Here is a 252641-nt window from a genome sequence, read left to right on the forward strand (position 1 = left end):
GGCGGAGATGGGGACGGGGGTGGAGCGGCTCTCTGGTGGGACATGATCAATCACTTTAAAGCAAAAGGTTCAAAAGTTACAACCAACCATCCTTTGGAGGGGAGGGAACCAGCTTCCCGGGGCCTGCTTCTCTGCAGCCGGCGGATTCCCAGCAGCCGCGCGACACCCTGGGATCTCGGACGCCCCGACAGGAGCCACTGCCCGGGGACCCCTCTCCTGCCTGGGCGGCCGGCCGGGTTTATAGGGCCGGCCAGGGCAGCTCGGCTCCCACGGAGGACCTGCGCTAGCCCGGGACGGACGCGCTCGCAGCCCGCACCACTCGGAGCGCGCGCTTTTCCCTTTCTCAGCAAGCGGGAAAGGCCTGCGCGCCGAGGCGGGCGGAGCGCGGGCGGCCAGGGAGCAGGGCCTCGGCGGAAACCCGAGCTCCCTGCGACCTGCTCGGCAAGAAGGGGCGGGGAAAAGCGCCAGCGAGCTACCCCGGAGGCAGGCCAAGCGAATTCCTGCGAAAAAACCCCTCTCGAAAACACCAAAACCTTCCGAAAGACGAGGCTCTGCCCCTCCCCCGTCCTGCGGCCTTCCAGCCCGTCGGTCCCCTGGTCAGCAGCCGGCCTGGCCCTCACCTGAGACCTTGCCCGGGGCCTCGCCGAGTCTCCTCTCCCCCACCCCCGCTTTTAAGCTCCTTCTCCTCCCTGACCTCTCGGAGGCCTCGGCTAGGGTAGCCAGGGTGCTGCAGAGGAAATGAAATTGTTCTGGAGATTACAGTGGGGCTTTTGGCCAGAAGTTTTCCCCCCTTCTTTTTCTCATGCTTCCATGTGAAGTGCAAACTTGTATTTCCCTTACCAAGAATAGACAAATTTCCTCGCTTATTTGCTGTTTTGCAAAGTTCTACACACAGATCAGTGAACCTTAAGCGCCCTTTTTTCAGATCCACATTGTGGAGGTTTGTCAGGGTCCCTGGGCAGTGAGCGTAATGACAGGTGAATCCAGCAGCCCCAGGGGAAGCCAGACCTAACCCCGAAGACTTACAATAGGCTCCCCAGCCAGCTTTAAGCAACAGGTACCTTGGAGCAGGGCACATTTTTCAGAACCCCTGAGCTTAGGGCCTGGATGCAAAACCTGCTCCTCAGTAACTTGGGCTGGAGCATCCCTACCCAGGAGATACCTTGTCTTCAGATCTCCTCTCCTCATACCAGAGCAGGGATCTCTCACACCCAGCCACCTGCCCAGACACAGCCTAGCCTCAAGTCAGCTTCAGCAGGTCCTCATAGCACAAGGGCACTGGTGCTTTCTACCTGCCCTTCTCCCTGACTTGACATTGATGATGAAGAAGAAGAAGGAAAAGAAATGCAAAATAAAAGAAGGCCAAGGGGGATCATAGCAAAACAGAGATATTCCTTTCTTATCCAATTTGCCCCTAACTCAGTCTCTCCCACGTTCAAGAAGAGAAGTAACTGGTTTCAAAAACTCTAGCTTCTCAAAGTAACTTTTTTGAGTGATAGTTTGCTCCTGGTCCTGTATGGACCCAACCCACTCTCTCTCCCTAACCTCAAGACGAGAAGGAGCTATGTAGCTCTAGGGAAATAAACAGCTTTCTGGGGTTGGTGTGGTCCCCCTTAGCAGGTCATCATTCTGCAGAGAGCCTGGTGGTTTCCAGCTATAGGAGCCCAAGTGCTGAGTTGCACAACAAACCTCAGCCTTAACCCAACCATGGTCAGCCTGACTTAGGGGCAAAGGAAATGGGAGACTTAGGGCTCCTACTTCCTTGACTAGTCCCTGGTAAGAAGACCTTCATACAGAAATATGGCTAGTCCCTAGGACCATACTCCAAGTGGGAGTTAGCCATCCTAACTAGGATGGAAGAAGATGACTAGAAGACTGGAAGACTGATGGCAGAAAAGGAAGAGGGGAAGTAGCAGATGGATAGATAGATAGAAAGAAATGTATTTTGTTTTGCCCTGCTCAGGGATTCCAGCCTACTCAGACCTTCCAGCCCATCTTCACTCAGCTTCCAGGGTAAAGTTGAAATCAGCTTCTTGAGGTGGTGGAAGTGGGGTGGGAGGGCTTCCCTGGTGGCTTAGTGGCAGAGAATGAGATGTTCAATCCCTGGTCCAGAAAGATCGCACATGCTGCAAAGCAGCTAAGCCCTGTGAGTCATAACTATTGAGCCTGCACTCTAGCGCCCAGGGAACTACAACTACTGAGCCCATGTGCCTCAACTCTTGAGCCCACGTGCCACAACTACTGAAGCCCTTGTGCCCTAGATAGAGCCAGTGCTCCACAAGAGAAGCCACCACAATGAGAAACCCTCACATCGCATCCAGAGAGTAGCCCACTCTTGCTGTGACCAGAGAAAAGTCCACGTAGCAACGAAGACTCGGGTCAATAAAAATTAAAAAGTAGAGATCAACCTCTGGGTTGGGGGTGGGGGACTTTTCCAATCTCAGACTAGTGTATAAGGGAGGATACGGCGGGTAGGGGAAGGTCTGGCAAGGGAAGGAGAGGCCTGAGCAGCAGCCACAGCCCCCGGTCACTCTGAGGAACTCATCCTCATTAAAGAAATCCTTTGTATGATGCTGCATTTCTTTCCCAGATTTGTGGCGACCACACTGGAGGAGGAGGCAGGGGCAGCTGTGGCGGCCACGGTCGCTGCATACAGGCACCCAGCAGTGCGTCCCCAGCAGCAGACTTGGTGTCCCCAGTGTGAGGAGCCCAGGCCTTGCCCATTAGGCAGTGACTAGAAACATACCCTCCCCACCGCAAGCAGCCTCCTCAGCGACTACCCCAAATCCCTAAACAGATTCCTGGACTGAGAGAAACACAGTCCATAGCATGAATGTTTAAGAGCTGGATTTGGTAGCAAAAGGAACAGAAAATCCCTTCCCAATTCTGAAGTCACTCACAAAATCATGTGCAGCAGTGGGTATTTGTGCCTGTATATATGACGGATTTCATACTTTTGGCCCCAGAATGACATCTCAAAAATATTTCTCCCTTCCGAAGTGTCAACGGCTGTTCTTATGTCCTGCTATTGTGAATCAATCCTCTGTAAACCATACTGTGCCTTTCCCCCTGGACTTTAGTGAAAGAACTGTGCAAATGCAACTGCTTCATCCCAGAGTGACTGAAACAAAGACTAATACACAGGCAAGGAGCAGCCTTCCCAAAATGTACCCTTCTCTGATTTGGGAGGAGAGCTCCTGGAGGCACCAGCCCGTAATTGTGGTTGATGGTTAATCCTCCTTAGTACAAAGGCCCATCTTTTCACGATGCAGAAGCACCATTGACACAGGACTAACCTTTAGAGTTATATCCCAAACTGGGAGTCCAGAGCTTAGACATGGATTGTCTATGCCTCTTCTAACCTGAACAAAAAGGATCTGAAGAAAATCACATTTTTCCCCTTGCAACAAAGCATTCCTAATCACTTCAGCTTGTTGGTGAATTTTTATTCCCGTGTCCACTTGGGATATTGAAATCGATCGCAGCAATATTTAATATATTACACTCCCAGGGTCATCACTCTCCTAAGACCGAATTCTCTCTCCTTCATGCCCTCAACTCAGCCTGATTTCTACCCTCCCACTGCCATCTGTCCAAGTCCGCCTGTTTTTCTGTCCAAATAACGCCTTTAATTCTCAGCCCAGCCCCGGCAACTTCACGTTTATTTTGTTTTCTGGTATGGAAAATACTGAAAGCTCTAGGCAGCACTGCACTTAAAAGGGAAAATGAGGAGCTCAGTAGATTGGAGAAAATTAACCTGCCACAAACAACCTCATTAAAGAGCTGCCTACCAAGAGTTAAGAATTAATAGCAAAATGGATGGGAAAAAACCCTTGAGTGAAGAGACCTTAAAACCGCTTTCCCTGAAAGGTGCATAATTTACAAGCCCAACCTAACATTCAGTTTTATTTCCCTTTCCTAGTGACCTGTCCCATAACCTTGTAATCCACTGTGGGGGCGTTTTCTCTTTGGTCCCTTTCTTCTTTTTTTACACACACACCCATAGGTTTGCAAATCCAAATACTTTCTGATATTTTTGGTTGAAAAATGCACTTAAATTGTTTGGGGCCTTTTAATTTAGAAAGACACTTTAAGAGACTCCTGGAATACCCTTTGGGAATTGTTAGATGATTTGAAGAGTGCCCTTAAAAGAATTGTGTTTGGATAGGAGGGGTTGTGGGGGAATCATGCAGAAAGCAGCAGGAAAAACCAGAGTGAGGACATTGTGTAGATTTAGTGTTCTGATGGAGCTATGGTTTATTTTGCACATGAAGTTCAAATTTAAGTAAAGCCCATGTACGTGGGCTGTAAGTTGCTTTTCTAATGTTTTATTGGGCATTGTATTCTATATTGGCATTTTATATGCATAATCTCATTTCAATGCAGAGCCGCATACTAAATCCTGGGGCAAGCAGATGAGAATGCAGTATGGATATTACACTCAATTTCATTGGCTTCAATAAGACTTTGCACATCGCGATTTCCATTGTAATGGCTTATCTTTGGCTAGAATTTTACACACTGACATGCTATTCCTTTGGCCAGGATCCTGAATGAAGAAACCGTGTCAATGGAACAGCCATAATGATTCCATTCACATTATAGAAGGAAACTGGGATCAATGGTTCTAACAGTATTTATATTTAAAATTTCCTGTTTTTCTTAATAATCATTTTTGCATTTTTTTTTCCTTTGAAGGAGATCACATTTTAAATCAACTTTGTAGTATATACTACCTAATGTTTCAAAACAAGAAGAGATAGGAAATCCACCATCAGGATGCTTCCAATTCCTCTAGAAATGCTTCCATCTTGTCAGAATATTATATGTAGCCCACGTGTTATGTAGGATTGGATCCTATTCAGATAAATCAACTAGAGACTGATACAAAGAACAAGACTTTAGAAGCCCTTGGCAACCTCCCTAAGTCTACATAATGAAGTGTCTTTTCCTCCCATTTAAATTATACAAAATAAGTTCTGTTTTTCTCCTATTCAATAGTAATGTTAAATTACAAACCACAGACCAAAATATATGGTATAATAGGAAATGTTGGTATTTCAGAGAAAGTAGATGTTTCTGAGGTCATTTTACTAAAGAAGGTGGCAGGCCTATATAACTAATTCCCTAATTTACTCCCCTCCCCCCAACTTCTGAATTTACAAAACATAACGATGTAAAAAGATTTAAAAAAAATAGACAAAACATTTTTATTTCCCTGAAATTGTTTGATCAGCAAAGCAATTGAACAATTCACATGTTAACCAAGCTCTTCTACTTAAATTTTTTCCTTATTTAGGAGGTGGGGAAGTACCATCTCTCTCTCTGTCTCTATTTTTTCACCTCTCTTTCTAAATCTCAGATGAGAAACATTCTCATAGCAGTAACATACGCCCTTTTAATTCTCAATCATATATGTTTTAAGGTTTTTTAAAAAAAAGCCTTTATTATAACAGATAAAAATCAAATTTGGCTTTCTGAAGACCACTTTGCCACATGATGTATAACACTTGGAACAAAATTAAAAGTATCTCTTTGCATTTGCATCTGGCAATGTACTCCATGTTAGAACCATAGCTGTGTGTTTATGGAGTTGAGCCCTCCTCCACGCTGTTTTTTATAGCCCAACCGGAATAGCTCAACACATGCAGGACAAGAGGCTGGGAATTTCTGGCCCCTCACCCCAGCAAGAAAGCTCAGGGTCACTGCAGGCTCCCAGGCTGCCTCTATCAGCATTACTTTAATTCCAGATCTTCCTCTCTTTCCGCCTCTGGAGAAAGTGTTGCTAACTGTTGGTATTCCCCCATGAAGCCTTCTCCTGGGTGCAAGGATTAGGCATAGAGAGGGGAAGAAGAGGACAAGCTGAGAAGGTGGGAGAAGATAAAAAATAGATGATAATGAAAAAATGAAAAAACTTGTTATGGCAATTTCTACCATAGCATGCAGGTTTTTATGTTGAGTGGACCTAATAGCTAGGTGTTTGAAAGCTTAACCATCCCCTAGTTTGCACATTTAGATTCAATGTAGAGGAAGAAAACTAATCTTGCACGTTTGCACCACTGACAATCAAGGTATTCATTTGAAAAGGAAGGAAAAGGAAATCTAGAGAGAGGCAGGGAAGAATGAATCTCAAATGCGCCTTTATTCCTGGGAGATCCAAGAATTTAGGTCCTTTCCAGTCATTTCAGACTGAAACCCTTGCCTGCTGACAAGCTTCAAGATCTCTTACATATTTGCATCATGTCTAACTTCTATGGAAGGAGGGGGGCTTCTTCCTAAGCTTGGTGCAGTCTCTCTTCCCTACTGTTTTTCCTTGCCACTGCTCATCACTTATCACAATTATTGTGTTGTTCCCAAAGGTAACTTAAACTGATCTTAAAGAGGGCAAGCACTCACAATGGACATTATATCCCAACCCTTCCATGCCCCACATGTGCTTGTCCAACAGCCCAGACTCCAGGAAAATTGAGTTTGTTTGTTTGTTTGTTTGTTTTGATGGCTTGGGGAAGAGGGCAGGCAGCCACTTAGAGGGTTTCCTCTCTGTTTCCCTCCCATCCTTTTGAGCACCCTGGTTGGGGAGGGCCTTGCAGACCCATGAACAGTTGTTCTCTGTGAGGCTGGCGATATTTTAGGGTCTAAGTGTATTGACTGCTAAGCCTCTTCCATCCAAAAGGGTCAAACACAAACATATTGATGGCACTGATTAGATGAATAACTGGATCTTACTGGAGGGCCTCAAGGTTGCCTGTGATTCTCTCTCCACCTCTTCCTGTCTTGCTCCAGTCCTCTCAACTGGGGAAAGATCCGGGCAGCAGGAGCTAAGGAATCCGCAATACCTGAGCATCTCAGGTACTTGGCCTGCTTCCCCTAAAGATGTTTTTCTTTCTTTCTTTTTTAGACTCTGTGGATAAACACACACACATCTGCAGGCAGCAGGCTCTCCTTATTCCATTTTGAAACCTCTTTTCCTCCACCCCTCTGGCCTTACTGTCCCCTGTAAGGGTACAACCAGTGCCCTTCCCCCAGTTAGGCACCAATCTGCCCTGAAGCCTTGGATGCAGCCGCAGAAGAATAGAGAGCTGGTTCACTGTGCTGCAGCTCCGGGAAGAAGTCGTGGGAGTCAAGTAGTGGCCTAGGACAGGGCTGCTCCTGACCAGGAAACATTTATTCAGCTGGGCAAAGTGAGCACCCACTCTGGTGATCTTAAGTGCTGCTGTTAGGTCCTAGGTAAAGAAAGAAAAGGAATGGCAGTCAGCAATTCCCCCATGGAAGCCACTGACAGGGGTTTAACTCCATACATTTTGGGACTGTGTTTTTCTAAACAAACTGGTTTGATCTTTAGGGAAAGCCAAGACACATGAGGAAAACATCCTGTTCTGAGAAGCAGGAACGGTGGAATCGCAGTTAACTGCTCCCGAGTGCGTTCATCAGGAAAGGGGCTTGGGAGTCCAAGGCTTGAATTTGGTGAATTCGTACAATTTGGAGTATTCCGACTTAGTATTGATCCCTAAACTCAATTTTGAAAACAGTCTCCCTCGAAGAAGTGTGGGTTGCGTTATCCCAGTATTTGCACGCATCGATTGGACTAAAATAAAATGCATCGTACTCTCCGCAAAGGAGGAAGAGGCAGGGACAGTCACAAGAGGAATAGCAGAAAGTGCATAGTTAATATGGGTTGTACGCGAATCCGCGAAACAAGTGCTTTAAACCCAGGGGGATTTCACGTAATAGCTAATTTGGTGAGAGAGCGAGAGTGCGCAGAGGGCCATCTTAGAAGGGAAGCAAGATAGCTGAATATAGGTTTTTCTGACTGGAATTAACATTTCCTTGTGATTTGCATTTGTTAATGTCCAAGCCCTAACGTAGAGTCCACCTAACCTAGGGTTTTCCACCCCCCAGTGCAGGCTCCCGAAGAATTTCCCTTCCCTCTGGCCACACTGTCAGAGCTCAGAGGCTGCGGGGGAGCCTGAGGCTGCTTTTCCCTCCGACCCACTGGGTCTTAAGTCCTGGAAGGGCGGCGGGGCCGAGCCCAGGGAGGCGCTCTACAGGCCCGCAGGGTCCGGCGGGGTCCCGGTCTCCAAGCGAATCAGATGAACCCAGCGCCCTCCTGGTTTGGCCCATAGCCTTCCGGGGTCCCAAATGGCTGGAGATGGGAAAAGGAGATAGGAATATTTTAGATTAAAGAAGAAATCCTTTCTTTCCCTTGTTTAAACACACACGCACACCCCAAAACGGTTCCTCTTATTTCTCCTGTTTTCTGGGTCCATTTCAGGTTCCTAGTGGAGGGGGTGGGGGGAGGAGAGAAACCGCGCGTGAGAAAAAAAGGGAGAAAGAGGGAGAGAGAAAGGGAGAAAGAAGGCTTTAAACAAAAGACGACGAGGCGCAGGCAGGGGTCTGGAGCCCTCCTTCGGGGACCGCTCGGTCTGTAGCCTGTCCAGTCCCCCGGCCCTGCATTTCTGGGCGTTCGGCAGGCGTGGCCGAACCGGCCGGAGCCCGCGCTCCACGCGGCCGGAGATCTGAGACAAAGCCCAAGATCCAATCCACCACGACCCGCCCCCCGCCCCAGACAGGGCGGCTCGAGCCCGCGCCCGGGGCCGGCGGCCTGCGGTCCAGGCTGTGACCGGAGAGGGGCGCCGAGTCCCCTGCGCCCGCCCGCGGCCTCGCCGCCTGGCCTGCCCGGTTCTCCTCGCAGCACCCAGCAAGCTGCTCTCGGCGGGCCTGCGAGTTCAAAACACGCCTTCTCATTCCCGAAAGCCCGGAGCCCCTTGCCACGGTCTTCCCGGGCTGGCGGCATCTCCAAGGGTCGCCGCGGCGCTCCTGGCTGGCGTCCGCTTCCGCGCTGGGCCTCGGAGGCCGAGCGGCCATTTACTGCCCTCTGATTGCGCCAGGACCAGGTTAGCTCATAAAGCCTTTCACACTCAACAATGGGGATTTTCTCAACAATTAACAAGAAACAACATAATAAAGCCATTTACAAAGACCTTGCTATTTACTATAAATTAGGCACTCTTTAAGAGACCAGTGCGTAATTTCACACACTTTACAACTGGGGCTGCATTTTAAACACCCGAGAAAACAAGCTTGTTGCACTTTCCTGTGACCTGTCTGTGGTGCACTTCTGCTTCCCCTCTTCCTCTCCAAGCAGCTTTGTTTGCATTGCTGCACTCAAGCCTCCCCAACCCGGAGTGGTTTTCCAGGTCACTGTCTCACGTTTCCCGGTCATCATTCCACTTTCAGACGCACTGAGCGGTTCCAAGGGACGGGAACCACGGCGCCAAAGGAAGCAGGCCGGGCCCGGCGCGTTTCCCCGACTTAGGGGGTGCTGCCGGGCCTGGTCCGCGCCCTTCCCGACTCCGGGCCTGGGCTCTAGGGCCTCTTCCCAGGGGGCGTTCGCAGCCCCGCCGGCCGGCCCAGTGTGAAGCCCCAACTCTTCGCCACTTGAGTTCCGCACACGCATTTGGAAGGCCTTGGCCAGCCCTCCGCCAAAGGCGACAAGCTGGGCCCCATTTGCTTGGGGAAGAGCTGAGGCCTGGGCAAGGAGGTGAGAAATAGGCAGGCGGCGTGTGCGTGCGCGGGGGTGGCAGATAACTCCAGGCCACACAAAAGGAGCGCCCAGAGGCGGTTCAGTCCCCGAGAGCCGACCCCGGGGAGGGGGCCAGGCCGGCTGCGCGCCCCGGCTTCCCTGCCCTGCCCCGGGTGGGCCCGGCCACGACGTCGCCTGGCCGCGAGGCCGCAAGAAACGCGCTGGGGGTCGCGCGCAGAGGGGTGCGGGCCCTTTCGCCCGGGGAGCCGGTTGGTTCATTCGGAGGAGAGCAAGATCTGGGCGGGAAGAGAAAGTCACAAAGAAATTTGTTTGCCACCGTGCAAAATGGCGGCATTTGCACATCTTTCTGGTGGCGGCGGTGGCCCAGGCCAGAGAACCGGGAGCTACCCTGGGTCAGCGCGGTGGCTGCAGCAGGCGGGGGAGAAAGGGACCTCTCGCCCCCGGGCCGGCCCTTGGCCCGCTCGGTTGTCCCCGGCCTTCCCCCCTACCCCCCAGCCCGCCAGTCCCCAACCCAGAGCCAGCAGCCCCTAGACACTGACCCCTGTTTACAAACACAGCCTGGGGGCGGGGTGGGGCGGCCGGAACGCGGGCTGGCGGTGTGGGGGAGGCGGCCCGCTCCCGAGGACGCCACCAGCAGAGAGGGACGAGGAGTTGGTGCGAGAGAGCGGGCCCGGCAGCTGGAAAGGACTGAACGCCTTGTTTTTGAAACTGTCAATTCCCTCAACCCCTATTGTGAGGGCTTCATGCAAAACATCTCAGGCCTTTTAAAGTAGGAGCTTGTGAGGCCGCCACAGTTTGAAAAGGAGCGAGAGAGGAGCGGGGCCTAGGGCATGGGCAAAGAATGATAGCTGGGCCCCACCCCCCCAGCAAAAGAGGGCCTGCCAAACAGGTAAAATGCAGCCCTCCCCCCTCCACCTCCTAGATCTGCCCTACGTCCCCACCCCCCAGGCTAGTTTGCAAAATGCCCTCTGGCCTAGGGAGCAAACCAAAACCAAAGCTAGCATTAAAAATAGCGCTTCCTTCCAGGGAAGGGGAAAATCGTGTGGAAGGCCAGGGTGAACCGGAGGACTCCCTAAGGTGGACGCCCTGTTCCTCCTTTCCGTTTTCCTGAGGTTTCCTGAGTTTAGTTGATGGGGGAGCCTTTATATCCCCCGCCCCCCAGGCCAGTGTGGCTCTAGGAGCTCCCTTTTTCACATTTCTTTTTCTTTTTTTCCAGCAGGAAGTATTTTCAAGGTGAAGCAAAACTCACCACGTTTTCTGTCTTTTGTAGATGCTAATGCTTTATTATTATTATTTTTAATAGTTGTGTTTTGTTTTTGTTTTACCATAGAGGATTTTTGTTTTCTTTGAAAGAAACAAAAAATGCTTTTGAGGAATTAGTCTACATCTCTTCCTGCATGCACACAAAACTAGCATTCACATATCAGCAGAAACTTCCAATTCTTGTGCCTGAAACTTTGAGGAGTTTCTAGACCATTGAAAGTCACCCAGACATGGATAAGATAAAAATCCACACACCAGCCCATCTAGTTTATGTTATTGCTGTTTAGTGGTGGCTCCTTGTTGTTGATTTTAAAATAAACAACCATTATTGAGATTACTTCACTGTAATCAAGTAAGCCAGTACAAAAGAATACTCACTTTAAAAAGTAAATAGTTGAGAAAGAGCAAACTGCATTTGCTAAAAAGGCAGATAACCTGACTGTGGAAGACAAGAGTACACACATCTCTTAAAAAAATAATTAAATCTTCATTTCACAGTCTTATCAGGAAACTACTTTTACAGGAGAACAAAAATAACTTGTTTCCACAAAAAAGTCAGAAAAAGAGCCCTTTCCTTCATTTTTTTTTTCTTATGCCTGTAAGTGTTGAGTCTTAGACACAGGAATCAGTGACCCTGGAACCATATAGTGTTTTAAACAAACAAGCAAAAAAAAACCTCTCACCTGAAAACATTTAAATGTAAAAAATGCAGTCTATCAATGGAGATAACTTTTGTTTTTCTCTCTATAAGTCTTAAGTTTTTGAACAAATAGGACATTTATAGCATCTTAGAAAATCTAGATCTTGTCATCAATCATAAACCAACCAAAATGAAATAAACTGTACTAGGAATACAGCAGAATAGGAAAACAGCTAAGAGGCTCCTCAAAATGGAAGAATTTGCATTTACAAGTTACTGAATACTATTTGGTACACTCTCCTAACAGAAGCCCCAGCTGAGGTTTTGCTGTGATTGGCTGGCTTGTGGTGGTACTGTGGGGAGAAATTTGTGTGGACTGTTTCATTTCTTCCTTTTTGATGGTATCACTCTGGAATGCCTCGGCCTCCCTGCTGCTCATTCTCCAGTTCCTATAAACTGAAACTATTGATTCTCTGAGGGTTGGAGACCAAGTGTCAAAGCTGGAGGCCGATATTTTATGTCAGAGATTCCATAGGGTATATTTGTTTTAAATTGTGCTTATTGTGCTTATTCCAGCTCTCAATCCTCCCACACCCAAGATCTATAGGCTTCAAATATACTTTCAATTTATAATTTAGGCACAATGATTCCACAGCCAATAAGAAAAGTACTAGTCTAAATGTAGTCATACTTGAAACTTTCTTGACTTAGCAGTAATTAAAGAGTAGAAATTACAGACTTCCAGTGTGTGTGTGTCACACTTTTTACAGATTGATTTTGCAGGACAACTGACTGCACCCAAATTCTGCTGCCTTCCAAAGAGGCAAGAACTGACTGAGAAGCCAATGGCTCAGCTTTCTGGGGCTTTAGCTGTAACTTGTACTGGTCTTTGAAATTACACACAAATATGATTTCAAGGATAACATCCCCCAATTTTTACTTTGACCATATCTATCATCCCAATAAAAAAAAGATCCAGTGAACCTACATCTGGCAACATTCAAGAAGGAAAGGAAGGGAGGCAGTTCAAAGCATCTGTTTACTCCATCCAAATGTATTTGGATGCAGGTACTCTCAGCCTCTGTCCTTTACAATAAAGAGTAAAACCACAGAGCATATACAGCAATTAGGGCTGAGACCATCCAGATCTATCTGAAACATTTATAGACAAAAGGAAAATTTCAAAGGGAGTAGGAATTAAAAGGTTAAGGGGGGGGGGGTGGAAAAAGACTGAATTTCCATGAGAAATAGTGACTTCAATTCACACAGTAAACATTTCATTGATGTTTTGTTTCATTCTGTGATATATGATCTATAGATGCAACTTCTTAGGTTTAAGATGGCAAAGATCTGAGATCTATAATTTGTCAGACTAGGGGAGGTGGACCCAAAATTATTAAATTTAACTTTCATCAAAATAGCAAGTGATCTCTGCTTCACTTTCTTCAACCTGAAACTTTTTGCACTTGATTTGTAATAAGTTTGTGAAGTTTTGTTGTTATTTAGGAAGAAACCCACCAGTGGTCTGCACAGAACCTGACTGGCCTCGTCACATGGTATTACAACAAAACACTACACCCAATAAATGCATTTCTTTCAGGCAAAAACATTACAAGTGAAAATGTCAACAAAACCATTCATTCCTGTTAACTGTTCTTCAATCTGGAATAAGTAGAAATGTATGGAACCAGGAATTTTAAACAGTGTTTTTAATTGAAAATAAAGCTAAAGCATGCTTTTCAACAGTGCAAATTTCCATAATTTTGATTTACTGCTTCCATCATCACAACATAGTACACCAGCATGGCCCTTACCAAGGGCTAGACCCTAACCATTTGCATGTTGAACTACTTTGATTTTAAGTGCAAATATAGATAGTCACCTCTGATTGTCACTTGCAGTAGAAACTCTCCTGCTCTATACACAGGATGGTCTGAAAACAGAAGTTTAGAGAGATGCAGAGAAAGTAAAAGGTAATAAAATCCAAGTGCCTGAGTTCTGGTACCAAAAAGCCCTGAAATAACTGTTATTTTTTATTTGGGGTATTCGAACAATTCTGATCCATTTTCCTTTTCTTGGTTGCTTTTTTACTGCTCTGTCACTATAAAGAGTCAGACCATAAAATATCCTGCTATTATGAGAAATATTTTAATTGTTTTGCAACTTTGAGGAGTCATGTTCAGACCACAAGGTAAGCAGGACAATAGTAAGAGTCACCTAATTTAAAATTCTGGGTGAGGACGAAAAAAGGACTTTTGCAATTGCAAGGAGTGGCATAAAAGTAAAATTACACCCTTTACAAAAAAAAAAAGAAAAAGAAAAAGAAAAAAGACAATATTATATTTACTTTACTCGATATATGTGAAGTAGCTGTTACCAGCATTCATTCAGGACTCCCCAATATTTCCAATCAAAAAAAAAAAAAAAAAAAAAAGTGCAACTACTCTTGGAGAGGAAATGAGGGGAGAAAAAGAAAAAGATACCCCACAAGAAACTTCTTGCTACTTCACTGTGTAACCATGTAACCAACCTAACAAACTTTCACTGAATTAACAGTTACACTTTTAGGTCTGAAATCTAGTGCATAAACTTAATGGCTCATTGTAATATTTATTATTCAACCTTTTGACATTTATTTGTAGCAGTTGAATTGAGGTACCGGGTGCATTATTAGCATTGAAACAGTAAAGTGTTCCAGCTCTACCGTAATAACTGAGTTTACTTGAGTCTTTAGCCTGAAGTATAGTCTGTGGAATGTAAACCAACCCTTCTCCCACCCCTCCCCCACCCTACTCCAAAAAAAAAAAAAAACACCCCGCAATGGAAAAAAAAAAGTAATCCGATTTCTGTCTTCAAAATGCGATAAACCAGGACTCCAAAAGAGGTGTAACACATTAATGGACTTGTACAAACCATCCTGTGCAGTTTACAACAAAAGGAAGGTATGGTTCAAGAAAATATCTTCCAAAAACGCTTTTATGAATTAAATTTCCTGAATTTGTGACTAGGTGGAAGAGGTATTGCAGAACCGCCCAGCTGCCATTTCCATATAGGATGGGCCTTGTGAGGAGGTTGGGAATCCTTAGTGGTGTTTAAGGAATACGCCGGCCACAAATCCCCATCCTTCCCAATAATGAGTGATGGTGGACAAGGAAAATTTGCCATGAAATTAAATGGCCTTTTCACTGCTGATGCTACATTGCTGGCTACCTTTTTGCGTCTGTTTATAACTGTAAAATCATCCAGTGTTCCTTCATGTGTCTCAGTTTTACCTGTAGGACGAGGACTTCTAGCTGATTTCAGATTTGGTTTGACTGGAGGTGTCTGAAGTACAGGTCGCTTTCCCAGTACTAGTGTCCGGTAATTTTTCCTCACCCTGGCACCAAATTTATATTCCCCATCCTCAGGTTTTGGAGAACCTAAAGTGCATGAAAGGCCCTGACTCTGAGCCAGTGGATTTAAGGAAGGAGTTTCTTTTTCAGGGCATGCAAAACCTTCCTTGGCTGTAGTTAACAAGGCGTCCTCCTCTTTACTTTCAGTCACACTGTAAAACTCACCCTTTGTATCATTGCACTCGCACTTTAGCTTATTTGTAATAAGGTCAGGTTCATATTCTTCATTAGCACTACTGTCTTCTACTTTGATTTTAATATTGTGCAGAAACGGCAATGTCCTGTCGCCGGTATCAGTACAGGCATTCTCGGCTTTAGTTGTTGCTGCGGCTGTATCCACCTCGGGATAAGTTGGTGAAGAAGAGGGCAAATCCGTAGCAAATTCAGTACAATGAGGGATTTTGGAATCTTTTTCTGAATTTGTTGCTGCTCCCGAAGAATCATTATTTAAGAACCTAGCAGCTATTGTGTTGTTATCTGCACAGTGTGTAGTAGGAGTTGCTTGTAGGCATTTCCTAGCCTCTCGGAGTATTCTTTGTTGTGGAAATGCATTGTTTGTCTTTGGGCTAGGTGAAGAGGCCCCCTCTGCCAGGCAGTTAATTGTCAGGTCAGTTCTCTTTACAATACTGGAAATTTCAGATTGTGGGAATGTAATCTCAGATACCCTATCGTTTCTTATCTCTGTGAAACAACTCCCCAGGCTGGCCGGGCAGTACACCGGAGACGCTTTGGGGGCCCAGCTCTGCAGATTCCACTCCTCGGGCGACTCCGCTTTGACACTACTCTTGAGATCGGGAAGTCTGCCGGCATCCTCGAAAGCAGCGGGTTTGGTTGCAGCGGCGGCGGAGGCCAGATGGTACAAGAAGTTGGCCTGCGCCTGCACGCTGGGAGGCTTGCAGAAGCTGGTGCGCCTGAAACGGATGCTCTGCACTGACACTTGGCTGGAGCCGGAGCTAGAGTCCGACTCCGTGGACGAGTCCTCCTCCTCCTCCTCCTCCGAGCTGACTTCACTGGAATCCGAGGCCCCACTGCCCCCCTCCTCCTCTTCCTCCTCCTCTTCCTCCTCCTCTCCCTCCTCCTCCTCTTCCTCCGAGGACACAGAGTTGCTGGAGCTGGACACACTGGAGCCAAAATCCGAGTCGTTGGCGGCATGGTCCGAGTAGGAGCTGGACTCGGAGTCGCTGCTGCAACTCTCGGGAAAGCTGCCCAGATGGGGCTGCGGCCGGTGGTGATGAGGGGGATGGTGATTCGGCTGCGGCAGCTGGGCCCGGTGGTGGTGGTGATGGTGGTGGTGGTGGTGGTGGTGGTGGTGGTGGTGGTGGGGAGGCGGGCAGAAGCCGTTCACCAGATGAAACCTTTCCAGGCAAGTGGCCCCGGCGGCCGCCGCCGCCGCCGCCGCCGCTGCCGCCGCCGCCGCCGCCGCCGCCTTGGCTTTGTAGGACCTGGGCAACAGCAGCAGACGGCGGGCGCCGGCGTGCGGCGCGAGCAGGCAGTCCTTGGCGCCCCCGCGCTTGCGCTTGCACCGGTAGGTCAGGCTCACCGGGCCTCCGGCGCCCGCCGTCGCCGCTGCAGCCTTGGGCTGGGGCCCGGCCGCCGACGCCTGGTAGTAGGCGGCGGCGGCGGCGGCAGCGGCGGCGGCGGCGGCGGCAGCGGCGGCGGCGGCCGGGTGCTTGCTGCACAGCAGGCTCCGAAAATAAGCAGGGTCCGAGTGGAAAGCGACGTAATTTCCCTGGAGCGGGGCAGTTTCATAGTTTAGAGGGGGTTTGCAAGGCGAGCGCACGAATTCCGGGTAGTGCGAGCCCGGGTATTTGCTAAAAATCTGAGGTAGATGGGCGGCTGGGCGCGCGGCGGCGGCGGCGGCGGCGCCCGGGCGCGGGGACTGCGCGCTGATTGGCAGGGGCCGCGCGGCTCCGCTCAGGCCCCGCCAAAGTTGGTGCTTGTCCTTCCAGAAAGCCGGGCGGGGGCCGGCGGCGGCGGCGGCGGCGGCGGCGGCGCGCCCTGGCGGCGGCGCCTTTGTGGCCAGGGCCCGGCCGACCCTCCTGCGCTTGGTCTTGAGGACGCGCTCAGTTTTGCAGGAGGTGTAGAGCGCTTCCACGTCTTCCCGGGAGATGAGCGTGCATTTGGCGGCGTGGAAGGCGATGCTGTTGATTGCCTTGAGTTTTCGCAACTCCTCCAGATCGCAGTGGTGCTTTTTCACTTTCAGATGATCCATGCGCTTGTGCACGGTCGTCCTCGGGATGTTTTTCAGCAGATCCGTGAAGACTTGGGAGAGGGCAAACATTTGCTTTCCTTTAATGATGAGGTAGCCGAGCCTCACGCCATCCACCTCTTCAAAACCTGACTTCAGGTCTCCCATGTCGGGCACTAAACGATCCCCACCATTTGCAGTAAATATATACGTGACGCATACATACACATGTATGTATGTTAATCCTCCACCAGATGCTGCGTGTGTCTCAAGGCATCCTGCTAATAAAATAACAAAGACTGTTATTCCCGGCGAAGGGAGTGCCAAACTCTAGGCGAAATTATTGGGGAAAAGAAAAAAAAAAAAACTATGAAATTACACTGACTTGATTCTTGCTTTTTTTTTGGTTTTCGTTTTTTTAAAAAAGAGGGGAAAAACCATCCGGTTTCTGCTTTGCCAGTGTGTTGGTCTAAGTCCTCGCTGCAGATCAGTACCTGGGCCCCTCTATTCCTTCCTTCTCCATTGGAGCACTATGATAATGGAATGTGAAGGAGAAAGAGAAAAGACATGCAGCTGCTATTCCCGCCGCTGCTTTAGCTACAAATAAAATGACAGAGTGAAGTGAGCTCGTCCGGAGACACCTTCATCAATTAATTCCCCTAAAGCCAGCGCTGATTGGACACTCCTGACAGGTGATGCAATAAAAATTGATATTCCACCCCTTCCCCCCAAAATCTCCCACTAATTAGCATACCCTTATACTGCCACCTCCCCTCCCAAAGTAAATAATACAGTCGGTATATAAATCTTTCCATTAAACTATCGGAGCTCAGAAACAGCCTGACTCACAGACTTCATCAGAAGCAGTGTGTGTACGCTTAAAAAAAAAAAAAAAAGCCTTGTATATTCGCCTTTAAAGGAATATTGCCTATTTTTTGCTTTATTTGAATTTTACCGCTATAGCTATTATCATTTCAAAGAAAAGCATTTTTAAAACATTATCAAGCCTAAATAGATATATCCCACCCCCCTTTTCCTTTGGAAAATGGAGCTTAAGCGAAACGTGCAGAACAGCCTGGTATTTCCCTTATGGGAGTGGGGGAGCCCGGCTGGGAGCTCCAAAGTTAAATCCGCGCGGTGAACCATCCCAGTACAGACTTACGTTTTGAATTTCTCTCGATTTTCCTTGTTTCCCCCACCCCCCAAAATGCCTTTTTACAACCAGAAACAAAGTTATTTGACCAATGAAGCAGTTCAAGGCTCCAGCTCCGAAACACTGTAACAATTCAACTGAATTTTGGTTCTCTGCTGGGGGGTGGAGTGGGGAGGAGGTAGTTTCACGTCAGACCCATAACAAAGCATAGATAAGCCAGAAATGTGTACACTTTTCACAATTAAGCAGGCTGGATTGGAGGCAGGATGGTCCTAGAGTCCCCAGCACAGCCTTAGCCGGGGTCCTGTTCACAACAGGTCAGAATTCCATGGAGCAGATTGCTTCTGTAGCAAAGAAAAGAAAAGGTAAACCGCCCAAGGTGCTTCCAGAGGTTTTACGTAATAACGATGAAAAGAAAGTGCTGATGTATGATGCAGACTATTTCAGTGGTCTGTGATGCTTTTGGTTGGTAGTTTAAATGAATCTTCCACAACTCCCATTTTTTCCATGAAAGCCAAGCATCTGCTTTTTTTTTTTTTAATCACTTTGGATGAATATCAATATTGTTTAACCTCTTCATAGTCAAATTAAAGCATATTTTGGTGTCATTTTCAAGGATATCCAAAATATTGCCAAATGAGAGCAAAGGTCTTCCCAGTCGCATCACCACGATTCCAAGGCAGTTTGTTGGCTGCTTTGCAAAATTCGGCAAAATCTTCTTAACTGTTCGGTGTTTGGAACTACAGCATGAATGCAGCCCAGGCATTTATATGTTTCCTTGTTCTTCCAAAAATAGACACATCCGTGTGGTTAAAAGAATAAACGGATATTTCTAAGCCTGCAAGAAAAAAATTGTACAGTAATTTCTTCCTTCACATTCAAAAGTTCCAGCTTCCCCTGCTCTGGTCTGACTAGCACAAGCAGGTATGGCTCAAAGAGAGAGGGAGAGAGAGAGGGAGAGAGATTAAAAACCGAAGAGTCAGACACACAAAAAGGTAGTTTGCATGAAATCTCGGCCATGGTTCCCCACCCCCACCCTCATCTTTCTTGTAATTTCCCAGGAATTTTGAAGAGAATTGGGAATTTCAAGAAGTGCATCCGGAAATTAAGGAAGTCTATTTAAGAGAGTCTGTAACTCAGAGGTTGGGATTTGAAAAGTCAGCCCTGGACTACTGTTGCACTCAGCACAGATGTAATCGCCGCTCTTCAACTTAATCAATGTGTGTACAAACCGCGATGTCTAGTTCTTGCCTTTGAAATCTAAGGCTAGCATTTCCATCCAAGAAATCAGAGCTACAGCAAATTACATTTTTGTCCCTTGAATGAGAGAAGGATCATTGAATGGATCTCGTGATATTTCAGGCTTTAAACGTAACCGAGAGGCAGCAATGAACAATGCCTCGTCACAGCTAATACCATCCACCGAGTTGGCTTTCTTTTGCATCTGGATGTATCACACCGCGTATTTCTTTCACTTTCGCAGGAGGCAAAATGCAAGAGGTTTAAACAGAAAGCAAAGTTTCCAGGAAAAGCAGATGCTGGTGTTTGTTTTTGAAAGTAGAATGAGCAGAGTCTTTCTATTGCCAGCGACAATAATGTCGTTTTAAAATTTCTCCTGATGCACTTATATACTGCCAGCCCTCTTCCTCTCACCCCACCCCGTTCAATTCCCCTCCCCCAGCTTTAAGATTTCCACCAAAGAGTCAAACAGCCAAGAAATAGTAAACTCAGAAAAAGCCTTTGAGAACACATTACAAAAGGTTGGCTAGAGCGTCTTTTTTTTTTTTTTAATTTGGCCAGGTAGTACTAGTTGTTCTCGATTCCTATTGAGATTTTCACACACACACACACACACACACACACACACTCACAGTCCTATTCCTCCTGCACAAGGCTATGTGATTTAGTAACCATTTCAAAATCACCTTTTCCTCTCCTTCCTCCTCTTTCACCTTTGAAATACTGGCAATATGGGTGGTTTTTAAAACTAGCAGAATAGTATGTTTTAAACTAAAGTTACAATCTGTTGGGTCAAATGAAGAAAAATAAAGGCCAAGGGATTTGGGAACTGGATCTATATATACAATTTATGTGAGTATGTTTGTATGTGCACTCAGATACCTTCACATTTATACATTTTTAATACTCCTATTACACACCTTTCTTCTTGTCTAATACATTCTTTTGTTCCTTTAACTTCCCCATCAGTGTGTGTGTGTGTGTGTGTGTGTGTGTTAAGGCGTGAGCGTGCACATTCTCGCATGCACATGCACACACACACAGAATGTGACAGACAGCTTTCTTGTGGCCATCAGCACACGTTGCATATCCGGGGTCTTCTCCAGGCACATTGGGGGTCGATCCCGATAAAAAGATCTAGCTGAGGCCCCTGAGCGCTCACACATGAAAGGCAGGGGACTTTAAGATGGATTTGCATGCACACAGGGGATTTCGATCAATAGCTACCAACATTTATGGCTTAGATTATTAATGTGAAAGCTGGCCAAAAGAATGGGGATGAAAAATTAAAGGTGTCTGTTATCAATTATGCTTAAAGTTATGCAATAATTTACTTACTTTGCCTGGATGTGCAGATCCAGATGTATAAAGTACTGTTCTTCAAAAGCCAGGGGGTTCCTTTGATAAATATGTTGACCATGTCAGCCGCCTCTACAATCAAAGATGAACCCTATTCAGATGATGGACTGTATTCAAATTATTTTTTTTAAAAAAAGATATATCAACTTCTATGTTTCTGAAGCACATATACATATGTGGGGTGGATATGCCCAAATTAACATTTATGTGGATATTCATTTCCAAGGGTCCAGGGAATTACTTAACTGAGAATTTAGGCATATATATGATATGCACTGAGTTTGTTAATTAAATGCAATTATTTACTCAGGGAGGAATGCATAATCTACACACTATCATAAAAAAGTATTTTAGCTTTGAAAACAAAGCTGTTTGCTAGAGGAAAATCCTCTGTGGCAAATACAGATAGAAATATATTAATGTCCACTTACTTCTGCATTTGTTGTAAAAAATCAGCACTTTCAGTTTTTAAAGTGATGGGCTATGAAGATATGAACATATTTGTCTTTACTTATCCTGTGTGAATGTGCTAAATTTATCTTCAAAGGTTCTATTTTGATTTATTTTCACTGTATTTTATGTTTAAATACCATTGCAATTCAGTCTGACCTCTTTCCTATGCATCGAAGTAATGCACACGGCATTTACAGTCTTTTAAATGGTTAGCTGGGAAATGCAATAGCAATTTGCAGATGTAGTTTACTAATGGGGAAAGTTCTTTTGAAAACCTGAAGGAAAATCTAAGAGTACTTTTGCATTTCTACACTACAATGTCATATAATTAAAGTATTGAAGAGCATTAAAATAATCCTTTCCCTTCCCAGCCTTCACTCATACATACATAATTTAAATGAGGAACAACACCCCCCCCACCCCACCACCATCACCTAACTCTTCACCATATACATTTGTTTTAGTGATTGCTGGCACATTTTGTTCAAAGTGAACTCAGACAGAAAAGACTAGGGAACATCACAAAGGCCTCCACAATGTAAGTACACTGGTTAGAAGAATAAAAGAATTCCCTTGTACTGTTAGCCAAAAGTAACTATAATAAAACATAACAAAGTCTAAAATAATAATAACGACTCATATGGCTGAATTAATTGAGGACATAGGACAATGAAATCCTGTGTGAGAGTCAACAGTTCCTTACCTAAATTTATGTCTTTTACATGTTCTCTACTTTTGGGGAGGGGAAAATGAGAATGCAGGAGGAGGAAATGGCTAACTTGAGGATCAACTTAAATTATAACTTAGTACATTTTCTTTAATTTTTTTCTTTTTTGTCTCATTCAAACAAATCAGGGCAGGTCTCCAAAAGGGCCCATCCTTCTGTTCTTAGGCATCTGAAAATCCTGTTTTTAACAGAAGTTTGGGACACAGAGTATATGCCATGTTGTCTACTGACCCATAATCAAAATGCGGTGACCTTCTACCCTTTTTTTGCCCCCTGACCCATCTTGAATTCAATGCAGCCTTTATAAATTTGCAAATCCTTGGAGGTAGAGGGGGTTTTGTGAGGCTTTGTTCTGAAAAAGCCCTAAGAGTGTGCTTTCTAAATTAGACAAAGGTAGAGCAACAAACTCTGGGGGACAAGATTTTATACAGGTGAGCCATAGGCGACTCTTCAGATAACACATATTGCAAGCCAAAAAGCAGTTATAAATGTGGGAGACAAGAAGGTTACAGATTACGTCAAATTAGAGTATGGTACAAATCACTTTCATGATGTAAGAAATGGTTAGGCCACAATCTTCCTGCTCTCCTCATCTCAAGGGCTGTGGGGGACCCTAGTGATCATGGAAGGAATGGGGTGGGAGAGGAGTAAACAGAGAGGGGAGGAAGGCTGGGAGGGAAAAAAAGAAAGGAGCAAGACCTGATCTGAATGTACAGGCACATTCCCTTATCTTTTCTGCTATCAGCCAGTTTAAAGGACACCATAATTATGATAGTGATAAAACAATGCTTGCTTATGTGTGCTGAATAAATAAAGAATGTTTACAGCTCAAGAATCTTTTAATTCCAATTAAATGCTATCAAAGAAAAACCACTTTTCCTACTGCAACTGCCTTTCCCCCAATTATCTTGTTTTGTTGCAATATTTTCCTATGAGACACCAGGGCCTCTTACAATTGATCGTGAATGTAGGAAAAAAATCTGAGAAAGTATAGAGTTCTGTGTTGGTGTATTCAATAACCCACAAACCTCAAGATCCACAGTTTATTTGGGATACCCTGATTTTTGTTTATTTCCTATTTCCCATCAGGGAGAGCCAAATATGTAGGAACTGAAGTGATGACATTCAGTGTTGAGGCCTACCTATGGGCTGCTTAAGCCACACTGAAATTCTGAGCACCCTAGAGGGGAGAAGGGAAAGATACGCATGTGAAGCCTGATGATCTCTGGAAAGGGAATCCTCTGGTTCTGTTCCCCTGGCTTCAGCCCAAATTCTTCTAGGAGCACTGGAGCCAATCACTGTCTTCCACTGCTACAGCTACTGGGTGCACACAAAAAAGCGGGAGATCAAAAAACTCCAAGTTCGCATTTATGGATACACAAGGATCATTTCGTATTCATGACTTCAACAAATCACATTATAATCAGATTTTAAACAAGGTTTGGGGAGTAATGCCCACCAGGCTGGACCCTAAACACTAACACATATCACATGCTAGCCAGGAAAGCCACTTGTTAAATTTTGGAATCACAGGGTGAAAATTGTCTTTCAACTTTGAAAAGCTCACTTTTTGCTTTAAAGGCCAGTTTTTACACAAATTCATTTCAAGCAAGTGCTTCTCTTTAAGTCATTCCAAAACGCTATAATTCAAATCTCTGTTTGCTTCCTTTCTCAGTTCCAGTAGTGTTTTGAAAAAAACACATGGCATAACAAACATTATGGAAAACCCACTCCTTCCGTTAAATGTCCTTACAAACCTGCCTTTTTACTCCATCTGTCTAAGCAGCGCATTGCTAAGCAGAAACTTAAACAACATACACACACACACACACACACACACACACACACTTTCCTCAAAGAAATATCTAGTATTTCTTGGCATATTCTTTTGGTGATGTGGTACAAAAATACAGTGGTGAAAATTTTCAGAGGATACCTAAATTCCCTGGATGCTTGCGGACCCCTTTCCTTTTGAAAGTTTAGAGCTTCCAATACCCTCAATTCTACTGGCAGAATTAGGATGGACTTAGAGGGTCCTAAACGTGACCGATTCACTAAGGCGGGGGGCTACAGCTTGCAGCAACGTGCTCGGCAACTTAATCCTACGCTAAAAGAGGGCAGAGAGAGAAAAAGAATGGAATACAAACTCTCCCGACATTCGTAGTTACTTTCAAGGTGGATTGTGTATTTTAAGGCTGATGGGAACGTCTGGTTTGGGGAGCAAAAAGAAGAGAAGGTAAGTGTTTGTCCTTGTATCAACCAGTTCCTAGAGAAACAATGAAAGAACAAAGGGAACCACTTCTCCATCTGAACATTTTCTGAATCTCCCTGTTTCAAGCCAAAAAGCCTGCGAGGGGATTCGCTTTACTCTACCGTAAGCAGTTCTTGCCAGGCTTGCTGAGCTAAGAAAGAGAGAAAAGTTGAGCAGCAGTGTAAATATAGACTAAATAATAATAATAAAGACTTGCTGTAGGTATCGCCAGAGCTCCAGCCCCAGCAACTTTAGAAGTTGCTAAATGCAAGAAGGGAAAGCCCAAGAAAGAACCTTTACATTACAGATTTCAAACTGTAAAGTCATTTAAATAGCTTTACTTGCTTTTTGGAAGGATTTCTGCGCACAAAATGTGAAGGTTACTGTCTATGGGGAAAGAGCGGCGTACTGTTCAGGTCGAGAAATGTTCTCTATTTCTATGTGGAAAATAATTTTGTTCAAAGCAAAGGGGATTCAAGTATTGACGCTACTGTTTGTTGATAGAAGAAATGGCAGCAGTGGTTGGGAAAGGAGAGTCGTATATAAATGTATTTGCTTTGGGGTACAATGGTTATCGGCAAGTCGGCCTTTGTGGGTCTGTGTGGCTGAATAAGTGACCGAGTGCCATCGGCATTATATAAATGGATCGGTGTGTGTGGGGAGCCCCCCAAAGCCGGCGAGCACGTGAAACACATTTTTTTACTGCCCCCCCAGCGGCGACCAAGCCCCCTCCACGCCACCCCCAAATCCGTATATTACCTGCCCAGTTACAGTGACACATGTTTATGTTTATAGTCCTGGTTTGTAGTAGTGTCAAGAGCCGCAGCAAGGGGAGGGGGAGGAGAGAGGAGAGGGAGGAGTAAATGCAACCACCCCCACTTGTTGTTAAAGCAAATTTACTGCGTTATTGCAAGGCCGGTACGGGGGGCTGGGAAGTGAGTTGAGAGGAAGGGTAGAGTTGGGTAGTGTGTTGGTGGTGGAAGGCGGGGGTGGGGTGGGGTTAGGAGATCCGGGATGGAGCTCCTCTCTCCAGCGGCCCGGGAAAAGCAGCTCGGTCAACAGGGGAGCATGCTGGCGCGGTCGAAAACAAAAAGGTTCCTCCTGCTCGCTGCGTTCACGTGGGGGGCTCTGCAACCGGGGCTCCAGGGCCCTGACCTCTGACCCTGGCTCCTCTCCGCGCTCTCCCGGTGCCGCGCGGCCACTTTTTACCCAGGATCCCTCGCGCCGGTCGCGCTCGTGCCGAGCTCGAGTCCTTCTTAATCCTCCATTCCCCGATTCAGTCCCCTCCCCTCTCCCTACTCCCCCCCCGCCGCTACCCCACACCCCGCCGCCGCCAGCCCCGGGGGAGGATTCTCCGGCAGGGAACCCCCGCCCCACCCCCACCCCGAGAGCCCGGGCCGAGGCGACCGCAGTCGGGCCGGGTGGGGCGGGGAGTGCAGAACCGGCCTCCCCTGCTGTGCCGGGCCTGCGGGGGAGGGGAGGGGAGGGGAAGGGAGGGGAGAAGAAGGCGGGGGGAGGGGACCCGAAAGGAGGGGGCGCGGCGGCCCGGCCCCACTGCCCTGCCGCGGCCTGGACCTGTTGACTGCTATTGGTCCGCCTCGTCCTGCGCCCTCTCCCAGCCCGCCGCAGCCCCGGTCCTTCCGCGGAAATGTGGGGAGGAAATAAGGATGGCTGTTCTCTCCGCCTCCCTCCAACTTTAGTTTTTTTCTTAGGGGATGAGAAAGCAAAGTAATCTCATCCGCTGCTCCATCCTGTCTCATAAAGTCCTGTCATGCGCGGGCCCGCCGCCCTCCCGGCCCCAGCTATTTAAAACCTTCTCTCTTCCTCAGACCAGCTCCCCTGCCCGGAGCCCGAGGGCCCTCGACGCCCCCGCTGCGCTCCCCCCCGCCCGGCCTGGCTTCTTCTCCAGCGAATTGTGTTGCTTCTTCCCAAGAAGCTCCCTCGTCCACGTTCCACTTTTTTACCGTCCCGGGAGGCGTAAGATAAAACCTCTGGTTTGCTGCATGCCGCCGGACACATTTTCTGCCCTTTCGTCAAAATGTACTTGATGGAGAGTTTAAAATAACAATATTTAAAGGAGGAAATAAAAAGGGGCGAATTCTTTGCGACATAAATGCATTAAATTTTTTTTTAAAGAGAAATGTATTTAAAGGTTTTATGAGATTTGCTGTAGTTCCTTCTAAATTTTTGGATTTCCTGGGGGGATCTTTTCCAGAGGGAAACAGCAAATTAAAATTAAGGTGGAAGTGAGACATCTCAACCACTTCTGAAAATAAAGGAGAAATTGAGAAAATATATTCAGGAAATAGCGGGAAGGCACCCACAGCGAAAACTGGAATCGCCGAAGGCAGCGCCTCGGTGTCGCAGTTGGAGGAAGGAGGGCCAACCCACGGCCGGGAAGCAGGCGCGCGGCGGCAAGAGCGGGGAGAGCGGCGAGCCGGGCCGGGCCGCGGCTCTTGGGAGGAAGGCTGCGCCGGCGGTGCGAGCGCGAAACCGCGGGCGGGGAGGGCCGAGGTGGGCGGGGGCCGGGCGCGCGACCGGCGCCGCCGAAGAAGCTGGAGTCGGGCTCCGGTCGCCCGGCCGCCCCCATTGTTCGGCCGCCGCGCAGCAGTTCGCCGAGCGCGTCCTTCCCGGGGGAGGGGTCCCGAGATCGAACTCTGCCCCCACCCCCAGCTCCCCGAACTGCAAAAGGCTCGGGCCGGGTCGGGTCGGCAAGTTTTATGATCAGTGTCGGCGGGCGATGGGTTCCCAACTCCAGACCGCGTAGGAAGGAGGCTTTACAACGTGCCGCTAAATTGGAGGAAGCTGGGCAAGCCTGAGACTCCACACGAAAAGAGGGAAAGCAGCATAGATATGTTTGTAAAGTGATGGCTAGATAGAGACAAATGTGGGCAAAAAAAATTTTTTCTTTCTGGATCCAGAGAGTTAGAGCCCATCATATCCTATTTTGAATCTCTTTAAATGTATGGATTCGAAAATGAATGTCGGGGTTCAAAAGAGTTCGGAAAAGCACGTTTCACTGTCTGTTACTATTCAGTTCTTTGTTGTATATAAAGAGTTTAGTTTTAAAAGGCTGGGTTGAGCTACCCCTAACAAAAACAGGCTTGGATTCTTAACGTGAAGTGCATTTTCAAAATAACACTGAAATTCATAAGGGAAAAACGTGTCATTTGCTTTTATAACACGTTTTAGAAAGAAAGAACTGAAAGACACCTACGAAACTCTGCCTGTTTTCCTTTGTGAGGCATGTGGAAAAAATATTTCTGGCAAGCGTCACAGTTTTAAAAAATGAAGATTTCCAACAAGTGATCGCAAGTCTTGAAGACAAGAGTAAAGTCATCGTGCTTGAAAACTCATGAAGAAATAATTTCAATTCTTTTGCTCAAACCTTACTAGGGCCAGAGAGTAATTTCGACTTAGATTTATAATAGACTTTGCGGAAATTCCTTGTAAAATGCCCATTACTAGTCTCTGTATTATACAGCACTGGTTTCCCAAGGTGGATTTTTAAAAACCAATTAGAATTGATCTCTAATGGAATATTATATTTACATGTCATCATGAAAACATCATTTGATAAGAGTTTTGAATTACAAGAAAGAAGTTAACAGATAATGTTCATAAATAGCATCTGTTTGAAAAGATGTTTGAAAAGGTAGTAGTGGTTGTGATTTTGCATTTGAAATGCTATAGAAGTGGTTTGCATTTTAACACTTTCATTATGCGACTCTTCTTCCTAAACTTGCATTTCCTCAAGGAAATCATTCAGTTCTTTCGAAATATAGGGAGAAATTCTTATATAAGAAATCATTGGAAGTGTAACTACGGAAAGATTTGAACAGGAAAAAAAAATTGGTGTTGAAATTAGATATCCTCAATCTGTTCATTCCTTCCACACTCATCCTCCCATGGTCCCCCTCCCCAACTACTTGGATTCAATTTACATTTTTTATTTATAAGTCTGAATATTTAGAATAGCTTTATAAGTTTATCTGCTACATAGTTGATTGTAGATGGTGAATCTTTTTACATCTTTTAGTGTTTCAGGCATTTGGGGGGGTTATTTAAATTAAAAAAATGTTACAAGTCATGATATACTTGTGAGAAAAACAACAAATGGGTGGAAAAAGGGGCATGAATGGGGGTGGGGATGGAGAGGGACAAGTAGCTTTCCAGATTAGTCTTTGTAATACCTTTCTTTAGTTTTCTGTCATTATATTTTTCACTTGTGCTTGCATCCAAGATCATTGCTTTTTTAATTAGGATAAATTGCCACCATATAAAAATTACCTACAGTTTGGCTCTTACGTGTCACAGTAAAGACTGACAAAAAGTGATCGGAGGCTTGTGTTTAATTCGCCAGGAATGTTAAGCTTCATAAGATTCACCCTATGGGGCCATGGTGGTCTTTGGCACTGTTACTGTACAATTTCAAGAGGTAAATATACACATTATAGATTAAAAAAATCTAAGATGTACTAGGCAAACATTTTCTTGATTGAAGGAATAAAAAAATGAATTTGTCAACCTCTTTCTTTCTGGGACACAATGCAGTTAATTAACATATTCTTGGGCTTGTTTCTGGATTTGGTAAGCAGTGGCCCCTTTCAGAGAGGAAAACATTTAAATCTTAAAAAGTAATCTTTGGTCCAAAGAGTATTTAGAAATTCAGTTTAATTTCTGATTCTCCTTTTTCTTTAAGTCCCAGATATGTTTCATTTCTTGCAAGGTTCTATTCCACTTCAGAAACTGATTTTCCTCTTTTCTATGTCCAGAATCTTTTCACTCAGATAACCTTATTGTATCCTATAAACAGACACTTAAATATGTCACTTTAATCACACTTTAATTATAACAGAAATGCAAATCTTCAGTGTCAGTTAAAAAATGGGAACATGGACCTCACACTCCTGCCCTTAGGTTATATTGATGATACTCTGAAAAGTCAAAAGTGTAACACCTTTAAGTATTATTGCATCATGGAAAAAAATAGCGCAATTCTAAAAATGTTATTGAGGTTTATGTAATGCCTAGCAGATCTAAAGGCATCCTTTAGATATATTTTTCTGTTGGTAATTACACGGTGTTTTACCCAAAAATGTAAATACAGCCAATGCATATCAGTTTTACAGCAAAGGAGTAGCTCTGAGGCCAAACACAAGATTAATCACACTAAACCCTTTAAAGTAAATATTAGGCCTTGATTCTTAGAAAGATTTTAAAATTTAGATTACATGCAATTTAAATTTCAGAATTACCTAACTAAATTTTTAAATAATTAAGTGTATCTAACAGTAATATTAATTATGACTGATTCTAAGTTAGGGTCTGTTTTGTAAGAAAATGATGACTTTTACATGGAGAGGTGGCTAACATTTGAGGACTGTTTAAATACAGACAATTCTAAGTTACCGGGTAAATAAAAACTCTTCACCTGTATGAATTTCAACTATTGAAAACCTTTAAATAAACCAACTTATCTGAAAATTTCTTAATCATTTCTCATTACTTAGAAATTTTAGTTCAGTTGCATATAGAAAACAAAGCCTTGTTTTGCTCTGAAGAATAAAGCTCAGACTACAGTTGGCTTATAAACACCAATATTGTGCATTAAATAAATACTTATTGTAGGCCTACTATGTGCGTACAAGACACTCCTCGCTAGGGTGGTATGCTGAATTTAAAAAAATCACCTAGTAAGATTAATTAATATGCTTCATTAAGTGAAATTTTTCAAAAGCCATTAATGGACTATCAATTTAAAACATAATTGGAATGAATATCTTTTAATGAAATTTCTGATAGTAGTCCATGATACAGGTGCCATGTGTGGGTTTGTACCTATTAAGATACAATGCTCACTTATTGTGAGATAAATAACAAAACTAGTATCAGAAATACCTCAACATTTTAATCATACTTACATAAATATTTGATTCATAAACTTTTTATGTAAAGTATTAAATTTTGGGTACCAATGAGCAAAACAAAATTTTATTCATTGATTCTTTTAAAAGAGGGTATATTTTAAAATTTGTGTAAATCATAAGAAATTGCCTTATTGCTTTTTCCAACTAGTTTATTTAGAAAGAAAATTACAGTTTCTGGTGAGGTTTAGTAGATGAATGAGTTCTTATAATTGCTTTTTGTTTAAAAACCTTAGTATCAAAGTCAATACTGAATTTTAAACACTTTATGGAAGTTAAGAATCCAAGTTAAGAGAAGTGCATTTAGTCTTAACATTATAGAAATATACTTCAATTTCTATATCTCATTAAAGAAATATGCTTCAACAATAGATATAATAGACTAAACATGAGGAAAATAACAAGGCAAATAAAACTTTAAAAAGGAGATACATATAAGCAGTGCTAATCCAGGAACCAAATTTGGTTTTAAATATTTCGTTCATAAGTATCTACTAATGTAAATGATTATGGAAAAGCAAATCCAAAAATTTGGTGACTAGGTTGAGGAATAAAGAAAATTATAAGAAGATATATTACCCATATGGGAAGAAAATGTAGTTTCCCATTATAGTAGGGTTAGAGGTTACATCATAAAATACTTTACTTGAGTTTTTTGTGGTTTGCCTCAGATGATTAGTTCAGAGAAATAGATTAGCCAATACTGAGTTTGTTGCTGTTATGTGAAGAAGTGTACTGGGACCACAGGCTTTTGTTTTATTCTACAGGTACTGGATATATATTTTCAAAGGATATTTTGAGAACATGAAATCAGATTTAAAAGATAACTATTTTAAGATTGAAATTGTAGTTTTCTGTGAAGTTATTTTATAAATCTTGGGAACTTTTTATATTTTTACAATTACCATGTTTTTCTAGAAACTTACTTGAATTTTAGCAATTCTGGCAATTTAACTATAAGTTTTATCCATTCTGAGGTATGAGAACTAGCATATTCAACCAAACACATGCATATGTATCTCACACAAAGGACAAATATAACTTGCTCACTGCTATATTTCCTGTATCTAGTAAATGTTCCCTGGCTCACAGTAAATGTTCAATAAATACTTGCTGAATTAATAATTAACTGTATCTCTGAACTACTTTGTAATGTCTGTTATTCTTCCTTGTCACCTAATATTTTATAGAAGTATATTAAATATTATACTTCTGATGTATAACATAAAAAGTTCTATATCTGGTACATGAGTTAAAATTAGAATAAACTATTTATACTCTGTTTTTTCTTACAATTTCCATAACCCAACATTTAATGTTAAATATTGGTTTTAAATAATTTGATTTACATTTTGTGAACATTTATATGTACATCTTTAGTAAAATTTCTGCTTTAGATGCTACTATTTATATAAAGGCCTGTTCTTAAGAAATAGTGTATTTTCTCTATTTATCTAAATTTCAAAAATGTTACAAATGATTTTTTTTTAATTTTGTTTTGAAAATGGCAAGTGTTTACCTGCATATCTTTAAGTGTTATAGAATAGAGTAAAATACCTATCATTCTTTATATATACATTAATCCCATCACAAGAACTGAGCTCCAATGCATTCAAAATAAAATGAATGTATTTTTAAATAATTTATTGCATTAAGGTTTGACTGCAGTCTTCAGAAAGGGAAGTTTCAAATTGATTTTAACTAAAAATTACTCTTCATTAGGAGTCTGAATCTGAGCAGGAATTGGATGTTGGACTGGTTTCCTTTAAAAAGGGGTAAAAATAAGATATATGATAGAGATACACGAAACAGTATAGATTGGTTTGAAAGTGATTTTAGTTTTAAAAATATCAATGGCATTTTAAGAACATCATTCTTATATGGTCAGAAATCTATTATTACCATAAGCTCCAAAAGATGTATCTTATTATATAATCTTGTAATCACCTTTTAAAAATGCACTAATATAACTAACTGAATTCTCATTTTTTGTCTTTTCAGTGTATATTTTTAAAGTTTTGCATTACTGTAGCTATCTCACTTAGCTTTGAGGGTGTTTGAATATATTTGCTAATATATGCTTGCACTGTATTACAGCTATTATAATTCTTAAACAGATTGCTAGCGATTAATTTCAAATGGAAATAGCAGCCATGCCACCATTTTTCTTTTCTCCATGAGAACACTTGGAATGCTTTTAGAGCTTAAACCATTATCTTTTGCTGACTAGGAGAACTTGGGTTCCTTCATTTTTTAGCATTTATGAAACTGCATTTCTAGGTCCTCACATGATACTGCCAACACTTGATAAACAGTTATTTTGTTACCTCGAAGGTATTCATCAAAGTCATGAATTTGCCTTCTAACTATGGTTGTCATTTAAACAATCTATATTCCTATTTCGTGCTAAACTTATAATTAGGCACTTTTTTGTTGTTGCCTAAAATCAATATTGGGCTAACAGGATACATAAGAGGGTAGGGCAACAGTTGGGAGATCTCACAGCCCAAAACTGCGCAATATCCAGCTAATTAATCTATTCAGGTAGGCCTGATCCATTTTCTATTTGTTTGTGAGCAGTAAGCCCCCATCTTTCTGCCACTTAAGTGACCTTAATAAAAGTGACAAATTTGCAAGAGTAAATTTGAAGTACAGAGCCAGATCAGAGAAATTCTCAATCGAAAGAACTCCACTGTCCTGTGGTGTTAGCCATCATTTGGTGACTGACTAGAACTTGGGTTCCTTCAAACTGCATTTTCCATATCCTCACATTATATTGTTACTGTTTGATTAACAACCATTTGTACTCCTACACTGCAAGCTGAGGATAGGTACTACAGGTGTTGTTTCCTCATCAGGTACAACCCTAACTTAGGCTTTTGATCTTGTCTGCGATGCATTTTCAGTTGTCACTGGGGCCAATGTGGTGTGTAAATGGGCGGCAGACTTGGTGGCACTTTCACTGCGTGAACTTTGGGTAGAGCCCAGGATGTGAATTTAATGGGTGGAAAGGCTGCGGCAATACAGTGAAGTTCGTGCGGCCAACTGCAGGAAGCCATGCTTCACTGCACCCTTCTGGAAAGGCGACTGACTTGCCCAACCCTTGTTACCCTCGGGCCAGTTTCTGAGGCAAAGGCTGGTATGTTGGTCCTCAGATGCCTCCAGGGAGTCCCTTCCAGCTACTCTAACAAAACCCGCCCTCCCTCTCGTCTCTCTGCATCTTCCCTTTTTACCCTCCCTCCCAAAGAGGCCTCTTCGCGACGTGCACACGCAACCCGCGCGGCCGGCGCTGCAGAAGAACGCCCCTAACGTCCCCGCCCCCGCGTGCGCGCCCCCGCGCCCTCCAGTTGGCGTGTTCCGGCCTCGGCGCGCCGCCGGCTCCGCTCGACCCCGCCCCCGCGCAGCACACCTCGGCGGATGAGGCAGGCGCGGGAGAGGGGAAGGGCCGGGAGGGCGGCCTGGGCTGCCGGTCGGGCGCGGCGGCGCGCACGCAGGCCTCGCCTCTCCCGGGCCTGCTCTCTCACGCCGGCCGCCGGGCGGGCGCGCACGCTGAGTGACGCTCGGAGGAGGAAGCGCAACCCCCTTCCCCTCCCTCGCTGCCCTTGGCCCAGCGGGAGCCCCCCCCAGTGCGCCTGTGCGGAGGCCTGCTTGATTATGTGTGCCCTCTCCGGGCTCCAGCGTTAGCGGCCGGGTGGAGGTGGGGAGGGAAGACGACGAGGAGGAGGAGGCGGAGGAGGCGGTGGAGGGGAGGTGGGGGGAGTCAGCAAGGACATGGCTCCTGACTCCTGTGCGGAACGTGAGTGACTGAGCGGCAAAGCCCGAGTGAGCGAGCGGCCGAGCGGCGGGCGGGGGGCCGGGGCGCGGGGAAGGAAGCGGGGGCGCGGTGGGCTGTACAGGGGGGGAAGCACTCATTGGCTTGCATGTGTTTTTTAATGGTCCGCCCCAACTCCCTCTTAGATGGTCTCTAGCGACCGGCCCGTGTCACTGGAGGACGAGGTCTCCCATAGTATGAAGGAGATGATTGGAGGCTGTTGCGTTTGCTCAGACGAGAGAGGCTGGGCCGAGAACCCGCTGGTTTATTGCGACGGGCACGGCTGCAGCGTCGCGGTGCATCAAGGTAAACACCCAACCGCCCTCCGGGCCGAACCCGGCCTCTCCCAACCGTCACCGCTTCCCCCACCTTGGCAGCAACTGCCAGTTCCCCTCCCGCCCCTCCCCCCGCCCCGCCCCGCCCCGTTCCGCGGCCGAGGGTTGACTCTAAGGGTCCGCGGCCGGGCGGAGGGGGTGTGGGCTGTGCATGTGGGAGAAAGTGCGTGTGGCCTGCACTGTCATGTGATCCTGCGCTCATTCTCTCAAGTGTCACTCTGCCGCCGCCTGCGCCCGGAGCCGCGGTTCTGCGGACTCCGGGAGGCGGGGGTCGGCGGCGAAGGGGTGCGGGGGGCCGGGCGCGCGCCCCGCTGCGGTGGGTGCGGGTTGGGAAGCGTGGAGCCCCCGCCCCCTCCCGCCGCTCAGTCTGCCGCAGTGTCTGGAGACTTCCTGTGCCATGGAGTCTGGCTCGGGCGCGCGGCGCTGGGGCGGGTCGGGGGCTGCCCGGCGGCCCTAGATTTGGGGCGAGGCGTGGGGGGAGGACGCCGGCTGCTGCGCACCCGAGGGTTTCTGGCCCAGACCCTGCCGCCGCCGCTGCGGACTGGCGCTTCCCGCAGAGAAGAGGCGGAAGGCGGCGGTCGCCGCAGTCGTGCGGCTCCCGGGAGCGGCTGAGCCGAGCTGCGCTGAGCTGCCCGGGGTGGAGGCTGAGGCTTGTCGGAATGGCTGCCTCGGGCCGCTTCCGCAGCTTAAGTGACCGGAGAGGAGAAGAGGTGGCGGTGCCGCCAGGAACTTGGGGAGCATCTTAGTATTATTTGGGGGTGTTACCCTTCGGTGAGTTTCGGATTGTAGAAAAAGGTCAAGGTAGCTTTCTGGCCATGGAAGTTTCTGGTTTTTTCCATTTCAGGTGGTAAGGAATTGAGGTTGGAAAAAACCTAGGTAATTTTTTGGTGGTTCTTGTCCTCCTCTTGTTAGGCACCATCCTGCGCCCCTTCCCGTTTTTGAATCTTGCATTGAGTGATGCAGATGTTGTTTAGTAGTGTATTGGACGCTAGTCAACGAGAGAAAGCCTGAGCCTGACTGAGCCTGACGGACTAAACTGCAGTCTTCATAGAATGGGATCTCAGAACTGGAAAGGAGATTTAGGAGGTAGTAAACAACCTAGCCTGAGGATGCACTTATTCCCAGTTCTTTCAAGGAAGCCCAGTTGCACACCTCACTTTTCTAAGGAGTGAAAACAATGTGAATTGAAACTACTGATTTGAAGGTCTGAGAACCTGGTATATTCTATTGTAGTGTTCATTGGTACTTGTGAAGGTGTTTCTTATGAATTTGGGTGATAAATGATGCTAAGTAGTCTCATCTCCCAATTTAGAAAATGTTCATTTACGACTGAAAACTAACTTTCTCTGTTTCTGAATTAAAATACAAGTTTTTTGGGCACTAACGCTGTATTATTTTTTTTAGTAAGATTTTTTTGATGTGGACCATTTTTAAAGTCTTTACTGGATTTGTTATAATACTGCTTCTATTTTATGATTTGATTTTTTGGCTAGGAGACACGTAGGATCTTAGCTCCCTGATCAGGGATCGAACTCCCATCCTCTGCATTAAAAGGCATAGTCTTAACTACTGGACCGCCAGTTACTTGGTTGATAGAATATTTTTACTCATACCTTTTAAAAGGGGTTGGGACTTCCCTGGTACTCTCACGGCAAAGAATCTGCCTGCAATGCAGAATAACCCGGGTTTGATCCTTGAGTGGGGAAGATCCCTTGGAGAAGGGAACGGCAACCCACTCCAGTATTCTTGCCTGGAGAATTCTGTGGACAGAGGATCATGGCTGGCTACAATTCTATGTGGTCACAAAGAGTTGGACACAAATGAATAACTACCACTTTTAATAGGGGTTCAAAGTTTAGCTTTTGGAGTTTTAGAAATCTGTGTTGATTTTATATTCTTTAAATGCCTTCCAATATTTGATGTATTTCCATGTTTCCTGTGACCAAGTTCATTTGAGAAAATGTCAATTGGATTGTTAATGTCTTTAGGTTTTTGGCAAGTTTTAAACTTTGAGTTAAGTAAATGTTAATATGGAAACAATTTTAAAAGTAACTAGACTGTGATTTAGATATGTGATATGTATTCATATCACTTGTTGAAAAATTAAGATTATACATTAGAAATAAACCTGGAGTTTGTTTTTTTATGACTTTATTGAGATATAATTCACATACCATGGAGTTAACCCACTTAGAATGTACAATTCAATGGTGTTCAGTATAGTCACAGTTTTGGATTTGTTACTGCAGTTTTATAGAAAGTTTTCATCACCCTAATAAGAAACGTTGGAGCCATTAACAGTTACTCATTTCTCCCCAGCTCCCCCAGTTGTAGACAACCACTAATCTACCTTCTGTATAGACAGGCAAATGTCTATTCTGGACATTTTATTTAAATAGAAGCATTTCACTTTTAACATTACATTTCATTTCATTTCCTGCCATAGCTTGTTTATTTTGAACGGTGATTTGAAAATAATTTTTATTTTCGTGTATTCAAATGCTTAATATTTAAACTTTAGGATATAGGAATGAATTAATGAATTTGAATTAGTGAATATTCATATATCATTATAGGAATGAATAATAAGTTTATGTAAAAACGTGTTAAATTTTATCTAATATTTTTATTGTAAAAGAATAAGATTTGTGATGTTTATTCTTTTGAAATGAAATAGCCAAAGATTACCTTTCTAATATTTAAAATGTCATACTTGTAACTTGGTGATAAATGATAAACATAAGTATAACATGTTTTAGTTTTTTACAAAGCAGTTTACGTAAATGGTTTTAGAGGTATTTAATAGGGCTTTGATACAATATTTGATTTTCCATAGTTATTCAACCTTTAACTTATTTTCAAACATTCTGTTTTCCAACAGCTTGCTATGGCATTGTTCAAGTACCCACAGGACCATGGTTTTGCAGGAAATGTGAATCTCAGGAGAGAGCAGCCAGAGTGGTAAGGACTGTTTATCAAAAACTTTAAAATACTTCAGTGAGTAGCTTAGGATGCTACATACTCAGGTTTCAGTTTGAAGGGTTTTCAGTCTTGTTCAAATATTGAATTTGGACCAAATATTGACTTGCACTTTTAAACTGGTTTTATAAGATCTGAAAAACAAATTGAACTGCATATTGATGGATACTTAGAAAGGATAAAAAAGAAAGTTGTATTTTGGCTTTATTGGCCCTGCCTACTGGTTAAATTGGCTAATCATGGTTGGAACATAATGGCAATAGGACATACGTAAGTTATACTGAGATAATTCTGCTAGGTTCTGTTTAAGGAGTAAAAAAAAAACCATTAGTATTTAGTGGTTCATATTTCTTTTTATTACATCTGTAATAAAAGATGTATTTTCAGTATTTTCAGATATTCAGGCCCTTTGGCAAAGCAGCATAAAAATCTTCCTTTTTTTTTAACTTGGCTGGCTAACCTTCTTTCTGAACACTTCTGTAAACCTTCTGTAAGAATGAGAGAGAAATGTTTATTCTTTGTGGCCAAAAGCATTTTTCCAGTTGAACTTCTAGAAACATGAGGGAAGAATAAATTTTATCTTCATTAATCATATGAAAGTATTACCATTTGCAGTGTGGTAGTTTCTTCCTCTTGGTGTTGACTAGAGAATTTGACAGAAGTTAGAAAACAAATATTTCAACCTCTCTACCTACATGGAGAGCAAGAATGGAGATTTTTAGTTTTGCCTGGGCAGTTTTCGATCAGCAGAAATAATGGCTGAGTAGCCTATATAGGATTGTGAAATCAGAGCACTAGTCTGTTGATATGTTGTGTTTGTGTGTGAGAATGCACGGTAGCAGAGTTATAGTCATTCTAACATTACAGAAATGGAAATTAGCAAGTGGAGGAAGAAATTAATTGTAAAAATTTCTGGACTTAATTTATGTGTAGATTTACCCACCCACCCCCCCCCCCCCCGACCCTGTGTAACATTTTATGGTTTGGGGTTGATGGATCACCACACAAAGGAAGCTATGCTTTACTTTGTTAGTAAACATGACAGTAAGGTAAGGCTCTTCCATGGCATGACAGTAGTTTCATGGCCAGAGAAAGATGAGAAAATAGGAAAGTGGGTATCAAGAGAGGGAGGATAAAGAGGTGAATGGGAGTGGTGAAATGGCAGGATTATTTGCCTCAAATACCACTTCTTGCCTGTTTCTATGCCTTTTTCCTCTCTGAGGTCATGGTCAGGATATCCAGGTGAATAAGGTATATCTTAAAAGGTACATTGAAAGACTTGTATTGTTTAAGCTTTATTTGGCAGGATGTGGGGGTCATTAATTAAAGAACAGGCTCAGTCTTTTCTGATTTCCTGTAGTGTACAGTTATAAAAGGTAGGGTTATAAGGTCATAGTTTTATATATGTATATAGTTAAATATGTATTAATATATATACTTATATGCATCCTCTTGTTAAAAGGATATAGTAGGCAAGAAACCTAGCCTGAAAATAAATCCATGAGTTAGAATGGGAATTGAATTAGTCTTAATGTTATTTCTGGTTTTCTCTGTGTATCTGCTTAATTCTTTTCCTTTCTACAGATTTTCTCTGCTAGTTACTCTGTCAGTAACTAACTTTTTTTTATTGTTTACTGTCAGATACTGTGCTGAATGTTCTATATCAATTATCTTCTTTAATTATCCTGTCAAATATATGAGGTAGATACCGTTTGTTTTTCTCATTTCACAGATAAAGACCTAGTAGTTTTGAGAGAAATACATACCTACTTGGAGTCTGGGCTGTGATCAAACTCTCAACCATAGTATGTTGTATTGTTGCCTCCAGTGGTGAATGATGGCCATACTTCAGTCCTGTCTCAAGAGACTGAATTTCAGTCCGAATCTCATGTTCCTTTGATGGGGAAAAACTCTGTTTTGGCTTTTCTAGTTCTGGATGAGTTAGTTAGCCATAGCTAGAGAGTAGAGGCAGAGAAGGCAATGGCACCCCACTCCAGTACTCTTGCCTGGAAAATCCCATGGACGGAGGAGCCTGGTAGGCTACAGTCCATGAGGTTGCTAGGAGACAGACACAACTGCGCGACTTCACTTTCACTTTTCACTTTCATGCACTGGAGAAGGAAAAGGCAACCCACTCCAGTGTTCTTGCCTGGAGAATCCCAGGGACGGGGGAGCCTGGTGGGCTGCCATCTATGGGGTCGGACAGAGTTGGACACGACTGAAGCAACTTAGCAGCAGAGAGTAGAGGTGAGTTGGTCAGACACAGGGAAATCTCTGTGGATTTGGGATAGCTTGCTTTTCAGAGAAGGGGGAATTACAAGGTCATAGACACTGAGGAGTGAAAAGCCAGAACTGTAAAGCAGTATTTTTACTCAAATAGCTTAGTTGTATATAGAATGGCTTTGAAAGAGGAGGTTAGAAACTGAAAGACTTAGGTTGCTGTTATATAAAAATTTGAGAGTAGAAAGGAAGGGAGGGAGCATTTTGGAGGAGGAAATGACAGAAATGGAAGTGGGGTGAAGGAAAGGGAATAATCAGAGATGATTCTGAGATGTCATGGTTGAGCACTCTGGGGTAGTGATACTGTTAGTAATAGAGGATGGAGAGGAAGTTTGAAGACTAAAGAAAGTTCTGTTTGGGGCATGTTGGTATTGATGCTGCTAGGATGTTTCATTGGAAATTTAGGGTTATGAAGACAACCCTAACCCTAGGAACAACATTAGGAAATTTAGGTAATGAAGACAAGTTAGGGTTGGAGCTGCATAGCAGGAAGATTGGGAACTAAGTGACAACGTTTACTCTGGTAAAGAAGAGTGAAGGCAGAACTATGGTGAATGTTCACATTTGGGAGAGTAAGAACAAGTTACTAAGGATGACTAATGAACTGTCAGGAAAGGAGAAACTGTAGGTTCCAGTAGCAACACGAGCAGTTGTTTTTTAGAGTAGTTGATAGTGTACATTGGTGCCGGGGATGCTGAAGTCCGAAAAGTTCTTGAGACAGCAATTGTAGTTCCCTGCTTTGGACAGAACCCTTGTTACAGGATGTCGAAAATAGTAGGGATTGCAGGGTTAGAATAAATGTTGAAAAAGTAAAGAGGAAAATAAAAATAGATGGTGACTGAGGAAAAGTTTGGTTGGTTTTTAAGGGAAGCTCTTTGTTAGATAGGCATTCATTGTTCTGAAAAAAACACTTGAATTGCTTATTTCACCTCAAGTGAATAAATACTTTGATTGGATTTCCTTGTTTATTAACTGCAATTGTAGTGCTTAGAGGTTAAAACATTCATTGATGACTTTTTATATTTAATGTGTTAGGTGTTCTTATGTATCACTGAAGAGATTGGCTGAAGAGATTTATTAGAAATTTTACCTACTTGTACAGTGTTAATAAGATACAAAGAGAGGATATTTTAGATTTTTAAATATTACTTGGAAGACTCATTGAAAGTGGATTGTACAGAAAAATAAAATGGCCAAAAGCCCATTAAAGATTTGCATTATTTAGGTCTTGCTCTTCTGGCTGTAAATGAAAGATGATTCCTTTTCTCCAGGAACTGAGCTGTAACTTTCTCTTTTTGCTCTCTCTCTATTGCAGTTCCTCCTAGCTTTTTTACATTGTTAGGGAGAACTGGTGGATGGGATATGAATAGGGTTTTAGGGATTGAGCTAGGATTATACTTTGACTTTTAAGTTTTTTTCTTCCTGAATATATGTAATGCACATAAATCACTATAAATCTGTAAAAGCATGTGAAACATACTTAACCACACTAATTATATATTTATGTTGAGTTCTACAAATTGTTAATATACATTTGATTGTCATAAATAGTTCTGAGCAAACTATAACATAAAATGCATATCTGTGTGTTCGCTACCCAGAATGAACAAATGTCCATTCTTCATATTTGCTTCAGATCTTCCCTTCTGCTTAAAAAGAACAATAAATTAAAAAATTGAGTTGAAATACTTTTTGTATTTTCTCCAGTCTGAGTCAGCCATTACCCTTTTAGTGTCTGTGGGGTCAGTCTCTATTTTTCTTGCCAGTTTTATTGAGCTATACTTATATGTAACATTGGAATGTTAATGGTATACAACATAATGATTTGATATATGTTGCAAAATGATTACTACAGTAAACATCCGTCCCCTCACATAGTTGTAATTTTTTTCTTTGAGAACTTTTAATATATACTCTTAGCTTTCAAATACACAATACAGAATTATTAACTACAGGCACCATGCTGTACACTACATCCCCAGGACTTATTTATAACTGGAAGTCTGTGCCTTTTGACCACCTTCACCCGTTTCCCCCAACCACCACTCACTGCCTCCGGCAGCTACCAGTCTGTTCTGAGTTTGTTTTTTTGGATTCCATATTTAAGTCCAACCATATAGTATTTGTTTTTCTCTGTCTGACTTGGTTCATTTAGCATAATGCCTTCAAGGTTCATCTGTTGTTGTCGCAGATGGCAAGGTCTCCTTCTTATTTTTAAGACTGAGTAATATTTCATTATATATGTAGAGCCATCATATATGTTTTAATCCTTGTTACTACGTGTATATATCCATAAACACCACCTAGTAGTATATTGTACAGGAATGTTATCACGTTATATATGTGTTCTGTGATACAGCTACTTGTGAGATTGCTGCACCATAGAAACTCATCTAGTTCATTCTTTTTATCTGCTGTTTAGTATTCTGTCATAGAATGTACTGTAATTTAATTCCTTTATCGATTGTCGTAATTTTTCCAATTTTTCACAACCACAAACAGTGTTTCAGTGAACATCCTTGTGAATATAGTGAAGCTTGTTTTTTTTTTTTAATATTATCTAAGAATATTATCATGAAAGTTGTTAAAATTCATTTATTTTTGGCTGCATTGTGTCTTTGTTGCTGCTCCTCGGGCTTTCTCCAGCGGTGATGGGGGCTGCTATGAGCTACAGGGCCCAGGCTTCTCATTGAGGTGGCTTCTCTTGTTGCACAGCATGGGCTCTGGGGTGCTTGCCCTTCAGGGTGTGGGCTCGGTAGTTGTGGCTGGCAGGCACTAGAGCACAGTTGTGGCTTACGGGTTTAGTTGGCTTGAGGCATCTGGAATCTTCCCAGACCAGAGATCGAACCTGAGTCCACTGCCTTGTGAGTGGGACTCTTAGCCGCTGGGCCACAGGGGAAGTCCAGTATGCAAGTTGTTGTTTGTTTGTTTACATTTATTATAATCTCTGATATATTTGGACTTATTTCTTAAGTTTTCATTTTGTGTTACCTATTTACTCTGCTTTTTTTCCCCTCTTTTCCCCTTCATATGGAGTGATTGAGTGTTCTTTATTCCTTTTTTAAAAAAAAAATCTGGACGGATTTGGAGGTTTTATATTCTAGTCCTTTTTTTTTTTTTTTAATAATTGCTTTTAAAATTTTAATGTGCCTACTTTCTATTTTTTCTCTGAGTCCAAGATTTTATCTTTGTACTCCTTTTGAACAAAGCAAGGGACCTTAGGACACCTTGTATTCCTCTTTCTTGCTGGCAAAAATCTTATTTTATTGTTGTTTACATTTTAATTCCATCTTATTTTTAATCTTCCAGTGGTAGTTTTTCTTTTTTTTTTTGAATAATCATTTGTAATTTGGACTTAACATTACTGATGTTTTTGCCCCACTCTGTTTTTTATTCCTATTGCTGCTCTTTGTGTCATTTTCTTTTTGAAAGTTTTCGGTGGTATTTTCATGGTTGGTGGCTAGTAAGGAGTAAGATCCATTAGTCTTTTTATGTCTAAGAGTGCCATTATTTTGCTCTCTTGTATGCTAGTTTGAAATCTGGGATGATAGTTGTTTTCCTATAACTAAAGACTTTAGTTTGTCTTCTGGTACCTATTTGTGCTAATAAGGAATCTGTTGACTGTTTATCCTGCTTGAGACTTGATTTGCTCTCATCCATTTTGGAAAATACTCTGTTCTTATCTTTTCAAATATATCATCTTCTCATTATATTTTGTTCTCCAGAAACTGTTACTTAGGTGTTTAATTGGCATTCTCACCCTTTTCTTCGGGTCTTTTAATTTCTCTTTTACAATTTCTCTATTACCTCTTTGTTATAGATAATCTTTTTAGCTCTGTGTTCAAACTTACTGTTAATCCAGTCAATGAATTTCTTTTCTGAGTAAATCATAACTAGAATTTCTTATTTGTTTTATATTTTTAATTAGCCTTTTTTTCATAATATCTTGCTATTATTGTCTTAACATTTATATTTATTTTACTTGTTTGAACATTTAAAGCATACTTATTTTAAAACTCACAGATTCTGGAATTCTTTCATTTGTTTTGTTTTTTAACTGTGGTGGTAGATGTCCTCATAAACTTTGTAATTTTTGACGGTGAGCTAATCTTTAAGAGTTGTCTTCCTTGTGATCCCTCTTCTGCTAATAACCTGGGTTTATGAAGGTGTCCCTGAGGGGAGTTTTTGCATTTGCTTTGTTAAGAATTGTTTTTGGTGCTAGTAACAAAGACCAGATTACAGTGGTCTGCAAATTAGCAATTTTCAAATTTCCTATTTAAAAGTATTCAGAAAGGCATTTTAAAGCTTTGTGACAGCTCTCTGAAATCTTTAATTAATTAATTACTTAATTTTGGCTGCATCATGAGGGATCTTTGTTCCCTGACCATGGATGGAACCCATGCTCCCCTGCAGTGGAAGCGCAGAGTGTTAGCCACTGGACTGCAGGGAATCGTTCTGTGAAATCTTTAGGGATCAGACTTTTTCTATCTTCCTGTTATCTCAACCTTAACACGTGGTTTTCATTTTTAGGATTGTTCCACAGTCACAGCATGGCATTCACTATGACTGTAAGAGATGTTCCAGGCAGAAACAAGGACAGGAAGGGTTGAGAGTGGTTTTCCTCTCACCTGAGTTATCCTCTTAAATTAGCTTTCTCTGGTCTTAGTGGTCTAGTACATCTTTTTTTCTGGCATAGATTCCCCTTTGGTAGAATCAGCCCTTACCAGCTCCTGTCCTTATACAGCAAACTTGGTTAGAACTGTTCAGCACATCTAGGGTCTATGCTGGTGTCATACTCAACCCGCTAAGGTACATAATAAATTGATTATTTTCATTGCCTGCCTCAGCTTCAATTAATTTTGACTTTTTTTTAAAGCTTTTAAGTTATTTTTTATTTGTATCTCTAGATTTACTTAAATAATTAAAAATTTGTTTTCAGATTTATCTTCTTTACTCTGACTTATGAGTGCAGGAAGCCAGGATGGAGTATCTTCAATGGCACTTACTTTTTTCTTATTTTGTTCAAGTTTTTTAGCCTATATACTCTAAATAGAATGCCTTCAAAGTTAAATATTTGTTAACATTTTTTTTCTCTTTCTGATGATTCATATTTGCCCTTTTTTTGGCCATGCTGTGCTGCTCAGCTTGTGAAATCTTGGTTTCCCCATCAGAGATGGAACTTGTGCCTCCTGCAGTGGAAGTGTGGAGCCCTAACCACTGGATTGCCAGAGAATTCCCTGTTCTGTTTGTTTTTGAATTCAGCATAGCATTTTAAGTTCCTGTAACTTTGAAAGAGGTGATTTAAAAAAATTAACAGATTTAGTTCTTACCACCATACATAGAATAGCAAATAACCAATTTCCACTGTCTTTATTCTTGAATTCCTTTTTTTTTTTTTTTAACTGTGAGAAAAGATTTAGCATACTAGCTCTCAGGAAGTAAGTGCTTAACATTTGTTTGTATCCTTTTCTAACCTGCCTACAAAGCTAGTGTGGATCAGTGGTAAAGAATCTGTCTGCTACGCAGGGGATTGAGTTCAGTCCCGTGGTAAGGAGAATTCCCTGGAGGAGATGGCAACCCACTTCAGTATTCTTGCCTGGGAAATCTCATGGACAGGGGAATCCGGCTGGCTACAGTCCATGGAGTCACAAAAGAGTCAGACATGAGACTAAATAACGACAACAATATAACAACATAACTAGTAAGAGAAATAAAAAACATAGGGGCACATTGATACATTGGGCCCTTTGTGTCTATTCCATTTTTTGTTTAGATTTTAATTTTTATGTTTATCCAAGTGATAAATGCACTGTTAGTAGTACTAAAAGATTCTTTTTCACACACATCAAAACAGTACCTTGCTGCTTGACTCTTGGCAAGGAATGTAGAAGCAGCTGTTCCTTAAAAATTTTTATTTTTTATTTTGGCTGTACTGTGTCTTCATGGCCGAGCACAGGCTTTCTCTAGTTGCCTTGCTTGGGCTTCTCCTTGCAGTGCCTCTCTTGTTGTGAAGTAAGCTCTAGGGTGCTCAGGCTTCGGTAGTTGTGGTACAAGGCTTAGTTGCTCTGGGGTGTGTGGGATCTTCCTGGAGCAGGAACTGAACCTGTATCCTTGCATTGGAAGACAGATTCTTAACCACTGACCCACCAGGGAAGTCCAGAAGCAGCTATTCTTGACATCAGTTTTAGATATTGTCTTTCAATATATCACAAATTTTGGTTAGCCCAGTAGTATTAAACAAAGTTTTGTGTTTTTAATGACTAAGTATTTTTTGTTCATTTCTGAGTCAAAAGCATACTATGATTGCTTTCTTATCTTAAAGTTTTTCTTTTTTCCTGGGATTAATAATTGTCTTGTATTTTCATTTTCCTAAATCTTTGTATACTTTGTTGGCACTTATATAATTTTCCACTTATTTAATGAATCAGGTAGTCTATCATTTCGATTCTTCATAAATTCTAAAATTCTAAAAAAGGAAAAAAGTTTTACCATCTTGATTGATGGTTTGCCTGAGTATGGAATTCTTGGTTGGAAATAACTACCCTTAAATATTTTGAAGCTACTTCTCCATTGCTTTTTAGCAATGTCAGTGTTTCTATTAAGAAGACCAATGAAGTTCTGATTCTAATCCTTTGTATAGGATTGTTCTCTCTGGATTTAGTTTTCTGTATCCAGTTTATCTCTGCTATTTCTCATGGTAGTGTGCTGCTCCTCACTCATTGTACTGGGTACATAGTGTCCCTTTCAATCTAGTAAATCATGTTAGGAATCATGAGTTTAGTTAAGGGAGAATTTTTTTTTTTTTTTTGCTTAAAATCTTTTTAAAACATTTTGATTGCACTGAGTCGGTTGTGGCGTGCAGGCTTCCTACTAGCAGTGCTTGGGCTTAGTTGCCCTACAGCATATGGAATCCTAGTTCTCTGACCAGGGATCGAATCTGCATCCCCTGCCTTGGAAGGTGGATTCTCAACCACGGGACCACCAGCGACGTCCCTGAAATTATTTCTGATAGGTTCTCAGTTTTGTTGTTATTGTTTGCTTTTTCTGTATTGTTCTTTATTTGGATGTTGGACCTTTGAACTGATCTTGCTGTTTAAGTTATCTATTTCTGTTTTACTCTCTGAGGCAGTTTCTATTTTATCTTGCATCCCTTCACTTAAGTTTCTAAATTTTATTATACTTTTAATTTCCAAAGGCTCTTTTATGCTTTTTGAATATTTATTTTTTATCATCTGCTTTTGTTTCTTGGGTACATATTTCCTCTTAACTTCATGAGGATGTTAATCAGGCGGTTGTTTTGTTTTAGTTTTCTGAAGTTTTCTTCTGCTCTTAGGACTTATACTCAGAGTTCCTTTGTACCATTTGTTTTGGCCTGTCTTGTTAGGGACCTCGCTTACAAATTTAGTGACTTGTAGCCATCCATCTGAATTTAAGACAAGTTCTGTTGAGGTGACTGGAAGCTCTGTATGTGTGGCAGAAATTGGTGGCTGCTTGGCTTCATTATAGGTAATCTGGCTGGGTTCTTTTATTGGGATGCCACCATCTGGTTAGTTTATTCAGAGGAAAATCCTCCAGTCATCTGTTCAGGATTCACAGACCTGGTTACAACTCTGAGCCAGTGGTTGCTGAAATTTCACAGTTTAGAACTAGATTTTCAACACCCCTTTGCTCAGATGTGCATGATGTCTCTAAGTCCAGATCTCGTCTTGTTACCCTTTCTGCAGTTTTCTACGCTGAGGGAGAGCGAGTTACCTCGTACTGTATAGTGAAGGAATTGGCACGCGTGCGCATTTGTATGTGTGTGTGTGCACGTGCTTGTAGGTGGGGGGAGGTAGAAGGGGTGAAAGGGGGGGTGTTGTTGATTGTTTTCTCAGATTTTATCTCATCCCCCCCAGTTTTAGCTTTACTTGACCCCATCCCTCTTGGATACATACACCACCACTGTGCATGGCAACTCCCTACCCCCTGATGTGTGGTACCTCAAGTTTCTCTAGTTTTTGCTGCTGTGTGGTCTAAGATACATTGCTTTTGGAGTTGTCATACTACAGCATCCTTTTCCAGAGAAGGCGATGGCACCCCACTCCAGCACTCTTGCCTGGAAAATCCCATGGACAGAGGAGCCTGGTAGGCTGCAGTGTATGGGGGTCGTTAAGCGTTGGACACAACTGAGCGATTTCGCTTTCACTTTTCATTTTCATGCATTGGAGAAGGAAATGGCAACCCACTCCAGTGTTCTTGCCTGGAGAATCCCAGGGATGGGGGAGCCTGGTGGGCTGCCGTCTGTGGGGTCACACAGAGTTGGACACAACTGAAGTGACTTAGCAGCAGCAGCAGCATCCTTTTCTGATCTGTTAAGTCAGTTGCTGCTTGTCTCCTTTCCAGCTCCCAAGATTTTGTAACTGTTGTCTCCCTTTATGTTTGTTTTCTCTTTGTGATTTGTGCCCTTTTATGTCATTCAGTTGAGTTTTCAGAAGCAGAGGAGGTATTTTTAAATTTTAAGTGGAATTAACTGCCTGTGCTCATGATGTATTTTGCCATTTCTTCCAAGGTCTTGTTTTATCTTTTTTCTGTCCTTTTTACTGCCCCCCCCCCCCCCCCACTGAGCTCACAATTGTTTTTGAATCTTCCCATGGGATTTTAGTTTTCCTTTAAATGTTTTCCACCTTTTTGTCTTTTCTGTTGCACTAGTAAGCCTTCTGGAAAAATAAAGCCATTAGTTGATACCTCTGTTTCAGCTGCCTACTATAGCCTGTTAGTTGTACTTAATGATTAACATATAACTTAATTCTCTTTTTTTTGGCTGCACTGAGTGGCATGGGGGAATCTTAAGTTTCCCTACCAGGGATCCAACCTGGGTGCCCTGCAGTAGAAGCTGGGAGTCTTAACTACTGGCCTGCCAGGGAAGTTGATTTGAGCAGTAGCATATGTAATCTGCATTTGCTGTAAGACTCTCATAATGGACATTGTCTGTTTTGTTTTTCAATGACCTTTATTTATTTAAAAATCAATGTTCAACAAATATAATACAGCATAGGAAAAATTGTCTACCTTTAGGATCTGGTATATTTCCTCCTTTTTGATAGCTCTATGATACGTATTCTGTTTTTCTTTTTGTTCTGGCTGTTATGAAGTCCAGAACCAAATCTGGTCTTTAGTTACATCAGTTGTGTTAATCTGATTATTAGTATATTTGTTCTCTTCTCCTCGTCCTGTGGGATTTAGGACTTCACCTCTTATCTCTGTTTCTCTGCGTGTTGATTTCATTCTCTCATACTACAGACTCTCTACTTCATGAGGCTGGAACCATGACTGCTGGCAGCTCTTGGCTCTCATCTTCTAGCCCCTTCTACCAGAAGAAGGGGCTGTCTTGAAGAATCCTGGGAAGGACTCTGATTGGCCTGTCTTGGATCATGTACCACCATCCCTGTGGCTGGAGTGGGGAGGGTACTAAGAATGACAACCCTCACTAGAACTACATAGTTGGAGTTGGAGTCAGGGGTAAGAGCAGTTTCCCTGAATCAGGGGGATGTCCCTCATACTGGCTTTCAATGTTCATTTTTCTGTTTTCTTATTGTTATAATGTAGGTACTTTATTTGTAGTCTGCCTCAAATCCTTTTCTGAAAAGATTTTAGGTATAAATAAGTAAAATATCACAAACTCCTATCCAGTCATTCTTCAGATCATTACATTTGACTGCTAAAATGTCTGTCACTCTATTGATTTTTTTGCTTTTAGCTTCACATGGCCAAATCCAAAACTTTCTTTTTTGTTTCCATTAAACTTAATCTACCTTCAGCATTTAAAACTGACCAGTCTCTCTTTTTTGCAACTTTTTTTATTCATGACTTCTGAGAAACTGTTTTCTTCTTTTACCTCTTTAAACATGACCTTTTGGATTCCTATTTAGCATTATTTGTTTACTCCTTGAAGAAAATTTTAAGTTTACATGGTTACTTTTCTGGCCTGTTTGATTACCTCACCCTGTGTAAATTTATGCATGGCTACGGATGCCTCTAGGCATCACTTAGCACCTGACAGTTCTAGCCTTCAGATCCGTATTTGGAGTTGCCTTCTGGATATCTGTGTTTAGATGTCCTCCTGCTGCTGCTGCTCCTGCTAAGTCGCTTCAATCGTGGCCAACTCTGTGCGACCCCATAGACGGCAGCCCACCAGGCTCCCCCATCCCTGGGATTCTCCAGGCAAGAATGCTGGAGTGGGTTGCCATTGCCTTCTCCAACGCGTGAAAGTGAAGTCGCTCAGTCGTGTCCGACTCTTAGCGACCCCATGGACTGCAGCCAACCAGGCTTCTCCGTCCATGGGATTTTCCAGGCAAGAGTACTGGAGTGGGGTGCCACTGTATCCTAGGCATCTTAAATTTAATTTCTCTACTTCTTTAGTCACTGACATAACCTAAGCCCTGATTTTTTGTCTAGATGATATATTTGACATGACTTGAAATATATAAAAGATATTCAGTAAAAATTCTTTCCCCTAAACCTATTATTTGTCCCGTTTTGCTTTCTATCTTTCTCTATTGTTAACTGACTTTAAGTTCATTTCTTAGTTTCTTTATGTATGTACGTATTTATACATATATAGACTCTTTTGTTTTCTACAAAAAGGTAGCATATTACACATTGTTAGAGTGAACTCCTTTTTTCTCTTCTTTTTACCTCCCTCCTTTCAGTTCAGTTTCCTCTCCCCCCAACCCATATCTCAAGATTATTGCCTCTAAAGCAAATATGATTGTTATTTCCCATCTTCCTATAGTGTTACTTAACTGTTGGTGCAACAAAGATTTCTTTTCAGGTTCACAGCATTTTCACTGTCACATATGTAATTTCTGCACAGGATATAGCTGAGTAAACACCCCTCCCCCGACCCCAACAATAAAAATTCGGTTCTGTGTATGTGTGTGTGTATATAGTAGGCTCAGATATTTATGGTGATATATAGCTCTAGAGACAAGTAGAAATTACAGCTGCCCTAACATGGTATAAAATTTTCTTTTCCCATCTGTATTGTCCCTACCCCTCCTCTTTTTACTTTCTGCACTGTATCTTCCCATAGCCGTGAATAGATAGATAACTCCAAATGATTACTTTCTATATGCTGTTCTCAGATGCTGCCAGTGCTTTTCTGTTCTCTTAAGTCCCAAAGCCCAGAGTATTTGTTGTCTTCTAACTTTAAAAATTTTGCTCTGATTTTAGTGTAGTGCAGATGTGCTCATTTTTGATAATTGGGGAAAGAAAGATAAGTAGAAAAAAATCCATAATCTGATGCTGAGATATCAAGGTGGTATAGTAGTAGTGTTAAGATCATGGGCTTTGGAGTCAAGTGGACTAGATTTATGACTGGGCAAGTTTATCTTCTGAGCTTCAGTTTGCTAATGTGTGAAATACTGTGAAGCTCTAATAATAGTGTCAGGTACTGTCAGGTGCTTGTGTAGAGGAATATTTTCACCCTCTCAAGAGGACACAATATAGGCACTATTTTAATGAGTTGTTTTTTTTTTAATGATGAGGCAACTTAAGGCACAGAAAGGTTTAATGATTTGTTCAGGGTCACGTAAAAGTGGGCAAGCCAAGTTTTGAACCCTGGACACTCTAGAGATGATGTTGTTAAGCACTGTATCTCAGATTATAGTTCAAGCAAGTAGCTGCGGGTGTTAATACATAAGTATATGTGGATATCTTCATCTTGATGTTATTTTAGAGTAGGAGAAAATGAAATAGCATCAACGTGATGGGATTAGGATGTATATTATCAGCTATCAGTACACTATTCCCTCATGTTTGGATCTTTTGTGTGATTTCATTACTTTCTGCTATTGTATATGTATGTTTTAACCCCCTGAGTTCCTATCTTATTCCTTTTGTCTTTAAAATTATAGTTTCATTTTTTACTTCAGACTTTCCAGAAGTTTTTTTTTTTTTAATCTTCACTTCTTTGACAACATACAATTGAATGTTTATGGATAGATGACTGCTTTTGGCAACTGACTTTTGGGGAAAGTGCTAGTTTTATTTTTCCCCAAACACACTCCATTTCTTTGATATATGGATATGTATGTCAAAACATATTTCTTTTGTCATTTGTACAAATAGTTATGCATTATAAGCCATAAAAGGATTGATATTTTATTCATATTCAAACAGAGATTCCTAATTTCTTTGGACCAACACTATGCATTTTAATTTACTTTTCTCACATGTGTGTGTGTAGGATTATCATAACTTATTTTTATTGTGTTAAAAAAATTTATTTATTTGGCTGTGCTGGGTCTTCATTGCTGCCCATTGGCTTTCTCTAGTTGCAGTTGCTGTGATTTCTCCTGTTGTGGAGCACAGGCTCTAGGTGCATGGAGTTAAGTAGTTGTGATACTTGGGCTTAGTTGCCCTGAGGCATGTGGAATCTTCCTGGTTCAGGGATCAAACCTGTGATTCCTGGGGAGATGCAGGATCTCCCCTGCATTTGGCAGGCAGATTCTTAACCACTGAACCACAATGGAAGTCCTGTTACTTTAACTTCCTTTTTATTGTAAGATCTTTGTTGCAGAGTAAGAGGGTGAAAAACCCACTTAAAATAATCAAGTGAGTATCTATGTATTTAGTGACCAAGCTTTAATAAGTAGGACATTGCCCATACCTTTGACTCCTGTGTGACTCTCAGTGCATTCCTCTCTTCATCAGAAGGAAACACTTGACTGAATTTTGTATTGTTCTTTTCAGTTTTATTTCTAAACAGTATTTTGTTTAGTTGTGGCTGTTTTGAACTTCCTGTAAATGGAGTAACGCTGTATTGATATTTTTGATTCACAGTACTTCTCTGATATTCATCAGTTTGATGAATATATCTATAGTTTATTCATTTCCTTTGTTCTATAATATTTTAGTATGTGAATTACACATACTGTAATACACACAGGTTACTGTCAGTGTTGTGTAGTTTATGAACACTTCTGTGAATGTACTTGTATACCTGTAGAAATTTAGCTCACAACTGATCAGACTGCTGGGATTGCTCCAAAAAGGGTCATAAAATCAATTTAGCAGGGAGCAACCAGCATTAAAAAATTAGAACAGAAAAAAAATTGACAGTGCCTATTTAGTGTCTTATGTGTGTGTGTGTGTACGGAATTGCAATGAAAAGTGTATTTCTTAGAGTGGTTCATGATCAAGAAGGCTTGAGAAATAGTTACTCTAGGATATGTCCTAGAGGTGGAGTTGGTAGGTTGCCAGGAAGGCCACTCCTTTTCCAGAAGTGGTTATTTCACTTTACTTTCCCATCAGTGCATGGCTTCTTCGCTCAACATCCTTAGTGCAGTGCTTAGTATGTTAGTCTTCTTAAATTTAGTCATTTTGTTAGTCCCATTGTGATTTTTTTCTTTAATTCTCTGATAATAATGATGGTAAAACCCCTTTTTGTATATTTATAGGCCATGTAGATTTTCTCACTTGTGACTTGGAGATGGCTTCTCTGGGTTAGTGGTTTGTTTGTTTTTTTTATTCTTTTAGTAAAAAGTTTTTAATTTCACTGTAGTCAGAATTTTCAGGTGGGTTTTTTCGGTTGTGTTTTTGTTTTTTTTTTTTTTTTTTTTGTGGTTAATGTTTTTTTGCAACTTGTTAAATCTTGTCCTAACTTGAGGTCATGAAATGATTTTCCTATAAAGGAAATTTTTTTTTTTTTTTTTTTTTTTACTGCTTTTTACATTTTGGTCTGTAACCAACCCATCTGGATTTGATTTCATAGAATGGAATGGCAAACCACTTCAGTATTCTTGCCTTGAGAACCCCATGAACAGTATGAAAAGGCAAAATGATAGGATGCTGAAAGAGAAGCTCCCCAGGTCAGTAGGTGCCCAATATGCTACTAGAGATCAGTGGAGAAATAACTCCAGAAAGAATGAAGGGATGGAGCCAAAGCGAAAAGAATACCCAGCTGTGGATGTGACTGGTGATAGAAGCAAGGTCCAATGCTGTAAAGAGCAATATTGCATAGGAACCTGGAATGTCAGGTCCATGAATCAAGGCAAATTGGAAGTGGTCAAACGAGATGGCAAGAATGAATGTTGACATTCTAGGAATCAGCAAACTGAAATGGACTGGAATGGGTGAACTTAACTCAGATGACCATTATATCTACTACTGCGGGCAGGAATCCCTCAGAAGAAATGGAGTAGCCATCATGGTCAACAAAAGAGTCCGAAATGGAGTACTTGGATGCAATCTCAAAAACGACAGAATGATCTCTGTTTGTTTCCAAGGCAAACCATTCAATATCACAGTAATCCAAGTCTATGCCCCAACCAGTAACGCTGAAGAAGCGGAAGTTGAACGGTTCTATGAAGACCTACAAGACCTTTTAGAACTAACACCCAAAAAAGATGTCCTTTTCATTATAGGGGACTGGAATGCAAAAGTAGGAAGTCAAGAAACACCTGGAGTGACAGGCAAATTTGGCCTTGGAATACGGAATGAAGCAGGGCAAAGACTAATAGAGTTTTGCCAAGAAAATGCACTGGTCATAACAAACACCCTCTTCCAACAACACAAGAGAAGACTCTACACATGGACATCACCAGATGGTCAACACCGAAATCAGATTGATTATATTCTTTGCAGCCAAAGATAGAGAAGCTCTATACAGTCAGCAAAAACAAGACCAGGAGCTGACTGTGGCTCAGACCATGAACTCCTTATTGCCAAATTCAGTAACCTGTCTTTGTCCGAAAATCTTGCTAGAATTTTGATAGGATCCTGTTAAACTGAATATCGGTTTGTGGAGAACTGGCATCTTTACTATGTTGAATTTTATAATCCGTGAATATTCTGTGTCTTTCCATTTATTTATGTCTTCTTGTTTATTCTGTTCAGTTTTGTATAATTTTCAGCCTAAGTCCTGTGCACATTCTGTGGACTTATACCCTAAGTATTTAATTTTGAGGGAAGCAATTTATATAGTGTTGTATGTTTAATTTTCATGTCCATGTATTTATTGGTGTATTTGTGCATGCTCAGTCATGTCCGACTCTTTGAGACCCCATGGACTGTAGCCTGCCAGGCTCCTCTATCCATGGAATTTTCCAGGCAAGAATACTGGAGTGGGTTGCTATTTCCTCACCAGGGGATCTTCCCAACCCAGGGATCAAACCCTCGTCTCCTGCATCTCCTGCATTGGCAGGCAGATTCTTAATCCCTCTACCACTTGGGAAGCCCATTTATTGGTAGTATATGGAAATACAATTGATTTTTATATTCATCTTGTGTCCTACAATCTTGTTGCCTTCACTTACTTTGGGAGTTTTGTTACAGTGATAATTGTGTCATCTGTAAATAGATTATTTTTATTTCTTCCTTAATTTATGTGCCTCTTATGCTTGCATAATTGTTTCAGTGCCATGTTGATTAAGATTGATGAGACTGGAAGTACTTTTTTCTGACCTCAGAGGCATTGTATTTTGTTAAGGATTTTTGTGTCTATTCATGAGCTTTATTATCTGTAGTTTTACTCTTTGTCTAGTTTGGGTATTGGAATAAAAGGACCTTTATAAAGTGAGTTGGGAAATGCTCCCTCATTTTCTATTTTCTGAAAGAGGTTGCATAAAATTGATGTTAATTGTTCTTTAAATATTTTAGACAGTTCTCCTTTGAAACTATCTGGACTGTCTTCTTTTTCTTTTTTGGATAGTTTTTTGAAGTTAAAATATAAGACTATTCAAATTGCCAGTTTTGTGATTGGTGAGTTGGAGTAGTTTGTGTTTTTCCAATAAGGGAATCCATTTTGTCTGAGCTGTGATACTTAGTGTGTGATGTTATTGGTAGCATTCCCTTATCCTTTTGACATGTGCAGGATTTGTACTGATAGCCCCTGTCTCATTCCTCATAGTTTTCAAGTGTTGATAGATTTATCAATTTTTTGATCTTTTCAGACCATCTAATTTTTTTGATTTTTTATTTTCTATTTTAAACTTCACTGATTTCTGCTCTGTATTTATTTTTTGCTTCCTTTTTCTTGCTTTGGGTTTATTTTTTGTTTCCTGAGGTAGAATTTTAGATTACTGTATTGTTTTGAGACTTTTCTACCTTCCTATGTATTGTTGCAAAATTTCCTCTTAGTGCTGGGTTAGCTATGTTCCTGAAGTTTTGAAATGTTACAATTTTCATTCAGTTGACTACTTTTTAAAAATTTTCCTTGAGGCCTTTACTGTTTTCTTTCCTTTCTTTCTTTCTTTCTTTTTTTTTTTTTTTGGAGGCTCTTTCTTTTATTACTGTGGCATGTCTTTCCGGCCTCTGTCTTTCTGGCCTTTTTCTGATGAGAAATCGGTTCTCATTCAAATTAGGTTTTCCCTACATAGACATTTTGTATTGTGCTTCATTGTGTTACATATATTTCAAAAGATTATTTATTTATTTTTGGCTGTGCTGCCTTTGTTGCTTTGCAGACTTTTATCTAGTTACGGCGAAGCTTCTCATTGCAGTGGCTTCTCTGTGGAGCATAGGCTCTAAGGGTGCACGGGATTTAGTAGTTACGGCTTGTGGCCTCAGAATTTTTGGCTCCTGGAGCACAGGCTCAGTAGTTGTGGCACGGGAGCTTAGTTGCTCTGTGGCATGTGGGATTTTCTCAGATTAGGGATCAAACTCATGTTTCCTGCATTGTCAGGCAGATCTTTACCACTGAGCTATCAGGGAAGCCTTGTAGATACATGTTTTTTGTTTTTGTATTTTACAAATTGAAGTTTTGTGGCAATTCTTCTCCTAGCAGACAAGCTCATCTGTGCTTTTTAAAAAAAAAAATATTTATGGCTGTGTTGGTCTTCATTGCTGCACGAGCTTTTCTCCAGTTGAGGCGAGCAGGGGCTACTCTTGAGTTGTGGAGTGCAGGTTTCTCATTGTGGTGGCTTTTTTTGTTGCAGAGCACGGGCTGAATACTAGTGGAGCATGGGCTTAGTTGCTCTGTGGCATGTGGGATCTTCTTGGAATATGGATCAAGCTCATGTCTCCTGCATTGGCAGGAGGATTCTTTACCACTGAGCCACCAAGAAAGCCCTCTTTTTGCCATTTTTCTAATAACATTTGCTCTAATAACTTCATGTCTCTGTGTCACAGTTGGGTAAATGCAGTATTTCAAACTTTATCATATTTATCATGGTGATTTGTAATCAGTGATCTTTGATGTTACTGTTATGACTTGCTGAAGACTCAGGTGATTAACATTCTTTTAGCAGTAAAGCATCTATGTGTATATATATAGACACACGCACATATAAAATTTTGGTCTTGCTGTGATATGCAGAATCTTAGTTCCCCAACCAGGGAACTGGTTGAACGTGCAGTCCCTCCATTGGGAGTGCGGAGTCTTAATCACTGGATGGCTGGGGAAGTGCCAGCAATAAAGCATTTTTTATTCAGTCATATACATTGCCTTTTTTCTTTTTTTAAGAGATAATGCTGTTGAATACTTAATAGACTCCAAGATAGTGTAAACATAAGTTTTATATGTACTTGGAAACCAGAAAAATCATGTTATCCTTGTATTGCAGTACTCTGGAACTAGAGTCAAAGTACCTCTGAGGTATGCCTGTAAGTATGGTGGTTTTTCTCTTGGTGCTTTCTGGATATTTTCCTTATCTTTAGATTTCATAAATTTTTGTTTAGTTGAGGATATCTTTGGGAATATCCTGTTTGAGGTTTGGTCAGTTTCTTAAACCTGCCAGATTTGGGAATTTTTCAGTTATTATTTATTTGAGGATTTTTTTAGTCCCACCTTATTTCTCCTGTCCTTCCTGAGACATTGACGACGTGAATGTCAGGTTTTTTTTCTTGTAGTCCCAAGGATGCGTGAGGCTCTTTTCATTTTTTTTTTTCAGTCTGTTTTCTCTCTCTTGTTTACATTGAGTAACTTGTTGGTAGTATTTCCTAGTTCACTGAGTCTTTTCTCTTTTTTTTTCATTCTTAAAGTCATCCAGTGAGCTCTTTGTTTTTCTTCTTATACTTAATAGTTCTGAAATTTGCATTTGGTTCTTCCTTATATCTTTGATTTTTTGCTTAAGTTTTCATTTCTGTGTTCATAATTGTGTGTTGAATAATATTTATCAGGGCTGCTTTAAAATCTTCATCAGATAATTTCTAGACAATATCTGCAGTTGTCTATAATTGTTAGACAATAATAACATCTCTATCATATGTTAAAATTACAAACATCTTGGAATTCCCTGGTGGTCCAGTGGTTAGGACTCTGCACTCCCACTGTCAAGGGTATAGGTTCAGTACTTAGTTGGGGAACTAAGATCCCAGAAGCCCCATGGTGTGGCCGAAAAACAAAACAAGCAAGCAAATTTAAAACATCTCAGTGTTGACTTTTGATTGAAACTTGATCAGTTTTATATTATATTAGGGGGCTTTGCATCTATTATAAATCTGTTTTAACTGGCTTTCTGTGACACTTGTCTGACAGGGGAGGAGTGTGGACACCATATCCTTATACCAGGTAGGGGTAAAGTTCAAGTTTCCTACTTGGCCCCTGTTGACATTTGAGGGAAACTGCCTATTAATGTCAAAGTTGGTAGTTACAGATCTATATTTGATGTCCACAGTGCATGTGGCCTCATTTGACACTTTGTGTTGGTGGGAGTCTTGACTCAACCCTAGACTTTCACTGATGCCATACCAGGGAGCTTCCCTGGTAGCTCAGCTGATAAAGAATCCGTCTGCAATGCAGGAGATCCTGGTTCAATTCCTGGGTCGGGAAGATCCCCTGGAGAAGGGATAGGCCACCCACTCTAGTATTCTTGGGCTTCCCTGGTGGCTCAGCTGGTAAGAATATGCCTGCAACATGGGAGACCTGGGTTTGATCCCTGGGTTGGGAAGATCCCCTGGAGAAGGGAATGGCTACCCACTCCAGTATTCTGGCCTGGAGAATTCCATGGATTGTATAGTCCATGCGGTTACAAAGGTTCAGACAGGACTGAGTGACTTTCACTTTGAATTCATACAAGTGATGACAGAGTGGATTCGCTTGTTATTAATAGATGGAGGTTGAAGTCCAGGCTTCCCATGTTGTCTGCATTGGTAGCATGGGGGAAGGTGCTCATTACCTGCCAGCAAGGATGAAAGTCCTGATTCCTACTTGCTCTGCTCTTTCACTGCCCTATTGGGAATCTGGAGATGATTTAATCTCACAGAGGTGGATGTCTAGGTTCATTCCCCAGTTGATCATTGCAGAAATGGGTAGGGTCAGTTTTTTTCTCTGGTGGTGTGCTGGAGTAGAGCAGCTACTGTCTAAAAGTTTTCTTTCTACCTTTTGTGTCCTATTCTTGGTCCTTTGTCTGGACCAAGCTTTTTGTCAGGATCTTTTTTTGGCCTCTACTTAGAGGTGCTTGTAGGTCATCATAGAACCATTCAACTTCAGCTTCTTCAGCATTAGTGGTTGGGGCATAGACTTCTATTACTGAGATATTGAATGATTTGCCTTGAAAACGAACAGAGATCATTCTGTCATTTTTGGGATTGCACCCAAGTACTGCATTTCAGATAATGACCTACAAAGACCTTCTAGAACTAACACCAAAAAAGACGTCCTTTTCATCATAGGTGACTGGAATGCAAAAGTAAGAAATCAAGAGATACCTAGAGTAACAGGCAAAGTTTGGCCTTGGAGTACAAAATGAAGCAGGGCAAAGGCTAACAGAATTTTGCCAAGAGAATGCACTGGTCCTAGCAAACACCCTCTTCCAACAACACAAGAGACGACTCTAAACATGAGTATTACCAGGTGGTCAATACCAAAATCAGATTGCTTATATTCTTTGCAGCCAAAGATGGAGACACTCTATACAGTCAGCAAAAACAAGACTGGAAGCTGACTGTGGCTCAGATCATGAACTCCTTATTGCCAAATTCAGACTTGAATTGAGAAAGTAGGGAAAACCACTAGACCATTCAGGTATGACTTAAATCAGATCCCTTACAGTTATACAGTGGAAGTGACAAGTAGATTCAAGGGATCAAATCTTGACAGACAGAGTGCCTTAAGAACTATGGACAGAGGTTCGAGACATTGTAGAGGGAGCACGGATCAAGACCATCCCCAAGAAAAGAGAAATGCAAAAAGGCAAAATGGTTATCTGAGGAGGTCTTACAAATAGCTGAGAAAAGAAGAGAAGCAAAAGGCAAAGGAGAAAAGGAAAGATGTTACCCATCTGAATGCAGAGTTCCAGTGAAAAACAAGGAGAGATAAGAAAGCCTTCCTCAATAAACAATGCAAAGAAATAGAGGAAAACAGTAGAATGGAAAAGTCTAGACATCTCTTAAGAAAAGAGATAACCAAGTCTAGAGGTAGCAAGGGAACATTTCATGCAAAGATGGGCATAATACAGGGGAGAAGCCATATGTACCTAACAGAAGCAGAAGGTATTAAGAAAAGGTGGCAAGAATACACAGAAGAACTATACAAAGAAAATCTTAATGACTCAGATAACATGATGGTGTGATTATTCACCTAGAGCCAGACATCCTGGAATGTGAAGTCAATTGGGCCTTAGGAAGCATCACTACGAACAAAGCTAGTGGAGGTGATGGAATTCCAGCTGAGCTATTTCAAATCCTAAAAGATGAATCTGTGAAAGTGCTGCAGTCAATATGCCAGCAAATTTGGAAAACTCAGTAGTGGCCACAGAACTGAAAAAGGTCAGTTTTCATCCCAGTCCCAAAGAAGGGCAATGCCAAAGAATGTTCAGACTACCACACAGTTGCATTCATATCACACTCTAGCAAAGTAATGCTCAAAATTCTCCAAGCGAGGCTTCAATAGTACATGAACTGAGAACTTCCAGATGTTCAAGCTGGATTTAGAAAAGGCAGAGGAACCAGAGAGTGAAAAAGCTTGCTTAAAACTCAGCATTCAAAAAATGAAGATCATGGCATCTGGTTCCATCCCTTTATGGCAAATAGGTGGGGAAACAGTGAGAGACTATATTTTTTGGGGCTCCAAAATCACTGCAGATGGTGACTGCAGCCATGAAATAACAGATGCTTGTTCCTTGGAAGAAAAGCTATTTCCAACCTAGACAGCATATTAAAAAGCAGAGACATTACTTTGCTAACAAAGGTCTGTCTAGTCAAAGCTATGGTTTTTCCAGTGGTCATGTACGGATGTGAGAAATGGACTGTAAAGAAAGCCGAGTGCCGAAGAATTGATACTTTTGTTGGAGAAGACTCTTCAGAGTCCCTCCAAAGAGATGAAACCAGTCAAACCTAAAGGAAATCAGTCCCGAATATTCATTGGGAGGACTGATGCTGAAGCTCCAGTACTTTGGCCACCTAATGTGAAGAACGGACTCATTGGAAAAGACTCTGGTTCTGGGAAAGATTGAAGGCAGGAGGAGAAGAGCACCACAGAGGATGAGATGGTTGGAGGGCATCACTGACTCAATGGACATGTTTGAGCAAGCTCCGTTTGGTGATGGACAGGAAAGCCTGGCGTGCTGCAGTCCATGGGGTTGCAGAGAGTCAGACACGACTGAGCAACTGAACTAAACTAGTGGTGCTTTTGGGTTGCTGACTTATTCCGTCCTGAGAATGGGACATATTAGGCAAAAAGAAAGTCCAGGGAGGTCACTGCCATGTTGTTCCTTGGGTCCTGTGGTTCCTACTTAATTTATCTTCTTACTACCTTTCAGAATGTATTTATTTTATTTTTAATGTCCAGTTTTTGCTTGTACTTTTAGTATGAGCGATGGAAAAAGTGTTTCTTTCTGTTCCATCCTTTCAGAAATGGAGGAAGTGTAGCCTTTGATTTCATTGTTGACTGTATTGGTTTTCCTGTTTTACATTACATTTGTTTCTGCTCTTATCTTTATTCTTTGTTCTTCTGTATTCATAAGGTATGAGATCTTGAAGTCATTGATGTATTTCTTTTGTAGTAAACAAGCACTTAGTGCTGTAAATTTCCCCCTCATTTATTGCTTTAAATTACCTTCCATAAGTTTTGGTAATTTTTTTTTTTGTGTGTGTGTGTCATTTACTTTAAAATATTGCAGGGACTTCCCTGACTGTCCAGTGGTTAAGAATCTGTGCTCCTACTGCAGGGTACACAGTTTTGATCCCTGGTTGGGGAACTAAGATCCTACATACTAAGTGTTGTGGCCAAAAAAATAGTGTATATTTTCTTTTTTAATTTCTTCTTTGACCTATTGGTTATTTAGAAATATATTTGCATTCCAAATATTGAGATTTTTCCATCATTGATTATGGTCAGAGAAAATTCTATTTATGACTTAAAATCATTTAAATTTAAGAGATGTTTCCTTCTCTGAATATGATTGGTCTTGGTAAATGTTCCCTATGTCCTTGCACAGAATATTCTGCTAATTTGTATTAGTGCTCTATAAATGTCTTAATATCAGTTTGGTTGATGGGATTATTCTGGTTAATGATAGTGTTCAAAATTTCTGTATCCTTACTGATTTTCTGTTCATTGGTTCTGTCAATTATTGAGAGAGGTTTGTGGAAATCTCCAAATATAATTGTGAAACTTTTCTTCTTGTATTCTGTTAATTTTACTTTGTGTATTTTGAAGCTGTTTTTAGGTAAATGTTTTGGATTTTCATATCTTAATGAGTTAATAAAGCTTTATTTTTGAGAAATGATCATCTTTTTTTCTGATAATATTGTTAATTTTTAATTCTTTATATGAAATTAATATAACCATTTCAGCTTTGTTTGCTTCTGCAGTATGTAATCTGTCCTTTTTTTCTAGCTGCTTTAAAGATATTATAGGGAATTAGATCTTAATAAATTTGGGTTTGCATTCTTCATATTGTTTGGTGTTAATGCAATACTTTGGTCTCGCTGTTTATAGTGTTCAGCAAATACGGAAAATGGTTGACATTTCTTCAAGTATATTTTTCTGTATTTTCTCCTTTGTGGCTCCAGTTATGAGTGTATTTGGCTTCTTGAAGTTACTCAAAGCTAATTTATACTGTATTAATTTATTAAAAGTATTTTTTCCTGTGTTTCATTTTGGTTAGTAACTATTACTTGGTTTCACTGTAAATCTCATACTGTATGGTTTTCATTTAGACCTTGTAATTTTCATCTCTAGAAGTCCACTTTTTAAGAATTCTTTGATGTTACTACTTAACATATTTGTTTCTTCTAGCTCCTTGAACATAGGGATTGTATTGATAATAATTGTTTGAAAAGCTTGTTACTAATTCTGTGTTGTTTCAAAATTGACACTTCATGGTTTGACTGGTTTTTGTTTTATTATGGGGTATAATTTCCTGCTTCTGTATATGTCTTGTAAGTTTTTTTTTTTTTTTTATCTTTCAGTCATTGTGAATTTTATCTTTCTAGATTCTCTGTTTTTATAGATTATGCTTAAAAATATTTTTGAACTTTGTTCTATGACATGGTTAGACTATTGGAAAACAATTTGTTGCTTCTGGGTCTTGTTTTTGTGTTTTGTTTGAATGGACAAGAGCTACGTTCAGCCACTTTCTGAGGCATTACCCTTCTCAGTACTCATGACACAATGTGAGTTAGTAGGTTTTCTATTCTGGCTTTTGAGAACAGCCATTATTTGTATCCTTGTGTGAGTTCTGGGTGCTGTCACTTGAAAATGTTTTGGTGTTTCTTTCCCTGGCCTTGGATGGTTCTCTCACATGAAGTGCTGATTAGTTACTCAGCATACTCTAGGGTGAGCCTCTGTAGATCTCTTCATTTTTCTCTCTCTCCAGCTTTCTACTCAGTGCTGGTCTCCCTTGTGAGCTCTAGCCACCTTGACTTCCTTGGACTCCCAGCTCCATTTCCTCTACTTGGGGAGCCCACAGGTTCTGCCTGGGTTCCTTCTCCCTGGTCCACGGCCTGGAGACTTCTCAAGGCAGTAAGCTGGGCACATGTGTGGCTTGTGTTGTTTGTTTCTTGTCTCAGGGATCACTGTCTTTCATTGCTTGTCTAAAATCTTCAGTACTGTTGTTTCATACATTTTGTTAGATTTTTATTATTTCATGCAGAAGGCTGAATCTGGTCTCTTTCATTCCATCTTGACTGGAAGTGATGATAGTGTGGTTTTATTTTGCATATTCATATTGACCAGTGATACTTAGTACGTTTTGTTTATTGACCATTCATGTGTTTCTCTTGTGAAGAATTTGTTCAGAGCTTTAGCCGTTTTCCTTTCTCTCCTCTGTCTACTTTTGTTGTTGTGTGTATGTGTGTTTTTTTTTTTTTTCTTGTTTGCATTGCAGAAGGTCCTTATATGTCTTGGATACCAGTCCTTTGTTAGGTGAGTGTTTTGTAAGTACTTTCTCCAGGTCTGTTGTTTTCTGTTTATTTTCTTAACTGTGCCTTTGGATGAGCAGAAATGTCTAAGTCTGATGAAGTCTAATTTATCAGTTTTTTCTTTTATAGTTATTGCTTACTGTGAGCTAAGACAGTTTTGCCTAACCCTGAAGTCATGAAGGTAATTTCCTTTGTTTCCTCTAAAACCTTTTGTTTTTTGCTAATTTATATTTAGGTCTGTGATACATCTCAAAAAAAGTTTTATAGGTTTTGTTTTTTTATATGATTGTTTCTCCATTCTATTGAGATGAGTCTCCTTTCCTCACTGGATTGCTTTGGTGAAACATCACATGGCTGCAGAAGTGGGCTCTATTTCAGAAATCTTTATTCTGTTACATTGATCTGTTTGTCCTTGTATCATTGCCACACTGTTTCAATTATTTGTAACTTTATAGAAAGTCTTGAAAATCAGATTTTTAAGCCCTTCAATCTTTAGTCTTTCTCTGGATTGCTTTACTAAGGCAATGGCACCCCACTCCAGTCCTCTTGCCTGGAAAATCCCATGGATGGAGGACCCTGGTGGGCCACAGTCCATGGGGTCACTAAGAGTCGGACATGACTGAGCGACTTCACTTTCTTTCACTTTCATGCATTGGAGAAGGAAATGGCAACCCACTCCAGTGTTCTTGCCTGGAGAATCCCAGGGATGGGGGAGCCTGGTGGGCTACCGTCTATGGGGTCGCACAGAGTTGGACACGACTGAAGCGACTTAGCAGCAGCAGCAGCAAGTCCTTAGGACTTCCATATACAGTTTTAGTATTTGCTTTTGAATTTCTTAAAAAGGCTGATGGGATTGTGACTGCAGTTGCTTTGATCTATAAATCAGTTTGAGGGGAACTGACATATTGACAATGTTAGATATTCCTATTCATTAGCATGGCATATCTCTCCATTTATTTAGGTCATGTTTGTGTTTTTATGAGCAGTATTTTGTAGTTTTCAGCCTTTGGATTTGCACGTCTTTGGTTTTTAAAGTTATCTTAATTTTTAAATATTTCATGTCACTTGATGGTAATGTAGGGGATATTTTAAAGAATTCAGTTTCTAATTATTCTTAATATATGGAAATAGAATTGACTTACATTTATTAGTGTCATAAAACTTTGCTTAAGTCACGTTGGTTCTGCGAGTTTTTTGTAGATAACGTAATTCTATTTTCTAATAGTGAACATGCCATAAAACTTTACCTCTTTCCAATTTGGATTCCTTTTCTTCACTTGTTGCATGCACTTGAATCTTGGTCCCATTCTTTGGGGAAAGCATTCAGTTTTACACCATTAATTATGTTAGCTGTAGACTTTTTATTGATTATCATTATCAGGTTGTTTTAAAATACAGGTTTTATTATTGCTTAAGATGTCAGGGAAGGCTAACAGATCTGGAGATGACTGCCATTGAAAAGGTAATTTGTTGCACTCAACAGAATTCCCCAGAGGAGACTGGGTATACCGTGACCTAAAAAGACACATGGCGAAAACACCTTAGTTAGGATGCAGAGCTTTTTGTTGGTTTCTGTGGGAAGGAATAGTCAGGGAGTTTGGTAATCAGGTTTAGGATTGTCTACTTTGAATAATATCTAGGGCTTTGGGGCAGGGGGCTTGCTGTTTGATACCTGGCCCTGGGGTGATTAGGGCAGGAGAAATAGATAGCCAGTGTAAAATAGAAATGACTGGGGGTATGAGCTCTGAACTGGTTGGTTTGCATATGAAAGCAAGCTGGAGAGTTGTTTGCTGTCTCCAGGAGTTTGCTAGCCTTGGGAGGGGCAGCGCCCCAGGATCAGCAAGGCCCCAAAGTAGGAAAAATACTGAACGAAAGGTATGGTTAACAGATTAAGATCGTGTCTGTTCCTTGTTTTCTGACAACTTATGACGTGAATGGATGTTGTTTTATTAAATGAAATTTATGCACCTGTTGAGATGATTATATGTTTTTTACAAAACTAATATGGTGAGTCTCATTGTTTTATTTTCATTTGTTATATCAACCTTGTATTCCTGGGATAAATGGCACTTGGTCATAGTATATTATCCATATATATATATATATGTATTTTTTTTTTGGTCTGGGTTTAAATTGTTAATACTTTATTAAATTTTTGGAATCTGTATAGTTGACAGATGTTAGCCTGTAATTTTTTTTTCTTTTTTTGGTTTTGATGGTATTGGTATATTCATTGATATTTTTCATGCTGAAATATGATTTCAGAAGTAGTCTATTTTCTGAAAGTGTTTGTGTGAGATTGATACAATTAATATTTGTTCCTTGGTGTTTGATGGAATTTACCAGTGAAAAAATCTGAGCCTGGATTTTATTTTGAGGAAAGATTTTGATAATGGATTCATCTTAAAGGGCTCTTCAGATTTTCTTTCATCTTGTAAATTTTGTTATTTTTCATGGCATTTTTTCATTTAATCTAAGTTGTTGACTTGGTTAGTGTAAAGTTAATAATCGTTTATCTTTTAGTATCTATAGATTTTATAATGATAATTCCTTCTTTTCAGATATTGGTAATTTTGTGTCTGTTAAATTAGTTTAGCTAGAAGTTTTATCAACTTTATTACTATTTCCAAAGGACTGTCTTTAATGTTGAATTTTCTTTAGTGTTTCTATTTCATTTTTTTCTGCTCTTTACTATTTCCTTTCTTCTTCTCACTTTGGGTTTAATTTGCATTTCTTTTTTATAGGTTCTTTAGGTAGAATCTTAGGTTAATTTTATAGCTTTTCCCCCTAATGTAGTAAGGGAATATACTTTGTATGATTTCATTCTTTTTAAATCATTTTGTCTTTATTCATTTCATTTGTGACCCAGTACATGGTGTTTCATGGTAAAGGTGCCAAGGTCACCTGAAAGGAATGTGTTTTGTTGTGGTTTTAGAATTGCTCAGAATATGATTTTTGGGGGAGGAGGATCCTAATTTTGTCAATTACTGAGACAGATGTTAAAATATCTTACTACATTTGTGGAATTGTGTACTTTAATCCTTTACATGTGATGGGTTTTGCTTTATGTATTTTGAAGGATTGTTGTTAAGTATACACTTATGATTATTATGTCTTCATTATTTTGACACTTATTATGAAATGTCTCCCATTATTGTCACTATTTTTCTTGGTCTTGGAATTTCTTTTGTCTGTAATGTTAAGCATAGCTACTCACTATTTTATACTTTTGATTTGTGTGGCATATCTTTTTTTTAATTCATTTATTTTCAACCTGTTTGTGTCTCCATTTAGAGCATGTTGCTAATAGATGATATACAGTTGGGTTTTACTTTTATATATGTGCCAGTACACTGTGTCTTTTAACTAGTCTCTTCAGGTTAGTCTCTTCACATTTAATGTAGTTATATGATTGGGTTTACATCTATTATTTTATGAAGTTATTTTGTTTCATCTTTTTGAATATTACTTAAAAATACCTTTAATGATATGTAATCTACATATCATAAAGTTCAGCCATTTAAAGTGTACAGCTCAGTAGTTTTCAGTATATTCACAGGATCGTGAAGCCTTCAACATTATCAATTTTGGAACATTTTCATCATTTCAAAAAGAAGCTGCTTTGTCCATTAGCAGCCAACTCCCCATTTTCCATTCTCTTAAATTCCAGCAACCACTAATCTACTCTATGTCTCCGTTATGGATATTTCATATAGATGGAATCATACAATTTGAGATATTTTGTGAGTGGCTTTTTTTCTTTTAGCGAAATGTTTTCAAGGTTCACTCGTGTTTTAGCATGTATCAGAACATTATTCCTTTTTATTGTTGAGTAAAATTCCATTGTATGGATAATACCCCATCTCATTTGTTCACTCATTAGTTAACGGGCATTTATGATTTATCTGTAGTTTGACCATTCTGAATAATGTTGTTTTGAGCATTTGCATACATGTTTTTGCATAGATAGATGGTTTCATTTCTTTTGGGTGTGGAATTTTTGAGCCATGTGGTAACTAGTTTAACTTTTTGAGAAACTGCCAAAACAGCTGTACCATTTTAAACTCTGATCAGTGATATATGAGGGTTCTGATTTCTCTGCTTTCTTGCCAACAGGATTTATCTGTTATTGTTTATTTTTTGCTTTTAGCCTTTGATTTTAGCCATCCTAGTGGTATCTCATTGTGGTGTTGATTTGTATTTCTTTTATTTTTTGAGATAGGAAATGAAAATTTATTTATTTATTTATTTTATTATTTTTTTTAAAAAAATTTTATTTTATTTAACTTTACAATATTGTATTGGTTTTGCCATATATCAAAATGAATCTGCCACAGGTATACATGTGTTCCCCATCCTGAACCCTCCTCCCTCCTCCCTCCCCATACCCTCCCTCTGGGTCGTCCCAGTGCACCAGCCCCAAGCATCCAGTATCGTGCATCGAACCTGGACTGGCGACTTGTTTCATATATGATATTATACATGTTTCAGTGCCATTCTCCCAAATCATCCCACCCTCTCCCTCTCTCACAGAGTCCAAAAGACTGTTCTATACATCAGTGTCTCTTTTCCTGTCTTGTATACAGGGTTATTGTTACCATCTTTCTAAATTCCGTATATATGCATTAGTATACTGTATTGGTGTTTTTCTTTCTGGCTTACTTCACTCTGTATAATAGGCTCCAGTTTCATCCACCTCATTAGAACTGATTCAAATGTATTCTTTTTAATGGCTGAGTAATACTCCATTGTGTATATGTACCACAGCTTTCTTATCCATTCGTCTGCTGATGGACATCTAGGTTGCTTCCATGTCCTGGCTATTATAAACAGTGCTGCGATGAACATTGGGGTACACGTGTCTCTTTCAATTCTGGTTTCCTCAGTGTGTATGCCCAGCAGTGGGATTGCTGGATCATAAGGCAGTTCTATTTCCAGTTTTTTAAGGAATCTCCACACTGTTCTCCATAGTGGCTGTACTAGTTTGCATTCCCACCAACAGTGTAAGAGGGTTCCCTTTTCTCCACACCCTCTCCAGCATTTATTGCTTGTAGACTTTTGGATCGCAGCCATTCTGACTGGCGTGAAATGGTACCTCATAGTGGTTTTGCTTTGCATTTCTCTGATAATGAGTGATGTTGAGCATCTTTTCATGTGTTTGTTAGCCATCTGTATGTCTTCTTTGGAGAAAATGTCTAGTTCTTTGGCCCATTTTTTGATTGGGTCATTTATTTTTCTGGAATTGAGCTGTAGGAGTTGCTTGTATATTTTTGAGATTAGTTGTTTGTCAGTTGCTTCATTTGCTATTATTTTCTCCCATTCTGAAGGCTGTCTTTTCACCTTGCTTATAGTTTCCTTTGTTGTGCAGAAGCTTTTAAGTTTAATTAGGTCCCATTTGTTTATTTTTGCTTTTATTTCCAATATTCTGGGAGATGGGTCATAGAGGATCCTGCTGTGATGTATGTTGGAGAGTGTTTTGCCTATGTTCTCCTCTAGGAGTTTTATAGTTTCTGGTTTTACGTTTAGATCTTTGATCCATTTTGACTTTATTTTTGTGTATGGTGTTAGAAAGTGCTCTAGTTTCATTCTTTTACAAGTGGTTGACCAATTTTCCCAGCACCACTTGTTAAAGAGATTGTCTTTAATTGTATATTCTTGCCTCCTTTGTCAAAGATAAGGTGTCCGTATGTGCGTGGATTTATCTCTGGGCTTTCTGTTTTGTTCCATTGATCTATATGATTTATATTTCTTAAGTGTTTGTTAGACATGTTTCCATGGGCCTTTCTGGTTATTTACATGTTTTCTTTGGAGAAATGTCTATTCAGATTGTTGACACAATGTTTAATTGGGATATGCATCTTTTTTTTTAAAGTATTTATTTGTTTTGGCCATGCCATGTGGCATGTGCAGGATCTTAGTTCCCTGACCAGAAATCAAACCTGTGGCCTCCGCAGTGGAAGCATGGGGTCTTAACCACTGGACCACCAGAGCCCACCACTTTGAGCCCTTTATGTATTCTGGGTATAAGTCCCTATGAGATATGTAACTTGTCAGTATTCTTTTCTGTGGCATTTTTTACTTGATGGTATCATTTGCAGGATGAAATTTTTTAGATTTGGAAAATACCAGTTTATTATTTCTTTGGTTGCCTCTTCTTTTGGTGTTGTATCTAAGAAAACATTATTCAACACTAAGTCATGAAGAATCTGTTTGGGTTACTTTTATATGTCATATGAGTAATGTGTCCAGCTTAATTTTTTGCGTGTAGAGAAGAATTTTTAAGGTATCAGTTTTGTAGAGCTGTTTCTGTTTATGTCAGTTTTTTAGTGTTCCTCTGGCAATTTCAATATATTTCCTTACCTTTTAATAGTCTTTATTTTAAAAATATTTATTTGGCCCTGTCAGATCTCAGTTGCATTATTTGGAATCTTTCATTGTGGCACGCAGGTGCTAGAGTGTGGGCTCAGTAGTTGCAGTGCTTGGGTTTAGTTGCTCCATGGCATTTGCGATCTTACTTCCCCCATCAGGGGTGGAACCCATGTCCCGTGCATTGCATGGAGGATTCTTTTTTTTTTTTTTTTTTAATTGAAGGATAATTGTGTTACAGAATTGTGTTGGTTTTTGAGGTACATCAGCATGAATCAGCCATAGGTATACATATGTTCCCTCCCTCTTGAACCTCCTTCCCACCCCATCCCACCCCTCTAGGTTGTCACAGAGCCCTGGTTTGAGTTCCCTGAGTCATACAGCAAATTCCCACTGGCTATCTGTTTTACATATGTTAGTGTATATAGTTTCATGCTACCCTCTCCATTCGTTCCACCCTCTCCTACCCCTGAACCTGCCCCATGGCCACACGTCTGTTCTCTATGTCTGCATCTCCATTGCTGCACTGTAGAAAGGCTCATCAGTATCATGTTTCTAGATTCCATATATATGTGTTAATATCTTTCTGACTTACTTCATTCTGTATGTAGAAGGTAGAGTCTTAACCACTGGACCCACCAGGGAAATCCCCAGTCTACTTAGTGTATGTACATTTAGTATTGTATCACTTTTTGTAAAGCATAGAAATCTTATATAACTAGAGATTCTTTCACATCACATCACCTCTGTCCATTATCACTTACACTGTTGTCTTATGTATTAGATCTGCTTGTTACGAACCGCAGAAGACAGTATTACAGTTTTTGCTTTCAATAATCATATGTACTTTTAAGAATTTAAGATCTAAAAGTCTGTTTTATTTACCCAAATGTTTATCATTTATGGTGCTCTTCTTTGCCTCCTGAAGATGTATGTTTTTCATCTAGTACCATTTCCCTTCATTCTGAAGAATTTCTTTTAGCCTTTATTGTAGTCTGTATTCTCATGGTGAATTCTGTTTGCTCTTTCTTACCTAAAAATATCTATTTCACCTTCATTTTGGAGGACATCTTAGAATTCTGGATTAACAGTTCTTTTTCTTCAAGCATTTTGATGATGTCTGTCTTACTATTTTGGCTTCCATTCTGTCTTACTACTTTGGCTTCTCATTGGAAATGAGAGATCAGGTATTACTTCAGTTATGGTTTCCCTGTGTTTGATGTGTCATTTTCTCTTGGCTGCTTCTTTAAGACTTATGCTTGCTTTTTAGCAAGCCATTTTGCTTGTTTGGGGTTCACTGTGCTTCTTGAATCCATAAATTTGTCTTCTAATAGTGGAAATTTTCATCCATTATTTTTCAAACTTTGCTTTGCTGCCATATTCTCGTATTTGTACACCCCCACATCCTGCCACCTCCCGGTTCCAGGCCTTCAATTATACATGTTCAGTTCAGTTCAGACACTCAGTCATGTCCAACTCTTTGCAGCCCCATGGACTGCAGCATGCTAGGCTTCCCTGTCCATCACCAACTTCCGGAGCTTGCTCAAACTCATGTCCATTGAGTCGGTGATGCCATCCAACCGTCTCATCCTCTGTCGTCCCCTTCTCCTTCCTCCTTCAATCTTTCCCAGCATCAGGGTCTTTTCCAACGAGTCCGTTCTTCACATCAGGTAGCCAGAGTATTGGAGCTTCAGCATCAGTCCTTCCAGTGAATATTCAGGACTGATTTCCTTTAGGATTGACTGGTTTGATTTCTTTGCAGTCCCAGTGACTCTCAGGAGTCTTCTCCAACACCACAGTTCAAAAGCATCAATTCTTTGGTGCTCAGCTTTCTTTATAGTCCAACTCTCACATTCATACACGACTACTGGAAAAACCATAGCTTTGACTATATGGACCTTTGTCGGCAAAGTAATGTGTCTGCTTTTTAATGTGCTCTCTAGGTTGGTCATAGCTTGTCTTCCAAGGAGCAAGCGTCTTTTTAAATTTCATGGCTGCAGTCACCATCTGCAGTGATTTTGGAGCCTCCCAAAATAAAGTCTGTCACTGTTTCCATTGTTTCCCCATTTATTTGTCATGAAGTGATGGGACCAGATGCCACGATCTTAGTTTTCTGAATGTAGAGTTTTGAGCCAACTTTTTCACGCTCCTCTTTCACTTTTACCAAGAGGCTCTTTACTTGTTCTTCGCTTTCTGCCATAAGTGTATCTGAGGTTATTGATATTTCTCCTGGCAATCTTGATTCCAGCTTTTGCTTCATCCAGCCCGGCATTTTGCATGATGTACTCTGCATGTAAGTTAAATAAGCAGGGTGACAATATACACTTCTTGACGTACTCCTTTTCCTATTTGGAACCAGTCTGTTGTTCTGTATTCAGTTCTAACTTGTTTCTTGACCTGCATATAGATTTCTCAGGAGGCAGGTCAGGTGGTCTGGAATCCCATCTCTTGAAGAATTTTCCAGTTTGTTGTGATCCACACAGTCATTGGCTTTGGCATAGTCAATAAAGCAGAAGTATATGTTTTTCTGGAACTCTCTTGCTTTTTCTGTGATCCATCGGATGTTGACAGTTTGATCTCTGGTTCCTCTGCCTTTTCTAAATCCAGCTTGAACATCTGGAAGTTCTCGGTTCATGTACTGTTGAAGCCCGGCTTGGAGAATTTTGAGCATTGCTTGACTAGCGTGTGAGATGAGTGAAATTGTGTGGTCGTTTGAACATCTTTGGCATTGCCTTTCTTTGGGTTGGGAATGAAAACTGACTTATCCCAGTCCTGTGGCCACTTCTGAATTTTCCAAATTTGCTGGCATATTGAGTGCAGCACTTTCACAGATTCATCTTTTAGGATTTGAAGTAGCTCAACTGGAATTCCATCACCTCTGATAGCTTTGTTCATAGTGATGCTTCCTAAGGCCCACTTGATTTCACATTCCAGGATGTCTGGCTCTAGGTCAGTGATCACACCATGGTGGTTATCTGGGTCATGAAGTCTTTTTTGCATACTTCTTCTGTGGATTCTTGCCACCTCTTCTTAATATCTACTGCTTCTGTTACGTCTGTACCATTTTTATCCTTTATTGTGCCCATCTTTGCATGAAATATTCCCTTGGTATTATACATGTTAGGCTTCTTGTTACTGTTCATTAGATCTCTGAGGCTCTTCATATTTTCACTGTTTTCTCTTTTTCAGATAGATTCTATCTATTGATAAAGTAACTTCAGGTTCTTTGATTCTTGCCTTTGTCATCTTGATTCTGCTGTTAAGCCCATCCAATGAATTTTTCACTTCATGTTTTATATTTTTAAGTTTCAGAATTTTTATTTAGTTCAGTAGTTGTTTTTCTTCTGCTGAGATCTTATGTTTCTTTTACTCTAGGTATATTTTCACTTATCTCATAGAACTTAGTTATACTAGCTATTACTGTAAAGCCTGATTCCAATGGCTAGGTCATTTTAGGATTGACTTTCATTGATTGCCTTTTATCTTGGGTATGATCAACCAGTTTTCTGATTCTTCATAGATTAGATAATTTGAATTGTTTGCTAGACCTTGTTATTTGTGGGAAGTCTGATTCTATTAAAAATCATTTTGAAGAAATTGATACTGTTTTTATCAGGCACTTGAGTTGGTTGGACTTAAGCTGCCTACTAAATATTTTGAGCAATTGCTTGAATTTCGTTTCATTTCTTTTTTTCCTTAACTGGATTCTAGCCTGCCCCTTACATGGAGTGGTTGGCCCAAGGTCACTGGGAGATTTGGGCAGATTCTATACGTAAAAATTCAGGGACTCTGCTCCTGGTTCTCTCCTCTTCTGGATTCAGATGTCACTTTCCTGAACTTCTGGTTCTTCACATCTTAAGACTGCAGGAGCCACTACAGGCTGACTGTGGCTTGTCTTCAGATGAAAAGTCCCAGAAAAGGGGGAACTCTTCTTTTGCTGGTCCCTTCCCAATTTTGACCTCTGGTGGGAAACCAGCATCTATCTGGCTGCTTATCCTGTGTAAGGGTTTGTCTCTTATAAACTTTTTTTTTTTTCTTATAAACTTACTTAGGCATTTTAGAAGTAGAAATTTATTTTATCATGGATTTAAAAACATTTGGTATCTTTGAATTTATTGCAGTTTTTATCTCTTATAGCATTAAGTGATTTCATCTTTGGACAGCAGGATCCTCTTTAGGTTGCTTCAGATAGGTCCTTTTGACAGGACTAAAGCAATCTTTTATAACTTCCTTGCTATTTAATAGAACATTGTATTTAGGGCATACTTGACCTAGACCTGGAACCATCCACTTCTCTCAGGAGTCCTGGTTGCTTCAGGAAATGCTATTTGGAGACCCCAGCCTGGGAGATAGGCGTGTTTATTTCTACTATGGTAGTAATGAATCTTTCTAAAACACAAGAAAATAGGTTAATTTATATTTATTTTTTATCTTTTGCTTAAATGAAGAAATAATGATGGTAAATGTTTTATCCAACAAAAAATGTTTCATGCCATAATTACATCTTTCATATAATACGAGAAAGATCAAACTTAAAACTTGAATTTATCCTTCTTATGTAGCCTGTGGTTTTTTTTTTGGTTGCAATTATAGTCTTACTGCTTTTTGTAGATATAATGAATGGTGTTCACAATCTGAGTAATCCAGCTGAATGGATTGTTATATAGTTACAGCTTCCTAAAGGTCAGTATTTTGGGTGAACTTGATTTAGTGAAGTATAGTGAGTTTTATACTTTGGGAAAAAAGCTAATTTAAAGTAGAAAAAGTATTTGGAAATTGATGCCTACATTATAAAGATGCAAAGTAGCTGTATGCTTTCTTACTACACTACATTAAGTAAAATAGAAACAACCATCTTATATAATTTCTGTGTGTTTGGACCATTTCAATTAAAACGTTCTTCTCCCTCATCCCCCTTGGTAAAATGTGAGATTGTAGAAACCAAAAAATAAAACTAAAACTAAAATCATCTGTGTACCAGGATTTACTTGTGTGTTTTAACAGTTCAGTTCAGTCGCTCAGTCATGTCCGACTCTCTGTGACCCCATGAACCGCAGCACGCCAGGCCTCCCTGTCCATCACCAGCACCTGGAGTTCACTCAGACTCATGTCCATCGAGTCGGTGATGCCATCCAGCCATCTCATCCTCTGCTGTCCCCTTCTCCTCCTGCCCCCAATCCCTCCCAGCATCAGAGTCTTTTCCAATGAGTTAGCTCTTCGCATGAGGTGGCCAAAGTATTGGAGTTCCAGCTTTAGCATCAGTCCTTCCAGTGAACACCCAGGACTGATCTCCTTCAGGATGGACTGGTTGGATCTCCTTGCAGTCCAAGGAACTCTCAAGAGTCTTCTCCAACACCACAGTTCAAAAGCATCAATTCTTGGGTGCTCAGCTTTCTTTATAGTCCAACTCTCACATCTGTACATGACCACTGGAAAAACCATAGCCTTGACTAGACAGACCTTTGTTGGCAAAGTAGTGTCTCTGCTTTTGAATATGCTATCTAGGTTGGTTATAACTTTCCTTCCAAGGAGTAAGTGTCTTTTAATTTCATGGCTGCAGTCACCATCTGCAGTGATTTTGGAGCCCCAAAAATAAAGTCTGACACTTTCCACTGTTTCCCCGTCTATTTCCCATGAAGTGATGGGACCAGATGCCATGATCTTCGTTTTCTGACTGTTGAGCTTTAAGCCAACTTTTTCACTCTCCTCTTTCACTTTCATCAAGAGGCTTTTGAGTTCCTCTTCACTTTCTGCCATAAGGGTGGTGTCATCTGCATATCTGAGGTTATTGATATTTCTCCTGGCAATCTTGATTCTAGCTTGTGCTTCTTCCAGCCCAGCGTTTTAACAGTACCTCTCACTAAATAAGAATACGTCTGTGGAATTCTAGTAGTAACATGTATAGCTGTAGCCTACTGTGTGAAACTTTGAGGTTGGATGGGTTTACTGTAAGATCTAGAATTTCTGTTTTCCTGAATCTGATCCTTTTTTCTTGAACGTAGGGTGAAGTCTCTAACAATAACTTAACCTTTTTTTTTCTCACTATCATTTTTTCTCTCAAGTCTCATATATATCTGTTTTTACCTTTTTTGGGAAGATATAATAGTATTTTATTTATTAGCATGTAGTTTTCTCTTAGAGTTTTCTTCTCTGCATTTTGTTTTTTTTTTGGTCACTCTATGGGGCATGTGGGACCTTAGTTTCCCAGCCAAGGATTGAACTGTGCCCCCTGAATGGTAGGTAGAATCTTAACCACCGGACTGCCAGGGAGGTCCTTTTCTCTGCATTTTTAAACTGACTTAAAATCTTTGTGAATATAACATTAGCTTCCTCACTGTTACACAGTTTAAATAAAAATTTTATAGTTATAAACAGCCATATAAAGTATTTTTGTGCATATATCTTTTCATGTCTTGAGATTAAAGCATATAAATAATATAAAGATCATTAAGATATGGTACTTAATAATGGGTATTTTTATTATATTTCCTTTGACTCTGGAAGTGAATTAATTGAATCAGTATTTTTCTTGAAGCATATCGCTAAATTGTTCTCCAAAAGAATTAGATTATAGTGCCATCAACAGTATATAAAAATAAATGTTCACTGCACTTTGAACATTACGGATTATTTTTTAAGAAAAGATTTACTAACTTAAGTGGGCAAAAACGCCTATTCTGTGTGACTTTTATATTCATATTTATTTGGATATAAGTAAGGTTAAATGGTTTTTCATAAATTAGCTACATCTACTTCTTATTAGATTGAAGTACAGTCAATTTACAATGTGTTAGTTTCAATTGTATATAGAAAGATGATTAAGTTACACTCACACACATTTGCATGTGTGTGTGGTCTGTTTCAGATTCTTTTCCATTATAGATTACTGCAGGGTATTGAGTAATAGATCCCTGTGCTATACAGTAGGTCCTTTTTGTTTACCTGTTTTATATATAGTGGTATGTATATGTTAATCCCAAAGTCCTAATTTATCCTCCTCACATCCCCTTTGGTAACTTAAGTTTTTCTCCTAAATGTTTGAGAGTCTATTTCTGTTTTGTAAATAAGTTCAATTGTATCATTTTTTTAAGATTGTACATATAAGTGATACCATATGATAATTGATTTCTGACTTTTTTCATTTAGTATGATCATCTCTAGGACAACCATCCATGTTGCTGCAGATGGCATTATTTCATGCTTTTTAATGGCTAATATTTCATGTATATATATGTGCACACACGCACGCACACACCCCTACATATACACACACCACATCTTTTATATCCATTTCTCTATTGATGGGCATTTAGGTTGCTTATTGGAGGTGATGGAATTCCAGTTGAACTATTTCAAATCCCGAAAGATAATGCTGTGAAAGTGCTGCACTCAATATGCCAGCAAATTTGGAAAACTCAGCAGTGGCCACAGGATTGGAAAAGGTCAGTTTTCATTCCAATCCCAAAGAAAGGCAATGCCAAAGAATGCTCAAACTACCGCACAATTGCACTCATCTCACACGCTAGTAAAGTAATGCTTAAAATTCTCCAAGCCAGGCTTCAGCAATATGTGAACCGTGAACTTGCAGATGTTCAAGCTGGTTTTCGAAGAGGCAGAGGAACCAGAGATCAAATTGCCAACATCCGCTGGATCATAGAAAAAGCAAGAGAGTTCCAGAAAAACATCTATTTCTCCTTTATTGACTGTGCCAAAGTCTTTGACTGTGTGGATGACAATCAACTGTGGAAAATTCTGAAAGAGATGGGAATACCAGACCACCTGACCTGCCTCTTGAGAAATCTGTATGCAGGTCAGGAAGCAACAGTTAGAACTGGACATGGAACAACAGACTGGTTCCAAATAGGAAAAGGAGTCCGTCAAGGCTGTATATTGTCACCCTGCTTAATTAACTTCTATGCAGAGTACATCATGAGAAACGCTGGGCTGGAAGAAGCACAAGCTAGAATCAAGATTGCTGGGAGAAATATCAGTAACCTCATATATGCAGATGACACACCCTTATTGCAGAAAGTGAAGAAGAACTAAAAAGCCTCTTGATGAAAGTGAAAGAGGAGAGTGAAAAAGTTGGCTTAAAGCTCAACATTCAGAAAACTAAGATCATGGCATCTGGTCCCATCACTTCATGGGAAATAGACGGGGAAACAGTGGAAACAGTGTCAGACTTTATTTTTGTGGGCTCCAAAATCACTGCAGATGGTGACTGCAGCCATGAAATTAAAAGACACTTACTCCTTGGAAGGAAAGTTATAACCAATCTAGATAGCAAATTATTCAGAAGCAGAGACATTACTTTGCCAACAAAGGTCCATCTAGTCAAGGCTGTGGTTTTTCCAGTGGTCATGTATGGATGTGAGAGTTGAACTATAGAGAAAGCTGAGCGCCCAAGAATTGATGCTTTTGAACTGTGGTGTTGGAGAAGACTCTTGAGAGTCCCTTGGACTGCAAGGAGATCCAACCAGTCCATCCTGAAGGAGATCAGTCCTGGGTGTTCATTGGAATGACTGATGCTGAAGGTGAAACGCCAATACTTTGGCCACCGGATGTGAAGAGCCGACTCATTTGAAAAGACCTTGATGCTGGGAAAGATTGAGGGCAGGAGGAGAAGGGATCGACAGAGGATGAGATGGTTGGATGGCATCACCGACTCAATGGACATGGGATTGGGTCCACTCCGGGAGTTGGTGATGGACAGTGAGGCCTGGCGTGCTGCGGTTCGTGGGGTCGCAAAGAGTCAGACACGACTGAACGACTGAATTGAACTAAACTGATCTGATACCTTGGCTGTTGTAAATAGTACTGCTATTTATATTGCATTGGGGTGCATGTATGTTTTTGAGTTTTTTCTCTGGATATATATAGTCAGTAGTGGGATTGCTGGGTCATTTAGTGGCTCTATTTTTAGTTTTTTTGGGAACCTCTGTTCTGTTTTCCATAATGGCTACACCAGTTTACATTCATACAAGTAGTGTAGGAGGGTTCCTTTTTCTCCATACCCTCTCCAGGCAGCTTGTATTATTTGTAGGCTTAAAAAAACCAACAAACCTTATTAGAGGGCTGCTTTCTTGTTATGGTGTGCCGGCTTCTCATTGCAGAGGCTTCTCTCGTCACAGAGCACGTGCAGAGCGTGTGGGTGCCTGGGCTTCTGCAGTTGCGGCACCTGGGCCTGGTTGCCACATGGCAGTAGAATCTTGCCGGACGAGGGATTGAACCTGTGTCCCCAGCATTGGCTGGCAGATTCTCAATCACTGGACCATCAGGGAAGTCCTGTAGACTTTTTAATGATGGTCATTCTGACTACTGTGAAGCAATACCTCACTGTAATTATTTGTATTTCTCTGATATTTAGCAGTATTGACCACCCTTTCCTGTGCCACGTTGCCAGGGATTGAACTGGGAGCCTCGGCACTGAAAGTGTGGAGTCCTAATCACTGGCTCATCAGTGTTGCCTTATTGTTTTTCTGTCTAGGTATCTGTCCATTGATGAAGTGAGGACTTGATATCCCTACCATTATTGTATTACTGTCCGTTTCTCTTTGTCCATTAATATTTACCTTATGTATTCATATGTTCTGGTGTTGGTTGCATATACATTAAAGTTGTTTCATCTTGTTTGATTGACTCTGTGACCTTTATGTAATGATCTTTGTCTCTTATAACAGTCTTTATAGTCTGTTTTGTCTGGTACAAGCATAGCTGAGTTACTTTTGATTTTTCTGTTTGCGTGGAATACTTTTTTCCACCCTCTTATTTTGTCTGTGTGATACAAGCATAACTACTCTGACTTAATTTTTATTTTTTCATTTGCACTTTTTTCCACCCTCTCATTTTTTCTGTGTGTAATACAAGCATTGCTACTCTGACTTTTGATTTTTCCATTTGCTTAAAATACCTTTGTCCACCCTCTCACTTTGTGTGTGTCTCTATATCTGAAGTGAGTCTCTTGTAGGCAGCATGTATGTGGGTCTTGTTTCCATATCTATTCAGGCAGCCTTTTGGTTGGAGCATTTAGTCTGTTTACATTTAAGGTAATTATTGATATATGTGTTCTTATTGCCATTTTGTTAATTGTTTTGGATTTGTTTTGTTGGTCTTTTCCCCCCATTCTTCTTCCTTTGTTTTCTTGTGATTTGATGGCCTTTTTGGGTTGTGTTTCTGGACTTCCCTGGTGTCTCAGACGTTGAAGAGTCTGCCTGCAATATGGGAGACCTGGGTTAGATCCCTAGGTTGGGAAGATCCCCTGGAGAAGGAAATGGCAACCCTCTCCAGTATTCTTGCCTGGGAAATCCCATGGACAGAGGAACCTGGCAGGCTACAGTCAATGGGGTCGCAGAGTTGGACACGACTGAGTGACTAATACTTCCATACTTCCATACTTTGGGTTATGTTTGGATTCCCTTTTCTTTTTTATGTGTGTTATTTATTACAGATTTTTGGTTTGCAGTTACCTTGAGATTTTGGTATAGTGCTCTGTATATATATAGGATTGTTTTAAGTTGCTGGCCTTTAAATTTCAAGTGCATTTTAACAAACCTGATTTTGTATTCTCTTCCCATCATGCTGACTGTTTCTGATATAATATTTTACATCTAATTGTTTTGTATATGCCTTAACTGCTTCTGGTGGATGTAGATGATTTTACTTCTTTGGTCTTTATCCTCCCTAATCAGCTTGAGTGAGTGAAGTTGCTCAGTTGTGTCCGACTCTTTGTGACTCCATAGACTGTAGTCTACCAGGCTCCTCCCTCCATGGGATTCTCCAGGCAAGAGTACTGGAGTGGGGTGCCATTTCCTTCTCCAGGGGATCTTCCCAACCCAGGGATGGAACAGAGAGGTCTCCCGCATTCCAGGCAAATGCTTTAACCTCTGAGCCACCAGGGAAGCTGTGTACTTATATACTGTTTTATCTTAACTTCCTGCTCTTTATTTTACTTTGTAGCTCATTTATCTTAGGGTATTACATGCTTCAAACTGATAGCTTATGGTGAACGGTGTTGGATTCGTCATCTCTGAAAATTTAGCTTTAATTTAGAAGAAAAATTTAGAAGAAAATTTAGCTTCAGGATCAGGTACCACGCTTGACCACTCAGGGCTCTTGTGTGGCAGAAGTTTCATTACAGTGTAAAAGGACAGAGAAGGCTACTAACATAGACATTAGAAGAGAATGGAGAGTGCCCTCGTCTCTAGTTTTAGCAAGGGACCTAGATACTTTTTCAGTTGGTTATTACAGTAAATCAAAGAATGTCTCAAGGTTGTAAAGGTCTTACCAGACCCACTCCCACAATTTACATTTTAAGATAACAGGATTAGTCAGAAGGTTCTTAAGAAGGAGAAACATGTCCTCAAGCAGGATACTTTGTTGTTATATAATACTTAGTACAGAGTTTAAGATGAGTTGTTTTGTTGTGTAGTCATCAGCTCTGGGCTTAAAGGAAAAACAACAACAACAACAACAAAAAAGGTTTTATGTGACTAAGACTGAGGAATGTAGGGAATAAAACCTTTGTCCTTTTCTCCTCCTTTTGAGCCAGACCCCTTTCTCCTCCTTGGGTACCCTGGACGTCTCATCAACCTACCTAAGAATTGACTCTCAAAACCTCTTTGGAGAGTAAGGAAGGGTACAGATGATAAGTAGTTATATATGACTTTATGACTTCTAGGAATATAGTCTTTATAGTAAGACAGTGCCACAGAAAACTCGGTAATTATTTTTATAATCATTTCAGTCCTCTTGTCAGTAGGGAAAAGAAATGGTAATACTGGCTTGGTGTTTATTTCTGGTTTTAAATTGTGGGAGTGGTAGAGAGAGGGATCCATAATATATTACTGAGTATCATTGTGCTGTGAATGAAAAGAATAATGGGAATAACTAGAGCAGTTCTTGGCCTTCCATAGGCAGGTCAGCACATATGAGATCATAATCTGCTTAAATCAAAATTCTGAATTTGAATTTGCCTCTTTATTTCAGGAGAAACCAGATCCAACTGACTGTGTAATAATCCTGGTTGATTCTACTCAGACAGTAAAGGGATAGAGGCAAATATTAAAAACCGTGCCCAAATACTGTGTTCAGAGGATCTTTTTATTTTTATTAATACAACAAAAAGGAAAAAAGTCTTAACATTTTACTGTTCACTAAATTTTACTTTTTAAAAGTTCTTGTCTGGTACTCTGAGGATGATCACTTATCATAGAGAATTACTTGATCAGGATCTTTCTGAAATATTCTTGGTGGCAACTAAGAGAAAATGCCACTACCACATTTTGAATAGTTTTGAAGTTACAGGGAAGATGTTATACTTTGGTAATCTGAAAAATCTCTTTGTTTCCTCCCCTTTTAATAGAGATGTGAACTGTGTCCTCATAAGGATGGAGCTTTAAAAAGAACAGATAATGGCGGTAAGTGCAGAAAATTTTGAAGAAATTTTTCTTGAGAACTGGAGTGCAGATGTATTTTAAAATATCTGGTAATTCATTTATATCAAAAGTGATGGCCACTCAAATATTTTTTTAACAGTACTGGATATAATGTTTTCATGAATTTTCTTTTTATTGAAACACAAATTTTCTACTTTTTGAACAAACTTGGTATATTTTGTTTTGTGTTTTTAGTGCAGAATGATCCACATACTTCTAATTAAAATTTTGAGTTTATTTTTTTAAATGAATACAATTTCTTATATTAGTTGGGAAAATAAGCCACTTTTTTTTTCTTGGTTAGGGATAAAAATCTATTGTTTTAAATTCCTTTTTCCCTCTTTTGTGTATTGCTAGACAAATGATGTTTCCAGTGAATGTTAATTTTGACACCCTGTGGATCTTTGTTGTTTGAATATAAAGAAATTTGATTTCTCTTAAATTTTGGTGTGCTTTCCTAAGGCCCTTTTATATTTCTAGTTTTCATTTCCATTTTTAGTTACCTTTCTCAAAGAAATCCCATGTTTCTTTATAGCTCAGTACCATTCTTATTAAATGTGTAGGCATCAATTTATTCATCTGTGGCATACTATGAAAAGTAACTGATGAATCTCAAAAAGTGGAGATTAAGCCACTGTTCGTATGTACTTCCGTTTTGGGCAGCCAACTCTATGAAGTGTTTTGGCATAGAATAGTGTCATGACATGAGTAAATAAAAGGAAAAAATAGTGTTTTTGGATAGCAATATATCTGTTTAAATTTAATGTTTAGACCGTAAGTCACATTATCCAAAATTTTAAATATTAAAAACCCTCCCTCCTACTGCTGTTCACCATCTACACAGTTTCTATTACTTTTTTGCATATACCAGTAAATATGAGGAGACATATTTTTGTAACTTTAATACAAATGGATTAATAGTAGCATACTCTCTTGCATCTTAAGTTTTTTTCCCTGAACAATTTATCTACTATCAATATAGAGCTTTATTTATTACTGCATGTTATGGAATTAGTCACCTGTTGATGGACTTTCTAATCTTTTGTGTTTTTGACTGCTGCTTGTAGTATATATGTCATTTTGCTTGTATGCAGTGAAATCTGTAGGATTTTATTAATTCTCAGATGTAGAACTGTTGGATCAAACATTTTACAGTTAATTTTGGTAGATATTCCCAAATTATTCTGTTTAGTGGTTGTACCAGTTTGTGTTCCCAGCAGTAATGAATGAAAACCTATTCTTTATGTCTTTGGTAATCCGGTAGGTGAAAGTATCTCAGGGCTTGTATTTTGCATTGCTCTTATTATGACTGAATCTGAGCATCTTTTCATGTTTTTAAGAGCAATTCATGTTGTCCCTTCTGTGATCTCTTCATATGCTTTTTCTATTTAGTCGTTGATCTTTCTCTTTTTGATTTGTTGGAGCTTTCGTAGAAGCACTTAATATATTAGGCTTTTTTGATGATTCATTCTTGCTGTTAATCTTTGCTCTTGGGGTTTTTATCTGTACAGAAGGTTTTGATTTTTATTTAGTTGAATTTATTAATCTTATGTGTCATGGCTTCTGATATTTTGAACCATTAGTTAAACAGGCTTTCCCTACTCCAAAGTTATATAGGGAATGCTTTCACATTTTCCTCTTTGTTTTTCGTTTGTTTTTGGCTGCAATGCGCAGCATGTGGTGTAGTCTGACCAAGGACTGAATCTGTGCCTCTTGTAGTGGAAATGTGGGAGTTCTAACCACTGGACCACCAGGGGAGTACCTTCTTTAGTATTTTTATGACTTCTTTTTCCTTTCTTTCCTTCTTTCTTTCAGTTCATTTTTCCTTACTGATTTGCAGTGCCATCTGTGTTATAGTCTAAATTTGGTGTGTATTTAAAAGATTCTAAATTCTGTTCCAAAATTATTTTGGAGCATGAAATGCATTTTCCTGTAGAAATGCTAATTGTATTTGCAGCGTGGTTAGCAAAATCCCACAGTGTGCCTGATACATAGTATTAATGATACTGTTCTTTAAGATCTACTACCCATTTTTCCAGGAGCCTGGTGAGCTACAGTCCAAGGGGTCAGACACAACCTAGCAACTAACAGCTATTTTTCATGCTGGAAAATTATGTTCCAAGTTTTAGTTTTCTTTCTCTAGTGATCATGATCAGGAATTTCTCAGTTTTACTTTTGATTTTCTTCATGTCACCTACTCCATAGATCTTTGTTGAAGGTAAGTGTTTTAACATAGATTGGTGTGTGGAAAGTGAGTTATAGGCAAAGGGAGAAGCAAATGATAAAGACCCAGGTGTATCAGGGGTTGGCATTGTAAAGTTTGAATGGTAGGCCTTCTGAGAGGTGGAGCTTCTTTTCCCTTTCCCCTGCTTGTCTTTTCCCTCCCTCCCTCCCCTCGTGCCCCCTCCCCCAGTCTTGACATGCCTTCCTTCCCCACCTTCTCCCTTTGCTTTTCTTCTCCCCCTCCCCCTTTTTAGTTCAAGACTTGGTCCTGATGATTATCAGGAGCCATTGAAGCTGAGGGATAACATGAGTTTTCTGTTTTAGAAAGATCACTCTGACAGCCTTGTGAATGGGTTAGAAGGCTATGAGACAAGACCAACTATAAAAAAGAAAGGTGTAGCTGGGTCCTGTGCGCTTTTAACATACTTAAAATCAGTTACATAGGAAGAGATAGAAAAAAAAATTGTAGAGGTAATTCAGTCTGCCATTTTATTGACTGAGGTCTAGCCAAACCTATATGGAAATCTCTTGTGAATGATTTTAAGTTAAGGCTTTCCCAACCATATTTGTCAAAGACAGGAAGTGTACAATTGAGGGGGGCCAGGCAAGAGGCAGTGTCAGCTTATCTATATTCTTGAAGAGGAATTTTTAAAATGAGTTGAGGGCCATTGATAGACACTATCTGACAGAACAATGAGAAGAATTGGAATACAGCAGGGTTGTATATTCATAACAATGTACAATATCATGCACTTTCTCTATTGGAGTTAAAAGCTGCTTTTCAAGGATAGTTTTGATTATTCCTATTTTGTGTGAGTTACTCAGTCATGTCTGACTCTTTGCTGCCCCATGGATTGTAGCCTACCAGGCTCCTTTGTTCATGGGATTTTCTGGGCAAGAATACTGAAGTACATTGCCGTTTCCTTCTCCAGGGGATCTTCCCAACCTAGGGATCGAACCTGAGTCTTCTGCATTGCAGGCAGATTCTTTACCATCTGAGTTCCTATTTTGAGGGGCTGTAATTTATACTCTGATGTTGGAATCTACATTCTACAAAGATAGGACTTTGCTTTATTGCAGTGAATCCAAGGGAGAGATACTGAGAAACTGTTTGAGATAGAAGTAGTGGGAGGGTTAAAAATGAGGGAATGGACATGAAAGATACTAAAGTGATTAATTTTTACAGATATATTAAAAATGGTTTTACTGTGGAAAATTTTTAAGCCTACATACAAGTAGAGAGACCTTGGTGTCTAGCTTTAACAATGACCAGGTCATAGCCAGCTACTTCTTTCTACCCTCCCCTATCTGTCTTCTGATGAGTTTAAATTTTGTGAGCATTCTTAACTTAGTTGGATATTTTAAAAATGCGCAATATATCATCACACCTAAAAAGAATTAACAAGGACTTCTTTAATCCATGACATATGCATTGTTCAAAATTTATTGATTGTCTCCTGTTTTCTTTTATACTTGTTGAATCAGGATCTCACAAAGGTCCATAAGCTAGATTCAAATAAGGTACATACATTGCAGTATCTGCTATTTCTCTTAGGTCTTTCTGTGGTCTCCTTTTCCCCTCGTTGTCAGTTTGCGTATGGGAAAAAATACCTGAATCAATTTGCCCTGTATTGTTTGTCCACAGCACACTTTGTTGATTAATCTTAGATGAGTGTGTGTTGCGTGTGTGTGTGTTTTAACATGTCACTTTGTTCCATGTATTTTCTGTGCATTAGTAGACTAAAGTGGACATTGGACTTATGTAGTCATAAACCAAGTAGTGTCAAGGATTGCCTGAGCCATCAGGTAAGAGAGAGAAGCATGTTGATTCTAGCCTCTAGAACTGAGAGTGTGAGAGAATATATTTCTTTTTTCTTTAGCTACCTAATTTGTTGAAATTTTTATTACTGCCCTAGGACACTGGTACACTTGTGTTGAGAATATTTGCATTTATATTCATAAAGTGTATTGGGCTGTTACTTTATTTTCTTATGCTTTTTTGTCTGACCATGGGGCATTTGATACCATACTGGCCTCATAGAATGAGCTAGGAAGTGTTGCCTCTTCAAGTTTTTCAGAAGTTTGAGAAGGATTTGTGTTTATATTTCTTTAAATTTTGGTGGTATTCAATTATGAAGGCATCTGGTACAGGGCTTTTCCTTGTTGGGAGGTTTTTCGTTGTTGATTGAGTCAATCTCTTGTTCTAGATCTATTCAGATTTTCTTTCTTGAGTCATTTTTGTTAGTTTGCATTTTCCTAGGAATTTGTCCGTTTCCTGTAGGTTAACTAATTTGTTGGTGTACATTTGTTGATGGTATTCTCTTTTAATTCTTATTTTTGTTAAGGTCAGCAGTAATGTTCCCACTCATTTCTGAATTTAGTCATTTGTCTTTGTTTTCCTAGTCAGCCTAAAAGTTTGTCAGATTTGTTGATCTTTCAAAGAACTTTGGTTTTGTTGATTGTTCCTGTTATTTTTCTGTTTTGTATTTTATCTCTAATCTTTACACCTCTCTTTTTCCTGCTGGTTTGGGGCTTAGTTTGCTCTTTTTCTAGCTCCTTAAGGTAGGTATATAATTAGAAACCCTGTATTATTACTATTTTTATTTTATGTATAGCACAACTATATTATCTTGTAATAAACTAAGAAAAGAAACTGAAAAACAATATATACATATACATATCTGTGTGTGTGTGTGTGTGTATATATATATATATAAACATATATATGTCTGAATCACTTTGCTGTACACCAGAAACTAAGACAACATTGTAAATCAACTATACATCAATTAAAAAAAAGAGATCCTGTATATATTTAAACTGTCACTCCCTTCAGTGCATTTCACCCCACTCAAGCATCTTCCTTGCAACATAGGTATTATCAGGTATGAATTTAACTGGAGTGTTGCTTTCTATGTATCACATGAAATTTCGTATGTCATTTATATATGTTTTCCATTTGTCTTATTTCCCAGTTTCCATCATGATTTCTTCTTTGACTCGTTGGTTATTTAAGAGAATATTGTGTAATTTCCATGTATTTGTGGATTTTCCGGTTTTCCTTCCTGTATTGAATTTTATTTTCATTCTACTGTGGATTGGTAAGATCTGATTTCAGATCTTTTAAAATTTATTGACACTTGTATTGTGACTGGCACTGTTAACAGTCTTGGAGACCATTTGTGGATGTTTGAGAAGAATGTGTATTTTGCTGATTTTAGTGCAGTTTTCTGTATACGTATATTGAGCCTAGATAGGTTGTAGTAGCTCTTCTATTTCTTCAGTGGTTTTCTAAGTTCTACCCATTACTGAAACTTGAGTAAAGAACAGCCTGTTTCTCCCTTCAGTTCCCCCCTCCCCTGTCCCGCCCCTCCCCATGTATTTTGAAAATCCGATGTTTGGTGCATGTATGTTTATAATTGTTTTTTATGTTCTTGGTGTTTTGACCTGCTTTTCAGTATATAATGCTCTTCTTTGTTTCTTGTATCAGATTTTGATTCTTACTTCGTTTCCCATGTATATATTTTTAAATGGTTATCCTGGGGATTACAGGTAACCTCTTAAAACACACTTCATCCAGGTTAAAGGATACAAGAGCAAATGCCAAAGTCAGTCCTCCTTCCTTAGTTCTGTTAAAACTTAAAATCATAGTTCTTTGAGGGCAAGCTCTGCTTCGCCCCTTCAGGAACCAGGGGCCAGAGTTTGGCACTAGGAACATGGGATGCTGTCTTCAAGACCATTGTCACACTAGTAAGTGGTAGAGCCTAGGCAACTGAAAATGACACAGAACTGTTACAGTTTTTAAGTTGCCTTTGTGTTGTTTACTTGGTACTGTAAACTTTTGACTATCTTCCAGAGTAGAGTTCTGACCAAATTGGTTTTGACATTTTATGCTCCATTTTCTGGTGTTTCTGTAAGATCACAGGCTCTTGGAGATGTCATCAGTCCAGATGCTTCATTTTTGACCTTTATTTACCAGTTTTCAAGAGACATGTATATTATTTAGTTGTCAGTAACAGAAATAGATCTGGATATCTGAAGCAAAAAGAATAAATGAAAAGATATAACTCACAAGAGTTGGAAGAAAAAATGAGTGCTTGAGTGCTTGCATTTTGGAGTTATTAGAACCAGAAACAAGTAGAATTTCCTCAAGCATGGTATTCTAGTGAGAAGAGGGAATGGATACTGAACAAGCTTAAATCATGGCTGTCTAACAGTAGTACTACTGTATGACTTAATGGATATGGTTGAAATGAGGGAAGGGAGTTGCTCAGATTTCTTTGTGGACAGCTGAATATCGATGGTCTTTTACTGAGTTAGAGAGTGTTGGATAGAGAGTTGTTTTGAAAGTAGAGATCAATGCTGAGATACTCTTTATGTGTTGAATTTAAGATGATGGTGAGATTGCTAAATAATATATATGTCAGTAGGAAATTGAATATAATTATTAGCTTTTAGCTCTTACCATTCCTGCTTCTTTACCATGTAGTTTCCTTCCTGGGGAGGTTACCATATTCTTGATATCTATCTGGAGCCATTTTCTGCATACATAAACACTTTTTACACAAATGTAGAATATAGTGTTTTATGAATTGCTTCTTCATTAATAATGTACCTTGGAGATCACTGCATATAAGTAGTAAAAAAAACTCTCTGTCATATACATCTGTATGTTATTTAATTCTAAAAATGAACTATAATTTATTTAACCATTTAACCATAATAACATTTAGTTATTATTAGTCTTTTTTAAAAAACAATACTGCAGTGAATAACCATATACAATGTAATCATAGATATGTGGGTGATTTGCTGTAGGCAAAAATTCCTGGAAGTGGAATTGCTGGGTCAGAGGGTATGTGCATCTGAAATTTTACTGGATTTTTCCGTATCCCCTGTATTGAGATGTACTAATTCACATTACATGAGAAGAGACTGTTTTCGACATGGTTTCCTCAGCACAGTTGCATGATTACCTGAGTCAGTTTCAGTTTGGGATCATTGATCAGATTCACAAGTCACAATTGACTTACCCAGCACCAAATACACCTATAAAGGAAAAGCATATACAGTTACAATACAGAGGCCTCCAAACTCTGATGCAGGTTTTGATGTTGCCAGCATTTTGATTGTAAGGTTGACATGCAAGTACAAGTAACATTAGCACACATTTAGCCTTTATATTTGTAAGTGGTTAGCTCTTTTATTTTAACATAGCTGTAGACCATAAATTATAAGTCATACAATATATATTCCTGACAGCCAAGTATAGCAGGCTAGTTATTCTGAGGTTAGTTATTAGTACATGGCAGACCCTATAGGACCGTCATCTATCTTCAGGGTTGATGTTGCAGTCAACATCAACAATCAAGATATTTTCCTCAGGAGCCTAAAAGAGGGATTCTGATATAGCTTTTAACCCTTTCCATCTATCAGTATTAAGAATATTTTAATATTTTTCTCTCTGGTGGGTAAAAATAAACATAACCGTAATCTGCATTTCTGTTATTATGAGAGAAGTTGAACACCTCTTCATATGCTTAAAAACTATTTTTATTTTCTTTATATGAAGTTTTCATGCATATTTTTAACTCATTTTCCTTTTGGTACATTCCTCATGGAACATTTGTTGATAGTTATGTAAGAGCTCTTAATGTTTTAGGGAAATTAGCCCTTTGGAGTATTACAGGGTTTTTTCCTCCTAAATGTTGGTTTGTGTTTTGATTTTGCCTTTGGCCATACAGAAATAAGTGATTATGTTATCATCATTCAAAAGAATTGTTCTGGTTTGGTAGCATACTGGAAGGGCTATTTTCTATACCAAGATTATTTCACACTTTGGGGTAGGCTTTTTCTAGTATGTGGCTTATAAATTTTTTAGATTAATGATCCATCTAGAATTTATTGTAATGTGAGTTATGAGGTATGGAGCTATTTTTCACCTAGGTGACTATCCATTTGTTCCAAATACATGTTTTGAATAATCTTATTTCCCCTGTTGAATTCAAATGACACTTTTTAAAAATACAAAGTTCACATGTGATTTGGCTTCGTTTCTGGACTTTCATTTTGTTTAGTGATGTGTCTTTTCGTGGCCGGTACTACACTGTTTTAATTGTTCCAATTTCATATCTTGCAGAGATAGCCCTTTCTCATTATTATCTTCCTCTCTTCCATTTTTTCTTCTGCTCTCCCACATTTTCTTGTCTTTAAAAAAAAATTCTTTTTAATTTTTGAAGAGTGTTTTTGGTGTTTAAAGAGTGTCAATGGTGTTTTTGGCTCTACTTGTTTTTCTCTAAGCATTTTTTAAGTCAGCTTTTTTAATTTGTTTTAATTAATTTAATGTTTTGGAATACTTATAGATTTACTGAAAAGTTGCAAAGATAGTACAGAGAGTTCCTGTATACCCTTTGTCCAGTTTCTTCATTATTAACTTTGTACAGTAACATGGTATATCTGTGAAAACTAAGAGACAGTTGTATGTTACTATTAACTGAATGCTATACTTTAAATTTTTTTCATCTTTTCTTTTTTGTTAATGTTCTTTTGCATTTAGCTTCCATGTCTCTTGGTCTCCTGTGGTCTGTAACAGTTTGTCAGTCTTTTTGGTTTTGCATGACCTTGACAGTCTTGAATACTGGCCAGGTACCTGATGAATGTCCCCTTCTGGGTTCCTCTGATGTTTTTCTCCTGGTATGGGTTTGGGGAAAGAGTACCACAAAAGTTAAGTCCTCTTCTCATCATTTCAGGGGGTACAAATATCCACGTGACATTACTGATACAAAAGTGTTCAACATTACTAATCACTGTAGAAATGTAGATGAAAAATCACAATGAAGTCACAGCACACCTTTGGAATGGCTGCTATATTTTAAAAAAAAATTACAAGTGTTAGTGAGGCTGTGGCGAAATTGGAACCCTTGTGCACTGTTAGTGGGATTATAAAGTGTCATAGCTGCTATGGAAAACAGTACGGAGGCCCTTCAAAAAATTTAAAAAGATTACTATAAAAAAGAATGATCCAGCAGTTCCACTTCCAGTGGATATATCTAGAAGCAGAGTCTCTGAGAGATATTTGTACACTCATGGTCACAGAAGAACTATTCATAATAGTCAAGAAGTATAATAACTCAAATATCTATCAGAGGCTGAATGGATAAACAAGATGTGTTATATACATAAAATGGGATATTAATCTCCCTTCTTTTTAAGAACTGTACTACTACTGAACTGTACACTTGAAAACATTGTCAGTGTACTGAAGTTTGTTAATGTGCTTTTAAAATATTAAAATCTGTATGCTCTTACTTTTTATAAAGATTTATTTATGTATTTTTGGCTGCACTGGGTCTTTGTTGCTGCATGTGGGCTTTCTCTAGTTGCAGTGAGCAGGGGCTACTCTTCGTTGCGGGTATGTGGGCTTCCTGTTGTGGAGGCTGCTCTTGTTGGGCTCCATGGGCTCTAGGGGAGCACAGGCTTCAGTAGTTGCAGTGTGTGGGCTCAGCAGTTGTGGCCCACAGGCTTAGTTGCTCAACGATGTGCAGTCTTCCTGGACTAGGGATCAAACCCACATCCTCTGCATTGGCAGGCAAATGGATTCTTTACCACTGAGCCACCAGGGAAGCCCTGAAAATTTTATTTTTAAAAAACAATTTCATTTATTTATTATTTTTGGCTGTGCTGAGTCTTTGTTGATGCAAGAGCTTTTCGCTAGTTGTGACGAGCGGGGCTACTCTTGTTGTGGGGTGTGGGCTTCTCATTGTGGTGGCTTGTCTTGTTGTGGAACACCAGCTCTAGGGTAAGAGAACGTCAGTAGTTGGAACTCCTGGGCTCAAGAGCAGGGGCTGTGAGCCCCTGAATGAGTTGTGGCTCACTGGCTTAGTTGCTCCGAGGCATGTGGGATCTTCCCAGATCAGGCCTGTGTCTCCGGGGTTGGTGGGTGGATTCTTTACCACTGAGCCACTAGGGAGGCCCAAAATTTTATTTTTGGAGAGTAAATATGTATAGTATTTTTTATTAGCCTGTTATTATTTGTTGGATCAGTAGTGTGTCAGTAGTGATAAGCCCTATTTGTATTCTTAATACTGGTGATTTGTGGTCTCTGCTTCTTTTGTTTTACTTTGTTGTTTTGGTTTTTGGAGTTTGATGTTTGGTTTCATTTTTCTTTAACAAGTGTACCTGGAATTTGTCAGTTTTGTTCACCTTTTTAAAGAAATAAACTGACTTTAATTTTTAAAGTTATCTCCCCGTTTTCTGTATTTTACTGATTTCTCCTTTAATCTTTATGATTTCCTTCTTTCTACATACCTTGTATGTATTTAGCTCTAATGTTTTAACTTCTTCATGGCGGCACCTTAGATCTTTGAATTTAGATCTTCTTTTCTAGTTCAGTTCAGTTCGGTCCAGTCCCTCAGTTGTGTCCGACTCTTCGCAGCTCTATGGACTGCAGCACACCAGGTTTCCCTGTCCATCACCAACTCCCGGAGCTTGCTCAAGCTCATACCCATCGAGTCAGTGATGCCATCCAACCATCTCATCCTCTGTTGTCCCCTTCTCCTCCCTCCTTCAGTCTTTCCTAGCATCAGGGTATTTTCCATTGAGTCAGTTCTTCACATCAGGTGGCCAAAGTATTGTAGTTTCAGCTTTAGCACCAGTCCTTCCAATGAATATTCAGGACTGATTTGCTTTAGGATGGACTGGTTGGATCTCCTTGCAGTCCCAGGGGCTCTCAAGAGTCTTCTTCAACACCACAGTTCAAAGCATCAGTCTTCAGTGTTCAGCTTTCTTTATGGTCCAACTCTCACACCCATGCATGACTACTGGAAAAGTGATAGCTTTGACTATATGGACCTTTGTCAGCAAAGTAATGTCTCTGTTTTTTAATGTGCTGTCTAGGTTTGTCATAGCTTTTCTTCCAAGGAGCAAGCATCTTTTAATTTCATGGCTGCAGTCACCATCTGCAGTGATTTTAGAGCCCCCAAAATAAAGTCTCTCACTGTTTCCATTGTTTACCCATCTATTTGCCATGAAGTTTTAGTAAAAAGTATATCTTTTCTAGTAAAAATATTTAAAGATTCAAGTTTCCCTCCGAACATTTTTACTGCATTCCACAGAATTTGATATGTTGTTTATTTGTTGTTAGGTCAAAATGTTGTCCAAATTTCTCCTGCTTTTCTCTTTTACCCCCAAATTTAGAAGTCTCATTTATTTGCCAGTTACATTGCTAGATAGGTAATTGTTGGTTGCTTATTTAATTTCTTTATTGTTAGCGATTCCACTCTGGATGATTTTTGTCCTTTAAAGTCCACTAAGACTTATCTCAAGGCCCAGCATATTTATTATCTGTGTTGGTGAACGTGTCTTATGTATTCTACTGTTGAATGAATATAGTGTTGTGGTCAGTTAGATCAAGACAGTTTTTATTGTTAAGCTCTTTTATGTCTGTATTGATTTTGGGGGGGGGTGAATCTAGTTCATCTATTAATTGCTGAAAATCATATGTTAAAAATCTGTTAAAGTTGGAACATTGTCAAGTGTTCCAATCCTGTCAAGTGGTGCTTCATATATTTTAAGGCTAGGTACATATACTTTCCTAATTGTTATTATGTCTTTTTATTGATACCCCTTTATTGTTACAAAATATTCCTTTCTATCTATGGAGTGTTTGTTTTGTAGTACATATCTGATATCAGAAGAGTCACTCCTGCCTTTATATTCTTACTATTAGCAGGATATATCATTGCCCATTGATTTGCTTTTATTTCCTTTAAACTTAACAGAGTTTTTTATTAAGTGTTTCTCTTTTTGTTTTTGGTTTGTTGTTGTTTAGTTGCAAAGTTGTGTCCAACTCTTTGCAACCCATGGACTAGAGTCCTCTGGCCATGATATTTCCCTGGCAAGAATACCGGAGTGGTTTGCCATTTCTTGCTGCAGGGAATCTTCCTGACCCAAGAATTGAACCCATGTCTTCTGGCATCTCCTGCATTGGCAGGAGAATTCTTTACCACTGGGCTACCTACCACTGGGCTACCTAGGAAGCCGCATAATGTTTCTCTTACAGGCAGCATGTAGTTTGGTCATTTTTTTTTAAGTCTACTCTGTCCCTCCCTGGAGAAGGAAATGGCAACCCACTCCAGTGTTCTTGCCTGGAGAATCCCAGGGATGGGGGAGTCTGGTGGGCTGCCGTCTCTGGGGTCACACAGAGTTGGACAGGACTGAAGTGACGCAGCAGCAGCAGCTGTCCCTCTCAATCTTTAATCTTGTCTCATTAACTATTGTATATAAATGATTTAACATTTAATACAGATTAAAATTTGAATTGAGGTCTATTTTTTTTTACTTTTGAACTTTTTATTTTATATTGGAGTATAGCCAATTAACAAGTTGTGATACTTTCAGGTGATCAGCAGAGGGACTCAGGCATACATTAGTATATCTGAGGTACCTGTTCCTCTTTGCAGCCTCTCCCAGGTCACCAGTGGTCTGCTTTCTATTACTGTAGATTAATTTATGTTTTCTAGAGTTTTCTACAGTTGGAGTCTATATGTGTGTCTAGACATACGAATATGTATATAATATACATGCAAATTTTTTGTCTGGTTTATTTCCATCATTATAAGTATTTTGAGGTAATTCTTCTTGTTACGTGTATCAATATTTATTTCATTTCTTTTTGTTGTTCACTATTATTCCTTTGTATGGTTATAGCAGTTTATTAACCTGTTGACAGATTGTTTTTAGTTTTCAGCTATTAAAAATGAAGTTTTTAACATTTGAGCACATGTATGACCATAGGCCTTCATTTACCTTGGGTAAATAAGAATGAAATGGCTAGTTTATAGTAAGTGCATGCTTAATTGTTTAAGGAACTGACAAACTGTTTTCTAAAGTGGTTGTAACATTTTACATTCCCATCAGGAGCAGTTGAGACTTCCAGTTGCTTTGTATCCTCTTCAACACTTGGTATAGTCAGGGTTTGTTTTTGTTTCTTTTCAAGTTGCCATTAAAGAAGAATAGCTTTATGGGAGTTTGTTTGAGATGATTTTTGTCTCATTGGTTATTGTAAGATATTGGATATAGTGTTAAACAGTAAATCTTTGCTTCTTATCTATTTTATGTAGTAATGAGTATCTATTAATCCCATACTTCTAATTTATCTCTCTCCTCTTCGAGCCCTGTGGTAATCATAAGTTTGTTTTCTATGTCTGCGATATCCTTGTAGTTTTAATTCCCATTTCCTTAATGAATAATACTTTTGATCCCCTTTTCATGTACTTATTTGCCATTCTTGCATCTTTGGTGATGTATGTATGTATTTTTGCCTTTTTAAAAAATTCAGTTGTTTTCTATTGTTGATTTTTAAAATATAACAACTTTATTCACATAGTATACAATTGAACCATTTAAAGCATGTAATTCAATGGCTTTTACAGTATTCAAAGACTTGTGCCACCATTATCACAATTAGAATTTTTATCAGGCCAGAAATATACACTGTAATCTTTAGCATTCACGTCTCATTTGCCCTCAGTACCTTCAACCTGGGCAGCTATTAGCCTACTGTTTGTCCAAATATAATGTATAGTTGGTCCTCCAAATATATACGTGACTCCTCTATATCCAAGGTTCTACATCCACGGATTCAAACAACTCTGGATGATGTAGAGCTGTAGTATTATTTACTATGGAAAACTTACATATAAGTGGACCTGCAGTGTTTAAACTTGTGTTTTTCAAGGGCCAGCTGTATGTCCTTGCTGCTTTCCATGAAGATTACAGTTATCCTAGATTTATTATAATTCCTTTGTTTGAACTGATACCAACTTAGCTTCAATAGCATGCAAAGATTCTGCTCCTATACATCTACACCCCACAACCTTTCTGTTGTTTTTTCAAAATTTGTATCATGCATTTATCTTTTAAAGTATTTTGTTATTCAGTTGCTCAGTTGTGTCCGACTCTTTCTGACCTCTATGGACTGCAGCACGCCAGGCTTTCCTGTCCTTCACCAACTCTTGGAGCCTGCTCAGACTCAAGTCCATTGAGTTGGTGATGCCATCCAACCATCTCGTCCTCTGTCTTTCCCTTCTCCTCCTGCCTTCAGTCTTTCCCAGCATCAGTCTTTTTCAGTGAGTCGGCTCTTCACATGGCGCCAAAGTGTTGGAGCTTCAGCTTCAGTATCAGTCCTTCCAATGGATATTCAGGGTTGATTTCCTTTAGGATTGACTAGTTTGATCTCCTTGCAGTCCCAGGGGCTCTCAAGAGTCTTCTCCAACACCATAGTTCAAAAGCATCACTTCTTCAGTGCTCAGCTTTCTTTATAGTCCAGCTCTCACATCCATACATGACTACTGGAAAAACCATAGCTTTGACTATATGGACCTTTGTCGGTAAAGTAACGTGTCTGCTTTTTAATGTGCTGTCTAGGTTTGTCATAGCTTTCCTTCCAAGGAGCAAGCATCTTTTAATTTCATGGCTGCAGTCACCATCTGCAGTGATTTTGGAGCCCAAGAAAATAAAGTCTCTCAATGTTTCCATTGTTTCCCTATCTATTTGCCATGAAGTGATGGGATCAGATGCCATGATCTTAGTTTTTTTTTTTTTTTTCGTTTTAGTGAAAGTCACTCAGTCATGTCCGACTCTTTGCGACCGCATGGACTGTACAGTCCACGGAATTCTACAGGCCAGAATACTAGAGTGGGTAGCCTTTCCCTTCTCCAGAGATCTTCCCAACCCAGGAATCGAACCTAGGTCTCTCACATTGCATGCAGATTCTTTACCATCTGAGTCACAAGGGAAGCCCTTAGTTTTTTGAATGTTGAGTCTTAAGCCAGGTTTTTCACTCTCCTCTTTCACTTTCATCAAGAGGCTCTTTAGTTCCTCTTTGCTTTCTGCCATAAGGGTGGTGTCATCTGCATATCTTAGGTTATTGATATTTCTCCGTGCAGTCTTAATTTCAGCTTTGCTTCATTCAGCCCAGCATTTCGCATGATGTACTCTGCATATAAGTTAAATAAGCAGGGTGGCAATACATAGCCTTGACGTGCCTCTTCCCCAAATTGGAATCAGTCTGTTGTTACGTGTCTGGTTCTAACTGTTGCTTCTTGACCTCTATACAGATTTATCAGGAGGCAGGTCAGGTGGTCTGGTATTCCCATCTCTTTAAGAATTGGGCACAGTTTGTTGTGATCCACACACAGTCAAAGGCTTTAGTGTAATCAGTGATGCAGAAGTAGATGTTAAACCATGTAGGAAAGATAACGAGTTACAATTCAAATCTATTATAATGTTGCCTTTAATTTTTACCTATGTTTAAACTTTACCGGGGGTGTCCCTGGTGGTTCAGTGGTAAAGAATCTGCCTGCCAATGCAGGGAACATGGGTTTGATCTCTTGGTCGGGAAGATTCCTGGGAGAAGGAAATGGCAACCCACTATAGTATTGTTTCCTGGGAAATCCCGTGGACAGAGGAGCCTGGTGGGCTGCAGTCCATGGTGTCACAGTCGGATATAATGATTAAATAACAGTATTTTTTTGGTTAGCCAGAAGAAACCCTTCTCCAGATTCATGTGGGGCAAGTCTCTTAGCAACAGATTCCCTCACCTTGTGTTTCATTGGGATGTGTGTCTTTTTCCATATTTGAAGGATAATTTTGCTCGATTTGGAATTCTTAAGTGACAAGTTTTTTCTTCCAGAAATTTAAAAATGTCATTGTACACACACTAATGGCCCCTGTTGAATTTGATGAGAAATTTATTGTTTAATCTTACTGAGGATTCCTTGTATGTAACAAGTTTCTTCTCAAAGATTCTCTTTTTCCTTGGCTTTAGCAGTGATTTATTATTTTATCTCAATGCAGATCTCGTTGTGTTTATTCTGGTGGTTCCTTGAACCTCTTGAATGTGTAGATTCATGTCTTTATCTAATGTTTCAGTTGGTCTACCTTTAAGGTGACTGAGTTTTTTTCTTCTGTACTCAGATCTATTGTTGAGACCCTCTAGTGTATTTTTCATTCTGGTTATTATAATTTTAAGCATCAGTGTTTGTGTTTGGTTCCTTTTTAAAATGGTATTGATTCTCTCTTTGTTGAGACTTCATTGTCCTGGTTTCCTTAGGTTTCTTGTCCTTGCTTTCCTTTAGAAGGCAATGGCACCCCACTCCAGTACTCTTGCCTGGAAAATCCCATGGGTGGAGGAGCCTGGTAGGCTGTAGTCCATGGGGTTGCAAAGAGTCAGACACGACTGCGCGGCTTCACTTTCACTTTTCACTTTCATGCATTGGAGAAGGGAATGGCAACCCACTCCAGTGTTCTTGCCTGGAGAATCCCAGGGACGGGAGAGCCTGGTGGATTGCTGTCTATGGGGTCGCACAGAGTCGGACACAATTGAAGCGACTTAGCAGCAGCAGTGAGGTTGATCAAATCTAGGTCCCTGGGTCCATCCCAACACCTGCTGGATCAGATTCTCTAGCAGCAGCAGCAAGACAGTGATTTAAAGTCTGCATTTAATGTCTGTGCTTCTGCAGAGACAAATTCTGTTAAATTCTCCCATGAATGGGCTATATGCTCTTTTTCTTTATATCCTCTGTAACTTTTTCTTGAAAACTGGACATACTGACTATGTCCACTCTGGAAAGTAGGGTCTTTACTCATGGTTTAATTTTGTTGCTTGGTGTTACTTGCCTTTTAAGTGGTTTTCTATATAGTTTTGTTTTTTTTTTTTTTTTTTAAGTGTGCTTTCTTTGTCACTTTGATCTCTAAAGTCTGTTTGTGTAGCTTGTGTTCAACTAGTGTTTTGGCAAAGATTTGCTTGAATACTAGGTGCTAAGATAATGTGCAGTAGAAGTGAGAAGGGAGAGGGGTTCAAAAAAAAAAAAGAGAAGAAACTACTCTCCAGTGTTTGTGGATTGACTCTGTGCTGGGATCTTTCCTTCAGTGGCCAGCCAGTCTGCTTAGAGTTCTGCTTCCTGCTTGCCCTGTACCAGGAGATATATCAGTGATGAAAGTTTAGCATCTCATCAGGTCTTTTACGAAGATGCATCCTGCCCTGGGCATGTGGTGCTGTCTAAATTACCTGGAATGCACAGATACTTTTCAGCGCTCCCAGTTTCCAAGAGAAAATCTGTCCCAGGTTTTCCTCTTGGGCTCTTGGCATGTTTGTGAACCATAATCTTTTGCCCCAGGCATCTGTGCCTTTTTTTTTTTTTGGTTTGTCTGCCATACAGTGATTTGAGAAATACCCTCCACTTTTCTGCCCTGTGTGAGTTCTGAGCTTGTCAAAAGAATAAGATGTGTTAGTTCTTCAGTAGCCCACAGGCATTTTAAAATAGGGAAGCACAATTATTTGCAAATAAAGTCTCCTCTGTTCCTTCAGAAACTGGAGCTGGGGTTGGTTACTGGGTCTTCAAGGTGTTCTCTTGAAGACTTCTGCTGAATCCAGGATGGCAGGGGTCAAGGGAAAGTAAGAATTCCCAAAGCTTTCTTACTTTTCTTTTTGCTGGCTTTTTTGCCCCTTGCAGGATCTTAGTTCCCTGACCAAGGATTGAACCCAGACCTCCGGCAGTCGGAGCACCTACTTGTAACCACTGGACGGCGAGGGAACTCTCCACTTTCCCACAGTTTTTAAGTTTTTTTTTTCCTGACCTAGAATTCATTTGGTTGCTGCAAGCCTTTCATTCTTTTTTCCAGAATCTTTGAAATTGGTTCTTACAGTTTTTGCTTGACTTTTGGATGTTTCTGTGGTGGAAAGTGCCTTTGGAGCTGCCTGCTCCCCCATTTTTGCTGACATGTGCTCATTTGCTTCAGTTGTGTCCGACTCTTTGCGACCCCATTGACTATAGAGTCCATGGAATTCTCCAGGCCAGAATACTGGAGTGGGGAGCCTTTACCTTCTCCAGGGGATCTTCCCAACTCAGGGATTGAACCCAGGTCTGCCACATTGCAGGCGGGTTCTTTACCAGCTGAGCCACAGGGGAAACTCAAGTGTCTTGAGAAACATTGTTTGAATTATTTTGTCCCTTTTTAAAATTTTTGAGTTGGGGGGATATGCACTGTTACATGCAGGAGCATAAATGTGGTCCTTATTATTCCATCTTGACTAGTCTCCTATTATTTCTTCTTAACCTTGATTTTTTTCTTATTTTATTATTCTCTGTTCCCTCTTTTCTTCTTTATTTGTGATTTTATGAATGTTTTTAGCATTGTATTTTAATCCATTTAATAATACAGTTAATTCCATTTAAATTTAATGTTATTAGATTACCATTTGGGCCATATCTTTTCTGTATATACAGGTATTAATATTTATGTATGTAGCTGTAGCAGTTGTTCTAGGGATTACAAGTTTCATACAAATAGTTCAATCTACTATGTATACCACTTTACATAAAATGTAGAAAACCTCAGAACTGTATAGATCTCTTTTACCTGCTTCTTCCCCAGTCTTTAGTAGTAAAATGTTTTATACACATTGAAAACTTTACAAGACTTTTGATGTAAGCAGTCATTTGTATTTTAAGTGAAAGAAGGTGTTATTATTGTTTCATCAGCCAATACTCTGTCAGAAGTACCTGTGTGTTTATCATGCTTCATTTTTCTATGCATCTTGGACCTTCCTTCTTTGGTCATTTTTGTTTTCTCTCTTTTCTGTTGCCCAAGGAAAATTGTCTGGTGTTGCTTTTAGAGGGAATTTGTTTAAAGATATTTTTTGGCTTGAATTTGTTTAAAGATATTTTTGGCTTTTTTTTGTTATTTATCCCTTTCTTTTGGTGATAACTTGCCTTTGGTTATTTTCAGGTATTTTTCTTTTTGGTTTTCTGTAGTTCTACAGATTATGTGCCTGTGTATGGATTTATATTAATATTAATTTACCTTGGGATTTATTGTGATTATTCAACCTGTGACTTGTTATCTTTTTATTTTAGAAAGATTTTAGTTATTATCATTTTAAATATTGCTTCCATACCACTTATTTCTTTTATATTTCTCTTGAGACTCTAATTACTTGTTAGGTAACTTGTTATTATGTTCTTTTTGTTTCTTGTCCTCTTTTTGTCTTTTTCATACTTTTGTGCTAATGTTCTGAGTATTTTCTTCTGACCTATTTTGTTCTAATTTTCTTTTTGACTATTGATATATCTGCTGCTGCTGCTAAGTCACTTCAGTCGTGTCTGACTCTGTGCAACCCCATAGACGGCAGTCCACCAGGCTCCCCGTCCCTGGGATTCTCCAGGCAAGAACACTGGAGTGGGTTGCCATTCCCTTCTCTAATGCATGAAAGTGAAAAGTGAAAGTAGAAGTCGCTCAGTCGTGTCTGACTCCTGGCGACCCCATGGACTGCAGCCTACCAGGTTCCTCCGTCCATGGGATTTTCCAGGCAAGAGTACTGGAGTGGGGTGCCATTGCCTTCTCCAATTGATATGTCTAGGCCATTGTTAATCCCATTTACTAGTTTTAAATTTTTGTTTTTACTTCTTTAATTTTTGATTGAGAGTTTTCAGTTCTTTGATGGAATTTTTAATATTTTGTGTGTATTTAAATATAATAACCATACTTTTAAAAACCTCTGTGTCTGAAACCCCAACATACGAATCTGTTTTGATTTTCATGTTTTTGCTGCTTTTCATTCATGTTGTCTCTCTTGTGTTTCATATTTTTCAATGTGCTGAAAATGAAAATGAGCTACTATTAAAACTTGTTGTTGTTCAGTTGCTCAGTCGTGTCGAACTCTTTGCAGCCCCATGGACTGAAGCACGCCAGGCTTCCCTGTCCTTCACCATCTTGCGGAGGTTGCTCAAACTCATGTCCACTGAGTCAGTGATGCCATCTGACCATCTCATCCTCTGTCCTCTCCTTATCTTCCTGCCTTCAGTCTTTCCCAGCATCAGGGTCTTTTCCAGTGAGTCAGCTCTTCGCATCAGGTTGCCAAAGTATTGGAGCTTCAGCTTCAGAATCAATCCTTCCAATGAATATTCAGCATTGATTTCCTTTAGGATTGACTGGTTTGATCTCCTTGCCGTATTAGAAATTATTTGTAGCCAAATGAATGACATTATTTTCCTGGAGAGAGGGTTTATATTAACTTCTGTCTGGTGTCTGAGGCACTTGATAATTTAGGATTACATGAGTTGAATTTCTGAGCTTGAGATGATCAAAGCTCAGCTGCAGGCTCTTGGAGGGCCTCTGTACTTTTAGTTTATTGGCATTTCTGACTTGCAATGCAGCCCCTCAGTTTTGCCACTGAAAGAGGGTGAGGGAGTAACTAGTATTCCTCTTTTCCCTTAGTTGTCCAGGGACATAAGATCCCTATACTTTGAGCCTTCTGAATTTGTCAAAAGTACCTTCCACTCTCAGCTGTTTTCTTTGAAATAAGCAAATGTCCCCCAGGTGGCAAAGTGGTCAGAGTTGTACTTAAGGACCTGGACTTCCATCCTTTTGCAATTTAGCTCTGATAATTCCTTACTATCACATCAGTTCTTTAGTCACATTATACCTTCTTTAGTCACATTTTTGCTGACTGTATAGAGCTTCTCCATCTTTGGCTGCTAAGAATATAATCAGTCTGATTTTGGTGTTGACCGTCTGGTGATGTCCATGGGTAGAGTCTTTTATTGTGTTGTTGGAAGAGGGTGTTTGTTATGACCAGTGTGTCCTCTTGGCAAAACTCTGTTAGCCTTTGCCCTGCTTCATTCCGTATTCCAAGGCCAAATTTGCCTGTTACTCCAGGTGTTTCTTGACTTCCTACTTTTGCATTCCAGTCCCCTATAATGAAAAGGACATCTTTTTTGGGTGTTAGTTCTAAAAGGTCTTGTAGGTCTTCATAGAACCATTCGACTTCCGCTTCTTCAGCGTTACTGGTTGGCGCATAGGCTTGAAATCACTGTGATTATGAATGGTTTGCCTTGGAAACAAACAGAGATCATTCTGTCGTTTTTGATTGCATCCAGGTACTGCATTTCGGACTCTTTTGTTGACCATGATGGCTACTCCATTTCTTCTAAGGGATTCCTGCCCACAGTAGTAGATATAATGGTCATCTGAGTTAAATTTCACCCACTGCAGTCCACTTTAGTTCGCTGATACCAGGAATGTCGACGTTTACTCTTGCCATCTCCTGTTTGACCACTTCCAGTTTGCCTTGATTCATGGACCTAACGTTCCAGGTTCCTATGCAATACTGCTCTTTACAGCATCGGACCTTGCTTCTATCACCAGTCACATCCACAACTGAGTATTGATTTTGCTTTGGCTCCATCCCTTCATTCTTTCTGGAGTTATTTCTCCACTGATCTCCTGTAGCATATTGGGCACCTACCAACCTGGGGAGTTCCTCTTTCAGTATCCTGTCATTTTGCCTTTTCATACTGTTCATGGGGTTCTCAAGGTGGTTCTCTGAAGTGGTTTGCCATTCCCTTCTCCAGTGGACCACATTCTGTCAGACCTCTCCACCATGACCCATCTGTCTTGGGTGGCCCCACATGGCATGGCTTAGTTTGATTGAGTTAGGCAAGGCTGTGGTCCTTTTGATCAGATTGGCTAGTTCACTGTGGCTCAGATCATGAACTCCTTATTGCCAAATTCAGACTTAAATTGAAGAAAGTTTGGAAAACTACTAGACCATTCAGGTATGACCTAAATCAAATCCCTTATGATTATACAGTGGAAGTGAGAAATAGATTTAAGGGACTAGATCTGATAGACAGAGAGCCTGATGAACTATGGATGGAGGTTCGTGACACTGTACAGGAGACAGGTATTGAGCCCATCCCTGTGGAAGAGAAATGCAAAAAAGCAAAATGGCTGTCTGAGGAGGCCTTACAAATAGCTGTGAAAAGACAAGCAAAAAGCAAAGGAGAAAATGAAAGATACAAGCATCTGAATGCAGAGTTCCAAAGAATAGCAAGGAGAGATAAGAAAGCCTTCCTCTGCGATCAATGCAAAGAAATAAAGGAAAACAAACAGAAAGGGAAAGACCAGAGATCTCTTCAAGAAAATTAGAGATAGCAAGGGAACATTTCATGCAAAGATGGGCTTGATAAAGGACAGAAATGGTATGGACCTAACAGAAGCAGAAGATATTAAGAGGTGGTAAGAATACACAGAAGAACTGTACAAGAAAGATCTTCACGACCAAGATAATCATGATGATGTGATCACTGACCTAGAGCCAGACATACTGGAATGTGAAGTCAAGTGGGCCTTAGAAAGCATCACTATGAACAAAGCTAGTGGAGGTAATGGAATTCCAGTTGAGCTGTTTCAAATCCTGAAAGACGATATTGTGGAAAGTGCTGCACTCAATATGCCAGCAAATTTGGAAAACTCAGCAGTGGCCACAGGACTGGAAAAGGTCAGTTTTCATTCCAATCCCAAAGAAAGGCAATGCCAAAGAATGCTCAAACTACTGCACAATTGCACTCATTTCACACGCTAGTAAAGTAACGCTCAAAATTCTCCAAGCCAGGCTTCGGCAATCCATGAACTTTGAACTTCCAGATGTTCAGGTTGGTTTTAGAAAAGGCAGAGGAACCAGAGATCAAATTGCCAACATCTGCTGGATCATAGAAAAAGCAAGAGAGTTCCAGAAAAACATCTATTTCTCCTTTATTGACTGTGCCAAAGTCTTTGACTGTGTGGATGACAATCAACTGTGGAAAATTCTGAAAGAGATGGGAATACCAGACCACCTGACCTGCCTCTTGAGAAATCTGTATGCAGGTCAGGAAGCAACAGTTAGAACTGGACATGGAACAACAGACTGGTTCCAAATAGGAAAATGAGTTCGTCAAAGCTGTATATTGTCACCCTGCTTAATTAACTTATATGCAGATTACATCTTGAGAAATGCTGGGCTGGAAGAAGCACAAGCTAGAATCAAGATTGCCGGGAGAAATATCAATAACCTCAGATATGCAGATGACACCACCCTTATGGCAGAAAGTGAAGAGGAACTAAAGAGCCTCTTGATGAAAGTGAAAGAGGAGAGTGAAAAAGTTGGCTTAAAGCTCAACATTCAGAAAACTAAGATCATGGCATCTGGTCCCATTACTTCATGGGAAATAGATGGGGAAACAGTGGAAACAGTGTCAGACTTTATTTTTGTGGGCTCCAAAATCACTGCAGATGGTGATTGCAGCCATGAAATTAAAAGACGCTTACTGCTTAGAAGGAAAGCTATGACAAACCTAGATAACATATTAAAAAGCAGAGATATTACTTTACTGACAAAGGTCCGTCTAGTCAAGGCTATGGTTTTTCCAGTGGTCATGTATGAATGTGAGAGTTGGACTGTGAAGAAAGTTGAGTGCCGAAGAATTGATGCTTTTGAACTGTGGTGTTGGAGAAGACTCTTGAGAGTCCCTTGGAATGCTAGGAGATCCGACGAGTCCATCCTAAATGAGACCAGTACTGGGTGCTCATTGGAAGGACTGATGCTGAGGCTTGAAACTACAATACTTGGCCACCTCACGCGAAGAGTTGACTCATTGGCAAAGACCCTGATGCCGGGAGGGATTGGGAGCAGGAGGACAAGGGGACGACAGTGGATAAGATATCTGGATGGCATCACCGACTCGATGCACATGAGTTTGGGTGAACTCCGGGAGTTGGTGATGGACAGGGAGGCCTGGCGTGCTGCAATTCATGGGGTCGCAAAGAATCGAACACGACTGAGTGACTGAACTGAACTGACTGAGTCACATTTTGAAAACTTGAGAGAAGCAACATTTAAGATCAATTATTTGAAGTGAAATATTAAAATAGTAAAACAATGAATGTTAGTATTTAAAATATTAATGTTAGTATGGCAGTTACAAATTTAATATTGACATTTAACATTTAAAGTATTTAAGTTTTTATTTTAGGTTTTCAGCTGTAAAACTGCATACTTTTTGTGGTTCTCAGAGAGAGTATTGATCTGAATTATTTAGTTTACTCTTATAAAATCTGTCAGTGCCAGCATCTGAATTTTAAAGTGTTTCCCTTGGGGAGTTCCCTGGTGGCCCCGTGGTTAGGATTCTGGGCTTTCACTGCCATGGCTCGGGTTGAGTCAGTCCCTGGTCCGGGAACTGAGATCCCAGATAGATGGGTGCAGCAGCCAAAAAAAAAAAAGTTTCCCTTCATTTGTGTTACTGCACACAGTAACTGCGGAAATGACTAAGAGTCTTTTATCAGTATTGGTTTAAGTATTAGTAGTGCGAATTTTTGGAGAAGGCAGTGGCACCCCACTCCAGCACTCTTGCCTGGAAAATCCCATGAACAGAGGAGCCTGGTGGGCTGCAGTCTATGGGGTCGCTAAGAGTTGGACACGACTGAGCGACTTCACTTTCACTTTTCAGTTTCATGCATTGGAGAAGGAAATAGCAACCCACTCCAGTGTTCTTGCCTGGAGAATCCTAGGGATGGGGGAGCCTGGTGGGCTGCTATCTATGGGATCGCACGGAGTCGGACATGACTGAAGCGACTTAGCAGCAGCAGCAGCAGCGCCAATTTTTAATGTTTTTTGTTGTGTTTGCTTAAATGGGCATTTAAGGGATCTGTTCAGAAAGTTAATAATTTATGTTTTAAAAACCTTTGTTGCAACTGGAGAATGACATTATTTTTACTTACTTATTTTTAGGTTGGGCTCATGTGGTTTGTGCCCTGTATATACCAGAGGTACAGTTTGCCAATGTTTCTACAATGGAACCAATTGTTTTACAGTCTGTTCCACATGATCGTTATAATAAGGTACAGTATATATTATTTTATTGATGTTTGAATATAACTCTTTGTTTTAATACTGGTAAATGTAAAGGAATTGTTAAATTTTGTCTTATTATAGCCCTTCATTAAAAAATTTAAATGCCTCCATTGATTTGGAAAAAATATAATTACTGTGGTAAAGTACAGTTATTAAAATATGTTACTAAAGTCACAGGAGTATAAAACAAATGCATACAAGCAAAGCTATATTACCTTTTATATTAACCTAGGTATTTAAGGTCCTAACATTTTAATCCTTACAGATTGTTCTTTAAGAATTACTGACTTAAAGAAAAACAAAAAAATAATTATTGACTTTTGTGTTTTTTCAGACATTAAGGCTGTATTAAATTTTAATTAATCATTATTTGACATAATTTCATTATGGTGATACACATCCTGTTTTTAAAAATAATCCTATCACAGAATATTATTTATTCATCTCTCCAAATGATTTTTTTGCTCTCAAGACAGTATTCTTTTTTTTCTGCCCTTAAAAATAATCTTAATGTTGGCTTTTTCTCTTATATCTTTTTCTTAATTTAGTACATTTATATTATTGTTTCATTCTCTTACATATTGGATTATTATTTTTTTAATTACCACCTGTGCCTTTATACATACCATTATAATTGTTAACTGAAGGTACTTGTTGATTTATTTCATCTGTGGAGAAAGGGTCATGGCAGCCAATGCCAAGATTTCAAAAATTTAAACATTTTGTAATGTAGGTTATTAATATTTATTTGGAAAATGCAGAGAAATAGAAAAATGTAGGACAAAACTCATGTAAAATCTTTCTATTAAGATCCTCCTAGATTTATTTTTGTTTGCATTTTACAAATACTAAATACTTCTAGTTGACTAATCACGTTAGTGGTACGTGAGATGGTACATAATCTTGTGTCCTGTTAAATGCACTGTGTATTACCAGTAGGACAATCTTTGCTATTCTTTTTAGTGAAAAGTATTGCAGTTTTTGAATGATTTTCTTTCCATCTTGATAACATTAAATATTTTGAAGTTTTTTTAGAAAACGTTATTCATATTTGTTAATTGACCTTGAATAGCTCTTTGTTCATTTTAATATTGTAATGTTTTAATTTTTTCTTACAAAATGTTTTTTATACTGAAGATAATTATTCTTTTTTCTTACATACTTGCTGTCTGTGCTTTTGCCCAGAATATAATATTTGCTTTTTAAGTTTTATTTTGTATTTATGATTGTCATTATTTTTGGTATTCTGGAATGTTAATTTTTTCTAGTTTTAAGTTTAAATTTTTTTTTATAATTTACACAACTACTGTTTATTGTTTCTGCCTTTGTTGCTACACAGAATCTTTCTCTAAAGTATAACTATTTTATACTATATATTTCCTATAAAGAAGGACTTTCTTCTGCATGACCAGCATACACCCATCAGAATCAGGAAATTAACATTTATGTGTTATTTGTCTAATCCAGAAATGTCATCATTATTTGTCTAATTTTCATTCATATTTTTTGTTTTCCCAGTAGAGTCTTTTCCTAGCAAAAAGATCAGTTTGCTTTTTGTCCCTTAAGTCTCCTGACTTACATTAACTTTGGTACTTCTGAAGATTATTTGTAGAGTAGTTTTTAATAATGTTTCCTCATTGTTAAATTAAGATTATGTGTTTTTGGCAGGAATGTCACAGAGTTGATGCTGTGTTCTTCTCATTGCATCCTGTCAGGTGGTACATGATTTCAGTTTTTCCCAATACTGGTCATGTTACCTTGGTCACTTGGTTGAGGTGGTGTCTGCAAGATTTGTCCACTGGGAGGTTAATGTTTATTTCCATGATAATTAGTAAGCATTTTATAGTGAAGTACTTTGTGTGTAAATACCTTGTTTCTTTTGCCTTTTATTCACTAATTTTAGCATCCACTGTTATTTCTTTGATTAATGAATCTTTTACCATGATTGATGGCAAGTGGTGGTATTCTGATTCCATCGTTTACATTCATCAGTTGGCATTCCATTTTAAGGAGACGCTTTCATCACTTCCCAATTATTTATATCAGTATGGACTAGTAACGACTTACGTGTTACTGTTTTGTTTTAATGGGTCATTCCCCATCACTGTCATTTATTGTGATGCTTATGTTGTCTCAGGTTTGGTCAGTGGCATCCCTTCAGGCTCTCCTGTGTCTTTTGACTTCTTTCTGTCATTCTCTGAGGACTTCTTTACTTCTGATGTGACGGTATATTCTAGGCTCATCTTGTACCATTGCTTTCTTAGTCCTCGAATAACTGTTTCTCAGAGAAGTTTTGAATCCTTTTAGGTAAGAGTTGTATTTAGAAATGGAAGAGGACATTAGATGTGCTCACTGTTACTAGGATGTTGCTGTTTTCAGGCCCTCTCAGTGGGTATAGATGCAGAGATACACACACATTCACATCTATATCTTCTTTATGGTTTGAAGTAGATGAGGTCCCATAGATAGTTTTGATTAGTATGTGGATATATGTACATACACACATATCTAAATGTATTTCTGTGTCTGTCTATTTATGTATCCAACCATCAACTCCTAAGAATTTCTAAGTAATTTCCCTAAACCTGATCCAACAACACAGGGTTCATTTTAATTTTCGTTTTGTTTTTATGACTCTCATGTGAGACAGTGAGAAACCTGACTCCTTTTATCCTCAATATATTTATTTGATTATTCTCTTTTATTAACAAGCCATCCCATAATACAGAGGCCATCCTAACTTTGTTTAGGCTCAAACCTCACTCTGGGTTGCTGCTGATTCCCTGCATGGCTGCCTTTTTTCTTTTTAAACCAATTTGAGGGTTTAATGCTTAGCTTCAGTCCACAACTCCCCTCTTTCCCTTCCATGGTTGGTTTCCTCACTTTGCACAGGTTCCGACAACTCATTCTGACACTATTTCCACCCCTATCCCCAACACTTTCATGAGAACCACTCCTACTGGGGCTCTGATACTAGAGTTGGGCTGTCCCTTCCTTTGCAGGGTAGATGCTGCCATGCTTCACCCCACCTCATGGCTTTAAGACGTAAGTATTCAAGGAGCATAGAAAGTATTCAAGGGAGTATAGAAAGAAGAATGAATTATTTAGATACAAATCTTCTATCCAGTTAGGTTAATTTTAGAATATGCTGAGATATATGGCTAACTTTTCCCCCTCCCGCATGGTTTAGTCAGCTTTTTCAGCACTACATTTTGCACAGTGATTTGGAATACTGTTTGAATGATTATTCAATTCTTGGCTTTTCCTGACTTCTTTTGTACCCCTGATCTATCTTTGTCGTCTTATTCTAGTAGCACACTATTTTAATTTACTATGGCTTTAAATACATGTTGGTACACAGTAGAACAAATATTACCATGGATATATTTTTTTAGATGAACATTAGGACTAATAATACGATTTTGATTTTATTTGTGTTACAGTGAAACATTTTAGGGGAGAATTGATCTTTTTGCAATGTTGAATCTCCCCTTCCAGAAGTACGGCATCTCTCCCTGTCAAATATTTTTCCTTTTTGTAGTTTTCCTTAAAGGTAGTTGCTACATACGTTTCTTGGATTTTTATGGTTGTTGGTCTGTATGGTGGTGGTTTAGTTGCCAAGTCATGATTGACTCTGCGACTGCATGATCTGTAGTATAGTAAACCTTAAAAACAATAATATCCAGTTCATGAATATTTAGTATGGTTAATAGGGGCCATGTAATTCTGAAATGATAGAAACAATTGGAAAATGGTTTGTTGAGTTTGGAAGACATCAGCCTTATTTTTTTGGCCATGCCACATGGCCCGTGGAATCTTAGTTCCCCAACCAGGGACTGAACTCGTGCTATAGCAGTGAAAGTGCCAAATCCTAACCTCCGGACTGCCTGGCACTCCCTTGGAAGTTACCAGTCCTTAATGTGTAGTGGTAAAGGATAATGTAGAGATTATTTTTAAATGTATTGGCCACTTAAAATGGACCTGCTTTGCATGTACTAGATCCTAAGAGTTGTGTAAGACAAATAGTTTATCTACATGTGACACTCAGACAGTCAATTAAATATATAACTACAGTGTACGAAAATAATAATGATAGTTTACAAATAATGGAACAGCTGAGTGAAGTATTATAGAACATAATGAAAGGAGGTATTATTTTTGTCTAAGGAATTGAGTAAGGCACACAAAGATATTATAAGGTCTATGCATAATAATAGGGCATTTGACCTTGGAAGAAAGAATCAAATAATAATTTTAGAGAAAGTAACATAAACTAGAGTAATAGGTGCAAAGAGATGATGCTAATAATAGTTCAGAGAATTTATCATAATCAGTGCAAAGAATAATAAATAATCCTGGAACATTGTGAGATTTAGAAGGGAAATAAAAAGATTTCTAGACTTACCTGTGTAGTATATCCACTTGCAGATGATTCACCGTGTCAATTTATGTTGCTAAATTTTACCACATGTCAATAAAACAGAGTGGCCAGTTTCTTCTGAACCATTTGTCATCAGATTCTTGTTATTTTTTGACCTCTCATATTTTCTTGTATCAGTTCCTCATTTCACTGACACATTTTGTTAAAAAACATAAATGGCATGTTACCTTTAATTACCTTTCACTAATTTTTAAGAAATGAGAAGATGGGGACAACATAGGGATTTGGGACGTTTTTTGGGTGAGACTTGTGTTCTTTAGAGTCAGAAAGCTTTTAGTTTAGAAAGCTGCAATTTCCATAGAGAGTAGTTGGCACATGATATGTGTATCCTGAATTTATTCTCTTGAATAGTTTTTATTTATTGAATGGCCATGAAGGATTGAGGGTTTATAAGTTTAGGAAGGATCATAACAGACCAACCAAACAAACCAAAACCACCATAAAAAGCAGTGTCATTGAATTATAAGAAGATAACAGTAGAGGAAAACTTAGAAATTGCTGACTCTGCTTCCATTTATCTTTTTTCCAAAGGATTAGTGGTAGATAGCTGTTTTGTATTTTGTATTGGGGTATAACCAGTTAACAGTGTTGTGATATTTTCAGATGAACAAATGAAGGGACTCAGCCATACATATGTGGATAGCTGTTAAGAGAAGTGTTTGTTTTGTTTTTCTTGAAGTATAGTTGATGTACAGTTGTGTTAGTTTCAGGTGTTCAGAAAAGTGATTCAGTTTATAATTCAGTGATTCAGTTTATAATGATTCAGTGATTCAGTTATTTATAACACATAAATATATATATACTTTTTCAGATTCCTTTATATTGTAGGTTATTAAAGATATGAATATAGTTCCCTGTGCTATATAATAGGCCTTGTTGTTTACCTATTTTATATATAGTAGTATGTATATATTACTCTCAGATTCCAAATTTATCCCACCATTCCCCTTTGGTAACCATTGATTTGTTTTCTATGTCTATGAATCTGTTTCTCTTTTTAAATAAGTTCATTTGTATCATTTTTTTTTTTAGATTCCACATGTAAGTGATATATTTCTTTTTTTTTAATGACTTGTTCCACTTAGCATGATAATATCTAGGTCCATCCAGGTTGCTCTAGATGGTGTTATTTCATTCTTTTTAATGACTGATATTCCGTTGTGTACACACACACACACACACACACACACACGGTGTTATTTCCTTCTTTTTAATGACTGATATTCCATCGTGCACACAAACACACCCACACACCATGTGTTTTTTAATCTGTTTATCTGTTGATGGACATTTAGGTTTCTTCCATGTCCTGGCTATTGTAAATAGTGCTGCTTAGAACATAGGCGATCATACATCTTTTCATATGATAGCTCTGTTTTTTTTGTTTTTTGTTTTAAACCTCCATAATGTTTTCCATAGTGGCTACATCAGTTTACATTTGCACCAACATTAAGTACCCTATCTCTCGTATCCAGGCTGCTTTGTGACTTGCTTTGGCTAATAAAATGCAGTGACAGTGACATTGTGTGACCTCTCTTTCTGGCTTGATGATCTGTTTCCTGAACCCATTGGGGTATCCCTGCCCGTTTGTATTCCTCTAATGATAACTTTAGGTTGAGAGCTGGAGTATTGGGTGATTGTGTGCCACAGAGGTTGGTTTCTTTATGTGTTCTTCTTTTTGCCACACTTTAGTCCCCCCCACTGCCCCCACCCCGTTAGTGCTAGATTGCTGTGGTTTATGATTTGATGTTCTGGGCTTTTGATTTCTTTGTTGTTTTGGTCCAGACTCTTGGCGGGGGCGGGGGGGGGGGGCGGTGCTTCTGTATACCTGGACCTCAGGGTTTTACCATTTTATTGCCTCTTCCCTTTGGCTGACTTTGTTTTACATCTCTAGAAGGACTTGTGAGGGACATGCTTCCTGCCTCTCCTAAATGCAAGAAGATCTCTGATGATGTCGTTAACAGAGCCTGGGGTCAGGAATTTTTCTTGTGCCTTGTTCAGGGGTAATTTTTCTTCTCTGTCTTCCTAACCATCATGAGTCTACTCATGCCCTGGGTGTGACAGGGTTTGCTGCCAATCCCCCAGATGCTCAGGGCTTTTGAAAGGAGTGTCTGGTCAAGAGGTGGGATTTCATGTCTTTCCCTCAGTGGCACCTAATCTTGTCCTTTATGCCTGCACAACCAAGAGAGATTCTTTCTGATTGTTTTGCCTCCTTGCTTCCAGTTTTCCCTAAGAGCTTCTTGTGAGTCTTCCTGGAATAGAGCCTGTGAGTGGGTGTTAACTCCTGTCTGTGGCTCCACTGATTATTGCAGTAACCCATAATCAGCCTTTAGCAGTTTGTTAAAATTTTAGCTGATTTATTAGCTGCACCTCTTCCTCCACATCTTCTTTCATTGCCATATTATTATTGAATAGTCTCCGAATGTCTTGTGGTTTTCAGGTGGCTGAAGAGAAGGCGTCCCCTTTTAGGCTAATTGGTTGCCTTTGCAACTGCAAATCTTTCATAGTTTCAAGAAAAGTTGTGATTTTTAAATAATTTAAAATGGCTTTTTCTTAATAGATTTGGAGTGATGTTCTCTCTCAGCTCTCTAGTTTTTAGGTAGACTTGGAATCTGGCCTTAAATCCTTTTGATATATGAACATTGGTTCTCTTATTAAAAATGTTAGGTCAAACTATGACTTTTTTCCTTACTTAAAATGAAAACTTTTAGGCTATGAATTTGCCTCTGATTATAACTTTGTTCACATACTTGATATTTAGGTGTATTTTTGTTTTTTGGGATTATTTTCTCAATAATTCTTCATAATTTCTCTTCTCAATCCAACAGCTATTTAATGAGAAAATAAAAACTTTCAAGTCACTTTTTTCCTACTTTATGTGTTTTGGAAGCTCTTGTTTGTTGCATATTGTTGCATCCTTTTTATTATTATAGAATCTCTCAAAGACCATTTTTTATCTCATAAAATGAACCTCTTCAGCTGTGTGTTTGGTTGCCTTTTGCATGGTATATCTTTTTTACATCCTTTTACTTGTAACTTTCTTGTGTCTTCAAAGCTAAAGTATGTATCCTGTAGGCAGCATATGGAACTTTTTTTTTAATCCAGTTTATCAGTCTCTGCCTTTATCAGTCTCTTCATATTCAGTGCTGTTAATATGGTTGGGTTTCCATCTTCCATTGTACTTTTAAATTATATTTTCTTGGATTATTTTCTTAGTGGTTGCTCTTGGGTTTATAGTATTCATCTTAATTTATAGAATCTGCTTAACCTTCAGTAAGATATAAAAGATTCATGGCATTTATTTTGTTTCTTTCCTCCCCACTTTTGTGTTATTACTATTATAGATATTTTGTCTCTATATAATAGTACACACCCCAAAATAGTTAAAATTATTGCTCTATATAATCTTACACGTTTTCAAGAAACTAAGAGAAGACGCCCACAAATACATTTATAGAGTGTTTGTTTTTTTGTTTACCATTTTTGTTTCTCTTAATTTCTTCTTATGGGTTCTAGTTACCATCTGATGTTATTTCCTTACTCTAGAATAGCTGTATTCCCATTCTCTTTCATTGTGTTGTCTTTGTCACATATATTACATTTCTATATGTTATAGTGCCAACAGTATAATTTATGGACATTATTCTAGGTAATTGCTTTTTAAGTTAACAAAGTGAGAAAGAAATATCTGTGTTTTTCTTAAAAGGTAAGGCTCACTCTATGGATGGCTCTGAAAGCTCTGCAGTGTCACTGCAGTCTCCATTCCTTCACAGTCCATATTCATTCCTGCCAGTGCTTGCCTTCCAGGGTGTAATGGTCCACAGCTGCCTGTGTGAATGACCTTGTGCCGTTTTGAAACATCAGTAATGTAAAAATGTATTGAGTCCTTATTGAGCTTCAGTCCCCAGAGTTTTCTTTTGCTGTTTTTAGTTAAGTTCCTATGTATAGAGTGATAAACTGTGCCCTGGAACAGAGAAAGTCCACTGAGAAAAGGAGATTTTGACCCAGTGGAAAATTCTGAATATGTTCATTATCCACAAACAGTGGATTTTATTGGTTAAAAAAAAGTACTGTCTTTATCATCTCCTACAGAACTCTTTCTGTGTGTTTTTAAATTGGTCTATATGTGTGTTTTAAAAATCTCAGCTTTATTGAGGTGTAAGTGATTGGAGTTCTTTGTTTTTATATGTACATTGCAGTGGTTGTCTAGTGTCACTTGATTTTAGCTTAAGGTTTTTCTTTTTGTAGTTCTTGTTACTCAGATTTGGGGAAACAAAGTATCTCAGTTTTTTGGGGTCTGAGAATATTGTTGTTATTTTATCTTTATTTCTGCAATGTAGCTTTTTCTGGATATGGGATTCTTGTTCTTTGAGCGTTTTAAATGTTATTCCACTGCTTTCTGTCTCCCATTTTATTTCTAATAAGACCTCAGGTTTCCTTGTATGTGATGAGCCATTTCCCCCATTTTGCTTTCAGGAGTTTATTATTTTTGCCTTTCATTAATTTGAATATGGATCTGTTTGTGTTTATCCTATATGGAGTTTGCAGAGCTTTTTGGATGTGTTGGTTATTGTTTTTCATCAAATTTGGAAAGTTTTCAGCTATTATTTCTTCAGATACAGTTTATGTCTCTTTCTTTTCCCTCATAATTTTCTCCTTAACCATTTGTTAATGCAGTTAATGGTGTAGCATATTTCTCTGAAACTGTTCTTTAGGTGGTATTATCGAAAACATCTGTTTTTTTAGATTGTATAATCTCTGTTGATCTGTTTTTAAAGTTATTGATTCTTTCCCTACTGCCAATAAAAATCTACTGCTTTTAGTGAGTTTTAAACTCAAGAATTCTATTGATTATTGGTCTTTGTCGCCTAGGTCCAACATCTTGACTCCCCTTAAAGGCAGTTACCATTGCCTACTTTTTTTTTTCCTGTGACTGAGTCATACTTTTTCTTTTCATGTCTTATAATTTTTTTTTTTTAAATTAAGCATGTTAGGTAATGTAGCCACTCTAGAAAATGATTCTTCCTTCTCCCTGTGGGGACAGAACCTCTGCACTAGTGCTTTCTCTGAAGCTGGGGGTGGAGACAGCACCCTGCTTCTGCTGGACAGACACCTGTACTCTGAAAGGTCCTGGCAGGAGGGAAGGGTATAAGTAGCCCAGCTCGTCCCTCCTGGCATGTAGCTTCCATTCAGCAAGCAAGCTGATAGAACACTGGAAATCTTGGCCTGTTGTTAGGGTTGGGAGCCTATGAGTAGGACCTATCAGGATGAATAGTGGTATGAGAGTCACTGGAGACCTGACCCTCCTTGGAGAAAACTCTAGTCTTGGATAGGGGAGAAGGGGAGCCCTCACCTTCTTGACAGCACTACCCAGAAAGGAACTACCATCACAGGGAGCCATGGGGGTGAGGGTGGTAATGGGGACAGATCATGGCTCAAGTGCCACAGGATGCTCACTGTTCTTAATGAGATTTAGTAGATTGTCTTTGATAAAATATCCTGCCGCATGCCATTTAGACAGTTTTCAGAGACTTTAAGTTGACGTACAGTATTGTACAGGTACAGATATACACTATAGTGGCATAATTTTTAGAGGTTATATTCCATTATAGTTATTATAAAATATTAGTTATCATCCCTGTGTTGTACTGTATATCCTTGTAGCTGATTCTAGATGGCACAATGGTAAAGCATCTGCCTGTCAGTGCAGGAGACGTGAGTGATGTAGATTCAATACCTGGGTTGGGAAGATCCCTTGGAATAGGAAATGGCAACCCACTCTATTATTCTTGCCTGGAAAATTCCATGGATAGAGGAGCCTGGTGGGCTACAATCCATGTGGTTGTAAAGAGTCGGACATGACTGAGCACACACACACTCAGGTGCAGCTTATTCTGTACAGAGACTTTATAAGTGGTTCTTTTTCACCTATGAAGTATTTAATTCACTGAGGAGGGGATCCCTGGACTTCTTCACTCTGCTGTTCCATATGTCTGGAAGGCCTAACTCCTTAAAAGTAAAATCCGTCATAATTTTTAGTTTTATTGAATGGTCAAATGATGGTGTCTTTTCACTGTCAACTGTTTTGGAAGTTACTGAGATATTCTTTGAGGTCTGTTTGCATATTGCCCCTGAATTTCAACCTACTTTGTACTTTTCTTTTAAAAATTTAATTGATCATTTATAGGCTTTTTAATATGTATGTTAAATTATTCCATTATAATTGTTTGATATTGCCTTCTGGTAATATGAACAGTTAGAGATGCTCTTATGATTGTTAGTGTGTCTAGGTTAGTTTTGTTGTAATTTGGGTTTTTCTTTTTTAGACATACAAAGTAATTTTTGTAATTCAGTTCAGTCTCTGTCTTTCAGCAGAGTTGAAATTCATTTACCTACTTGTCTAAATATTAGGCTTTTGGAAACTGTGTTCTTGTAAATATTATTGAATGGTGTAATTTGGCACCACAGTGCATTGTGGGAGAAACTTTTCCAAGTTAAAAAATAGATGTGGTCCTATTGAAGTGGCACCCCACTCCATGCCTGGAGAGTCCCATGGATGGGGGAGCCTGGTGGGCTGCAGTCCATGGGGTCGCTGAGAGTCGGACATGACTGAGCGACTTCACTTTGACTTTTCACTTTCATGCATTGGAGAAGGAAATGGCAACCCACTCCAGTATTCTTGCCTGGAGAATCCCAGGGATGGGGGAGCCTGGTGGGCTGCCGTCTATGGGGTCTCACGGAGTTGAACACGACTGAAGCGACTTAGCAGCAGCAGCAGCAGGTTATACCTTATTCAGATTGATTTATTTTTAGAATTATATCATCTGATTATATGTAGTTAGGCATTAATTTTTTGTATACTTAGAGTCAGTTGATAATTTTATTTATTATATACTTGTAGATTGCCATTTTTATAATTTAGCCTTTCATTATCAGCTGTTTTCACCTGAGAAAAAGGACCAGGTAGATGTCAAAGTTGCTGGGAGTGTTCATTGGCCAGTAGCTCTTGGGGGGCACCTCTGATCTCCTAAAAGCGTTTCCTCCCAGACCTAGTATGTCAGGTTGGCAGGGCTGATTGATAGCTCATGTGGAAGGGATTCTTGTGAAGGAATGACCTAAACTTTGCTCATTCATTAAGCAAATTTGTCCTTCACCTATTGAGTCCCAGCTCCTTATATCCAACTCCTTTCTGTATGGTCACTTCCAGCAGAAAAGAAAGACAAACCTCATTTTACATTTTTGTTACAGGAATCAGTTAAATAGTGGAGAGGAGATTTTAATACTGAGGTGGCGTAAGCTATGTTCTTCAACCTGGCCTCAGTGCCTATAAGCATTCCTCCTATCTTGTGGGATTTTTGAGTCTAGGGAACTGTGCCTTGTGAAATCCTACGAGGACTATTTATGTCTGTATTGATGTTTTCATGTTTGTATTGCTTGTAAAATAGATATAAATAGAAAAAAATAGATTTATATTTTGGATTAGATTAGTTAGTAAACCTGATTTTGAGCTGTGAAGATAACTATAAAATCCATATCTGTATAAAGCACTTGTAAGGTTTTTATTTCATTTTTTTTTTCTTTACCCTAAGACTTGCTATATTTGTGATGAACAAGGAAGAGAAAGCAAAGCAGCCACTGGTGCTTGCATGACATGTAATAAACATGGATGTCGACAAGCTTTCCACGTGACATGGTAAATATGATTTTGTCATTTTACAGAACTGAAATTGGGAATACCTTGTAAGTTAAAGACTTAGGTACCCAAATATTAAACTAAATTTTGTTGGTATAATTTCTATGTTTATATTTACTTACTGTAATAAAAATAATTCTAGTAATTGAGTGTATTTACCAGAGTGAATTTCCAGTAGGTAACCCTGGTTCTAGTGTCTTATTCTGTTTTATTTTGCCTAAGATATTTCTTTTGTTTACCTACCCTTTGATTTGTTATTAGGATTATAAGAACTGATGTAGATAAACTTAGTGCAGTGCCTGAAATACTAGTAAGAATTTAGTGAATGATTGTGTTTTTTTTCACTGCCTGAATTTCAAGAGGGGAAAAAAAGCAATCACCATCATTCTCTGTATTATAGTGGCTGTTCCTTAGAAAGTTTCTTAAATTTTTAAATGACCTTCTATTTTTATTTTGTTCATGCTTCCTTTTATTTTTTTTCATGTACATATTTGTTGCATAATTTTAATAGCAGTTTAAATGAAACATTGTTTTCTGATAATTTTTTTCACAAAAAAATTTTGATGAGATGATAGAAATACAGTCCATAGCAGCATGGGAATGACTACATTATATCCTATCAGATATTGGTATTTATTAACATTTCAGAGATTTACAGACACTTTGTTTCCAAATTGGTTCGTAATGTGTGCTACTGTAAGGAACATTTTGTGCGTTTAACAAATGTAAATTTAACTTCCTTAGAATACTAATTAATGATAATAACTGTCATGTATTGAGTATTTGGGTTTCCCTGGTGGCTCAGGTGGCAAAGAATTCTGCCTGCAGTGCAGGAGACCCTGGTTTGATCCCTGGGTTGGGAAGATACTCTGGAGAAGGAAATGGCAACCCACTCCAGTATTCTGCCTGGAGAATTCCATGGACAGTGGAGCCTTGAAGGTACAGTTCATGGGGTCACAAAGAGTTGGGCGTGACTGAGTGACTAATACACATTGAGTATTTACTATGAAATGGGCAGGTGTTTTTTTTTTTTTAATAAAAATATTTATTTACTTGATTGCGGCTGGTGTTAGTTGCAACATACAGAATCTTTAGTTGTGACATGGAAACACTTAGCTGTGGCATGTGGGTTCTAGATCTAGTTCCCTAATCAGGGACATAGAAAATAGACTGGTGGTTGCTAAGGGGAAGTGGGATGGGCGAGGGCAGGATTGAGAGTTTGGGACTAGTAGTTGTAGATGCAGACTAATAAGTACAGGATGGATAAACAACAAGGTCCTACTGTTAGAGCACAGGGAACTGCATTCAGTATCCTGTGATAAACTATAGTGGAAAAGAATATGAAAAAGAGTGTGTGTGTGTATATGTATGTATAACTTAGTCACTTTGCTGTACAGCAGTAGTTAACACAACGTTGTAATTCAACTATACCTCAGTAAAAAATAAATATTAAAAATTTCCTTAATATTGTAGTTAATTTTCCAAAGATGAAAGACCTTTTTTGGCTGTGAGATACATACTAGTACTATTATTTTGGAATGTTGAAAGTGGAAGGTCAAATTGACAATATGATGGTTATAAACATTAACACTTCATTAAAAATTACCATAGCTTTAGGTTTTAATTTCATTTCTTCCCTTGTTTTTGACTAGAAAAACACAGCTTCTGTTTTTCTTACCTACTCTACTATGTTATAACTTGAAGCATTTAACTTCTAACAATATGATCTGTGTTCAAGGTGAATACTGTCACGTGTCATGTCAGCCCTTTAGATACCTGGCCTTTTCTAATTGTACCTGTGATACAGATTGGAAAGTCAAATGAAGTGTTAAGTTTGGGGTGGTGAGGATATCTTTCAAGAAATTTAATGTCTATTTGGTGACTTAAAGCATGCAAGAATCTCTGTCCTTATTAGAGATGGATAAAAAGTTTATTTTAAACCATGTATATAGCTTTAAAAATATAGCAATCAAAAGATGGGGTGGAGTGTTCTTAGTCTCAGCTAGAATAAAGCCTTTTATTTTCCCCTTTTCTCTTACGAGATACCTACGTGGTTGGAATTGAATTTTATGTATATATATACACATACATAAATACATACACATAAAGTGTTTTATACACACACACATGTATATACTGTGGTTTAAATTTTGTTGATATACTTGGCTTTTATTTTCAGTGCTCAGTTTGCCGGACTGCTTTGTGAAGAAGAAGGTAATGGTGCAGATAACGTCCAATATTGTGGCTACTGTAAATACCATTTTAGTAAGCTGGTAAGAATCTGTCTTGAATTTAATTTACGATTATAATAATTAGGTTTGAATTGAGTCTTTATAAGGCATCCATTTTTTGGGGGTTGCTTTTGCTCCAGATTGAGTTTCTTAGTGTGTTGTTTGTTGGGAATTAAAAGCTGTAGTAGTTTTTTTTTTTTTTTTTTAATTGGAGGTTAATTACTTTACAGTATTGGTTTTGCCGTACATCACCATCAAGCTGTAGTAGTTTTAGAAGATTTTGCTTTGCTTGAGTTCATTTACAAAGGTGACTGTTCTAAAATATACTACTTTAGAATATATATTAATAGTTAATAGTAAATGTTGGTATACATTTAGTAGAAAATAAAAATGTGGACATTTGATTACGTAATTTGTGATTCCCTGTCACTTTGTTTCATATCTTTTTGCTTTATTACTGTTACTAGTTTTATTACTTGTTTCATTTTTATTTGCTTGGAGGATAGTAACACTGAAACAAGGCTCTTTTGTAGCTTCTTCATTAAAGGTCTTCAGAAAGAAATATTTAAATACAACTTTGGGAATATTTTAGATTTGATTAGTCTTTACTGTCACATAGCATGGATAAGTTAGTACTATTTGATTAATCATTGTATATTCTGTGTCTGTGTTCCTTTGAAGGATCAATATTTCTTTAATTCCCCATTGTCTGTTTCTCAGTCTTTAGTTGATACCAGGTTTGTATACTGAAAATTAAAGGCTTCTTTGTTTTTCTTTAGTGTCTTCTTGTTGTTTTTTATTGTTCCTTTTCTTCTGTGAATAGGGCTGTTTCTTTTTAGAAAAGGAACTCTTTTTTATGAAATGAGCAGCTTATGACTCCAGTATTTTGGCCCTTGCATATAAAATATTGAGAGTATATATGTATTATTTGATATTGAACATACCAAATAACATATACTTACTGATTTATTTTTTTAATGACTGTCGAAGAACATCAAAGTCTTCTAGGAGAAATTTTGAGATAGTAAAATTGAAAATTCACTTATGATATTAAAAGCATATTGGAATCTTCATTTTCTAAATCAGAGATAATATAGATAAAATATAGAAATAAGGAGAATGGGTTTTGGAATTTGTGCAAATAGAATTTTTTCATTGTTATTAATGTAATGTTATCCTATTTGGTGACTGGGGAAAAGTCTGTTTAATAATTTAATAAGATTGTATGAGCTCTATGTTTGCAAGGAATTTGATCATCTTTTATAGTCGTTTTTATCTAGCTTAATTAGTTATGGTACCACCAAGTTTTAACACCTGAAATAACTCTCACTGTCATACTTTATTATGAATCTGTGTAAGTCTTTTAAACAGAAATGTGTGTTACTTTTAGTATTGCTTTGAAAAATACATGAGTCTAATGCTGACATTTCCTTTTTTTCTCTATATGAACTACAGAGACAAATTTTTAGAAAATAGTATGCCTTAATACTGAAAGTGTGAGATTAAAAAGCTTCTTACTTTTCCTACTGGCATAAAGTAACTCTTAAAAATTTTTCTTTTCTTCTGGTTTTGGCATCCTTCTTCAGTATGGTATTTTCCATTTTTTGTTGAAATATCTTTTATATTTTAAAGCAGACATTGAAAACTATAGTTGATCTCTGTAATGAGGTGGTTTTGTAATAAAATGACAAATAACCACTGCTTATTTGAAAATATTGTCTGTTTTCACGCATTTTAATAAATGTACAAAAATATGGCATTAATGTTAGGTTAAGGGTTATATTTTCCTTTATAATGAAATAGATAATATATGGATTGTGTTGAATTGGATTATGTAGTTTGAAATAGCCTTTTTTTTTCTTTCGGTAGACATTTTAAAATATTTCACACTTGAATTGGTTTTAACCTAACAAAAAAGATTTAAAACTTTATATACATATACTTATATGTATATATATTTTCTCTTTTAGAAAAAGAGCAAACGGGGATCTAATAGGTCATATGATCAAAGTTTAAGTGATTCTTCCTCTCACTCTCAGGATAAACATCATGAGAAAGAGAAAAAAGTAAGTGGATTTGTTGTTGCTAAATATGTAGCACATCTACTTAATAGATTTTTTTTCTTTTTTAGATAAAATTAAGTTCTTGATAGCTGAATGAAAACATTGAAGTACTGAAAATTTTTGACTGTATATTAAGTCAAAAAGTAGGTTTAGAATAGTATGCCATACTTGTGAATATGGTCATGCCCATTTCAACTGAAAATTTGAAATATTAAAAACTTGATTGAAGGCATAAGAGTAATTTCTTGCATGTGTTACTCTGGTTATCTATTGAAATCTTTGATTAACTTTAGCAATAATGGTTTATTGCTAGATATTATTAACTCATTTCACATGTGAGAAAGAATCTCATCAGCCTTTTCCCTTGTAATATAGAAAGGTTTTGAAGTTCTGTATATTCTTAACTGTCCTCCCCCCCACCCCACTGCCCTGTGGTGCTAATGGTTTATTATTATTATTATTTTTTTTTTTATTCTTCCAATTTTATTTTATTTTTAAACTTTACATAATTGTATTAGTTTTGCCAAATATCAAAATGAATCCTCCACAGGTATACATGTGTTCCCCATCCCGAACCCTCCTCCCTCCTCCCTCCCCATACCATCCCTCTGGGCCGTCCCAGTGCACCAGCCCCAAGCATCCAGCATCATGCATCGAACCTGGACTGGCAACTCGTTTCCTACATGATATTTTACATGTTTCATTGCCATTCTCCCACATCTTCCCACCCTCTCCCTCTCCCACAGAGTCCATAAGACTGTTCTATACATCAGTGTCTCTTTTGCTGTCTCGTACACCGGGTTATTGTTACCGTCTTTCTAAATTCCATATATATGCGTTAGTATACTGTATTTATGTTTTTCCTTCTGGCTTACTTCACTCTGTATAATAGGCTCCAGTTTCATCCACCTCATTAGAACTGATTCAAATGTATTCTTTTTAATGGCTGAGTAATACTCCATTGTGTATATGTACCACAGCTTTCTTATCCATTCATCTGCTGATGGACATCTAGGTTGCTTCCACGTCTTGGCTATTATAAACAGTGCTGCGATGAACATTGGGGTACACGTGTCTCTTTCCCTTCTGGTTTCCTCAGTGTGTATGCCCAGCAGTGGGATTGCTGGATCATAAGGCAGTTCTATTTCCAGTTTTTTAAGGAATCTCCACACTGTTCTCCATAGTGGCTGTACTAGTTTGCATTATTATTTTTTTAATCATCAAATATCATACCATTTATTTGATAATATTTTGTCATTTATTTAAAAGACTAAAAGCTTGCCTAATACTAATCAGTCATCTTCTGACTTACCTGTTTTCTGCTTACATTTTTATTTACTGTAAAGGATATGAGTAATTTTTTAATAAACTAATGATAAGTACTAGAGAATCATTCTTAGGACATATTGCCCACATAGGAAAAGGATACAACTGTGAATCGTTTTCAACGAAGTGAAGAAATTCTTCAACTAGAAAAGAGTATTACTCTTAAACAGTTGATGTAAACTAGTTGGGAACATATTTCTGCAGATTGTGCTAAAAACTAAATCACTTAACAATCTTATGTTTGTAAATACTTAGGATTGGGAGTGCAATTAAAATGCTAATGTTATTAAAAACAAATCTGAATTTGGTTAGAATTTGTTTCTTTTTTGAAGGTAAATATTTTGAAAGCTTAATTTCTTTTTGTTTTGAATTTAATTTTCCAGTTATTAGTGAATAATAATTATAACCTCATATTCTCCTTCAGAACATTTGTTAGGTTTATATATTTTTGGTAGATCTCAGGTAGCAAGTACACATTCATTTTGAGTTTTTTAACGAGGTAGTTTTGTGATAGTGACAGTAGGGTTTGATTTTATTGTCTATTATTATCTGCATTGCTGATGGAAAAATGGCAGATTTAGTTTAATTAGCAGGTTTTGTCACAAGCATCATGAAATTTTAAGCTTTTAAATCATGAATGAGGAAGTCTTAGATAGGGGTTTTATAAATTGTGAAGAGGGAGGTCATACTAATGATGGTCTTATGGTCTGCCATTTCATGAGCATTACCTTCTTTAAAGAAGTATTTGCTGTATGACCACATTTATCTTGATATATGCCCTGTCATGTTATTCATGGAGCATAGTTATTAAATATACTACAGTGTTTCATCAATATAGTATGGATGACTACATTTATTTATTAATCTTCTTTCTCTGTAGGAATGAATTAAACTTTTCATGTTATGAGTTTTTGCAATTGTTGGATAGTAGATTAAAAAACAACATTTAATCAAACTTGTTTAGCATTCTAGCAGTTGTTATTTTCATTAGTATGTAAATACTATTTGAAGTTTACTTTTAGGACATATGAATTTAGTACAATTTGATTTTGTTGTCAGACTTAAAATTGACTTGTACTTTTTATTTTCTAATAATTTGAGATTTCCTGATAATCTGTAAAGACTGAGAATATTATTGTTAAACTTGTTTTCTTGCCTTGGGAATATTTGAGAAGTAACTTTTTTATTATTGTATCTTGATGTTAAGTGATAATATATTAATAGCTATAGAAATCAGATGTTATAGGCTATCTTTCTCTTTATCCCTCCTTACCTCTTTTAAGATTTTAACATCTAGTAGAGTTGTCTTGGAAATATACATATCATGTTATAAAATGTTTTCACAGATAGGACTTATCATCTATTTAGATTTTAATACCAAAAAATATGGTATGTTATGAACAGAATTTTGGTGATCTTGTTCATATGATATGTTAGAATCATATTCCCTGTGAATTCTTTTATCAGCGTTCATTCTTGCACATATTTATTGTTATATTTGTGTTGATAAAGAGTAATACTAAATATTGTGTTATCCAACTCACTTATTTTAAAATGAAATCAATGTATGCTAACTTTTTATATATAATTGTAAGAAAATTCAAAAAATACTTAAGCCTTTGCTTTTCAGAGAATTTCTGTGTGGACCAAGGTGTATTACTACTGGTTATTAACTGTGAAATGCCAGCAAGGAAAAAGGAGAAGTTACTGGTGAAATTCAACTTTGAATAAGGAACAGTTTCTATAAAAATTTAAAAATCAGCATATATAGTTTGAAAATAGGTGTTTGAAATGAATTAAAAGCTATGTTTAGTATAGAAGAGGCTTAATTCAATCATAAAACAATTTGGATCATGAATTATTGTTTATGAAGACTATCTTTCCATTAATATTAGTTATTGTTCACTATAAAGTAGAATTTTTTTTACTCCTAGCATTTTTGTGTTTATAGAAGCACTGCTGAAGAGTCAGGTGTGGATGAGAGTTAGGAAATGAAAAGGTGTATCAGATTTGGAGACACGTGGTTGTATTGTGAGGCTCCCAGCTTCAGAAAGGATTTTTTTTTTTTTCTGAAGACTAAGTTGGAGGTCATCCATTTGAAATCAGTGGTTATTTATTGCATTGAGATAATCTGTACCAGTTCATTTGATCCTTACTTTATCCTCCTCCCACTCATTAATGCTAATTTTATAATGTATTAGTAGTATAGAACTGTTACTGCTAAGTCACTTAAGTCATGTCCGACTCTTTGTGACCCCATAGATGGCAGCCCATCAGACTGCCGTCCCTGGGATTCTCCAGGCAAGAACACTGAAGTGGGTTACCATTTCCTTCTCCAGTGCACTTCTCCTTCACTTTCAAGTGAAAAGTAAAAGTGAAGTCTCTCAGTCATGTCTGACTCTTCGCGACCCCATGGACTGAAGCCTACCAGGCTCCTCTGTCCATGGGATTTTCCAGGCAAGAGTACTGGAGTGGGTTGCCATTGCCTTCTCCTAGTATAGAACTAGGCTTACGGTATACTTTACATCCATATTACCATTCGTGGTAGTGTATCTTACGGAAATATACTCAGTTCCAACTAGGTATGACAGAAATCCAACTGTCCCTTACTCAGAGGGATTTATCTCCTGCCCTGTATTCCACCCTCTTACTTGCCCTTGGTTCCATTCTGTTATTAATAACTGGCAACAAATAAACGAGTTACTCTTAGAATAAGTACTGTTAGGGTGTCATGGGAGGTTGGGGGAGATGGGCTTTTTGGTCAGTGTTTTGTGAGCCTCAGGGAACTGATTGGACTTCCCGTTTGTTTAGGATTTTTCGTCTCTTTGAAGAGTACTGGGTTACTTCTGTGTCCCACTTACATTAAAGCTTTAAGCTTCTACATGTACAGAGAGTTAAAAGAGGCCAGGGCTTTTCAGGAACAGTAATTTGGAATATTTGGAGTGTGTGTGGTGGAGCTGAAGAGTGACAGGAGATGTGACTAATTTAAGAAGGGGCCATTCAATGAGGAGTTTTATAAGTAACTCTAGTTTTATCTTGCTGTATTGGGCATCCAGTCAGAAGGATTAACATATTTTTCCCCCAAAATGTTTAATTTTATAGTAGCTTAAGAATTTTGAGAAGAGTTGCAAAAATACTACACATTATTTCTCTATGCCATTCGCTCAGACTCTCAAGATGGTAACGTTTCATCCCGTTAGCCTTTTCTCGTCCTCCCTTCTCTTCCCCTGCCTTTTCTTTCTCTCTCACTTTGTGTGTGTAGTCTTTTTTCCCCTGAACTTAATAGACAGTAAATTATGAATATAATGCTGTTAGCCCAAGTACTTTAGTGTATAGTTTTAATAAAAAGAGAAATTTCCTACATGATTGCAGTACAAAGTCAGGAAATTAACATTATTGCAGAACTATTGGATCTTCAGATCCTGGTTGGATGTCCTCCATGCTAAAGGAGGGAAGTTTGTTTTCAGGTTCAGAATCCAGTCCAGGATTGGATCACACATTGCATTCAGTTGTTCTAGTATTTCCTCATTCTTTCTTTGTCTTTTATGATCCTAACACCTGACGTTTCAGGTTCACCCATATCTCGACAATGGATTTTACAGCCACACCGTTGGCTTTGCTCTCATACAGGTATTTTCTGAAGTAGCCTAGATTTTATGTTTGTTTGGGAGCTAGTCCTTACTTAAGTATTGATTGCTATTTGGAAAGACTGACATTTTTAAAACCAGAAAGTATTGATTCCTTTTCGTCAGTGGTCTTCGCAATTTAGTTTTTCTCTATACTGCTTTTTACTATAAGTAGTAAAAAGACTACACTTTTAACATATTACCTAGAAAAATCTCCTTACATAAATCATACATTAAGTACATTTTCTCTTTTTTATGTTACCAAGGGCACCAATGTTGCTAAACTTTGTTACTATATAACTAGAACCCCCTTTCCTCTACTTTTCAGTTATATTAATGTTTTTTCTCCTTTATCTCTCCTTAGCAGCAATGGCACCCCACTCCAGTACTCTTGCCTGGAAAATCCCATGGGCTGAGGAGCCTGGTAGGCTGCAGTCCATGGGGTCGCTAAGAGTCGGACACAACTGAGCGACTTCACTTTCTCTTTTCACCTTCATGCATTGGAGAAGGAAATGGCAACCCACTCCAGTGTTCTTGCCTGGAGAATCCCAGGGACGGGGGAGCCTGGTGGGCTGCTGTCTATGGGGTCGCACAGAGTTGGACACGACTGAAGCGACTTAGCAGCAGCAGCAGCCCCCTGAAAGACAGAATAGTCTCTTCCATGCTCATTAGGCTTTCACTCATCATTTCCTGAAAGTCTTTCCAGTTCTTGCCCACCGATTCCTCGAGACTCCTACATTTTTAGTTTTGTTGTTGTTGTTGTTATGGTAGCATCCTGTGCATGTAACAAAAATGTGTATCAGTTACCAGTTGCAGCATAACAAATTACCCCAAAATTTAGTGACTTAAAATTATAATATTTATTATCTTGTAGTTTTCTTTGAGTTAGAAATGAGTTTGATAGATATTCCTTGCTCAGGGTTTCATCAGATTGTAGTCAAGATGTTGGCAGGAATACGGTCATTTGAAGGCTTGACTAAGGCTGATAGATATGCTTCCAAGAGGGCTTATTAACATGGCCAGTAAGTTGATGCTGGCTGAGCAAGAATCCCAGTTTCTTGCTGCATGAACCTCTCTGTAGGACTGTTTGAGTGTGCTGATAATATGGCACCTAGCTTTTCATCAGATGAGCTAACTTTTCCTAGAATAAGAGAGAGCATGATGAAAACTACAGTATTTTTTGTGACCTGGCCTCAGATGTCACATGGTGTGGGCGTGCATAGCTTTCCATCCCCCTAGTTGAATGCCTGTTTTTTACCCATTGGGTTATATATATCTGTGGATGCAACCAACTGTGGAAAAAATTGCAGAAAGTTCCAAGAGGAAAAACTTGAATTTGCTGGGCTCAGGCAACTATTTATATAGCATTTACATTTTAATAGGTTTTATAAATAAACAGGAGATGGTTTAAAATACACCGGAGGATGTGTAGGTTAAATGTGGATACTATGCCATTTTTTATGAAGGACTCAACATTCAGAAAACGAAGATCGTGGCATAAGGCCCCATCACTTCATGGGAAATAGATGGGGAAACAGTGTCAGACTTTATTTTTTGGGCTCCAAAATCACTGCAGATGGTGACTGCAGCCATGAAATTAAAAGATGCTTCCTCCTTGGAAGGAGAGTTATGACCAACCTAGATAGCATATTCAAAAGCAGAGACATTACTTTGCCAATAAAGGTCCGTCTAGTCAAGGCTATGGTTTTTCCAGTGGTCATGTATGGATGTGAGAGTTGGACTGTGAAGAAGGCTGAGTGCCGAAGAATTGATGCTTTTGAACTGTGGTGTTGGAGAAGACTCTTGAGAGTCCCTTGGACTGCAAGGAGATCCAACCAGTCCGTTCTGAAGGAGATCAGCCCTGGGATTTCTTTGGAAGGACTGATGCTAAAGCTGAAACTCCAGTACTTTGGCCACCTCATGCGAAGAGTTGACTCATTGGAAAAGACTCTGATGCTGGGAGGGATTGGGGGCAGGAGGAGAAGGGGATGACAGAGGATGAGATGGCATCACTGACTCGATGGACGTGAGTCTGGGTGAAATTGTTGGTGATGGACAGGGAGGCCTGGCGTGCTGTGATTCATGGGGTTGCAAGGAGTCGGACACGACTGAACGACTAAACTGAACTGAACTGAGAGCATCCATTGGAGAAGGCAATGGCACCCCACTCCAGTACTCTTGCCTGGAGAATCCCATGGACTGAGGAGCCTGGTAGGCTGTAGTCCATGGGGTCGCTAAGAGTCGGACATGACTGAGCGACTTCACTTTCACTTTTCACTTTCATGCATTGGAGAAGGAAATGGCAACGCACTCTAGTGTTCTTGCCTGGAGAATCCTAGGGACAGGGGAGCCTGGTGGGCTGCCGTCTATGGGGTTGCACAGAGTCGGACATGATTGAAGCAACTTAGCAGCAGCAGCAGAGCATCCATGAACCTTAGTATTGCCAGGGAGTTCTCGAACCAACCCCTTGTGGATGTTGAGGGATGACTGTATGTACTTTGGATTAATGCTAAAGAAGTTGTTGAGGAGAAGGAGTTTCATGTAATGATGGAGAGGTGAAGCTAAGTGAATTTGGTAGATGAATAAAATAGTTATGAAGAAGTATAGATACAGCTGTTTTTAAGGAGTTTAAGAGGAGGAGAGAAGCAGGGTAATAACTGTAGGAATACATAAGATTAAGACATGGTAATGCAAAAAGAAGAGTACTGATGGGAGGTGGGAGGCGTGGAACAAAAGAAGTGGTGGCGTGTACCGTGAGTAACGTTGTTACCCAAAAATAGCGTTAGTCTTTTGGTGGGTGTTGAGCCAAAAGACACAATCAAGCCAGCCATTGGGCAAGGAATTATTTATTATTTCCAGCAAGTAAGAAGAACACTGGTGATCTCTCCTAAAGTGTTATCTCTTCAAATAGCAAAATTTGGTAAGTTTTAAGCCAAGGGTACGTGCATATTCATGAAGGAGCTTGAGCAGAGGAGAATTCAACATAGATTTGGGGCAAAGGTTGTCAAGACTTCAAGTTTCAGTTGATTGAACTCAGGAGGGTCCATGTCATTATTCTGTGCTCTATCGCGGGAGGGGTCCTTGTTCCTGCAGGACTCTTTTGAAGACAGGTATCAGATTGTTATGTAACCTCTTTAGGAGGAACTAGGACTGTTTTATCACTGAACTACTCAGTTTCTTGACTGCATTTCCTTTGTTCCCTCACTTCCCTTAAGATCATTAATTATGGAGACCTGTTTAAGGGCAAGCATTGCAGCCATCATTAAATGGCTTGGGCCAGAAATGGCATCTCTTATGTCAACGAAGCCATTCCTGGTTCTTTCTCTGAGATGCTCTACCCTGTCTGCTTACAACTTGGTCACCTGGATAATGGAGCAGAGAAGGTAGTTGGGGGCAGAATCCTAGGGCAGATATGGCTAGGCGGATTGGGTATTGGGATAAGGAAACAAGTTGTTTTCAAAAATGTTTAAAGCAAAACTAGGGGATTAAGGCATAGAGTTTTGTAGGAAGGAAGTGTAGGAAAATTTTTTAGGAGCAAGAGTCTGAAAGAACTCAATGAGGTCCCAAGACCAAGTGAGAGAGTGAGTCAACTGCATGATTGTGACCAGAGCATAGTGAATTAGAGTAGAGCATAATGGTTAATATTTTGTTGGTCTTTTACGACATCAGTTGTTGGGAGACAGCTCTCTACGGGTCTCTGACATTTGTACAGATCTTTTCAGAATTTTTATATAATAAATAGTCTAGGAAAATGGCAGCACCATCCAGAGCAAGGCAGATTTGTGTGTCTTCTTGAGAGATAACAGAAATATATCTCTTTCTGGGGTATTTGGCAGGCATTGGGTTCCCTAAACCCAAAGTTCCTCTCCTGAAATGTAAACCATTGTGTGTACAAGTGTCACCTGGCCCCCTTCAGATCATCCTGTCAGAATTGGGCAGGAACAGTGCAAATGCTGACACTATGGCTACTGCTGTTGCTATGAGTAATAAAGCTCCTTGTGTCCAGCCCACAAGTCTTTACGTTTTCTTCTAGCACCCATGAAACTGGTGGGCTCACTGTTAGCTTGTAAGTACATTGAGACTCTTCAATTTTTTAGGTACAAAATATGATTATAGCATACTAAAGGAGAATCTAAGTGAAAGCCATTGGAACTGAGAATGTTTAGAGACCCCGAGGCTTGTCTACTTAGGACTGGCCTTACCGTTTAACATGCCCAGTGTTTTAGTCAGGGGTGATGCAATACTGTGGCTGAAAGTCTTCACAAAGTTACAAGGAGGTGGCAAGAGTTACCTAAGGAACAAAATAATGGGCAGACAAAAACAAGAGATCAGTCACTTCAGTCATTCAGTCGTGTCTGACTCTTTCCGACTCCATGGACTGCAGCATGCCAGGCTTCCCTGTCCACAGCAACTTCTGGAGCTTACTGAAACTCATGTCCATTGAGTTGGTGATGCCATCCAACCATCCCATCCTCTGTTGTCCCCTTCTCCCGCTTTTAATCTTTCCCAGCATCAAGGTCTTTTCCAGTGAGTCAGTTCTTTGCATCAGGTGGCCAAAGTATTGGAGTTTCAGCTTCAGGATCAGTCCTTCCAATGAATATTCAAGACTGTTTTCCTTTAGGATAGACTGGCTGGATCTCCTTGCAGTTCATGGGACTCTCAAGAGTCTTCTCCAACACCACAGTTCAAAAGCATCAATTCTTCCAGGCAGACCTTCTTTATGGTCCAACTCTTAAACATCCATACATGACTACTGGAAAAATCATAGCTTTGACTATATGAACCTTTGTTGGCAAAGTAATATTTCTGCTTTTTAATATGCTATTTAGGTTGGTCATAACTTTTCTTCCAAGGACCAACCGTCTTTTAATTTCATGGCTACAGTCACCATCTATAGTGCTTTTGAAGCCCAAGAAAATAAAGTCTGTCACTCTTTCCATTGTTTCCCATCTATTTGCCATGAAATGATGGGACCAGATGTCATGAACTTAGTTTTCTGAATATTAAGCTTTGAGTCAACTTTTTCACTCTCTTCTTTCACTTTCACGAACTTTCAAGAACTTCTTAGTTCTTCACTTTCTGCCATAAGGGTGATGTCATTTGTGTGTCTGAGGTTATTGATATTTTCTCCCGGCAGTCTTGATTCCAGCTTGTGCTCCATCCAACTTGGCATTTCTCATGATGTACTCTGCATGTAAGTTAAATAAGCAGGGTGAAAATATATAGCCTTGATGTACTCCTCTTCCAATTTGGAACCAGTCTGTTGTTCCATGTCCAGTTCTAACTGTTGCTTCTTGACCTGCATACAGATTTCTCAGGAGGCAGGTCAGGTGGTCTGGTATTCCCATCTCTTGAAGAATTTTCCACAGTTTGTTGTGATTCACAGTCAGTGGCTTTGACATAGTCAATAAAGCAGAAGTAGATGTTTTTCTGGAAGTCTCTTGCTTTTTTGAAGATCCAGCAGATGTTGGCAATTTGATCTCTGGTTCCTCTGCCTTTTCTAAATCCAACTTGAACACCTGGAAGTTCACGGTTCACGTTCTGTTGAAGCCTGGCTTGGAGAATTTTGAGCATACTTTGCTAGCATGTGAGATGAGTGTAATTGTACAGTAGTTTGAATATTTTTTGGTGTTGCCTTTCTTTGGGATAGGAATGAAAACTGACCTTTTCCAGTCCTGTGGCCACTGCTGAGTTTTCCAAATTTGCTGGTATATTGAGTGCAGCACTTTCACAGTATCATCTTTTAGGATTTGAAATAGCTCAACTGGAATTCCATCACCTCTGCTAACTTTTTTTGTAGTGATACTTCCCTAAGGCCCACTTGACTTGACATTCCAGGATGTCTGGCTCTAGGTGAGTGATCATACCATCATGGTTATCTGAGTCATGAAGATCTTTTTTGCGTAGTTCTTCTGTGTATTCTTGCCACCTCTTTTTAATATCTTCTGTTAGGTCCATACCATTTGTGTCCTTTGTTGTGCCCATCTTTGCATGAAATGTTCCAATCTTTGCATGAAATGAAATGTTCCTGGTGGAGAGTTCTGAGAAAATGTGGTCCACTGAAGAAGGGAATGGCAAACCATGTCAGTATTCTTGCCTTGAGAACCCTGTGAAAGTATGAAAAGGCGAAAAGATAGAGGACACTGAAAGAGGAACTCCCCAGGTTGGTAGGTGCCCAATATGCTACTGGAGATCAGTGGAGAAATAACTCCAGAAAGAATGAAGAGATGGAGCCAAAGCGGAAACAACACCCAGTTGTGGATGTGACTGGTGATGGAAGTAAAGTCTAATGCTGTAAAGAGCAATATTGCATAAGCCTGGAATGTTAGGTCTGTGAATCAAGGCAAATTGGAAGTGGTCAAATAGGAGATAGTAAGAGTGAACATTGACATTTTAGGAATCAGTGAACTAAAGTGGACTGGAATGGGCAAATTTAACTCAGATGACCATTATATCTACTACTGTGGGCAAGAATCCCTAAGAACAAATGGAGTACCCCTCATAGTCAATAAGAGTCCTAAATGCAGTTCTTGGGTACAATCTCAAAAACGACAGAATGATATCTGTTTGTTTCCAAGGCAAACCATTTGATATCACAGTAATCCAAGTCTATACCACAACCAGTAATGCTGAAGAAACTGAAGTTGGACGGTTCTGTGAAGACCTACAAGACCTTCTAGAACTAACACCCAAAAAAGATGTCCTTTTCTTTATAGGGGACTGGAATGCAAAAGTAGGAAGGCAAGAGAGTTACCTGGAGTAACAGGCAAATTTGGCCTTGGAGTACAGAATGAAGCAGGGCAAAGGCTAGCAGAGTTTTGCCAAGAGAACACACTGGTCATAGCAAACACCCTCCTCCAACAACAGAAAAGACTCTGCACGTGGGCATCACCAGAAAGTCAGTGCGGAAATCCGATTGATTATATTCTTTGCAGCCAAAGATGGAGAAGCTCTATGCAGTCAGCAAAAACAAGACCGGGAGCTGACTGTGGCTCAGATCATATGAGCTCCTTATTGCCCAATTCAGACTTAAATTGAAGAAAACAAGATACCGATTAATAAATGATGGAGCCAGCATTTAAGACCAGGCATGCCTGATTCCACAGTCTATGGAATCTTTTTTTTTTTCCCCACCTAGGTCTTTCTGCCTTTTACTTGGAGGTTTAATAATCAGATTTCTTTAAAAGATAAATCAGGTGTATTACAAATTGAATTTATTTTTGATCTTAGTACAAATGGTGAAGTTCTCACGTGTTCTTAATAGAATCCTAATACAAAGAATCTCTCATGAGACCTTTACCTTGTTCCAGGAGGTTCTTTCTTAGATTAGTGTTTTGGCGGGAGGGGGAAAGAGATTTATAAAGAGCTTGTAACTTAGAAGGGAAAGATTATTTGTTAAAAGTGGATAGATAAACAAAGTTATAAGTAGATGTAAATAGTCCTTTTGAAATTTTGCTTGAATTCAGCTATTCAGTGTAAACATTATCTTGCTTGTATCAACTAAATGCCAGGCCCACAGAATGGAATTTTATGTCTAATTAAATTGGCTGAAGGTTGATTTCTTTATATGAAATAGAGTTACAATTTTTGTAAGGCTGAGATTACATGTAAAGACTTAAATTCGTTTAGGTGTTTAGAGTTATATTCCAACTCTCTAAAATCATAGTATTACGATGATTATAACAAGTTTTTCCCCTTAATAGTAAATCTATTTGTTAATATATTTATTTCCTATGTTACACTATGTAGTTTAATTTCCTTTTCTGTAGAAGAAGAAAAGGGACATTAGTGTTTAAATTAGTAAATGTTCATGAAGCATCTACTTTATATTATTTATATCCAATATACTGTTGTCCCGGTAATGTTCTTTATAGCTGATTTAGAAGAAATTAATCCAAGGTTCAATCAAGTATTAAATGTCTCTTTAGTTTTCTTTAACATAACCTTCAGGCTTTTCTACCTTTCACAGCATTCATATTTTTGAAGATTCCTTACTAGTTCTTTTTCAGCATGTTCCTCAACTGGGATTTGTCTTTTTAATTTCCCTTTGATTAAATTTATGTTGTTTAGTCGCTAAGTCGTGTCCAGCCCTTTTGTGAGAAATACCACCTAAATGGTGTACTCACAGTGCATCATAACTTCTTTTTTTTTTTTTTTTTTTTGCCGTCATTCTATCATATTCTTTCAGTGGGGATGGTGTTTAGAAACCATTTCTCTCTGGAGTAAGTCTCTGCCTGAGAATGCACCCCTGCCTGAAAGGTTAACTTGAGACATCACTTCAGTCTTTCCTAGAGGGAGCTGCTTGCATTTATCTATTATTTGTCCATTACAAAACCCTTTCTTGTTTCAGCTGCCATCCTCAAATCAGCCCTTGATGCTTTGCAGTGAGTACCATTGATGATTTTGCAGTTGTCTTGTGGCTTCCTTCTCCCCTCACAAATGCTGTTACTGTGCAGATGTTGTAGTTTTTTGTTCCACCCTGTTTGTATTTTGGGGTTCATGGAAGTACTTTGGCATTTGATTTTATTGTAAAATGGTATTCCATTGGTTTTTTGATTTTTAGTTTTTCTAAATAGTCTTTTTGTATGGAGTTTCAGAACTAGTCTGTTGGCCACTATCTTCTTTTTCTCACTATGCTAATTTCTTTCTTGTTGTTTTAAAAGGGGTTTTCTATATTTATTATATCTTCTTTTATTGTCTATTTATAAATTCTGTTGACTTAAAAAAATATTTATCTGTGTATTTGGCTTCCTCAGATCTTAGCGAAGTTATGTGGGATCTTTGATTGTGGCCTTCAGACTCAGTGCATAGGCTCCAGAAACTGCAGGCTTCAGTAAATGGGACACACTGGAGCAGGTGGGATCTTAGTTCCCTGAATCCATGTACTTTGCATTATAAATCGGATTCTTAACCACTGGACCACCAGTGAAGTACCAAGACTGTTGACTTTTATATGTTAATCTTGTATCAACTACCTAATTGAGGTAGTTTCATCACTGATTAATGTTAGTTTAACCTGAAATAGTACAGAAGTAGTACAAAGTACTTTTACAATACTTTACTGTTTTACTGAATCCTTTGTGACATAGTAATCATAATAATTGTCTTTTAAAAGCAAGTGATTCTGTTTAGTTTCTGCTGTAGCCTATTTTTAAGCTGAGAAGACAATCTCGGTCTTAGTTGTAGCATTTCAATTAAGTAGGGGAATGGATAAAGAAAAAGTAAGTGGTGTATCTACAGAATGAATTAATATAAACAATTTGGGGCTGCTCTCCAGCTAATATACTTCTCTATGTGAGCTTGTTTGAATTCTTGGGATATGATATGATCTATGATAGTGTAGTGACGGGGCCCTAGATTTCTCTCTCTGTACCAGTTATCACCCCTAAGTTTTTAAATGGTACAATATACATAACATGAAACTTACTATCTTAACCATTTTTAAATGTGCAGTTCAGTGTCATTAAATACATTTATATTGTTGGAGACCATCACCACCATATACATCTGTGGAACTTGTTTCACCTTGCATAACTGAAAATATGTAACCAGTAAGCAGTACTCCCCCTGTCCCCAGTCCCCTCCAAGCCCCTGGCAGCCTCTGTTCTGCTGTGTGTTTTTAGGAATTTGACTACTCTTGATTCCTCGAATAAGTGGAATATTCAGTTGTATGTATATGCCACATTCTGCTTATTCGTTTATCTGTTGATAGAGTCTTGTTTGCTTCCACGTTCTAGCTGTTGTAAATGAATAATGCTGCTGTGAACATGGGTGGGTATACAATATCTCTTCAAGACCCTGCTTTCAGTTCTTTTGAGTATATACCCAGAAGTGGATTTGCTGGATCACATCTTGATTCTGAGTTTGATTTTTTTTTCTAATTACTTTTTAAAATTTTATTTTTTAATGAGTTTAGCTTTTTGAGGAACTACAATACTACCACAGCAGCTCACATTTCACATTTCTACCAACCAGGGTTCCAGTTTCTCCACATCCTTAACAACGCTTTTTTTTTTTTTTTTGCTTTTCTCAGTAGTAGTTTTATTCCTTCATTGTAATAAGTTATTTGGTGTTTTCCTCTTTTGATTATCTTCTTGGGGCTGATTATTGTTAAGTAAACTGTGTACCAATTATTGTCTCATAGTTACATTAGAGGAAAACTGAGAAGAATATATTAAAATATACTTTTTTTTGATTTAGTATGAAGTTCTAGACTAGACCACTGTTAATTAAGTGAAATAGCCACATGTGGCAAGTAGGTACCATATTGGACAACATGGCTCTAGAAAATAAAGAGAGCCTTGTTGTTCATGTTTAGTAATGAAGTCTAAACTGAATTTAATAGCTGTATGAATGGAAAGATATGGGAAATGATAGTCAAGGTATTGAAGCAATAAGATCTATAAGGCCTGGGATCTGATTGGTAGTAATAGGGCAAGGGGAAAGGTCTATTGGAGGTGATGGATGGTTATAGGCAGTCTTGATTAGGGGCGTGCTACCATAAGTACAGGTAGGGTCTTGAGGGAAGAGCAAGCATTGTAATTATTAATTATAATAAGTAAACATTATAAAAAGGAGAAACTGATAATACTGATTTTAGTCGCTTTGGGTATGGTGGAATGATAAACATTTTAAAGGCAGAAATATGAATTTGGAGTTTTAAGATGGGTTAGGCTATTTGAGTCAAATAAGTGAAATTATTAATATTTTAATTGTACATTATAATTAATATTTTAAAATGAGAAGATTGATTTGATAGTAGAAAAGAGTCACCAGAAAGAGTTAGGTGATGAGGCTTTGCTTGGACTGGACTGAGATATTAACACATTAGATGTGACAAAAGGGAAAAATTGTTAGTCATATTTTACCCATTCCCTCCAAATAAACTTTGTTTTTCCTTTTTTAAAACATTTTAATGTGTTCTTTTGTCAATTGTTCTTTTTTCAAATGATCTTCAGTTTCCTCTTTTCTTACTTCATCTTAATTCAGATCCAACACTCAGTTCTGGCTTTCTAGTGAAGCTGGACTTTGTCTTGTGTGACTCACACTGTATCTCTTGCTGTGGATATTTTTTATGTGATTTTCTTACTTTTTTCATTTCATTTTTTTTTTTAACTGCTGGTTGTCATTAGTATATGTCTCACTTACAGGCCAAATTGTGTTTTGGTTTTTGTTGGATTTTTGTGTTTTTTTGGGTGTGTGTGCGTGTGTGTTTTGGCCATGCTGCATGGCATTTGGGATCTAATTTCCGTACCAAGAATGGAACTCGTACCCCTATCAGTGGAAGCGTGGAGTCCTAACCACTGTACTGCCAGAGAATTCTCTATGTTGTGTTTCAGAACTGATCCTTATGTTTTGTACTTTAGTATTTTCCAACACGACCTACTATGGTTTCTTGAACACAGTGAAACCATGTGAAATGCTTTTTAAACAAACCCACAGGTTTAAGTATGAGGGTAGTGAAATAAAGGTAGTATTATTGACAACTTTTGAATAATTAAGAACTGATCTGGGAGGAATTATAGTTTTAGTTGCATTGACTATAATATAGTAGGCACACGTACGTTTATAGGCAAAGAGGAAAATGAAACTGGAGCACAGGTTTAATGAAGTAAGAGGGCTTTGCTGAGGTCATGAGAAGGGATAATCTCTGATGAGGCATTGAGAAGAGATGGTAAGGACTTTTATCCCTGGAAGAAGAAAAGGATTAGTAATAAATGTTGAAAATGGATATACTTGATAATCAGGCAGAAAGAAGTTAAAGTGAGCATTAAATCAGTTCTTATTCAGTTCCTTCATGTGTTTACATAGTTTGTTTCCTTAACTTTTTTAGTCTCCAGAGTATGTGCAGTTTCCTTGCCTCATGATCCACTTCTCTTGAAAGCCAGCAATGTTGCAACTCGGATCAGTCTGCCATAGTCAATCTTCCATTGATTCTCTTCCTCTGACTCCTTTCACTTTTAAGGATTCCTGTGATTACAGTTGGCCTACGGGATAATCCAGAATAAGTAAAAATACTTGTATTTGTGAAGTGCCTTTTGTCTTTTAAGGTAACATACTTAACAGAATCTGAAGATTAGGGTTTAAACATGTTTTGACACCATTATTTCACCTTCCACAGAAATATTGTCTGGTGCTGTGAGAATGTCTGAATTCTGCCTCCTAGTGCAGTGATGACATATAGTTTTGGATCAGTTTAGCAGGTACTGAGATTGAATAGCTGCTGCAACCCATTGCACATCATTTGGTTTTAGTTTATTTCAACCAGTCAGTGAACTAAGCCCCATGAACTGCAGCACTCCAGGCTTCTCTGTCGTTCAGTGTCTTGCAGAGTTTGCTCAAATTTGTGTCCATTGAGTCGGTGACGCCATCCAACCATCTCACTCTCTATCGCCGCCTTCTCCTCCTGCCCTCAATCTTTCCCGGCATCAGGGTCTTTTCCAGTGAGTCAGCTCTTCGCTTCAGGTGGCCGTAAAGTATTGAGATCCCCATTAAACAAGTAGTTTTGCATCAGGTAACAAGAACGAAGGTAGCTGCCACTTTTTAATATGAAGCTGAGATGCTGCTTGGGGCCAGGCCAGTTGTGTTCTTGAACATACCATTTCCATTTGACAAGTGAGGAATTTCTGGGCCCTTGCCACATGGTTTAGTCTGACTTACTAATAGACATCATAGGCTCAAGAGCTACGTTGTTCTATGGGTTTCCTTTTGAAAAGAGTCCATGGGCAGGCTCATAGCTGCTTTTCAAAAAGGGGTGGGGCACTACCCTTGGGATTGTGGGGCACTAAAGAGAGACAGTGTTAGCTTCCTTATTTCACACAAAGTGTTGGTCTGTCTCTGGGAAATTTCAGTGAGAGGAAGGACCAAAGATGCCTTACAGCAACCAGGATCCATTGCAAAAAAAAAAAAAAACAAAAACAGCACTGAAGTCTTCTGTTCTCATCTAAATAAATTCAAAGTTGGCAGTATAGATCGCAGGAGGTATTGAGCTGTGAGACAGTCCAACTGTCCATTGTTCCTTAACATACAGACCCCTCCACCTGCATTTTCTGAGGGAACCAGGATTCCTGTGATTCACCTTGTTTCTGCCCATAGTGATTGTTTGCCAGTTTCCTTCCTTTCATGCTCAGTGTAGATAAGTAGTTCTGTAACTGTTATCTGAAAGGGTTGGAACCTTCTGTCCACTGAGGGTGACTCAGAATTGAAATTAGTTATTATTATGGTAGGGTGAAACTGAAGCCAACCGCCAGATTGGCGAGAAAATCTCCTACCTGCAGGGTTTTTGTTTGTTTGTTTTAAAATTGAAGTATAGTTGATGTACAGTCTTATATATGTTGCAGGTGTACAATGTAGTGGTTTATACTTTTTAAAGTCTATATAGCTATTATAAAATATTGGCTGTATTCCCTATGCTATATAATAATCTCCTTTAGCCTGGAGGAAGTTTTAGCAGCCACCTCCTAAGTTCTTCCTCATTATCAGACAATAAAATGAAGAACCGTGTACTGCTTTATTGACCATACAGTTTGCTCAGTGTGTTTGTTAGTCATTCCCATAGGCTTCCCTCATATCCCATTAGTTGGCCCTTGAAGCCCTTATCCTTCCTTTTCCAGAAAGCCATGTCTCTTAACAGCATTATATTCCTATCACCAGACGGTCAAGAACTGTAAAAGGGGTCTTATAAGGTATACCCTACTTATAAGGTAACCAGTTAGAAGACAAGAGAATTTTGGATTAGAGATCAAGTATAGTTTATTACTTAAAGCAGTAGAAGTAACCAGAGTATCCGTATTTTTGCACAATTCCCCCAAGACCCAGTTTCCATAGGGCAGAGCACAGAGGGCCAGATGACAGCTGCTCATGCATTCTGTTGCAGTAGAACCCTAAGCTTTGGGCCCCTGAATATTTTGTAATAGTAAATGTGGCTGCCCTTTGTTCCTAAGGTATACATTCTGTCTTTTAAGTCTGCTCATTATACAAACAACCTTGAAAAGATAGTTTAGATGATGGGCAAGTCATTGCCTTATTTATTTGCAAGACATAAAGAAAGAGCAGAGACTTATGTAAGAATTGTCTTCTAACATAAGACACTCCTCAGATTATGAGAATTAATACATTGTTAATTTTTCATTCACAAGGACATCCAAAACAGATGTTCTTAATTAACAGCTTTCTTACAAGCCATGAGTTAGGACTTTTGGTTCCTTCCATTTTTGCTTCTCGGCCTTCTTTTCAGTGTTGGTTCTGTGTCTGCTGTGTTCCCTTGTATTAATCCCTGGAAGAGGAAGGGGCATGGACACTCAATACTCAAGGCTATTAAAGAGCAGGCCCAGAGGCAGCACACGTCATTTTTCATTCAGATTATAATTGACCTGAACCCAGTTAAATGCCACATCGGACTGCAGAGGAAACTGGGAAGTGTCTAGTTATACTCTGAATAAAGGAAAGAAACGGGCTTGGTGAATAGCTAGCTGTCTCTACTTCATTTTAGCCCATTCTTTTTGTTAGCAAAGTCGCTCAGTCGTGTCCGACTCTGCGACCCCATGGACGTAGCCTATGAGGTTCTTTGACCCATGGAATTTTCCATGCAAGAGTACTGGAGTGGGTTGCCATTTCCTTCTCCAGGGGGATCTTCCTGACTCAGGGATTGAACCCGGGTCTCCAGCACTGCAAGCAGACGATTTTACCACCTGAGCCACCAGGGATATGTAATTATTTTAAAAAAAATTAAACAAGGGAAAGCATTTTTTAAAATGCAAATTAATTAAAAAAAAATACTCCAGAATTCACCATCCAGAAATAGCTATCATTACTACTAAGTAAGCATTCCAGATTTTTATAAATAGGTAGATAATAGATTTTGAAAGGATGGTTAGAACAATCAAAAATACTAAAATGGTGCAATACTGTTGGTTTTTTAACAAATGTTAAACTTAGATTTACTTGGCTCTATAAAAGAAAGTGAAGCAAATAGATAAATTGAACTTCATATAAAATTTCCTTATCCCAACAGATATTATTTCCTTAAACTTCTACCTTTAATTGTGGAGATAAAGCACACAAAAAATCACTGAAAAGTAAGATCATCCTTCTAGTTCAGATGCTTTTAACTATAACAGAATATTGCTAAAGCAATGGAGAATTATTGTTTTGCATAAGATGCTCAGAGGCTATTCTGAGATTGGTTAACTTAGCAATGGTCAATTCAATGGCGGTAGAGCATTATTGTCTTTCTTGTGGTTCTCTTGGTTTCTCTAGGCATGGTTGGCAGGTCACTGCAGCTGTTCCAGGGGTCATGTCCTACCACTTGAGTATCTGAAGACAGCAAGGGAGTACCTTTCAGATAGAACATTCCCAGCCATCTCACAGAAAATTTCCTCTTCTGTTTTATTATCCTGACCTAAATCTATCCCAGACCTAAAGCGGTCTGTGGCTCAGGAGGTAGATTTATCTAAATTGACTTAGATATTCCATGTTCACCTCTGGGCTTGAAAATATGAGGATGTGAGAGAGTGATTAGCCAAAGAAAACCAGGCTTTGTCTACAAGGAAGGATTTTATGTGCAATTACTATTTGGTGGCAAATTATTTTAACTATGTGCTTCACAGTCTATATTGAGCTCCTGCTATGAAAGGCGAACAGTATCCCTGTGCTCTTCTCATTTCCTTCCATCCAGTTTGTTTTTAAAGATATTTATGTTGTGTTTTTCATGTCTGAGACATTCTCTTCTATAAACAATCCTCACAGTTGTTTTAGGGATTTGTTCTGTGTTCAATTTAAATTTGTTAGATGGTCACTACCTTTCACCACAGCTTCTCCATTGAGTTCTTTATATCATCTCAAATTGGCAGAGCTTTAGTATTCAGTAACTTTTTTTCAAGAATACGTTCTTCAGACCTGTATTCTCTGACTTTGTTCATAATGGAAAGTGTTTTCTTCTTGTCCTAATTTTTGAATCGAATCTTGGCTGTATATATATTGGGTGACACTTTCTTTCCTTTAAGAATTCAGGCAGTGGACCTAGACTATTGCTGTGGGGAGGACCAGGGACAGTCCTACCCCACTGACACCCATGCAGTCTGCTAAGTTTAACTACAGTAAGTCTTGCTGTTGAACATTCTATAACTGAATTTTTCAGAACGCATCCCCCTCCCCCCTTTTATTTTGTAGGCTCTTATGTTTGAATACATTTTCTGTTCTCCATTCATTGGATTCTCTACTGTAGGGACACAAGTTATACTTAACGTTTGATTATTGTTGTATGTAACTGTTAAATGTTCCTCTCTGAACCGCCCCCCCACCCCCACCCCCCCCTTTTTTTTTTTTGACTTTGCTGCGTGGCTTGTGTGATCTTAGTTCCCTGACCAGAGATTGAAGCCACAGCAGTGAAATCACCCGGTCCTAACCATTGGACCGCCAGAGAATTCCCTCTGAACACTTTAATATCTGCTGATTTTTCATTTGCATTACTATGATTTTTTTCATGCCCTTTTTAGAGCAATATTTTTATTCTCAAGAATGTATGCTTTTCCCCTTGTTGATTCTATTTTAGTTACTAATTCTGTTTTAGTTTTAAAATTACTTTGGTCCTACAATCCCTTAGTTTTTTTTAACCATTTTGTTTTATCATCTCATTTTGTGCTTTGTTTGAACATACATTAGAATGAAGTTTTACTTAGCATGGAACAATTTGAGAAACACCTCTATGCTGAGTTATATTTATTTGTAGGTTGAGAGTTCTGGTTCTCTTTTGCATGTTATGCTCTTTATGTTGTTTCCTTTTCGGCTATAGTTTCTTTGCCTTGCAACTTTTTCCTTTCTTGCTCATGTTTTTGAGGCTCTTTCTGGGTATTTGCTCCTCTTTAGTTAAGACCATTTCGTGAATCTCTTCTCAACATTTTTGAGACTAGGGTTTGAGGACTAAGTGTCTCTTTCTGATTCCAGAGGAACTGTCAAGGGTGCAGTGTACAAACTCAACTGGGACAGTATGCAGTTTTTGGTAGAACCCAGGCTCAGCTCTCTTTTCTAATTCTTGATTAAATATCTTGTGCTAGATTTTAATCTCTTAACTGTGTGGGGATAGTTCACACACTTAAGAATACCCTCTGATTTTGTATAATTCATTCCTAGCCTAGATTGTCTACTTCCAAACAGTCAGTACTCTCCCTTCCCCTAGCGTTTCCTGTTTCTGCTCTAAAGCCTGCACTACTCTTCAGGTAAAGAAAGAACAAATTAAATAGTCAGGAAAAGCAAAAGAAAAGGTTGTTTCTCTGCAGATTTGGGAGTTTTTGTGATATTTTTCAGAATTTTAGCTAATTGGAAGTAGGATTATTAATAGCTGAATTCTATAGTTCAGTTCAGGGCAACTTCTGCTCTATTTCTAGAGTCTTCTATTTCACTGCTTGCTTGCTAGTTTTTGTTTAATGTATTATCTGCTTCTGCCATTCCCCCTGGAGAAGGAAATGGCAACCCACTCCAGTACTCTTGCCTGGAAAATCCCATGGATGGAGGAGCCTGGTAGGCTATAGTCTATGGGGTCGCAAAGAGTCGGACACTACTGAGCGACTTCACTCACTCACTCACTCATCATTCCCCCAGTTTGGGTTGCTGTTTGGTTTGTTGTTTTCACTGGTTTTTGATTGATTTTTAATTGTTAACATTGGAAAAAATTGATGTGATTTTAAATCACCATTTAAAGCCTTGGGAGTTACTGAACATAGATCCTCTTTTCCGTAGTAGAAATTTAATTTCTAATATTAGGCTTCCTGATGAACTCTTCTTCACACTTAGTGATAATGAAATCTTTCCCACATATGAGCACATCTTTGTTAATTTAGAACTTTTCTGGGGAAATAACCTCAAGCACGATGTTGCATTCCTTTTAGAATTCACTTTCTGACTAACCCCAAACATTTCTTTCTACCAGTGTTTCTGTGATAACATATGTATTCCTCAGACTCTGAGATATCTAATTCCTCTGTGTCGGAAGACAGGAGCTTATTTCAAGTATTACCTCTACTGTCTTGTACTTTACTTTTGCTTTAATGATTTCTTTAACCATTCCGGTTTGAATACTGGAAATGTCTCTTAGTTGTTCATCATGCTCTAAATTTAGGTTAAAAACTCCTGTATTGTCCCTACCTTCTACAGGGAAAGTAGTTCATTCTGCAGCTAAAGATACTTTTAAGATGGAATCATTTTCTCTCCTTTCCTTTAAATCTTTCTTCTTTCCCCTACTCTTTCAAATTTTCTTTTTATAGTTTGTCATGGGTACCTTATTTATTTTTTTCTTTAAATTAAAAAAAGTTTTTGTTTCAGCTAAGTTTCTTGGGAGGTATAGATAAGAATCTATTTTGTACTTGTTTAAGCCATTCCTTTCTGATCTATAAAAGTAGATCATCACAGGGCTGCTTTAAGGATGAAATGAGATTTTATATACATATGTATATTATAAGTTGCTACAATTCTGATTATTTTTATTGTTAATTATACACACTGATGTATTTGGGAGTGACACCAGTTGTCCTGACCTATAGTTTTACATAAAAATAGTGTTTATTCCCTTCTGGTTGTTGTTCTCTCTTTGCATAAAATTTTTATTCACTTATTAAACTTATTTTTTATGGAAGTAATATAGTTGATATGCAGTGGTATATTAGTTTTGGGTGTACTATGTAGTGATTTGATACTTACATGTATTATGAAATGATCACCATAAGTCCAGTAGCCATCTGTCCAGTGTTCTTGACAATATTATTGACCATGTTCCTTATGGTGTATCTTATACCTACCTCCCTTTGTTTACTTATTTTATAACTGAAAGTTTTCACTCCCACCCTACTCTGCATCTGAATCTGTTTCCATTTTGGTTTGTTCTGTTTTTTAGATTCCACATAAGAGTAAGGTCATATGGTGTTGTTTGTCTTTCTCTCTCTGACTTACTTAACTTAACATAATACCATCTAAGTCCATTCAACTTAACATAATACCATCTAAGTCCATTCATGTAAAATAGAAAGTTTTGTTTTTTTTTTTAATTGTTGAGTAATGTTACACAGGCACACACAGCATCTTTATGCACTTAATCTATTGATGGCCAATTGGGTTACTTCTGTATCTTGGCTATTGCAAATAATGCTTCAGTGAACGTTGTGTGTATGTTGTTTCAAATTAGTGTTTTTGTTTTCTTTGGGTGAATACCCAGAAGTGAAACTGCTGGATAATAAGGCAGTTCTATTTTTAGTTTTTTGAGGAATCTTCATATTGTTTTCCATAGTGGCTGAGCTAATTTGCAATCCCACCAACAGTTCACAAATGTTCTTTTTTCTGCATCCTTTCCAGTACTTGTTATTTGTTGTCTTTTTGATGATAGCCATTCTGACAGGTGTGAGGTAGTATATCATTGTGGTTTTGATTTGCATTTCCCTGATTATTAATAATGTTGAGAATCTTTTCATATGTCTATTGGCCATCTGAATGTCTTCTTTGGAAAAATGTCTATTCATGTACTCTGCTCATTTTTTAATTTGTTTTTTTGCATATTGAGTTGTATGAGTTCTTTGCATATTTTGGATATTAACTCCTTATCAGATGTATTGTTTCCAAATATGGCTGTTTCATTTCCTTCACTGTGCAAAAGCTTTTCATTTTCAGTTTGATGTAGGCACATTTATTTATATTTGCCTTTGTTTCTCTTACCTGAGAAGACATATCTAGAAAGAGTCTGTTAAAATCAATGTCAAAAGGCATACTGTCCATGTTTTCTTTTAGTTGTATGGTTTTGGGTCTTCTATTTAAGTCACTTTGAGTTTATTTTTGTATACAGTGTGAGAAAGTAGTCTGATTCTTTTGCGTGTGGCTGTCCGGTTTTCACAACATTATTGATTGTAGAGAATATCTTTTCCCTTTTGATTCTTCTTGCCTCCTTTGTTGTAGATTAATTGACCTTATAGTATTAGTTGCTCAGTCGTGTTCTGACTCTTTGCAATCCCATGGATTCCATGGGATCCCACCAGGCTAGTCTGTCCATGGAGTTTTCCAGGCACAAATACTGGAGTTGGTTGCCATTTCCTCCTCCAGGAGATCTTCCTGAGCCAGAGATTGAACCCAGGTCTCCTGCATTGTAGGCAGTTTCTTTACTGTCTGAGCCACCAGGGAAGCCCAATTGACCCTATAAATATGGGTTTATTTCTGGATTCTGTTCCATTCTGCTGATCTCAGTGTCTGTTTCTGTGCTAGTACCGTACTGTTTTGATTACCAACAGTTTGTAGTATAGTTTGAAATCAGAAACTGTGACATCTTCAGCTTTGTTTTTCTTTCTGAAGCTTGACTCTTTGCATAAAATTTTAGAGTGAAACTCATATTAACCATTTTACCAGATCTTTATTCCTTTAGAACATACTTTTAAAATGACCATTACATGGTTGTATAATAATTTTTTCAACCACACCTGTGTTGTTAAACATTTAGATTATCTACAGTTTTTTTTCTCATTGCAAATAGTAGCATAATAAACTATACTTGAACCTTCACTTGTTAGAGATGAAATTACTAGTCAGATACTATATCTACGGTTTCTAACTCTTATGTTTAAAATGGTCCATTGCATGTTTACATTCTCTTTAGCATTGTATGCTAGTGCTCATTTCACTGTAACTTGGGCAACATTGGGTCTTAAAATTAAAAATAAAAATCCAACAGTTTTGGTGTTAAAAAAATTTAGGTAATAGAATAGTATTGCCATTAGTTCTTCAGTCCTTGGTTGCACATTTTTTGTTTTGTGGCTCATTGTTTCTTTTGTGAATTGTCCTTTGTGTTGTTTCATAGCATGTTTATTTTTTCTTACTGATTTATCAACATTTTAAACACTAAAATACAGAACATGTTAACTTATTTCTCAGTTTGTTTTTAGCTTTTTAATGATTTTTAAATTGATGCACAAGTATTTGAATTTGAATAGCTAAAACTACCTTTTCTGTTTCTGATTTTTACTTTGTTTTATGCTTAAGTCTTTCCTCCTTTAAATTTCAAATTTTAAAAAACATTTTCTTCAGCCTCTTAGATTATTTTAATTTTTAACTATAAAATAATCTGTTTAGATTTTATCTTTTTTTTGTATAAGACATTTTTACTACATTATTAACCACTTTTTCTAGTATTATTAAATAATTTCAGTCTTTCCTGCTGATTTGGAATCCCATCTTTTTCATATGCTAAGTATTTAGATGTAACTGAATATTTTCCTGAATTTTTTTTCCTGTTCTGTTAAAACCAGCCTATCTCTTTAGTGTGAAAGTCATTACACTGCATTGATTCATATTTCACAGGCCTATATTGTAGATGTAATCTATTCACAATCTCTCCCAGTGAACATTTACAATCTCAGCATATATTTCTTGGTGTATTACATAGGACCAAAGTGGTGTATTATTCTATTTTGTCTTACATACATTCATGTTTTTATACCTATACATGTATACTTTAGTTTTTACTCTTCTGTTCTCTCCACGATTGTAGCTGTTGTTTGTGAGTGTGTTATTCTCTCAGTTGTGTCCAGCTCTTTGCGACCCCATGAACTGTAGCCGACCAGGCTCCTCTGTCCATGAGACTCTCCAGGCAAGAATACTGGAATGGATTGCCATTCCCTTCTCCAGGGGTCTTTCCGATCCAGGGATTGAACCGAGTCTCCTGCATTGTAGGCAGATTCTTGACTGAGCCACCAGGGAAGCCTCGTGGAGATTGTTCATCTTGTTTTTCAGCGTCGTTCTCTGTAAAATATATATAAAATTATCCCAGCTCTTGTACCCTTGATGAATAAAGCCCAGTATGGGAAGTAGAACATGAAGAAGGATGGAGAGGCTCCTCTATTACCTTTATGGGAGAAGAGTATTGATACAGAACTTACTGCAGTCAAGGATCATATTTATAAACTAGATTGTATAGTTATATTTGTTATTTTGGTGAATATAAAAATTCCAATATGAGTTACTTTTAATTTCTACTTTCATTAACTCCCATTACCTAGTTGTGAATTCTGGTTTTGTTTGAATTATCTACTATTCCTTGGTAAACCACTTGACGACTTTTAGTGGTATACATTTTTTTAGTGGTTAGGGCTCAGCACAATTTGTCTTGCCTTCACATGGTATCAGCTGGGCTTAATCATGAGTCTACTCTCAGCTGGTGGCTGGCTGGGTGATGTAAGGTAGTCTTATTTACGTGTCTCAATTGACATGCTGCTGACTCTAGGCTGGGATTAACCCCAGTTCTTCTCCATGGGACCTCTTTTTCTACCTAGCCTCTCTATCAGAAAAGTGTGAACTGACTCTCTACATGATGACTAGAAACTAAGGTGGCAAAAGTGAAAGCCATAGAGGGCTTCTCAAAGCTCTTGGCTCCTCAACTTCTATATGACATCCTCATACAAAGAATTAGAGGCATGGTTCCTTATGATCTGTCACAGTTAAAACAACTTCATAGTAACAAAGTTTCCTAAAAACTCTGAATAAAAACTGTTACTTTTATTTTACATTTTCTAAAGTATTAACCTTGCTATAGAGAGGTATCTTATGTACTTAAATCAGTAATTAAAAACAAAAAGGGACAGTAGTCTTAGGTATTATAGTAAAACATCTATCCTTTATTTGTACACATTTTGTTTTGCTGATATGCTCTCTCTTCTAGGGCAGGGCCAGTGGTAGTATTCTTTCATGCTTTGAATAGATTAAGTGCTCTGAATGGTTAAACTTAAGTACTATGAGAAATAAGTTGAATTAACTCTTTCAGTTCAGTTCAGTTCAGTTCAGTCGCTCAGTCGTGTCCGACTCTTTGAGACCCCATGAATCACAGCACGCCAGGCCTCCCTGTTCGTCACCAACTCCCGGAGTTCACTCAGACTCATGTCCATCGAGTCAGTGATGCCATCCAGCCATCTCATCCTCTGCCGTCCCCTTCTCGTCTTGCCCCCAATCCCTCCCAGCATCAGAGTCTTTTCCAATGAGTCAACTCTTCGCATGAGGTGGCCAAAGTACTGGAGTTTCAGCTTTAGCATCATTCCTTCCAAAGAGATCCCAGGCTCATCTCCTTCAGAATGGACTGATTGGATCTCCTTGCAGTCCAAAGGACTCTCAAGAGTCTTCTCCAACACCACAGTTCAAAAGCATCAATTCTTTGGCGCTCAGCTTTCTTCACAGTCCAACTCTCACATCCATACATGACCACTGGGAAAACCATATCCTTGACTAGATGGACCTTTGTTGGCAAAGTAAGGTCTCTGCTTTTCAATATGCTGTCTAGGTTGGTCATAACTTCCCTTACAATACGCTTACCTACTGATTCAAACAATTGAGAACAATTTGGTTAAAGTATTTTGATGTTAAATAAAGTTGGGTTCCTAATATGTAGTTAATTTCTTATTAATTCTTTTTGTATTTCAATTCATCAGTTTTAACAGAGATAACTGATTTGTCTATGTTTTGAGTAAACATCAAAAAGAATTTCTTGTCTGAGTTTCTGTGCACTGGTTTGTAGTTTATGGGCCATAGAATTTAATGCATGGTGTTGGAGAATCTGATACTATTATGAGGTGATAGTGCATGTCAAAGTGTATAGAAATTTTAAAGTACTATTTATGAAATCTATACAACAGCATTTGGTATTTTTAATAGGACAAAAATAGTTTGTCAGATACAAATGTAGACTTCAGTTCATCTTTTAGGTTGGTCAAGGATAAGAAAACAAATCACCTTAATATTACTTACAGTAGTAGTACTATATATTGTAATATATAGTAATAGATAGTAATACCATCATATATTACTAGTATTGTTTATATATAAAATGATATCTGATTAGAAGTGAGTTTGGTTTTTTTTTGACAAGCATTTATTAATATTTTAAATTACTTGAATGTAATTATAAAGAAATACCATCTTTATTATGTATATATCAGTTTTAATTTAAATTGTATTTTACTTCTGTTCATTTTTAGAAATATAAAGAAAAGGACAAACACAAACAAAAACATAAGAAGCAACCAGAACCATCACCTGCATTGGTTCCTTCCTTGACTGTTACTACAGAAAAAGTAAGTTTTAAATGTCATATTTTGATTTACGTAATAACTAGTTTTGTGCTGACTTTTACCTTTTAACTAGTTATGTGCTGCATTTTGAAAATACTTGAATTGTCCTGGTTCCTCCTAACCAATTTTACATCTCTGAGACTACATCAAGCACGTTGATTTTCCCTCTCGTAGTCCTTTATCCTATCTTCGCTTTATTCTATGCTTATTTCTTAAGAATGTTAAGAAGTAGGTGACATCATTGACATGTATATTTTGGGCTGTGCAGTTGACTTCTTCCATCTGTGATTTTGAATTCTGGCTTCAACACTTACAGACTGAACTCTTTAGGTTAATTAACCTCTTTGTAACTCAGTTTTATTGTTCGTAAAGTGGGGGGAGATAATTGTTGGAATTGAATGAGATAATGCGTTTAAAGCAGTTAGAACAATATCTGGTTCATAGTAAGTATTACTTAGTAAATGTTAAATATTACTAAGATTATTATCATGTAGTTAACATGAAAGCAAGTGGAGACAGGGACAGGCAGCTGGGATTACTGTGAAAGGAGGGTGAGGGGGTTGCAGTAGGAGCAGAGGCCAGTGTGAGAGGCCAATCTTCTAAGACTATATAAGCCAGTGGAAGGTTTTTAATTTGAGTGAAAAATGAGCCATTAGAGTTTTAAGCTGAGATGTAACATGGTCTTAACTTAGGTTTTATAAGAACCTGCGGCTACTGGACTATAGAGAGTCAAGAATGAAAGGAAGACTCTCTATGGACTGTGGAGAGTGAAGAGTGAAAGGAAGGAGGCCATTAGGAGGTTATTGCAGTAATCCAGAAAGGGATGGTGGTGACACTAGAGGATTTTGATTTGTATTTCTTCAGTGACCTGTACATACGTTAAACATATTTTCATGTGAATATTAGCTATTTATTTATTTATTTTGGTGAAGGGTCCACATCTATCCACCACCTCTCCCTTTTTATTGATTTATTAATGAGTTTTGTGAAGCATTATGTGTTGCAAGTCATTTATCAGATACATATATTTTCTTTAAAAAGTTTTATATTTTTATCTTTTACATTTAGGTCTGTGATCCATTTTGGGTTAATTTTTGTGTATGACGTGAGTTATACATCAAAGTCCACTGATTTGAATATTGATAATTCAGTTTTTCCTGAGCCATTTTTAGAACAGATTGTCCTTTCTTTATTAAATTACCTTTACCTCCATTTGTTGAGAGTCAGTTGACCATCTGTATATGGGCCTATTTCTAGACTCTAATTCTGTTCCATACCACACAGTCTTGATTACTATAGATTTATAATGATGCTTGAGGTCAGATAGGGTCCACCTTCCAAGATTGTACTCTTTCAGAGTTGTTTGGGCTATTCTAGGTTCTGTGCATTTGTATATGGATTTCAGAATTAGATTGTCAGCTTTTAGAAATAAAACTGCTGGTATTTTGAATCAAACTGCAGTGAATCTACAGATCATTTGAGGGGGAGTATTAATACCTTAATAATACTGAGTTTTCTGATCTGTGAACATTGTGTGTGTTTGTGTCAGTGGACATTTAGATTGCTTCCATGATTTACCAGTTGAAAATAGTGCTGCTGTAAACTTTTGGGGTGCATGTATCTTTTTGAATTAGTTCTTACTGTCTGTTCTGGATATTTGCCCAGAAGTGGGATTGCTGGATCCGTATGGTAGTTCTACTTTTAGTTTTTTAAGGAACCTCTATAGTATTTCCCATAGTGGCTGTACCAGTTTACATTCCACTGACAGTGTAGGGGAGGGTTTCCTTTTTTCAGTACCTTCTCCAGCATTTATTATTTGTTGACTTTTTGATAGCCATTCTGATCAGTGTGAAGTGATAATTTATCGTGATTTTGATTTGCATTTCTCTAATTATTGGCAATATTGAACATCTTTTCATGTGCCTTTTGGCCATTTGTATGTCTTCTTTCGAGATGTCTACTTAGGTCTTCTGCCCATTTTTTAATTGTATTGTTTTTCAGGTATTGAGTTGTGTGAGTTGTGTTTTTGCTTACTGTACACAGCTTCTCCATCTTTGGCTGCTAAGTATATAATCAGTCTGATTTCAGTATTGACCATCTGGTGATGTCCATGTGTAGAGTCGTCTCTTCTGTTGATGGAAGAGGATTTTTGCTTTGAGCAGTGCATTCTCTTGGCAGAACTATGTTAGCCTTTGCCCTGCTTCATTTTGTACTCCAAGTCCAAAGTTGCCTGTTACTCCAGGTGTTTCTTGACTTCGTACTTTTGCATTTCAGTCCCCTATAAAGAAAAGGACGTCTTTTTTTGGTCTTTGTTCTAGAAGGTCTTGTAGTTCTTCATAGAACCATTCAACTTTAGCTTCTTCAGCATTACAGGTTGCCGTATAGACTTGGATTACTGTGATATTGAATGATTTGCCTTGGAAACGAACAGAGATCATTCTCTTGTTTTTGAGATTATACCCAAGAACTGCATTTAGGCCTCTTTTACTGACTATAAGGGGTACTCCATTTCTTCTAAGGGATACTTTGCCCACAGTCGTAGATATAATGATCATCTGAGTTAAATTTGCCCATTCCAGTCCATTTTAGTTCACTGATTCTTAAAATGTCAATGTTTACTCTTGCCATCTCCTGTTTGACCACTTCCAATTTACCTTGATTCATGGACCTAACGTAACAGGTTCCTATGCAATATTTGTTCTTCACAGTATTGGAGTTTACTTCCATTAGCAGTCATGTCCACAACTGGGCTTTGTTTTCGCTTTGGCTCCATCCCTTCATTGTTTCTGGAATTATTTTCCAGTCTTCTCCAGTAGCATATTGGGCACCTACTGAGGTGTTCATGTTTTAGTGTCATATCTTTGACAGCTTACAGTGAATGGTATCGGATTCGTTATCTCAGAAGATTAAACTTCAGGACCAGGAACCAGTCTTGATCACTCAAGAGCTTTTGTATTGCAGAGTTTTATTTGAGTATAAAAAGGGACAGAGAAAGCTTCTGACATAGACATCAGAAAGGGGATGGAGAGTGCACCCCTCGCTAGTGTTAGCAAGGGAGTTATATACTTTTTTAATTGGTTATTATAATAAATCAAAGAATGTCTCAAGTTTGTGAAAATTTTACCAAACCCTGTCCCACAATTTACATTTTAGGATAATAGGATTACAATTTAACAGTAGATAGATCCTACCAGACCCATCCTCATAAATACATTCTAATATATTGGGATTAATCACAAGGTTTTCAGGAAGGAGAAACTGTCCTCAAGCAGGGTACATTGTTGTTATATAATCCCTAGTACAGAGTTTAAACTGAATTGTGTAATCATCAGTTCCAGGCTTAAAGAAAAAAAAAAAAAACAAACTTAATTTTATGTGACTAAGAATGTAGAGGAAAAAAAAAAAGTTTGTCCTTTCCTCCTCCTGGAGAACCCCAGACCCCTTTATCCTCCTCGGTGACCCTGGACTTCTTATGAAGCTGCCTAAGAATTGACTCTCATCTTTTTGCCTTTTCATACTGTTCATGGGCTTCTCAATGCAAGAATAATGCAGTGGTTTGCCATTCCCTTCTCTAGTGTACCACATTTGGCAGAACTCTCCACCATGACCCTTGTGTCTTGGGTGGCCCTACACTGCATGACTCATACGTTCATTCAGTTAGACAAGGAGTTTTATAAACTCTTTATAAAGAGTTTTATAGTTTTTTATTATACATTTAAGTTTGTAGTCCATTTTGAGTTCATTTTTATAAGGGATATGTGTTCTGTGTCTAGATTCCTTTTTTTTAGTTTTATGTGCATATTTAATATTCTAGCACCATTTGTTGAAAAGCTTATCTGTATTTCATTGTATTACTTTTGTGATCAGTTGACAGTATTTGTGTGGATCTATTTCTGGGCTCTCTGTTCCATTCATCTATTTGTCTGTTCTTTCATCAATACTATGATGTCCTAATTACTGTAACTTTATAGTGAGTCTGAAATTGAGTTAATATCAGTGCTCCAACTTGCCTTTCAATATTACGTTGGCTATTTCGGGTCTTTTATTTCTTCTTGTGTAGAATCAATTTCTCAATAGTCACACACACACACACACACACACACACACAAATGCTGGAATTTTGATTCAGAATGTTTAGAATCTGTAGATGAAGTTGGGACATTTTGATGATATTGGCAATTTATCTATCTATGAAGTTGGAAAAATTCTCCATTTACTTAGTTCTTTAATTTTGTTCATCAGAGTTTTGTTTCTTCCTCATATAGACCTTCTACATATTTAGTTAGATTTAACCTAAGGATTTATAATTTGAAATTCAACTTGTTTCTTCCTGGTATATAGGAAACCAGTTTCCTTTTTTACATTAACCTTATTCTGAAACCTTGCTATAATCACTTTTTTTTTTTTTAAGGCTTGTTGCTTTCATTTTAGTGTGAAGTAAATTTGTATATCAAAGGAAAAAAAATCGGGTGATGGTTGAATAGGTAGCATTTTTCCTCTCTCAATGTCACATAACATAATCGTACATATGTAATTAACATGTTTTAGACTTAACTAAATACAATGTTTTCTTTTTCCCTCATTGTTTTTTAAATTGTTTTCCTATTTATTACAAAATGTTGAGCAGAGTTCTGTGTGCTATATAGTAGGTTCTAGTTGGTGATTTATTTTAACTATAACAATGTTGTCTGTGTCAATCCCAGACTCCCGTATAGTTAATTGTTCTTTATTGGGAACTGCTGGCAGATGAAAGGATCTCATTGGATGCCGTATCTTAAAATGCATCTCTGTGATAAAAGGAGTTAGAAGAATGAGACTGGTTTATGGAAATAGGCAAGAATATAGGCTTCTGGAACAGTTTGGAGGTTCCTTAGAAAACGAAGACTAGAGTTACCATATGACCCAGTAATCCTACTTCTGGGCATGTATCTGGAGAAAAACTTTGTTTGAAAGTATACATGTACTCCATTGTCCATTGAAAGACCTTTTAGAACTAACACCAAAGAACGAGGTCCTTTTCATTATAGGGGACTTGAATCCAAAACTATGAAGTTGAGAGATACCGGGAGTAACAGGAAAATTTGGACTTGGAGTACAAAATGAAGTAGGGCAAAGGCTAACAGAGTTCTGCCAAGAGAATGCACTGGTCAAAGCAAAAACCCTCTTCCATCAATACAAGAGATGACTCTATACATGGACATCACCAGATGGTCAACACTGAAATCAGATTGATTATATTTTTAGCAGCCAAAGATGGAGAAGCTGTGTACGGTCAGCAAACACAAGACTAGGAGCTGACTGTGGCTCAGATCATGAACTCCTTATTGCCAAATTCAGACTTAAATTGAAGAAAGTAGGGAAAACCACTAGACCATTCAGATACGATCTAAATCAAACCCCTTACGGTTATACAGTGGAAGTGACAAATAGATTCAAGGGATTAGATTTGATAGAGTTCCTAAAGAACTATGGATGGAGGTTTGTGACATTGTACAGGAGGCAATGATCAACACCATCCCCAAGAAAAAGAAATGCGAAAAGGCAAAATGATTGTCTGAGGAGGCCTTACAAATTGCTGAGAAGAGAAGAGAAAAGAAGAGAAGCTAAAGGCAAAAGAGTAAAGGAAAGATATACCGTTTGAATGCAGAGTTCCAAAGAATAGCAAGGAGAGATAAGAAAGCCTTTCTCAGTGATCCATGCAAAGAAATAGAGGAAAAGAATAGAAAGAGGAAGACTACAGATCTCTTCAAACCAGGGGAACATTTCATTCCTTGGAAGAAAGGCTAATACCACCCTAGACAGCATATTAAAAATCAGAGACATTACTTTGCCAACAAAGGTCCGTCTACTCAAAGCTATGGTTTTTCTAGTAGTCATGTATGGATGTGAGAGTTGGGCTATAAATATGAAGAAAGCTGAGCGCTGAAGAATTGATGCTTTTGAACTGTGGTGCTGGAGAAGACTCTTGAGAGTCCCTTGGACTGCAAGGAGATGCAACCAGTCCATCCTAAAGCAAATCAGTCCTGAATATTCATTGGAAGGACTGATGCTGAAGCGGAACTCCAATACTTTGGCCACCTGATGTGAAGAACTGACTCATTGGAAAGGACCCTGATCCTGGGAAAGATTGAAGGTGGGAGGAAAGGGGAGGACAGAGAATGAGATGGTTGGATGGCATCACTGACTCAATGGACTTGAGTTTGTGAAAGCTCTGGGAGTTGGTGATGGACAGGGAAGCTTGACCTGCTGCAGTCCATGGGATCACAGAGAGTTGGACACAACTGAGCAACTGAACTGAAGGGAACATTTCATGCAAAGATGGGCACAATAGAGGATCGAAATGGTATGGACCTAATAGAAGCAGAAGATATATCAAGAAAATGTGGCAAGAATTCACAGAAGAACTATACAAAAAATATCTTAATGACTCAGATAACACGGTGGTGTGATCACTCACCTAGAGCCAGACATCCTGGAGTCTGAAGTCAAGTGGCCCATCGCTATGAACTAAGCTAGTGGAGGTGATGGAATTCCTGTTGAGCTATTTCAAGTCCTAAAAGACGATGCTGTTAACGTACTACACTCAATATACCAGTAAATTTGGAAGACTCAGCAGTGGCTACAGGACTGGAAAAGGTTTCATTCCAATCCCAAAGAAAGGCAATGCCAAAGAATGCTCAGACTACCACCCAGTTGCACTCATCTCACACGCTAGCAAAGTAACGCTCAACATTCTCCAAGTGAGTCTTCAGCAGAATGTGAGAGAGTTCCCGAAAAATCTCTATTTTTGCTTTGACTATGCCAAAGCCTTTGTGTGGATCACAGGAATAAAGAGGTTGTAAATAATTGGTACAATTTCTTCCTTAAGTGTTTTGTAGAATTTACCAGTGAACCCATCTGGACCTGGTGCTTTCTGTATTTTGTTGGGTGTGGTTCATTATTGATTCAGTTTCTTTAATAGCCATAGGCCTGTTCAGATTGTCTCTTTTGTTGTATGACTTTTAACAGTTGTGTCTTTCAAGAAATTGATCAGTTTTCAGTAGGTTATCGAATTTGTGAACATAGAGTTGTTCATAATTTTCTTTGATTATCCTTTAATGGCCAAGAGGTGTGTAGTTCATTGTTCTCTCTTTCATTTCTGATATTAGCAGTTTGTGTCCTCCCTTTTTTTTCTTAGTTGTCCTGGCTAGAAATTTATCAATTTTATATATCTTTGCAAATACCAGCTTTTGGTTCCATTGGTTTTTCTCTGTTGATTTTCTGTTTTCATTTCATTGATGTGTGCCTTTTCATTTTATCTTTCCTTCTGCTTATATTTGATTTAATTTGCTTTTTGTTTCTCTTTTCCTAAAGAACAGGGCAAGGTTATTCATTTAAGATCTTTTTTTTCTAATACAGCATTCAACGCTGGGGATTTTCTGGCAGTCCAGTGGTTAAGACTTCACCTTCCAATTCAGGGGGTGCAATTTCAGTCCCTGCTTGGGGTGCTAAGATCCCACATGCTTCGTGGCCAAAAAATCAAAAACATAAAAGAAAAACAGTATTTGTAAAAAATTTAGTAAAGACTAAAAAAAGTCCTAAAAGATGATGTTGTTTAGGACATTATAAGATTTCTATTTAGGATTTGTTGAAGTGTGTTTTATGGTGCACAATGTGATCTGTTTTGGTGAATGAATGTGCCATGTGAGTCTGAGAAGAATGTATGTTTTGCTATTATTGGATACAATAGTCTGTAGATGTCAATTATATCCACCTGATTAATGATGTTGGTCAGTTCAAGTATGTCCTTACTGATTTTTTGCCTACTGGATTTGTCCAGTTCTGATAGAGAGATGTTAAAATCTCTACTTACAGGAGTGGTTTCATCTCTTGTAGTTCTGTCAGTTTTTGCCTCATGTATTTTGATGTCAGGCAGAAACACATGAAAGACTTCTGTGTTATCTTGTAGTCTTGATAACTTTATTGGTATATAATGTCAGTTTTTATTCCTGTTAACTTTCCTTGCTCTGAAGTCTGTTCTGTCTGAAATACAGCTATTCTTGGATTGTTCAGATTAGTGATTGTGTGGCATATCTTCTTCCATTTATTGATTTTTTTTATTTACATCCAGTGATTTTTAATCACATGTGTCTATATTTACTACACTTGAGTCTTGTTTTTTGATTCACTCTGACTATTTCTGTCTTTTAATTGGTATATTTAGACCATTTATGTTTAGAGTGATTTGTTGATACAGTTTAGGTTGGTATCTACAAAAGCAGATTACTTTTTTGTTGCTCTTGTTCTTGGTCTTTGTTCCTGTTTTTTGTCTTCAACATGTTATCTCCCTTGTGTGGTATTTTTTGGATGTTTTATATGATTTCTTTTTCTCTCAATTCTTAACATATCAGTTGTTTTTTCCCCTCTTTCCTGGTTGTCCTCATGTTTGTAGTATGTCTTTACAGTGTATCTAAGGCTACATTCAATAACACTGTACTATTTCATGGTAGTACAAGTATCTTATAATAACAAAGTATTCCTAATTTCTACCTCCTGTCTTTTCTGTCAATACTGTTATTCATTTCACTTACACATGGTGTACATAGCATATGAATATATAACTATATATCAAATATATCATTGAGCAAACTATTAAAATCAATTAAGAATAAGAAAAATCAAAAAAAAAAAGAATAAGAAAAATCAATTACTTTACCTTCATTGATTCATTCTCTGATGTGCTTCTTCCTATAAATCCATGTTTCTGACCTGTTTCATTTTCCTTCTCTGAAGAATTTTTCACATTTATTGCAAGGCAGGGCTACCAGGAACAAATTACCTCAGTTTTTGTCTTTGTCTTTCACTTTTAGTATAATTTTGCAGTGTGCAGAATTTTAGTTTTCTTTTTTTCCTCAACACTGAATATTTTACATCACTCTGTTGTTTGCATTGTTCCTGAAGAGGAGTCAGTTGTAATTCTTTTCTTTGCTCGTTTGTAGGTAAAGCTGTCCACCTTGTGGGTTCTTTGAGAGTGTTTTCTGTTGTCTTTGATTGTCTGCATTGTCAGTATGATGTCCCTATGTTCTTTTGTTTGTTTGCTTGCTTTTTGGCCATTATCTTTCTTGGTATTCTCAGAGCTTCTTGGATCTGTCATTGGGTTTCTGACTTTACTTTGGTTAAATTCCTAGTCATTATTCCTTCAAAATTACTTCTGTTCCTTTCTTTTCCTTCTGTTACTCCCACTACAACTGTGTTTACACCTTTTATAGTTGTCTTGTGATTTTTGGATATTGTTCTGTGTTTCTTAGTTGTTTTTTCTCTTGACTTCGTTTTTCGAAGTTTCTAGTTTCATGTCCTCAAGCTCTGAGATGCTTTTCTTAGCCTTGCCCAGTGTGCTAATGAGTACATCAAAGTCTTCATTTTTGTTATAGAGTTTTTGATCTCAAAGATTCTTTAATTTTTTCTTAGAGTTTCTTTTTCATTTTTTGCTTACAGTATCCATCTGTTGTTGCACGCTCTTTTTTTACATTAAAACCTTTAACATACTAATCATAATTTTAAAATTCCTGGGCTGGTAATTGCCACAATCCTGCCATATCTGTCTCTGGTTCTGATGTTTGTTTATTCTTTTCATGCTGTATATGTGTCTTTTAGTGTGCCTTATAGTTTTTTGTGAAAAAATATGTATGATATAATGGATAAAAGCAAGTATGAAAAGTAGGCCTTTTTAAATAATGTGATGTTAAGAGAGGCAGAAAGCATTCTATATTCCTGTGGTTAGTTCTCAGTCTTTTGGTGAGCCTGCACTCCTGGACTGTGAACCACAAGTGATTCTCACCCCCTACCCTGCTTTGGTGGGAGAGGATCAGGTGGGGGTTGTAGTTCGATATTTCCCTTCCTCCACCTACTTGAAGCTCTGATACAACTCCAGCAGATGATACTCTGGTAAGGTAGATTCCTGAGAACAGGTCTTACTAAGAAGAATAGAATACCTTAGCATTTTTCAGAATCTTTCCTTCCCCCCTTCTCTAATGGAAGCATGCATGTATCTTTTCTTCTGGTATTCACTATCAAGACTTGGGTAGGTATCCTGGAGGTGAAACTTGAAAACTTTGAGGGCTTCCCTATGATTGAGTCCTGAGTGTTTTTCTCTCTCAGACTTGAACACACTGAACCTTCCGCAATTTGTTAGTCACACTTGAGGTTTTCCTACTCCGATATTGGTTGCCATGGAGATTTCTGTTTGGCTATGCTGTGATCCTCTATATCTGTCTGTCACAATTTGGGGGTTTTCCCTGTGGCCTGACTTCTCTAATGCATCAAAAAAGAGTTACTAACTTTTCAGTTTCTTATGCTTTTTACTTGTTAGGATGGGATGAAGGCTTCAAAGTTCCTTATTAAATGCTGACTAGAATCTAGAAGTGCTAGTATGGACATTTAAGGCTAAAAGCTTTGTTCTAAGCACCACTTAAAAATTATGATATTGGCATTTTGTATTTTCATTTTACTTAGTTGAACAGATATCATATGGCTTCCTTTTGATTTCTTGTTTGACTGTAGGTTACTTAGAAGCATTTCATTTACTGTTGAAATGTTTTAGAAATTTTTCACATCTTGTTGATTTCTCATTCAATATTTTTGTGTTATAATTCATTTTCAATTTTTTTTTAAAATGACACAGAACATGGATTATCGGTTTTTATGTGTGCTTTTTCAAAAGAATATTTATTTGTTCTGCTCTTATGAAGATTTTCTATAAATGTGAATTATGAGTTAGGTCAAGTTGACTTACATTGCTAGTTCTTTATGTCCTTTATATTTTTATATTTTTCTTCTACTTGTTCAATTATTGAGAAAAGGAAATGAACCTCTCTTACTATAACTGTACATTTTGTTATTTCTTTGTTTTTTTCTCTTCAGTTTTTGCTTCATTTATTTTGCAGGTCTCTTATTAGTTACAGAACATTTAGGATTCTTATATCCTCTTGATGAATAAACGTCTTTATCCTGGTAATATTCCTTGTTTGAAATGTACTTTGATATTAATGTTATGAATTCAGATTTCTTTGTATTAGTGTCAGATTGCTATGTCTTTCCCATGCTTTTAATATCTTTCTGTATTTATTGTTTAAATGGGTTTTTTTTGTAGGCAACATGAAGTCTTGAATTTCTTTTTTCACTGTTATAATCTCTGCCTTTTAATGGGAGTGTTCAGGTAATTTGCATGTAATGTGATTATTGATATGGTTGTATTTAAATCTATCCTTTGTTAATCCTTTTTAATTTGCCCATCATTTTTCATTTTCTTTCTTTTTCCTCATTGACCATTTTTGGTGATTCCATTGTGGCTGATTAGTAATAATTCTTCATTGTGTTATTTTTATTAGTTGCTTTAGGGTTTATACATCTTTAGCTTGTCAGAGTCTGCTTTCAAGAGATATTACACTATTTCACATACCACATAAGAACCTTGCAACTGTATACTTCCATTCCTACCCTTTTTTGTTTGGACCTGTTTCTGTGATGTTTTAAAATTGTTACGTATTTTATGAACCTCACAGTTGTTATTATTTTTGCTCTAAATCATCGGTTACTTTAAAAAGAGACTTAAGTAATTAAAAAACCTGTATTTATCCATGTAGTTATTGTTTCTAGTGCTCTTAATTTGTGTGCATTCACATTTGCATTGTTGTTGTCCTCCTTCCTCAAAGACCACCTGCAGTGTTTACTATGGTAAACGCTGGTGATTAACTGCTGGTGATTAGTTTTGTCAGCTTTTTAAAAAAATCTGTAAAACAATTATTTTGCCTGTGTTTTTGCAAGATATTTTAGCTCACTTTAGAATTTTAGGTTAATGATTGTTTCTTTTAATACATTGAAGATTTTGCTCTTCTTTTTTTACCTTGCATCTTTTTCAGGAGAAATCTGTTTTCATCCTTATCCTTGTTTCTTAGAACTTAGACATTTTCCCTCAACAACCCCTCACCACCAGCTGCTTTTATAGTTTTCTTTTTCTTTTTGGTTTTTAGTGATAACTATAATTATGATGTGCATTCATGGAGTTTTCTTCATATTTCTTGTACTTGGAGTTAGTTGATCTGTAGGTTTTATAGTTTTCATTAAATTTTATAGATTTATTCAAAGTACTTTTTCTTTTTTTCCCCTCTGCTATAATTATTTTTAAGTCCTTTCCTCCTTCCTTTGGTCCCTGAAACCTCCCCCCACCTTTTTGGGGTACTGTAGTAGCATGTAAATTAGGCTTCTTAATGTTGTCCCATAGGTCACTGACACGTTAAAAAAGTCTTTCTTCTTTGTGTGTTTCATGTTTTTATTTTAATTAAAAATTTTTATTGGAATATAGTTGACTAACAGTGTTTTGTTAGTTTCAGGTGTATAGCAAAGTTAATCGGTTATACATATACATATATACAGTCTTTTTAAATTTCTTTTCCTATATAGGCCATTACAGAGTATTGAGTAGAGTTCCCTGTGCTATACAGTAGGTCCTTATTAGGTATCTATTTTATATATAGTAGTGCATATATAGGAGAAGGCACTGGCACCCCACTCCAGTACTCTTGCCTGGAAAATCCCATGGACGGAGGAGTCTAGTAGGCTGCAGTCCACTTTCCCTTTTCCCTTTCATGCATTGGAGAAGGAAATGGCAACCCACTCCAGTGTTCTTGCCTGGAGAATCCCAGGGACGGGGGAGCCTGGTGGGTTGCCGTCTATGGGGTCGCACAGAGTCGGACACGACTGAAGCGACTTAGCAGCAGCAGCAGCAGCAGCAGCAGTGCATATATATCAGTCCCAGTCTCCCAATTTACCCCTCTTTTCCTTATCTCCTGGTAAGTTATATGTTTGTTTTCTACATCTGTGACTCTACTTCTGTTTTGTGAATAAGTTCATTTGTACCCTTTTTATAGATTCCACGGATTAGTGATATCACGTGATATTTGCTTTCTGTGTCTGACTTACTTCACTTGGTATGACAATCTCTGGTTCCGTCCATGTTGCTACAAATGGCATTATATTGTTGTTGTTGTTGTTGTTGTTTTTAAAGAAATATTCATTTTATTTATTTGGCTGCACCAGATCTTAGTTGCAGCGTGTGGAATCTAGTTCCCTGGCCAGGGATTGAACCCAGGCTCCCTGTATTGGGAATGCAGAGTCTTAGCCACTGGATCACCAGGGAAGTCCCTGTGCTGCTGCTGCTGCTGCTGCTAAGTCGCTTCAGTCGTGTCCGACTCTGTGCGACCCCATAGACGGCAGCCCACCAGGCTCCCCGTCCCTGGGATTCTCTAGGCAAGAAGACTGGAGTGGGTTGCCATTTCCTTCTCCAATGCAGGAAAGTGAAAGTGAAGTTGCTCAGTCGTGTCCGACTCTTAGCAACCCCATGGACTGCAGCCTACCAGGCTTCTCTATTTGTGGGATTTTCCAGGCAAGAGTATTGGAGTGGGGTGCCATTGCCTTCTCTGGGAAGTCCCTATATTGTTCTTTTTTGAGGCTGAGTAATATACCATTGTCTCTATGTACCACATTTTCTTTATCCATTCCTCTGTTGTTGGACACGTAGATTATTTCTCTGTCCTGGCTATTGTAAATAGTGCTACAGTGAACATTGGGGTGCATGTAAATTTTCAAATTACAGTTTTCTCCAGGTATTGCCTAGGAATGGAATTGTAGGGTCATATGATAGTTCTGTTTTTAGTTTTTTAAAGAACCTCCATAATGGCTGTGTCAGTTTACATTCCCACCAACAGTGTAGGAGGGTTCCCTTTTCTCCAGACCCTCTCTAGCACTTACTGTTCATAGATTTTTTGATGATGGCCATTCTGACTGGTTTCAAGTGATACTTCATTGTAGTTGTGATTTGCATTTCTCTCTTTTTTTTTGCATTTCTCTTAATAATTAATGATACTGAACATCTTTTCATGTGCCTTTTGGCCATCTGTATGTCTTCTTTGAAAAATGAAAGTCACTCAGTGGTGTCTGACTCTTTGCAACCCCATGGACTATACAGTCCACAGAATTCTCCAGACCAGATTACTGGAGTAGGTAGCTGTTCCCTTCTCCAGGGGATTTTCCCAATCCAGGGATCGAACCCAGGACTCCCACATTGCAGGCGGATTCTTTCCCAACTGAACCACCAGGGTAGCTCAAGAATACTGGAGTGGGTAGTCTATCCCTTCTCCAGGGAATCTTCTCCAGGAATCGAACCAGGGTCTCCTGTGTTGCAGGTGGATTCTTTAGCAGCTGAGCTACCAGGGAATCTGTCTTCATTGAAAGACATACAGAAATGTCTATTTAGACCTTCTGCCCATTTTTTGATTGGGTTGGTTGGTTTTTTTATATTGATCTGCATGAGCTCTTTGTATATTTTGGAGATTAATACTTTGTTGCTTCATTTGCAAGTATTTTTTCCCATTCTGTGGATATTTTTGTTTTGTTTACAGTTTCTGTGCTTCATGTTTGGTAGTGTCTGTGTTGTATTTTAAGAATTGGGCTATTGAAAAATTTGTGAATTTTATGAGAGGCTTGAATAGTACATAATTAAAAAAAAATTTAACCAACATTATTCTGTTTCATCATGTTGGTGGAAGGCATTGCTATAGTCGTTTTCATTCCTTCTGTGCCTCCTCTCCCAAACATGGATTACAGAGCTTTGTAGAATAAAACATAAGACAACTAACTATACCTTTATAAAAGTAACTGCCATTTCTTTGGTTACCTCTGATAGTCTTTGACTAATTATGAATATAAAAATTTTGGTTTGAAGTTAGAAATATTTTTTGTTCCTGCTAAGTCACTTCAGTCGTGTCTGAGTCTGTGCGACCCCATAGACGGCAGCCCACCAAGCTCCCCCGTCCCTGGGATTCTCCAGGCAAGAGTACTGGAGTGGGGCGCCATTGCCTTCTCCTTTTTTGTTCCTAATTAATGCTATTTAGTAGGTATGTTGGTTTAATCTGAGGACTGATAATTATAGTTAGCTATGAAACAGAAATCAAACATTTTAAATGTCTATCCTGAAAGATTCATTAAGTTACCTATAAATCACAAAATGTTAATGCAGTTCTCTAAAGACTGTCACTATAGCCAGATACCCAATTTTATCTCTAGTAGAAATGAAAAGAAGCAAGGCTATATTTACTTAGTTGAGTACCATTTGAATTAGTTAATTTGCATTTTATGGCCAATTATTTGAAAAATATATATTTTTAAGCACTATCATGGCTCTCAGAGCAGTGAGATGCTTATATGTAAGAGTTATGTAGGTTGTGAAACTGACTGAGAAAACAGAGGTTTGTGATGTTGGGAGCCTACTCATTGTGTTTCCCTTAGCTGTCCTCCTGCCTACACTTTTTTTCTCCACCTTCTTGGTTTTGATTGATTGTATGTTGTATTGGAACTCCACAGTGCCATATTATTTAAACAGCATGTTGTGAAACAAATACTCTTTTAAGTTACAAACTTGGCATTAAGGTAGAGGACTGTTTGAGTAAAACTTGTAGAGCCTTTTTTTTCCTTTTCATTATGTATAATTTTTTTAAGTGGTAGAATCTTTGGCTGAAAGTTTTTTCTTTCTGATTAAGAAACCTGTGATGTCTTTTGAAACTTAGGTGTTGAGGTTTATAAAAAATACAATGTTACGATTAATTTATTACTACTTTGGTCACTAAAATTTGTGTAATTTTCATTAATTGCTTTCTTTGTAATACCTCTTCTTCCAAATATCATGTTTTCGTTGGATTTATGAACATATTTATAGTTCTGGGGTAAGCAAGGATATAGTATTAAGCGACTTGGGAAGATTTCTTATTGTTTAGTTGCTAGGTTGTGTCTGATGCTTTGTGACCCCATAGACTGCAGCATGCTAGGCTTCCCTGTCCTTCACTATCTCCTTTGCACTATGAGTTTTTGCACTATGAGTTTGTGCACATTCATGGCCATCGAGTTGGTGATGCCATCCAATCATTTCATCCCTTCTACCCACCTTCTTCTCCTGCCCTTGATCTTTCCCAGCATCAGGGTCTTCTCCAGTGCATTGACTCTTAGCATCAGGTGGCCAAAGTATTGGAGATTCAGTTTCGGTATCAGTCCTTCCAATGAGTATTCAGGGTTGATTTCTTTAGAATTGACTGGTTGATCTTCTTGCAGTCCAAGGGACTCTCAAGAGTCTTTTCCAGCATCACAATTTGAAAGCATCAATTCTTTGGCTCTCAGTCTTCTTTATGGTACAAGTCTCGCATCTGTACATGACTACTGGAAAAAACCATAGCTTTGATTAGAAGGATCTTTGTTGGCAAAGTGATTTCTCTGCTTTGAATATGCTGACTAGGTTTGTCATAGCTTTTCATCCAGTGAGCAAGCATCTTTTAATTTTGTGGCTGCAGTAGCCATCTCCAGTAATTTTGGAGCCCAAGAAAGTAAAATCTGTCACTGTTGCCACTTTTTCCCCTTCTGTTTGCCATGAAGTTATGGGACTGGTTGCCATGATCTTAGTTTTTTGAATGTTTAATTTTAAGTAAGCTTTCTCACTCTCCTCTTTCACTTTCATCAAGAGGCTCTTTAGTTCCTTTTTGCGTTCTGCAATTAGGGTGATGTCATCTGCATATCTGTGATTGTTGATATTTTTCCGGACAGTCTTGATTCCAGCATTTGATTCATCCAGCTCAGTGTTGCACATGATGTACTCTGCATGTAAGTTAAGCAAGCAGGGTGCCAGTGTGCAGCCTTGATATACTCCTTTGCCAATTTTGAACCAGTCCATTCTTATATGTCTAGTTCTGTTGGTTCTTGACCTGCACACAGGTTTTTGAGGAGGCAGTTAAGGTGGTCTGTAGTTTACTCCCATCTCTTTTAAGAATTTTCCACTGTTTGTTGTGAGAGAGTTTAGTGTAATCATTGAAACAGAAGTAGGTATTTTTCTGCAATGCCCATGCCTTCTCCATGATCCTTTGAATGTTGGCAATTTTATCTCTGGTTCTTCTGTCTTTTTTAGATCCAGCTTGTACATCTCTATATTCACATACTGCTGAAGCCTAACTTGAAGGTGATTGACTAGCCTTAATTTAGATGGATATGTGGAGACAGCCTTTTTTTTTTTTTTTTAATAGTTTTAATTACTAATTCTTGGATGTGCTGTGTCTTTGTTGCTGCATGGATTTTCTCTAGTTATGGCAAGCGGGGGCTACTCTTCAGTGTTGGTGTGCAGGCTTCTCTTTTTGCAGAGCAAAGGCTCTGGAGCATTTGCACTTCAGTTGTGTGACACATGGACTCAGTATTGCTGCTCCTGGCCTCTAGAGCAGAGGCTCAGGTAGATGTGGTGCATAAGTAGTTGCTCTGTGGATGTGGAATCCTTCTGACACATGGATTGAACCTGTGTCTCCTGCATTGGCAGGCTGATTCTTTACCCCTTAGCCACCAGGAAAGCTAGTCTATTTTTGTTGTTGGTATTCTACCCAGTTTTCTCTCCTTTTCCTTATTTGACACATAGAATATTTGAATGAAGAACACCTTTAAAAGTGTTCTTTCAGTTCAGTCGCTCGGTTATGTCCGACTCTTTGTGACCCCATGAATTGCAGCATGCCAGGCCTCCCTGTCCATCACCAACTCCTGGAGTTCACACAAACTCATGTGCATCGAGTTGGTGATGCCATCCAGCCATCTCATCCTCTATCGTCCCCTTCTCCTCTTGCCCCCAATCCCTCCCAGCATCAGGGTCTTTTCCGATGAGTCAACTGTTCACATGAGGTGGCCAAAGTATTGGAGTTCCAGCTTTAGCATCAGTCCTTCCAATGAACACCCAGGACTGATCTCCTTTAGAATGGACTGGTTGGAGTCCAGGGGACTCTGAAGAGTCTTCTCCAACACCACAGTTCAAAACCATCAATTCTTCGGCACTCAGCTTTCTTCACAGTCCAATTCTCACATCCATACATGACTACTGGAAAAACCATAGCCTTGACTATATGGACCTTTGTTGGCAACGTAATGTCTCTGCTTTTGAATATGCTGTCTAGGTTGGTCATAACTTTCCTTCCAAGAAGTAAGCGTCTTTTAATTTCATGGCTGCAATCACCATCTGCAGTGATTTTGGAACCCCAAAATATAAAGTCTGACACTGTTTGCACTGTTTCCCCATCTATTTCCTATGAAGTAATGGGACCAGATGCCATGATCGTTGTTTTCTGAATGTTGAGCTTTAAGCCAACTTTTTCACTCTCCTCTTTCACTTTCATCAAGGGGCTTTTTAGTTCCTCTTCACTTTCTGCCATAAGGGTGGTGTCATCTGCGTATCTGAGGTTATTGATATTTCTCCCTGCAGTCTTGATTCCAGCTTGTGCTTCTTCCAGCCCAGCTTTTCTCACGAGGTACTCTGCATATAAGTTAAATAAGCAGGGTGACAATATACAGCCTTGACGTACTCTTTTTCGTATTTGGAACCAGTCTGTTGTTCCATGTCCAGTTCTAACTGTTGCTTCCTGACCTGCATATAGGTTTCTCAAGAGGCAGGTCAGGTGGTCTCATATGCCCATCTCTTGAAGAATTTTCCACAGTTTATTGTGATCCACACAGTCAAAGGCTTTGGCATAGTCAATAAAGCAGAAATAGATGTTTTTCTGGAACTCTCTTGCTTTTTGGATGATCGAGCAGATGCTGGCAATTTGATCTCTGGTTCCTCTGCCTTTTCTAAAACCAGCTTGAACATCTGGAAGTTCATGGTTCGCGTATTGCCGAAGCCTGGCTTGGAGAATTTTGAGCATTACTTTACTAGCATGTGAGATGAGTGTAATTGTGCTGTAGTTTGAGCATATTTAAAGTCTTCTTTAGATGACTTTTAAACTTCATTAGGGTCAGATGAGTGGTATGGAAACCTCAGAATCAACTTGAATTAATTGGGGAAAAAAATATTTGAAAAGGAAATTTCAGGCGATTTCCAAAGTGAGTTATCTGGATGGGAAAGGTTCACATTTCTGAGGTCATCCATGAAGTTTAATCAGCTTAAATATGATTGGTTTGTTAAATGGGAGTTTGTTTTCTCTTGAAACATACTTTGAAAACTTTGTTTTTATTTGTGGATTATAGTTTATTACAACAGTGATTAATTTTTATGAGATAATATTATGTCTTTTGTATTGGTTGATGAAAATCTGTTCTTGGATGTGATGATATGGAATGGGTTGTAGCGCCAGGGAGAGGCACGTAGCAGAAAAGTAGTAGTAAAGAATATTTGGTTTTCAGAACATCTGAAGTTTTCTCTTATTACTTTCTTTGAACATTGATTTGCTAAAAATGATTTGGTAACAAACCTGATTTTATCATTGTCATTTTCTCATGTTTTGAATTTATCCAATGTTTTGTATTGAGTAGTTGTTATGTTTGGGAAATTTCAGTTTTGCATATTTTTAGATTTTTGACTTGTGTTCCATCAGAGATTTCAGGTAGATGGATTAGAAAAGTATTTCTTTATTCAACAGAAATTTAGGTCTAGTTATAGTCCAAGCACCAGTTTAACAATGACAACACTCTTCGGATCAAACAAATCTTTCATTTCAAAGCATGTTGATTAATTTACATCTGGCATCATACTTTCATAGTTATTTAATTGGTCATTATTTGCATACACCTTATATTAAAATGGTTATTAAAAACTGAAAACCATTTACTCAGTCTTTATCTTGCCTTCCCCACCCCCATCCCCAACTGATTGAGAATCAGTTATATGGTATAATTGTACTTTTAATTTTTAGAAATCTTAAGTGCAAAATGTAACTGTTTCCTCTACTTAATATTTGGAAAAAATGGTTTCTGTTTCAGGGGTTTTAAGCTTTCCCTTTTGAAAAGCAGCCTTCAGCTCAATTTTAAAAGTTCTTGGCTCTGACCTGTGCTAGATCCTTATAATCTCATGGATGTGGCCCACTAATGAAATTGTAGTACTTTGCTTCTTTCTAGGTGTTGCCTTCCTATGCTGAGCACTAAAACTGGTTTAAATTTCATGTCTAGAAGTGGAATGTTCTTGTAGAAAATGATGCTTCTTGAGAAACAAATATCTTCTGTTGCTTACTCTGAGTCACTAAATAAAACAAGTAATAGGTACTTTTACTAATTGCTGCAGTTTGATGCTCCAACAGCCATGTTATAAATTATCTATATTTTTAAAAGAAATATTTATACCAGACTAAACTTTTGCTTGATTTTCTTAGGCAGACTGACTTATTTTTATAGCTGAAGTTTTTAGTATTTTTATTTTACAAGTCCAATAATTATTTATTGTTAATGTACCATCTTTCTTCCGCTTGTAGACAAATTGTAATAAATTCTTTTTCCTTTTACTTCCTTTCTCAATCAAAATGTTAGACTTATACAAGCACTAGTAGCAACTCTATATCTGGATCCTTGAAGCGCTTGGAAGATACTGCAGCTCGATTTACAAATGCAAATTTCCAGGAAGTCTCTGCGCACACTACTAGTGCAAAAGATGTTTCAGAGGCTAGAGGGTCAGAGGGCAAAGGGAAGAAATCTTCAGCTCACAGCTCAGGTCAAAGGGGAAGAAAGCCTGGTGGAAGAAATCCAGGAACGACTGTATCAGCTGCTAGTCCTTTCCAGCAAGGTATTACTTATGATGTTTTAGTTGAAATACTTGTTCTTTTGATGATCAGTAGTAGTTTTATAAAAGAATTTACTTTTTGCTTATAACTGTTGGATAATTAGAGGTTATTTTATGATTAGTTGTTAAACTAAGATTACTTCAAAGACTAATATTCTTTCTTAAAATGTTTCTGGGACCTTCACTTTCCTTTTGTGTTATGACCTGTGCTTCTAAAGTTGAACTGTAATTTTTTTAAATGTTAAAATAGTTGTGGAATAAAGTTAAAAGTTTGGGGAGAAAAACAATAAAAGCCGGAGTTTTCCTTTCCTTTATGCTCAATAGAAAAGTCATTCTGTTTTATAAATTGCTTTTATTTATCTTTCCCAGTTGAACACTAGAACTGTTAAAATACACATTTTTAGTAAGTTAACAAGTACTGAGTAATTTTGGGGGGAGCTAAATAGTTTTCAGTAAATAATAATTACCGATTTTAATGCATTTATTATGAAGCTTGACATTTAAAGTAGACGATTACTCAGCTTACATAAGTTAAGTGTTAGTCGCTCAGTCACGCCCGACTCTCTGCGACCCCATGGACTGCAGCCCACCATGCTCCTCTGTCCATGAGATTTTCCAGACAAGGATACTGGAGTGGGTTGCCATTTCCTTCTCCAAGGGATTTTCCCAACCCAGGGATCAAACCTGGGTTTCCTGCACTGCAGGCAGGTTATTTACTGACTGAGCTACAAGGGAAGCCCGATATCTTTTGGTAATTATGAATACCCAATTTTGAGTTTTAGTTAAACAACTTTTTTTTTTCAGTGTAAATATGTTTTATGCATTCTTTGGGGACATGCTATGCTATGCTAAGTCACTTCAGTCGTGTCCGACTCTGTGCGACTCCATAGACGGCAGCCCACCAGGCTCCCCGTCCCTGGGATTCTCCAGGCAAGAACACTGGAGTGGGCTGCCATTTCCTTCTCCAATGCATGAAAGTGAAAAGTGAAAGTGAAGTCCTTCAGCCGTGTCTGACTCTTAGCGACCCCATGGATTGCAGCCTAACAGGCTCCTCCATCCATGGGATTTTCCAAGCAAGAGTACTGGAGTGGGGTGCCATTGCCTTCTCCACTTTTGGGACATACTTATACTGAAAAAATAATTAGCTATTTAACTGATACTCAGAATTAACAAGGCATGGTGTGTTTTTTTTAATATATGGCAATACTGTTTTCTGGAGAACAAAATAACTCACCTAAACTTTATAATCAGTTAGCCATATATTCTAGGTTTTTACTTTGTATAATTTTTATCATGGATGTAAATATTTTGAGAAATATAAATGTTCAAAACTGTTCCAAACAAATATATTTAATAAAGTATAAAATAAAGGCCTCCTGCTCTCCCCCACTTCCCATCCTGCCCTTATATTTCTAGGAGTAAACAAGGGGGAAAAGCTGTCCTTTCCTTTACCCTATTCAAACTTTTAATGATGATAAAAATTATACCCATAATCTGCCAGGACATAATTTGAATATGTAGAAAGATTGCTTAGTCACTGAACTCTTCATTAAAAAGTATATTCATGTATTTTAAGTTATTTTTGGATTTCAAGATTTTCAGGTCCTAAATTTTTTTTTCTTTTTCCTCATGTAACAAAGTTAGATAGAAAAGAAAATGCTAAATTTGCTATTTTGTGTGTAATAAATTTACTGTATATTATTTTTATGATACTTTGGAAAATAAATAGTAAAACTGTAAGTTTTTTTTTTTTGGCCATGCCACACGAATTGCAGGATCTTAGTTTCCCAATCAAGGGTTGAACCCAAGCCGTGGCAGTGAAACTGCTGAGTGCTAACCACTGAACTGCCAAGGAATTCTCATAAAATTGTAATTTTTAATGTAACTTCATTCACATTTTGAATGTGATTGGCAGAATTCAGTTATTTCTTCTTTGTAACGAAGACCTTATTTTGTACTGCTAAAATTGCATTTTTGAGCTTTTAATCGTATCTTTGAAGTACTAATCCATTTAGAAAAGAAATCTCTCATTTTCTTAAACTTAATAACATTGGAGTCTTTCCCTGCTTCTGTTAAGATATGATAGAGATGTGTTATGTTTTCATATCTGAGGTAACATTCTTAAAAGTTTTAAAAGTTGAAATTTATAGTAGAGCATTGAAAGTAATTGTATTTTTTCTTTTTTAATTTCAGGATTGTATGTGAATTTTAGAAAATATACATTTTAAGTATTGCATATACTAAATGTTTTAAAGTATTTACCTTGTTGTTGTGAGCTTTTACTACCGGCTGTAAAAACAGAAACGTGAAGGAAAAAGACAGATGGTGACAGATCAGAATGGATAATAAAGAACTTCTTTATAGCTGCTAATTAAGTGGCAAATTGCAGTTGTACTTAAATGATTGATGTAATGTAAATGGCTTCTTAATATGTATATTTTTCTATACAGAAACGGCCGGAAAATGGTCACAGACGTACACGTAATTTCATAAATGAATAAGGCAGATATTCTCTTGAAAAAGTTAAATTTTAGAACTATTATTGTTTTCTAAATGAGCCATTTCAGCAGAACTTAAAATTTAAAAACCAAAACCATGAGACTTTAGTTAAAAATAAATTATTTCTTGTGCAAGGAAAAATATCTTTCTGAATATTTAAGTCAATTTATGTGTGATTACCTATGAATGTGCTCTGCAATAAAATTTGTATTTAGCTTGGAATTTCCACTGCCAATAGAACACTTCATTTTGAGCTTTTGTTTCTAAGTATAATAGTTAAAACCTGATATAGTTTAGTTTTATGAAACAATAGTTATGTGGTCGAAACTGAGTCTAAACGTGTGTTACTTCATTTGGTAAGTGTGACGAGAGGGTTTGATAAAGTGAAATGGTGGACTGAACTTATTCATCATAGCCATTAGTTTTCACCTGGTAAATAAGAACCTTGAGGTTCTTATATCTCATAATGACATGATGGGCTACTAGTATTCTTTAACTAAAGAGTGGGGGAAATAAGCAGTTTTGGAAGTTTTATGAGAGATGCCTCTCCTATGATTTTACTTTCATAAAAGCAGTAGCAAAATGTAAGTGGCTGGTGTCTTTTCTTTATGCAGCTTCATGAGAGGTAGACTGGGAGAAATGTGAGTTACGTGGATTATTCCATGTGATCATTGTTATTTTATCAAATTCATGTTTTGGTGGGGTAGATGTAACTGAGTAATAAAATTCACCAACATTATCTTGAAGTTAAAACTCAGAACTTCTTAAGCAACATCTTTTGGTTCTTACTATATGTTGGGAACATTTATCCTGGTATCTTCATAATTGCAAAAGAGGAAATTCCCCATGCCATTCAGAGTTTGATCACAGTCTTTTGAAAGTCTTCTTGAGACTTAGCTGTTCTTCAGTCCTTCCTCAGCATATGTAAGGCATGTGGGGAGAGCTGAGGAATGCCGCCATGTAAAAGTGGAAGGTAGGTTCAAAACCACATCTCATATCTTGGTAATTGTACAAAATGACAAGTATAATTTTATAGATAAACTTGATTTCAGTAATCTTTAAAAAAAAATCTAGCTGAGTTATATACTGATGTCCTTGGTTTTATAGTTAGTTTTTTTCGTCCTCTCTTTTTGCTGATTGTATCATTTCTACTGCTCATGGGAACTTTTGCATCCAACTTTTTCTTTTCCTACCCCATTTTTTTTTTTCCCCCACTACAGGCAGTTTTTCAGGAACTCCAGGCAGTGTAAAATCATCTTCGGGAAGTTCAGTACAGTCTCCCCAGGATTTCTTGAGCTTTACAGACTCAGATCTGCGTAATGACAGTTATACTCACTCCCAGCAGTCATCATCAACCAAAGATGTACATAAAGGAGAGTCTGGAAGCCAGGAAGGGGGGGTAAATAGTTTTAGTTCCATAATTGGTCTCCCTTCAGCCTCAGCTGTTATTTCACAGCCTAAAAGCTTTGAAAATTCACCTGGAGATTTGGGTAATTCCAGCCTCCCTACAGCAGGATATAAGCGGGCTCAAACTTCTGGCATAGAAGAAGAAACTGTAAAGGAAAAGAAAAGAAAAGGAAATAAGCAAAGTAAGCATGGGCCTGGTAGACCCAAAGGAAACAAAAATCAAGAGAATGTTTCTCATCTCTCAGTTTCTTCTGCTTCACCAACGTCATCTGTAGCATCAGCTGCAGGAAGTGTAACCAGCTCTAGTCTTCAGAAATCCCCCACGCCACTCAGGAATGGGAGTGTGCAGAGCCTCAGTGTGGGCTCCTCTCCACTTGGTTCAGGTAGGCCTAGCCCTTTGTTTCACCCTCCACCCCTCCCTCCCACCACCACCATCCTCCTTTCACCTTCACAAGCAAATCGTTTTAAACTATCATTATGAAAATACTGTGAGTTGCTAAGTGACATTTAATTATCTTAATGAAAAATGTTATCTTAGTAGGACAGTTCAGTCTTTGGAAAAGACATTTGGCACTAATCCAATTTTTCTTAACTAAATATAGACTAAATAGTTCAGTTCATTGGTCATTCATTTCTTATGAAACACCTAGAATTGATTTCCCAATTTTTATTTTTGCTTCACTTGCATAGAATTTTAGAAATCAACTCATAATTCACATTTACGGTGTGAGAGTTTGCACTGTTTTTGATTGGTATTTGTTTTGGGGCTTCCTTTCCCTAAACCTCAGTTAGTCTTTATTTTCTCAGTAATTCCTGACACAAATTCTAGTTGAATTAACACCATCTGGAATATTTTTCAGTTAGTGATAGGTGATTTAAATTTATGGACTTTAAAAATCCCATTTCAGGAGATATCTTAAATGTTATGTATCATTTTTGTTTTCAATTGTGTTTACCAGTTTTTACCATCATTTTTACCATGGTATGAATGGATTTATAAATGCTGTTATTTACCACATTGGCATGCTCCTTTAACTTATACTTTGTAATGTAAATGTTATTTTCAGTTTTTAAAAATTTCAAGATGTGTGTTTTTAAGACAGAAACTTAGCTAAATGTCGGCATTTATCTTTTATATTACATCTTCAATATGAGATAAATGACTTTAGATGTGTTGATTATAAATTTTACCCGTTTCAATTTTAGATTTCTGATTGTAGAAATAATGAAATTTTGGCTAAGATAAACTGTGGATTTTGCCTCTTCTGTTAGATGCAGAAGATAGGTGGAAAATGATATGGAAAAATAATAAATAGAATTTAAGTGACGAGTATTCATGTTTATTTTACAAATATAGAATTTTGTGGAGTTTCTATAGTTTTACAGACAATTCAGTAAGTAAATGTAAGAAAGACCATTATAAGGGAGAAAAGAGCATGTGTGAAGGTCAGATATGAAAAGTAGCAACTTATTAACTGCCATCTGTTATATTCTTTTTTATCTTGTTTAATCTTTAGAACAGTTTTATGACATAGGGGCTATGAATGCCTCTATTTTACAGCTGATAAAACTGAGACTTAGGTAAAATAAATTGTCCAAGATGACACGGTCAGGGATTTCTTTCTCTTTTTATTTCTGATAGCTAGCTTCTTTGCCTGTGGTGGACCTGTTAGACAGGTTTTTTTGAGAAATGAGTGGAAACTATGGAAGGATTAAGTACCGTTAAAGATAGTTTAGAGCAAGATTCCTTAGTCTTGGCACTATTGAGATTCTGGTTGGGCTAATTCTCTGCTGTGCATCACTGTCCTGTGCCTTGAAGGATGTTTATCAGGATTCCCAAACCCTGCCACTACCCATAGTGACAATCAAAAAACATTTGGGTTCTGAAAGGGGCAAAATTGCCCTTGGTTGAGAACCACTGTTTTAGAGGAGGAAAATAATAAATTGCATCAAGAAATAAGTTCATTGAAAAGATTTTAATATTTTGCACCCTTCAATATATGTTTTATTTATATAGTATATTTGCTTTGAGACCAGAAGAGCTTAGCAGATAGCCATAGCCCCTGGTCACAAAAAAGAAATTTACACAGATTTCCTTGGAAAAAAATTTTTTAGTTCATGTTTATCTTTAGCAAAGAGGCACAGGAATCAGGTGAGTAACATACTGAGAAAATTAGGTGTAAATTTGCTCTTAGGAAGAGATCCTCACCAGTGTCCTAGCCATAGGGGCACAGTCTGAGAGTTAACTGAATCTCAGAAATTGTATTTGGATGCCAGTTGAAATACACATCCTCAAATTAATGGACTTAAAATACCAGTTTACACTCTTGAAAAGATTTTGGTATCTGTTACTGATTTAGGGAGATTTTAGGTGTGGAAGTCATATTCTTTACATAGTGATTACGTTGAGAGAGCAGTGTTTGTGGCAGAAAAATAGGAATTTGTATCCCTTTTACCTCACCAGTAGGTAAAACAGAAATTCAGGGAGAAACTCCTATAAATATTATTTCACGAAGTTTAGACTTGTCAGGATTTTTTTCCCCCTTAAATCTGTATTTTAAAATCACTTTGAAGATTGTATAGATCTTGTTAAAGCTATTATTGTGGAGTAAGATTGTTTAAAACTATTTGAGGTAATATATTATTTAATCTTACAGATTTTAATAAAAGTTTTATGATTAGATCAGAGCTTTCTCTCATTGATAAGCTTAGTTCTAAAAAGTCTATTCTTACCTACGAAAAGCTAGCTGAATGCCATGAATATTTAGGAATTAAGTCTTCTTACCATAAGTTAAGATTGCTAACTGCTGTTTAAACTTAGCTTGTGCTGCACACTGGCTTGCATAGAGTATTATTACCCATTATATAGAAGAAGAAATAAACAATTCTCAGATCTGTCAGTGGTGGAACTATGCATTTTCCTTGACTCCAGTAACAGTTATAAAATTTAAGGGGTGTTGATGAGGGTCTAAAACCATGGTAGTACACTGTTGGTCATACTTTAAGCAATGGGATCAACAAGAAAATTTGAGCCAATAATTTTAACTTGCAGTAGTACTACCTCCTACTAGTATGAAAGTGTTAATTTTACTTTTGCACTAATTTTAGATTGAGAAGTCACTTAGTAATTGTACAAGCAGAAAACTTTCTCCTGTATAAAATAAGTCATAGGAGGAATATGTACTGTGTAGTGTGTTACCAAGAGTTTTTCATGATGCTCTCTTTAAAAGATTGATGTGCAAGTAACAATGCAGGCAACCTTGTGTACACCTGTTAGCTATAAGGTGAGCTGTACCACGCACTGGAACCCTAGCTCCAGCAGGCTAGGGCCTGTGTTTGCCATGTTTACTACTGTCTCCACTGCTAGCATAGTGCTTTGAACATATTAAGTGGTAAACATTAAAAAGGAAAACGAGTGAACACTGTTAGTAATTAGTGATCTCTGAGAATGTACCATGTGTTTAGTAGTATCCTGTGTAGTTTTGTACTTGTCTTCCAAGAATTTTTACCAGGTTGCAAGTGAAATTATTTTTTTAAAAGCTTTTCATGTAGTATTACAGGCTAGTTTTAGGATATATAATTAGCTGGAAAAGACAATGGACAAGATGAAATTTGTATTGTACTTTGGAGTAGGCAGATAAAGAAGACCAGCATTATTATCAGAAAAGAAAGCTCAGGTATATTTGAAGGGTAAACTTTATAAAAACAAGAAGCTTGTGTTTGTGGGATAGAAGTAATGTTGATTCAACAGGGCAGGATGGGTTTATGGAGAGTAAGTCCGAACTTCTAGTAATGATATCGTATGTATCTTGGAGCACCTAAGAGTTTCTAAAGAACTCTTTAATGACCATCTCATTTGATCCTTAGAACAACCTTGTGAAATAGACAGGACAGCTGCCTTTGTTGTGGTGGTGGTTTTTCCTCGTTTACCACCACTAGGATATAAAGCAGATGTACAATCAAGTCCTTATGATGTGATTCTCTTAAAATTGTTAGTTAGAAATAGCATTTTAAGAGTAGTCAAAGTTCTCTCATGACATGTTCAAATTACAATAGAGCATACTGTTTTATAATGACTTGCACAAAATTTACTCAAGGTTGTAAGTTTTGGCTTATAGAATATATGAAACTTTTGATTGAATTCTTTGCTACATATATTCTTTTGAGGTATTAACAGGCACCTGGTCTTTCGAAATGTTGAAAGTTAGGATGTTGAAAACATTGAAAGTTTTGGATGAATTGACATGCTATATTTGTCCTTTACTCTTTTCCTGTTTGTCTCAATCACATTAGGAGAATTTAGGATTTACTAAAATGAAAGTTAGCATTTTTTTCTTCACAGAAATCAACATGTTATTTTTTCTGAGAAAAAGTTGGTATTCTTTAACTGATAAAGAGTCAATAGGTTAGCATTAATTTCTTTTCTTTGGGCATTCTCTGCCCTTTCAGAGTATATTCTTCCCTATTTGTTTGTTTGTTTCAATCTTAGTCGCTCGTTCTTTAATAGAGTGCTGTCATACCTTTCTTAGTTAAGATACCTGAAATCTTTCAGTGATGTAATTCTTTAGTGGTAATAAATGCTGTAAAAAGAGATTCTGGAAAGGCAGTCATTTTGTTGTGATGCTATATACTTATTCTTAAGCTCTTAAAAGATATCACAAAGATAAGTTATTAATATGAATAGATCACCTCTAGCAGTTTCTTCTGGTTTCTACTGAAATATGAAGTTTATGAAAGTTTGACTTGAGCCCATGTAACTTTGAAAGGGATCCTATTTATGTCATACCTACTTATATTGGTAAAGTAAAACTTAGAAGTCTTTTTCTGATAAAATATTTTAATTAAAAAATAGACTGGTTCTGTAAGCAAATAAGGGAATCATAAAGATATAAAGTATTATTATAATAGACTCATAAGAGTAGAGTTAGTAATGCAGTACTGTAAACCAAGGAGTAGATACAGTTAGTGAACATAATTCACATCTATCTTAATGACTTATGTTAATGATTTTGTATACATTGATTATATTGGATTATAAATGAAGAAAATATTGGATACGGCTAAGACTAGTGAATACCTTGGAATCTGTTTTCTTAGAAAATCCTGATATTTTTGGGTCTTTGATGACATGAAAATTTCTGGCCCTATGTTAGGCTATCTTTCTATAAAAATATTAGATCAAAAGCCAGAGTAGCCATATTCCAGTTTATTTCCCATTGACAAAATCTTTCTGCACAAGGTCCTTTGATTATTTTTAGCACCATTCCAAGCAAATACCATTTCTCTAGAACATAGCATGTCTATCTCTTCAGTTGCCTTTTAAAATCTCACTTGTATTGCATTTGTTAATGAAGCATTAAGGCGGCAAATTCTCCCACAATGGCTCATCTTTTTGGGTTATTTGGAAAGGACTTAAACTAAACTGGCCTAAGTGATTAATCTTTAAACTGTATCTCATATCAGTTTCTTTAACATTACAGTGATTGCTTTGTCTTACTTTTTAATTTCAAATTATTCAGAGTGGGCTCATGATTAGACTTGACTTTTGAGGTAGATGCGTGAATGATGGTTGCCTGGAAGGCTCTCTGGTACACATGGTTCCTACAGGTCATGTTTTTGGTTAACATAATATCCGGAGAATTCCCAGATATCCCTTCTTTAAAAATAACTGGCCAGAGGTGGTGGCCACATGTGAATAACAGTTGTTTCCAGATTAGTAGGCCAGATCTTTTGAGTCACAGCTTTCCCTTAGTCCTGGCTTTATCAATTATTTTTTCATGTGGAATATCATACGGAAATTTACTCCTGATTTCTGAGCAGATTTTCCTTTTAGCAGTGCTTTATTGCCTCATGTCACCCTCTGCTAGTTCTCTTCATAAGGGAGGAGTAAAGGAATAAAAGTAATTGCTTGTTCATTATAATCATCAAAAATGAAAGGTACAAGAGAATAAGCTGAGTGTGGTTTAATGAGTTTTACGTAACTGTAAGTTATATAAAACTTACATAACAGTAAGTCATAATGGATTTCTGCTCAGATATAAACTAAATTTTCATACTTAAATTACAGTTTCTAATTGAATACAGCATTCAGATATTTTTGATACATTGTTCTCATCTAATTATATAAAATTATCTAATTATATAAAATTCATCACATTGCCTAACTATACTTCCTCATAGTAGTGTATCTGTTTATTCTTAAAACATTTGTTATACAGATTCATTTGTAAGCCCTTATGTCTTTTCCTCATTCTTTGCCCACATACGCATGCACACATATTTCTACACTGTCTTGTTAAGATTGTGAGAATTACATTCTGTTTGGTCCTTGTACCCCTGACATCCCAATTACTGGCTTATAATTTCTGTTCACACAGTTCTATTTGCCTTTCTCAGTTAGACTTGGGATGAATGTTTTCCTGTTTTTCTGGCCCCTTTCTTTTCTACCCTTAAGTCACTGGCAACTTCTTTGCTGATTTCCTTTCTCCTCCCTCCCAACAGAAATTTCCATGCAGTATCGGCATGATGGAGCTTGTCCAACAACTAGTAAGTTGTCGAACTGGGTTGGTAACCCAGGCTTTTTGACTTCTACTCTAGTGCTTTTTCTAGTATATTACACCACCTCTGAACCCTTAAGTTTTAATTGTCTAAAATGCAGTTGGTTCTTAATTATGTAGGTTTCTCCTACAGTGATAGATTAACTTGCTGTTTTGTCTGTCCTGTGTTCAGAATCCATATTACAGTGAAACTGAGACCAAATTTTGTTGATTACTGGCCTTTTAATATGGTGCTTCTGTTGCGAAATTGTGACTTTTGTTCCCCAGTGAAGTAATATTTTCAATATTTTGGTTTTCACTAATCTTAATGTTCATATATGTATATTGGCATTAGATAGCGTTTTTTGCTTAGACCACTTCATATGTTGAGACTGTTGTTCTAAAGTCTAGGAAATGAGAATGTTTGATTAGGTTAGATGTTAAAATGAGGTTTTTTTTTTTTTAATGATAAATATTGTTCAGTGTGACCAAAGGTGGATTTACCTATATAGAATTGTATCTTATTGTTAACTGACATTCAGCAAGAAAGACATTAGACTACTAAATGTCTTTTTAAAAGTAGCTTTACATATATTTATTACTAAGGAAATTTATCATCATTATGACTATATCTGGCATACAAATTAGTAGATAATATATTGGCAAATGAAATGCAATATCTAGAAATTCATACTGTGTGAAAACTGAGCCAAGCTTGTAATGATTTAAGTAATGATACATGATAGACTTATTGAGATTTTATTATACTGATTCAGTCTATACCTATGTATTTCTTTTGTGTGTTTGAGAATGATCTTAACCTGAAGTCCTTTTTTCCTTACTTAAAAGCTTTCTCAGAGTTGCTGAATGCAATACACAATGGTAAGTTTTATTAGAATCTTCTCTGGTGGTTCATTTATTACAAAGGTTGCCTTTTGTCGAGAATCCCAATTGAAAGCTTGCATGTTCTATTGATGAAATGAAACCTAGCTCTGAATCAATTGTTCAGCACCATAGTGAAACTTTTTGTAGATTGCCTATAGGAAGATAATAGGTCAACTTCGTTCATCAGTTTGGCTTTTACTGTCTCTTTGTAAGGCAAAATGGTGATAGTGTTGTTCTTCCTTTATTAAAGTCTTTTTTCTAGTTTTGCAAATGTTTCTCCCACTCCCCCCACCCCCACCCCCGGTTCTTTTGAACTCTTACCAGTGCAATTGATTATTGGTTTCTTCTTTAGGAATTAACTGCTGTTTTGCAACTGTGAATGTGAATTTTATTTTAGGATTAAAAACGTAATACTTTTGTTATTATACTTCTCTTGTTTCATTGAGTGATTAAACAAAGGATAAGTGGGCTTCCCTGGTACCTCAGCTGGTAAAGAATCCACCTGCAGTACAGGAGACCCCGGTTCAATTCCTGGGTTGGGACTATCCCTGGAAAAGGGATAAGCTACCCTGTCCACTATTCTTGGGCTTCCCTCATGGCTCAACTGGTAAAGAATCTGCCTGCAATATGGGAGACCTGGATTGGGAATGATCCGCTGCCGATCCCCTGGAGACCTGGGTTGGGAAGATACCCTGGAGAGGGAACAGCCCACTCCAGTATCCTGGCCTGGAGAATTCCATGGACTTTATAGTCCATGGGGTCACAAAGAGTCGGACACAACTAAGCAACTTAAAAAAAAAAGTCTTTTAGATTATACCCAATTTGGGACCAGTATTTTTATAGGAGACTTGAATCTTTTATAGGATTAGGTTCTGAAATCAGAATATTAAGGCAAATGCTATCATTAGTTTTTTTTTACTTTTAAGATAAAATTTTGCAAAAATGGTTGAGTTTCTTCAGTTCCAAGAACCTTAATTTTTTGATGTTCAAAAAAATAAACCTTGAATCTACTGTCACCTTTTGGTGATTTTCATTTTTAGTCATTAACTGACAAACTTATTTGTTCAGTACTGTTTGTATGATTCCAGGCAGTTTTCCCAGCACATTTTCATTAACTTCATGAAGATAAAGTTTTGCTAATGTAGTTGAATTTGCCATTGATTTGCATTGTATTTGGATTAAATTGTAAGATGTTTACAAATGTATAGCCAGCAAGAGACTTACATGGTGAATAAAGAAAGACACTGTTGATTTGAGGGTGGAAGTGGTTGGGATGGGGAACCCATAATGAGCATTATATTGATGGGTGCATTTAAAAGATAACTCCTGCTTTCCTGTGTAACTTGGAGTTGTGAGCTCTTAGAATAAATACTCCAGATAAAAAGGAACTCTTGAACATTTGTATCCAGAGGAAAGGGGATTAGCAGCATTCTTTAGAGTAAAGTAAATATGTTAACGTTCTTTGATAGGAAAGTATAAAAACATCATTTTCAGTTTGCATACATAAATTTAGACTTGTTTTTTAAATTCTGGAATATTAGTAATTAATATAATTAATAATTAATATTATTAATTTATTCTAGAAGTATTGTGAAAATTTGAAGAGTATCAGTTCAGTTCACTCGCTCAGTCGTGTCTGACTCTTTGCAACCCCATGGACTGCAGCACGCCAGAGTTCCTGTCCATACCAACTCCCGGAGTTTACTCAAACTCATGTCCATCAAGCCAGTGATGCCACCCAACCATCTCATCCTCTGTCGTCCCCTTCTCCTCCTGCCTTCATCTTTCCCAGTATCAGGGTCTTTTCTAATGAGTCAGTTCTTCACGTCAGGTGGCCATAGTATTGGAGTTTCAGCTTTAGCATCAGTCCTTGCAATGAATATTCAGGACTGATTTCCTTTAGGATGAACTGGTTGAATCTCCCTTGCAGTCCAGGGGCTTCCCTGGTGGCTCAGAGGTTAAAGTGTCTGCCTGCAATGCGGGAAACCTGGGTTCGATCCCTGGGTCTGGAAGATCCCCTGGAGAAGGAAATGGCAACCCACTCTAGTATTCTTGCCTGGAGAATCCCATGGACAGAGGAGCCTGGTAGGCTACAGTCCATGGGGTTGCAAAGAGTCGGACACGACTGAGCGACTTCACTCACTCACTCACTCACTCACTCCTTGCGGTCCAAGGGACTTTCAAGAGTCTTCTCCAACACCACAGTTCAAAAGCATCAATTCTTTGGTGCTCAGCTTTCTTTATAGTGCAACTCTCACGTTCATACATGACTACTGGAAAAACCATAGCTTGGACTACACGGGGTTTAAAAAAGTAAATAGTGTCAGGTGCCACAGAAATCCTTTGCCATTAGTAACTGACAAAATACTGGTTATATTAATTTAATGGGGCAATTGTCATGTTTCTCTGCATGGTGCATGAAGTTAATGTCATGGAGTAATACAGTAAACACAGATTTTCTTTAAAATCTTGGGTTATTTTATAACTGGAAGTTTGTACCTTTTGACCCCCATTACCCATTCCACCCCATCTACTGATGCACATTTAGGTTGTTTCCATGTCTTGGGTTTTGTAAGTAATGCTGCAGTGGACATGGGGGGGTACACATACTTTTCTGGATTAAGTGTTTTTGTCTTCTTTGAATAAATGCCCAGAAATGGATCCATGTTAGGCCTTTGTTTTGTTTTTTTAAAAAGAACCTCCAAACAGTTTTCCATAGTAGCTTCACCAGTTTATATTCTTACAACACAGGTTCCCATTTCTCCACATTTTCACTAATACTTAATTCTTATATTTTTGATAATGGCCATTCTAACAGATGTGACGTGATATCTCATTGTGGTTTTGATTTGCATTTCCCTGTTGATTAGCAGTGTTGAGCATCTTTTCATGTGTCTCTTGGCCATCTGTTTGTCCTTGAAAAAACGTTTTCAGATCCTCTGCCCATTTTTTAGTCGGATATTTTTTGTCTTTTGAGTGGTAGGAGTTGTTTACGTATTTTGGATATTATCCCTTTATCAGATATAGGTGACCCTCGAACAACTGAAACAACTGGGGTTAGGAGTGCTGATCCTGGTTATCAAATCCAAAAATCATAGTCAAGACCAGTATCAAGAAGCTTATCACCTGTGTTTTCTTCTAGGACTTTTATGGTTTCAAGTCTTACATTCAAGTCTTTAATCCATTTTTAGTTGGGTTTTGTGTAGACTATAAAATCCAGGTTCATCTTTTTGCATATGAATGTCCAGTTGTCCCAGCGCCATTCATTGCAAAGACTGTCCTTTCCCCATTTTATGTTCTTGGTTCTTTTGTTACAGCTTGACCATATATGCTTGGGTTTATTTCTGGGCTCCCTGTTCTGTTGCACTGATCTGTATATCTGTTTTTATGCCAATACCGTACTGCTTTGATTACTATAGTTTTGTAATATAGTTGAAATCAGGGTACATGATGCTTCCAGGTTTGTTCTTTCTCATTGCTTTTGCTGTTTGGGGCCTTTTGTGGTTCCATACAAATTTAATTTTTTTTTTTTCTTCTATTTCTGTGAAAAATACCATTGGAATCTTGATATGGATTACATGGAGTCTGTAGCTTGCTTTGGGTAGTATGGACATTTTAACATTAATTCTTCCAGTTCATAAATATGGAATATCTTTCCATTATTTGTGCCTTCGATTTCTTTCATTAATGCCTTTTATTTTTCAGTGTAGAGATCTTTCACCTCCTTGATTTAATTTGTTCCTGGGTATTTTATTCTTTATGATGCAGTTGTTAGTGGGGTTGTTTTATTGTTTAGTTTGTTATCAGTGTATAGAAATGTGACTGATTTTGTATGTTAATTTTATATCCTGCAGCATTATTGAACTTGTTTATTCATTTTAACATTTTTGTGGTGAAGTATCTAGAGCTTTCTATACAGTAAGTCCCCTACATCTAAACAAGTTCCATTCTGAGAGTACATTTATAAGTTTAAGTGTGTTTATAAGTCCCAAGAAAGTGAGCCTAGGTACCCAACTACCACAGTTTGCTACATAGTACTGTGCTGTAATAGGTTTATAATTCACACAAATAACAAGCAAACACAAAAATAAAAAATTTTTAATCTTAGAGTACTTTACCTTGGAAAGTACAGTAGTTCATGCCAGACATGTGAACTAACTTACATGCATGCAAATATGAATGCATATTTGCATTTTTGAAAGTTTACAACTTGAAAGTTCATAGTAGGGGACTTAATGTAGTGTATAGCAGCATACCATCTGCAAATAGCGATAGTTTTATATTTTTCCCTTCCAAATTGATGTCGTTTTTTTCCTTATGGAATCACTCTGGACTTATATTTTCAGTTGTAAAGATAAGTGTAGAATTGGCACCTAGTGAATTGATATTTAGCCAATGGAGGATTGAAGGAGAGTTGTTTGGATTTAGTTGGAAATATCCATATGTTTGTGTTTTTTTTTCAAGTCTCTTTTTTTAAAGTGTAGTAAAATACACATAATACAAAATTTTCCATTTTAACCTTTTTCAATTGTACAGTTAGTGTTAAATACATTCACAGTATTGTACAAGCAATCTCCAGAATTTTTCAGTGTTACAAAAACTGAAACTATAGTGATAAAACCGTAGCTCCCCATTCCCTGCCTCCTCAGACCCTGACAACCACCATTTTACTGTGTATGAATTTGACTACTCTAGATACCTTATGTGAATAGAATCATATAATATTTATCTTTTTTGTGACTGACTTATTTCACTCAGGCTCATATCCTCAAGATTTATCCATGTTATAGCATGTATTGGAATTTCCTTCCTTTTTGAGGCTGAATAATATTAATACTGCATCATATGAACATACCACTTCTTATCCATTTATCTGTTAAGGTATATTTGGGTTGCATCCACCTTTTGGCTATTGTGAATAAGCTGCTTTGAATGTGGCTGTTCAAAAGTCTTGGTATCTCATTTTACCCAGAAGTGTACTTGCTGGAGCTTATGATAGTTATATGTTTTTAATTTTAAAAAATTTAAGTATTTGCGATACTTCTTTAAATTTACAACATTTTGTTAGTTTTAGGTATACAACAGTGATTCAGAATGTTTATAGGTTATACCCCATTAAAGTTATTAATACATTATTGGCTATACTTCCTGTGCTGTATAATAGATCTTTGTGGCTTATTTATTTTTTACATAGTTATATTTTTAATTTTTGAGAAGCTATTATACCGTTTTCCATAGTTGCTGCACACTTTACATTCCCACCAAAAGCGTTCAGGGTTCCAATTTCTTAATATCCTTGCCAACACTTGTTTTCTTGCTTTTTTTTAATAGTAACCCTCCTAATGGATATGAGGTGTCAAATGTTAGCTTTAAAATTTTTTCTTCTTCATTATATTGAACATCAAGCAATAAAAAGCTTGAGACTTGTCACCAGAGGAGGAAAGAAAAAGAATTTACATTCCATTTTATTCTTCTTATATTTGTTTTCTGTGGTTGTTCTAAAAAATTGTCAGAAACTGAAAAAAATGCACATTTATTATAGTTCTGTAGAAGTCTGACATGAACCTTACTGGGTCTGTTAAGGTGTGGGCAGGCTTTGTTCCTTTTTCAAATCTGTATAGGAAGATCTGTTTCCTTATGTTTTCCAGCTTTGGAGGAGTGCCTGCTCTCCTTACCCTGAGATCTCTGTCTTCAGAGCCATCAATTTTGGGGGGAGTCTCTCATGTTTCAGTCTGTCTGGTTCTCAGATACACTTTGTGAGGACTCTGGTTATGTGGGGTCGACCCAGACAGTTCTGCTTCTCTGGGTCCTTAAGTTACATACATTTGTGTAGTCTCGTGCCATTTAAGGTAACACATTCATAGGTTGTGGACATTAAGGCATGGGTACTTTTGTGGGGGGAGGGTAGTATTCTGCATACCATATTTGCTTACAATTATTCTAGTGTACTTTAAGAAGGTGTTGCTTAAGTCATTTCTGAGGTTAGACTTTGCTAGTACATGTATTTGTTGAATAATTTTGGCTTTGTACCTTTTTGGTTAACTTTTCTCTCTCAAATTACTGGTAACCTGTTCTGATTGCCAATTCCATGAGAGAGTCGGGTTTTTATCTTACTTGATTTCATTGCAGAGATATTGTTGGTCACTCTGTTTTGAAGCTGTTTGTATTCCATTATATCATTCTCCTTTATCTTTTTAATAAATTTATAAAATATTTCACATTTATAGAAAAGTACAGACATTATGAATTTATTACAGATACAACACCTGTTAATATTTTGCCTTATTTTCATAGATCCTTTTTCAACTTGAGCACTCAGGAGTTTACTGCCAATTTAAGAGATAGCATGTTACCAGCACTGTTGAATACTCTTCACCATTGCATTCCCCATGGTTAACAACTACCTTGCATTTTGTTTATAATTCCTTTGCTTAGTTGTTTTGCATGTATGTGTAAAATTATACTCCCTTATTTCTTTTTCCTACTTTGATCCTTTTTTGGAGTAAATGACTTTTGGTCTACTTCTTCAGTATCTTATTTTTTCCTCCAGCATCTTTAGTGAGATAAAATTTATTTAATATGAAAGTTACAATTTTAACCATTTATAGTATATAGTATATGTTTTTGGTATACAGTTGGCCCTTGAATATCTCAAGAGTTAGGGGCCCTAACACTCCTCACATGTAAAATTTTTGCATATAATTTATAGTTGGCCCTGCATATACAGATTTCTTTCCTATAGTTATTTTCACATCCATGAATTCAGCCAAGGATCGTGTAGTACTGCAGTATTTGCTACTGAAAAAAATTCACATGTAGGTGGACCCATGCAGTTCAAATTCATATTGTTTGAGGGTCAACCATATTCACAATGTGATCAGTACCAGAATAAATCTCTTAATCCCAGTATATTGTCTTCCCCCTCTGTATCCTGGCAATCAATAATCTATTTTCTGTCTCTGTAAGTGTCTCCGACTCTTTGCAACCCCATGGACTGTAGCCTGCTCACTCCTCTGTCTATGGGATTCTCCAGGCAAGAATACTGGCATGGATTGCCATTGCCTTCCCCAGGGTATCTTCCCAACCCAGGGATCAAGCCCCCTTGGCAGGCGGATTCTTCACCACTGAGCCACCAGAGAAATCTGTCCCTCAGTTTGGGTTCTGTCTCTATAGATTTGCCTATTTTTGGCATTACACATAGAGGGAATTTGTGTTTGGTTCCTTTTACTTGATTTAATGTTTTTTATGTTTAAACAAAAGGTTTATCTACATTATAGCACATATCAACACTTCATTCTTTTTTGTTTGTTTTCTAATGGTTGGATGATACACATTATATGGATATATACCATATTTGGTTTATCCAGTCATCAGTTGATGGACATTTGGTTGTTTCCACTTCTTGAATAGTATGACTGATACTGCTCTCAACTTTCACACAAGTATTTGTGTGAACATATTGGTTTAATTTGATTTGTCTTGTGTGTGTTTGTAGGGTAGAATTGCTGGTTCATTATGGTGACTTTTTGAGGAACTACCAAACTCTTTCCCACAGCAGCTGTACCATTTTACATTTCCATTAGCAGTACACGAGGGTTCCAATTTTACCACCTCCTCACCAAGACTACTTCTTCCTTTTTTTTTTTTTTCCATAGCCATCCAAGTGGATGTAAAATGGTACCTTATTTTGGTTTTGATTTACATTTCCCTTACGACTCATGAATTAGCATCTTTTTATGTTTTTATTGGGCATTTGTTTTGTGTGTGTGTTTTTTTTTTTTGTTTTTTTTTTTAGAAAAATTATATCTTCTTGGGTCAGTTTTTGTATTTTGGATGTTTCTAAGAATTTGCCCATTTCATCTGGATTTTTAAATTTGTTGGCATATAGTTATTCATAATATTATCTTTATAATCCTTTAAAAAATTTTTTTCATAAGATGTGTAGTAAAGTCCCCTTTTATTCCTAATTATAGTAATATGAGTCTTTTCCTTTGTCAGTTTAGCCGGAGATTTAGCAGTTTTGTGTATTTTTAAACCAACTTGTGGTTTCATTAATTTCCTTTATAGTTTTCCTGTTCTTTATTATATTTCTGCCTTTTTTTCCCCTTCTGCTTACTTTGAATTTCGTTTGCTCTTTTTCTAATTTCTTAAGATAGAAAGTTAGATTATTGATCTCAGATCTTTTTTTAAAGATGCAGATTTGACCATGTCACTGTGTTACTTAAATCCTGGTGTTGATGGGATAAATTCATAGTCCTTAACAAGGCATAAGAAGTTTTTCCTGGACTCACCTGCCTCTCCAGGCTCACCTTTCTCTCCTACTTCTTGTGGCATGAGTATATCCTAGTCAGTTTCCTGATAGACTGCTCTCTGCAAAATCAGTGATTTAAACTTTGGTTGTATCTGCTGGTATGACCTTCCATCTATTTTTATCTAAAGAAAGTAGAATTTAAAACTAAGCGTAGATTTATCTCCTGAAATTTTTTTCCCCGTCTGTTGACATTAACTAAAACCAAAACACCTTGCACTTCTGGTGTACCTGGTGGTCTAATGCTTTCTTCATTCTGTTTCTACTGCTGTTCCAGACAATTGTTTTTGTTTCTGTAATCTGTATCTTAGTCATACTTGTCTCACATTTGTGGAGGGGGATAAAAAAAACCCATAAACTCTTCTGTTAGAATGCTGAGATTCTGAAGCATTAAACTGGATTACTTTATTCACCCTCTAGCATTGATACATCTCAAAATGTCTTGTTATACAGAACTTTATAAAATTAAAATTTGCTATTTCTGTAAGACTTGCTTTGAAAAACTAATGAAAGTATAAGCACCAAGGACATATTGTATGTTGAATAGTCATTTTGAATTTTAAGCGTATTTCTTGATTTGCTGTTTCTCATAGAAGATCTTAGGACTTAATAATCATGGTGAGTTTTTTGAAAATGTGTAAAATATTCCATAAACTTTTGAAATTGGTATTTTTCAATAAGGAAGTAAGAATATCATCAATACAAAGAAAATTACTTTTAGGAAAGCACTTTGCCAAAATATATATTTTAAAAATAGCCTCAAGTAGGATGAATTCTGTTTGATGAGAGAAATTTAGGAAAGTTGAGTTGAAATAATATTAAAATTATTGTCCTAACAGAAAAAGAGAATTGAATAGATAGGAGAAAGACAGAATGTAAAAGCCTTTTAGTAAATTTTGGAAACTTTTAAGGCAGTTTGGAAAGGCAAAAAAAAATAGTCATTTGACGGCTTTGAGCAACAGTATTGTTGTTCAGTCAGTAAGTCATATCTGACTCTGCAACACATGGACCGGAGCACGCCAGGCTTCCCTGGCCTTCACTATCTCCTGGAGTTTGCTCACAAAACAATGGGGCTAGGTGGGGGGTAAATTTTAAATAGGTGTCTGTGAAGTTAAGTGCCTTGTATTTCATAACATTTTGTTTCATGGTGGTACCTTGGAACTAGCTAGCTTGAGTGATAGAATTTAGATTTTATGATATTACTGAAGTCTAAGTTTAACCTCTAGATTTCATATGGCAAGTATACTTAAAATAATGATGAAACAAGTACTGTGTATACAGGATTGCAGTTTAGTTTCATAGTCCAGTTAAAACCTAGCACATCATCAGCCTGATTTTCATCATCCTATTTAAAGCGTGATTTTGCTCTAGTGCTTTCTAGGTGGTTTAATTATTTGTTTGTTTATAGTTTTTCTGCCTTACTAGACTGTAAAGCCATGTAGCATAGGCAGTGGATTTTACTCTTTATTTCACTGGTATTTAACTTATCATCTAGTAGACTCTCCATGAATGTTGAATGAATAAATTATTGTCAGTTGCTACATAGTCCTTGAATAGGTTTTATATATTTCTGTAATGTGTTTATTTTCTTGAGAAATTAAGCTTTTGCATTAGGCCATCTTGTTTCTGTCAGGGTAGTAACTTGGTTCTTTGCTGCAAAAGTAGAGTTGCTTCATTTGTTTAGCTTCAAGTCTCACTTTTAATATAATTTTGAAATAGTAGATTAAAGTAGCTAAAGAGCTTAGATCTGTTTTCACCACAGTAATATTGGTAATTGATTTCAGTGCCCCATTTACTAAGGTTTTAAATTCCCTTAATTATGGTGCTTATAGTTTGTCACAACCATGCTTATTAAACAAATCTCATTTGATGGAGGAGACAAAGTAACGTCAACCAGTTATTCATAGATATCTGCTATAGGATTGAGAATAATATGAATGCTAATTGATTTGGGGGGAATATTCTCTCTCAAGAACAGGATCCTGCTGCTGCTAAGTCACTTCAGTCGTGTCCGACTCTGTGTGACCCCATAGATAGCAGCCCACCAGGCTCCCCGTCCTTGGGATTCTCCAGGCAAGAACACTGGAGTGGGTTGCCATTTCCTTCTCCAGTGCATGAAAGTGAAAGGTGAAAGGGAAGTCGCTCAGTCGTGTCCTACTTGTAGCAACCCCATGGACTGCAGCCTACCAGGCTCCTCCGTCCATAGGATTTTCCAGGGAAGAGTACTGGAGTGGGGTGCCATTGCCTTCTCAGGTTTATTCAGAATGATTTGTAGGAAACTAGATTTTTTTTTCTCTTCATAAATGTCCCCTTCTTCTTTCAAGGCAGGATTGAGGTAGAGATCTGAGAACAGGGATGAGTAGTTCCCAGACAGAACCGTTCCCCAGTCCCTCTGTGAATCATCTGAGATTAACTATGTGTAATGAGGCATCGCTGATGGGAGAAGCTGTTGGTGTGAATAGTGTGGAGACTGAGAATAGTGGATCTAGATCATTCTAGATCTAATTTCTTTTTCATCACAATAGACTTGTTTTTCCTTCTTACCGAATTAGTTGGTATGTTATTTTTATACAATAAATTGTTACACCCCAAGATACAACAAATACTGCTGTTGATTTCGGTATTTGTTCCTAAGGAGGAGGGAATTTAACTAATTACTATATAGCCTTGCTAAGTAATATAAGATATATATTACAGATAAAACAGTAAGACTTTTTCCATCTCAAAGCATCCAGGCTACTTTGCGGATCTCTGTAAGTACCTGAAAGATGGCTGTTCAAGACTTTTAAGTGATAAACACATAAGGATATTAATATATGAGTGGTGAATCAGCCACTGGGGCTAAAAGTCATTTGCAGTATGCATCTTATTTACAAAGTGAAATGTATAAGCATTTCATTGAAACTACAAGAGAAAAAGAATCTGAAAAGTTCTCATTGAAGGAATTAGTATAAATGGACATGAATTTATAAGAATTTATTTTAAATGATGCTGCTATTTGATAATACCTTTATTTAGAGTGCTACCTTTTTATTTTAGTGAAAAATAAATATATAATTACTAACCTCTTCCTGTTTTGACTTTAACTGTACTGATTTTTCCTTCTCATAAGTCTTAAGTTTTTCAACTTGTCTGTCATGGTAGTTTTTAGGAATTGGTTTATTAAAAATTCAAAATTAAAGTGTGTCCTTTCTTTAGACAATGTTGACAGTTTTATACTAACAGAGCAGGAACTTAAATTCATAGGTATGTACCAAACTCAAGCATGGTTCTAAAATAGATAATAGTGTTAAATTAATAATCCTAATGTAGCTTGGGAGCCTTCCCATATAAAGCAGCATTAGAGACCTGTAGTCACAGAAATGATAACTGAAAGGAATTCTCCATAAATGTGGATGGTTGATGGGATGAAGAACTCGATCGTGTTCTTATTGTATTTGTTTGAATTTGTTAAGACATGGTATGTTGGGTTCTAAGATCCCTTAAACTATTTACCTGTCAAGATTTAGAAGCCTACCTAAGTCTTTGATTTTTTTAAAGGCTATTTTCTACATCTGTGACACTTCTCTCTCACTGAGAGAAAGAAGAATCTGAGACCATATTCTCTGATTTGTAACAATTCTCTGATTCTATAATGTATCTATGTGTTACTTCTGGAATGGTTGAGAATAAGCATGTATATTCTGAATCTACTACTCTAAACCAATTAACGTATGCATCTACTCTATCCTTTTCTCTCTCCTAAAAACATCAGTTGTACATATTAATAAAACAAATCTTGCAGGCTGTGAGTATCTGCAGTATTAAACATTCCTTCTCAGGAGTGTCTTGGTTGTTTTTCATTTGGCAGGTATATATTGTTTCTATATCTAAGATCCTGGTTAGTTGCTTTGGGGAAATAAGTATATACTGCAAGTGGGTCCTGCCTTTGTTATTGTTGTCAGTCGCTAAGTTGTGTCCTACTGTTTGTGACCCCATGAACTGCAGCATGCCAGGCTTCCCTGTCTTTCACTGTCTCCCAGAGTTTGCTCACATTCATATCCATTGAGTCGATGATGCTATCTAACTATTCCATGCTCTGCCTCCCCCTTCTGCTTTTGCCTTCAATCTTTCCCATCATCAGGGTCATTTCCAGTGAGTTGACTCTTCACATGAGGTGTCAAAGTATTGAAACTTCAGCTTCAGTCCTTCCAGTGCATATTCAGGGTTAATTTCCTTTAGAATTGACTGATTTGAACTCCTCACAGTCCGGGGGACTCTCTTCTCCAGCACCACGATTTGAAGGCATCAGTTCTTTGGTGCTCTGCTTTCTTTATGGTCCAACTCATATCCATACGTGAATACTGGAAAATTTGACTATATGGACCTTTGTTTTGGGAACATAAAATCTAAGGAAAAGAATTGTGTATATAAATAATTTCCAGATAATAGTTATAACTTCTTAAATGATCTATAGTATAATAAGAGTTCAAGGTCAGAGGAAATTACTTTCATCTGAGGGAACGAGATATCCAGAGAATGGAACATTTTACCTGATGCTTAAAGTGTAGCTACTTGGAGTGGATTGATGTATATACCTGTTCCTGATAGAATAGTATATTCATGTAATAACAGCTAAATATTTGGAATTATGCTTCTCAGATTTTTCTTCATGATGCTTGTGGAGCATGCATCATGCTCCAAAAGTATTAGAAGCAACTAATATTTTTATTCCAAATTAGAAAGCTCATATTGAAAGTTGTTTCTAGGTGTGTGAAGATTTAGGAGACCTAAGAATCTGACCTTCCCCAGATCAGTCCTTAACGGAACTATGGAGAGAGACCAAAGCAGTGTAATAAACATATAAAACTTGTGAGAGGAAATAATTTTAAACTAAGAAAACATTATAAAAAGAGAGAGAAATTTTAGGTATGGAAGATTATAATGGTTAAAATAAAGAACACCATATATGGAATAAATAGCAATGCATAAAGCCAAGGAAGAGAATAATTAATAGGTAGGTCAGATTAAGGAAATCTGTAGAAAGATGGAAAGGATCTGTATAAAAAAATTAAAAAAGAACAGGGAAGCCTGGCGTGCTACACACAGCCCATGGGGTCACAAAGATTCGAACTCGACTGAGTGACTGAACAACAAGGAGGATAGAAGTAGAATCTAGATAACAGGAGCCCCAGAAAGGCAGAGAAAGAATGTAGAAGAGGAAATAATGTGAAGAAATAATGGAGATAAACTTTCTTTAAAAAAAAAAAAAAAAATGAGGTCTTAGATTGAAACAGCCCTTGGAGTGCCAAAGAAAAAAGAGTGAAGAAAAAATTCTCATCTGGACACATTATAGGGAAAATGTAGAAATATCAAGAAAGGAAAGAATTCTAAAACATGGACTCTTAACTATGAAGTGCTTCTTAAGGACATCGCAAAGGACTAAATAGAAGTGATTACTTTTCTAAGGAAATGGTACAACATATGAAAAGACTAGAGTTACAGGGATATTTATCATAGAGGAAAAGTGAAAGTATTGGGAATGTGAAAATTATACCTTATTTCTTACAGTATCACCTAGATTTGATCATTGAGTTTTATTTAGGAAGTTTATCTAATAACTTGAAAATATATCCTGGATATATTTTCTGGATATATCCAGGATATATTTTCCCAGACATCAAACCCAGAACAACAAGTTGTGTATTATTACGCATAAATAATGACTCTATGGTAAAAGACTGTCAATTTCTTATGATTCTTGTTTTCTTGGTGCTCAGATTCTAGTTGGAAGAGTCAGAAATATAGAGAATAAAATATTAGACATAATTATAGTAACTATGTTAAAGATTTGAGAGTAGTTTTTTCCTTGTCTTCACTTTCTAAAATTGAATGTTGTTGTTATTTTTATGTTTTTATTTAAATAACAAAAAATCTTTCATGAAGAATGAATAATTGTTTTAACAGCTGCCACATCTAATAAGATTATGATCTTCATTTTACTGGACAATTTTTGTTTCCTACTATACCTTCTTTTTTATTAAGGTAAAGAAATTAAAAAATAAATCACTGTGTGATGAACTTCATGATGTTTCTCATCTAGGCTTATGATTGATACCAGTTTCGGTGTGTCTTATCTCTTCTTAGTTTAGTACTTTCCTTCATTAACCTGACTACCTGTATTTTTATACTTCATCTGAGCTAAATGTTTAGGTTCCTGATATTAGCCTTGAGTAACATTTACATTACTTGGCAACACTAGTACACATCACTGGGAACCTCTCAATTTTTGCCATGGTATTTTAGTTCTTCCTCCCCTTTCCCTGTCCCCACTGTAGTAGATGTCTTTGTCTTTTATTCCCAGGAAAACCTTGATCTCTCAACACCCAGTTCTGCAACTGTGCTTGATTTGTATCCATCTTCTTTTCTTTCTCTCCAGTCCTTCTTGCAGTCAAAGGCTAATCCTTACTTGTGATCTGGATCTCATCTATCCTTTTTATGCCGTCATTTTATGACAGTGAGACCTTATCATTTTAGTTTCTTTATCCTCTCTTTCACTATCACTTATCTTTGACCATCTACATCTAAACATGCTCTAGTCTTTCCTCTTGAAAAAACACCCAGACTCTCTTTTAATCCCTTTCCTATTTGTGTGCCTAAGCTTCAGACCGTTTTCCATGCATACCCCTGTTTAAGATCTTCTGTGCTTCTTCATTGAGAGAATTCGTGTCTATCGTCAGTTCTGGACCCAGTTGTAACCATTATATCTCAAATTATTACTCTTCCTATTCTTTCTGTTCTTGAGGACTTTTTTAAGATTTTCACCTTTCATATTCCTTACCCTCTCTTTTATAATCTCCACTTGTTAATCTCTGTGTGCTATATCTATTTAATTTCTTTAGCACTTTTTGTTCACTCATAATTTCTTTACTCTATTATTGTTTCTGTTTAGTGAATGTGTTTTTAAATTTTAGGAATTCTTTGTGGGTTTTTCTTTTTTAATGGACCTGGTCTGGTTTTTTCTTTCTTGTTTTTAAGAATTTAGCTCTGGAAAAGGTCAGTTTTCATTCCCATCCCAAAGAAAGGCAATGCCAAAGAATGCTCAAACTACTGCACAGTTGCACTCATCTCACACACTAGTAAAGTAATGCTCAAAATTCTCCAAGCCAGGCTTCAGCAATACGCGAACCATGAACTTCCAGATGTTCAGGTTGGTTTTAGAAAAGGCAGAGGAACCAGAGAATTGCCAACATCGCTGGATCATCGAAAAAGCAAGAGAATTCCAGAAAAACATCTATTTCTGCTTTATTGACTATGCCAAAGCCATTGACTGTGTGGATCACAATAAACTGTGGAAAATTCTGAAAGAGATGGGCATACCAGACCGCCTGACCTGCCTCTTGAAAAACCTATATGTAGGTCAGGAAGCAACAGTTGGACCTGTACATGGAACAACAGACTGGTTCCAAATAGGAAAAGGAGTACATCAAGGCTGTATATTGTCACCCTGCTTATTTAACTTATATGCAGAGTACCTCATGAGAAAAGCTGGGCTGGAAGAAGCACAAGCTGGAATCAAGATTGCTGGGAGAAATATCAATAACCTCAAATATGCAGATGACACCACCCTTATGGCAGAAAATGAAGAGGAACTAAAAAGCCTGTTGATGAAAGTGAAAGAGGAGAGTGAAAAAGTTGGCTTAAAGCTCAGCATTCAGAAAACAACGATCATGGCATCTGGTCCCATTACTTCATGGGAAATAGATGGGGAAACGTTGGAAACAGTGTCAGACTTTATTTTTGAGCTCCAAAATCACTACAGATGGTGATTGCCATCTGTAGTGATTTTGAAATTAAAAGACGCTTACTCCTTGGAAGGAAAGTTACGACCAACCTGGATAGTATATTGAAAAGCAGAGAGATTACCTTGCCAACAAAGGTCCGTCTAGTCAAGGCTATGGTTTTTCCAGTGGTCATGTATGGATGTGAGAGTTGGACTGTGAAGAAAGCTGAGTGCCAAAGAATTGATGCTTTTGAACTATGGTGTTGGAGAAGACTCTTGAGAGTCCCTTGGACTGCAAGGAGATCCAACCAGTCCATCCTAAAGGAGATCAGCCCTGGGTGTTCTTTGGAAGGACTGATGCTGAGGCTGAAACTCCAATACTTTGGCCACCTGATGTGAAAAACTGACTCCTTGGAAAAGACCCTGATGCTGGGAATGATTGAAGGTGGGAAGAGAACGGGACAACAAAGGATGATATGGTTCGATGGCTTCACCAACTCGATGGGCATGAGTTTGAAATGAAAGACTGTAAATTAAAGTCATTCCTCATCAGAATGTTGAGGAATTTCATCATTTCAGTCTATTTCACTGTGGACTTACAGATTTGTATGGATTATAATCCCTTTGTTGTGGTGCTCAAATTGTTCACAGTTAGCCATTGGGAGCCCTTTAAGATGGCTCCATGTCCTTCTTATAGGTCTCCACTGTTCTTTTAATACTTCCTCACTACCTGATACTGGTCAGTTGAGGGCCTCCCTTAGCTCCTAGAGGCTTCTTGCTCATCCTTGCATATGTGCCCCTAGGTGATGGTTTGAGTCCTTTTCATACTTAGAATCTCTTTTGACTTTCCCTTCTGCTGCATTTCTCTTGCTTTCTCTTCTACATCTCCCACTGGCTATCCTGCCCTTCCTTGGTTTTTAAGGGCTCATTTGATTACACTGGGCTCATCCTCATATCCAGATAATGTACCTATTTTAAGTTCAGCTGATCAGTACCTTAATTCAATCTGCCAGGTGTCTTCAGAACAGTTGCTAGATTAGTGTTTGGTTGAATAACCAGGAGAGGGGGAACTTGGGAAACATCTTTCAAATTCTGCTTATCACAGCAGGATAATCCCAGGTTCTTATAGAATGTTGTTCTTTCTCTCATTTTTTTATTCCTTTTCTTAGGTTCTTAATCATTTGGAATCTTTGTGTCCTAATCCTTATTTGCTGGTTCTATTTTCTAAGGTTCTTAGAAGACAGTCAAATTTTAATGTTTATATATGCTAACTTGTGAGAAAGAGGATTGTTCTTCCCTTGTTTTCTAATTTTGTTTTGCAAGCTCATTTTCTATTCTGAGTTGAGGATGTATCCCTTCAGAGAGTGACAAGACTGCCTAACCCCTTCTTATGTTAATTTAATGTTTGGGATTTACCAGACCAGGAACATGGTGTAAATTCAAACCCCCAAACCTATTTGAAGACAAGGCTGTCAACCTATTTGAATCTCAAGGCAGATTTTCCATCCTTTATTCAAAGCTGAGATCAAATTGGATAAACTTTTTTCTCCCTGTGTATGCTGTGATTTGGGGGTTTTGTGTTTTGTGAGAGTCTTTTGGGGGTGGAGTTGGGAAAGAATAGCTTAACTTTCCCCTCAAAGTCTAGCCGTTGTAAAGTCTAAACTATATAAACAAGGTCTTATCAATTTCAGCTTTTCCTCCATTGGAGACTCAAGGTTTATCTCTTTCCTTGTGAGCATTAAAGCCAAGCTCCTAGGTTTCGGACAGAGGCTGCTCTAGGGCAGCTATTAAAGCTTTTCCTCTTCATTTTGGCCCCTAAGGTTTTTTTCTTTCTTTAGGCTCAACTATTCATTTTTAGGTAATTTTAATCAGAAAGATTTTTACATTGCCTGATCTCCCTCATTGACAGAAACAAATTCCCCCATTGATTGATTGATTTTTGTTTTTTTAACCCACTTCATACTGGCTTCTTTCTGCAACTACTACTACACTTAGGTCGGAAATAGCTTTCACATTGCCAAGTTCAGATGGGTATTTTCACTTTGCTTTTTTCATGATCATCTTACATCACTTCCCCTTCTCTTCTTCTTGCCTTAGCTTGGTTGTCCTACTGTTTTGACCATTTGTTTTTAGTTTTCTTGTGGCTTCCCTTTCATCCTGATTTGGTGTTGAAATTCCTTGAGGCTCAGTCCTGAGCCTCTGGTTCGCTCATTCCATAATTCTCACCAGATTTAAGATAAATAAAATCTTTGGCCTCAAGTATTGCAGTGATTAAAGTTAGCTCCCTGATTCCACTCTTCTGTTGTCTTTTAAAAAAAATCATTTTTGACTCTGTCGAGTCTTTGTTGCTTTGTGTGGGCTTTCTCTCGTTGCAGTGAATGGGGGCTGCTTTTTGTTGTGGTGTGCAGGCTGTTCGTTGCAGTGGCCTTTCTTGCTTCAGAGCCCGAGCTCTAGGCACACAGGCTTCTGTGGTTGCAGCATGTGGGCTCAGTGATTGTGTACACGGACTTAGTTTGTCCACAGCACTTGGAATTCTTGGACCAGGCTTTGAACCGATGTGCCCTGCATTGGCAAGTGGATTTTTATCCACTGTGCCACTGGGCAAGTCCCCTTCTATTGTCTTTTAAGGCATTCGCATTATATTCAAAGTGATCTTTAAAAAATACTATTCTGATCTTGTTACTCTCTAGGTTAAAATGCTTTAATAGTTTTCCATTACTGTGATTTTGGCAAGTCGTTTATTGCCTGCAGAGTTCTACCTGAACTTGTTCTTGGGCTGGATTCTAGCTTCATTTTTGAGTATCTTGTTTCTTTGCTTATTATACCGCACAGAGAATTAGTAGAAAAACCTCATCCAAAACCTTTGGGAGGAGAGAAACAGTAGTTTCCAGGGCCAGGTGAACAAGAACCTAATAGACTACTAGTAGTATTAGACTAACTTAGGTCTGACCATTCTCTGCCGTGGTGGGCATGTGTTAAAGGTGTAAGTTCCCCGCAGAAACGCTCCACATCAGGTTAGATCACATATTCATCCCTGGCCAGGAGTATATCCCTAATGGAAAATAGGGTGCTGTTTGAAAAAGAAATGGGAATGAATTCTCAGCAAGTAAAAATAGAGACCACCCCTAAGGATTTCTGCTCTTTACTGCTGATCCTTTTTTTTTTTCTTTTTGTACTGTGAATCTTAATTAAGTTACCCTTCATATTCTGTCGTAGCACATTCTACTTTTTCATCATAGCACTAATAGTTGTGTGATTATTTAATGTGTGGATCTGTCACTGTAAGCTCCATGAGTGCAAGGATAGTATCTGTTTTCTTTTTTTGTAGTGTGTTTAGCAGCACATATTGCATCTGATCATATAAGGCACATAAATATTTGTGGAATATTGTAAAATCAGGTCAATTCTGCAATATTCAATTGATATCAAAATGATATAAAACATTTTGAAATATAATGAAACCCCAAAATGTGTATGGTGAGTTAATAAAAGGATTAAAATTCTCTATCCAGTATATAGGCAGCTGTATACAGCACAACTGTAAGCTATGTACTGAAAAGTTTGAAAATATATAATAATATTTAAATATATAAATTAATATTAAATATAGAAAGTACATAATTATATTAAATATATAAATTAATATTTTAATGTTAAATATATTGTTTATCGGAGAAGGCAATGGCACCCCACTCCAGTACTCTTGCCTGGAAAATCCCATGGATGGAGGAGCCTGGTAGGCTGCAGTCCATGGGGTCGCTAAGAGTCGGACACTACTGAGTGACTTCACTTTCACTTTCCACTTTCATGCATTGGAGAAGGAAATGGCAACCCACTCCAGTGTTCTTGCCTGGAGAATCCCAGGGACAGGGGAGCCTGGTGGGCTGCCATCTATGGGGTCGCACAGAGTTGGACACTACTGAAGCAACTTAGGAGGAGGAGGAGGAGGATATTGTTTATATTTCATTATAATATGTTATATATTATAGTGTATTGTATTATATGCATTAATTATATATAATTATATTAAATATATAAATTAATGTTTTTTAAAAATATATTTAAAAGTTTCTTTTCCTGCTTTCACATTTATTTAAAATTATTAACAATGAGTATGTGTTGTCTTTTGAACAAGCTTTTCTCCTTCACTCTTTGTTCAGTTAACTATGTACCTAACCTTTAGGTCTTGGTGTATCATTTTTTCTGCTTCTTAATTTTTCACTTTGACGGCACCCTTTTCTCTTCCATCAGAGCACTTGGCACAGCTTATAGTCATGTGTTTGTTTTAATGTCTGCCTCCCTGGTTAGTTTGTATATTCCTGGAGAGCAGAGATCTTTTCTGTCGTGTTCCCTACTTTATTCCCTGCTCCTAGCATAGTGGCTATATTTTAGCACATATGAAATAAATATTTCTTGGATGGATAAACGAATCAGTATGTTACTGCCACTCTATTTGTCATTCTGCATCTTTGTTTCTTATTCTGTCTTGAACAGGTGAATTTCAGGGTATTTTCCTAGAGTTTGTGCATTGCAGGATTCAGGTCTATTTAGTTTGATGAATATCACCTTGATTTGGATTAAAATAGCATATAGCTTGTAAAAGATGGAAATAGAGTGAAGTTAAACAGAAAACAAGTACAGAACAATCTAAAGAGGATCATTTGCTTTCGGAAAAAAAGATTTAGAGGTCTTAGTGATAATGCTGAACCATAATACCTGATGTATGAGAGAGTTGAGGTAAGCAAGTGAGCTTCATTTTCAAAAAACACTCAGAATTCCATGCTTTCCTGATTTGATAAGAAAGGAAAATTTTGATTTGTTCCATTTTATTGCAATAACCTGAACACTAGTTTCAAAGTGTGATTGCTGCCTATTTAGCTGTGCAGTTTCCCATTTAAGTACATGCTAATGCAGTATGAAAATAGACTTAAGTTTAGAGATTGAAGATCCTCAAACACCACAGTTTTGCTTTTTGGTATTATACTTTCATGATATACCATTGCAGTGATAATGGTATTTGTAGTTTTCAAAGTGTAGTGGGGACATTTGGGGCTTCCATGGTGGCTCAGTGGTAAAGAATCTGCCTGCCAATGCAAGAGGCATGGTTTTAATCCCTGGGATAGGAAGATCCCTTGGAGAAGGAAATGGCAACCCACTCCAGGATTCTTGCTTGGGAAAGCCCATGGAGGAGCTTGGTGGGCTACAATCCAAGGAGTTCTAAGAGTCAGATACAATTTAGCAACTAAGCAACAACAACAGGGACTTTAGGGGACCTGACAATTAAAATACAGTACTTTCCTGACTTAACTGTGCTTTAGGCATTGTTAGAGACTTTACATGGATATTCTAAAATAAAAACCTTTAAGGTAGCTATTATCTTGGTTTTATAGCAAAGAACATTATAGAGGCTCAGAAAGTTGAGATCCCATGCTTGGGAGAGCCTGTACTTTTGTCTCAGGTGAAAACTTGTACTCTTGTAATTTCAGCCTTCTGCCTCCAGCTCACTTTTGTCTTTTAGATTTGGTAACTGGAGATTCCATGTATATTATGCTTTATGATAATTTAAAAAAGCACTCTACCTTTTAAGGTATTTTTACCCTAAAACTTAAATTTTGAGTTCAAGTACTTCTCTCTGGAACTCTTCTACCCCACTCTGTTCCTCTGTACTTTTTCATCTCCTATGACCTTCTGGTACTTAGTGTTTCCCTCCTGTATCTAGTGGCTTATGAGTACTTACTAGCTCTGCTGTGAGACTGGGTTCTTGCAAGGAAGAATTCCTTTGTGCTCTTTGCTGTCTTCAGTGCCTTTTCAAATAATTAGTACCTCAATATTTGTTGAATGTTAAAACTACCCTTTAAATGGTAATGTTCCCTAGGTCCTGTCTTTAATCTTCTCTTGATCACACTGAGAACTTCTTTGGGTGATCTCATTTTTCCATTCCTTGCCTTTGACCAGTGTCCATATCACAGTTGTTATAATCAGTTACTTAACGAAGCCAAGTAGGTGACATGAATGAGGATACATTATCAGTGTGAACAGAACTTCAGGTTTTTTAGAAGAAAATAGAAATCTAGGCTTTTTAATGTGAAGTTTCTGTGTGTCTTAATATGAACTGTAGTTAGCAGGCCAGCAGAAAGCCTTTTTGAGTTTTCATGTTTATTCTATCTTTGTCATCCTTCTGACTCCTGTATCTCTAGACCTGACATCCTTCTGACATCCTTGTATCTCTAGACCTGATTTTTCTGCTAAGCTTCAGACTCCGTACATTCTCTTCTAGACCATCTAGGCCTTCTGTGTCCCGTAGGCATCTCAAAGACTGTGATGTTCAACCTGAACCTCAAACATGTATTTAGGAAGTGGTTTCAGTTGTAAAGTCCGATGGCTGTATGAATTTGACTCTTGGTTCCACCATCTACTAGGTCACTAAACAGGTTAGTTCAGTTCCTTAAACTTGTTTGCTCATATGTAAAATGGGAGTAATAGTACTTCATTGGTCTGTTGTGCTAGCACAGTGACCTACACGTAGTAACAAGTGCTGGGTGCTCTCAGTTGCTGTTCCTGCTTCAGTGAATGCTGTTTACCACTCTCACACCCACTTGAGTTCAGTTCAGTCGCTCAGTCATGTCCGACTCTTTGCGACACCATGAACCGCAGCACGCCAAGCCTCCCTGTCCATCACCAACTCCCGGAGTCCACCCAAACCCATGTCCATTGAGTCGGTGATGCCATCCAACCATCTCATCCTCTGTCATCCCCTTCTCCTCCTGCCCTCAGTCTTTCCCAGCGTCAGGGTCTTTTCCAGCATCAGGGTCTTTTCCAGTAAGTCAGCTCTCCGCAACAGGTGGCCAAAGTATTGGACTTTCAGCTTCAACATCAGTCCTTCCAATGAACACCCAGGACTGATCTCCTGGGTGACTGGAGATGGACTGGTTGTATCTCCTTGCAGTCCATGGGACTGTCTTCTCCAACACCACAGTTCAAAAGCATCAATTCTTCAGCGCTCAGCTTTCTTCGTAGTCCAACTCTCACATCTATACATGACCACTGGAAAAACCATAACCTTGACTAGATGGACCTTTGTTGGCAAAGTAGTGTCTCTGCTTTTGAATATGCTGTGTAGGTTGGTCATAACTATCCTCCTAAGGAGTAAGCGTCTTTTAATTTCATGGCTGCAATCATCATCTGCAGTAATTTTGGAGCCCAGAAAAATAAAGTCAACCACTGTTTACACTGTTTCCTCATCTATTTCCCATGATGGGACTGGGTGCTGTGATCTTAGTTTTCTGAATGTTGAGCTTTAAGCCAACTTTTTCACTCTCCTCTTTCACTTTCATCAAGGGGCTCTTTAGTTCTTCACTTTCTGCCATAGGGAGGTATCATCTCCATATCTGAGGTTATTGATATTTCTCCCAGCAATCTTGATTCCAGCTTGTGCTTCCTCCAGCCCAGCGTTTCTCATGATGTACTCTGCATATGTTAAATAAGCAGGGTGACAATATACAGCCTTGACGTACTCCTTTTCCTATTTGGAACCAATCTGTTGTTCCGTGTCCAGTTCTAACTGTTGCTTCCTGACCTGCATACAGGTTTCTCAAGAGGCAGGTCAGGTATGCCCATCTCTTTCAGAATTTTCCAGTTTATTGTGATCCACTTACTGGTGCTTAAGAGTCATTCTTGACTGTTTTCTTTTATTCTTCAAATATAATTAGTTTCCAGTCCTGTGAATGTAATTTTTGTAATGTCTCTTTATTGCTGTTGCTTTAAGTTTTTAAAAAATAATATTTTTGCTCATCAATATTACTGTAGCAGCCCTTAACAGCTTTCTCAATCTCTTTTTAAACCTCTTTCCCAGGCTGTTCTCAGCATTGTGCCCGCGGTTTATGTTTGCTGAAACACAAAATCTGGTCACACCAAACTTCTGCTTACAGTCCTTTAGTGGTTTCCTATTGTCTCTAGATTTCTAACACGTTAATTTTTACTATTCTTAATTCCTGCTTATTTTTTAGCCTCATTTCTGCTTAGGCTGCATGGGTGGTACATATAAGCTCTTGGAATCTACTTGGCTCTTTGTGGCATGTTTCTTCCTCAGAATGCCCTTCTCCTCTGTCCTGCAGCTTCTTTAGGAATGGGCTCTAAAGGTACCCTTCTCACCCACAGTCTCTCCCTCCAGGTCTGGGTCAGATGCCCCTCTTTATGCACTCCCAGCCTCCCGAGGATGTCTCTGTCACAGTGCTCTTCACAGTCTTTTGTAATTGTCTCTTTTTTCCGCTAAGCTTCTTGAAGGCAGAGACCACATATCTTGAATGGCTTTGTATTTCTAGAGCTTAGAATAATGTCTGGTAAACAGTGAGCTCTCAGATGTTTGTGGAAATGAATGCATTTGTTGAGTGAATAAGTAATTATCTTTTTTTTTTTTTTCCTGGAGAAATGGTAGATATAAAAAGGGTCATAGGAGCCTTAGTTATAGCTGTAAGACCTTTAAAAATGTCCCAATTTTTTTTTAATTCCCCTTGTTTGAAGATTATAGGTACTTTTATATATATATTATGAATTAATAGTATTTGTATTTTTTAGACACAAAGTAAATTGTACTGTCATTATAGATAACTAGTTATTGCCTTCGAGGGCTGTATTTTCTCACTGTTTTTGTTTTTTGTTTTTAATACAGCCCTCTTAGATTCTTTTTTCCCCTGCTTTCTCCTCTGTGTTAGGATCTTATTACCTCCCAGCCTCCCAGGAGCCCTGGTTTATTACAAGATTTCTCAGTTTCTTTTGCTGTTGACTCCAAGGGCCAGATAATTCTTAGTTCTGAGGAGCTGTCCAGTTCATTGTGAGATGTTTAGCAACATCCCCTGGCAATTACCCCTAGAGGAGGAAATGCCTACCTTCTCCAGTACACTTGTCTAGAAAACCCCATGGACAGAGGAGCCTGGTGTGCTACAGTCCATGTGGTCACAAAGAGTCGTGACAGGACTGAATGACTGAGCCTGCACACACCATTGACCTACCAGATGCCAGTAGCCCCTCCTAGTTTTGACCACCAAAAATGTCTCCAGACACTGTCAAGTCTCTTGTGGAGCAAAATCACCCCTGATTGAGAGCCCAGTGGTTTATAGGGATTCCTGTCTCTTAACCTTTATCCTTAAAGAGCCTCTCCTTGGACTCCTAGGCATCAGTATAAGAACACGAGCTCCAGTCTTTTTAAAAGAAACCCACAGAGCACTTTTTAAGTAACTCTTTGTTTCCTCTTAACTTGTGTTCATGTTCTGTCTCTGTTCTCTTCCCATCCACTTTTCTAGACGGGATTGCTTCTGTTCTTTCTTTCTGGCTTTTACCCCTGTGGTGCCACTGAAAATGCTTTCAAGTCTTTATAGTCCTTTTCTGTGTTCTCTGAAGTGAATGCATCCAACACCTCGTATTCCATGTCCCTGGCCACCCTGACTCGTACTTAGATATCCCATCCAGTCAGTCATAAAGTCCTGTTTATTTTACCTCTCGAATGTCTACAGAACCCACCGGTACTCTTTATTCTCACGGAGGGGGTGTCCACCAGTGGCATCAAGCTTTTTGTTGTTCTTGGCATGTCTAGTCTTGTTCCCTTTATTTTCTGCATTGTAATCTGGATGTTCTTTCGAAGACAGAGTCTCCTACCATTTCAGACCTTCTCAGTTCATGAGCTCTGGCTCCTAACTCTCTGCATTTTTGAAAGGTTTACCAAGTGATTTTTATACAGTTTCTAATGTCTTCATTTTGCGGTTTAACAAACATGTCATTTCTTTTAGGAATTCCTAAAATCCTTATTATTATTCTTACAAAGCACCTCCTGAGGTGATTTCTGTCTCTTAACAAACCATCATTGATGTGTAAAAAATGACTTAGGTTCTTTAAAACACCTGCTTTATGAAAAGTCAGTTTTTATTCTTTTTTTTTTAAACCAATAAAATTATCATTGTGGGAAGGATCAGGAGCAAAGATGGGTACTTTAACGTATTGATTAATATTGCGTGTCTGTGACAGATTTGACTGCTAAGTTATAAAATATTTTAATAAGACCTTTTTTTCCCTTATAGGTATTTATAACAGCAATGATGTAGCAGTATCATTTCCAAATGTAGTATCTGGCTCAGGATCGAGTACTCCTGTCTCCAGTTCTCATTTACCTCAGCAACCTTCTGGGCATTTACAGCAAGTGGGCGCTCTCTCCCCGTCAGCTGGGTCATCTGCACCCTCTGCTGTTGCTGCAACTCAGGTAAATTATTACAATGTTACAAAGTAATGTGGATCGTTTTGTCATTTTTAAACTGTTTTATTTTAAGAGAGAAATGAATAGGACTTCCTGTAGGAAGTTATAAAATGTCTCAACCTGTATTGACATGAGTGGAAATAATACTCATTTTTACTTGATATTCCTGAGAGCACAAACTGATGTTGGCACCAACTAATTCTTTTAGATTTCTGCATTTCTGATTTTGTCCTAATAATGTGAAATAGTAATTTGGGGGCAGCTTTTATTCTTTATTTTAAAACTAGGACTTACAAGTACAGTTCAGTTGCTCAGTCATGTTTGACTCTTTGCCACCAGTGGACTTCAGCACACCAGGCTTTCCTGTCCATCACCAACTCCCAGGGCTTGCTCAAACTTGTGCCCATCAAGTCGGTGGTATTATCCAGCCATCTCCTCCTCTGTCGCTCCTTCTCCTCCTACCTTCAGTCTTTCCCAGTATTAGGGTCTTTTCCAGTGAATCAGTTCTTCCCATCAGGTTGCCAAAGTATTGGAGTTTCAGCTTCAGCATCAGTCCTTGCAATGAATATTCAGGACTGATTTCCTTTAGGATGGACTGGTTGGATCTCCTTGCAGTCCAAGAGACTTTCAAGAGTCTTCTCCAACACCACAGTTCAAAAGCATCAGTTTTTCGGCACTCAGCTTTCTTTATAGTCCAACTCTCACATCCGTACATGACTACTGGAAAAACCATACCCTTGACTAGATGGACCTTTGTCTACAAAGTAATTGTCTCTTTTTTTTAACATGCTCTCTAGGTTGGTCATAGCTTTTCTTCCAAGGAGCAAGCATCTTTTAATTTCATGGCTTCAGTCACCATCTGCAGTGATATTGGAGCTGAGTAAATAAGTCTGTCACTGTTTCCATTGTTTGCCCATGTATTTACCATGAAGGGATGGGCCCAGATGCCATGTTCTTCCTTTTTTAATGTTGAGTTTCAAGCAAGCTTTTTCACTCTCCTCTTTCACTTTCATCAAGAGGCTCTTTAGTTCTTCGCTTTCTGCCATAAGGGTGGTGTCATCTGCATATGTGAGGTTATTGATATTTTTCCCTGCCATCTTGATTCCAGCTGTGCTTCATCCAGCCCAGCATTTCACATGATGTACTCTGAATATATATTAAATAAGCAGGATGACAGTATACAGCCTTGACATACTTCTTTCCCAATTTCAAACCAGTCCATTGTTCCATGTCTGGCTCTAACTGTTGGTTCTTGACCTGCATACAGATTTCTCAGGAGACAAGTGGTCTGGTATTCCCATCTCTTTAAGAATTTTTCACAGTTTGTTATGATGCACACAGTCAAAGGCTTTGGTGTACTCAGTAAAGCAGAAGTAGATGTTTTTCTGGAACTCTCGCTTTTTTGATGATCCAATGGATGTTGGCAATTTTATCTCTGGTTCCTCTCCCTTTTCTAAATCCAGCTTGAACATCTGGAAGTTCAGTGTTCATGTACTGTTGAAGCCTGGCTTGGAGAATTTTGAAAGTAATGCTAGCATTATTTTGCTAGCGTGTGAGATGAGTACAGTTGTGCGGTAGTTTAAGCACTCTTTGGCATTGCCTTTCTTTGGGATTGGAGTGAAAACTGACCTTTTCCAGTCCTGTGGCCCCTGCTGCATTTTCCAGATTTGCTGGCATATTGAGTGTAGCACTTTGACAACATCATCATTTAGGATTTGAAATAGCTCAACTGAAATTCCATCACCTCCACTAGCTTTGTTCATAGTGGTCCTTCCTAAGGCCCACTTGACTTCACATTCCAGGATGTCTGACTCTAGGTGAGTGATCACACCATCATGGTTGTCTGGGTCATAAAGATCTTTTTTGCGTAGGTTTCTTCTGTTTTTTCTTACCACCTCTTCTTAATATCTTCTGCTTCTGTTAGGTCCATATTGTTTCTGTCCTTTATTGTGCCTGTCGTTGCATGAAATGTTCCCTTGGTGTCTCTAATTTTCCTGAAGAAATCTCTAGTCTTTCTCATTTTATTGTTTTCCTCTATTTCTTTGCATTGATCACTGAGGAAGGCTTTCTTATCTCTCTTGGGTATTCTTTGGAACTCTGTATTCAGATGTGTAGATCTTTCCTTTTCTCCTTTGCCTTTAGCTTTTCTTCTTTTCTCAGCTATTTGTAAGGCCTCCTCAGACAAAATTTTGCCTTTTTGCATTTCTTCTTCTTGGGGATGGGTCTTGATCACTGCTTCCCATACAGTGTTACGAACGTCCATCCATAGTTCTTCAGGCACTCTTAACAGATCTAATCCCTTGAATCTATTTGTCACTTCCACTGTGTAATCATAAAGGATTTGGTTTAGGTTATAGCTAAATGGTCTAGTGGTTTTCCCTACTCTCTTCAATTTAAGTCTGAATTTGGCAATAAGGAGTTCATGATCTGAGCCACAGTCAGCTCCTGGCCTTGTTTTTGCTGACTGTATAGAGCTTCTCCATCTTTGGCTGCAAAGAACATAATCAGTATGATTTCGATATTGACCATCTGGTGATATCCATGTGTAGAGTTGTCTTTTGTGTTGTTGAAAGAGGGTGTTTGCTATGACTAGTGCATTCTCTTGGCAAAATTGTGTTAGCCTCTGCCCTGCTTCACTTTGTACTCCCAACTGCCTGTTACTGCAGGTATCTCTCAACTTCCTAGTTTTGCATTCCAGTCCCCTATGATGAAAAGGACATGTTTTTTGGGTGTTAGTTCTAGAAGGTCTTGAGGTCTTCATTGAAGCGTTCAACTTCAGCTTCTTCAGCATTAATGGTTGGGGCATAGACTTGGATTACTGTGATACTGAATGGTTTGCCTTGGAATGAAACAGATCATTCTGTCATATTTGAGACGGCACACAAGTACTGTATTTCGGACTTTTTTGTTGATTATGAGGGCTATTCCATTTCTTGTAAGGGATTTTTGCCCACAGTAGTAGATATAATGATCATCTGAGTTAAATTTGCCCATTCCAGTCCATTTTAGTTCACTGATTTCTAAAATGTCAATGTTGACTCTTGCCATCTCCTGCTTGACTGCTTCCAATTTGCCTTGATTCATGGACCTAACATCCCAGGTTCCTATCCAATATTGTTCTTTATGGCATTGGACTTGACGTCCATCACCAGTCACATCCACAACTGGGCGTTGTTTTTGCTTTGGCTCCATCTCTTCATTCTTTCTGGAGTTATTTCTCCACTCTTCTCCAGTAGTAGCACATTGGTCACCTACCAACCTGGGGAATTCTTCTTTCAGTGTCCTATTTTTGCCTTCTCATACTGTTCATGGGGTTCCTAAGGCAAGAATGCTGAAGTGCTTTGCCATTCCCTTCTCCAGTGGACCACGTTTTGTCAGAAGTCTCCACTATGACCCGTCTGTTTTGGGTGGCCCTACATGGCATGGCTCATAGTTTCATTGAGTTAGACAAGGCTGTGTGGTCCATGTGATCAGTTTGGTTAGTTTTCTGTGATTGTGGTTTTGTTTTGTGTGACCTCTGATGGATAAGGATAAGAAAGGATAAGAGGGTTAAGGACTTACAAAGTATGAACCAATTTTGGAGTTAGGTGGTTTAAAAAATTTCTTCTATAATTTTAAAATCACAGAAGTAATATATGAATATCTACAGTCTAATTTTTTTAAAAAAACAGTGCAGAAGAATATAGGATTGAGAATGAATGATTCCTTTAAGTCCTTATATACTTACATGATTTCTTCCTAGTGGATAAGTAAGAATATTTATAAAATTATAAGCAGTGGTGACTATGTTGGTGATTTTGCATCTGTTTAACCTTTTTCTTCATTTTCTATCTAGAACTTGATAGGTGCCCTAGTCTACAGGAATGCTCTAAGACCTAGAGTCAAAGCAGAGAAATCATAGTCTTGAATTACATATATAGGACAGTAAATGGGCAAAGTTTCTCATGGGTATATGCTTGCACACGTGCACACACACACAGAGCCCACCCCTCATTCCCCATCCTCAACCCTCAGATTTCTTCAAAGGTGATAATTTAAACTTCCTATTTGTTTTATTTATTGACATTCTCTTATAATTTTATTTTTATTTTCACTTTACCCAAAGCCTCTAAAAGTCTCAATGTTTTGAGAAAATTCTAACAAAGACAAATGTCTAATTATAAGCAACTAGTTAAGTAGTTGTTTGTAAGTTGCTGTAAACTCATGCTTTATGTGCGTGTGCGTAATTTACATTGTGTGGGCCTTTAGAGTATACCTAGGCTTTTCCAGCATATCCTGTAATCTGTACATCAAAGCATAGCATTGTTGTCTTTAAAGTATGTAACCGTGAAGTGCAAACAGTCACCTTTTAATTAGGTCAAGAATTGGAATAAACAGTAGTTCAGCATAGAAAAACAATGGCACGATTAGTGGTATTGTCTTTGACAATTTGGTGAACTTAACCTGAGCAAGGGGAGTTTGACTAGTTTAGGAGAGTTTTTCTCTAGTTGCTGTCACTAGCCTTGGTGAGGTAGACATAATCACAGGGATTTGGGGTTAGAGAGGGTGAAAGGATAAATGAGAGAATGGCCCTTATAAATAGCTTTATCTCTTTTAATTAAGTGTAACCATATGCTGTTGATAGCTTTATATCCTTGGAAAGAGTCTCACATGAACATTTTCAATGTGCATTTTTCTTTCCTTTCTTTATAAAAGTCTGTTTTAATTACTCTCTGGTTAATTCCAGGCTGAATTAAGCAAAAATCTCATTTCTTCCCATTCATTATGTTTGTGGTTTTGAGGGTTGGCATTAGGGAGATGGGTGGGGGAAGTGGTAGTGAAGAGAAATTTATAGCTAGAGGAAAAATTCCACTTCACATATGACTCAACTGAAGAACAAAGAAATCATAGTTGCAAGTAATCCAGGATTCAGTCCAATTAAAATATTCACTGTTTATCCTCTTTCCCTGTTGCAGTAAGATGGGTAGCTTATAAATATGATCATCCAGTGAGACTCACATGCTACATGCTGAGACAGCTGCATCTATGTTTCTCTCCAGCAGTAAACGCTTTCCGCCTTCACGCCGGAGTGTATTTAGCCTGGCTTAGCTAGTGCTGCTCTGGCAACCATCAGTCTCCAGGCAACTGAGGCAGGTTGACCTCTGAGTTGAATTGAGTGCAAAACTACTTCAGTTTAGCTGCCTGAGACAATAGTATTGGTTTTGAATGTACAAAGTGTGAATTTTCTAGACAGTGTGCAAAGGAAAGGATTCAGAAATATTTAGAATAAATTGAATATTTAGATAGAACTCCTAAAATTGTGATGCACTTGGTAATTTAATCTTATTTTCAAAACAATACGTTTATTTCTGTTTATGTATAGGCCTTGCATGTTTTTAAATCATAAAATTCAGTGTGTTTAACCCCATTTTAGCCTTTTATTTAGAGTTTCTTTATAGGTAGTTTATTGAAAAGTGAAGAGTAGTGCTTACACACTTAAAGTGTGTAAATTAAAACTATTAATATGTAAAATATAATTGTAGAAGACTTGTTACACAGTTACTGAGAAAACCATCACAGCAGCCAGCAAATATTTTAAAGAAATAAAAATCAGAGAATAGAGGTGTTAAATTTGAACAGTGTTTTGACTCTCTTCCTTTCCCTCCCAAAAACTTTATGAAAGTAGTCATTTTTAGTGATGGTCTTGGTGCCAGCAGGATAAAAATAAGGAGATCATTCTTGATCTTTCTGACCTTGGTTTTAAGTAAGACAAGCAGGCCTCTTATTTGGTTTGTTTGATGTCTTAAGGATTGTTCCCAAGCAAGTGGTCGGGGATATATAATCAGAAAGAACTAACAGAAATTAAAAACTGAGACTAGATTTGTGCCTTTAATGGGGCAAAAAGGAGACACTTGTTAAAATTTTGGAAGAAAAAGTCTAATGCTTAGCAACCCTAATTTGAAGGGAAAAAAAAAAACTTTTAAAAATGTTTGATAACCTTGTTTCATATTGTTTGATGTTAAATCCTTTTATTTGATAAACTTGTTTTTAGGGTGATTATTCCTTCACAGATATCAGCAGTGTGTTACATTATAGTTACTATTTTATAGTTTCTTAACATTATTGGAAGATAGAACTGCTGCCTGTGATGTTTGTAATGGTGGGTGCTCTGCTCTTGTTGTATCATCGGTGGAGATATAAATTAGTTTCTGTAGGTGTGCCATTAATTTTTCATTTTGCCTTTCAAATTCCACTATTTCCCAGTTCTACGTTCATTCTGTTTTGTCTTTGGGAGGAATGCAGGTGCTTTGGTTTGAAGGATTACTTTAGTAGAATTAAAGGCAGAATGTAATGAAAATAATTGTATTCTAACATCTTGCATTCTGAGTTTTGCTTTTGGATACAGTCTTTGGGTAGATAATTACGGTTTCTTGTTTCCTCTATGTTGCTATTATACAAATGATACAGTTTAAAAGTAATTTAAATGAAGCAACTTTTAAGGTTTATTTATGTGATATTTAGTAAATGCGGATAAATTGAAGTATTTTAAAGGTATAACTTAGCAAATACTGTTTTGCAGATTTCTTTTAGACTTTTGCTTCAAGGACTGTAAGTTTGGTGTGTATGTGTGGTGTGGTTGTGTGTGTTGGGGAGTTACTGTAGATCTAATTCTGGTTTCCTTTCGGATATGTTTGGTAGGACACTTTGATTTTGTTTGGAAAATGCTTCAGTTTCCCAGGCAGATTCACCTGTCTTTGAAGGAGCTCTGACTTGATTGGTCAGATTAAAGTTTCATCTGTCTTAAACAATTGCAACATGACTTAAAATTTTACAGGAGTTATCTTTCTGAGCAGAAAAGGTTTTAAAAGTGCTTTCTAACATTTCTTACTATTGGATGATAAAGAGGTTAAGGGACATAGATGATGAGTCTCTGTCGAAAAAAGATGTGTGGAATTTTACTGTGTCTGTTTGTGTGACACAATGCAAAATAGCAGAAATTGGGTCAGAAATCCTAGGTTCCTGGGACATTACTACTACTAGTGTGGTGGTGGGTAGATCTTTTACATTTGTGGGTTTTAATTTTTTTATATATGAAATGGAATATTTTAAATACCTACTCTACCTGCAATACAGGTGTATTTTGAAGTTCAAATGAGAAAAGTACTTTGCAGACCATAAGTACTTTGGAATTCATAGTCACTACAGTGATGTTACAGTTGTTATAGGACATTTGAATTTCAGCTCTTATAGAAACAGCCTGATTGCCAGTGAGAAAATTGTACAGAAGCACTTCCTTTACTAAAAATAGTGTTAAACTTTTCTGTTAAAACTTACAATTTCATATTACTACAGATAGATGAATTTTAGTCATTTTACATACAGCTGTTGAATGAGATCTTTTCCTTTCTTAAATTATTTCAACAGCCTATTTAGGGACTTAATAATTTTCCCTCCAAAAGATAAGTGATATGTTGATTAGATATTAACCAATTAGAAACCTGCTTATAGTTGGTGGTTATTCTGTACAGTCCTGTTGTCCAATCATAAGTGTTCATTGATGGTTTAACTACAATTTAATCCTCCCACGACTTTGTAGAAACTCAATTGTGGGGCATTTCAGCATTAGCCTAAACAATGGTTTTGAATACGTTAAGCTCCTAACAATTAGGGAGCAGTTTGGGGCATTGAATAAAGTGGAATGATGCAATTGAACCTGACAGCTTTAACAGTCAGCCTACTCATGGGACCTGAAAGTTGTTCACACTTGGTTTCTTCTCTCATCACACGCAGAGCATTAAAGCCCAATGGTTGGTGGTAGCTGACACAGAATTGGGTCTGTTATCAGGGTACATTTTATAGTACAAAGTTAGAATTAAGTTAGAGAACATATGAAACTTTCCATTGTTCTCTAATTTTTCATAGAAACCTTTGTAGTCAAATTGTGTGTAAATTTTCATTAAAATATTTGAATTCTTACAGTATATTTGCAGTATTGCTGTGTTATTGCTATGTTATTATAAAATATATAGATTAAAATGTCATTGCATAATGAGATATTAATACTATTTAATTTTTCTCAGGGAAATGTTTTGTTCTTTGAAATATAACCATGTTCATATCAGAATATAATTGGCAATTTATATTCTCTAATGAAGTTAATGGAAAAGATGGAAGCCATAATAGCTTAGGAAAATAATTTTAAAAAAGCACAGTAAAATTTGAGTGCTTGCTGTGTGTCGTGCATTCTTCTCAGCCCTTCTATACATCAACTTAATTTCTCATAATATTCTTAGAAGGTAGTTACTATTTCATATCTCCATTTTTACAGATGGAGCTTAAAGACAGAGCTTTAGTGCCCCACCCAAGCAAGGTGCCATAGGTTGGCTTATGGCAGATACAGTGATAATGAAAAGTTTTTCCCTGTAAGAGTGTACATGAAGTAGGAGATTTTAAAATAATACTGCTTAGTGAGCTGATGATATTTTGAAAGAATGCAATTTTAAATCAGGAATCAGAGTTGGAAAGTTTGAGGAGGAAGCTACTGTGTTTTAGAGCTTGTTTGCATCATTTGACTTTAATGTTTATTGACAGGTTAATTGTGCATTTTTAAAATATGCTTGCTGTGACCTCTTCCTATATGATTGATGCATGAAGTTTCATATTCACCCCTAGATGATGTATTGCTATGATACTTTTCAAAGGTGAAATTTTGATAGGTACTACTCTTTCAAACCTAATTTTACTTCTTTATACTTTATCATTCTGCCTTTACCAACAGTGGGGAGGGGGAAAAAACTATCAATACCCACTTTTAAGTCTGATATTCAGTTAATTGAATAGATTTAGCCTGATTTTTTCCCCCCTCCACAACTAACTCCTTTAGAATGAGCCAGGTGCCTAGGAATTTGATAGATTCACTTCACTCTAAAACTACAACCCTTTTAAAAACTTCTCTGTGGTCATAAGCAGACATTTGGAATATAAGAGGTGAACTATTAATAGGAAATTTCAAGCTGAAATGTAATTTTAATCTTGTTAATATTTTAATAGGGTATGTCAGTCTACTTAGGAAACACTAAATTTCTTTGATTTTGAGTTTAAATACTACCTTGGGTAGTGGCTTGCATATCTTTCTAGATGCTTATCATAGTAGTCTAAATTTGCTAAGGTTTTTCTCTTTCTCAGGTGAAAAAGTGAAAGTCACTTAGTCGCGTCTGCCCTTTTGCAACCATTCCCTTCTCCAGGGAATCTTCACGACCTAAGGGTTGAACCCAGGTCTCCTTGGATACCTAAGCATATTTTGCTTTAGTGTGACTTAGATTTAGCTCAGTGATTATTAGATTTACTTTGCTTTGGGTCCATTTTGTAAAATAATTATTACACTGACTAAGATTGTTACTAGGATCTTGGAATAGGTATAGTATAACATCTTGTGTGTAAGTGGTTCCTTCAGTTATTAATCTTGGGGAGGGAAAAAACCCAAGATCATATATTTGGAAGTGAATCTGGACTAACACCTCTTTTTACATTTTGAGTAGATTACTTCATTTCATCAAAATACTATAAAGCCAAGTAACAGGTTTTTTGCAATCATATTCTTTTTTGTTTTAGCTTTTTATTTTGAAATAATTTTAGGTGTATGGAAAAGTTGCAGGAACAGTGCAGAGTTCATGTGTATTATGGATACTTTCACTCAGCCTCCCCAGTGTTTTAACAGCTTATATTCTTTATAGTGCCAACAGGCTCAAGAACATACTTGCCCACAGTAGACATTCTGCTTTCCAGGGCAAGATAGAATTGAAATACCATAAGGTGTGTACTTACTTCCAAAAACAAATAGCACTTTCTTTTTTTTGGGTAATTGAAGTATAGTTGATTTACAGTGTTGAGTTAATTTCAGGTATACAGCAGAATGATTCAGTTGTGGTGTGTGTGTATATAAACTTTTTCAGATTCTTTCCTCTTATAGGTTATTTCAAAATACTGAGTGAAGCCTCCTGTGCCACACAGTATGTCCTTGTTGGTAATCTATTTTATATCTAGTATATGTTAACTCTAGTTTATCCGTCTCCCCTCCCCCTTTCTCCTCTGGTAACCATAAATTTATTTCTATATGGGTATATCTCTGTTTTATATGTAAATTCATTTGTATCTTTTTTTTTTTTTTTGATTCCACATATAAGTGATATCCAGTTCCCTTGTGGCTCAGACAGTAAGGAATCTGTCTATAATACAGGGGACCCAGGTTTGATCCCTGGAGTGGTATCCACTCCAGTATACTTGCCTGGAGAATTCCATGGACATATGAACCTGGTGGGCTATAGTCCATGGGATCCCATAAAGTTGAACATGATTGAGCAGACTAACACATAAGCAATATCATAGAATATTTGTCTTTCTCTATCTAGCTTTATTTCACCTAGTATGGTAATCTCCAGAAGCATCCATGTTTCTGCAAATGGCGTTATTTAATTCTTTTTTATGACTAAGTAGTAGTCCATTCATCTGTTGACAGACATTTACATTGCTTCCATTTCCTGGCTGTTGTAAATAGGGCCACTATGAACATTGGGGTGCATGTATCTTTTCAGATTATGGTTTTCTCCAGATGTATGCCCAGGAGTGGTATTGCTGAATCATATGACAGCTCTGTTTTTGGTTTTTAAAGATCTGTACTTTCCTCCACGTGGCTGTACCAATTTATATTCCCCCATCAGTGTAGGTTGTCTCTTTCGCTTTTCCTTCTTTATTGCTACTAAAAGTTGTAGAATCTTTTGGCTAAAATGTTGGGAGTTTCTTTGCTCTAAGTTTCCTGCAGAGTTATCAACAGTTTCCAGCAGTAACCTTTGTAAATATCATTTCAGAAATGTTGGCCAATGTCAGACATTTGTAGAGTCTTTGCTAGCTCATGCTACCTGCAAAAATGATGGTAATGACTTGAATTTAATGTAGAGTGGTTTAGGTGCGCTCATATACCACAAAACCCTAGATGGTAAAAATTGGTAATTTTCAATCTCTCTTGGAAATTCCTTATTTAGATAAATACAATAATTTTAAAAACTACCTGGTAATTTTTAAACAATCAGAAAATTGAGGGAAATTTGTCATTCAGGATAATGAATGTATTTCTAATTGTTTTTATTATTAATTTTACCTTTGCCTACCATCTTTATAAAATCCATACTTTCTTGCTTTGAAATTGTGCTAACGATGATTTATCCTCTTCCTGATGGTAGTCATTACGGAAATGAGTTATGCTGTGTTGCTTTGCATTTTGAGCCTTTAGTGTAGTGGGTGGAGTGTGTGATTGAAAAAGTATGATGATTTGGAGACTACATCAAGAAATTTGAAGCTAACAGGGATAAATATAAAGCCCTTGACAGAAGGAACCCTTCCTGAAAGAGAACAGCATCTTTGATTCTTATCAAGAGACTAAGGAAGCTTATAAAACTGATAATTGGAACTAGAAAAGCAGTTCAACTGGTGTAATAGTTGTGATTCAGCCAGTGGATGAGTGCACTAGCACGAGAGTCAAAAGGCTGGGGTGCAGGTGTGGCGACCCTTCCTGCCCATGCTCTCAGAGCCAGGCCCGGCCAGCACTCGGGAGTGTGCTCTTTCTTGCTCGTATTTTTCTCTCCTCTTGCTGTCAGCTGTTACTTCTTGCTGCCAACAAAATGTCTCAAGATATTACTTTTTCTTCCTCTTTCTAATTAATTTTCCACTTCTAATCTGTTATATGCTTAGTTGATCTTTTTAGAATTATGTCTAGAGTAAGAGTAAATTGGCTCTGCAAAGGGCATTTTTAAGTGTGAGGTGCCCAAGATTTTAAACTGGGTTTCTAGTAACATCTGGTCTTTCTGTTTGTCTCTGGATTTTTCTCGTTCTAAGTTACTTTATGAGTAGCTGATTCCCAAGCTTATTAACTTCTGAAGAGGTTAAAAAAAAAAAGTTTTCCTATCTTTCCGTTTCTGACACATTTTATATATTCTATGCATGGTAAGTGTCTAGTGTGATCTTCAGATTAAAGTGATGACTTAGCTTTTGCTGCGGAGAAGGCAATGGCACCCCACTAGTACTCTTGCCTGGAAAAATCCCATGGATGGAGGAGCCTGGTGGGCTGCAGTCCACGGGGTCGCTATGAGTCAGACACGACTAAGCAACTTCACTTTCACTTTTCACTTTCATGCATTGGAGAGGGAAATGGCAACCCACTCCAGTGTTCTTGCCTTGAGAATCCCAGGGATGGGGGAGCCTGGTGGACTGCCATCTATGGGGTCGCATAGAGTCAGACACGACTGAAGCGACTTAGCAGCAGCAGCAGCTTTTGCTGAGGGGTAATTGATTGTGAAACAGGACTGTATAATCCAAACTACTGACTTTGTATACATAGCTTTAATGAGAAGAAAAATGAAACCCAGAAATTGACCAATTGAACTTAGACATTATATGAAATATACCCTTTGAGACAATGGAAAGCAAGGACAGGATTCTATGTCACGGGGACTATTCCTGTGACTTGTAAAGTCCAGTTTTTATGTTTAGGAAGTTGGCTAGAGGCCAAATATTAATGTCAGGGTCTGAGTCTTTCCAGAAGCATGGTTTATTCTCTGTAATATTTTGCTTGTTGTCATTGCTTTGTCGTTTTGGTCTCTTTTTGTGCAGTTAAACATGTCAAAATGTTCTACATCTTTTGTTCTACTGTTATTCAGCTTATTTATATTAAAAACACCTCAATTCTTTGAAATTATTTTCCAGAATTTTGTTCTGCAATAACTACACAATTATTTCGTTTTACAAAAGTTTTGATTTCACTTCATGAAAAAAGAAAAATCTACTTTGAAATGTGTGGTTCTGTTAAATCTGAAAAGTATTTCAGACTAGTGATAGCCTTCTGTGAGTTAGCAGTGTTTTGTGTACAAGAGATTTGCTTCCAAAATGCCACATTTTTGAGGTTATAATATTCTTGGAAAGTGGGAGAAAGTATTCACATCAAAGAAGGCATTTTTATTACATTGGATTACGCAAGACTTTGGCCAGCCTCCTTAGCTTCATCTGTTTAAGGGTTCATTTTCGCTTGTTTGGCACAAGTCCCAGTAGAGGCCTTCAGAATTGTGGTTAGCAACATGAATGAATTACAAACTGTGGACCAGCTCTTCAGTTCGCAGAGCTGGCTTACTGCCAAAAAGACAGTGCCTTATATGGGGTCAGGGCAAAGCTGTGATTCGTTGAGCCCTGCATTGTATAGAAAACATACTTGTGATGCCTGTTTGCTTTCTTTTAAAATAAAAACAAAACAAAACAGAAAAAGCAGCAGGCTTCCAAGTCTATCAAAATAGGAAGTAACAAAATAGTGTGCGGGTTTTACTAATGACAGAGTTAAGCAATGGAGATATGGCTCTGTGTAGTTAAAATACTAAAGGTAGAAGCTCAACCTTTTGACCTCCTTAGGCAGCCTGTGAGGTAAGAGACCGAAGCATTTGTTAGACATCTGTTGTCTCCCTGCCCTTATTTTCTAAACGCTTTAATAAGATTAAATAACTTGTCATATGTTCACATGGTTACCAGGCCATTGGTTTTGGTATCAAATAGATACTTTGAAATTAAATCATAAATAGTTAACTTTGTGCCAGTCTCAGTGCTCCCTCTCTCTTTTGAGTTAATGTAACTTTTCAGAAACTGGAATGTTGAAATGGTAAAACAAGAATGAAATTTGCACTTTAGAAAGTCAGGAAGTTCTACTTACATTCTTACGTTGGAGAAAATAGTTGTTGCTAGGTCTATTAGGAAGAAAAGTATTCAGATATTTTATACAGTAATTAATTTGTCTTTGTAATTCTTTTCATTTAGGCAAATACCCTATCTGGATCGTCTCTTAATCAGGCATCATCTCATATGTATGGCAATAGATTAAATTCAACTTCATCAATGGCAGCTCTTATAGCTCAGTCTGAAAACAATCAAACAGGTAAGGTCTCAAGAATTTTTAATCTCTAAAATTCTGTTCCCCTCCACCAAACTGATTTTCATCCCCCATCAGGCTAATTTCATTTGAAAAATCTAAAGATGTGGTTAATAAATAAAATCTAAAGGGGAGGATTGTGTGTGTGTGTACCCTTCCCCTTTTAAATGAAAAGAATTACATTTGGAAGTAAATAGTATGCTGTGCTGCAAAATCTGTGCCTTTTTTTTTTTTTTTTAAACTGTCTGAAATGTAAATGTTTAAGCAGAGCCATCAGCAGGCAGGAATGCTAGTGTCTCCTGTGACTTTTGTGATTGATGTGTTCAGTGCTCAGTTCTGTGCAATGAAAGTAGTATAACACTGGGCTTTCTGTGAATAGCCTCAATCTTTATTTGCATAATTCATGAAATTGCATTACACAAACTTGGTTAAAAAAAATCCTGTTAGAGAATCTCTACAGTGTTTAGTAATCCTGTGAATTTTTACCAGTTGACATTTTGTAGCATTTGCCTCTTGTACTGTTTTAATGAGCCACTGGATTTGTTTTGTTTCTTTCCACCCTTAAGGATTTGTTGACATGTCCAAGTAGTCATGCCTGTTTGGGGGAAGGGAATGGGTTTAGCAGTTCACCAAGAATGGATCAGTCATGTCTTTACCCTTCAAGGGTCAAAGGTTACCTGACTCAGAATAAGGGGAGGATGACCTTGGAAGAGGCCAGATAGGGTGATTTTATAAGGAACTCACTGTAGGGGAAATACAAATTATTTTTCAAGCCGAGATATTGGATGTCACCTCAGGAATATCTTTAAAAATTAATTTCTTTTTGCATACAGAATTCTGTATTCCTACTTGTCTTTGTCCATTTGGTTATTTAGTGTTATGTGTAATGATCCATGTAACATATATATATAACTTTAGTTTTGGTGCATGGCTCTATGTAATACATACGTTTTTTATGACTTGTCTTGGAATGTGAAGTGTTAAAATATACAAAGCATAAGGATTTGCTGTGATAAGCATACAGATTAGCTGTCCACAGCTGTGATTCATTACTTTAACCGTAGAAATTAAAAGTGGCTGAGGGGAGGGTACTGCAAATGGAAACCACGCTTCTGTGCTGTAAAATTGAAAGGAATGAAAGAATGAACATAATCCATGGCCTTCTCCACCCACAAAAAAAAAACGTGTAGGGACAACGCCTTACATGCCACAGTTCAGCAATTCTAAACTAGCAACATACTAGATCTTCTACTTTTGTAGTAACTGCAAAGATAGTGGTAAAGGTTTTATGTATGTTTTAGGAAAAATCAGGGCCAGGGCTTAAAACCTCTCATCTAGTGAGAGTCACTTTATCAGCTGTGAAATATTTACACTGCAGATCAAGATCTTGGAGACAATAGCCGTAGCCTTGCTGGCAGAGGAAGCTCACCCAGAGGAAGTCTCTCACCAAGGTAAGCATTATTTGCACTGCAAAGTATCAGCAAAGGAAACATTTTGAGATTTGGAAACTTCTTTATCTCATATCAGCAGAGCTTACATTTGTGAGGCTATAAAATCATTCTGTAGATAAGAGGCATGTCTGGACAGTTAAGAAGAGTGATTCTAAATTAATTTGAATATTAAACATGTGGTTAGATTTCTAAGCTTTATAAAAGACATACCCTTTTCTTGGATCTCTAATCAGTTTGAGCTCTCTTGTATATTTAGCTGCAGGTACTATTAATGTGTTTAACTTGGATAATTCTTTTTGGGTTATAAAATAGTTTTAAGATGTCTTAAAGCTGCAGACTCCAGGCTTTCAACTTTGGCTTCCAGTTTTAGCGCTGTTGTGGGCTATGTTCTTAACCCTTTAGTCTCCAGTTCCTAATTCAGTAAATGAAGTTCTTATGACTTGTCTCTAAAATCCCTCTAAAATTGTTCAAAATTGTTTGAAACAAAGTACAGCAAATATATTATACTTATTCTGTGAAATTACCTTGGATATTATATAAGAGAGTTCAGATATCATTTATAATATTAATATATATGTTAGATTATTATTGCTAACAGGACATGTTTTTATTATTTAATAGGCTGTATTTTTATTAATTTTATTCCACTCTCAGCTTCTATACTGTTTTCTAGTTGTGTTCTCTCTGTTCTCTAATTTTGTAAACTCCACCTGAAGTGTGGTATTAGATTGGGTGAAAATGGAGCAGGTGGAAGAAGAAACCCACTTAAAGAATATCTTTTCAACTATGGAAGTTTACAAATTCTATTTAAAAATTTTATGTAGTGACTACCATGAATATATATAAGCAGTGCTGCTTATATTATTTGGGGGAATGTCTGCTAAGGAGCATTTTTAATCTTAGAGAGATTCATCCAATAACCTCTAATGTAGCTATTTTCTAGAGGTGCATCAGTAGTTCCTTTTTTCCTGTATGATCCTTGGTTGAAATAAAGGTTGTATTGTTTTTCCCAGTTGAACTCTTCAGAAATTAAATATTATTATTCTTTTGAAACTAGGAATCTGAAGTACACAGTTAAAACATCATCAGACCAATCTGTAATTTATGCTGTGCTACTTCTGTACTGTGTTTTATTCTTTTTTTCCCCAAAGGAGAAAGTTAATGGATTTTTTTGCTTGTATGTTTAGTGGAAGAAGCATGTCTGTGTTCTCCTTTTAAATTTAAAATATCATACAGGCAACCTTAGAAATTAGTTAAGATTCCTTAGTGCTATCTTGCATTGTGTATAGTTTTTTGTGTTTCGTTAGCTAAATAGGATTTAACACCAAAAAAGGGCACTATATTACTTTTAGCACATATTTCTGAGTGTATATTATTCTTTAAAAATCAGCCTGGAATAAAATAGCCTGAAGTATCCTGGCAATAATGTACTATTTGGGAAGGGACAGGCAGCTGTATGTATAGCACTCAATGGTTACATGTGGAAGGAATAAAAGGACTCATTTGTTTAACTTCTTATTTGAAGGGATTTTTGTGGAGACGCGTGTTAGGGCTGCAGCAGAATACTAGCAGGCTGTGAGAGGCCCTGAGCTGTTGCCCAGTTCTGTCACTCACTAGCAGTGTGTCTTTGGACAAGTCACTAAAGCCCCATCTTGTTTCCTCAAATAGAAATAGAGCCAGTAAGGCAGGTTTTGACTTCTCACTAGGTTGGTGTGAAGATAATTATATGGAAATACTTTGGAAACTCTATAGCCCTAATTCATTATCTAATTATAGAATAGGCCGGAGACCAGAAATGGGCACATTTACGTATTTAAAACAAAAACTGAATGAGAGAACATTACATGTTCATGTTAATATAAGTGACTTTTGTTTTGGAATATTTAAGTTCTTATCATTTGAAGTATAGATCTGAGAGATATTAGCAAAAATTCATTTTAACTGTACAGTGTGAATCTTTCTAATCTTGTCTTTCTCCCTTTTGTTTTATAAAGTTGCATCAAGTTCTTTTATTGCCAATTTCAGAAATTATTAGTAGTGTATTTATATTTTCTAGTGTTTTTTACTTATCCTGTATGCCAGCTATTCCCCCTTGGTTTTTACCATTTGGGGAGGAAGGATGGTAATTACTAATTTTAGGGTAGATTATGGTTTTAGCATTTTAGCCTAGATAACCTGGTGTTAGAAAACTTTTACAGGAGAAGAGTCAGCATAAGGTGAGAAATGTGAATATACTTCCCTTAGAGGGTCCTCCTCCTGTTTAACCTGAGGATTAATGTTTCCAACAGGTCCCCTGTAAGCAACTTACAGATCCGCTATGACCAACCAGGCAACAGCAGTTTGGAAAACCTGCCCCCAGTAGCAGCCAGCATAGAGCAGCTTCTGGAGAGGCAGTGGAGTGAAGGACAGCAGTTTTTATTAGAACAGGGCACTCCTAGTGACAGTAAGTATTCTCTTCTTGTCCTTAAAGGAAGAGCAGTAGATGGATGGATGGATAGATGAACATTCAGGTGGACAGATGTAGAAGTCACACTTTGTCAAGAATAGCATTGAAATTATGATGTATAATATGGTGAGAAAGTGTAATGTAGTGGCTTAATAGAACAGAGGCTACAGTTTACCCCTTGGACTCGAATTCTGTTTTTACCTGTTACTAAAACAGTGTGATCTTGGGCAAGTGTGTTAATGTCAATATGCTGTAGTTTTCCATTTATAGGATGAGAATCATAATGTACCTATACCACAGTATTGTTTTGAGGGTTAGATGACTTAAAAGATAAAATGAACATTGCTGGCTTGTAGAATTCACTGGTTCTTATTACTTTTTATAATTATTAATATTAAAATATTAGTACTTTGTTTCTACATTCTACTTTGTTCTAATCAGTTAAATTTCACTAAAAATATGAGCTGTAGCTTCTTTTAGCTGAATTGTTTGAATAAAACTTGCTCACCACTGCAGAATTTATTTTTTTAAAATGTGTATAGTCAAGGCCAACTCTCTTGATTTTATAATTTGGATGAGAAAGAATAAGTACTAAGTTACATATACATTATACATATACTATATATTATATCATTTACTTGCTAAATTATGTAGTGTCTATTATATATACGTATTTAGTATCTTTACAATTTTAAGTGTCTATCTTACTTAAATATAGTGTTTTTTTTTTTTTTCTAATAATTTGAGGGGGTATAAGCTTTTACTTCTTTATTTTTTAAAACAAAACAAAATATTTTGCTTATCATTAGACAGGTGCTGTAAATGTGGTATTTTTATGAATGGCGCTCTTGACAAGAAATGCTAATTGTGAGGAAATTCATGCCAGGATAATCCTTTAAACATGATAGCTGGAGGACAGGTTTAGCTTAGTCTTATTGCATCTCATTTGGGTACACTAAGGGATCTGTGTGGGATCTTGAAGAGGAGGGATAAAAGTTAAATCCTTGGGAAATGACCGTATGTGTCTGTACCAGTAGAATTGTGTCTTTTGAAGGCCCTGAGGGCATGTTAAACAAATACAACTTTTTAATACATAGAACTTTAAAGTGTCCATCATCATGGCATCTCTGCTGTCCGTTGAGAGGTCCGAGCTGTGGCAGGGATGGAAAAAGTATTTGAGGTGGTGAAACAGGACAGCCTGTGTGCAGAGGACATGCCTTTCCTGGGAGCCAGGAGTAGGGCTTTGGTGCGCGTACACTGCTCCCTGCTGGGCGTGTGTGGATCCGCAGGCTGAGCCACTGGGCTTCCTCATCCAGTGTCCTCCGGTGACTTGCTTAGTTTAACCAAACAACAAAAAATGCTTGTGCTCTTTATGTGTGTCGAAGGACATTGTTGTGTGTGATTCTTTGACCTTTAAAAAATGATTTTAATGAAAAATCATGGCGGGCACTTTGAATTTTTAATTAGGCTTTTATTTTGATGAAAATCAAATGTTCCTGTGATTTTTATTTGAGAATGGAAGTTACCTGAACTAGGTTTGGGTTTTTTGTTAGTGGCAACAAAGTTTCTACGCAGTACATCTTGGAACAATATCCCTTTATGCTTACATAGGTAGAAATATATTATTATATATTTGTATCTGCATAAATTTAGAAATAGAACCTAGTCACTTAGAAATGCTTTACAGAATTTCTACTTTTCTGTTTTATTTCTAAAGTTACTGACACAAGTCCATAAAGTACCTGGTCCTGTGTGTGAAATTGTCTTTATTCAAATCTCTGCTAGTTTTAGGGATGCTGAAGTCATTACATCAACTTCAAGTAGAAAATCGAAGATTAGAGGAACAGATTAAAAACTTGACTGCCAAAAAGGAACGCCTTCAATTATTGAATGCACAGCTCTCAGTGCCTTTTCCAACAATAACAGCAAACCCCAGCCCATCTCATCAAATGCATGCATTTCCAGCACAGAATGGTAAGTGTAAATTTATTGTGGATCTAAGGAAAGTAGGATGAACTTTTCATTACCTTTTTCATAATAAGTGAATAATAAGTGGTCACCAGTTATATGCAGATGTAGAAAAGGAATAACAGGTTATTTTAGAGGAGCATAAAGAATCCTGTTCAATGTTCAACTTGAATTTGCTCTAACATCTTTAGTACAGAATTTAATGATAAAATTTAAGTATATGATGATATCTATTGATTTAAAGCCATGGTATTCAATAGAGATACAGATTTTTTTCATTCAGATTGGTCTTAAGAATAGCAAGGCTTAAAATTTAAGTGTTTCTAATGTGGGCTTCAGACTAAGCTTTTAGACAAACCTTTAATCTTACATGTAATGTAATTCAACAGGTAAATAAGCTTCTTTTTGTCTTTTTTCTTTTCTAGCTCCTACTACTGATTCCTTGAACAGCAGTAAGAGCCCTCATCTAGGAAACAGCTTTTTACCTGATAATTCTCTTCCTGTATTAAATCAGGTAATTTCGGTATGGTTAATTTCATTTGTGTGTTTTACTTACAAACAACGGTATATTACGTTAAATGGTTTAAAATAATTTTAAACTGTTTTTTTTGCTGTGTTGTTTACAACTTGGTTCCTATTCTTTCTTATGTTAGGACTTAACCTCCAGCGGACAAAGCACCAGCAGCTCATCGGCTCTTTCTACTCCACCTCCTGCCGGGCAGAGTCCAGCTCAGCAGGGCTCAGGCGTTAGCGGAGTTCAGCAGGTCAATGGTGTGACAGTGGGGGCACTGGCTAGTGGAATGCCGACTGTAACATCCACCATTCCTGCCGTGCCTGGAGTGGGTGGAATAATTGGAGCTTTGCCAGGTAACCAACTGGCAATTAATGGCATTGTAGGAGCTTTAAATGGGGTTATTCAGACCCCTGTCACAATATCCCAGAACCCTACCCCCCTCACCCACACAACTGTACCACCTAATGCAACACATCCAATGCCAGCTACACTGACTAACAGGTAAGAAACTTACTTAAGTATCTTTGGCAGTTTTTAGAGCAACATGGTACCAAGCTATCCATGCTTTAGTTAGGGATGTTTTAATGTGTCCCTTGTAGATGTGCTCTAAGAAAGTAAAATCCACAAGCTAAATATATTATACCAGGAGCCATTTATTTTTGACACTTTAGTAATTCAGATTAAATACAAAGTTAAATCACTTTGAGAAGCAAAGCATAAGCATTAAATATATTCTGTACTGAAAATTTCAGTCTTGATCTGTAATGTCTGTTTTAAATGCTATTTTTCTTAACCTCATGTATCAAAAATTCTGGAGCAAAGTAATATTGTAATGAAGATCACATATGAATGTTGGTTTCTTAAAATTCAGCTATGTAATTTTGTTAGCTTTGTAATCAAAGATTTTGATATAAGATGAAGGTCAAATATTTATCTTGAATTTCCAGGGAGTGAGACTTGCTGTTTCATTGTGCTGGAATTTCATTTGAATGGCAAAGCCATGTTGTTATTGCACATACTTTTGAGGAATAAATCATTTTAAATGGATTTGTAGTGGATAGTAGTAAACTGTTTCTTCTGGCTGTCTTTTCGTTGGTGCTTAATTTTACTGACAGTTGGGACCATAAAAAAAGTTTAAGTAAAATCAGTTAGTAGTATGTTTGGATTCTTTCTTTGTTTTACTATGTGGGTTAAATTATCCCTGAATGATTGAAAATAAAGTATTACATGTGCATATAAATTTTTATTCCATTGAACAATTTAGTACCTGCTTGGTTTACAATAAAAAGGGAACCAAAACATTTATTGACAATGTGAATTCTTGGTTACCTGTATATGTGCAGAGAGAGAGAAGAAATTTTTACATCGTTGTTTTTCAAAAAGTGTTATGGTTAAAAACTTGACTTGTTAACTTATTAAACATCAAATTGAGAAGTTCTTTCATTTTACATTAAAAAAAAGAGGTTTACAGTAGAAAGTAAGAATTTTCATCATTTTTCAGTGCCTCAGGACTAGGATTACTTTCTGACCAGCAAAGACAAATATTTCTTCATCAACAGCAATTCCAGCAGTTGTTAAATTCGCAACAGCTCACACCAGTAAGTTCTTCCTTTTGATAATATTTGATCTTTATTAGGAGCAAGTGATCAAAGTTATAATAAGTATTCAGTGTGTAGGTATAGATTACCCACTTTGTGAAGTGACATGGTCTAGTCTATGATACCTGCAGTGATGTTAATTGTATGGATTCATCGACAGGTATTAGAACATTATTGTGCTGCTCTGGTAGACTCTGGTGAACAAGACTTGTCTTTTCATGTAGCTTTATTCTGATAGGGGAGATGGACATTAGATACATATTTTTTGGTAGTGATGAGTACTGGAAAGAAAAATGAAGCAGGATAAGGGAATAGAGGACAGTCGGGGGAGAGCCATGGTAGATAGGATGGTCCAGCCACTGAGCAGATGACTTTTGAGCAAAGATCTGAATAAAAGGTGAAGGAGCATGACTTTCTGACACAGAGGTAGAAGAGAATGTGCATTCAGGGTCGAGGGACTAGGGCACCTGTGCTGCATGACTGGGCTAGTGTGGAGGAGAGCAGGCAGGTGTGGGCTGCAAGGTCATGGGCTGCTTTGTTTGGCTGTCCATGGTATGGGGTTTAGATTTATCCTAAGTGTGATGGAAAGCCATTGGTGATTTAAAAAAACAAAAAACCTTTTTTTTGTGGAAATAAACATTCAGGTGTACCAGTGGTAGAAAGTATGGTATACCAATTGCCTAGCTTTTATAATTATCCCCATTTAAAAGTCTTTTTTCATATATCCTCATTTTTTCTTTCAGGATTTTAAAGAATTAAGTGTAGGGTTTTGAACACAATAGTGACATGACAATAATTTACATTTTAAAACATTAGTTTAGCTGCTGAATGGAGAATAGTGTGTGTGTGTTGGGGGGAGCAGGGCTCTGGGGGTGGTCCAGGTGCTGCTGATTTATGAGAGCAAGATAAACATGGTGAAACTGTCTAGAATTGTGTATTTTGAAGATAGAGTCAATAAGACTGGTTTGTTGGACATTAACTTGGATGGTGACTCTTACTGAGATTTGGAAGATTAGGAGGAACACCATGTTTTGGCAAGAGAACAGGAGTTCTGTTATGGACCTGCTGATGTGAGATGTCTGTTTAGATGTTCAGGTGACACAGATTAAGCAGTTAGATGAGTCTGGAGTCCAAGGAAAGTATGAGGTTGGAAATAGGAGCTTGGAGTCATTGCTGCATATGTGATGTTGAGATTCACATGACTTGCTGAGGGCAGTAGGGAAGGAAGACTGATGTCTGAGGACTGGGCTCTGGGCATCCTGAAAGAGGAGAGTAATCCAGTCAAGGGTCTTGAGGAGAGAATGAGGGGAGAGTTAGAACAGAGTGATGGCCTAGAGTCCATGCAAAGAAACTTTTCAAGATAGGGAGGACTCAGCTGAGTAAAATACTCTGGTGAGACAAGTAAGAACTGCCCGTTGAAACTAGGTGTCTAGAACTCTTTGAGAATGTGATTTTGGTGAGAAGTGAAAAGCTTCATTGAGTGATTCAAAAGAAAACAGGAAACACAAATGGGGTACAGGCCACTTGAGATATTTTACTGTGAAGAGCAGAGAAGTGAAAGAGCAGTTAGCATTAGGAAGATGTCTAAGGGCATCTTTCTATTCATTTTGAAAATGACAACATGTGTATGTTTTTTTTAATTAATTAATCTTTGGCAGCACTGGGTCTTCGTTGGCCTGTGTGGACTCTAGTTGCCTCGAACAAGGGATCCTCTAGTTGTGGTATGGAAGCTTCTCAGTGCGGTGGCCTCTCTTGTTGTAGAGCACAGGCTCTAGGTGCAGAGGCTTCAGTACTTGTGGTGCATGGGCTTAGTTGCCCCGTGGCATGTGATATCTTCCTGGACCAGAGCTGGAACTCATGTCTCCTACGCTGGCAGGCCAATTCTTATCACTGGACGGCCAGTGAAGCCCTCTATGTATGTTGATGGGTAATATTCTGGTGCAGAGAGAGGAGGGGTAAGGCCAGGGCAGCAGAGCACTTCAGGAGGGAGCAGCTTCACCTGGTAAGAGGGAGGTGCAGCAGCTGTAAGTGGGTTTTATGATAGGAAGTTGATGAAGCCCACTTCTGATGTTTTTAGTTTTCAAATGGGGATTATAAGTAAAGTCATCAGCTGATGGAGATAGGGAAATTGTGGTCAGAGGAGAGAAAAGGTGTGGAGCAGATATCTTGGAGGAGGGGTGAGAGAACTAAGGTGCCTTATGTACCGGCTGTGTCTTGTACACCTCACTGAGCTAGACTAGGAGCACACTCCTTTAATTAACTCAAGATTTCAGCCTTTGTAATTTCTTTCTAAAATACACCCACCAACTTTCTTCCGTTAGTCAAAAATATATTGAAAATGTCTATTTTCCAATTCTGGATCATTGTCACTGTTCTTAAAGTGGTATGAGGATAGATTACATATAAATTCTTAAATGCTTACACTAAAATGTGGTCTTGTTTCCTTATCTCTTGCCACATCTTATTGTGAAGTACTGAAATTTCAATTTATTTGGGGTTCTTCCTGTTAATTAAGATTTTACTCTAATAGTCACATGTAAGTGTCTTGTTTCTGGAATGTGGTTGATTAAGAAATTTTTAGCACAAATCGTTGCCCAGAGTCCATGAAGACTGAGTGGATTAGACTTGATATTTTCTTTTGCCAGCCAAGGCTGTGGGATGAGGTTTGTTCATTGATAAGCATTGAACTTCTTGTAGGCAGAAGTGGTCCTCTGTGGCACCTCCCTTCTCCCACTTTAAGAACAAACTCTTGCTGGACCCTCCTCCATGTACTGCCCACGCTCAGCCCGGTCCATTCCCACCTGGCATCTCCCCTGGTAATGGCGTCTGTCCCCGAAAACTCTCTCTTCCCCTTGCTTCCAGGATCTTGGTTTTCTTCCTACCTAATTGGTTCTTCCTTTTTACGTTCCTTTCCTGGGTGCTCCTCTTTCTCTTAGTCCCTCTCACTTCAGAGGGTCCTAGAATTCGGGATCTCCTCCAGCCAAGTGGCTCTAAAGACTGTCTGTGCCAACACCAACTTCTCCAGACCAGGCCTCTCTTTGGAATTGGAAGCTCTCATATCCACTGCTTCCTTGGTGCTGCCTCTTGGCTCTCTTAACAGATGGTGCAGGCATACCGTGGCCACACTGAACTGCTGGCCTGCCACACGGTGCCCCCACCGCAGCTGATGCACCTCCATCCTTCCCGCTGCTTCAGCCAAAAATCCCTGCCGTTTTTACTTCACCCCTCTCTTTTGACACCTCACGTTGAATCCATCAAGAAATGCCCGGTCAGGTTGTGACACTCCTCTGCTTCTTCTGCCTTCCGACAGTACTCTGAGAAGAGCCAGTGTTCTCGGCCACACTGCAGGCCCTCGTCCTTCTCCAGCCTCTGTCTTGCTCACTCCACTCCCAGCTCCAGTCTCCTCACTTGTCCTGGGTCATGCTGGCTACACCCACAGGGCCCCTCAGCACTGGCTAGCATTCTCTGTGCCTAGAAACATTTACCCTCCTCCTTCTCCAGCCTCTGTCTTGCTCACTCCACTCCCAACTCCAGTCTCCTCACTTGTCCTGGGTCATGCTGGCTACACCCACAGGGCCCCTCAGCACTGGCTAGCATTCTCTGTGCCTAGAACCATTTGCCCTCCTCCTCACCCTACCCAGTCCACATAGAGAATTCCCTCATCTCCTTGCATCTGTTACCAAGTGAGGGCCCCCTGAAACCGCCCCCCCCCCCAATAGTCTCTCTCACACTACTGTTTAGCTTGACCCTTGGCAGGAATCACATCCTAACACTTCTTCTCCCCAGAACAGTGCCTGACAAATCACAGTAAGCATTCAGGAATGCTGGAAGGCATGGTATGATAACCACATCAGGAGAGCACTCTTTCTGTCAGCATGAATGAGAACTTTAAAAGTTAAGAAGTTGGTGCAACAGTAATTGCGGTTTTGTTGAACTTTACTGTTTGATATTGGAATACATTCTTAAGTGTGGTTATGTTATATATACATCATTTTAATGAGTATTTCTCGCTTTATGGTTTTTTTTTTTTTGCTAATGACTTATTACTTGCTATTTATTTTATATTTATTTTAGACTATGGAAATGATGTTAGACAAAAAGCAAATTCAAGCAGTTTTCTTATTCGAGTTCAGAATGGGTCGTAAAGCAGTGGAAACAACTCGCAATGTCAACAACACATTTGGCCCAGGAACTGCTAACAAATGTACAGTGCAGTGGTGGTTCAAAAAGTTTTTCAAAGGAGATGAGAGCCTTGAAGATGAGGAACATAGCAGTCAGCCATCAGAAGTTGACAACAACCAATTGAGAGCCAACATCGAGGCTGATCCTCTTAAAACTAAACGAGAATTTGCTGAAGAACTCGGTGTCAACCATTCTATGGTTGTTCAGCATTTGAAGCAAATTGGAAAGGTGAAAAAACTCCATAAGTGGGTGCCTCATGAGCTGACTGAAAATCTAAAAAATCGTCGTTTTGAAGTGTCATCTTCTCTTATTCTACGCAGCAACAACAAACCATTTCTTGATCTGATTTTGATGTGCAATGAAAAGTGGATTGTATACGACAATCAGCAATGACCAGCTCAGAGGTTAGACAAAGAAGAAGCTCCAAAGCACTTCCCAAAGCCAAACTTGCACCAAAAAAAGGTCATGGTCACTGTTTGGTGGTCTGCTGCTGGTCTGATCCATTACAGCTTTCTGAATCCCAGTGAAATCATTACATCTGAGAAGTATGCTCAGCAAATCGATGAGATGCACCGAAAACTAACACCTGCAGCCGGCAGTGGTCAACAGAAGGGGCCCAGTTCTTCACAACAACGCCCGACTGCACATTCACACAACCAGTGCTTCAGAAGTTGAACAAATTGGGCTACGAAGTTTTGCCTCATCCACTGTATTCACCTGACCTTCTTTAAGCATCTTGACGACTTCTTGCAAGGAAAATGCTTCCACGACCAGCAGGAGGCAGAGAATGCTTTCCAAGAGTTCATCGAATCCCAAAGCGTGGATTTTTATGCTACAGGAATAAGCACGTTTATTTCTCGTTGACAAAAACGTGTTAATTGTAATGGTTCCTATTTTGATTAATAAAGATGTATTTGAGCCTAGTTATAATTATTTAAAATACGTGATCTGAAACTGCAATTACGTTTGCACCCACCTTTTAAAATAACTTTTAAAGTTCTCAGAATAAGAGCATAATAACTCTTTAAGTTCCCAGAATTACAGGAGGGATTTCTAAAACCAAACACAGATCACCGTGGCTTCTCTAAGTTGCCATTTTCCTTGATTCTCATGTACAACCTCATTTGAATAGGGGTTCTTTTGCTTGTTCCACTTTGAAAATAAAACCATTCGCTGATACTGACATTTACAGTAGATGGTTATTTTCTAGTGCAGTGTGTTTTTCCAGATGAGACTCTTGTTGTGTTTCTTAGTAGTATGACTTTGACATCACTTCAGTACCTAGTATCAGAGTAAAGAAGAAAAGAGACAAGGCAGGCTGTCCTGCTGGCTTGTCTGGGCTGGGAACTCACCCCTCCCACGTGTTCTTGCTTAAGGAGCAGCACCAGGCACTTCTATACCAGCTGGTGCAACAGCACCACCAGCAGCAGCAGCAGCACCACCAGCCTGATCTCCAGCAGCTGCAGATCCCGGGACCCACGCAGATACCCATCAACAACCTGCTTGCAGGCACGCAGGCGCCTCCACTTCACCCAGCCACCACCAACCCGTTCCTCACCATCCATGGTGATAATGCAAGTCAGAAGGTAACAGTAAGTATCTGTGTTTTGTTACAGCTAGTGAAATCACAGAGCCAATTTTAGTGATTAGAGATGACCGTCCGGCCCTCCCCTTCTTCCCTTCCTCCCTCTTTCCTTCTCTCTCTTTTAAAATATATTATCCCCCAGATAATTTCTTCTTAAAACCAGTTGTTTCAGCAGCTGGATATTGTAAACACAAAGGACCTAAGCCAGTTTATATATCCCCTAAGTATATCAGTTTGAATTTGCACATAAGGTTGGAAGGCTGTTTTATAATTCAGCAGTTTTTCAAAATGAAAATGTTTTGGTATAGTAAGTGATATGGGACAGTCCAATCAAAAGATAAGTAGTTGGTATTTTGAGAATCTTTGTTTAAGTGATTTGTTTAACTATAGAAATAGTCTAGATAATTTAGGATTATTTTTATTGTTTTGCTCAGATGTGCTAAAACTGAATTATACTTACAGTAAAATTAATATATAAACTTTAGGGCAATCTAGTTATTCTACTGAATAGAAAGTAAATCATAATCACAATTGTAATGAAATTTAAATTTTTAATCTTATGTAAATGATAGCAGAACAATGGGTGCAGGAACAGTATCCTTATGTGTACAGTGCACACATTTTAAGGCTGTTTCTTTCTATTAATTCTCCCCTTCAATCAGGTCTACTTTACTGGAGTATAAATGTTTCCCCTAAATTCCAGTTGAGGGCAGAACCCTGTTAGAGGAAGGATATTGGGATATAGAATGGAGACTGGACACCAGGAAAAGGAAGAAGGGAAAGAATGAGGTGGGAGACTTGGCAAAAACGGTGTTCAAAGTCACAATGTTTGCTCTTTCCCATTACTTTGAAACCTTGCTCTTTACTGTGCTTTTAGTTTTCAGAAGCTTTAGTTTGTATTTAGTAACAAGAATTAGTTCAAAATAAAGTATACTGGTTTTCATTACCTCTTCAATGCTTTTTGTTTACCCTACTGTTCCTCTGACTTCTTGATTGTGAATACTGTCATTATCATTATCACAAACCTAGTTTTGCAGACATGGAAATTTCATTGATTCTGTACTGATTTAGATTTTTTTTTTTAACCATTTTTTGCTCTAAAGTTTTTTCTTGTGTTAAAATCAAAAAGGTCATACAATATGAAATGTATTTTACAAGGCTGGGAAGTAATATGAGTATCCTGCTGTGTGACAGGTGTCTTTATTAGAGACAGTAGTATATATGGTTCCAGTCTTTAAACTATTAAAAAACCTGTTTTTTAAAATAGGGAGATTCAAAGAGGTTAAAGTTCAAAGGACAGATAGCATGTATGTGGGATCAGAACCCATGACTTCCTTATTTGTTCATTTTCCACATGACTGTGTTACTACTACCGTGGAAAAGTCCGTTTTGGAGGGATGATTTCTACTTTTCATTCCTTATTAGTCCTGCCTCAGAGGAGTACTTCTGTCTTTGTGTACTGCTGAATTTAATATAAAGCAACTAAATGTTTACCAGTATTTTCATGTCCTTACATTATGCTGAAAAGTAGCCATGCTGACTTGTAGAAAAAAGGAATAACCATATATACTACCTTTTATCTCAGTTACAATTTCAGTTAAGAGGAGATTGTTTCAAGTGTGGGCCAAAAATTTCTTTAGCTAATACATTTGATTTTGTTTGTTTTAACCTCAGAGACTTAGTGATAAAAGTGGGCCTGTTGCTCAAGAGAAAAGTTGACACTTGAGAAAAAAACATCTAGAAATGGCCTATCCTGCTGTCCTGGCACTTCATCTGGCTGCTGTTGCAGTCCTTTTACTACACCTATGAAGAAATGCAACAAGAAACCAGCTGCACGACAAAGGATTAATTGCCACAAGAGCATTCTTGTAAGGCTTTGGTTGATGTTGCTTTGTTGCACTGAAATGAAATTCCCATATCCCCTACCCCTCTCCCAGATTTTTTTGAACTTTGAAAGAAAATTTAATGGCTAACTTTGGTCAGTGAAATAATTTACATGGCAATGAGTTTATCAACCTAAGAGAAATTTAATATAGTTGGTACACAACTAATTTTGATTATAAATTGCAGAGATGACTAGGAAAACTAAAGACTTGTTCCATTTATAAACCATTTGATTTTATTGTACCAGTTGGAACATGAAATATGATCTTTTGTTTGGGTTACAGTACATTTGCTCTGTGAGTCAAACCTTAGAACAAATTTCAAGGAACTGTTTAATTTCTTCTTCTAGAGTTTTATTGGTTAAATATTACAAATAAATAGGTCATCCACTGGGACTTGGCAATCTTTGTTATAAAAATTTCCTTTCTAATGGGATTTGGCCAATTTTGGTAATCAAGTTAGGATGGTAAATGTCTGCTTCTGCTAAAGGTAATTTTCTTTTGCTAAATGCTTTTTCTTTAGTGTTAAGACCTACTCATATTTTGAAGAAACCTCGAGTTAAGTGAGCTCTAAGGCTGCTGGGGAAACCAGCTCAATTCAAAATGAAAGAGGGGCCACTCTGGAAACTGCTGGTAGGGTTTGGCCTGAATCAAGTGCCTGTTAGTACCTGCCTTGTGCTGAAGTGGCTCTGGTCAGCTGAGTAGCAACAGCAGCCTTCCCCATGGTTCTGCCTTTATTGAGAACTTTCTATGCCACTGTAGATAGCTCAGGCGAAGCTATTACCTGGGTATTTATCCACTAATGAGTCACAAGAAAAATGTGTGGATTTGGTAAGAATTTTCTTTTTTTCTTTAGACAACTTCTCGTTGTTAACAATGATTTCAAACAGACAAAACAAGACGAAAAAAAAAAAAAACAAACACCACCACAGCAGTTCCTGAAACAAGTGAAATCTATGTTACACCCCTTCCACGTTGGGTAGCCCCATTCCTGGGGTAACAGTGTAGCAGAGTATATAAATTAAACAATTGGGGATGTAATCACTGAACTGTTCTTGAATGTGTGAATTATTAGTGGAAAAAAGACCCAGATATAATTAGACCTCCACTGTGTACTTAGCTGGAAGAACATGTTAATTCTGCAATATGTCTCTTGGTTAAACATTGCACAGTTCTTACCTCATTTCTGTAAATAAGGTTTTGTGAATCTGTTTTGTATTGTGAAAAATTCATAAGATAACATTGATATTTTGATTTGTAATATTTCTAATTGGTAGATTTAATTGAAAAGTAAAATTAATTTATTTTTATATGTTCAGGGGAATTTTAAAGAAAGTCAAATCTTTTGTAGATAATTAAAAAAAAATCGGTGTGGTTTATTTTACTTATTTAACCCACTGGTTGTTATTCTGTAACAATTTGTATAAATGGTAAATTTTGAATGTGTTGTTATTTTACTTAGATGTAAAATTCCACATGTATTAAAGAAAATGTACAAAGTTTTTGTTAATAAAATTTAATGTTTATAACTGCCATTTTCCCCAGTTTTATTAAGATATAATTGACATCAGCATGGTATAAGTTTACAGCATAAAAATTTGACTTACATATATTGTGAAATAATTACCATAGTAAGTGTAGTTAAACATCCATCTCATACAGATACCAAAAAAAGAGAACAGCAAAAAGTTTTTTTCCTTGTGATGAAAACTCTTAGAATTCACTCTCTTTAACTACTTCTCTATATATCATGTTAACTATAGTCATCATGTTGTACATTACAGCCCTAATATTTATTTATCTTGTAACTGGAAATTTGAACTTTTTGACCACTTTTGTCCAATTCCCTCTCCCTCACCCCACCTCTTTTCTGTGAGTTAGATTTTGTTCTTTAAATAAGATTCCACATATGAGATTGTACAGTATTTTGTCTTTGTTTGACTAAATTCACTTAGCAAAATGTCTTCAAGGTCCATCCATGTTGTCACGATAGCAGGGTTTACTTCCTTTTTATGGCTGAATAATACTCCATCACACATGAATTATGTGCCACCATACTGTATTACAAAATCTACACACGCACATGTACATAACACAGCAACTTCATCCATTAATGGGCATTTAGATTATTTCCATGTCTTGGCTAATATGAATAATGCTGCTATGAACATATAAGGGTATAGATATCTCTTCAACATAAGTGTTTTTGTTTCCCTTGGATGTGTTCCCAGAAGTGAGATTGCTGGATCAGATGGTAGCTTGATAATAGCCATCTAACAGGCATGAGGTGATAACTCATTGTGGTTTTGATTTGCATATTCCTAATGATTTAGTGATGTTGAAGAACTTTTCAAATGACTTCTTATATATCTGTTGGCCATTTGTAGGTCTTCTTTGGAAAAATGTCTGTTCTTTGCCCATTTTAAAATTGGATTTTTTTTTTCCCTATGGAGTTGTATGAGTTCTTTGTATATTTTGGCTACATTAATCCCTTATCAGATACATGATTTACAGATACTTTTCCCCATTCTGTAGGTTGTCTTTTCAGTTTGTTGTTATATCTTCTTGATGGATTGACCCCTTTTTCATTATATAATGACCTTCTTTGTCTCTCTTTAGTTTAAAATCTGTTCTGATATATAAGAATAGCAACCTCTTCCTGCTTTTTGGTTACTTCTGCTTGAAATGTCTTTTTCCATCCCTTCACTCTCAGTTAATTGTCTCAAAGACTAAAGCAGGTCTCTTGTAGGCAGCAGCATATTGTTGTATCATTTTTTAAAAAATCCATTCAGCCATTCTTTTATTTTTATTGGGGAATTTAATCTATTTTTGTTTACAGTCGTTATTGGTAGATACGGGCTTAGACTATGGCCACTTTGTTGACTGTTTTCTGGCTGTTTTGTAGACCCTTTGTTCCTTTTTCTTTTTCCTGCTGTCTTGTTCTGTGTTTTGAGGTTTTTGGGGATCAGTATGCTTTGACTTCTCCATCATTTTCTTTTTGGTGTAATTACTATAGATTTTTCTCATGTGGTTACATGAAAATTATAACACACCCTATTTTAAGCTAATAACTAAACTTACACAGCTTAAGTCCTGAGCGTCACACTTTTACTTCTCCTCCCTTCACATTTTACTGATGTTACAGTTTACGTAGTTTTCATATTGTGTACCCGGTAACAGATTTTTATAGTTATGGTTCTTTTTACTGTTTGTTTTTTAACTTTGAGTTGTAAGAGAATTATGTGCCACCATACTGTATTACAAAATCTACTTTTGAATGTGTGTTTATAATTACCAGTGAATTTCATGCTACCTTCCTTTATTTTTATGATGTTAGTTAGCATCCTTTTACTTCCACTCAACTCCCTTTAGCTTTTCTTGTAAAGCATGTCTCCTGGTGATGGGCTCCCTCAACTTCTGCTTGTTCAGGAAAATCTTTATCCTTCCTTCATTTCTAAAGGACACTTTGGCCCCATACAGACTTCTTGGTTGACGGTTTTTTACTTTCAGTATTTGGAATGTATCTCCCATCTTTCCTGGCCTGAAGTTTCTTTTGGGAAATCTGCTGATAGTATTAAAAATGAGGTTTCCCTTGTATGTAACTTCTCTCTTTGACAAAAATTATTTGTCTTTGACTTTTGATATTTATAATGTGTCTCGGTGTAGCCCTATTTAGGTTCAACCTATTTGGGGTCTTTTGGACCTCATGGATCTGTTCATACCTCTCCCCAGGTTTGGGAGTTTTTAGCATTATTGCTTTGAATATGCTTCCTGTCCCTTTCACTTTCTCCTGAAATTTCCATAATGCAGATGTGGGTTCTTTGATTGTGTACCATAAGGCTTTCTTCGGTTTTTCACTTTTTCTCTTGTGTTCCTCTAGGTAATTTCAAATGTCCTGTCTTCTAGGTCGGGATGATTCTTTCTCCTGCATCTTCATCTTTTTAAAGCTGTTGAATCCTTCGATCGTATTTTTCAGCTCTAGGATTTTTGTTTTTAATGGTTTCTATTTGTTGAACTTCTCATTTTGTTCACGAATTATTTTCCTAATTTTGTTTATAGTTTTGTGTTCTTGTAGTTCCCTTAAGAGGATTATTCTGAATTCTTTGACAGTTCATAGATCTCCATTACTTTAGTGTCAGTTATTAGTTTACTTTGGTGATGTCATGTTTATGTGTATTTTTGTGAGTAAATGGGCTTCTCTTCCAGGTTTTACAGGTTTGTCTTGGGAGAGACAGCTTTTCACCAGTCAGCTCTGTTGAGGTTTCTGGATGTGTCTACTGGTAATGCTTGTGGGCAGGTGGGGGTCTGCTATATTAGGGTCTGTTTTGGGGCAAGGCCCCTGCCCAGAGCCCTGAAAGGTGGGAGGGCAGGAGTGGTGTTGCTGCTGAGAGGTCTTGGATAGGAATTCTGGCTTGTTTCCCTGCCCTAGTAAGGCTGTAGGATGGGCTTTGCTGTTGCCTAGGGCCTCTGGTCAGGCTTATCCGGCTTTTGAGACTGGGTACTATACACAGTAGTAAGCAGAACTCCGAGTTTGCTTCCCTCCCTGGCGGGCACCGTTGTTTAGGTCTCCTAATTAAGCCAGACGGCACTGAACTCGCTGGTAAGACAGAGAAGCACGGGCCGTGCACTAAATGCCACTGTAAGCATGGCTCTGGGATGGGCTTCCCGATGTGCTCCTGTTAGGCTCCCTGGGTGAGCGCTTGCATTTAGCAGTGGGTGGGGGTACAAATTGGTTCCCTGCCCAGGCAGAGTGGGAGAACTAGCTCCAAGACGGTAGGGCTCTTGTGTTCTTGACTTAAGCCCACCCGTGTCTCAAGTTCCCTGGCTGAACAGGGTCACTGGATGTGTTCAGCAGAGCTCGGCTTGCCCAACTAGGTTCCAGGGTTGCTGGGCTGTGCCAGCTTCCCTGCGTTCTTTTCACGCTCTTTGGGCAGGTGGGCCGGGGAGCCTCTCTCAGCAGTGGGCGGGGCGTGAATGAAGGTCTGCTGGCTTCCCGGCATCCTCTCTGGTGGGCGGGCTCTGAGTGAGCTCGGGCCTGAGCGGCGGGAAACTCACTCCAGTGCCGGCGTCAGGCTCCCTGCCCTTCAGCACTGGTGAGATTCGCCGCCGAGAGCGACTGCTCCCTGGAGTCTGCAGGTAGGACTTCAGTTTTGCCGAGGCTGTTAGCCCCGGTGCCGTCTCCGCCACAGCGGACGAGGCATTGAGGCCCTCAGATTCCCCTGCTGCTGAGGAGGTGGGGCTGGAGTAGGCGTTCCTGTGAAGCATCCCATGGTGCTGGATATCCACCTAGGGACCCTCGGAGGCTCAGGGTGCCTCTGGGTGGCGCTGTGCTGGCCCTGAGGCAGGGGCTGCACTTTGTTACTCAATTTACTAATTAAGGCCAGTAGTGTGGACGGAGCTTCAGCCTCAACCCCTTCCCGCCAGGTCTAGGGTTTTTTAGGGGCGTCCTTTTGTGAGGCCAGTGAGGTCAGAAGGCCTTGTGTCACCTGCTTGTTGACGTCCGTCTTGTTTGGAGAAGATAGAGCTCCTGACGCCCTGGTGCCCTTGGTGTCGGTTGGTTCCAGGAGCCTCTGGGTGCTTCGTGCTCTGTTGTCGGTGCGGTTGCATCTTGGGGTTGTTGAAACTCAAGAGTAGACTCCATGCAGCGTGGAGAGCAAACCAGCCTGCAGCCTGCTGTTAGGTGAGACAGAGCGCCCCTCAAACCACCGGTGCAGAGAGGAGGCAATGACCACAGTGGAGAAGACAGGAAGGCACATCAGAAAAGCTGTATTCGTACTTGGTAAAAAGTGAGTTGTTTTTTTTTAAACACAGTTAGCTTTAACCAGAGGCATTTAAGTTAAAGAGAAACTCATGGTTGCGAGCTCTCAGTGAGCATCAGAATCACCTGTGGTCCTTGCGGATGGTCAGCCTTTATCCCAGACTTACAGAACCACAGTATACTGATCTGTGTAGAGTATGCTGGTCTGTGTAATTGGGTCCTGGTTGTTAAGTGTTGAATGACCAAGGAAAACCGGTTAGACTTTTCACTTTATTAAGGAGCACATTTTAGGTTTCTGGTACACAATTGGAAAATAATTACCAGATTCTGGAAAGTCTTGTCTCTCCCAAGACTGAAGACAGGAGCTCATTGGCAACCTCCTTGGTTTTCACTCTGAGTCATTGACTCTAAACGAAACATCACTGGCCACGCACCTTTTTTTTTTTGTATAAGAAATGAAATATATACTTCATTTATATACTTACACTTTCATTTATATACTTATATATACGTGTAGTTTTTTGTCTTGGTGTGATTCTCCTTGCTTTAGTCACTTTTCTAACTTACCTGAGGTTCTGGGAGCCTAATTCCACCCCCGCCAATGGCATGCACCTGGCTGCTGCTCCCTGCTTCCCTGTTGTTGAGTTTCATTCTGGGAAGTTTCTGAGCACCTGCTGCTTATTGCCCATCACAGACCCTTGGGAAAGGGTGCTCTGCTTGGACACGGGGTTCTGTGGGCTGGTTCCCATCGAGACTTCTGTGCAGGTGTGCTCGCTCATGGGGTCAAGAGCAGGCATTGGGCATGAGTGCCCAGAAAACAAGTCTCCATGCTGTTTTCTTAAGCTCTCTGTCAGCCAGTCAGAAGACGAGATAACCACTGACTCAGGATGCTCCCCAAGGCAGTGCAGAGCCCTTGGCATTGTAGGCAGAAGTGCCTTACAACTAAATGGAACTCTGCTTTTAAAAGTAGGGGATGGACTTGTGTTTCAAATGTGAAAACTCTTCAATGAGACAAATACCATTAACCATAAATTTACTCAGTGAAAATGAAATATACATTGATGATGCCAAGTTTTGCTATACATTAAAGTAGGCTTTTCCAAATGAAATAGTTGTGAACTTTAGCAAATATTGGGAAGCCATTAGATTTTTCAAGTAATTTTACCTTGTTAGGAATTCATGCCAACTGTACTCCACTTACAGTCCCATCCCTCACCTTATTATTGGCATCAAAGGAAATGTCTCCTTCTTACTGATAAGTGAATGTTGACAATCCTGTAAGTTCAATAAGGACTTCTGTGATTTGTGAGCTGTCTTTGGTTACAGTTCAGGCTTGGCAAGTTTGTGCTTGGAGGCAGAGCCTCTGGTGCCAGGACAGCCTTGAGGCTGTGGCCCCTCTCTGACCCCAGACCCCTGGCTGCTCTGGGCCTGGCGCCCCGCAAGGACGCAGAACTGGGGAAGAGACAAACTGCCAGTGTTCCCTAGCGTGTACATCCACCTCCAGGTGCTGGTAAGTAACACTGTTAGGTGTTAGGGTTAATACATTTTTTAAGTGACAAGTTATCATGACCGCTTTTCAAACAATTGCAAGACTTGGCTTTGCATTAATTCCCAGGCAGCAGCTGGGACATCTCCCACTCGCCCTTCCCCAGTGGGCGCCGGCGAGGACGCCCCCCCCCCCCGCCCCGAGACCTCTGAGCGCAGGGCCTTGGAACTTGTCACTCTCTCCTTAGCAGCCCGACGGCACCAAAAAACTGTCCTGATGTTACGGACCAGAGTTCTTGGCTTCCTTAATCATTAGAAATTGATCAGAGGCCAGACAGGAAATACAGGTGAGGCTTTACTGGGGCCCCTCTGTAGGAGGGTGGGGGAGGGACAAACAACAGGTTCCCTTGCTCCCTCACTGAGGCGGTGTGAGCTTGTTTCTTACATGGGGTGAGACTAGGGGTATGTCCAGGGGTCAGGCTAGAGGGGTGATTTCCATGGTTTGCCAACCCCTTAAATGGTGGTGTGTGCAGGGGACATGCATAATACTCTTCTTTTGCTTCAGGCACCCTGTTTTTGTTCCTGGTTCTTCAAAAGTGGCAGTTGGGTTTTTTGGTCTCTTTGTATCTTTGGGGTCCAGAATTTGTCCTAACTGCTCATGCACACACTCATTTTTAGTCCCATACACTTTCTTTATATTTTGTTGCTGGAGGAGAGGTGTGTCCAGGTGGAAACATTGCAGCAAAGGGTCCCAGGCCTGTCTCCCTGGGACTGGAAACTGTTTTGAAGGTTCCTTTGAAATCAGGTGGAGGGTGGGGAAGAAAGGCATGTTTGGGTCCCTTGGGGGGTGACCCCCTGAATAGAATGGGCAAGAAAGAGCAGGGTGTTTCCACCAAGCAGAGGCTTTTAGGGGCAAGGAATGAACAGACTCCATCCCGGTTCCAGACTGAAGATGCCTGTCTCAGTTCTGTTGGAGGACTTCTAACCTCTGGTTTCCAGGGAGGGAACCCAGAGGGGCGGAGAGGATGGTGCTCCGGGACTCGGGGCACAGGAAGGCTGTCCCCGTCGGGCCAGTGCAGACGGTGTGGGTGACAGCCGCGAGGAGGGAGCGCTGGAGGCAGGCCTTTGGGGTCCGCGAGATTCAAAAGGCAGGTGGGAGATGAAGCCCCTGCACAGGATCTGAGGAGGAGCCTGGAAGGCTCCCTGTTTTCTTGAATTTACACCCATTTCATTCTGTAAAAACTTGAAGCTGCAGAAAATTGAAAGGTGACACTGCTGGTCATCAGGACTGAAGATCCAACTTGAAATCAGCTCTTGGTGAAAACGCCTCCTGGATCCAGTAGTTACCAAAGGTGTGTGGTGACGTGACTGGAAGAAGTTTGGGTGGCGTGAGGGGCAGCTGACAGGATGGGTCATGCGGCCAGGCAGCAGAGGCCCGAGACGCAAGAAGGCACCTTGCGGTTGGCGGCTGTGAACGCGTTCCGGCTGTGCCAGTCCTTCTGAAGTTTACAGCAAGACATTCACTTTTTTGCTGATGGAGTTAATTTGGTTTTCCTCAAATTGTGATTGATGCATCTGCTGTTTCTCACTTGGCTCACTGAACAAGCAGACGGATTAATTAGGAGATTTTACATTTTTGGCACCACCACTGCTCTGCCGCAGTGATCTTGCTAGTTCTCCCGAAGCAAGTACGGACAGGTGTTTCCGCAGCTGAACGTGTGTGTGTGTGTACACGTGTGTGTGTTGGTCTGTGAAAAACTAAGGTGCACAGTGTCTTTGCAAACTCTTGGTGGGGTGTGGCTGCCCGTGAAGGTGGAGTGGGGCTTGGCCCTGGGTGCTCCAGGAGCCCCAGGAACAACCTGATGCGCCCTCCGGCTGCTTCCCCTCCCGCCCTCTCTGGGCCCTCTGCCGCCACCACCCGCCCCCCCACCCCCACCCCGCCCCGCCGAGTTCTCCTCCTTTACTGGCTCTGGGGAAAGCCGTGCAGCTGCCCAGACTGGCGAAGACCTGGTCCCCGTCATGGGCCTTGCTGCTGTTCCAAGAACTGGCCTCCGAGCTGCAGATCAGGTGGCCTTGTTCACCGCAGTGTGAACCTTTGACACTTTGATTGCAGGCCTCGGTACTCGGTCTTGGGTTTTATTGGGGACCGAGAGCAGCTCCACGGCCCGGTCCGTGACCTCATAAACACTGGCCCTCCAGGCACTGGTGCTGAGCGGGGAGGTGGGGTGGTGGTTTGGAGCTGACTGGTCCCAGGATTAAAGCATGTTTGGGTTCATTGGCACAATGAGATCCTGTCCCACCCCAGGCCAGAACCCTCCTCTCTCCTGTACGGAAAGACAGCCTCAGGCAAGAGTCCACTTCCAGTGCTTCTACTCCAGTGTTAACATAATCGGATAGATCTCAGTGCAGCCAAAGAGGAGAATTCCATCGGGGTTTCCTATGCCAAACCTTTTAAAACAGGAGACCAGCTGGGGTCAGGTGTCTAGAGGCATCTATCTGTCACTGCAGGAACATCCTCCTTTGTAAGACAGATTGGAACCAAGATAATTTGGGATAAATAATTTGATATTTTATCTTAAATTCTACAAAATGTTTCTTTTTGAGTAACAGAAAACATGATTGTTCATTTTCCTTTGTAACTTAGGACAGACAAAATAAAAAGATGACTCCCTCAGACATGGAAAATAAGCTTCTGGTTACCAAAAGGGAAGGGCATGGGGAGGGATCAATTAGGAGTTTGAGATTCAAATGACTATATATAAAATAAACAAGATCCTACTGTGTAGCGCAGAGAACTATGTTCACTATCCTGCAATAAACCATAATGGAAAAGAATATGAAAAGGTTTATATATATATATATAACTGAATCAGTTTGCTGTACCACCAGAAAGTAACACAACATTGTAAATTCGCTATACTTCATTTAAAAAGATAACCCTCTCATATCTTTGTCCATTTCATCTGTAAAAGCAGGATTTCTTTTTAAACTGTACTAATCAAAGATGGGCTTAATCGAGTTAAACTCCTGAAGTAATCCAGGGGACAGTGAGCTTCTGGCTTCTGACAGGTGGTGACGGCAAGAGATGAGCAGGCAAGAGATGAGCAGTCAACTTTCCCTGCAGAAGAATTTGGTGTCTTTTCCTTTCTGGAGTGGGAGGACATGGGAAGCATGAGGAAGGGAGCGGGGCTCGAGGGTCCCTGCCGAGGCTGGGGCCGGGGTGTCAGAGTGGCGGGGCACCCAGTGAGGGGGAGGAGCTGCCTGCTCACCCCACTTCCGGCGGGGGACCGGGCCGCGGTGCTCTTTGGACACGGCTCTTTGAAACACTGGTAGCTTCCCCCTGGGGAACTGATTGCTAAAGTGGTTTCCCTTTTTCTGTTCTACACGAAGCCATTCTTTTTTCCCCCAGACCAGAGGAAAATAATTGCAGCCGCTCAGTTTTACAGCGTGTTAATTTAGCTCCCTGGTGAATAAAGTCGAAGGCTGAAGGCCAAGCAGTTTACTCAAACAGGAGGCTGGGACTCCTGCCAAGACAGTGGGGTGGCTTCCAGGCCGCGCTGTGATCCGAGCTACAGGTGGAGGCACAGGCGGCCGGCGGGGAGGGGGGGGCCTGCGGCAAGCAGCTGAAGGGGCCGGTGGGGGTGGCGGGGAGGTGAGGGGGGAGCAAGGGGGCCCGCCTGGCGGCAGGAGACCCCATCGGGATGGTTCCCACGCAGGCGGCCGTGTCCTAGGGGGCGCCAGGGCTCACGTGCCCTCTGTCCTCCAGCTTTCTCAGCCCAAACTGGGCAAAACAAATGCAGAAGCCGCGCGCTCATGAGGTAGGGGTGAGGCGGGACCTCTCGGACCTCACAGAGGTGACCATGTGAGGTGCGCTCTGAACTGGGTCCAGGGAGGACCCAGCTCAAACTGGGGCCGGCCCTGGCTGCTTGGGACACGCAGTTACCCCGTGAGTACAGAACGTCACAATTTAAACTGTGCCCTTTAAGATTTAGGAAAAAATGTAACTGCTGAAGCAAACAACTGCAGCCTGGCTGTAAGTGTAAGGGGCTGAAGTGGTTCCTATTTTAAAGGGGTTCCTTCTCCACTTTCAAGGGGGTGGGTGGACTTGCTGTGGGGGTGGGGCTGGCACATACCAAGAGGCAAGAGGCAATTTTAAGCCATCCAGAACATTGACCAGGAACGCTGCTTATGATTTTTCAAAAACTGTGAGAAGGGAGCTCAGGGGAAGACTTGGCCTATGGGCAGCAGTATTCCAGTCGAGACAGAGCTCGTCTTGTGGGGCCAGGATGTTGGCCAGGCACTCGTGGGTCAATCAAGGAGACAAGAGCTTGAGACTTCTAGGTGGTTCCCATGGTAAGTGTCACAGAAAAACCCGTCATCCGCCTGGAGTCTCAGTGAGGAAGCATCGTCAGGCGCAGTCAGGAAAGCAGCCAGCCCTGCCGGTCCACGTGCCGGGTGACAGCACCTGGCCTCAGCAGCGCTGGCTCTGGTGGGAACCTGCTCCAACAGCAGGGGCTTGGTGAGCACACACACAACGTGAGACGGGACTTGAAAA

The 252641-nt window shown here is 38.5% G+C and overlaps 2 protein-coding genes across 12 annotated transcripts; one reads left to right on the top strand and one right to left on the bottom strand.

The window, feature by feature from the left end:
* Positions 1–13138: 13138 nt before the first annotated feature.
* Positions 13139–28247, bottom strand: SKIDA1 (SKI/DACH domain containing 1). 4 transcript variants are annotated; one of them, XM_061435968.1, is made up of 4 exons: positions 24969–28247; positions 20758–20850; positions 18190–19018; positions 13139–17305 (listed from the first exon to the last, which is right to left on the bottom strand). In XM_061435968.1, the coding sequence occupies exon 4, from the start codon at positions 17193–17195 to the stop codon at positions 14424–14426; it is 2772 nt and encodes a 923-aa protein (XP_061291952.1). In that variant the 5' UTR covers positions 17196–17305; positions 18190–19018; positions 20758–20850; positions 24969–28247; the 3' UTR covers positions 13139–14423. The 4 variants fall into 4 exon arrangements, with proteins under 4 accessions (XP_061291952.1, XP_061291949.1, XP_061291951.1 ...); XM_061435965.1 differs by having other exon boundaries at positions 13139–17308; XM_061435967.1 differs by having other exon boundaries at positions 13139–17308; positions 17413–19018.
* Positions 28248–33869: 5622 nt separating this feature from the next.
* Positions 33870–241764, top strand: MLLT10 (MLLT10 histone lysine methyltransferase DOT1L cofactor). 8 transcript variants are annotated; one of them, XR_009740239.1, is made up of 24 exons: positions 33870–33958; positions 34094–34253; positions 37164–37243; positions 82554–82608; positions 107462–107571; positions 119615–119718; positions 121898–121991; positions 123920–124015; positions 152955–153050; positions 173388–173640; positions 177357–177926; positions 184045–184089; positions 184929–184961; positions 211105–211283; positions 225105–225222; positions 226595–226667; positions 228956–229110; positions 230899–231087; positions 231507–231595; positions 231735–232096; positions 233097–233193; positions 238752–238967; positions 239623–239749; positions 240635–240774. XR_009740239.1 is itself a non-coding variant. In XM_061435970.1 (23 exons), the coding sequence occupies exons 2-23, from the start codon at positions 34094–34096 to the stop codon at positions 240677–240679; spliced, it is 3219 nt and encodes a 1072-aa protein (XP_061291954.1). In that variant the 5' UTR covers positions 33870–33958; the 3' UTR covers positions 240680–241764. The 8 variants fall into 8 exon arrangements, 6 of the variants coding, with proteins under 6 accessions (XP_061291954.1, XP_061291955.1, XP_061291959.1 ...); XR_009740240.1 differs by having other exon boundaries at positions 238752–238961; XM_061435970.1 differs by lacking the exon at positions 239623–239749 and having other exon boundaries at positions 240635–241764.
* The last annotated feature ends 10877 nt before the right edge of the window (positions 241765–252641 follow it).

This window comes from Bos javanicus, chromosome 13 (assembly GCF_032452875.1).
Source record: "Bos javanicus breed banteng chromosome 13, ARS-OSU_banteng_1.0, whole genome shotgun sequence".
NCBI classification, from domain to species: domain Eukaryota; kingdom Metazoa; phylum Chordata; class Mammalia; order Artiodactyla; family Bovidae; genus Bos; species Bos javanicus.

Coding starts and splice junctions, on each gene's coding strand:
- SKIDA1 (XM_061435968.1), bottom strand. CDS start 17,195: ATGGGAGACCTGAAGTCAGGTTTTGAAGAGGTGGATGGCGTGAGGCTC.
- MLLT10 (XM_061435969.1), top strand. CDS start 34,094: ATGGTCTCTAGCGACCGGCCCGTGTCACTGGAGGACGAGGTCTCCCAT. Junction 34,254..37,163: donor CAGCGTCGCGGTGCATCAAG/GTAAACACCCAA, acceptor GTTTTCCAACAG/CTTGCTATGGCATTGTTCAA. Junction 231,088..231,506: donor TGCATTTCCAGCACAGAATG/GTAAGTGTAAAT, acceptor TTTCTTTTCTAG/CTCCTACTACTGATTCCTTG.